This window comes from Dermochelys coriacea, chromosome 7 (assembly GCF_009764565.3).
Source record: "Dermochelys coriacea isolate rDerCor1 chromosome 7, rDerCor1.pri.v4, whole genome shotgun sequence".
Lineage (NCBI taxonomy): Eukaryota > Metazoa > Chordata > Testudines > Dermochelyidae > Dermochelys > Dermochelys coriacea.
The window spans coordinates 23,447,992-23,736,349 of NC_050074.1; the positions used below are offsets into that span (position 1 = coordinate 23,447,992).

The 288,358-nt window shown below is 41.0% G+C and overlaps 1 protein-coding gene and 1 long non-coding RNA gene across 2 annotated transcripts; both read left to right on the forward strand.

The window, feature by feature from the left end:
- The first annotated feature begins 2,713 nt into the window (after nt 1-2,713).
- EEFSEC (eukaryotic elongation factor, selenocysteine-tRNA specific) lies at nt 2,714-179,741 on the forward strand. The gene is made up of 7 exons (XM_038410954.2): nt 2,714-3,156; nt 50,031-50,238; nt 57,021-57,117; nt 61,173-61,337; nt 109,894-110,535; nt 129,705-129,861; nt 176,603-179,741. The coding sequence occupies exons 1-7, from the start codon at nt 2,850-2,852 to the stop codon at nt 176,785-176,787; spliced, it is 1,761 nt and encodes a 586-aa protein (XP_038266882.1). The 5' UTR covers nt 2,714-2,849; the 3' UTR covers nt 176,788-179,741.
- An 8,662-nt stretch (nt 179,742-188,403) lies between these two features.
- LOC119858192 lies at nt 188,404-207,090 on the forward strand. The gene is made up of 5 exons (XR_005293815.2): nt 188,404-194,584; nt 195,465-199,040; nt 199,155-199,510; nt 200,942-201,058; nt 204,335-207,090. It is a non-coding gene; the product is annotated as an uncharacterized LOC119858192 (long non-coding RNA).
- The last annotated feature ends 81,268 nt before the right edge of the window (nt 207,091-288,358 follow it).

A 288,358-nucleotide genomic window follows, 5' to 3' on the forward strand; every position in this document is an offset into this window, starting at 1 on the left:
ATTTCAAAACATTAACATACTTCTCATTTTCAGTCATTACATGATTCAGATACATTGTCATTTGGAAATACTTTGCGGATCTTTTATTATGTTAAACATACTGGTACCAATATGCCTTCTGTAACTTCATTGAAGCCAAAGGACTTTTTGACAGTTCTCAGGATATCCATTGCTGTGAGTCAGCTTGTTATCTCTTTTCTCCAGTGAGAGGGAGTTTTTTGTGTGGTAGCTGGATGTCAGATCCCTAACACCACCACTGTTCAGCCATTCAGGTACTCTCCTGTGGGCTGTGCAAGCCCTAACTTGGCCTTGCAGGTTAATAATAGGTGCATCCCAATCCTCAACTCTCTTTCTCCTGTGATATTCATCCCCTGACGCTGGCTGTTCACAGAGGTTCCAGATCCTCTGCACCCAACGGTGCAGTGTACCCCAGTTTTTCCTTAAACCATTGCTCCCATAAACCACACAGCATTTGTGAGCACTTCTAATAAAACAAAAAGGAAAATAAAGATTTAACTAAACATGGGAGGAAGTGGTGGAAACAACTGCTTATAAAACACGAATGTGGGTCCACACTTATCAAGTTGCCTTTCCTATATACTAAGATAGACTTTCTCCCCAAATTCAGTTTGTTGAACAGCTGATTGATTTCACAAGAATGAGGATCCACACATTCATGAAAGCTCCTTGCTCCCTAATGGGTTTTCTCAGTGAATGGTACAGAATACCTTTCTCTACACTCTATTATACTGAAACAATCTTTTGTCTTTATTCATAGCCAGAGTGCTCTCCTGCCTTCTATAATGTTTCTTTTCACCTCCAAGCATTGTGAGTGTTTGCAATTCTTTGATGGTTTTCCATTGACCGTTCTGGGTTATGGCAAGGGTAGACAATAGAACCTCACATTACCTCACCGCTGACTAGGGAGGGGTGACAACTCCTTGCTCGAATGGGTCATCCCCGAGACACATTACGTCCTGGTGACTAATTTCTACTCCAAGTCCATAAAGCACACTTTCAGTATAAATACAATATTCCTTAAATATTACCCATATACACATCTTGCAATGATTGAGTCTTGACAAGTTATGAGCTTTCTGTAGGTTCCTTACACATTACTCTTTATGAATAAATATTCTGTATGTGTTTGGTGTAGTGCGTTTGTCAGGGCTGAGGTGAGAAACGTTTGCAAATAAAAACAGAGGACCTCTTGCCAAGGGGTATCTCTGTCACGGACTTACACAAGGGATACATTTGTCTCTTTCTTTGACATACTGTATTTTGGATGCTTATCCAGCCCTTTTCCTTCCTGCGGGAAGTTTATTTTCTCTTGTGAAGTGCTGTACGGAGAACTTCTCATCACTGTTTCCTCTTGACTGCTTACAGGTATGTTTCTAACCAGTTAAGTAAGATACATTCTATATAAATTATTTTCCACTAGGAACCTTTGTAAAAATCCAAAAATGAGTAATACAGAATAAAAGGAGTCTGGTGAAACTGATTTGCTCTAAAATTGACTTGCTTTTTTTCAAAATATGGATTTTTTTTCAAAACAAATCTATCCATATTTTATTCTAAAAAAAAAAAAGCATTAAATGTCATCAGCCTGAGACTCTTAGATACATCACAATGAGAGGTTCTTTAAAATTTGTTTAGACAGCAAACCAATGTGTGCAGCTCAGTACCCATCAACAGTCTTGTAGTAACAAATTAGCACAGGTATATGATGAAAGAAAATTTAAATTATGAAAGAATTTCAGCAGCCAAGGGATTATTATAAATAATTCCCTGGAGGCATTGGTAGCTGATACTCTTAACTTCCCTTCTGTACCTTAATGATGAGTTTCTCTGGCCAGTCTAGGTGCACTCGCATGACTTGCCTCCCGTTCAGTTGTATACATTATAAAACACAATAGAGCTTGCTCCAAACTTTATGAATGCAACTCGAGTCATCGCTGCAGGATAGAGCACGAACAATTGAATGGGAGGGTAGTGGTACTATCTAACACAGAGAAGAAACAGTTGCTTGAAGCATTTGGGCAGCCCCTGGAGTAGAGGATGTTAACGTTGTTGTTATTAAAAAGCATTTATACGATGGTAGTGTCCAAAGAGTCCCGCACAGTGTGCTTGGTGCGGTAAAAACATGAGACAATTCCTGCCCTGGAGGGCTAATAATCCAAGAGACAAATATGAAAGGTTGATGTTGGGGATTTAATGTACAAACAAATGAATACAGTGAATATGGATGAGTCCTGGGCCTTTAATTTAATTAATTAGTTTACTTTTATTATCATAGATGTACGTTGTTTACACCATTAACCGTGAGTCTGATTTTGTTTTTTTGTGGCACCCTCCTGACAGCCTTTCAGATTTGTACTGTGTGGTGTGTATGTGTTCATGCTGCTGTCCGCGTTGCGTGGATCTGTGTATATACAGCTATGTATGGTGTGCAATGTACGCTGTGTGTCTACATGGAGGGGGTATGTATTTTGCACGTAGCAAATGTTCCCCATGAGTTCTTCTGGGAGTCGTTTGGCTTTGATTGCAAACTCTGGGGAACAGCAGCCCGGCTTTGCGAGTCTGGGACAGAGCTCAGCCCCTGTCAGTTTTAGCAAAGAACAAACCCTGCGCTCCCTCTGCTCTCGGCGGGACACGTCCTGAGCCAGCCCCGGACCCTGTCATATGGCTAATGTGGGTGACCCCAACAACCGCCCGGGTGCTTGACGTTCCCTTTCTCCCCAGAGAGGGCGGGCCGCGGAGATAGCCCGGAACGGTCGCCGCGGAATCCGTGTTGCCGCGGGGGCGCTATTGGGCACGGACCGGCGGTGCGCGAAGGGAACAGGGCGGCCATGGCCGGTTCCGCTGCTGTCGCTGCCCCGGGGCCCAGCGCCCCCAGGAGGCTGAATGTGAACGTGGGGGTCTTGGGGCACATCGACAGCGGCAAGACAGCGTTGGCCCGGGCGCTCAGCACGACCGGGTCCACCGCCGCCTTCGACCGGGCCCCGCAGAGCCGAGCTCGGGGCATCACCCTGGACCTGGGCTTCTCCTGCCTCCGCACCCCGCTGCCGCCGCACCTGGGCCCCGGCCCTGGCGAGCTCCAGCTCACCCTGGTGGACTGTCCGGGACACGCCTCCCTCATCCGGACCATCATTGGCGGTAAGCGGGGGGCGCGACAGGCCCCTGAGCGAGATTGTGACTCTGGAGGGGCGGGGGCTTCTCTCCCGCCCATGTCAGGGGATCTGCTCTGTAGGGAGAAGGGAATCCTGTGTGTGTGTGTGTTTCTGGGGGTCTCGCCTCCACTGTGTACATGTGGGGATCCTTTCCGAGGATGCAGAGAGCGGGTCGGGTGGGGGGAGTTTGAAATGTAAAAAAGTAAAGTTTGTCTTGTGTGCGGTGGGAGGGTTTGAAGAGCTGGGAGTTGCCTCCTGCCAGGGGAGGGAAGGGTTAAAACTACCTAAACAGGAGCCAAATCCTTCTCGTGGAGACATGGTTTATACTAACAAAATTACGTTTTTGTTGTTATAACTTTCTATACTAGGGCTTTTGCCAGTATAACAATATCATGAAAAGTTACACCCACTATGCTAGCAAAAGTGTAGCCCTGCCTTATGTGGAGTCAAGAGAGCTTATTCCTGTAGTGGAAAAGGAATAAGCTATGCTAAAGACAACCTCACACTGATATAACTACTCCACACCAGGGTTCATATTGGTATAACTTTCTGTAAAAATTCACACCCCTAACCAAAATATTTTTATTGATACAAAAACTGCATGTAAACTAGTCAGTCTTGTTTATAGTAATGGGTTTGTTTTTTAAACATTTCTTTATTGATGGAGAGGATGTGAGAATATTCATGGACATAGTTACAATTTCTCTCTCTGATTTCTTGAACTCTCCCCCATTTAAATTGTCAGAGGTTGGCAATCCTGCTGCTGAAGTGTTCATATATACATTTGCTAGAAATTCAGATGCAAAACTCCTACCTAGATTGAGATGTTCTTAACATTTGTCAGACTATAGTGTTAGAAGTACTGTGTACATTTCAGTTCTTTTAAAATGTTTTCCTGGAAAGCAAATTTGAGGTAAAGGAGACTGACTTATTCCAGCAGCACATTTTTAAATAAAGTCACATTGTTTTTGGGGGGATTTTGACTTCAGCTCAGTGTGTGAACTCTGGAGTAAAGGAATTTGAGATCACTGCATCTTCTAACCATTGTAGAACTTCAATGACGTAAAAGCATAGTGAAGAAAACCTGATTTGGAAGTTTGTGGTTGAAATTGCTCAAAGATCCAGGTTTCAGAGTAGCAGCCGTGTTAGTCTGTATCCGCAAAAAGAAAATGAGTACTTGTGGCACCTTAGAGACTAACAAATTTATTTGAGCATAAGCTTTCGTGAGCTACAGCATCCGATGAAGTGAGCTGTAGCTCACGAAAGCTTATGCTCAAATAAATTTGTTAGTCTCTAAGGTGCCACAAGTACTCCTTTTCTTTTTTTAGATCCAGATTATTGTAAACCCAAACACTTATCAGTAAGTGCTGGAGAGAAGTTCTTTTGAGGTTTAGATTAGTATTAGGTTTATTTTTTCATGTATTGTTTAGCTGTTTCCATATTTTCTTGTATATTGTTGTTGTTCCTTTAATATTTGTAAATATTGGTGTGTTTTTTAATCTCTTGTTTCATGTTATGCAGCTTAAGTTGATGTTAGTTATGCAGTTTAAGTTGATGCTCTATGAGACACAAAGCTTTTAAAAGAAATTGGCACAGGAAAGAAATATTCTATCCTGAGGAATCACACAATTATGTGGCACGGTGATGCTAGCATGTGAAAAAAGGAACCCCCTAAAAACAAACATACACACTTTTAAAAAGTGATTTTAGTGTTCATGAAAGGTGCCAGCCCTGAAGATTACTATTTTTTGGATATAAGGTACAACGTGAGCAGCCATAGTGCTAGCTTATCACACGGTGACCCAGTTGATGATCCTTATTGCTAATCTATAGGGAGCTTCTTTAGAGGGGAGATTAGTACATTTCTCATGCCTTTTTTGTCCTTAGTCTCTTTTCAAATTGCCAGACAGAGAACCAGTTAGTGGGGCAGTTTTACGATGTGGTCACCTGTTTCCTGGGAGCTGGATTGGGAACCTACCAACTAATTTCATATAGTCCACTGGAAAAACACTTTTTTGACAGATGTGCTACTTGCAAATGGTGCCAGTGATGCACACAACCATAATACTGACTTGTATGTGTATCATCCTGGATAGATGAATAGAAATTATTTATTGCTTGAGTTCATCAGCAGTAAAACCCTCTTCAGTTCAGTTCAACTGTTTTGTTACTCTGCAGTTACAGGGGGAGGGCGACTATTGGCTGCATTTAGCCCACAGTTGTGCTTTGTTTCACAGCAAACGTGCCTCATAATTTACAGAAATAGTGATTATTTACTTTATAGGGAACTCAGTTTGTTCTTGTGAACAGGACAGTTCTTGTTGAGGTCTCTGCGTAGAAACTTTTGTTTAGGCTTTGCTCTCTGTGGTGAAACTACTAAGATCTGAGAGAGCCAAACTTTCTCTGGAACTGTTATCTTTGGGAGGAATACATAGGAGGGCACTTGAAAAAAATAGTTTTCATAATCTCTGCAATGTTTAAAAATCACACTCCCTTACCTATTAATCAATAGCATGGAGTTATCATTTGTTTCTTTTCTATTGGTTTTTAAAAGAAACTGTGATTGTTTGATCCTGACTGTCAATATTGGCCAAATATAACAATTACAATTTCTGTAATCTGACCTGTGCTAGTGGACCTGTGCATAACCCTAGTGGATCGGGGCCTAAATAACACCTGATGTATTTTGTAATCCATGTTTAAAATGGTTCAGTCCATAGGTACCACTACTGCCAATTTCATCTGTTCAGAAATCAGGCCACCAAATCTTGAGATTTTAAAAATACATTTTTGTTTGTTTTTATCTGCCTTTAGTGTTCAATCGTTCAATCTTTTCCCTCCAACCATGGAGCGTAGTGTATTTTTTTTTAAATTAAAGCTGAGATTCTCTTGTAAGTGTGGGACTCCATGCTTTAAGTAAAACATGGACTATTGTGAGACTTGTTATAAAATCATGAGAGCTGGAAATACTAAGGTATTTTTGTGCGAGTGATTTATAAAACATCATATACTTTAAAAATTGATCTCACTGTAGGATTAGGTAGGAGGAGAAAAGACCAGTTTAAATGAAAATATCTTTAAATACATCAGACATGGGACAGGTAAATAGATATAGATATTGTTATATCCATTCTACAGACAATAATCTCATATGGAGGTTGCAAAGCTTACTGTTTGTAAACTACGTAGAGATTCCTGGATGAAAGGTGTTATGTGGGCCCAAAATATTATTTGTTTTATTATTTAATATATTCTATTTGAAAGTTTTCTCTGGGTGGCAGCTCGTCTTTAAAGGGATGATTGAAACAACCCATCCTTTGAAATCATGTTGTATCTTGCTAATTATTTGAAAGGGAGTTTTCATAGCTGAATCCTGTATTCTTGCCTATTCCTCCTGTTATGCAGGATACTGTTGACCTTGCAAATACTTTTCATGACAACATAAAAGAAGCATCACTGGAGATGAAACCTTGGTTTAAATGAATGCAGAATATTTGAGCAGTAACCAAATAAGAAGAGAAATGGAAGATGGAAGTCATATTTCATTCTGTGTGGTTGCATCTTTCTTCTTATAGAGCTTGCCCTTGAGAGCAAAACATATCAAGTTTTAAATCAAAGAATATTTTACCTACATGCTAGGAATAGAAAACGTTAATTCCAGTCATGATGCTTTCTTAAGGTTTTAGCTGGAAGGTTATAGTCAAGATTGGAATGAAATGGTGGATATTACTTTTTAGTTCTTAATTTCGCTTATGCCCCAACAATATCAGTTTGTTCTCAGACCATAGACACCAGCAGTGACATGGTAAGGCATTCTGAGTAACTGCATGCTGAGGAATATACCATGGATTTCACTTAGTTTCATTATTCTCCTGTACAGTGCAGCTGCAAGTGTTATAACTTATCTTCCAGTGCCCACTTGTGTGCTAGGTGCTTCACATTATAAATAAGAAATAATCTCTGCACTGAAAAAAAAATTACTAAGAGGCAACAAATACAATAGTTTAAGGATGTTGGGTGAATTACAGCAATTTGGTCATGTTATTACTCTGTGAATACATTTGCACTGGATTCAGTATATATTAAAATGCACAGTTTAAATATATATTTTAAAAATGTCTTTGACATACTTCTTGTGGGTGTCATGGTAAAAGTGGAACTTCACATCTACATTACAACACACAGTTATATATGACAGAGAAAGGAGACAAATGATAGGCTTGTCAGGGCTCCCCTATGAGCAGTAAAGTCTTAGGCTGCGTTTGAGTTGTTGAGCATAGAATGGCTGCTACAATTACGCGTTCAGTCATTGTACAACCACCGCTTAACCTTTACTTTTGAAAACAGTACATGAACATTTTTGCTTACAATAGGACTGATTTGTATAGTTCCACTTTTTTTTCTGTAGTGGGAAGATTGCTTGTCATATAACCAAGACCACCACCGCTGTTTGGCCACTTAGTGGTAAAGATGCCTGATAATGGTCTTTTTTTTTTTATTCATGTAGCACTGGAAAAGCATATAGGGTAATTTGCAGTAGATGAAGGTTACTAAACAAAGAATCAAAGCCCTCAAAAACTTAGTCTTGAGGTGCATTCTTTAGCTTGTATCACAAACAGCAAAAAGCTCATTACAATTACGTGACTAAAATTCCATCTCCCATAGGTAATTGAGCAATTCTCTGCCATTTTACACATTGTCTGTTTTTCTCTACAATTTCAGCATCTATTTCCTTGCCAGGTTTACATATAGCAAAAGGGCCCTGTGACTGGAGTGAGAAGGTAATTCCAGGAGTAATTCACTCTCTCCTTGACCACCTCATGCTTATTTTCAATACTGAGGCTATGCCATTTGACAGACGTGGTGGTGGGATATGGAGTGATTTATTTTTTTAAAGGTTAATACACAGGTTTAGGCTGTTGAGGGATTTTACTCAATGTGAGTGAGTCTGTGAGATGGTGCTGCTTGTTTTGAGGTTTTGTTTTGGTATTGACAATGAGCTTTATATATTTTCATGAAGCTGTCATTATCTTCCTCAAAGGAGTGTGTGTTGTACTCTAAAAGGCCTGTGCATCTAGTAGGGTGCTGAATGGTTTTTCAAATGAGTTCAGCAATAGGGGAAACCTGCAGAGAGGTTATAGAAGTTAATCTTCCAGAAGAAATTCAATCCCCATATTTCATTTTAAGACCACTTTGCGTAGCAATGTAGTTTAACCAGTAGCAGATTTCTTACTTGCTGTTGGTTAATTTCATGCCCTACAAAGGGTCAGCACACTAACATAGAAGAACATGATTACCTCACCCTAACTCCCCTTTAACCCTGCATGCATACAGTGAGGGATAGTGAATTGTTTATTTTAGGTAAGTAGTTTTCAGATGCCCTTTATCTACTTGATTTTGAATGAACTGAGATGACTTCTCAAAGAACATTTAAAAAATAGATTTTGTTGTTTTTTTTTTTTCCTCTGAAGTTTAAAGGAGAGTGTAGTCTTATAGGGTTTTAATTGGAAAGTTACTGCTTGACCCTGGTTGTTTAAACCTGCAGGGGAAATTTTGACAAACTTGTAGTTTCATAATCCTTATGCCTGTCTGAACCTTTGACCTGTTTACTTCATAACCAGAGGTTCATTGTCACCATTTGTCCCAGCAGTTCCTTTCAAAAAAGCCTGCCTTGCAAGTGTCTGTTTCCACTTTGCTGCTGTGTTCTCTTAAGGAAGGGTATTAATTCATACCTGATACATTGAAGGGGCCAGGACTTTTGAACTCACACAAGAGCTTGGGGAGGGGGAAATGAGCATAGCAAAAGCATGTCTTGCAGATGCAAATGACTACAATGAAAACAGTCTAGGGAGATCAAGGGAAACATGGGCATGGTACCAAGGTTCAAATTTGGTCAGCTAGAGATTATTTGTAAGATTAACGTAGCAGTACTTTTGTTGTTGTTGTTACAAAATGTTTATTTTGATTAGTTTGTTGTAAGATATAATTAATATCTATGCACACATAAGGTTCACCAACCTTGCAAAATTGCAATGAAAATATGCTGACCTATTAGTACATAATCTACTTTCCCATCTTTGATGATGATAAAATTGATACCTGCTTTACTGCAGATTAGCAGACAAGTAGAATTTTACAAGACTGCTATCATCAAAGATTTGATCTCTGGTCCTACTGTTCTCACACATGCTCCATAGGGAGCAGAGACCATATGGGCTGCAAAGATAGCAAAAGATGCTCAGTCCCTATGGGGATGAAGACAAAGAAAGGAAGGCGAGCCTTTGCTGCTCTACAGCATCCACTTTAGCCGACTGCTCTTTGGCAGAGTAAGGTGTGGCACTGACGCACCCTGAAAGAGCCATCCAGTTGTACTTCCTCAAGATGATAGAAGCTGGAACAATTGGCCTTCAGTGAGAGTATTTTAGGAGGGAAAATAGGGGGGATCTGCTACCCCCATCAGGGGAACTACAGCTTGCTTGGGAGGGAAAGATGTTCCTTTTAAGAATACATACTCAATATTGTTTTTAGCTTTTTTTTTTTTTAATAATAGTACAAATGTCCATGTAATAAGTTGTTATAGTTACTGAGCAGGTTGTCATAAATCTACTTGCATATGCTGCAATCCATCCACAATATTTTTTACCCCGGCCTATTGAGGAGCAGTACTTAATTGTAACTCTCCACTGACTGTTATAATGAGGTTGGATGTTTGAATACTGATACATAAAAGTCCAGTTAGTGAACAGGGAAAGTAGTTCTGTGTAGCTGCCTAAAAGCTTTCTCTTGTTTAAATGAGTATTTCTGATTACATTTGCACATATGCCAGAGGGTGTTACTCCAGTAGCCTAATGGCAGAGTTCTTCCCAAGCCACGTGAGAGACCTAAATTTGAACATAGGCATTTTGCTCCTTGGACTTGTAGAGGTTAGGAATGCTACGGGAGCAGCGTGTTCTTCCTTGTTGAAAAGAGTGCCTTTCATTGCTCAATAGCAACCATTCTGGTCAGTTAAACAAGCAGTGCGGTAAGCTCTGGGAGGACCCTTGGACACCAGCTTGAGTTGAAGGTGGTGGTTGTAATGAGTCTACTGGGTGGTGTGAAAGCATAAAATGGAGAATAAAAATGTAAGGACTCTGAGTGAGGGAAAGGTAGTTTATTTTCTGAAGCTATATAGTGGTTGGCACTTTTGAAATATTCTACTAGTCTGAAAGGGTTCAAACATTTCTCTTAGTTGCTAGCACTCTAAGTGTTTTCTGAAACGCAAATTAAGGTTCTTATATCCAGCATGCGTATAAATGGCTTACATGTGCAATATAGTTGCACTCCAAAAACTGTCTGATAAACAATTTCAACTTTATTTTTTAAACTAAATCCCTTCTCTCTCAAAACTAAAATTTAGATTTAAAAAAAATAATTTTACAGTATTCTTCTAGTGCCTAACATTTGTATGACAACTTGGAGGAGTAACTTTACTGAATTTTTAAATGAAACAAAGTGTATGGTTTGTTTGGTTTTTGAGTACAGATATGAATGTATAAAGAAGAGGTAAAGGAGATTGCTTGTATAAAACAGTTGCTTGCTTTTAAAAAGAAACAAAATGCAGCCTTCTCTAATGGACATTATAGTGCACAAGAGGGCAGTGTTTGCTTGCAATGCAGGATCTTTATGATAAATGTATAGGGTCAGCCCAAATGTAGTGACCCCAATTTTAAAATGAGATAATGCATAGGTCCATAGTCACTCAGAACTCAAACATAGCCTAACTCTTCTCCCCCCTCCCTCCCTCCAATGATTCATTCTTCTTTACATGTCTTTGTAGACATTTTGATGTCTATGACCTTGATAAAAAGAAAAGGAGTACTGTGGCACCTTAGAGACTGATCAACATCCTCTACAGCAAACAGGGAAAAAATTTGTTAGTCTCTAAGGTGCCACAAGTACTCCTTTTCTTTTTGCGAATACAGACTAACACGGCTGCTACTCTGAAACCTATGACCTTGATAGTTTTTGTACTTCTTAAACAGTAAGCAGTTTGGTCTGTTGTCTTGTACGTTACATGGCAGAGGCTAAGTAGCATCTATAACTGAGGCAAAACAACTGCTTTTCAATTAAAAGCAATGTGATTGTGAGGATTCTTCCCCCCCCAACTCCCCCCCCAAAAGGGTCAAATGTTGTGTGTGGGTTTTTTATGTTTATGTAAATACTATCTGACTTGACTTATAAATGAATTAAAGATGTGGAAACCCTGGTACTGGGTATTAACACGCGCACACCTGCTTTTTTACCTTAAGGTCATATAACAAATAAGCAAAAGCAAGGAAATTGCATGTTGTTACTCCTAAGTCCATTCCAAACTCCTCCTGCGTTGCCTAGGAAATGCAACGTGAGGGTTGGGATAATCATGAGGCCTCTCTGTTACACAGGTATACTGGGAGATTTTAAAAATAGAGCAGTGGCCTTGACATGGAATTTGCCTGGTGTTTTCATTTGTATCATAATTTCAGTGTTCGAACATAAAATTTTTGTTGTGCATTAGTTTCATTTTCATTTTAATGTATGTATATAAAATACTTTGGTTTGACTATCTGACCAGTTTTTTGTGCATGCTGGTCTTATGGTCTGAAGTCTGTTGCTGCCAGTTTATAGACTTGGAGTTTATGGTTTTCCTACGAGGAGCTACAGATCCAACAAAATCCTAAACTCTGTGCTTTAACTTGGAAATAATAGTAGAGAGTAAATCCAGAAGATTTTTCCTTATTTTTTTATGGGTTTATGGATATGACGAAGGATAAGACCAGCAACTCTTGATCTTTGGAGTTATACTGTGTAATCACATGCTTTTCTGGGTAGAGTTGGAACAGTATCAGAAATATGATTTTTTATATATATATAAAATGAGCATTGCACAATTAATCTCAATATACTGCACATCTTGATTTTGAAGTTGTGGTTGCTGTTATGATTTAATGTACATCTTAAATGTAAATTCTAAACGAGTGGTTTTATTAAATTACTTTCTCTGGTTTACATGTCAGATGTGCTACTACTAATCGAGCTGTTTTTTGTGTGTGTACATACTTGCTGATGTACAGCAAAACCACACTTTGCTATTTGCCACAAAAATACAAAACTTCTCAGGAAACATTTAATAACCAAGCACTGTAGACTTGCCAACTAAGTCGCTACTTGTTCATTCATTCTGTGGAGTTAAAAAACAAAATTTCTTTGTTCCATCATGCTGTGTACTAGCATTCACTGAATAACTACATAATCTGTCACCCCTGCCCCTTTTTGCTGCTCGTCTGAAATTAGTTTGTAGGCAGTTTGGGGTAGTGATCAAGATTTTTATCTATTAGGTGCTGTTAAGATAAACAACAATATAGTGATGTCTTATGTTGTTAAGAGCTTGTTACTTTCTTAAAATCTAGTACATTTTATTTACAATATAAAATATTTTAATAATTAAAATTGCAGTTATCAAAACAAATTAACAAAATACATTTTTCAATGTTGCATTTTTGGTGGTGGTGAATGTGTTCATTTATTAAACGGTACAATTTAGTAATTCACAATAGTCTCCCAGTCGTCATTGTATTAGCAAGTTTCTTATGTATTCATGCACAGACATCCTGTAGCTTGGTTTGGAGACCGCCCTCAATTAGAAGCTGCTAGATATAGTTATAGTCTATATGGTACAGTACTTTTATTAGAAAACAAGTTGGGATTTTATATACAAGTGTGACTAGTTTCACTTGGAGAAGGCATGGGCCTACTTTCCTGAGTGTGTTTCTCCTTTCCTCCTGTGTGGTGGTGGTTTTATTTTAACCTTACAAATAATCATGTCTGCTCATGGTATCCTTTGTTAGAAGTGCTTATTTTTTAAACAAGATCACGGATGGTAAAATAAGAGAGCATAGTTTTAAATAAAATGTGCAACATGTCTTCCAAAAATGTCATCTAATAAAGAAAACAAACCCAAACTCCCAAATTTCCATTGGAGTTAAAGCCCATAAATAGAATAAAAAGTTGTTTTTGTGTGTGGCAGCTAGTTGTTTTCTATCTTGGATCCCTGAGGCAGGCCTGGCAAGCTGAAGAGCAAGGACAGATGTTCTTCAGTGGTAATTTCCAGCTGGATTCTTGAATGCATTATGTACTGTGGGTCACAGCTCATAATGGAGCAAAACTAAGTGAGAATTCCTGCAAAGAAAGATTTGAACAACCCATAGGATAGATATGATGACAAAGATAGTGTGCATTCTGTTAGAAAATGTTTTCAGTGCTTTCTATAAAATTCAGATTAAATAGCCATTTTGAAGTGCTCTCTTTAAACAGTTTGCTTCCATAAGCATTGCAGGCAGAGTAAATACCAATAATTCTTATTCCCCATCTTCTTATCAGTACTTCTACCAAAATGTTCTTGCACAGCCTATCTAATCTCGTCAAGTGAACATCAAATGATTAGTGTCAGCTCCCAATTTGAATTATGATCTCTGTTTCAAAACCAACCTGACTAGTTCTGCATTAGATTATAATTATCAGCATTACCAGCATCAGGGTGGCTGTGACCAGACAAACTCCTATATATGTGTGAATGTGACAACACAAGAAAAGTAGGTGAATAGTGAAGGAAAAGGAATAGATGAAAGAGGAAAGTTTTTAAAAACTGTGCTGTTGAGCATGCTTTTGTATTTGGGGAGAGGGGTTCCTCAGGGGTATAAGCATCAGATTTGAAATAATTTCATTTGAATCCTAGTAGGGTCAACTTCCCATCAAATTTTTCTGAAAGAGATGAGTTTCCATCAGCTAACTGTTTGTTGAGGTGTGTTTTTTGTTTTTCTACAAAACTTGAATTTTTTTTGTCTTTTTATCCACTTCTTGGCATTGTGGAAAAAGTGAATCTTGACACTTCACCCATCCCTGAAGTCCTAGTTATTCTTTCCTATGGACTTCCTGGCACATCCAGACTTCTTTTTCTTAGATAGTATGCTTTTCAGCCTTCATGTTGTGTTTTGCAGTACCCAGCACATGTTTGGCAATCAAGAAATAAAAGTTGAGATTGTGTCTGCTCTGTGTGGATCTTGTGGCACTTTTTTCATAAGAGCAGGCGTTTTCCTTGATTTGTTTGCTTAAAGTTTCTCCTTCTCCCAGCGCTGTGTTGTGTACCATGTGGCCATATTTCAATAGTGAAGTGATTCCTGCATGTATAAAATTTGAAAAGTGCTTTGAGAACTTTTGAGATGAAAAAAGCTAGGGAAGTGTAAAAGATTGATGTTTTTAATAAAACCGTCCAATTTAAATTCAGCTGGATGGTCGGGGAGAAATGACTTTTTGTCCCAGATACGTATTCATTCTTAAAGTCTACTTTTGTTATAAAAAGCCCCCCCACCCCTTTCCTTTCCTGCTACTGCAGTCACCATTATCGCACTGGAAAGAAAGTTTCCAAAGTATGTAAAAGTTGCTTTGCAAAGAAAGAAACAAAATTATTGTATTTTTTTGTGATTAAGAAGAGGGGGCAGGAAAATATATTCCTTGTACTTTGCTGTTACGCTGGACAGAAGACAAAGCCCAATCTCTCTTGCTGACTAATGTCATCATTGGTGGGGTTTTTCTCCTACAGAGCAATTTTGTCTCCATTGAGACCCCCACAGCCATTGGCAAGTCCATGCCCCGAGATTAAATCTCATGCTTGGGTGAAATTCTAATGACTGTAATTGTTTCCTCTTTTCAAGTCTGTGGTCCTGTCATCAAAGACCAGTACGGAAATTATGCATTTATGTTGTAAAAATGAGGTCACGATTACCTGAACCTGCGGTTGACTTTAGGGGATTCTATGTGGTGTTCTGGCAGTGCTTATCCACCTTCACATTGTAGTATGTTGAAATGATTTAAAGCGTGGCTTAAAAAAATCATATATTTAAAATAATAGTGGCATGCCTCAGTCTGCTTTGGGTTTACATGCTGTTATAAGATATAAATCATTACTGGATTATTGATTCCATTCAGTGGAAGGGCAGTGATAGAGGTGATGACAGTAAACGATCAGAGCACAGTCTGAACAAAAGTGGAGGAAGAAAGGTTTGCTGTGAATGGAGTGGGGAAAGAGTAATGTCCCAAGGTGGTACAGTTATGTAATGAGGTATTTAACAGGAATCAGTGTGGTATTGCAAGAAAGTTTGCTGGGTGCTGTGCCCAGAGCAAAGGCTTGATAACTGCAAAATGCTAAGTGCTTCTTGTGAAATGTGAGTGCTGTCAACTCTCTTTGTTTTCAGTATTCACTGGTGTTACTCAGTATCTTGCAAGATTGCACCAGAGTGACAGTGCCTCTGTTGGAGGCAGCAGTTATGGAGTAGAGAAAATACTTTACTGTTTTGAATGCGTATATTAATGTAAACCATAATTGATACAGAAATCTCTGATAAATTGTTACAGTGAAGAATTTAAACAGTTGTCAAAAATTAAATTTTGCTTCCTACAACAACTATAATTTGGTCTTCTTAAGCACATGTATAATATTTTGTAGAGTTAATTAGCCCAACCTTGCGAAGTCAGTGCGAATTGAAGATTTTCATCTCCTTGTGGGATAAGATCCTGAATTATACTACATTTCTGCCTTAATGTATGTATACAGTGTGGTTAAGTAACAGTTACTCTGGGAACTTTATTTTTGAATTTTCTGACTTTTTTTTTAAACTACAAATAAGATTAACTTTTTGCATTGATTTCCTTGTTTTTATGGCAGTATGGGGGAAAAGTCTGTGATTACACATTGAACAGTGTAACACTTACTTAATTTTGTGAATTGCGATTCAGATAAAAACTGCATTTTTTTAAACTAACTTTATCACATTCAACATATTGATAATGCATAGCTAACTATGGCTCTCTTGATATATGCATACTCTGAAAATTTACTGGGAAATCATATAGTATGCATGAATATTATATTGATTTTTAAATTATTTTTAGATCTTGTCAAAGGATTTTGACTCACAGATTTCGCTAGTGATTAAGGGAAAAACATCCAAACTTTGGATACTTCAAACTAAGTACCCAAGTCTGTATTTAGATACTTACTTAAGTGACTGGATATTTTTTCCCCAAAGGCACTGAGCTTCAGTATCTTCCATTGATTTCAGTGGGAGTGACAAGTGCTTAACATTTCTGAAAATAATACCGCTTATTTAGGTGACTAACTTTAGGCACACAAGTTTGGCCTATGTCTGACAATATTGTAGTTTCTGGCTTTATTAGACTGTCCCCTCCTCCACTGCTACCAAGTAGCTGAAGTTTTTTTTAGAGCATGAACAAAAACCTCCCCCAATAATACAACATACATCTTTGTGTTTTCACTAAGAAAATAAACACTTAAAATGATCATGATATATGTATACATGCCTGAGTATCTGCATAACAGTGATATTGCCAGTGACAAACATTCAATAATCATGAGTCAGACCCCACAAAATTAGAAGTTTAAAAACATGTTTTGGATTTTTTTGTCTGCCTTTTGGTTTTTGAGTCTTTACAGTACACTGGGATCAAATTTTCATGCTTTTCTCTGCAACCATGAGGACTAGAAACTTGTTTTTAAATAAAACTGAGATTTGCTTATATTCACATCTCCAGAAACTGGGCATTATTACAAGACCTATAGTAAAATCATGAGTTATCAACACTTTAACCGTATATCTGTATTTGTGCTTACTCTTTCCTTCACCTGGTCCGCTTATAACTCTGAGGTTTTACCGTATTTTCAAAAGTGTAAGCTCTTGACTCTTTTAAAAAAAACAAACAAAAAAAAAACCAAGCAAACTGTTGTTCCTGGGTAAAAGTTAGAATATGGAGATTCAGCTTTAATTTTCCTTTGAAATTAGATATCCACTCCCCACCTCCCAACAAAATAAAACACAACCCTTACTTGCTTTTAAAGGAGCACTGTTCTCTTGAAATCTAGTCAACTTAAAAAAATAGTTGTTTTGGCTATTGCACCTGTCCCCTTCTGTTCCTAATTTTGTTATTTTTCAGCCACATTGAGACCCACACAAACCAGGGAAGCTGGCTGACTGTATGGGGGAAACTGTGAGATAATGTACAAAGTTCTGTGAAATTAATGAAATAAATTGAACAAACAGAACTATTTTTCTCTAATTTTTCAATAAGTGTAATCTTAGGATTGTTACAGTTAACGTTTAGGTTAAAAAAAAATTCAGACACTGATTTTTAAAAAGTGGACAATATCCTTTTAAAGTTTGCAAATATAGCAACAAGTCTTTTTGCAGACCCCATTTGGATTTATGCAGTGACATTTTGAAAAATGAAATTTAGGAAATGATTGTCATTAGTCTATAATATAGCGTTGCTGATTTTTATTATTTATTTATATTATTGTAGTGCCTAGAGTGTACTGAACTTAAAAAAAAAATGCAAAACACCTCCCCCTTTATTTGAAAACAATTTCATAGAATGTGTGCTGCCAATGTATGTGTTCACACAGTGGGCTATAACAGTTCCCAGAATTCCTAAGCAGATGGAATTGGCAGTCCTTAACTCTTATATGTCTTGGATTTGATTTTTTTGAGGGGGTGGGTTCTGAGGGAAACTTTGTGCTATTTAAAAAAACCCAACAACTGAATAGAATTTATTTCTTATCCAGTCCCTGCTAAACTTTCCATATGCCTAGTTGCCACTTCCAAAGAAGACAAAATGCCTTCAGTGAATGAGAAATGTGAGATGCTGTGTTGGGGGAGGATGTAGGAGTAGGGGTGGTGTTTGCAAAACTACTTAAACTAAATTTTAGGGGTCAAATGCAGAGCACTGCATGTGCGCACGTGCACACACACAAAGCAGCCAAGGTAATTCAGCTGCAATAGCACAACCATAAGAATTTGTCATATGATATAGAACATTATATGTAAACCATCCTGGTGAAATCTCAGGAGCTAATAGAGTGAAAGATAGGTGGCAAACATTATTTTGCCTCACAGCAGATAAAATAATCAACCGACTAATTTTCCAAAAGTAAATTAAATTCAGAAACTTGTCTGTTTTGCTGCTGTATGGAGATAGTGTATTTATTTTGAAATAGTTTAAATGTCTGAGCTGTAACATCTCTCTCTCCTCTGCAACCCACTAACTCCCAGCAACCAAAAAACTGAACTTAAACCACTGCTTGGTCTTTCATCTTCAAGGTTGTGTGCTCACTTTGTTGCTTCAGCATTTCATTAAAAAGTGATCAGTACTCTTCAATTATACATAAGTTTATCTCAGTGAAGAATTTGCAGTTTGGGAATATTGTTGGTTTATTGAATTTAGCCCATGCTTAGCAATTTCAGCAGATCTTTGTCTGAAATCTATTATTATGCAAGAATATTCAAGTAAATGGGGCATTGCCTTGTTAGTGGTTTTTTAATAAAAATTTCACCTGTTTCTTTGGAGAGAATCTAAAATGTACCAGACTTATTCTAGAAGGAGCTTTTGAAAAACCTTGAGATCATATCTTGAACTTTTAATTTTGGTCAGCTAAACATAATGGACATACAATACACCTTCTTCCACCAGTGCAAGAAAACTGTATGGCAGGCAGGTGTTGAAGTTTACAAGTTGTTGGAATTTTGTGGTCAATCCAGTGTATTCCCATGTTGACAAAGCGAGTAGTTTCATGGTCTTGAATGATGATCCTTTTTTGTGTGTGAGATGGGACATACTTTTGCTTCCTTAAATTTTAAATAGGCAAGCTGTTTACAAGTTTAACCACACAAAAACTTGTATTCTGGGCCTCTGGTTTATTCTATTTCAGTGATGTTAGTAGGTTCTTTGCCTGCCTGATGCTGGCACAGAGGGGATAGATTTCTTTTACTATCTTTTGTGAGAAGTGGAAATTACTATGCTGTCATTTTGCTGATAAAACTCTTGCTAAAGTCTCTCTTCTTAGACTTCCTGTGGAGTGCTGTGATTCAGTTTCACTTGGCCCAGCAGAATCTCTAATGCCAGTCCTTGAGGAGAAAAATGAATCTTCCTGTTGTACATATAACTTTCTTTGTGGTTACTTTTCTCAGCTTCGAAGAGTATTATTTTTTAAAAACAAATCAGTTACCAACTGAACAGGCTTGTGACAGAGTGGGTTTTTTCTTTTTTGGTTAGCATTTTTCTTTTGCTTAACGAATCTGTTGGATAAAAATAAATATATTTTAAAAAATCCTAACCTTTTGCTGACACCACTCTATTAAATGTGGAAAAAATAGAAATCTAATTTAGATAATACCTGTCTAATTTTTGTACATCCACTTAGCTTTGGGCCTCTTAACTAGACTGGCCAGTAATGTCAGTTTCACTTTCACTTTCTAGACTATTTAATTGTCTTCTTTTTATACACTACAGTCTAGTGTTGTTCTGTTTAATACTATATGGGAATTTTTGTCTGTTCTCTCTAAACCTAAAGGAACCTGCCTCAACTGAAATGTTTTTAAAAATCATTCATGAAAACAGTTACATAAAAGTTTTTGAAAGCTTCTATTTTAACAAAAAAAATACTTTCGGTGCCTAAAATAAGTTGCCTGTCTGTCTTCAATTTCAGAATTTCCCCAGTGTAGTTCTGTTGCATTATTATTGTTACATGGCTTATTCTTTAACTCATTGCCAGTGGACTCCATCACTTGGTGGCCTGACCAGAGCTTTTAGGTATTAAAACAAAAAGAATGTGTTCATTTTAAATGAAATTTATATTCTATGAAAAAATCCTCCCATCTGTTGGTCTAGAATTTTAGCTGTTTAGCCTCAAAACTTGTTTAATTTAGGATCTCATTGTTCTCTGTAAATCTGAGTTTTTGTAAAAGGGGAAAATAATGAAATATGAAAAGTGACAGTTAAAGATATGCAAATATATTGTAGAAGTAAAGTATCTGTGAGTGGGTTCTTATAAAGAGTAAAGTATGTATCCTCTGGGAATTCTTGATATAGTTTTGATTCTTATTTATATCTGTCGTGTTTTCTAGGAAACTTTTTTTTCTCTTCAAATTCACCTGAGGAATAACATCTTGGGGGTCACTTTAGCCTGCAAAGTGTGTCTTCTGGATAACTGGTTGGGTTTTGGGTGCTTTACTTTCAGTTGTGATATTTAAGATTCATAGACTAGGGAGGCTGAATGTGTCCACTGGTGGTACATTCTCCAAGTCTTGAAACATCCTGGTGTTTCAGTGTTACTCAGTTGTAAACACTGAAGTTCTAAATTTGAAGTATAAAATGCTTTGCATAATGAGTATTTCAGAGTAGCAGCCATGTTAGTCTGTATTCGCAAAAAGAAAAGGAGTACTTGTGGCACCTTCGAGACTAACAAATTTATTAGAGCATAAGCTTTCGTGAGCTACAGCTCACTTCATCGGATGCATTTCCACCAAATGCATCCGATGAAGTGAGCTGTAGCTCACGAAAGCTTATGCTCTAATAAATTTGTTAGTCTCGAAGGTGCCACAAGTACTCCTTTTCTTTTTATAATGAGTATTGTTTGTTTACACTCCATATTATTTCCCTGCTTATCTAGGACTCTTTGGTTTGTCTATTTACTGTGTTTTCCCATCAAATAACTTGAGCAGTGCCAGCATTTCTCAGAGTCAAACACTTGTGCTTGGCAAAACAATGTGTATCTTGAGTAGACTTTGTCTTCTGTGCAGTTTTTCAGTTCTCCGGGGATGTTGCCAACCTCTGTTTCAGTGCCCAAATTTAAATTTGGGGAAGGAGAAGTATCCTTGATTATAAACTAAAAGTAGAACTCGTAGAAGACAGTAGGCGGGGAGAGAGATAAAAGTCCCGACTTTCTCCTTTCAAAGATCTTCCTTAGTCAAAGCCACAATTTTGACCTTGCTGATGATTTTGATCTTGATTGATATTTTATATAACCAATAGATCTTGCTAGTCACAAACAGACTGGCATAAATAAATTAGGCCTGGGACCAGAACCTTTTAAAACACCCTTTTACACCCCCCCCTCCACAGACCCTTTAGTATTGCACTTAAGTAACTTCCTCTAATTCTGTTCAAAGTTGTTCATACGCATATTATGGAAAAATGTTACAAAATTTAACCAGCATAAAACACAATTCTATAGAAATTATTCTAAAAACCTGTAGAATTTAGTAGTGAATTAGAGAGTTTCTATGGGGTTTTTGAACTATGCTATAGAATTGTGGAGTAGGGATTTAATCAACATTCAAATTTTATAGGTCAAGTCACCACCTCACATTATTTTCTGTTTAATTTTTTTTGTTAGGGATATGTATGAAAAATGTTCTTTTATGATTCTTGTATGTTGACCTTGAGTGGTCTGTGTTTCCCAACATGCATGACTTGAAGCAATAAGTTCATTTGACAGTTCTGGGATGAAAGCCTTTTCATTATCATAGGAGGTACTCAGTCTAAATTTAGCCTGTGGGCACGGCCCTTGTTTCACATTTGTCTGTGAGTTGCTGTTCACAATTATGACACTGTAGAAATAAAGAATCTAGCACCCAGTCTTGCAACCCTTACATATTCAGTTTCATTGGACTAGTCATGTGAGTAAAGAGCTGCAGGATTAGGGCCTAAATTGTAAGGATGTTGGAGCATGACTTTATTTTTCCCCTTAGTTTTCTGTGAAACCTCATTCAAAGAGCCCTGCAAATCTGTGGAGATCTGCAGACCACATTCGCGGATCGTGGATGGATGTGGATACAAATTTTATATGTAGAGCCCTGCAAATCTGCGGATATCTGCTTTGTCTGCAGATATCCACCTTCATAGCTGTGGATATGTGCAGACTGTGTTTGCAGATCGTGGATCAGATGTGGATACAAATTTTGTATCTGTGCAGGGCTTTACCCATTCACGTTAGTGGCACTATATTAATCATTAATAATAAAAAGTCCATGGGTGAATAATTGTCACCCCCTTGCATTTGAGCATGGATCCCTTTAGCATTTTTTTTCCTGAAAATTACTACTTATGGCAACACAACTGTCTTATTAGACTGCGGATCCCACTGCCAAATTGTCCTTAATAAGACTTTACTTTTTTAGCTTTTAGATAATTATGCTTTTTTCAGCCCCTCCTGCCACTAGAGAAAGCTGCTGCTTCCTCTCTCCTATTAATGCCTTTTAAATATTTATTCAGTGTTACAGCTAACTGTTCCTTATCACCTTTTATCTTTACTATATATCATTAAATTTAAATTCCAACCCTTCTAATGTTGGCAAGTATTGTAATGTAGCTTTATTCAGTAATCAGCTCTGCATCGATTTCCTCCTTTACGATGAACCTCACCCTTTCTGTTACATTCGGGCTATTATTAATTATGAGGACACTATATTGTGAAACACAAATACTGTACAGCTTACGATACCGGGATGTTGGCAATTTAGATAGCGTGTGCAGCATTATATAGCTTCTTTTGTCTTGAAATACCGGAATATGAAATTTACATGACTGTTGACCCCTTGGAACTGTTCTGAAATGAGATGTGTATCTCAGGAGGCAATCCTAGTCAGCAAAAATTTAAATAAAAATAAATACACTGTCAAACCTTTATATTTGTCCTTGTAGAAAGTCTGAAATAGTGCCATATGGTTGTTAATGATTTCTTTGGAGAAGATTCTCTGACACAGTGTAATGTCTTAGTGAAGTGATAAAATATGTAGGATGATTATTATTTTATGGTTTACTACTAAATACTGTAAGTAGGGCCTTGTGTCTGCCATGACCCTAAGGCTTTAGAAGTGACTATGAAATTCAGGTCTTGCTACAGAATTTTGGTGGTGAATGTAGTCTTTCTTTTCAATTAAATCAAATTTCTAGCCTTCCCAGGTGCAAAGAAAACTTTATAAAAGTGAAGAGAGTGTAAATCTGTATGTTGATGTCCCTTTAAGTTTGCAAATGGAGAACTTGCAAGAATGGTTTTGAGAGCTGTAAACTGCTTGTGGGGGTGGAGATGTTAATTCTAAAACATTGCAATTTCAATTTACAGAAACTTGCAGCTAGTGTGTGTATCTGTTTTTTGATGGTTAATATGGGGCATGGGGGATTAGGGACGGCAAGTAAGGTGATGGGGCAAGGCAATAAAAGTTCAAGCCCTCAAAAACTGTCGCCTTGGCCCAGACCCCATCTACACAATCTAGGGAGTGAGAGAAGATGTATCCTCTCCCAAGAGCCAGTCATCTCAGTGTTCTGAAATCTATATGAGATTCCGCCTCTTTTCCCAGGCCGTACTGCTGCAGTGGTATGACAGGAAAGATGCTTGGATTGGACTTTAAAAAAAGAGAGGACTGCTTGCAAAGCATCTTCCCAGAGGGCAACGTAATGTTGTAACTTATTTCCTCCTTGGTCCAAAACGGCTTGAATCTGTTGGTGCTTCGAGCATGTTGTAAGGCGCTTCTCTTCTCCTTGGCTTTTGGGGAGGGGGAAGGTTTGTGAGTCCTGTGTAGCTTTAGTGGTGGAAATCTGGGTGGTTAAAACTATTGATGGTTGCTTTCTGTTGTTGGGCTGTTGTATGAAGTGAGAATTGCAGAAGTTTATTTTATAACTGTCTTCTCATATAATTGTCAAGGCATCTGGAGTTAGGGATAGAAGCTCCTTTTTACCGGTTATGTAAATCTAAAGGAAAAAAATCCACGTACTGAGTGTCAAAAATCCAAACTGTCCTCCATGCTTTTTGAGTGCCGAGAGATCCAACTGCCTTTTACACAGCTGCCACAACTTCAGGCTTCTTCTGTCCCCTTTTCCTGCTCCTGAAACAACTTCTGCAATGTATTTATATGATATCAGTGCTAAATTCTACAGCACGCTGATAATTTGTGGGCCGCATGAAATTGAAAAAAATCCCGAGATAAACTGAATTGAACATCAAAATAGAGAACAAGGAATAACATAGCTATTTTAGTTTTCACATTTAATTAATAAGCTCTTATGTATTTGAAACTGCTGCAAAAACATCAACGTGCTGCAGAATTCTGCAACACTCTGCCACAGGAATTAGAAGGGCTTTCATCAAAATGTAGGTTGATCATGCTGCAGTGTATATGAGATTGTGTATAACATAGAACACATTTAACTTGCTATAATTGCTTTTCTTCTGGTTTAGCTGTTTCTTAGCTGAACTTGTTGTCTTGCTTAGTTGTTCTCCTAGGTTGTCGTTACACATGTCAAAGAGTAGAAGTGAAGTTGTAACCAAGTATACAACAAGTTTAATTCTACCATAGCAGGAATGCTTTATTCACCAATATTTCTTGTAAATATCTCCTTCCTTGTTTGTGATTCTTCAGCTCAGTCAGGTAGTGTCCTCCCTTGGCTGAGAGAGATTTGATCAGTACCATCTTTAGCCAGAACATCCCATGCACACAGATAAAGACTGAGCATATTGTATTTGGATCTGTAATCTTCATATGCTGCTCCTCTGTATTCAAGAAGTGGGTGGCTCAATCTGCAGATTAGATTTGGTGTTCAGCTTCCTGGCAAGTTGCCAATGTGGCTCTTAGGCAAAGATGGGGTTGCCCATGTAGTCGAAGCTGTTGATCTTGTGTACTGGAAGTTGACAGACTCTGTCTTGAAGAATAATTCTTGTATCCATTATTTGGAATGCGTATCTAATGTGTTCCACTCGGACCTCGAGTTTCATTCCATAATGTTACATTTAATTGACTGTTTCTAAATTTTCATATACAATTTGGTTGTACAAAGTAAATTTTCACATTTTCTCAGAGTAAGAAACAACAGAGTCCAGACTTCGTGCTTTCCCCCCCCCCCCCGTCTTTTGCTGTGTTGCCCTTGAGCTCTTTTTAAAGACAGCAGAGTTAGCTACAGTTTCTGTCTTGGGGAGTGACTTTTCTACTAGCTTTTTTACCTCTTGAAGACTGTCTGTTTTGATCTTGACATTAATTTGGAGCTTCAGTCCTGACTTGTGAATTTCAGATTTGTTAGAAAGAATTTGTATTTTTGGCTCATGAGATCTCTCCAACTTCTCATAACCATTGTCTCCCTCTGCTGGCAGTGGTTAGATCTTCTACCCCATCCTCCAAACATAATTGAAGGTTTTTTTATTTTTAGTTTGTGCAGGATTGTTAAACTCTGACTAATATATTGGTAAGTATGCTTGAGGTTATGTCCACATGATCCTTGCTTAGGAAGGTTTATCCCCAGGTTTACTTACATTCTTGGTTACATTTATAATGATATATACTTCAGCTTAAAAATATAAACATTTAAGTGCTCCCCACCTAGAAATATTAATCACCCCACACAGCCACTGACTTCATTAAATTATGCACACATAAGACTTGCAGTATGGAGACCATAGTAGCTGCAGGATTTATTCTCTCTTCACAAGAATGTTTTCACATTTGCTTCTGTGATGGCTAATTGATAATTAGGAATATGTTCATTGCTGAATTCCCATAATCTCTAGCTAGGACAAGGTGATAATCTCTGTCACCATATAGATTTCACTTTAATATTAGATTTCAGAGTCAGCAAATGCTATTTTTGGGAAGGGGGACATAGTATATTTATTTAAGGAAGAGCATAGATTGTATTCTCTATGTTGTACTGCATAGAGAATCGATGTTGGAGACCAACTGCAATACAGGGATGAGTCTCTTATTCATACTTGGTTTGAACAAAATAAAACAAAGCCTGTATTTATCCTCTGTACCAGACTCACAAGCTCATGTTTCGGTTTTTCCTTCCTCCTCTGTTCTGCTATGGACTATTTTTTCTTCATCAAACAGATGGGTCCTCTACAGAGTATTTTTAATCTAAGCAAGACCTCCAGTGGCCCATGATGTGCCAGTGTTGCACCAACAGAGGAAGGGGGAAAAGGCTTTCCTCATAGCCAGAGGATTTCCGGATCTGACATTCTTGGCCAAAGGTTTCAGAGTAGCAAAAAGAAAAGGAGTACTTGTGGCACCTTAGAGACTAACAAATTTATTAGAACATAAGCTTTCGTGAGCTACAGCTCACTTCATCGGATGCATTTCTTGGCCAAAGTATCCTATATTGTGGCCACTGGTTCTTCCCCCGCACAGTATGCTTGCCTAGGAGACTACATTCCATAGCCTCCTGGTGTGTCTTCTCTGTTCCGCCACACTCCCCATTGCAGGCATTCTCAAGAAGTTATGACTGAGCATCTCATGGTTTTAGATGAAAGAGCTGTTTGTCTCATTAAATTATCTCCTTCCCTAGCCCTGCTGTTTCTTAAGTGACGCTGGTAATTAAAAAAAATATATATATATTTTTAAAAACCTTGTTTTACTAGCACTTTAATAAAACGGAAGGAATTATAAGAATCTAATTTACTGTTTGTTTATCTGTTGCAAGTATAGTTGCTTAGTTGGACAACAGAATCACCTCCTGGTTCTCAAATGCTATTTAAATCTAGACAAACAAACAAAATAAAAATATTTTCATTGAAATAAATCACAAAAACATCTGTATTCTTAGATTTTTACAAAACTTTTTTAAAATAAAAATATATGTTTTGGTCCTTTTTATAATAGTTTTAAGTAATATGGTTCAACAGTTGAATGTTGTGAAAATCAGTTTTTATAAAATCTAAGACATAGAAATGACCAGTTTTCTTTATACTCCATTGAAACCAATTACATTTCAAAACAAATGTGTGCTCCACAGCAGTGCTTAAAATCCAAATATCCCAGTGCTAAAAATTCAAATTGAAAATTACTTCATTGTCATTGTCCACACTGAGAACATAAATACTAAGTAAATTTGATTTTTAAAATGTTTTCACTTCTAAAAATTTAAGATGTCATTAATAAACTAGGTTTAGACATTTATTTACAACATGTAACTTAAGTTGTTAGTGTCCTCTAGTAGAGTTGTGTGTATAGTAAAATATAATTAATTTTTATTGATTAAAATGTGCTTGTAAAAATATAAAAAAAATCATTCAGGTATGTGTGTACATATATGCGTATGTACTAGTATTGTATGAAAGTAGATAGATGGGAATGTATATACAGCATGTGATATTTAAAATGTTATGCATGTTTGTGTATGAATATATTAATATTACATTCTCCATAACATACACTCTTGAAAGCCTTCTTCATTTGTGTGTTACGCTGTCAAAATCAGGAATAGCTCTTCTATAACAGGTTTCCTCAATTTAATGAAAGGGGAGGTGGGTAACTTGTTGATAACTACCTGACTGCACCATTAAACATTACAAGAGGGGAAATTAGAGTATTGGGCTGGTGTCTTTTTCTTTTCATAAATCTTATTTTTGATGGAAAGGCAGCTCTGTCGCCAGCCAGTCCTGCATGCGTAGACTCTCCCTCCCGCCATAAAACAATGAGCACATTCAGGCACAACTCGTGTTTTCAGTTATTAAAAAACGGAGCCGTCTGTCTCTGCCTGTGACTTTAATCTTTAAGCCTTTATTCCCTGTATCCCACCCCCTCATTCTTCCCCCAACCTTTTGTTTGTGAAGTGCAGAGCTACAGGATACGCGGGCCTGGAGTTTCTGAAAGTATTGTACATTCCCCCGGCAATTACAGATGTTTATAACACTGACTGATGTTTTTTCAGTGTTCTGGATGGTGGGGAGAAAACTAGAGAATGCTTTTCTCTTTGCCTCTAGCAATCATTTTTGGTTTTTAAAAAAATCTTTATTTGTACATAAACTCTTAATTATTTTGGGTCTTTTAAAATCCATTTCAACTGCCCTCTGATCAAAAAGATCTGTGAGCACTAGTGTGGATCTTCCAGTGGCCTCTCATGACTGTTCCTTGGGGACAACATATTTTTTGTGGTTTTAAAAAGTTGCATAGCAGTGGGGTTTAATACAAAGCAGGGCTTCCCAATCTGGGGACCACGGCCCTGGGGCTGGTCTGTTCCAAAGACAGATACTAGGTGGCCCATGAATTCTGTGCTGATGTTTAAGAGGTGAATTGAACAAATGTTTGATATTTCCCATGTTTACATAGAAACTGAGATCTCAGTTGAGGAAATGTTGTGAATGATTCGGAATTCCTTGTATAAAAGATGTTTGCCTCTGATGACTAGGTTGTAAAGTTCTCTAGGAGAATTCACTTTTGACAGCCCAGTGAAAATACTCTACATTACCCTGTATGAAATCTGAATTCAGTTCCTTCTCCATGTTTCCTCTTCCCTGAATTATTAAGGGCTGGAAATGATGTGCAGTCAATGTGCTTGAACCCATGTGGGGCTAGGCTCAACAATGAATCCTTTGGATTAACAAGTTATGGTCACATTTTTCCATAAGAGTCCCATGCATTCCTCAATTGGAATTCCTTAAAGTTGGCCTTGAGTGTGGCGGTATAAAGTGTATGCAAGAGGAGAAAAAATAAGGGTCCAATAGAGACATGGAGATGGATTTCAAGTCTTTTAAACAGATTCCTTAAGAAACTTTTAAAAGTGTATACCTATTTATCTTTTCATATTGTATGCAAAGTACTATTTATACGTAGCATTGTGAGATTTCAGAGTAGCAGCCGTGTTAGTCTGTATTCGCAAAAAGAAAAGGAGTACTTGTGGCACCTTAGAGACTAACAACTTTATTTGAGCATAAGCTTTCGTGAGCTACAGCTCACTTCATCGGATGCATTTCGATGCATCCGATGAAGTGAGCTGTAGCTTACGAAAGCTTATGCTCAAATAAATTTGTAAGTCTCTAAGGTGCCACAAGTACTCCTTTTCTTATTGTGAGATTTGTGCTTTTAAATGCACCATAATACAGTGTCTTTCATTCATGTAGCTAATACTGTGTCACTAACGTTAAGTCCATATGTTGAATCCCTGAAACTTATTAATGGGGTGAACTTTTTGGGGGGTGGGGGCAGAATGAGCCAAAAGCCACTTTCAGTTTCTACTTCCAGTTTGTTGGCCATCCTTTCGGTGATGTGGAACTTTGCACCATTTAACATGTGCTGAGAACTTGAGGAGGTGCTAACTTGAAAGCTATGAAGAGTCTGCTTGTCATACAAGTCACTTTCATTTTACTGAGCTGGAATTAATATGCAAACTAGATACATTAACTTGAGTTTGAATAAAGGCTGGGAGTGGCTGGGTCATTAAACATATTGAATATATTTTCCTATCTTAAGTATCCTCACACCTTCTTGTCAACTGTCTAAATGGGCCATCTTGATTATCACTACAAAAGTTTTTTTTTCTCCTGCTGATAATAGCTCATCTTAATTAATTAGCCTCTTACAGTTTGTATGGCAACTTTCACCTTCTCTGTATGTGTGTGTGTATATATATCTTCTTACTATATGTTCCATTCTATGCATCCGATGAAGTAGGCTGTCACCCACGAAAGCTTATACTCTAATAAATTTGTTAGTCTCTAAGGTGCCACGAGTATGCCTGTTCTTTTTTTAAAAATACAGACAAAGCATATGAAATACATTGGTGGAGGATGCCATGATCCTGAACCTCTTTACATGGGTAAAGCAGGTGCCTGTCCCTTCCCCTCCCAGAGTCCACATAGTGGAATTATATGGATTCATAATAGTTGGTTTAAATGAATATAGAAGTATGCACATTAAAAAAAAAAAACTTAGATTGGGGAAAGCTTCTTTTGCACTTATGTTGGTCATGGAAAAACACCCAATGTTAAGTAGAAACAGCCAAAATTAGAAATCACTAGCAGAGACAACTAACTGCTGATTTGAGAGAAGATGTGTGCACGCACACACAAACTGTCCAGTTCACATACCACTCCCTTCTTTCCCTAAAATGACCTTAGAAACAATATCAATAGTGATGGGCCCATTATTTCACTTACCTTAAAAGCTCCTCTTTTCTCTCTCTTTTTTAATGGTTATAGTTCTTTATGAAGTACAAGTTCATTCTTTGGGTTGCAGCCCTGAGATCCTAGCTTCTCAGCAAGGTAACGTACCAACAGCAAAACCAAGACCTTGCTAGAGGGGGTTGGGTTTGGGTTATGGTTGTAGCTGTATGCAGGGGCTTTTTATTGTCTACATGTATAGACTTTTTTGTGGTGCTGCTGATATTATTAACAGAACACCTCAGAAACCTTAACTTAATTTATTCTCATAACATCTCTGTGAGGTAGGGGGAAGTATTATCTCCATTTTACAGATGATGAACTGAGTCTCGGAGATCAAGCAGTTAGCCCGAGGTTACACATGAAGTCTGTGGAAGAGCTAGGAAAGGAACCCTGGTCTCATGTATGCCAGTACAGTGCCTTAAATTCAAGACTGTTGTTTCTCAAATCTCTTTTGGATGCTAGATCTCTTTTCTATTGTTGGCAATTCTTGTGTCTTCCCTGTTTCTTAGGCGTAGCACCTTGGTGTCATTGGTTACTCTCTTTCCCCACCTCCCACATTAATGCCATTATGAAATCCCTCTGGATTGTCTTCTAAAATCCATCCATCCATGCTTATCCATTTTTACCATGTAAACACATGCCTAGGTCCTGATTGTCTCTGGCCTTCCTATTTATATAGTCTGTCTACACTGTAATCAATTTAGGTCATGGACCTTATTTTTGTATCTCTCGGTAAAGCATCTTAGTACTCTGATAGTATACATATAATAACTTACCTTTTTTGCCCTGTGCAAATTTATGCAGAAAGCTGATATAATTCAAGACCATAAAGTTTCTTAAATCTAGTCTTTCCAACCTGTTTCATTTCAGAATTTATTATTAAAACTTTACTGAGTTGCAGGGACCATTTATGCTCAGCCGTGTAAGGTCCAAGTTTAAATACTGCATTACATTTAATTCTCCAATGCAAGGCACAAGCACATGTGGCCTTGATACCAAAGCAAAATATTTCCCAGCAAAAAGATCAACACTTGAACTAATCACACTGCATTTTGAATATTCAATACCAATTCAACAGGTCACAGGAAAACTCTTGGGAATGCTGGATATGGAATATCTTCTATGGGAGAAGGCAAAATCGGAGTATATGTTCATTCTTTGCACCTTCAATCCAGCTGCAATGGGAATAAACAGCTCTTGAATACACTGCAGCTGATCACTATATACTTCATAAAACCAGGCTTCTGGGGTTAAAAAAACCTATTGTTCAAGGGAAAGGGAAGGCAAATCTATTGCAAATCCCCACTTCCCCATAGGTGGTTTGTCTCAGGTCAAACTGCACAAAGAATTGTTGACAATTTTTCATGCCCTGAATGTGAATCTAGACGTTGGAGATTGATAAAAGCTTGTTAATTTATTATTTGTATTGCACTAGTGCCTAGGAGCCCCTTGGAGTATCTCACTGGAATTGGAATACTAGATCAAAGTAATGATTTATTTAGTTCAGTATCCTGTCTCTGGCAGGGGCCGAAATCACATGCCTCCGAGGAAGGTACAAGAAACCCAATAATGGACAACTGTAGAATAACTAACCATAGTGTCAGTTTCTTCCTAAGCCCCACTAGTTAGTGTTTAGTTTATGCCCTGAAGTATGAGTGGTTTTATCTTGTCTAAAATGTTTTATCCTGCTTCATTTAACTGCGAATGTTTCTATTATTCATATAAATATCTAACCCATTTCACTAAATTATTTGCCTCGATGTCGAGTGGGAATGAGTTCCACAGTTGAGGATGTACCATTTATTTAATACTTTCAGTATTTTCTGTCTCACCACTCATACATTCTAACATTTTGTTTGATTTTTGGACTGCGACTGAACACTGTGCCATGATTTTCATTGAACTGCCCACAAGTCTCTTTCCCTAGCGATTACGGTTAATTTAGAAACCAGTGTGCACAAATAGTACACTGGAAAAAATAATGTAAACATTACCTTGACAATACTGAATTTCATTTGCCATCACGTTGCCTAGTGACTCAACTCTCCTAGGTCCTTCTGAAGTTCCTCATAATCCTCTCTTGTCTTTACTAATCTAAATATTTTAGATTCTTTGCAAATTTTGCCATCTATTTACTATCTTTTCTTGATAATTGATTAATATGCAATTATTATACAACAGCAAAAAATTAGGACTTAAAAATATCTAGGTGGAAATGTCTTTGAGACTGGGAATGGATGAGTCATTACACAAAGTAAAACTATTTCCCCATGGTATTTCTCCCCCCCACCCCACCCCCCACTGTTCCTCTGATATTCTTGTTAACTGCTGGAATTAGCCTACCTGCTTGTCACCATGGAAGGTTTTCCTCCTTTCCCCCCCCTGCTGTGGGTGATGGCTTATCTTAAGTGATCACTCTCCTTACAGTGTGTATGATAAACCCATTGTTTCATGTTCTCTGTGTGTGTGTGTATATAAATCTCTCCTCTGTTTTTTCCACCAAATGCATCCGATGAAGTGAGCTGTAGCTCACGAAAGCTTATGCTCTAATAAATTTGTTAGTCTCTAAGGTGCCACAAGTACTCCTTTTCTTTTTGAGTCTAAGTATGCAGTGTTTTTGTAGGAATGTCGGTCCCAGGATATTAGAGAGAGAAGTTGGGCAAAGTAATATCATTTATTGGACCAACTTCTGTTGGTGAGAGAGACAAGTTTTCAAGCTACACAGAGCCTAAAAATCTTTTTTTTAATAAATCCCCCATTCCAACAATTGGAGTGGAGGAAAAAAAGTAACTACCTCGGTCTGACACACTTTAAAAAAAAAAATTCCCTTTGCTCTAATAAACAGCAATACGTTAACTAAGGAATGCTATTTTCTTAGCTTTGCATATTGCTGTTCCTCTCATTAGTGATACTCTTGCACAAGCAGATGTAAACAAAAAGCAGTTGCACTTAGCTTTTATCCCAGTAGAAAAACAAGATGGAGGAAGAAAATCTTGAAGTAGAAAAGACAAAACCAATAAAGAGAGATGATTTCTTGATCTTCTAAGTGGGTATTGCAAATAATCTAATGCAGACAAATTAGCAATTTGAACAGATAGTTTTAGAAAATCTAATGTTTCCTGACTTAATTCATGTGCACAAGAACATTTTAAACTAAGTTATTCACATTATAATAATAATGTAGTGATACAGGGATAGGGCGTGAGTGTGCAGTGCTTACTGTGGTGAGTTTTGCCTGATAAGACAGTGAGCGTTCCTCCTGATAAGGATTGCGGGATTTGACCAATAGGCGGAATACAATTCCACTGGAAATGAGAAATATTATGCCATGTATTATTTTTGACATTGTTGAGAAAGAAGCAATAGGTTATATATCGTTTCTGATAAATCTACAGAGACACCAGACATAACTTGGAAACACTGAGATTTAATTGCTTTTAGGATGCATGCAAGGTTGGTTTCAAGGGCCACCAAATGTGTCTTTGTAATAATCTCTGAGCATCCTATTTGTAATATTCAGTGTTTGATTTGTTCCTGTAAATATGGCCCCTCCTTTTCATCATGAGCTCAGTTCATCAGAATTCCAGCTGTGCTTTATAATTTTATGGTGGCTTGTTTTGTTTTATAAAACGATTTCTGTTGTAATTTTAAATTTTTGTTTTGAAAAACACTTCTTCCCTACTTCACTTCAAGAAATCGAAATAGATTTCCTATGTGACTCATGATATACGGACTGAGGCACTATGAACAGAGACTTGTGCATGGAATTGAAGTAGTGGGGTAAGGATGGGAAGGAAAGTCCACTACAGCTAACAAGTACAAGTCTACTTTGGCTTATCTTCAACCTCCAAACTCACCTCCTTGCTTTTTTCAAAACAGAACTAGAACTGCTACTGTATCTCATTTAGTGAAGTTCAGTGTTTCTTGGCATGCTGGTTTTGGGGCAGCTGTTTTCAGTGCCACTACATAGTGGAATTATTTCCTGTTACTTTTGAACTGAAATGTGACCTGCTCTATATCCTTCTACCTCTTTCTCTCTCTACCCAGAAAAACGTCTGATTGTATCCTGAGGTCATTTTCATGACTTGCCTCAATGGCCTTAGTTGGCAGCTTATTCAATATGCTAATTTTACTTTTTTCATGAAGGAATTCTGCTGAGTTTACTTTATTTTCTTTCATTTTTTAGATGGTGATTTCTTTTTGGGAGCCTTTCATGAGTGTGAATAACTTTCCTGGTTCTCCTTCCCTTCATAATTTTTAACACATTTGTGATCTATGAGTCTCGTCAGATTATCATAATGCCATCTTCCTGAACCTTGCCAGGTAGCTTTAGAATTTGGACTCGTCTACAATACATTGCATCCTCTCTACCGCAAAACTCCCTTCTCTATAATAAAGAGATGAAATAACACTAAGCATTATGATAAAAAGTAAGATAAAGCACTAACTTGCAGAATCAAAATAAAATAGATGGCAGCCTCTCTGATTACAGAAACCTTTTTTTCTCTTACTACATGGTGCTTTGCATTTTTGTTGGAGCCCTGACTATGGTCCTGTTCCTTCCTTTATTCTTCCTCATAGGCTATAGAACCTGGACTGTGAAACTCACTCCTATAGGACTTAAAATTGACAGTGGACCTTACTTACAAATGCAAAATTCTGTTCTCCAATTTAGCTTCCCTTCATAAGTTCTTCACGTGCAAACAGACATAAACAAGAAAATCCTATAAAATAAATAAGCTATTGCCCATACAGGTTGAGAAGGAAGATATATATTTTTTTAATATTTAGAGGGTACTTGGATACTTTGGTGTTAGAGGCCCTGTAACTACCTAGATAGGCTTGCATGCATAATTGCTTTTGCTGATCAAAAGTTATCAGGATTGGGAATCCTAACAACTTTGCTAACCGCCATCACTGGGTTACCTATCTGGGCTCTGAATGCTTTTTTGACTGCTGTTCATCACTGAGGCGTCTAAAGGAGGGGTTCTCAAACTTCATTGCACTGCAACCACCTTCTGACAACAGAAATTACTATGCAACCCCAGAAGGGGGGACCGAAGCCTAAGCCGGCCAAAGCCGAATCCTAAGAGTTTCAGCCCCAAGTAGGGGGCCTGAAGCCCTCGGGCTTGGGCTTCGGCCTTGGGCAGTGGGGCTTGGGCTTCAGCTTCATCCTCAGCCCCAGGCATCAGCAAGGCTAACGCCAGCCCTGGCGACCCTGTTGAAACGGGGTCCCGACCCAGAGTTTGAGAACTGCTGTTCTATTGTAATGTGAATAGAGGGATTAAGTCTAAGGTTTAATTTTAAAGCTTCATATCATGGTTACAGGACTAGCTTCATGTCTCTCTCCCTTCTTGTCTCTGAATGTACTTTCTCAGCTGTCAGGCCTCATGCCTTTAGCTATCTCATGGTGAACTCCACAATTCTCTCCCAGTCTTAGGGCAGGTCTACACGACTGTTTATGTTGATATAACTTATGTTGCTTGGGCTGTAAAAAAGCTCCCCCCCACCCCCCCGAGAGACACAAAGTACAGCAATTTAAGTGCTGTCTACACCGATGCTATGTTGGTGGGAGATGCTCTCCTGCCGACATAGCTTCTGCCTCTCTGATGCAGCTGCGCAGATGTAGCACTTCTAGTACAGACTAGCTCTTAGAATGGGCCCTGGGCTACAGCACCCTGTGTATCAAGCATTCATACCCAACAAGTCAATCTGAGTTCAAGCACCTGCAATTCTTCCCTTTGGGATTTGGTGACCAGTAGTATACTGGGACAAGACAGGTTTCAGAGTAGCAGCCCTGTTAGTCTGTATTCGCAAAAAGAAAAGGAGTACTTGTGGCACCTTACAGACTAACAAATTTATTAGATCATAAGCTTTCGTGAGCTACAGCTCACTTCATCGGATGCATTGGGACAAGACAGCTTTCTAAAAACCAAAGTGGTGTTTCTTTAAATGCTTTGCTACTACTGCAAAATAAAGAATTTGAAAACAACAAACTGTCTGCATATGTGTCTGTTACCTAAAGGCCTACCATTCCCTGATGGTATCCTACGCAAGCCTAAATTCTTTAGTCAACCCCAGCAGGTGCCTTTGTCTATCTGGTTCCATCAAAAAACTACCCCTTCTCTCGAGAGAGAGTCCCTTTTAAAACCGAACTATATAGTTCCTTTGCTCTCTTGAGTTCCTGGGGCCTTTTCCTTTCCTGGCATTAAGTGCTTATCATGAGCCATTCTTTCCTTTCCTGCTTGTTTTTCCAAACAGCCCCTCCTGTTCACCTAAACTAATGTATTCGTACAGCAAACGTGCCATTAACCAGGTCAGCATACAGTATTAGTGAATTATTAAAGGACAACTTCAAATCCATCACACCTTGGCGCTTTTGGAGTTTCCATTAGAGTGCTGTTCAGGCTGCTTCTGACTGGCCAATTGGTGTCACCACTGAGCAGTGTAACATTAATTCTCCTCTGTGGAGCTAAACATGTGACCTTTGTAGTTCATGCTGACCATACTGGCTTAGAAAGTTCTGTGGTTCATACTTATAATTCTTGATTGGTAGTGGATGGTATAGCTTTTGTGCCCCTGAAATGACCCTTCAGGCCTGAACTCTTTCAAAAACAATTTCTGTCTCTTATAAGGTTAGTTACTATGACAAGACCACTGTAGGCTTAAACAGATTTCAGAGTAGCAGCTGTGTTAGTCTGTATTCACAAAAAGAAAAAGGAGTACTTGTGGCACCTTAGAGACTAACAAATTTATTTGAGCATAAGCTTTCGTGAGCTACAGCTCACTTCATCGGATGCATTCAGTGGAAAATACAGTGGGGAGATTTATATACATAGAGAACATGAAACAATGGGTGTTACTCTCGTTACAGTGTGTATGGTAACACCCATTGTTTCATGTTCTCTATGTATATAAATCTCCCCACTGTATTTTCCACTGAATGCATCCGATGAAGTGAGCTGTAGCTCACGAAAGCTTATGCTCAAATAAATTTGTTAGTCTCTAAGGTGCCACAAGTACTCCTTTTTCTTTTTGTAGGCTTGAAGTCAGCCATCAAAACTGAAAAATGATCTTATAAAAACTGTATACAGTTATTTAAGAATTCCTGCAGGTGCTTTTGCAAAAGCAATAGCAAGCCCTCAGGAGATCTGTTCTGTTCCTTGCATGCATCTGTACAAAGCCCAGAACCTATCCAGTGCCATATGCCTTCAGCTGTTGACATTTACTATGTGTATGTTTAAACAAGGGCGGCTTTGGATAACTTTATAGTAAGAGAGAACGCATTCACAAAGGGTCCCTCGTTAGTCTCTATTTTTGTCTTTAGAGCAAAGGTGCACATTGTACAGCCCGCAAAGCCCTCAAATATGTGCCAGGTCTTGGTCTTGTTTTGTGAAGCCTTCTTCAAAATAAGATATGAAGAGCTCTGGCTAGCACGCTCACCACCTATGAACAGATCCTCCCATCTCCGGCCACCAACTCCTTACTTGAAATTCCCTTTGGTTGTAGCAACTACACCCTTTGTTACACTATTTCTGATGTGCATTGGCTTCTGGAAACCTCTCTACATAGATCAGGAGGACTGGTGCCAGAGTAATCCAGGAACATGGGTGGGTAACCGAGGACAGCACTCTATTTGGTGGATCAGATGTGGATTCCCTGGAAGTGCGGGGGCTTGAGACAACTACTGCCCTCTCTTTATAGCTGTAGGGTTAGGAAAGAGATTATCTAACCACAGGTTTTTATTGGTGGTAAATTCAAGCAACAAGCAATCTCTGTTGATCAAGGATGATTGTATAATATTTTGTAAGTTTTAATGCATCCTTGGAGAAATTTGGGGCATCCTTCGGTGTATTGGCAATGTGACCCTACATTTTGCAAAGTTGAGCTGTCCCAGGGTACCTAGAAACATCATATAAATCAATTTCTGAGTGCAAGGCTCTCATGCAGTTCCCTGTTCTTGACTTCCAGCTGGTAAACCATCTGGACTGGCATCCCTGGAAAACAGTGGTGGGATCCTTGAACTTTAGTGAGAGTTCCTGTACTTTTCAAAGTGTTGTCTAACCAGAGCTCTGGTATCCGTTTTGGTACATGATTTGAATTGCTTTACAGAGGGTTTCTTCATGAGTAATTCATGCACTCCAGTCCCCCCCCCCCGTCCCTTTAACATTGGCTTCTGAAAGATTCCATATCCTGCAAAACATCTTCCTCACCAACCCCACCACCTCCCCCCAAGGTACCTACCAAAATCCTGTATAACTCATAGCATCTCCCCAGGTGTTACTGTATATGAAAACAGAGAATCATTTAGTGTTTTTTGAATAAGGATTCTTAACAAAGAAAAATGAGGGTGGGTTGGTGAGAAGGGGAAGTCTCATACTCGCTGCATGAAATAGACAATATTTCCTGAAACAGGAGATACTAACCTCAAAGAATTTAAAATAAAACATTCATTTTATTATTTTTTGAAAAGGGGAGAAAATATAGTAGAATAGTCAGTCTTTTTATTCTAAGTGCAGATGAAATTGATTAAACCTTAAAAACTCGCCTCAGTCCACCCGGTTTATTAATTGAAGAATTTCCTCTTCCCCAGAATGGGAAATGCACATTAAAACAGAGCTTTGCCCCTGAGTAGCAATGATACTTGAGAATGGCATATTTTCTGCAATCCTATTTTCTCTTCTATGCTAGAGGAAATCCTAACATGGTAAAAAGCATATTTAAAAAAATATGTTTAAGGAAGTCCGCTTTCATTTCCTTGTAAGCATGAAATCAGATTATAGCCCATGGCCTACAATTATTTTATTTTGGCATTTCTGCTTCCTTTCGCCGCCTGTTAACAGGAGTTGTACTGTTTGTGCAAAGTCAGCTAAAAAGATTACCACAAACAGAAAAAAGGACACAGTAGCTTAAAGAAGCAAGGAGTCAGAATCCATACTTATGCTCTGTGCTCACGTGGCATGCAAAATCTCTTCACTGGTTCATACTCAGACCCAGGCCTTTTTCCTTTTTCCTCCCTCCCCAGGAGATTAGTGCAGATTAGTGACATTTTTACTACGTTTGGGGGCCAAGTGATCTGCAGCTTTACACTGATAGTGATTATAGCAAAAATCTGATTTGGCTCCATATTAAGTTGCTGCCTGCCAAAATAAAATAAAATAAACCTCTAATTTTCTTGTTTTTCACCCATTTGAAAAAAAAAATAGCTCAGATTTTCCCAGTTAGTAGCTGGAAATACTTTTTGGTTCATCCTTTTCACCCATACTAAAATTGCAAGTCAGATTAGTGTGTAGAGTTTATAATCCAGTTCTAAAAATGTGTACTGTGTATGTAATAAAATGGTAATCAACTCTTGGAATTGAGAGGTTAAAAAGAGAGGCCTAAATCAGTGGTTCTCAAATTTTTGTACTGGTGACTCCTTTCACATAGCAGGTCTCTGAGTGTGACCCCCTTATAAATTAAAAACACTTTAAAATATATTTAACACCATTTCAATGGTGGCGGTGAAGCGGGCTTTGGGGTGGAGGCTGACAACTCACGACTCTCCATGTAGTAACCTCGCGACCTCTTGAGGGGTCCCGACCCCCAGTTTGAGAACCCCTGGCTTAAATGATTTTTCTAAACATAACCCTGTCCTATTTAGAATGACATACAACTGACGTGCAATGGAGAGAATTGACTTTCTTAGGTCCTGATCCCACAATTAATTGTGCCTGGGTGAACAGTTGTGTCTTTATAGAACCCAATTGACTTCACTGAGGTCTTTGAGCATGCACCATCAACATGCAACAAACTGTATGAGCAGAGTCTTAATCTGTGAGTTTGTTTATATCAGTGGTTCTCAAACTATTGTACTGGTGACCCCTTTCACATAGCAAGCCTCTGAATGCAACCCCCCTTTAAAAATTAAAAACACTTGTTTATATATTTAACACCATTATAAATGCTGGAGGCAAAGCAGGGTTTGGGGTGGAGGCTGACCGCTTGCAACCCTCCATGTAATAACCTCACGACCCCTGAGGGGTCCTGACCTCCAGTTTGAGTACTCGTGGTTTATATGGAGATTCATAACAGCATATGTGGTCAAGACCTGGATGGATTTGCTTCTTGTGAGAGATGGGCTGTTCCCTCTGTACTGCAACAAAAGTCTTAAAGACTGATCCATGTGTTGTGTGCACATAACAGAGTACTTTTACCATAGACTGGATCTTCGCAGCATTCTACAATAAATATGTATTTAAGAAATTTAGTTTTATTTCTGCTCTAGCACCTTTGCCTAGGAATGCAAGGCACCAGCATATAGCAGTTGTAGGGACTAGCCTTCAGCCTTCCACTTTCTTTACACTACAGTACAAAAAATCAACAACATATTGTTTTGTTATAGTAGGGTTGGAATCAAGGCCAGTGTATTATTTTAAAACGTAATGAGTTTGAAAATGTGTTTTACTGGGGGTGGATTCTCCTGGCTGCTGGGTTAAATTACTTTTTAATTCTATTTCTTTTCTGGTCTCTTGTGCTTAGAACCCTGAATGGGATTTCCTTTTTATTCATAGTATACATCCAAAGAAATTACAATAAACAAAATAAATTAATAGAGGAACTGGAAGAGAGAAATTCAATTTGGTTTTTAAGATCACTAATTTTTAAAAAAAAAATTAAAAAAACACAATGAGGCTTTTTTTGGAGACAATGTCATTTTTAAAGTAGGTCGTATATTTGGCTTACTAACCTTGACATTGTCCTGTTAAGAGACATATGTGATATAGAGTTGCTTCTGTCTTATATGGGCTAAGCACATCTCCTACCAGCTCAGCTAGTGGAAATTTTATTGTGGTTTACCAAGTAATGCTGCTGCCTATAGGTCATCATGAGGATGTCTTCCTGGTAGGCACTGAAATACTATCATGATGGGTAAGATATAAGAACTAGACAGATAAGAGTCTTAGCTTGGGTAATGTGTGGGATGCACAAATAAATCAAGTTATTAGATAAAGGTCTCTGCTGACTTGTGGAATCCACTCTAATATCTGGTCGCTAGTTGACTGGACACAAACTGCTGGCTTCAGGGTCTCCCTGGCTGATATCTTTGGCTAAGTACTCATTTTACAAGCTCCAAGTAATGGCAATAATAAATTATTACTTTTTTTGCCAGCTATTCAGGTTTCCCCAAAGTTCTAAAGTAACTTTACTTTGCTAAGGATGTCTTGGACTTGGGTTTTTAAAGTAGGGATCAGATAATTTGTATCCCTAACTAAAGTCCTCGTTTTAAGAGCATCTTTAAATAGCTAGTCTCCTGTCAATCTGCTGATTATGGATGAATGCTGCTGCCTCCAAATTTAGCTTACACTGTTTTACTCTCTGATACTTTGTTGCTAGCCTAGTTGCTTTTTCTTATCTCTGGCTGTCATCACAGAGACTTTTTTCACTAGTTATCTTCATTGTCAGTTATTTTTTCTGACTTAGTAAATGTCTGTTGCTTTATTTTATTGTTCTCGTTTGTTCAGTTTCTTATCTTGCAACATAATTCCCATCTTTTGACACCCCCTGCCCCTCCCTGTATGTCTTTAGGTGACAACTAGCTTCTGTTTAATTTTTCTTATTAGAGGGCCATGTCTTTGAGCACTGTGTCATAACTAGAAGGATACCCTCTAATAGCTGACTTACCATTTTCAGGCTAAGTGGGAAATTACTTCAGGAAGTCTTTTTGATATCTTTCTGAGTGTGCTTCAACATTTCTTTCAGAAAGTAATGGATGAAACAGTAAATGGAAGGCTGCATACTTGTTCTGGAGGGGATCTCTTGATTTCCTTGGCTTAATTTTATAATTGATACTCTCAGTATGGATGCAATAGTCACTGCTGCTTCCATATATGTGTCTTGGTCTTCTGCATGTATCAGCTTCATTCAGATTAATTCCATGTACCATTTGCCTTCATATGTGGTTCTGAAGAACTCTCCTCTCTTTTAGCAAAAAGAAAAGGAGTACTTGTGGCACCTTAGAGACTAACAAATTTATTTGAGCATAAGCTTTCGTGAGCTACAGCTCACTTCATCGGATGCTGTAGCTCACAAAAGCTTATGCTCAAATAAATTTGTTAGTCTCTAAGGTGCCACAAGTACTCCTTTTCTTTTTGCGAATACAGACTAACACAGCTGCTGAAATCCTCTCTCTTTTAGATCACTTCTCTATGTAGGACAATATCCTCTGATACTTTTCCCCACAGAGCCTGTGGAAGATGTTCTCTCAACAAATGATGCAGGTTTTGGGGAGGTCAGATTTGGTTTAAATCAAATTGAATAAGGAAGACTCAATTTAATCAAGGATTTCTACATAAAAGTGCATTCTTGTTGGTTGTTATAACCTTAATACATATTCTTCACAACTCAGAGATAGATGTAGGTTTCATTTTTAGAAGGTACACACTATTCATTTTTAAAGTGATTTATTTTGAAAGCTTTTCAGATTAGTTTTACAGCTATATCAGAAAATGAATGCTTGTTTGGTTATTTCATTGACCAAAGATAATTGAAGCAGATAGTTATGAAGTCACTGGGAGGTGAACTATCTCCAGTTCAACATGTTAATCATAAATATTTGGAGGATTTCCTTGCCATGCTGTATTAGGAGGAGAACATCACCAGACAGACATTTAAATTGTTTTATTTAACTAAAACAACAACATTCTGTATTCTGGATTTTTTTTCTTCAACAGCAAACGTATAATATTTTAACAAAACAAGCATATGAATTTTTGAATTTAGTAAACATTCAAGTTTTTAAAATCAGATTTGTTTTTGTTAGTTGTTTTTAACTAAAATAGTTACATGAAATATGTAAAAAAATATTAAATTGATTGTCAGCCAAGTCAACATGAGAAACTTAAAATATTGGCTTCTGCAGCTAACTCAGTTGTCTTCACCTTCATATTCCTGTTTATTCATAATCTGGAAAAGAAAAACAAACTTTCTGGCTTTTTCAGTTCCGAAATGGTTTCTCAATTTGGAATGAATTAGTCCAAAAGAAGAAAATATTCTTTCTAGACGGTCAGAAGAAGCTACTGCTGTTAAAAGTGAGATTATCACTTCAACAGTTTCTGAATCCAAGTGCTTAAGTGACTTCCACCAGTTCACTGGTATGACTTTCTTTAAAACATCATCAGCAAACGTATATTTCTTGAATGGTTCTTATTCCCAAACTGGGTCTCTTTTATGGTCTGCTGCCATTATAGGTTCTCCCTTCCGGTGAGAGAATGGTATGATAGATCTCAAATCAATGAAGGCTACCCTCAGAAAGACCTCAAGACTCCTGGAATATGCTGCTCAAACAGTTTCACTTTTGTTTCTGCTGCCTGTCCCTCCCTTCTCACATTTTATCTCCAGACTTCTTCTCCTTGTCCAGATCTACTCCGCCCCCAACAATCTTCTACTCATTGAACTTTTTGAAACTTTGCACTTTTAGAGAGAGGTAAGGGATTTGACTCTGTGTACACAAATTTGAAGAGGGACAGTAGGGTTGAGGTCTGTTATTTCTCACCTCTATTTATTTATTTATTTAAAAACATTTTTGCTGTTAACAAGCCTGTTATCTCTGGAGACCCAAATCCACAGTTTGAGAACTGCAAAACTAAGCATCCCTGGTATCTTCTAGACTGAGCACTGAATCCCATTGGATAGATAGAAAGATTAACCTAAATAATCAAAGAAGCCCTTGGAACCCATAAATTGGGTCCCTAATCCATGAACTATTGGAACTCATTTACAAAACTTTTCTTAAACATTACATGACTGTATTGTCTCATACTCTAGAATTAGAATTTATAATCCCTATTCCATGATGAGATATCTTTGAGCTATAATGTATCTTTATTAAAACGATCTTTAGATAGTTTTTTCCTCAAAAAGCATGTTATAAAAAAATCCGATTTAAATAAAAACCGATTTTTTTAATTAAAAAAAATAGGTTTTTGTCCACCCTGGTTTTGGGTGAGATATCATCACCTTGTTTATTCCTGTAATTGTTTTTGATGTCCATACTGCTGTATCATAGAATATCAGGGGTGGAAGGGACCTCAGGAGGTCATCTAGTTCAACCCCCTGCTCAAAGCAAGACCAATCCCCAATTTTTGCCCCAGATCCCTAAATGTCCCCCTCAAGGATTTCACTCGCAACCCTGGGTTTAGCAGGCCAATGCTCAAACCATTGAGCTATTGCAGTGATAATGTTTTCAATACCTGAATTAAAAGCTTTCTTCAAGTTAGATTCTATACATAGTAGTTCATTTATATAGATTCATCCTTACTTTTGCTTTCCCTATTCCTGAAGTCCTGAGATATAGTAGAAAATAACACAGACATGTTTCAGTTCTTTTTGTTGATTGAAATTCAACATTTGGTGAGTTGGTTGCTTGGAGTTTTGAAGACCATTTAACCTGTAAACACGAGGCTGTCAGTTTCTAACATCTCCTTTCTTACCTGTAAGGTATTTTTAAAACAATACTGAAATTCAGTGAGATTGCCTCTTTCCAGTATATGCAGATTGCCTCTTTCCAGTATATGCAGCTTTGCCATTTTTGCTCCAAGTGAGCTTCTGATTTTCATGAGAAGTTTGTCTATTATATTCACCTCCTGTGCATCTTAGCTGACTTTTCGAGATTACTCTACTCCAGTAGCTCTACAATTATGATCCACGGATTGCAAGTGGTCTAAGTAGCCCTTCTACGGAATGAAACCAAATTTGAGAATTAAGCAAAGGAGGCCTAGGGAATAGAAAAGAGAGGTAGGTCAGTGAGAGGATCTGTCCCTTTTGAAGTCATCCAAAGGGTGGGGAAAATTGGAAAACTACTGTTGTTATTGTTTATTATTTCATTAGTTATAATATGATAGTGCCCAATGGGCCCATCAGCCTCAGGAACCATGTTGTGTTAAGGACTGTACAAAGATGTGTGAAGACATGGTCAATGCCTTGAGGAGTCTGCAGTCTAAATAAGTATGTTGGAGCGGTGTTCATCTTCACCTTTGTTCCATGATTGCAATGAAGATGTTGATGCTTGCCATTCTATCTAGGTACTCTGCCAAAATGTGTGAACTGTCCTTTGTTCACGGGATACCTTCTGTTATACATTATTACTATTATTATATAATATTATTTATTTATTTTATTAATTGAGCCCAGTCAGCATGTTAAGCACTGTATAGAACATAGAAAAGGCAAGGTCCTTGCTCCAGAGAGCTTACAGTATAATGAGACTAACAAATTTTTACCGTGTGTGTATAATTATATTTTTATCAGGAAGTCTTAGATAAATATGTCATTTCTTGGATGCCCTGTATGAGCTGTCTCCTTGGGTTATTCACTTATCCCTCATCTCTCTCTCCCCCTCTCCCTCCCCCTCTCTCCTCTTTGCCTTTAAGTTGTTCCTGGTAGACATTCTGCACTGCTTCCCTTATCTGGACTGCCCTTGTCAATCATTTCATTATTATTAATGTTTGTTATTTGTATTGTTGTAGTGTCTAGGCATCCCAATCAGGGCTGCATTATGCTAGGTGGTGCTCATGTATGCAATGAAAAGACAGTGCCTGTCCCAAAGAGCTTTATTCTGGCCATCTCCAGGATAAAGCCAGATATCAAGAGGTTAAAGTGCTGTTTATGCTTATAGCATTCTCTAAACAAACAGAAACAAAATTGTGTGCATTTATCTCTGATTAAAATCTTATATAAAATAGTATATACAGGTTTGGCCTTTGAACCTGGTTAGTGGCCTTTTGACCTTCTGTGATGCAAAGATTGTGCAACAGGGACCTAATGAATTTCATCATTTAGGTTTTTCCCAATAGTGAGCCGAAACAATTCTTCTTGTACCTTGGTGTTTACACCCTTCAGCTGTCATCTGGGCAACCTTTCCATATTTAATATTCTTACTCATTCCCATGAAAGTTGTTGGTTTATATTTGATGCAATTATTTTTATTTCATAATTTCATATTTCGGCTATGGTGCTGCCTTTTGGTTTCTTAAATAAACCTCAGCAGAAACCCTAGTGAGCCTTACATTTTAAGGGTTTCATATGTTAAAAAAAATTGTCTGGAGGTGCTAATAGATTAATTTTATTAATATTAATAATTAGCTAATAGATAAATACCACAATTAGTGGCATATGTAATGTTTACTTATAATAAAGTTATTGAAATAAACTGCAATAAAATGCCATTAAGGCTACAACATAAATCAGCATTTGTATATACACTGTACATGAAGGCTGCAGTGCAATCTTTATCTTTTGTCAGTGGGCTTAGATATTGTAGAACATATGGTGTCAAATTAGCCGCCGTTCTCAAAGGCAAGATTCTGATCTCAGTTACCCTGGTTTAAATCTGGACTAACTGAGATCAAAATTTGGCCTAGAGTGTCTCTAGAGACCCATATATACCTTGTCATAGTAGTTGGAAGAGGGTGAGCTAAAGCATACAGTGCAACCATCATTACTTTAATGGTTATATGTCTTAAATATAATGATAGCTAATAATGTTAAAATCAGCCAAGAAGTTAAGGTTAATGGTTCATTCATATTCATTTGAACAGGTATCAGCAATGTAGGAAGAGTATGTATGCAATAAAGCTTTGTACAAACCATCCTTTCATACAGTTGTAAAAACAAACCAATCTTCCCCTGCTGTGTGTGCTTAGAACTAGTGTTTTTAATTGTCAGATATTAACTAATTTAAAATATTTTTACCTCACTTAAAGTACTGACACAAATGCATCCAATGAAGTGAGCTGTAGCTCACGAAAGCTTATGCTCTAATAAATTTGTTAGTCTCTAAGGTGCCACAAGTACTCCTTTTCTTTTTGCGAATACAGACTAACACGGCTGCTACTCTGAAACTTGTTCACATTCAGAACTATCTGCACACTTTTTCTTATTAGATTTAAGCCATTTTGGTATGGAGTTTAGTGCCTCCAAGCCCCCTCCTGTTCCCTCAAAAATGCGGTTTAATGCTATTTTATACTGTAATTAAAAACTGCTTAAAGGAGTAAAACAATTTCTGCAGTAACAAAACCAGAAAATGCATTTGGAGGGATAACATACGCTAAGCTTGCCTCATGCCATTTTTTAAATGATTAAGATACTGCATGAGAAAATGCTGTGCTAACTACGCTGCTACGATAATGATCCTGCTGTAGCTTAAAAGGAGTCTTCATGCAGTATTACAAGATGAAAAGCTTTGATAGGTTGAAAGTAGTCATTTATAACTGTTAATTTTTGCTGCTGCAATTCCCACCCACTCACTCACCCATGAAATCCACACTCAGAATGATTTCCTATCCTGAGTTCATGGGAATTATAAACAAGGCTGTCTGTTTCCATGTAACGGCCTATGATGAAAATTAAGCAAAAAAGTGTGGGTGGGAGGAGGAGAGAGAAAAGGAACAATTCTGTCAATTTCTTATTCTTAATAAAAGTTTCAGGAAAATATTAGAAGCACTAGAAACCGGAATCCTGGGTACTGTAAATAATGTTGCTAGATTTGTCACATTAGTTTCTTTTAGCATTTTGTTATTCTTGAAAGATGTTTTGTAGATCACTGCAACTTTCCACTAGTTCAGCTTTAGACCTTTACCTTTTTAGATTGAGCTTTGCTATATTAAGGTCTGTTGCACATGGCTTTCTAGTGCTTCATTTACAACATGCTCCTCTGAAACAGCTTCTGAATATGTGAGTGGCATTGATGCACATGTTTGTCTGCTTGCTGATCAGTTATGGGTATCGATATCCTAGTAGAAAGAGATAGAAGGGTCCTGAATGTGTGCGTAGTATGGTCCAGAGCAGTCCAGCCGTTAGAACCTTATCTAAAACCAGTTTAGTCAATAATGGGAATCTTCACTTAATGATATTTAGAACTTGTGATAATACTACTAACAAAAATTGGAAGAAAAATGAGGCCATTTGGAACCACCAAATGCATCCGATGAAGTGAGCTGTAGCTCACGAAAGCTTACGCTCAAATAAATCTGTTAGTCTCTAAGGTGCCACAAGTACTCCTTTTCTTTTTGCGAATACAGACTAACACGGCTGCTACTCTGAAACCATTCCTCTCAGTGAAGGAGTGGGGATGTGGGAAATCTGCCTGTATTTGTTCAGCTGTTGCAGAGATCTGAAGTGCATGTACTGTACATGCTTTAATTCAAGGCAGAATGACAATATACTGTGGTGTTTAAATCAATTCCCTCAACATCAGAAAAGTATATAAATCAAGTGACTTGAAAAACTTGTTTTAATATATTTAGAATTGATTAAAATGACCATTTAGCGGTTTGAATGTTAGTATTCTTGGAAAAGCACTTCCTTCTATGCCAAGTTTTGGACGCCAGCAGAAGAGGACGAAGCTCAGCTCTCCCTAATTAAAGGGCAGAATGTTTCCTAAATCTCCCTCTTGTTCTGAAGTATCCTGTTAATGCAGATATTCCTGCAGTCAAAAACTATTAGCCAGTCTTACCATAGAGCACCGAAAACTATGCAACCATAATCTTTGTCAAATCATGTAACTCTTTCAGCTTCCCCTCCTCTGCTTTTTCGCAAGAGTGGGTGGGTGAAATTCTGTGGCCTGCGTTGTGCAGGAGGTCAGACTAGATGATCATAATGGTCCCTTCTGACCTTAGAATCTATGAATCCAAACACAAAACTGTTAATGTCAGCATGTGGAAGAGGGAACGAACAAGATTACTGTTCCAGCAGGGATTATTTCTTCACCTTAGTAGTAGGGTGGATGCAATTCTTCATCTTTTCATTCTCTTCTGTTCTTACAGTGAATCTTGCACATCCCTCTTTTGCCTGATGCTTCCCAGAATGTTGCTCCATAAAGTTCCAAAGGAGATCTTGAAAAGGGAAAATTAACCTATTTGAAGGATCCCAGTTTATCCTTGTTACAGTTGTAATAGTTTTTGGCCATCACTGATAGAATATTTTCACTCGTTTATTTGCTGGTGTTCTCCCTTCACACTTGCATTGAACCTTTTACTCATTTTATAGATTTTGACCAAAATTTCAAACCTTGGTACTTAAAGTTAGGCTTCTAAATCTATATCCATAAATAAAAATGGTATGTTTTTCAAAGGTTCTGAGCACACATGCAGCTCCCTTGGTATCACTGTTTAAATGTCCCAAGCCAGTATTTTTATTTCAAACCTTTAAAGATATCATGAAGGTGGCAGATATATTTTTCTGCACTTTTAAATAAGTACTGTCAAGTATTTCTGAACTTTCCATTTGTTTGAGCACACTTAGGAGCATGAAACATTTCTTTCCTCAGTGGTTTTGTTCTGTGACATTTAAACTTCATTTTACTACTTTGTTTTTACTGTGATTCTTATGGAGCCTAGACCATTGTGTCTTCATTTTCTTCTTTATGTAACAGCATCCTTAAAAATGTTAATATAGCTCTGCAAAGAGAGTTTCAGCTCTTTGGTTTTGTTTTCAAACAAATAATGAAACACAGATTACAATCAAAAGAGGATACTGAGAAATAATCATGTTAGTAATTATGGAAAGATCTAATAAAGACTCAGTATTATACTCGTGAAGTAAAATGTGTTTACCTTTGCAGCAGCATGAAATGGCTAACCCTGTTGCCCTGACTGTGGTGTGTGACCCAATGTAAACAGTGTATATATGATCTCATTGTAGCATATTAATCTCTGTTTACAGTGTGTTACTGAATTAGTTGAGATGTTTGTCTTATGTTTGTGCTACAGCAAAGATCAGTTCTATAACAAATATATTGCCCAAGTCCTTAGTGTGAGACTGTCACTATAGTCCAAAAGGTAACTTTTTATGCTAACAACCTTGGATTTCTTTGTGTAGCTATTTCTTTGTGTAATTCTACTGTATCTTGCAATTCCTTCAGTTTTCAAATGGCCACAAACATGCTTTCGCTTTTCACCTTGGCTTCATGTTTTATTTGTGTGAGTGTATGTATTGATACATTATGGACAGTGTTTATAGAAACACACTTTAGAAAGAGGGTCTCTAACTCTTTCATACAGGTATGATACCGACATTGACTTTTCTTCCAGGTGCCCAGATTATTGATTTGATGATGCTCGTAATAGATGTGACAAAAGGGATGCAGACTCAGTCAGCAGAGTGCTTGGTGATTGGGCAAATCGCCTGCCAGAAGATGGTGGTAGTTCTGAACAAAATAGACCTTCTTCCAGAGGGAAAGAGACAAGCTGCCATTGAGAAGATGACGAAGAAAATGCAGAAGACTCTGGAAAATACAAAGTAAGTTACCAAAGTTGTTCTTCTAATGTAACAAAGCTTGTTGTACACCCACCTACCTCTCAGAGGTGCTTCCACATACACCTTGGTTAGACCAGACACTGACATAAAAAGATCTATGTATGGATGCATAGAAAGGGATAGAGGTATGTCCCCCTCCTTCCTCCCCCCCGCCCCAAGAAATTCAAACCCTGTCTTAAATTTTGTATCTGACCCCTGAGCAAGATTTTTAAAAGTGACTTTTGGTTGCTGTGATTTTTGGTGCCCAATTTGAGACAACTGCAGAGGGTGGTGCTCAAGTGCCTAGCATTGATCATAGCTAGTTGACATATTTTTAAATACAACTGTTTCTATCTACACTAGGTGCTAAGTGGTGTTTTAAAATGTGCCATTTAACATGTGTTAGTTGACACACCTCAGTTTCTCAGTGTAGACAAGAACTTTGTGAGTTCTGTGCTATTCTTTTGTGTTAATTTGCTGCACTTCCCTTGCTGTGTGCTCCAGCTGCTCACAGTAGTCATTAAAGATCTCATGGTGGCTGCTTTGTTCCTAAGGCCATGTCAACAATAAGGGGACTACAGAAGCATAGTAAAGTGCTGTAGTTATGTGGGCCTAACCCCATAGTGTAGATTTAGGCTGAGTCTACACTGCCAATTTCAGTGCTAAAACTTTAGTTCAAGGGTGTGAAAAAACCTCCCTCAGAGGCAAAAGTTTTAGCGCTGAAAAGCGCCTGTATAGACAGCGCTTTATCTCTGGGAGCTGTGCCCCTGGTGATAAAGCTACCACTCCTCATTTGGGGTGGTTATTTTTTATCACCGGGAGAGCTCTCCCTCGGCAATAAAGCATGACTACACTGCCCATGTCACAGCGCTGCTGTGTCCGCGCTGTAACATGGGCAATGTAGACATACCCTCAGACTACTATGACAAAAAGGATTTTTCTGTTGCTGTAGGAACACAACCTTTGAGCAAACATGCCAAACCCGGAAAGAAAAGCACAGAAATTGGGCTTGTTTTTGGCTTAATTGGCTTGCATATTGCTTGTTGGCTAGTTTTTGCCTTGTAGCTTGTTGCATCTTTTTTTTTATCGGCTCCCAGCAAGGCAGGGACAAGGTGGGGAGAGAGCCGGGGTGCACAGCGGGCCCACTCACAGTCCCAGACTGCACGCCGGGAGGATCTAGTCACATAGAGTGTTGGGGTACTTAGGGATTGGCTTGTTTTGGCCTTATTTTGAAATGGGATTAGCTTGATTTTAGGCTTATTGTTAAAGTCAGGGTGCTTATTTACCGCATGAAAGTTGGCAACGGTGCCTTTGAGTGATGGTAGATATGTTGATGGACGCATTCATCTGTTGACCTAGCTGCATCTACAATGGGGTCAGGTTAGCATAACTACGTTGCTCAGATGTGTGGATTTTTCACACCCCTGGGCACCATAAGCTACCTTGCTCTAAATTTTAATTGTAGAGTCAACTTCAGTGTAATGCTGTGAGAAACAAACCAGAATTAAGATACTTAATCAATTTAAAGGCTCTCTTCGAATTCAGCTCAGATGAAACAACAGAAGTGAAATCTTCTGTTTTTAAAAAAAAAAAAAAAAATCTGCCCTTTGGTTTATGGGGTTGTAACGCTTTCTGCAATCCAGGAATCTTGTCAGCTGCAGAGAGAGGGAGGAGAAATTAGGGTTTTTCCTGAGTTGAAGGTGAGAAGTGTGATTGGTCTTAATGGGAAAAGAACAGTGTGATGGATGACTTAATTGAGAATATGGAAGATGTATTTGAGATTGGGATGATCAGTTTGGTACAATAAAAATAATACTTTTGAATTAAGTAACGTGTGTTGAGTGTTTTGAGATCCTCGAATACAAGTGTAGCCTCTCAACTCCCCTAGGGGTAAGGCTACAAGGTACTATCTCCTTCTTATAGATTAGGAAATTGAAGTACAGATGGGTGAAGTGTTTTGTCCAAGGTCATGCTGTGGAAAGAATTCTGACTCATACTTACCTAGCTGCTAAATCACATTTGTTCCCAATGGCAGTCTTAAGAGCAGAAGTAGAGTGGGCATTTGAAGGTGAGGATTTTACCAGTGCTAGAGGAGCCAGTGGAGCTTCCTTGTGTAAGTCACCTCATATTTAAGTTATTTTTGATGGCAGGATAGTGTCCCCGTTCAGCTGAACAATCTGAAAATCTTACTTTTTATCAACTTCTCTGTTCTTTAGTCTGTTTCCTTTTGATCAGCATAGAGTTCACTAGAGTGAAGTTTCCTCTTGTGTACATATTACAGAGACAAAATTCTGCAACTTGTGACTCTCCTTCATAGTTGTTGATGGAGAGCCAATGAATATAAAGCAACTTGTTTTCCCTTGTCATGTAGATTGAGAAACTCTCCATTTTTATTACTTTTTATGGGTGCAGATACCTATAACTTGGTCTGAGTTTGCTTAAACTTTTTAAATCCCATCTCTGATCACACCAAATATATATATGAGGTTTTTTTAGCTGTGCCTTTTTGTTAATAAAATTCATTCATCAGATAAAATGATAATGCTTACATGGCTGTTGCATAAGAATTCAGATTTGTTATTCACAACTGAAGTGGCCATCAGGCTGCAAAAATGAACAACTTAAACATAAAGGTTTAATTTTATCTCATAGTTTTTCTACAATTTTATTTATTTGCTAGAAAGGTTGACCCACTGCACATCTCTTACCTTGAAACAGAAATGAAAATAATATTTCAATTTTTACATATTTCTTATCAGAGAAACAGTTCTATTTGGTACAAATAAGTTAAATTTTGAGAAAGTAATGATTTATAATCGTTTATCTTTGCAAACTAATCAAAGGCTAGCAAAATAGAGGTTCATTTTATTTTGACTGAATGGAGATCATTACTCCTGCATGGCACTCTCGTCATAGGTTAAAGTTTGAAAACCTACTGCAAATAAAGAGGAAAAAATACTTTTCTAGTGACCTATTGTATGAGGATCAACACCTAATTGTTTGTGGAGTTTGGTTGTGGTCATACCTATATTCAGAAAGCTAAAATTATAAATATATTGGAAGGAAACTAGAGTGTCTTCCCTGCACTGAACGCACATATACCCTCTTAACCCAATCCTTTCTTAACAGCTGGGGAACACAAATAGGCTTTGCAGAACATACCCTGAAAGTTGGCTGATTTTATCAAACTAAGGGGGAACTGAGTTCTAGAGTGAAATCTCTTACCTGCAAATGCTTTGTCTCCACCCCCTTCCTATTTAAGAAAAGGTACTCTCAGCTGATCTCACCTGCTCTGGTTCCCCATGGAGATAAGTGGCCTTTCATAATGTTTTAGTTGAAGTCATTTGAACTTCACATCCCAGGGATGCTCATATATCAGATGTCTGTTGTCTTCCCCACCCATGCACAAAAAGATTCAGCATTCGGACATAAGATCTGTTGTTTGTGAATTTTTAAAAGCATTGTTGACCTGGGCTTGTCCTAAAGTGCCAGCCCCACTGTGCAGCAGACATACTTTATTTCCTGACAGCCTCTTTCCCATCATCAACTCTGTGCTATCAAACACAGGCGATTTAAATTGGTTTTGCATTTCCAAATGACTGTTACTTATGGGACACCACTGAGACCCTTTGGCAGCCTGCCTTCTACCTCACGTACTCATCTGTAGTTCCTGGGGGAAACCTCAATTACTAAAATATTGGTTCTGTCCATGCTGTGGGTAAAGCCCTGTATCAACAACCAAATATAAACTGTGGTTGCTAGTAAGGTTGCAACTGTAGAGGGGACAGTGCTATAGACCCTGACAACAACATATTACGACTGCTGCCATATAACTTCAGTGCAATGGAGAAAGAGAAGAGGGATGGTAAGAATAGCTCTGTCATCCTTCTGCAGGTTTGGTGCTTTCAGAATTTGGCCTCATTTACAGTTGACCTTTCTGCAGATTGGCACCTAAAATCAATCAAAGCAAAAAATATTTCACACCAGAAAATCAAAATTAGTGTTGGTTTTTTTTGTCTGGGTTACTTGTCCACACTAGCTTTTCTCTTTGTTTGGTGGAGACTAAGACACTGCTTGCAATGCGTTATTTGTGGTGGAGTAAAGTAGTTCTAATAGGGTCTCCTGTATATTTGAACGTATTTCTAAAAGCAGCATGCAATGCCTCTAGCTTATGTTACATGGGGTTCTTGTGGAAAGAATGAGACTCGTGGTTCAGCATTAATTTGTTTATTGCCCAAAAGTGTTTGAATTTCCAAAAGCTTTATGGTTAATGGCTGGAATTCTCAGTGCTTAATTTGATCATCCTTTGTCCCTGGGAGCCTCAGGCATATGGCACATAAACAGAGAAAGTACCTTATATACTGGATTAGTGTTTGATGACTTCTGCAGAGGGAGCACATTTAGTGATCGTTCTCTCTTTATCAGTGAGCTGTCTTTTCCCCCCTAGTTCTTGCCTTTTGAGATGAAAATCTAAAAGTATATGTCGAGAGAGGAGGAGAACAAAAGGGATCCCATTCACTCTGATTTTGTGACCTGTCTCAATTGTACAGTAATTGAGTATTTATAAGAACTGAACACTTACAGTATTTGGAGGTTTTTTCCTGCTCTTCTGCTTTTATCATCTTATTTTACTGGCTATTGTGACTGTGTGGGGTTTTTTTTGGCTTTTTAAAAAGACTCTGGCCTATTTAAGGCCCTAGTCCTTAGAAAGGCAAGTTTAAATTTTGTTTCGTTTCAGAAGTTTTAAAAAAAATTCATTGTCAAAATGAGTTATTAGATGATATAAACCAATAGTTTGCATCTCACAAAAGGTATAATATTGCAGATTCTTTCAGCTGTTAAGAAGAGCTCTATACATTATAGGGTCAAAGAATAAAATTGGTTACAAAAGGAAGTCTTAAACTCCAGGATTGAAGTGGATGACTTAGTGGTCTTCTTTGAAGCTTTTCTCACTTGAGATGGCAAAACAACGTGCCTGTTAAACAACCACTCACCTCTTCTTTCTAAAAAGAAAAGGAGTACTTGTGGTACCTTAGAGACTAACAAATTTATTTGAGCATAAGCTTTGGTGAGCTACAGCTCACTTCATCGGATACATTCAGTGGAAAATACAGTGGGGAGATTTATATACATAGAGAACATGAAACAATGGGTGTTACCATACACACTGTAATGAGAGTTTTAGAATAGCAGCCGTCTTAGTCTGTATTTGCAAAAAGAAAAGGAGTACTTGTGGCACCTTAGAGACTAACACATTTATTTGAGCATAAGCTTTCATGAGCTACAGTTACTGCTCACTTCATCGGATGCATAGATATGTGGACACAGTTGGCAACGGGCTTTGTTGCAAGGATAGTTTCCTGGGTTAGTGGTTCTGTTGTGTGATGTGTGGTTGCTGATGAGTATTTGCAAATACATATCTATTCAGGGGACACCATCATAGAGTCTAATCACATCAGCCACACTATCAGAGGCTTGTTCTCCTGCACATCTACCAATGTGATATATGCCATCATGTGCCAGCAATGCCCCTCTGCCGTGTACATTGATCAAAGTTGACAGTCTCTACGAAAAAGAATAAATGGACACAAATCAGACGTCAAGAATTATAACATTCAAAAACCAGTTGGAGAACACTTCAGTTTCTTTGGTCACTCGATTACAAACCTAAAAGTGGCAATTATTCAACAAAAAAACCTTCAAAAACAGACTCCAATGAGAGAGTGCTGAATTGGAATTAATTTGCAAACTGGATACAATTAATTTAGGCTTGAATAGAGGCTGGGAGTGGATGGGTCATTACACAAAGTAAAACTATTTCCCCTTTTTTATTCCCTCCCCCCCCCCCCGTTCCTAAGAAGTTCTTGTCAACTGCTGGAAATGGTCCACCTTGATTATCAGTACAAAACCCCCTCCCCCCCGCTCTCCTGCTAGTAATAGCTCACCTTAAGTGATCACTCTCGTTACAGTGTGTATGGTAACGCCCATTGTTTCATGTTCTCTATGTATATAAATCTCCTCACTGTATTTTCCACTGAATGCATCCGATGAAGTGAGCTGTAGCTCACGAAAGCTTATACTCTAATAAATTTGTTAGTCTCTAAGGTGCCACAAGTACTCCTTTTCTTTTTGCGAATACAGATTAACACAGCTGCTACTCTGAAACTCTTCTTTCTAGTATGCTTTGATCACCAGTTAAATAGTTAACATTGTTGACATTTCCATTATAATAATTAGGCATCAAAGTTCTCATCCCCACATATGGGTAGAGACAAATCTCAACACTGTGGTTTCGGGGTGTCTGTAGACTCAGTCAGACATCACGGCAGTGTGTTATATTTGATGCACATTTTGAAGATTGTCCTTGCAGTTATGATAGCTAGAGGATTTTTTTTTATGAAAGTTTAGAATCTGGAGCACAAGATGGGAACCCTCCAGGAAAAAAGATCCAGTTTACTGAGCCCTCCACAAGCTGGCCCAGTTTGACTCCTGCTTAAACTATAGCCTTCTGAGGCAAGCTGTAATCTTATTATTTATTCCCCAGGGAAGTCAGACCAGAAACTACAATGAAGTAAAATTAACTGTTAAAGGTTCAGTAGTAAATTCAGAGGCACAAATAGTACATTCTCAGAAAATGTCAATAATTCATTATTGCAGAACTAGATAAATCAATATCCAAGGCAATTTCCTCATATGGATTGTCAGATGAGCTTTTATTACCATGTTCTACTTGCATGTGCAGGGGACTTGTGGTCTTATGATGGGAAGCTCTTTTTCTCTTTTAGGTTCCAAGGGTGTCCTATTGCTGCTGTTGCAGCTAAGCCTGGTGGACCAGAAGCCCCAGAGACTGTGAATCCACTAGGTGTTTCTGAACTAATTGAGGTAAATGTAATGAAAAAGGAAAACACTCTAAAATATGGCCCAGTTTCTTAAGTTCTTTGGTGTTTCTGTAATAATGCTTAATTCTAATGAATTTATTAATGTTTAATTCTAATTTATTAATGTGGGGCATTCTAAGCACTTCTTTAGGAATTCATTCTAATTGAACAAACAAGTCAAGGCTGCTTGTCCCAAAAGGTGAATTGTTCTATCAGATTTTTTTCAGCAGCCCAGTGCCCATGCGTGAAGAACTGCCGTAAAGAACTAACATGTCAGCCCCAGTGGCAGTAACCAGCCACTAAGAAACTAGTACATGTTCAGTGGTAGAAGATTTTTGTTATGGTTAAGCAAAGAAGTTTCTTGTAAAATTGTGAGGGATTGTTAGGAGTAGTGAGTAGAATTAGTTTTAAAATTCTGCCATATCTCTGTAGAGTATCTTTTTATAATTACAGAAACAACTAAGTTTAACCCCCCCCCAAAACATTAAGGTTGTAAATTCAATCACTCAAAAGTTAGGAAATTTAGACAATCTTACTTTGGCTCCCTTTGGTGTATCCATTATGATACAGTCATTAATTACATGATCAATTTTTTTTTTCCACATGAGCACTGCCTCGTTCAGTGTGCAGGATGGATGGTACTCAGTTAACGAGCAACATTTGAATATTTTATTTTCTCATCATTGTTCCATGTTTGATGCCTTATTTACTGGGCATTATTCAAACTTTGTTCTGACTACAGAATTATTCATTTCCTCATGGACTTTTCAAGGCACTTATCACTATAGCATTTGAGTGCTTCACAGACATTAATGAATTTATTTTCACAACACCTTTGTGAGATGAGGGGGTAGTATTATTCCCATTTTATATATGGGGAGCTGAGGTTTAGAGAGATTAACTGTCTGCTGATTTTGGGTGCCCAATTTGAGATGTCTATAACCTGATTTTTCAGAGTACTTAGCATTATATAGCATTTCATATGGTCATAGCATTCGACCTCTCTCTCTCTCTCTCTCTCAGTGACCATCCGTGGAAAGCTTGGTTAAAGAGACTTGCCTAGTATCACATAGGAACTCTATGACAGAGGCAGGGATAGAATCCAGTTGTCCAGGGCAGCATAAAACTGCCTTAACCATGAGGCCATCCTTTCTCTTCCTGCACTCCCCTGCCTCCTTTACTACACACTTTCCAACTTCTTCAACAAATGAGGTTGGGGCCATACAGACAACAGCCTCCTTCGCTACACCATGCTAATTCATTCCCACAGCATGGTCCTTCGTATGGCACTGAATGAGGCAGGGGTTCTATTATAAAAATATTTGATCATGCAGTTAAAGACTGTGTGTGTGTGTGTGTGTGTGTGTATATATATATATGTTTCCTGTTTCCATATATATATATATATATATATATGTATGTATACACACACAAAAGGCTGCAGAGGAAACCTTAGTTTTGTCATTTTATAACTTTTGAGTGCTTGACTTTGCAACCTTAATAATGTTTTTTAACATTACTTTTTGTGAACTTTCCCAGGTTTTTAAAAAAGCAAACTAAAAAACCCAAATTCCATTATATGGAATCATATTGTCATCTACATGGTTCATCAGCAGTGTTTGGAACCCTTTATCCATCTCACAGATTTCTGCCACTTGAGCTAATGGAGTAACTGATAGCAATAATAGGTTGTCATCTTCTTATGTGGACCAGCCCTGTGGAAATAAGGCACCCACTTTTCCAATGGGTTTCCCGGCTATTTGCTGACAGCAGAGGAATGGTGAGCCTTGGGAATCTTGAGTTCCTCCATCCCCTTTAACCTGTTGCCTGTTTCTATCCCGTCTCTTCCTTTCCCCTTGCTCCTCATTCCAGTCCTGTTCTCTTTGTGTTCCCAGTCTTAAGTCCTCAGGCTTCTCATCCTAGTTCTGGTCTCCTTGCGCAGCTAGTCTTAGTTTCCCTCTCCAGGCTCTTTACAGCCAAGTCCCAATCTCACCCTTCCCCCAGTTTCTCTCTGTCTGTTTCCTATCCCTCATCCCAGTCTTCTTCTCACCCAAGCCCTCTTGCTTCTTGTCATATCTGGGTCCTCATCCTTTCTCTTCTGACCCATTCCCTCCTTCACTGGTTCACAATCCCAGTCTCTTTACCCAGTATGTCCTAGTGCCCACTAACCCTTCCAGTTCTAGTCTCACTAGGTTCCGTGTCCCAATCTGTTTTTCCCTCTCCCCACCCCAGTTTTTGTCCCCTCTGTATTTGGATCAGGTGGTTTTCTCCTCCATGCTGGCTGGGTGCCAGGGGGGCATTATTAATAGTACAGAAGAGTCGGGCTTATTTCTGGCAGTTCTGGTGCCTGCCTATACCCTAGCAGGGAGTTGCAATTACAGGAGAGCCCAGCTTTGCCCCTGTAGGTCTAGGCTTGAGCATGCTCATTTACTCTGTGGGGATGACACTTGCGCAGTCCAGGCACATGTAGGAGCTGTGAGGGGAATTTTCTCTGCTAAACTCTAAAGTCTTCTGAGTATATTTTTGAAGCTTATAATGTGACCAAATATCAATTGATTTTCACATGGACAACGAAAGACACATCCCTGGCATATAGGCTACTCCTTGCCAAATTTCACATCCCTGCTCCCAAGTGGGGGATGTTAAAACTTTTCAAAGAAAATGTTGCCAGAATTTTTTTAAATGGCAAAACAATATAGTTTTTCCTAACCTAATTCTTGGAAATGGCTGAACTGTTTTAGCTGAAACTTTCCAAAGAAATTCAGCCTGAGGCAGACATCCAGCATGTAAAATTTCAGTCCAAACAGTTAATTTGGCAAAGTTGGAAGCAACTGAACACATCATATTGTAATGGGAAGTGTCCGACAACCTTTTATAGGTGGTTCTACCACCCATCTACAATAAACTGGACTGTTATTTTAATGTGTTACTAGATTCTTATCATGTCAGAGTGTGGGGTGTGCAGTACATTGGGTTGCTCACTGTGGATATCTGGTTCAAATACTGGGTAACGAGACAGTGGGTTTGATGTTAAATCCTTGTTGCTAGGACACATATCTACATGTCAAAACAACTCTATAATTTAGCACAACTTTCAGTTTCTGCTTAAGGGAATCCCAGTACTATAAGAGTACACAGGTTCTGTGCAAACACTGCCGTTGTTCCTCAGTATTTCATTCCTACTATTTTAGTTCTGGACCTATCTCCCATTCTTCTACCATAGCATCTCAGTCTTGACCCGTTGTTCCTGTCCTATGCCTTTTTATGAGCAGACACTGACAGTTGTACCAAATTGAAAGGGTATTTTTGTAATTCTCGCAACTGGGGACTAGGATTGAGATGTGAACCAGGTCCCTGACACACTGCTGGCCACGCTACTGCAGCCCATGATAATTAAGGATTTTTCATCTTGCTGTCGTATTTTAACAAACAAAATGCAATGAAATCCTAGCCTGGGTAAGCTTATCCTGAGCTTAATAAAGATGGTGCTTTTAAGAGAGAGAGCCATGAAAATAGTTTATTCCTTCAAGAAATGTCAACATAAATCCTAAATCAGTCTCATTTAAATTCTCTTGTCTTATTCCAATACAATATTTCTTATGAGATAGAGGCAGGGATCAGTTTTCTGAGGCATTTTAAGATTACTTATATAGCAAACTCTCCTCTTTCAAATCTGAGAAGCTATAGTGGTAAAATGCGCTTTGAAATAGCACTGACATTTATTTTTAAGCTAAGGAGTGCAGGGTTTTTCATTCTCTTTTGCCACAGTGTTTCTGTTTAGTTTTACAGGAGTTTTGTCTCTAGCACAGTTTTGCTAGCCAAGCTGAATGTGCAGCACCAAATCTTTCTATGGCAGAAAATCAATCCTCTCTTGCTGCTGCTAAGTGTACATCTCCTCTGTAACGTTTACAGTTTATTTGAAATTGGTCTATTTCAAGCTTGTTGTGGGACTCTTGAAGTCAGTAAAACTACAAGTTTATTGAATCAATCATCTCTTTTTGCATCACGCCTGTGATGACATTTCACCAAGACATGGTACTTCTTTTGTCTATCTTCAAGGTCCTGAAGTCTCAGGCTTACCTGCCAACAAGAAACCCCACGGGACCCTTCCTTATGGCCATCGACCACTGTTTCTCCATCAAGGGACAAGGCACAGTGATGACAGGGACTGTTCTTTCTGGCTCCGTGAGCCTAGGTGATAATGTGGAGATTCCTGCCCTGAAGGTGAGTTTTCTCTGTCACCCAGCCCCACGAGACTGCGAGAGACTCAACAAGGAACAGCATATTCTTTTCTGTTTCTTAGTTTGTTGATTTATTCGTTAACTTCTTTATTTTCCTATTGTGCTGCTTTAGCCCAAGCTGAGCAGGCGAGGGTGATAGAAACTCAGTCATTTGAGATACAGTATAACTTGTAACGTGGCATTGTCCAGTGGCTTATAGAATGTTATTTGCAAGGGAAATGGAAGCCTGAAGGTGAGACTTAAAGAGAGGAGACCCTGGAAAGAGATGTTTTAAATAGACTGGGCAGCCAAAAAGAGTGGAAACCTTTCCCCCCCACTTGCTTTACTGTCATGTAGAAGGGACAGATAGGAGGCCAAGGTTAGTGCATTAGCTATACGACGTCAAGTGGGCAAATTTGAATCTGATTTTCTAGATATGAAATGCCTAAGGACTCGCCAGTCTGCCCCCCTCTTCTTTGATTGAGGGCCTTGCATTCTAGATATCGGCTAGCATGACTGGGGCTCTATAAGAATCTGGGTAGATTTCCTGAGATATGAGGAAACTAGGAAAATAAGAAAATGACAATAAGAGGGTATGAAAGTGTTTGACATAAAAATCTCTGCACATGCCATGGATTTCTTGGATGTCAGCATATTCTGAGAGGGCTACTTGGTGACGGCATGTGGCTTGTTGCAGTTTGACATTTTACAGACCCTCTAGAAAGTCAAAAGGCCTTCCAAAAAGCCCCTTTAAATTTCTGTGATTTCTGTGTAATCTGAGCATTTCATTGCCATTTTTTACTTAAAAATATATTATCCCATAAAGGAGACTGGACGCCCTTGATGTGTGTGGTGGGGGAAGTTCCAGTTCACAGGTGTTGGTTAGAATGCTCTGCCTCTGGTCTTATAGTTAACTAAGAGAAGTGAGCCAGGACTTAAGCATTCTGCAGCTGCTGATTTAAATGGACCTATCTAGTTGCACCCTAACAACAGCCTTCCTTTGGCTGAAGAAACCTGGAATGGGACTCCTTTTAGAGGTCATCAACACAACTTCTAGGTTAGAGGATGTCACTGCAGAAGTGCTATGAGGAGCTCACACCCACACAGATGGAGCATGCTGCTTTCTCAGTTGTCCCCAGGCATTCTGGTCCAGTGAGGGACTGGGCAAGGAGTTCTGATCTTTAGTGGTAGACCAGAACACTATTTTAAATAGTATCTTTCCTATAAACTGTGTCTGCTAACAGAGTTATGCAATAGAGTTATAGGGATATAATAAATAACACAGAGAGAGTGAGCTATTAAGAGGGGGAGCTGAGTGAATAGTGGGAGGAAATAATTCCACAAATTATTTCTTCATGTTCAGAAATGAATCTTAATTTGTTAGTGACCCTTTCACATTTACTTTGCATATTTTACTGCACAATCTTTTTCTGGTACAAATGCTTGCTAAGAATTTATACATAGTTTGGCTATTTGTCAAAAATGAATGTTGAATTGTATATTTTTCCTTAAATTTGCAATTTGCTGATTGAAGAACAGTTCAAATTACAAATTTTACAATTGAATATACACATTGATATATTTGATTGTAAGACTTGCAATTTGGATGAACTACAGGCCAAGAATTATTGGCTCAAGAATATTGAGAATAATTTTGGATGAATGCATTTGAGAATTATGTGCTCTGTTGGTGATAATATGTAAACAAAAAAGGCAAAGTGTATTGAATAATTGAAGTATTGCAGATTATTTTCCTCATATTTATTAGGTGAAATAGGTAAGAGATCATTTAAAATGAGATTTGGAAAGAGATGAAGTCTGTTCTGCAGCGATGTAAGGGGAAGGAATCTTTTCCACACATGAGGAGCTGCAGAGGAGGTGGCTTTTGCACCAACTGTGGGGAGAAATGAAGTTAGGGAAGGAGAAGACTCAACACTTTGCATTTACAGCATATAGCAACGTACATATTAGGCTTCCTTAGCACTTTACAAACACTGATGAATTAATCCTCTTACTAGCTTGCTTAGGTAAAGCTTCATGAAGGCAGAACCTGTCTCTTCTTATTCTGTAAAGTAATGGGCAGTGCTGGAACTCATATTGTACCATCGACAGCTCATGAGGTAAGTTAGTGACGTTCCCATTTTACAGAGAGGGGAACTGAGGCACAGAAAAGAGAGGCGACTCATCCTATGCCTTGCTTGTCCCACACAGGATTGGGCTAGTATCCCTACTAAAGGTGAAAACTTTCGCAGGCCTACAAGGTAATGGAGGAAGCACATTTCACAGCACACTGTGGTTTACTGACCTTTCTTTGCCCCGACCCTGTGATAACCGAGATTGACAGTTGGTGCCCACTGGGCATTTGGGGACATTGCAAACCAGCTGCTTTTTTAAATTTGAGGAACTCTCTTACCAAAAAAAGTGGCATCACTTTCTAATTCTACTAATGGACTTCGACATCTCTGACCGCTTGAACCTGCACAAAGGAGGGACACAGCAATTAAAAATAAACAGTGACATTCTCGAACGCCCATGCTTTCTCTGATTGAGGCTGAGAATGCCAACAGCGTATGGATTCCTTTACCTACTAAAGTGCCTATGTAAATTGCCATCTGTGGTTGATTATACCGCAAAGAGAAAAATTATATATACATGTTTGGCAAAAAGCTTTGACACAGCAAACTATTCTCTATCCAGGCAATTTAGTACCATTTATTTGATAGCATTTGATTCACTTTGAAGAGCATGAACCTAGGATTTCTGCTGTGAAAACATAATATTGGCAGAATTCTGATTCTGAATCCTTTGGGATTACTCCAGTGGTCTCTCAAATCCACCTCCTCCCAGTTTACAAACTGCATTTGTTTATATAATGTGACATTTCTGCTACTACCTTTATAAAAACAGGTTCTGGGGCTGGGTAGTGAGGTTCTTATTTGTAATTATCCATTCGCTTTAGGACTGATGTTGGTTAGTAAAACATATGTTTTGACATATTGTTGTAAGTATACTTTAGGTTAAAGTGAAGAGATGGTTACAAATTCAAGATTTCAATACTACTAATACTTACGGCTTGTGTACAGCAGTGGTTTTCAAACTGCAGGTCACAACCCAGTACCGTGTCGCGGAATGCAAGTCACTGGGGTGTGGCGGCTCTGGTCAGCACCGCCGACTGGGCTGTTAAAAGTCCTGTCGGCGGTGCTGCCCAGCTAAAGCAGGCTAGTCCCTCCCTGTTCTGACAATGCACTGCGCCCCGGAAGCAGCCAGCAGCAGGTCCGCCCCCTAGGCGGGGGCGCCATGAGGCTCTGTGCGCTGCCCTCGCCCCAAGCATTGGCTCTGCACTCCCGGCCAGTGGGAGCTGGGTGAGAGGGGCGCAGTGCCTGCGGGCGAGTCTCATGGAATCGCTTGTGCGCCTCTGCCTAGGAGCCGGACCTGCTGCTGACTGCTTCCGGGGCACAGCCCATCCCAGAGCCCTGACCCCTTCCCCAGCCCAAAGCTCCCTTCCACACCCTGAACCGCTCATTCCCGGCCCCACCCTGCAGCCCTCACCCTGCATCTCAACTCTCTGCCTCAGCCCTGAGCCCTTCCCACACCCCAAAGCCCTCATCCCCAGCTCAGTTGGGTCATGGGCATCAACAATTTTCTTCAACTGAAAAAAAAAGTTTGAAAACCACTGGTGTACAGAACCATTTCATTTAGTTTGCAGCAAGCTGGTGTGTAACTCTACCCTTCATTAGCCTGCCATGTGCAACCTAAATGTTGTTATAGACAAGTCCTTAGTCTTTGTTTAGCACATTCTAATTAATAAATTGTGAAGTGCTTTTATAAAGGTGGGTGAGTATCCTTAGCCTCACTGCACTGATAGGGAAAGTGAGGCATGCTGCAGTTTTTACTTGCCCAGGGTCAAATGTGAATAAGAGCAGATCCAGGAAAAGAACTCGCATCTCTTGTTTTCCATCTCTGGGCCTTGGACCTCAGATGTCTTCAGCAGTCTTTTGAAAAAACACTGTCAAATAGTTTAGGCCCAACTTTTAGCTTTGTATTTCATAATTATTTAAACTTAATAGAAATATTTTTCTTTTTTTGGAGGGGGTTGAAACTTCCCCATGTAGCAGTGGGTTAGTTCAGGAGAATTAGAAAGTGAAAATTACTATAAGCTGTCTAAACTGTAAGCACTGATGAGTCTAATTTCAATGTCTAAGCTAAACTAAAGGCAAAAAGAAAACAGAAAAATTTTGCAAATTATATTGGTTTTTATTTTTTTTCAATGTTAATCTTAAGGCTTTTGCTTAGATTCAACGGTTACAGGCTCAATGGAAATCCTGCTGAGAAAGTAACATGGGTAAGGTAATTTGTCAAGATAAGGCAGATATTATTTTAATATCCCTTTTAAAGTGAAGTTGGTTGGAGGCAGGGAGGTGTTCCAGTAAAGGCATTATGAGCCACTTTCTCTCCCTTTGTCCCTAAGTTGTGAAGAGCTCCCACAAAGGGCCAGAGAGGAGGGCAAGTCAGGAGTGCAGTGGATAGACACAGGAGTGTACAGGAAGTGGATACAAGGTCAAAGAGATAAGATGAGGTGATTCATGGAGAGTGTTAGTTCCAAGCAAAGTGAGTTTGGTCTCAAACAATCAGAAACATTTATGCTCCTTGTGAAACCACAGCATGCATCTTCTCTGTGCATAGTGAGGTCCTGCTAAATGTCTGCTTTGCTAAACCACTGCCATTTTATGTGGTTATTGGTGACTATCAATGCAAACTGAAATCTGAGACCTTAATGCCTCCATTAGAATGTATGTGTTAAATTTATAATACTTTGCCATTCTGTGGTGTTTTTCATCTCTGGATCTTGAAATGCTTTGAAATGTTAATTAGCTGATCAATTTAATTATTTACCAGTGCTTGTACACCAGAATGAGAACATTTTATTTTCTGTTTGGGAAACCTCAACAATGTGCCTGGTATGAAGTACTAGAAAGTATGGAGTCTTTAAAAAAAAAAAAACAAGTATCCAAAAGATAGGGCACACTAAGTAAACCAGAAGGGGTGGGGGTAACCATGTAAAAAAGTATGTTATGGGTTTAAATAGTGAGAGCTGCTTTTACGAGAAATGCAAGTAAGGGAGAAATGTCCCAGACTCCTCTCTTAATAGAGCTGCGCACTCAGCAAGACATTACATATTCTTGCTGACAGTAGACTTTTTCCTTTTCCTTTTCCTTTTCCTTTCCTTTCAGCGTTGAGTAGATCCTTGCTACCGGAGTAGTTCCATTTGATGAGAAGGCTCTTGGACCAACAGCAGTGAGGTAATGCAGAGGGACACGGATGAGGCCAGAACTAGGACCTTGATTCAGAAAAGCATTTAAGCTCTGTCCTCTTGACAGCTTTTGGCAGAGACTGGGACAAGGAGTCTGGATGGTTGGGGTGTGGGACCTGGGCAAGTTGGCAGAGATTGGAACTGGCTGTGCAAAATCACTGGGACTGGGATGGGAGATGAGAAGCTGGGGAGAATGGTGTGTAAGAGACGGCACTGGGACAGACTGAAGGGGACAGGGGCAGAAGGATCTGTGATCACTAGAACACATTCCCCTTCAGAACCTAGGATGGAAACCAAGGTTCTTGAGTCTCGCCATTCCTCTGCTATTCGCAAATAGCCGTGAAATCCACTAGCAAAGTGTGTGTCTCATCCCCCTCCCATGGCTTGTCTACATGAAAGTTGACTATTGCTGTTATTTACTACTTTAGTTCAAGACGCAGAGATCTTTGTAATGGATCTAAAGGCCGTAAGTCTTATTTTACTGGACACTATTCAAACCCTTCTCTGAAATGATGAATTTCCTCAGGGGCTTTTCTGTGGTGCTCATCAGTATAGTATCTGAGTGCTTCACAAACATTAATCACCGAATAATAGAAATGTAGGTCTGGAAGAGACCTTGATAGGTTATCTAGTCCACTCCACTGCACTGAGGCAGGAGTAAGTATTATCTCGACTGTCCCTGACAGGTATCTGTCTAACTTGTTCTTTAAAACCTCCAATGATGGAGAGTCCACAATCTCCATAGGCAGTTTGTTCCAGTGCTTAACTATCCTTACAGTTAGGAAGTTTTTCCTAATGTCTGACCTAAATCTCCCTTGCTGCAATTTAAGCCCCTTACTTCTTGTCCTGTCCTCCAGTGGTTAAGAAGAACAAATTATCACCCTCTTCTCTTATAACAATCTTTTATGTACTGGCCTTTCCTCATAGGTCTTGTTTTCTAGACCTTTTAATCGTTTTTGTTGCTCTCCTCCAGACTTTCCCTAGTTTGTCCACATCTTTCCCAGAACTGGACACACTACTCCAGTTGAGGCCTTAAAAGTGCTGATTAGAGTACTCCTTGTGTCTTGCTAACAACACTATTGCTAATACATACCAGAATGATTTTCATTTTTTTGAAACAGTATTACATTGATGACTCGTATTTAGTTTGTGATCCACTATAACCCCCAAATCCTTGCTGCAATATTCCTTCCTAGGCAGTCATTTCCCATTTTGTATTTGTGCAGTTGATTGTTCTTTCCTAAGTGGAGTACTTTGCATTTGTCCTTATTGAATTTCATCCTATTTAGTTACAGACCATTTTTCTAGTTTGTCAAGATCATTTTGAATTTTAATCCTTTTTCCCAAAGCGCAACCTTAATTCTGGTATTTCCGATCTTTTGAGTGGTTGACTTTGCAACCTTGATGTTTTCTTAGCCTAGCTTTTATAATTTTATGTTTATATTATCATAGTGGCTAGAGAGCCTGATCAGAATAATCAATGTGATAGGTGCGGTGGAAGATCAAAACTGGACGTGTTCCCTGCCCCGAAGAGCTTACAGTCATAAGAAAAGCTATTTAACCTGCTTTAAAAATGAAACTATTAATAAAAAAATAAAAGTATACTTAGTCTGAGATGTCCTATTTAGAGGGCAAATGATGTCTTCTTGATGTGCCTTGTTTGTAGAGCCTGCTGGGGTTCTTTTTTACTTTGAAGTTTTGCTAGAACTCCTCATTACAACATTTTAATGTAAATTTCAACCAACCTTCTTTTTTTAATTGAAATGCTATAAAGAGAAATAGGATAATTCAGAAAATCTAAAAAAAATCCACAACATTTTAGTGAAGTGAATTTTAGTAGATGAATATAATTATGTCTTGGTGACCATCCTACGGGTAGCTCATATAATTTTTTTTTTAATCTTTAAATCCCCAATCAGTAACTCAAACATATACTTTGAAATTACAAATACACTTAAGCTTAAATATTTGTATTGGTCACTTATTGAGGTAGGGTTTCTAAGAGGTTTTTCTTGCACTCCCTTTCCAAAAAGAATTGCTCACATCAGGTCATATCCTGCTTGCTTTACGTGTGCTGGGGGATTACTTGTATAAGTAAAATGTGTATAAGTAAAAAGTAAAATATTTACCTGTGATGGTAAATATTCTACTTCAGTTGCTTAGGATACCTTCAGTTGTTGAATGTGAAAAGGGCTTATGAGCTCTAATTTGTGTGGTTAAGTAGTGGAGTAAGGGTTTGACCATAAGACCTTCTGTCATAAATATAAAGGGAAGAGTAACCACATTTCTGTTTACAGTGCTATAAAATCCCTCCTGGCCAGAGGCAAAATCCTTTCACCTGTAAAGGGTTAAGAAGCTAAGGTAACCTTGCTGGCACCTGACCCAAAATGACCAATGAGGGGACAAGATGTTTTCAAATCTAGAGGGGGGGGAAAAAGGCTTTGGTCTGTCGGTGTGATACCTTTGCCGGGAACAGATCAAGGATGCAAGTTCTCCAACTCCTGTAAAGTTAGTAAGTAATCTAGCTAGAAAATGCATTAGGTTTTCTTTGTTTTGGCTTGTAAATTCGCTGTGCTGGAGGAAATGTGTATTCCTGTTTTTGTGTCGTTTTATAACTTAAGGTTTTGCATGGAGGGATTCTCTATGTTTTGAATCTGACTGCCTGTGAGATGATCTTCCATTCTAATCTTATAGTGTTTCTTTTATTTTTGTTTTGTTCTTCTAATAAAGTTCTCAAAAAAAGAAAAGGAGTACTTGTGGCAGCTTAGAGACTAACAAATTTATTTGAGCATAAGCTTTCGTGAGCTACAGCTCACTTCATCGGATGCATTCAGTGGAGCTTATGCTCAAATAAATTTGTTAGTCTCTAAGGTGCCACAAGTACTCCTTTTCTTTTTGTGAATACAGACTAACATGGCTGCTACTCTGAAACCTGTAATAAAGTTCTGTTTTTTAAGAATCTGACTGGCTTTTTTGGTCTTAAAAATCCAAGGCTGGTTTGTGCTCATCTTTTTTATTCTCAAGCCTCCCCAAGAAAGGGGCTGTAGGGCTTGGGGGGATATTTTGGGGGAAGACGTCTCCAAGTGGTCTCTTCCCGGATTCGTTGTTATATCGCTTGGTGGTGGCAGTATACCAGGTTTTTAACCTAAGCTAGTTCCCAAGGCAAGAAAGAAATCTGTGCCTTGGGAAAGGTTTAACCTAAGCTGGTAAGAATAAGCTTAGGGGGTCTTTCATGTGCGTCCCCACATCTGTACCCTAGAGTTCAGAGTGGGGAAGGAACCTTGACACCTTCAGATGGCTCTTCAAATATATTTGGCCTGATTTTTTAAAAGGGCTGAGCACCCACAAATCACATTCATATTAGTAGGAACAGCAGGTGGTCAGCTTCTTTAGAAATCAGTTCCACTATTTTTTTACATATATTTAATGTTACTGATTCTGAATCTTAATATCTCAGAAGTTTCAGTTCATTTTTTTCAAACTTAACGTAGTTGCCATTCCTATAGTCTCTCTTTAATTTTTGAAAAAACAATTTTAAATTAATGCCTTCGACTTTGAATTGCCACTGGAAAACCTCTATATTTTTTCCTGTTCTCTGCAACATCTGTACTTAATAACTAATATACAGCATTTCTGTTCCGATTGACAGTTGTTTGTATGAAGTGTTCTTACAGAACAGGTGCGATTTGGGTGAGTTAGGGCTCTGAATTTTAGGGTTCATTTTATTCAAGACCAGGGAAAAGACACAGAAGAGAGGGAGCTAGATGTATATAAGTATGTTCATTCCCCCACCCCCACCCCCACTCCCACTCCCACGCTACCCCTTGGTCAAGGAAAAGGGAAGAAAGCCAGAGGGAGAGCAGCCAACCTGAGCATCGCTAATACAAACCATACGTTGCATATCTGGAGCTTGTATGTGTTTAATGTGATCCTTTATGAGGGGAAAGTGGCTTGCCTAGTGCCATTTAATTAACTCTTCAAATGCTAAATTTGAAAACTCATTTGCAATTTTTTGAGGTGATACATATTCCAGCCAAGGACGACTGGACATAAACTCCTTCAAAGCCCCTTGGCCAGAAAGGGCTATTCAGAAGATGTGAATTCCTTCCTTACCCCCAGTTTAGGGATAAGTGCCTCATTTCTGCAATGTTTCTATCCCACTTAGAGTATAATAAAAGAACTATGCAGGAGCTCTGGTGCATGGATAGGTGCTTTCTGGCTGGAGAGAGGATAGTTCTCCAGGATTGGTTTTAACGTCAACAGTATTTCCATGCCCCATCTGCTTTCTTCCAGTTTATCTGATAGGTTAACACTCTGAGATTGATTCATTTGACATCTTGAAGTGCTTCTGTGGTGCAGTTGACCCAAAATAATGTGCTCTTTGGAGCTAGGTGGTGCAAAGCTTTGGACTTTTGGAGATTTGAGATCAAATTTCAATTGGGTTTCAATTGAAAGTGAAACCTGGGATCATCTAAACTTAATCTCTAGTGAACATTTTTCCATGTTGGTGAGACCAATTTGCAACTTGAAACAATTTGGCAGTATGTTGGTCTCTGCTTGGGAGAGGCATGAGAGACCTGGTATATTAGGAGATATTCAAGTTGAACATGGAATAAAAACTCTAGGTAGGCAATTTTTCAGCTCAGAATGGAGTTACTTTAGTTGAGTTGTTCGTATATGTGTATGAGGGACGAAGGGCCAAGGATGGTGGTACGGCATCTTGCCTGAAATACGCCTGGCTGTGCTAGTATTGTGAAACTTGTTCTAATGTAGTATACAGCTGGAGGAGTTAGTAAGTGATTGCTATATAGGATTTTCTGGTCAGGTAGTTAATAGACCTTCTGTCTCCAGTTATCTAGAATCTGTTTTCAGAGGATTCAAAAAGTCCTTTCTGTGGGGCTGCTCTCCATTTCCATGTATGTATAACTGTTGGACCATCTAACATGCCCTCTGTCCCTTGGCAAATGTATAAGTTTGGGCCCGCTCTGCTGCTGCTCCTAGGCCATCAAGGAAGGAACCTACCTGATTTTGTTTAATGAATTTTTTCCCCACTCAAGGGGGAGATTGAACCTGTTGTCTGGGGAAATGACTAAGTGTCTTTTTTTTTGAGACTGGGGAAACTACAATCCAACGTTAGATTGAAACCATGTTAGTTATCAACTGCTGGGCATTGTTACAAGAGCTACAAGCTTCTATCAAAGTGCCTTCAGTTTAAACTTCATGGTAACTAGAAAGCAAAAGATAGCTGTTTTCTTTTTGCAAAGCTTGTTTGCTTAAGTATTACTGCTGCCAGTTAGTTAGCTTTTTTTTTTTTAAAAAAAATTTGCTTTCCAAATGTTATTTTTGATCTGCTTTTTATTTATCAGGTAGAATTGTTCTCAGTATAATTCAATTGAGAGCAGACCCACATGCACGTACACATAACATTTGAGCAGAAATCCTATTTAAATGGTTGAATGGTAATTGGAAAGGTAACCTATATGGTAAATCCATTCCCAGTCTCTATTCAAGCCTAAGTTAATTGTATCCAGTTTGCAAATTAATTCCAATTCAGCAGTCTCTCGTTGGAGTCTGTTTTTGAAGCTTTTTTGTTGAAGTATAGCCACTCTTAGGTCTGTGATCGAGTGACCAGAGAGATTGAAGTGTTCTCCAACTGGTACCCCCCCTGCTGTTGGTGATGGCTTATCTTAAGTGATCACTCTCCTTACAGTGTGTATGATAAACCCATTAAGAAAAGGAGTACTTGTGGCACCTTAGAGACTAACAAATTTATTAGAGCATAAGCTTTCGTGAGCTACAGCTCACTTCATCGGATGCTCACGAAAGCTTATGCTCAAATAAATTTGTTAGTCTCTAAGGTGCCACAAGTACTCCTTTTCTTTTTGCGAATACAGACTAACACGGCTGCTACTCTGAAACCTGTCGATAAACCCATTGTTTCATGTTCTCTGTGTGTGTGTATATAAATCTCTCCTCTGTTTTTTCCACCAAATGCATCCGATGAAGTGAGCTGTAGCTCACGAAAGCTTATGCTCTAATAAATTTGTTAGTCTCTAAGGTGCCACAAGTACTCCTTTTCTTTTTGCGAATACAGACTAACACGGCTGCTACTCTGAAACCTGTGATTATGCAAGGCACTGAATTTAGCCGTATAGAGTGGAAATCTGTCAACTTCATGAAAAAACTCGCACAGATACAGACAGACATCATCTTCCTCTCCAAATGCAAACAGATGGACATCATACCGAAAGGACTGAAGGTAAAAAATCCATTACAATCTACATACCACACAGACTATGCTGACAGCTTGTGCCACACACTCTCAAGGAAACTGCGGAACCACCTGATCAACATCCTCTACAGCAAACAGGGAAAGATTAAGAATGAGCTTTCAAAACTGGATACTCTCATAAAGAACCAACCTTCCGCACAATCTTCCTCGTGACTGGACTTTACAAAAACTAGACAAGCCATTTACAAAACACACTTTGATTCTCTACAAAAGAAAAAGGACACTAAGCTATCTAAACTACTATATGCCACAAGGGGCCACAACAATGGTTCCCGTAACCAACCCAGCAATATTGTTAATCTATCCAACTATACTCTTAGCCCAGCGGAAGAATCTGTCCTATCTCGGGGCCTCTCCTTTTGCCCCTCCACCCCCACGAACATGATACAGTTCTGTGGTGACCTAGAATCCTATTTTCGACGTCTCAGACTCAAGGAATATTTCCAACACACCTCTGACCAACATATTAACCCACAGAGACCTTCCTGCCAACACTACAAAAAGAAGGATTCTGGGTGGACTCCTCCTGAAGGTCGAAACAGCAGCCTGGATTTCTACATAGACTGCTTCCGCCGACGTGCACGAGCTGAAATTGTGGAAAAGCAGCATCGCTTACCCCATAACCTCAGCCATGCAGAACACAGTGCCATCCACAGCCTCAGAAACAACTGACATCATAATCAAAAAGGCTGACAAAGGAGGTGCTGTCGTCATCATGAATAGGTCGGAGTATGAACAAGAGGCTACTAGGCAGCTCTCCAACACCACTTTCTACAAGCCATTACCCTCTGATCCCACTGAGAGTTACCAAAAGAAACTACAGCATTTGCTCAAGAAACTCCCTGAAAAAGCACAAGAACAAATCCGCACAGACACACCCCTGGAGCCCCGACCTGGGGTATTCTATCTGCTACCCAAGATCCATAAACCTGGAAATCCTGGACGCCCCATCATCTCAGGCATTGGCACCCTGACAGCAGGATTGTCTGCCTATGTAGACTCCCTCCTCAGGCCCTTCGTTACCAGCACTCCCAGCTATCTTCGAGACACCACCGATTTCCTGAGGAAACTACAGTCCATTGGTGATCTTCCTAAAAACACCATCCTAGCCACTATGGATGTAGAAGCCCTCTACACCAACATTCCACACAAAGATGGACTACAAGCCGTCAGGAACAGTATCCCCGATACTGTCACGGCTAACCTGGTGGCAGAACTTTGTGACTTTCTCCTGACCCATAACTATTTCACATTTGGTGACAATGTATACCTTCAAATCAGCGGCACTGCGATGGGTACCCGCATGGCCCCACAGTATGCCAACATTTTTATGGCTGACTTAGAACAACGCTTCCTCAGCTCTCGTCCCCTAATGCCCCTACTCTACTTGCGCTACATTGATGACATCTTCATCATCTGGACCCATGGAAAAGAAGCTCTTGAGGAATTCCACCATGATTTCAACAATTTCCATCCCACCATCAACCTCAGCCTGGACCAGTCCACACAAGAGATCCACTTCCTGGACACTACGGTGCTAATAAGCGTTGGTCACATACACACCACCCTATATCGGAAACCTACTGACCGCTATTCCTACCTACATGCCTCTAGCTTTCATCCAGATCATACCACTCGATCCATTGTCTACAGCCAAGCGCTACGATATAACCGCATTTGCTCCAACCCCTCAGACAGAGACAAACACCAACAAGATCTCTATCATGCATTCCAACAACTACAATACCCACCTGCTGAAGTGAAGAAACAGATTGACAGAGCCAGAAGAGTACCCAGAATTCACCTACTACAGGACAGGCCCAACAAAGAAAACAACAGAACGCCACTAGCCATCACCTTCAGCCCCCAACTAAAACCTCTCCAACGCATCATCAAGGATCTACAACCTATCCGGAAGGACGAGCCATCGCTCTCTCAGATCTTGGGAGACAGACCAGTCCTTGCTTACAGACAGCCCCCCAATCTGAAGCAAATACTCACCAGCAACCACACACCACACAACAGAACCACTAACCCAGGAACCTATCCTTGCAACAAAGCCCGTTGCCAACTCTGTCCACATATCTATTCAGGGGATACCATCATAGGGCCTAATCACATCAGCCACACTATCAGAGGCTCGTTCACCTGCGCATCTACCAATGTGATATATGCCATCATGTGCCAGCAATGCCCCTCTGCCATGCACATTGGCCAAACTGGACAGTCTCTACGTAAAAGAATGAATGGACACAAATCAGACGTCAAGAATTATAACATTCAAAAACCAGTTGGAGAACACTTCAATCTCTCTGGTCACTCGATCACAGATCTTAGAGTGGTTATACTTCAACAAAAAAGCTTCAAAAACAGACTCCAACGAGAGACTGCTGAATTGGAATTAATTTGCAAACTGGATACAATTAACTTAGGCTTGAATAGAGACTGGGAATGGATGAGTCATTACACAAAGTAAAACTATTTCCCCATGGTATTTCTTCCTCCCACCCCACCCCCCACTGTTCCTCTGATATTCTTGTTAACTGCTGGAATTAGCCTACCTGCTTGTCACCATGAAAGGTTTTCCTCCCCCCCCCCCTCCCCGCTGTTGGTGATGGCTTATCTTAAGTGATCACTCTCCTTACAGTGTGTATGATAAACCCATTGTTTCATGTTCTCTGTGTGTGTGTGTGTATATAAATCTCTCCTCTGTTTTTTCCACCAAATGCATCTGATGAAGTGAGCTGTAGCTCACGAAAGCTTATGCTCTAATAAATTTGTTAGTCTCTAAGGTGCCACAAGTACTCCTTTTCTATATGGTAAATGTATTTTTCACAGTACATTCTTGCTGTGGCTGTAACATTAATACAAATGGGTTTGGTAGGGCAATGAGCTACTATCACGTTTTTAATATGTAAAGCTCAACTGCTGAAGGCATTGGCAAGATTTCAGTAACCAGGATAAGGGAAGGGAATGTCACTTTTTGTTCTTCCTTGGTCATCCATGTAAAAACCTTCATTTGATCACGCTTTTAAAAATCAAAGCAATACAAACAGCGTTTTGCTTGGTTGGCCCTTGACCCTACATAGTGTAAAGCTCCTCTCACATCTGGGAATTGGTGAAAAGTCTATGGGTATGTCTATACTACGAAATTAGGTCGAATTTATAGAAGTCGGTTTTGTAGAAAGCGTTTTTATACAGTAGAGTGTGTGTGTCCCCACACACATGGTCTAAGTGTATGTAGTCGGCAGACTGTGTCCACAGTACCGAGGCAACCGTCGACTTCCGGAGCTTTGCATTGTGGGTAGCTATCCCACAGTTCCCGCAGTCTCCACCGCCCGTTTGAATTCTGGGTAGAAATCCCAGTGCCTGATGGGGCTAAAACATTGTCGCGGATGGTTCTGGGTACATATTGTCAGGCCCCCGTTCCCTCTCTCCCTCCGTAAAAGCAAGGGCAGACAATCGTTTTGCGCCTTTTTTCTTGAGTTACTAGTGCAGACACCATACCACGGCAAGCATGGAACCCGCTCAGCTAACTGTCACCGTATGTCTCCTGGCTCCTTTTGGCAGCAGACAGTGCAGTATGACTGGTAGCCGTCGTCGACGTAGTCCTGGGTGCTCTTTTAACCGGGCGCCTGGGCAAACATGGGAGTGACTCAGCCAGGTCATTTCCCTTATTTTGTCTCATGGCGATTGAGTCCTACCGGCAGTGCACTGTCTTTTAATCTGCAGCCAGCAGAAGATGATGGCCAGCAGTCATACTGCATCGTCTTCTGCCGAGCACCCAGGAGGTGACGATGGCGAGCGGTCGTACTGCACAATCTGCTGCCAGCAAGATGTATAAAGATAGATGAAGTGGCTCAAAACAAGAAATAGACCAGATTTGTTTTGTATTCATTTTCTCCTCCCTCCCTCTGTGAAATCAATGGCCTGTTAAACCCAATTTTGAGTTCTATACTTGAGGCGGCCATTCAGTTTCCCGCAAAGCCACCCCCTTTGTTGATTTTAATTCCCTGTAAGCCAACCCTGTGAGCCATGTCATCAGTCGCCCCTCCCTCCGTCATAGCAACAGCAGACAATCGTTCCGCGCCTTTTTTCTGTGCAGATGCCATACCACAGCAAGCACAGAGCCCGCTCAGATCACTTTGGCAATTAGGAGCACATTAAATACCACACGCATTATCCAGCAGTATATGCAGCACCAGAACCTGGCAAAGCAAAACCAGGTGAATAGGCGACATCAGCGCGGTGATGAGAGTGATGAGGACATGGACACAGACTTCTCTCAAGGCACGTGCCCTGGCAATGTGGGCATCATGGTGCTAATGGGGCAGGCTCATGCGGTGGAATGCCGATTCTGGGCCAGGGAAACAAGCACAGACTGATGGGACCGCATAGTGTTGCAGGTCTGGGACGATTCCCAGTGGCTGCGAAACTTTCGCATGTGTAAGGGCACTTTCATGGAACTTTGTGACTTGCTTTCCCCTGCCCTGAGGCGCAAGAATACCAAGATGAGAACAGCCCTCACAGTTGAGAAGCGAGTGGCAATAGCCCTGTGAAAGCTTGCAACACCCGACAGCTACCGGTCAGTCGGGAATCAATTTGGAGTGGGCAAATCTACTGTGGGGGCTGCTGAGATGGAAGCAGCCAACGCAATCAAAGATCTGCTGATATCAAGGGTAGTGACCCTGGGAAATGTGCAGGTCATAGTGGATGGCTTTGCTGCAATGGGATTTCCTAACTGTGGTGGGGCCATAGACGGAACCCATATCCCTATCTTGGCACCGGAGCACCAAGTTGGTGAGTACATAAACCGCAAGGGGTACTTTTCAATAGTGCTGCAAGCACTGGTGGATCGCAAGGGACGTTTCACCAACATCAACGTGGATGGCCAGGAAAGGTACATGACGCTCGCAACTTCAGGAACTCTGGTCTGTTTCAAAAGCTGCAGGAAGGGACTTTCTTCCCAGACCAGAAAATAACCATTGGGGATGTTCAAATGCCTATAGTTATCCTTGGGGACCCAGCCTACCCCTTAATGCTATGGCTCATGAAGCCATACATAGACAGCCTGGAGAGTAGTCAGGAGCTGTTCAACTACAGGCTGAGCAAGTGCAGAACAGTGGTAGAATGTGCATTTGGATGTTTAAAAGTGTGCTGGCGCAGTTTACTGAGTCGGTTAGACCTCAGCAAAACCAATATTCCCACTGTTAGTACTGCTTGCTGTGCACTCCACAATATCTGTGAGAGTAAGGGGGAGACGTTTATGGCGGGGTGGGAGGTTGAGGCAAATTGCCTGGCTGCTGGTTATGCCCCACTAGGGCAGTTAGAAGAGCATAGGAGAGTGCGGTGCGCATCAGAGAAGCTTTCATGCTTTCAAGCTTTCATGACTGGCCAGGCTACAGTTTGACAGTTCTGTTTGTTTCTCCTTGATGAAACCCCCCCGTCCCTTGGTTCACTCTACTTCCCTGTAAGCTAACCACCCTCCCCACCTCCCTTCGATCACCGCTTGCAGAGGCAATAAAGTCATTGTTGCTTCACATTCATGCATTCTTTATTAATTCATCACACAAATAGGGGGATAATTACCAAGGTAGCCCAGGAGGGATGGTGGAGGAGGAAAGGACAAGGCCACACAGCACTTTAAAAGTTTAAAACTTTAAAACTTATTGAATGCCAGTCTTCTGTTACTTGGGCAATCCTCTGGGATGGAGTGGCTGGATGGCCGGAGACCCCCCCACCGCATTTTTGGGCGTCTGGGTGAGGAGACTATGGAACTTGGGGAGGAGTGTGGTTGGTTACATAGGGGCTGTAGCGGCGGTCTGTGGTCCAGCTGCCTGTCCTGCAGCTCAACCATACGCTGGAGCATATTAGTTTGATCCTCCAGCAGCCTCAGCATTGAATCCTGCCTCCTCTCATCACACTGCCGCCACCTTTCAGCTTTAGCCCCCCACTTACTCTCTTCAGCCCGCCACCTCTCCTCCCGGTCATTTTGTGTTTTCCTGCACTCTGACATTGTCTGCCTCCATGCATTCGTCTGTGCTCTGTCAGTGTGGGAGGACAGCATGAGCTCAGAGAACATTTCATCGCGAGTGTGTTTTTTTCACTTTCTAATCTTCGCTAGCCTCTGGGAAGGAGAAGATCCTGTGATCCTTGAAATACGTGCAGCTGGCAGAGGAAAAAAAAAAGGGACAGTGGTATTTAAAAAGACACATTTTATAGAACAACGGGTACACTCTTTCACAGTAAACCTTGCAGTTAACATTACATACATAGCACATGTGCTTTCGTTCCAAGGTCCATTTTGCCTCCCCCTACCATGTGGCTAACAGCGGTGAACATTTCTGTTCAGCCATAGGCAAACAGCCCAGCAGGAACGGGCACTTCTGAATGTCCCCTTAAGAAAAGCACCCTATTTCAACTAGGTGACCATGAATGATATCGCTCTCTTGAGGATAGCACAGAGAGATAAAGAATGGATGTTGTTTGAACGCCAGCAAACATACACTGCAATGCTTTGTTCTACAATGATTCCCGAGTATGTGCTACTGGCCTGGAGTGGTAAAGTGTCCTACCGTGGTGGATGGAATAAGGCTGCCCTCCCCAAAAACCTTTTGCAAAGGCTTTGGGAGTATATCCAGGAGAGCCATGAATGCCAGGGCAAAAATATCATTAAACATGCTGGCTTTTAAACCTTTTATAGTATTTTAAAAGGTACACTCACCAGAGGTCCCTTCTCCGCCTGGCGGGTCCGGGAGGTAGCCTTGGGTGGGTTCGGGCGGTACTGGCTCCAGGTCCAGGGTGAGAAACAGTTCCTGGCTGTCGGGAAAACCCGTTTCTCCACTTGTTTGCTGTGAGCTATCTACAACCTCATCATCATCGTCTTCCTCGTCCCCAAAACCTGCTTCCATGTTGCCTCCATTGAAGGAGTCAAACAACACGGCTGGGGTAGTGGTGGCTGAACCCCCTAAAATGGCATGCAGGTCATCATAGAAGCGGCATGTTTGGGGCTCTGACCCGGAGTGGCTGTTCGCCTCTCTGGTTTTCTGGTAGGCTTGCCTCAGCTGCTTAAGTTTCATGCGGCACTGCTTCGGGACCCTGTTATGGCCTTTGTCCTTCATGCCTTGGGAGATTTTGACAAATGTTTTGGCATTTTGAAAACTGGAATGTAGTTCTTGTAGCACGGATTCCTCTCCCCATACAGCGATCAGATCCTATACCTCCCGTTCGGTCCATGCTGGAGCTCCTTTGCGATTCTGGGACTCCATCATGGTCACCTCTGCTGATGAGCTCTGCATGGTCACCTGCAGCTTGCCATGCTGGCCAAACAGGAAATTGAAATTCAAACGTTCACGGGCCTTTTCCTGTCTACCTGGTCGGTGCATCTGAGTTGAGAGTGTTGTCCAGAGCGGTCACAATAGAGCACTCTGGGATAGCTCCCGGAGGCCAGTACCGTCTAATTGCATCCACAGTACCCCAAATTCGACCCAGCAAAACCGATTTCAGCGCTAATCCCCTTGTCAGGGGTGGAGTAAGGAAATCGATTTTAAGAGCCCTTTAAGTCGAAAAAAAGGGCTTCGTCATGTGGACGGGTGCAGAGTTAAATCGATTTAACGCTGCTAAATTTGACCTCAACGCCTAGTGTAGACCAGGGCTATGATCCAAATGTTGAGACTCCTACTCAGTCCTTGCTCAGACAGAGCCATTAAAATGAATTTTAGTATTTGACAATAAGAGGCGGTAAAATATATTTTATTTTTATATTTTATTCTTTCTTGTTATTGCTAGTTAAATTTGCATGAAAACTAGCTTTGTTTCCTAAGTCTCCTCCAGCTCATCACATGAATTTGTCATCTTCTGTCTGGTTTCAGAGTAGCAGCCGTGTTAGTCTGTATTCGCAAAAAGAAAAGGAGTACTTGTGGCACCTTAGAGACTAACAAATTTATTTGAGCATAAGCTTTCGTGAGCTACAGCTCACTTCATCGGATGCATTTGGTGGAAAATATAGTGGGGAGATTTATATACACACACAGAGAACATGAAACAATGGCTCATTTTAAGTGATCACTCTCCTTACAGTGTGTATGATAAAACCAATTGTTTCATGTTCTCTGTGTGTGTGTATATAAATCTCCCCACTGTATTTTTCACCAAATGCATCCGATGAAGTGAGCTGTAGCTCACGAAAGCTTATGCTCAAATAAATTTTAGTCTCTAAGGTGCCACAAGTACTCCTCATCTTCTGTCTATTACAGTAACATGTATTGTCAGAATAATATGCAAGATTCATTTCTTCACCTTAGCATTCCTGTAATAATACTGTATTAATAATGATTAGTACCTCCTTATGATGCAAGGAAAGAAAAAGCAGTACTAGAGTGCCTGTGTTTAGAATACCCATTGCCATAATATGCAAGCTCGCCCCGATAGCACAGTGATAACCATTATATAAAATGCCTATATAGAGATTTTCCATTACAACTGACTAAATTGAAACTACAAACTCCCAAGCTCTTCATAGTCACAAAAATTAGCATAGAAACATGTACCACAAAAGAAAGTTGGATTTTCTTTTTTACTCTAATGAAGGGATGTCACAGGAATAAATGTCTAACACTTTATATGGCCAACCAGCCTTTATCCAGGACAAATATGTAAGTTATTTTATTTTGTAATATCAATTTAGTGAATTTTGCAGACTTGGTAGTAGCCCTGCCTTTGATCTTATATTTACTGATGGAACAAAGTGGGCTCATTTTTAGAACCCGAGTCCACCTGGTTTTTAATATCTTCTGAATACAGGATATGCAATAGACAATGCAAGAGAATGGTGTAAGAGATGATCTTTCTGCTTGCTGTGCTCAGATGGTAAAAAATGAACAACAGGAGCAAATTTTCTCTTTGAAAACAAAGATCCTCTTTATAAGCAGATGTCAGGAGTAATTATTTTTCAATGGGGAAGACAGATACAGAAAAATGAGATAGAAATTGGATGGTCTCTAAACACATTTTTCATAAGGCATTAGGACCTTTAATTTTTTTTACTGTGGTGCCTGATATTTGTTTAACTATGTCTAGGTCCCGCCAAATTCACAGTCCATTTTGGTCAATTTCACGGTCATAGGATTTTAAAAATTGTTAATTTCATGATTTCAGCTATTTAAACGTGAAATTTTATGGTGTTGTAATTATAGGGGTCCTGACTCAAAAAGGAATTGTGGGCGGGTTGCAAGGCTATTGTAGGAGGGGTTGCGGTACTGCTATCCTTACATCTGCACTACTGCTGGTGACAGCACTACCTGGAGAGCGGCAGCTGCTGGCTGGGAGCCCAGCTCTGAAGGCAGAGCCACCGCCTGCAGCAGCACAGAAGTAAAGATGGTATGGTATGGTACTGCCACCTTTACTTCTGCTTTGCTGTCTGCAGAGCTGGGCCCTCAGCAGCCACCACTCTCTGGCCACTCAGCTCTGAAAGCAGCAAAGCAGAAGTAAGGGGTGGCATGGTATGATATTGCCACTCTTAATTCTGTGCTGCTGCTGGTGGGGCACCGCCTTCAGAGATGGGTGCCTGGCCAATAGCCGCCATTCTCCAGCCATCCAGCTTCTGAGGGCAGTGCAGAAGTAAGGGTGGCAATGCTGTGAACCCTCTAAAATAACCTTGTGACTGCCCTGCAACTCCCTTTTGGGTCAGGACCTCCAATTTGAAAAATGCTGGTCTCCCCTGTGAAATCTGTACAGTAAGGATAAAAGCACACAAAAAACCAGATTTCACAGTCCATGATGTGTTTTTCATGGCTGTGAATTTGGTAGGGCTCTAACTATGTCCCTGCTGGCTCTTCACTCTAGTAGCTGTGGTTTTTTGATATTCTTTTTAGAGCCCAATGAGTTCTCTGTGTGACATACCTGGTGTGTGAGCAACACTGGAGGTGGTAGTTAGTACATGAAACAACAACAGATTACTTAAATAGTGACATGGGAAAAGAAAATATACTCTTACAAATCAATCCAATTTTATTCTATGAAGATCTCAGGAGACAGTAAGGGGAGTGTTTTTTCCAGTTGAGATTGGTCCTTCTTGTAGAGAGTAGCAGTCAATAAATTAAAGTCTTTAGAACACAGGGAATCTGCAAATATACCACAGCCACTCAAAATGAAACCATAGGAATGAGGAGTGCAAAGGAAAATAGAAAGATGATTGTATTTTACCAGGACCAGAAGAAATGACCAATTGTGCCTGTGAAACAACACTGCTGTCACAAGGCAACGCTGGAGACTTTAATGTAAATGGATTGGAGTCCATAAGTTTTGTAAAATAAAAATTTCCAGTGACTATCCTGGAGTATAGCATAGAACAGTATGCCAGGGAGAAAGAACCTTAAAGAGAACCATGTGTCTTCAGATATGTTGGAATGTGTATCTCGTGTCTTTTCTCTCTCTAGTGCTATGTTCTTCTCTGAGGAGGTGCCAGGGATTTTGTACATATACAAAAATTTAGGTTGGCTTGGGGTCTCAGACTAACATGCCTCTAGAGTTGTCAAAGACTGCTCAGTATCAGAAACTCTGTTGACGGGATTCCAGATATCCCATTATACCCTATTCTGTTTTAGGTATTAAGTTACTTTTAGAAGGAAATGAATTTGCTGAGGAGATGAGGACTTCTGATCGTATTGAAGTAGCAGCAGATAAACACAGACAAATAAATTGGATATAAAATACTTCCCTGATGCCAGACCATTGCTTGTTAGTAATATACTGTGCTAAATACCAGAGTGTTAGATGCCAGTAGAAACACTAAGAGAAGGGCAAAGTACATGTTGGTTTTTGATTTGTTCTTTTTTAAAAGAAGAGGAGAAAAGCCCACTCAGAAGTGAGTAGAAAGGAAAGAAAAAAGGAAAAGTGAGGTCTTTTGGAGGGGATTCAAGTTGTGTTTCTACTAACAAGAGGAAGTCTTGGGCCACTTAATACACATGCACGCTCTCTCTGTCTTGGTCTCTCTCTTCCAGCCCATACCATAAAACATCCAGGATGTGCATTATGTCTGACATAACGTCGCGTTTAGAACCACAGTTTAAAATTCTGTGGCATTTTGTGTATTTAACTGCTCTATCTTAAGATTGCGTTATTACTTTTGGTAATTTTTTCAAAATCATTCTCCCTTACAGCCTAGATTCTTTCTGCTCCAATCTGCAGTGAAGTTTTACCCCCTATTTGATGTCATTCCAGTGGCTGTGATGTCACAAACATCTGCTTTTTAGCTTCACTGCAGGGGTAAATAGACTCTGACAGAGAATACATTTGTGTTCTAGAAATAATTATTATAAGTATGCATGATACATTAAATCATGCATGTTTGTTTTTGTGAAATGTTTTGTATTTATGAAAATTACATGAAAGATTATTAAATTTGTATGTGATTATATTTTGAGGTTTTCCCTCATGTAAAAGTTTGTTTAAATCCAAAACCAGATTACACTGGAAATTTTCTCCAAGTGAAACTTTGACAAATGAATTTCTGTACCCACTTGATCTGAGAACATTTTCACTCATAGATATTTTAGGGATACATCCCATTTAAGAGAAATAATGCAGATGAGTTATTTCTTTGGATTTTATGCACAACTAGCAACATCTTGTGAACCTCTTTGCAGAATTTATATTATTTCATATTTTATTTAAATTGTTTCACCTGTTTATAAAAAACACAAGCAATTCCCTATCATGACAAGTGGATCATAAAATCTTGATGGATTTTTGTAAGAAATTTGTAGAAAATTACAATCCAATGCCTTTGTAAATGTGCCAGAAAGTAAAATATACATTTCATTTAATGTTACTTATAAGAGGTTTTATGTATTTTACTTTCAAAAGAGCTTTGCTCTCAAATCTGTAATGAGTTTTATGCTTATTTTGTGATAAGGAAGGGTGAACTTTCAAGTCTGGATCAGATGCTGTTTAATCTTGGTTCCCGCCCAACCCCCAACAAAAAACAACTCCTCTTGGTCCCTGGCGGGGGGGGGGAGACCTGTGCCAAGGAAACCACTCTTTTAAGACTTTTGCAGCCTGATGTAGAAGTCATTCATGATGTTTGTTGAATAAGGATTCCTCATATCTTAACAATTCCTGCATAGGTGATTCAGTATAAGTGTGTTCTTGTGTGCGCCTGTGTCCTTAAAATGATCATGGGAATGTGTTTTCAGAGTGCACAGATATAAAATGCAGAAAGGGTTAAAATGTATGGTCAACATTTACCAACTTGGGTGCATAAAATTAAGCTCCTAAATGAAAGTGGCCTGATTTTAAGAGCTGCTGATTACCCCATCTGTAGAGATAGAGGTGGTTAGGGACTATTTAGAAAAGCTGGACGTGCACAAGTCCATGGGGCCGGACGAATTGCATCCGAGAGTGCTGAAGGAATTGGCGGCTGTGATTGCAGAGCCCTTGGCCATTATCTTTGAAAACTCGTGGCGAACGGGGGAAGTCCCGGATGACTGGAAAAAGGCTAATGTAGTGCCCATCTTTAAAAAAGGGAAGAAGGAGGATCCTGGGAACTACAGGCCGGTCAGCCTCACCTCAGTCCCTGGAAAAATCATGGAGCAGGTCCTCAAAGAATCAATCCTGAAGCACTTAGAGGAGAGGAAAGTGATCAGGAACAGTCAGCATGGATTCACCAAGGGAAGGTCATGCCTGACTAATCTAATCGCCTTTTATGATGAGATTACTGGTTCTGTGGATGAAGGGAAAGCAGTGGATGTATTGTTTCTTGACTTTAGCAAAGCTTTTGACACGGTCTCCCACAGCATTCTTGTCAGCAAGTTAAGGAAGTATGGGCTGGATGAATGCACTATAAGGTGGGTAGAAAGCTGGCTAGATTGTCGGGCTCAATGGGTAGTGATCAATGGCTCCATGTCTAGTTGGCAGCCGGTGTCAAGTGGAGTGCCCCAGGGGTCGGTCCTGGGGCCCGTTTTGTTCAATATCTTCATAAATGATCTGGAGGATGGTGTGGATTGCACTCTCAGCAAATTTGCGGATGATACTAAACTGGGAGGAGTGGTAGATACGCTGGAGGGGAGGGATAGGATACAGAAGGACCTAGACAAATTGGAAGATTGGGCCAAAAGAAATCTAATGAGGTTCAATAAGGATAAGTGCAGGGTCCTGCACTTAGGATGGAAGAATCCAATGCACCGCTACAGACTAGGGACCGAATGGCTCGGCAGCAGTTCTGCGGAAAAGGACCTAGGGGTGACAGTGGACGAGAAGCTGGATATGAGTCAGCAGTGTGCCCTTGTTGCCAAGAAGGCCAATGGCATTTTGGGTTGTATAAGTAGGGGCATAGCGAGCAGATCGAGGGACGTGATCGTTCCCCTCTATTCGACACTGGTGAGGCCTCATCTGGAGTACTGTGTCCAGTTTTGGGCCCCACACTACAGGAAGGATGTGGATAAATTGGAAAGAGTACAACGAAGGGCAACAAAAATGATTAGGGGTCTAGAGCACATGACTTATGAGGAGAGGCTGAGGGAGCTGGGATTGTTTAGTCTGCAGAAGAGAAGAATGAGGGGGGATTTGATAGCTGCTTTCAACTACCTGAAAGGGGGTTTCAAAGAGGATGGCTCTAGACTGTTCTCAATGGTAGCAGATGACAGAACGAGGAGTAATGGTCTCAAGTTGCAATGGGGGAGGTTTAGATTGGATATTAGGAAAAACTTTTTCACTAAGAGGGTGGTGAAACACTGGAATGCGTTACCTAGGGAGGTGGTAGAATCTCCTTCCTTAGAGGTTTTTAAGGTCAGGCTTGACAAAGCCCTGGCTGGGATGATTTAACTGGGACTTGGTCCTGCTTTGAGCAGGGGGTTGGACTAGATGACCTTCTGGGGTCCCTTCCAACCCTGATATTCTATGATTCTATGATTCAGTTCCCATTCAAGTCACTGGCAGTCATGAGTGCTCAGCACCTTGACAATCAGGCCACTTCTGTTTAATAATAGTTTCAGTTGCCTAACTTAAGGCATCAAAGTTAGAAAATGTTGGTCTGTATTATACTGAAGTTGTTTCTCACTTGTACTGTAAAAATAGTTCACAACCTTCCCTTTCAGGTTTGTGAAAGCACCTAAAGTAAAGTTTGGATCAGAGGCTTCTCCCTTATTATATTTATGGGCACATGAAATGTATTTCTTGTGTACTTTTTCTTTGGAAATACTATCTAGTTTGAGTTCCTAGCACTCTGATAATGATCAGAAATCTGTGGGAATGAAAAATATATTGCACTGCTGGAGAAGACAAATATTAGGGTTTCTGAGCCCCCAAAGCAATTTGTACGATTTTGTCTTCAATAAATATAGTTAAGTTGTAGTTTTTATGAAGCAGAGAGCTTGAGAAAAACGGCAAAAGCTGAACCCAGCGTTGTCAGGTGTTGAGTAAAGTACCCTCCATCAAGCCCTGCCAATGCACTACAGTATGGATCTGTGGCTCCTATTATTGTTCCAGTCGTGTTGCCATTTGTACTCAATTGTGGGGTGACTCTGTGAATTAAATTGAGCCAGTAAGATAAAGCAGATTTCAACCAGCTTTCCAAGTATGGTCCATGTACCCACCACTATTCTTCCCTAAACTTCCTCAAATACCTCCCTTTTAGAACTGTTGGTTTCATTGTTGCTTCAACCCTTTTTTGACAGTTATTAGACAACAAACTCAGTGTGTTGTGTTGTTTTATTTTGTGAAATTCACTTATAAAGATGTGGAAGATTAAAAAAAAAAAAAAGTTGACATGTTCCAAAAACTATTAATGTTTTGAGCCCTTGTCAATTATTTCTAATGCTAAAAGTCAGCAGATGGAGCCAAAGACTTGTAGAAACATGGCTTGTGCTGAATGTGTACTATAGCACAAAAATCATTAGGTTAGCTAAGAGTTTGTACTGAAGTTCTTAAGAGTCAGGAAATTCAAATATAGCTAAACTCCATTATGGCATTCTTAATCCAAAGGTGTGCACATGCAGAATGGCTTTTCTCCCCTGGATGTATTGAAGACCCCCAGCAAAACTGGGAGTAACAGAGCTTGAGCTTAAACTCTGAATTTTCTTACCTTATGGGTTCAAGTTAGAACATCAAATATGTGGCTGGATTTATATCTGTCTGGTTCTTTTTTTTTTGTAGTGCCAATCACCGTGATATCAGAAAAGAATGTTATTTTATGACCAGTAACGTCTGTACTTATGCTAAGGTAAGAGCAATAGGAATCCATTCTTCAGGGATGTGATTTGACTATCACAGCTACCACCCCATTTACATAGTTGTACAACTGGTCAAGTATATTAGTGGGGTGCTACATCTTCCTCTGAAGCAATAGGTATTGGCCTTTGCCATAGGCAGCATACCAGACGTAATGATTTAATTGAGTTTGGCAAATCCTAAATTTTGGCTAACTGTGTTAACGTCTTTTGGGTTATTTGACAGTAATAAATGTTTTTAAAAGGAGAAAATATAAAGGGTTTATTTCCAAACTGTATATTGTTTATGCCAGATTAATAAAATAAAATAATTAAAAACCCTGAAGGCAATAAGCGGTATCTACGTTTTTCAGGAAGAAAAACAGGTGTAACTCTAGTTTGCATCCCCTTTGGATGTAATATTTGATGATGGTATGGACAGAACAGGGAACACTCCAGTTGCGCACAGCTCTCTTTTGCCTTTGAGTAAGGTTGGAGAATAACTTGAAAGGTGACTAACAGCAGCTATTTTAGGTAATCAAACTCTGACAAAGTTGTATTCATTCTCCCTCCCCAGTTCAACTCATGAAGTCCTGTGAGGAGAACAGTGTATACACTAGTTCCTTTCCTTCCATATTTTTATGTCTTTTAATCCTGATGAAGCTTGAAGTTAGATCTCCTTATTTTTATGAGCAGCTGACTACCTCGGCAGGCTGTGGAGACATGGCTTTCTGGCCAAATGAAAAGCCATTCTTAATTGTCTGTTTATCTAAGGCCTAGTCTGCACTTACAGTTTTTGCTTGTGTAGCTGTGTCAGCAAAACCCTTCTAGTTTAGATGCAACCGTACTGCAAAGAAGTGCTTTCAACAGTATAGTTTATACTGGTTTGGTGAGTAAAATAAGCTATACTGGAAAAGCATTTCTGTGCTTGTTTGACGTTGTCTACTCTACGGCTTTTGCTGGTATAGAAATTTCACCAGAAATCACTTCTCTATTCAACTTCGCTATGCGAGCAAAAGTTCCTAGTGTAGACCCGGCCTACATCTTGATTAAAAAAAAAATAAAATTTTTTTTTGAGTGAACCACATTCACTCTCGACTTCTTTGCAAGTGTCTCCAATAATGTAATACATTTTCCCAAATTACATTGCCAAGTCCCCTATATTAAAACTGTTCCTCATTTCAAGCCATGCAAGTGCACTCAGACACCATTGTGATGGGTACTTATATAAATGCCTGTAATAGTAATACTTCTCAAAATCTAGCTGGGATATTCAGTGGTCTTGTTACTGCATGTAAAGGCTACTTTTGGATGGGGAGTCTGTCTTCAGCATTGGTTTGCACTGAGATAAGCCCCACTATCAAAGACTAGATCAAATGCTATTTTGGTTGTTGAGAAGAGGACTGTTTCAACTAATGAGGAAAAGTTCAGAGATATGATGGCTACTGCAGTGGTGTCTGTTATATGTAGCTACCATAAGAGAGAGGTACTAATAATTCATTAGTTCTGTAGTGTTGCAAGCTTTCAATTGCTTGCTGTTGCCTTTTGTCATTGCTGTCTTTATTTTTTTTTAAAGGCACTTTCTGATATTATGTTTCCTTTGGTGTAATTGTCAGAGTGAGCAAAGCTAGTTGAGTATCTTTAGTTTTGTACCTCATCTCACATAGATATGCCTGCCTTTGTAGAATGTTTGTTGTGCCAGACATTTTTTCTGAATACTTTTCTTATAAAAATGGTACATAAAATTATAACACATCTAATGTACCAAAAGACAAATGTTGATGCATTTTGCATCATTTTTCAAGTACGTAAACCAGATCAATGTATAAGCAAAGGGAGAGGAGCTGTTTAGGATTGTAATAGCTATTGACAAAGGGATAAAACTGAAAAACTTCTTGGCAATTAGTTCTTTTTGATCATGGAATGGTACCTTAAAAGGTATGGTGGAAGCTCCATCACTTTTATCCAGGATAGTTTTAAACATCCAAAGGATTAGAAAATGTACTGAGTAAGGAACAGTTCTGCATTGGTTAGGTAATGGATTAGATCAGAAAAGTCCCAAGGACTGGATTCAGCCTACCTGATATATTTTAGTGGCCTACATGGCATGTTTGGATTCTGCATAATAGATTCATAGAAGGGACTAAGGTCAGAAGGGACCATTCTGATCATCTAGTCTGACCCCCCCTGCACAACGTAGGCCATAGAATCTCACCCACCCGCTCCTAGCTTTCATTGAAAAAAAGAGAAGTCACTGGCCATCTAGGTTGTGAAGATATAACTGATGAGATGTTGTAGGTCTGAATCTGCAAAGAGCCTGAAGCAATGTTTCTGGGAGATGTCAGCTCTCCCACCTACAATCTCTTTGGAATGTTAACATAGAAGCCTAATTATGATACTTGAAATGTCATGTTAGCAATTTCAATGCTGATCATTGGATGCTGGAATAGGGAATGGTTGTGAAGTCTACTGGATGGGGAGAGTTGGGAATTGCTGCAAGGAAGGAAATACAAAGGGAAGAATAGAGGAGATACAGGTAGGGAAGGGAGAGAAACAAATGGCAGACAAATTATTCGTGTTTATAACAAGGGACGGAATGTTCGAATCTACATAAACTAACTTTAAAGCTCTACCTAATACTGCCACTCCTACCTATTGTTCCTTGTCATGCTTTGTGTTGTTCTCCCCAGCCTTCCCATTCTCTCCACACTGTCAGTGCTCTCAACTTCATCCACACATTGTCATACTTTCACACATTGACCTTCATGACTTCTTCAAGGTAGCCCCCGAACAATGGTATGAGCTCCCTGAGTCCATTTGCACACCCCTAGCCTGCCTGTCTTTAAATCCCTCTTAAAGACCTACTTCTGTTATGCTACTTATAATGAATCAAGTTGATTTGTATGCACATTTTATCTAAATTGCCAACTGTTCCCCCCCCCCCCTTCCCCAGGTCTCTTTCTACTTCTTCGTCCTCAGAACTCATTGTAGTAGAGACCAACCTTAAGCATTTGAAAAGTGCTTAGCACATAGTGGGTGCTATTGTGTATAGCCCGTCCCCAATATTTTGGGCATATTCCACCTTGATCTTTTTGCAAATCTCTCTCTGCCATCAGTGAGAGTTCTGCTGTAGAGTATGGAGTCCTAAATGAATACCTTGGTCCACCAACCATAATTCAAAATGGAATTTGACTCCCTCTTCAGAATGAGACAGTCTAATAGGTGTTTTCCATCTCTGATTTGTTTTGCTTCTATGATGCATTGTATTCTCTGATCAGTTTAATCCTAAATATTCTCTGTTCATCATCATAACATGAAAAAGCGTGAAGAAGGATTTTATTTCAATTTAAAACATTTAGTTTATATTGGAAAACAGGACAGATTTTGTTTTAAATAAGAAAGCAACTTGCTGTCTTGCACAGAACATTGAGTATACTGAAGCAGGTTGGCCACAGCTCTGATTTGTTTGAATCTTGGTTAGTTTGAGACTTAAAAAATTAAATCAACAGGATTACGAAAAAGGTGGGGATGGAAGAATTTGTTCTTCTGATGACTGTTTAGAGATTTAAGCAAGTAGAGGATGTGTTAAGATACGAGTGTGCAGCTGCACATCTAGCATTTGTATGTTGCTCCTATAATGGGCAGAATGTACATGCTGTGCAACATAGCATGAATTATTTATTTTACACTCAAACTAGATTTTAAGGACCCCTCCCTCCTCATCATATGATATAACTTTGAATGCAATGAAGTCGCATCTCACTGTCTTGGGGGTCGGGGGCGACAGGGAGAGGGTTGACCATTTTAGTGAATTAATCAAAAAAGCCTATGCAAACAATTGAGGATTTTTTTCTTCCAAGCAAGTCAATATAGTTACACAGCCTGACATTGTTAGGTGAACCTTTATGATCTCATAGGCTACTGTCGGTTTTTGTGTGTTAGACCTCTCTCAGTAAAAGTGTGGGCACTGTCTACACAAATTCATAGCAGCTGTCACAGTTTAGCTGTGGTGCAGTTTGGTCAAGACCCCCTGAACTTTTTATTTTGGGCTAATCCAGTCTAATGTGATCAGTGTATGCATCTCCAGCTTTTAGGTCTGTTAATTACGTGGCAAGTGTTGCGTTGGTTTGGTGTCAGGCTGTAAAACACAAACACAGAAGAGACAAAACTGGGGAAGTGAGGTGTGTATTGTTTGTATATGAAAGCCATCATTTTAAACAGTTCCCTTCCTATCTTTAGAAGTCCCTGGGAGAACTTTAATGGCTTTCTTTTTGTCTGTCATGTAAACCTGGCAGAATAAAAATGTTTCACAAAAATAATTCAGTTTAAAAATGTCTGGTTCAGCTATATTGCTATATTTTGTAAAAGGGCCAACTGTATTAATGAACTTAGTGCATGCGTATCTCCTTGTCCATCTGTTTGTAGAGTAATTAAAATAAAAATACTTATTGATAGGGACAATAACTACGTCCCATGGGTTGTTTAAGAGAACAGAAAACCTGTCTAGTTTTTTTTCTAATCCTTTAGTGTAAAAAGAAATGGTTTCCTCCTGGGACTTTTCCATAGCTTCATTCATTCTGACTCGTGTTTGTAATGACATTTTGAGAGATTGTCAGTTTGGGGGATGCGGAACCAAAGCAAACGGTCTTTGAGTCAGGGGAAGAAATCTTGGGAGTTTATGAATTTTCCCGTCTTCAGTTCTCTATCATCAATGGGAAAGGTAAAAATGTAGAATTATGTTCCAGCTTTCTTACATTTTGGTGCCTCTATTTTAGTCTTCCAGTGACAGAAAGTGCTGGGGAGTTGAGTAGTTTGTTTCATCTCCTTTGAAGAAAAAGTTAAATTTATAATCCCAGATCAGACCTTTCCTATAACTCATGCAACTCATCCTGTTAACTGTTTTAATATATGGCACCACTATTTCATTAAACAACATCCAGGAATAATTAGTTCAGCAACGATGCCTCGGAACAAAAGCCTATGATTTTGTTTAACTTTATAAGTTGGTCTCTTTTGATCTGCAAGAGCACATCTGGGGCCTTTAAGAAAGCAGAAAGAAAAATATTAAATGTTTACTAAGGCTGCTGTTGAGGTTTTTCAAAGCACAGTAACCCTTTGGTACCAGGATGTAACTCGCAGGCAAAAAAGTGTGAATTTGTTGTATTTCGTAAGACATCACATCCTGCCTCTCCATGGTAAATGCTGTTTTTGTTAGCAGATGAATATTACATTTTGGCTTTCATTTATTTCCAGCTTCTTTATAGATTGTAGTTTATTATTTCTTCTTTACCCCGAATATGTTGCTTTCTTTTTCCCCCCATGTGCGTGCAATCATGAAAAATTACTACAGTAAGCCTGACTATTTTTTCCACCAGCTATGTGTGCATTTGTAAATTGTTTTTGTTGCTATGTCAAACTTTGTTCCAGTGCTTCTGTGCGCTTCCTACAGTTTAGTATTTGCACTGGTGGTTGGGGATAAATTCATTTGTTCTTTACTCCAGGCTCTGCTGCGTAGATTTTAAAAATGGCTAATTTACACCATCTGCATTATATGATCTCCTAATTGTGAAAATTTTACTTTCCAATCTACTTCTTCAGAGTTTGCCACTTAAAAAAAAATCACTCAGAAGCAAAGAGCTATGAAGGAAGATTTTGTATACCAATTGTTTTTACTTCCATAAACTAGCAGTGATTATTGTAGAAAGTATACATTTCCATAAATGGTTCTTGATGCATTTTTCCAGTACTTTAAGTTAGCAAAGACCTAGCATTTGGTTTAGCTGGAATTAGCAAAAAGAAGATAACAGATGTAACACCATATAATTTGATATGTATCGATGTCCACCTGTGTGCATAGTAATGTATATTGTATTTGATGCTGCATCGTACTATACTGCTGTGTAGTACAGTATTTATATGTTCAGTATTTTGTTAAATTGCATACAAATTGCCTCTGATAAGTGTTAACATTTGTCATAGCTAATGAAGCCAACATGATTGCTCTGTAATTATTCAGAATTTTTTTCTTTTTATGTATATAAAGCTTTTAATAGCAAGTTTATTTTAAAGACGCAATAGAGGAATTTGGCCCATAAAGAAAAAATGAGTACAAAAACCCTGACCTGTCAAAATAGAAGTGAAAAGACTTGAAAATATTATTTTTCATTAGAGGTTTTATTTTTAAATGCAGCTTTATGTTCACTCTGTGTTTGTTTTTCCTTGGTGAGCCTTTAACTCCAAGGTTATGACCTAATAATGACCTCCTCTCTCCACTCTCAATTGGTTCTGACCTACTCCATTAAGTAAAAAGAAATAACCTAACAGAAGGGTAACCAGATCACTGCTACCACACCAAGGAAACAGGCAGGCTTTGGGATGCTCTTCTTTAATCTCTCTATCCACACAGCCCTCATTTTAATTTGCAAAATTGAACCCAGATCGAGAGCAGTAAAGCCTGAATATGGTAAATATTCATGCCTCAGTGATCTAGAGTGGCTCCATTACATTTCAGAGATTGGGAGAATTACCTTTTGGATTATGTATATTCATGGGCTGATTTTTATTTGAGATATAATATTACTCACGTTGGGCTACATGTCGCATATTCTACCTAAATCATCCTTCTTACAAAGCTCCAAATGTTGCTTACACATAAAAGTTTTACTTCTGTAGCTTGTAGTTTCTCCTTTTTGATTCTTTTCAAAAACTGGTAATAAACAAAAATCTCCTTTAAAGAGGAAGGAGGAAAAAATCCATGTTGAAGAGTTCTTCTTTATAAACCTTTCAACCCTGTGTTTGCTGTGATATATTCTTTTGTATATCACTTTGAAGTCTTCAGATGAAAGTCTTGTTATTGTTCCAAAATTAAGTCCAGTTGAAAAAGAGGAATTCTGTTTATTTCATCGGAAGAACAAAATTCCACAGTCATTGTTTTCTACCCATCATTCTGCATTGGCTTTGTGTTGTTTTGGGGGGACTTTCTGAAATATGTGCTTGAAAACCAATTTTGATAAATTGAGGTTTAATTGGTATTAAATGTTAAGCTTATTTATAATACAGCTCTAATAAATACAGAGTACGAGGAACTCTGCATGCTGATCACTGATTAAATACAATGGCTTTATATACATTACTTTAAAAAATACTAATCTCAGCTGCTTTTACTGACATTGTAGATTATCAAAACAAAGCATTCTATTACAAAGAAATTATAGGTGGTGAAAGTAGCACTGCTTATAGTTAAGGTTGCCTGACATTTTCTGTTAGAAGACTCCAGGCTGAAATTTTCCATGCTGGGTGTGTGCCTCAGAGTGAATTTTTTTCACCTGAAATGGTTTAGCTGTTTGAGAACAAGTTAAAGGAAAATGTTTAATCCATTTAAAAAAGCATTCTTATAATCATTTAGTTGAGAAAGTCTAGTGCTTCTATGTTTTAGAACAGTGATGAGGAATTTGACAGATGGGGAGGATCTTACTGTCAGGAATGTGCCTTTTGCTGTCCCCATGAAAATCTGCCCAAATTTGGCCAAACCACAAGGCTCTGAAAAATCTCACTTCGCACGTGATCAGTAGATAGTTAAAGTTTGAGAGAGAAATTCTCCAAAGATTGTCTGCACTGAGTATGCACCATCCCCTCCCAACTTCTATGTACTGATCAGACTGTGTATGCCCTGTCCCCACAGAGCAATGGAACAGGCTTCAGCATGGGTCTGTTAGGCATTGCTTTGTCACCAGGCACCAGAACTGAGATCAGGGACACTTACTCTCCTACATTCTCAGTGCTTCCCCTGCAGGTGCCCAGACAGCATGGAGAAGGAAGAGGAGGAAATATAGGATGTGAGGAAAAGAGAAGGCAGGGGATGAGGAGGAACTGGGGAGGGAAGAGGGTATAGGAGCAGGATTTAGAAGATGGGAACATGGATAGGAGCAAGAGAAGGGTGAGAGGCAGGAGTGGTGGGAGAGGGCAGAAGCCAAGTTGGGGAGCAGAGGGGCAGGAGCTGGGGAGGGGAAGATAGGAGCAGAATGGGGCAAGGGAAGAAGAGTCTGTAACCATTAGAACACGCTTACCTACAGAACTTGGAATGGAATCCATTATTTCTAAGTATCAGCATTCAGTTGCTGACTACCAAATAGTTGTGATACCCATTGGCTTTTTCGACATCCGTCCCGCTTTAGTGGCAGGTCCACAGAGAAGATAACATCCTTCTACTTCTAACAGTTACTCTTAGCTCAAGTGGTAGTGTGCTGTTGGATCTAAAGATCCAAACCCTGCTGAAGACCTATGTGGGTGGTCAATATAATGCCATAGGTTGGCTTTTTTCCCTATTGATTTAAAAAAAAAACATAGGAAATTACATTTAAAAAAACCCCACCATGTGTTAAAGAATGCTAAAGATGCAAAGTGAAGCACTCAGAATTAGGAAATGGCAGAATTAATGGCAGCTTTAATTCGCTTCTTGTGTGCATGTGTTATCATTCGGTCCTTAATGATATTGTCATATAAGACTTTTTTCCACAGGACAAGTGCTTCCGTGAGTGCACGGGGTGGGCTGTGCTCTGGGAATAAATAGGATTGTATAGTGAAGGAGGCTGTTGTGTTTTGGATCCCAGCCTCATTTGTTGCAGGAGTTGGAATGTATATAGTGAATGAGGGGATTGGTGGAAGAGAAAGGATGACCTCAGGACTGAGGCAGTTGAATATTTGTCTGGAGAACTGGAGTCTCCAGTTAGGCAAGTCAGTTCAACCAAATTGTATGTTCCTCATTTTCTGGATATACATCCTGAGACATCTAGGATCTCATTTGCAGAAGTACTGAGCATTCTCAGTTGCAGCTGAGGCCAGTCGGAGCTCTGCTGTGAACATGTAAAATGGTATGTACTCTGAAAATCAGGCTTTAGGCTTCTCAAATGGGGAACCCAATATTAATTGATACTTTTGACAATTTTGCGTGTAATCTCTGTGCCTCAGTTTCCCATATATAAAATGAGAATAATATCACTTCACTTCACTTCACAGGGGTGTTGGGAAGGCTAATTCATTAGCGTTTGTAAAGAACTAAGATACTATGATAAGAGCATTCTAGAAAAGCCCATGAGGAAATCAATAATTCAGTATAGGGTTTTGAATGATGTGCGGTAAATAATGAATGGGTCCACACATTGAATACTGAGGTTAAAAAGAAATACTGAGTAGCTGCCCATTCAGTGAGCACCATCCATCCTGTGTAGTGAACGAGGCAGGGGTTCTGCTGGAAAGAAACAGTATGTGATTGTGTAATTAAAGACTATATCATAATATCATATGTGTCTGCACACAATGGGTGAATTAAATTTGCCTGGGAAACTGTAATTCTGGCATTTCCTAATTCTTGAGTGTTTGACTTTGCAACCTGAATGTTTTTTATGAAATATGTATTTATACTTGTGTAGCACTGTATGTACAATGATGTGGTGTTTATGAATACAGAATATACAGACATTAAACAGAAACTACACCTTTAAAGTGGAACAGCATTAAAGTGAGATCAGGAACATGCCATTAGCTTATTGGACAGCCGGCGCTTTTTTTGATTCGGTGCTAGTGATAAGGGAATTTTTGCTAACTCCTTTAATGGTGTGTGTTCTATCAGCTGTTTTATCCCCCTGTTGCAATGTGGGCAGTCAGGATCTGAAACATCTGATCAAAAGAGGGGAATTTCCTAAAAGATTTTATGGTATAGGATTACACTGACAGCACTGCAATCATAATGTGACTTTACTGAACACTAGAAACTCTTCCCTCCTTATTTCTGCTCATTTACTTGTAATTCAGGAGGGGCAGGCAACATTTTATACACAATTATATTCTCCATCCCATACATGGTAGCTGGAGACAAAGTAAGCGTTATTGAGGCACAGCAGCACAATCATAACCTCTCCAATCGGTAGTAGGTCCCACCTGCCATTTTGCCCTTGATTATCTGAGAAGAGATGGCCTTCTCTGATCTAGGTTCTGGGGCAAGAGGTTATATCACATGGTGGTTGTATTATAAATAGTGTTACCAACTCTTGTGATTTTATTGCAAGTTGTGTCCTTTTCTTAAGTCGCTAATCAGGTGAATTGTGTGGTTGTAAGAATCTCAGCTTTTGGCAGGGGGCGTTTGTTTTATTTTTTTTTGAAAACGTGAACCTGAAAAGCTCAAAAATGGAAGGTAAATAAGAACCCAATTTTATTTTTTTTAAAAATAGCTCATGTTTTTTAAGCTAACCTAATGATTTTTTGGATGGCCTGACTGACTCACCCATGAATTCATGCTCCAGTTGTCCCTTGATGCCTTCAACCAGGAACTGTTTGTCTTTGTTGCTAAATGGCATCATCATTTGTGGATCTGTAGAAATTTTCTCTGATATCCATTAATTATCACCTCTACTCCCAAAGGAGAGAAACTCAAATATTTTAGGTTTAGAGCAGGATTTAGGAAATGATCTGGTTAAAGGTAGATACAGTTCTGGATTTGGTTAAGTGATCAGAGTTTAAATTAGATGCAGTTTTTGAGATTAGACAAGAGTTCATAGGAAAATAGAAATTACCAGATCACACAAGTGGTTCATCTAGACTGGCAACCTGTGTCCACCAGTGACCCATTCCACATGCTTCAGAGGAAGGCTGTAGAGACTGCACAATGGAAAGTTATGAAATAACCTGTCCATAGGGGAAATTTGATTCTAATTCCTGTCAGTTAGTGGTTGGCTTATGCCAGTGGTTCTCAAACTATTGTACTGGTGACCCCTTTCACAAAGCAAGCATCTCAGAGTGACCCCCTCCCTTATAAATTAAAAAGACTTGTTTATACATTTAACACCATTATAAATGCTGGAGGCAAAGCAGGGTTTGGGGTGGAGGCTGACTGCTTGCGACCCTCCATGTAATAACCTTGTGATCCCTGAGGGGTCCTGACCCTCAGTTTGAGAACCCCTGGCTTATTCCCTAATGCAGGAGCATTTATATTAGTTATAAAATGTTAAATCCATAATGGTGGATGTTTTCTCTATCTTTTAATTGTCAAATCATTTTTTAACCTTCTAAACTCTTGTCAGTGAGTTCAACAGGTTAAGTATGCATTGTATGGGTTTTTTAAATTTCCCTTTTCACATTACTTTTGAGAAAGTTATCTACACTTAGTCTAGTTTTTGCTATTTATGTTGAATATACAGCATGTACAGTGGGGTAATGAATGCTGCTCTTGCTACAGAGCTTTTAATAAGGTCTGACATCGGGTTGATGGCAGAAGCTTTTCATGACCTCCTCCCTCTCTGGAATGGTGGTGGCAGAGGGCCGCTCCTCTTTCAAAGAGGCAATGGTAGTGGGGTCCTCCGGGACTTATCCCAACAACTGGAGTAGATGTGCTTGGATGCAGGGGCTGGGTCTTCATGCATTCCTCTTCTCCATCCACACAGGCAGTCCTCTGCTGGGATGGTGTTGTCAGTGTCCCCCCCAGCATGGTTCTTGGATTAAACACCCCATTGAGATGCGCAGCACAGTTTTCACTTCTCAAAGTTATTGTTTCAGATTGTCTGCAGATTCAAGCAGACATTGTTTCTTGTCACATTTTCAAGCTTTTCTTCACTGCCATGAGGCCTATCAGTTTAGGGCCAGATTATTAAAGGTATCTAGAAACCTAACTCCCATGGAGTTAGGTTCCTAAATATCTTCAAAAATCTCCCCTTCCCCTCATTTAAAAAAAAGAAAAAAGAAAACTCAGATTTGCATGTAATCCTATAGCTCCAGGATCTGCTGCTGTTCTAGGCATGGGTCTTTAGTGCCTGTTCCTTACTTCACCCTTGGCTGGAGTCCAAGGCATTAAATTGGTATCTTCTTTTTGTAGTTTTTAACCCTTTTATACATAGGAACTTTAGGTATGTTTATAACCCATTGATTTTTATCTGATGAATTAGTATTTATTATTTACTGTATCTTCTGTGGTTCCACCTGTGTTACAGGAGGGCTGGGTTGCTATATCTATAGTATCAGTAAGATGCAGTCACAGCACTGGGAGGTAGCAGGATGCTGTGGTTCTTATCTAGAGAAGGTAAGAGCTATGACATATGGAACACTGATAACTTAATGAAAGTTGGATAAATAAAGGAAAAGAAGCTCTGACATATCCGGGGAAAAAGTCATTAGTGGATTTTTTTTTTAATCCTGTTTCCTATTAGTCTCTAGTTAAACTGCTTTGAAAATTTTAGTGGGTTTTTCCTTTGGTCTTCAAATAACAGGTTCTTTTCTTATATTGAACACATTTTTTATCTTAAGGGCTGAACAGTTTGGGTGCTTTTAATGTCTCTCTGCCTTGCGTTTTTTATTTATATGTGAATGCATGGGTTTCCTCCAGTTCCCTTTTAACCCCTTTTATAAACTTCTACATAACACTTTAGGAATGTTAATGGGATAATCTAAATTAAAAAAATAATAAAAACCCTTTCTTTGTAAGGGATGTAAGATTTCAATACATGCCTGTTAATTTACAAAGTGAGAGATACAATCAGTCCCTCTGTGCCACCATTTAGAAACAAAATGTGAATGACATTATGAGCTAAGTTTGTAGTAACAATTATAATGGTATCCAAGTTAGCCATGTTTACAGATATTGTTTGCATACAGCAAAGGCTAACTTTAAAGTTACACCCAATACTGTTCCTTTTTTTTTCATGTTTCTACATATCTAGAATTCCAGGGGAGACGATTAAAATAACTTTCCACTTATTGGACCTATTGAACTGTCCTTCCCCTCCCCCCCTCCCACCCCCAGCTACTGTCATGAAGATCATGAGGCTGACATTGCTTAAAAACATATCATGCTTTTTGTAAAGGTTCAAAGTTGGGAATAGAAAAACAAATAAAATCCCAAACAAATTCCATTGATTTTGCAATTTATGATTCAAAGTTCTATTGCTCAGGGCTTTCAAACCATTGGAGGCTGGACAAAATGCTCCAAAATGTACAATGCAATCTTCTTTGTAGAAAGATGGACAGGATGCTCTAATTTTTTCCTTTCATAATTTCTATGGTAGTAAAGCCCAGCACAATATGTAAAAGTCTAGAGCTTTATTATAATTTCTGGAGATCCCTTATGTAGGGAAACTGAATATGGGAAAACAAAATCCCAATCTTAAGTGCCTATCAGGTCCTTTTCAGTGTTTTCCAGGTTTCTATTTTAAGGGCCAGACAAAACAGAGAGATGAGATTTAGCCATTCACTGCAGACCGTGAACAAAACAATGTTGGGGTATTTTTAAGCTACAGAAGAATGTTTCTATCAGTCCAGGTCAGAGTGAGATGCTGCCTCTTGGCAGCAATGACTGGGGTCCACCGCTTTAAGGTACACCTTAATGGCCAGATCAGTAGACCAAGAACACTTAACTCGGGCATCCCTCAGGGCTCTGTCCTGACCCCACTTTTTACTTTATATATATACTTTTTAATCTATACGCTGTGGATATACCAGTGATGGAGTCAAGGAAATTCAAGTATGCGAATGATATTGTCCTAACTGTTCAGCATACAAGCCTCAATACCATCAGTTGCACCCTAACCCGAGATCTAGCACAATGGCTGATTATTTCCAATGTCGGAAATTTAGGCCTAATCCAAAAAACCCCCATGCTAACTGCTTTCCATCTGAACAATAAAATGGCTAATGCCAAACTTGATGTGCAGTTCTGTGGTGAGAGTGTTAACCACGAAGCTAATTCAGAGTATCTTGGCCTTAACCCTGGACCACAGTTTGACCTTTCGACAACACCTCAAGAACACCCGCAATAAGGTCAGGTCTTGTGTTGCGCTTATTAGAAGATTCGTCGGAACATCATGGGGCTCCAGTCCACGGACCTTACAAATCACATCTTGCTTTTTTAATCATGTCAATGCAAATACGAGGATCCCACTGCACCATGACCTGCAGAACCCACCAAACACAAGATTAAAATCCCGCAACCCTCTATGGGACCATATTAAGATCCTTACACCCAACTTTGATGCTGAGGCTCAATGGAGAGTCACATGGAGCACTTCGACTGCTCAAACCGAACAGCTGGTTGTTGATCCTATTGAGGAACTACCGGGTTTTGGTTTATATTGGAAAGACAGGTGCAGATTGAATCGCATTAAGACATCTCATGGGAGATGTGGACAAACCCTCTTTAAATGGAAAATGAGGCAAACGCCTGTATGTGACTGTGATCACCAGGCACAAACAATAGAGCACACCATATTTGAATGTCCCCTTCGTTCTTTTGCTGGGGGCTTGAAGGACATTCACCAGCTCACTGCTGCAGCAATGTGCTGGATATCAAACTTAGATATAAATTTGTAGCTGTTGCTACCTACCCAAGCTATATGGAAAAAGAGTGAGATGGAACTAAAATACTTTATTGATATTTGTGCTCTCCCCAGGCAACAGAAAAAGAAATGATTTAAAGCTTCTGACCTTTAGAATGAGATGTAATTCTAGTTCTTCTCATCACCAAACAGAAACCCCCACCTCTTTTTTTTTTTTTTTTGGTGAGAAACCAGTCCCCATGTGCTCCGTCCTTGCACTGTTGGAGCCCAGCTGATAGGCAGAGATGCTATGCTCAATTAAGTTCCTCCCCTTCGTGATCCATTTACCATGTACCCCCATATCAAGAAGAACTACTACTTTAGGAGGTAAAGTTATGGACACAGTTTTAGGTGTGCGATATCATTGACTTAACTGTTGCCCTCAGGTACACAAATAAGAACCTTGTATGTGGGAGTAGATACCCAGTATAAATGGAGAAAATATATGGGTAAGTACCAGGTACATGGAGGGGTGGGGTAGCTTAAACCACCTACAAGACTCCTCTATATACCTGGTCTATCAATGAGAGATGCTAACTTTCCAATAAAATATTATTTCCATTTTAGCACAAAAACCGAAGAAGAGGACAAGCAGCAAATGGATTAATGGGAGCCATGCTTTTAAAACTTCCTGGAACAGTTTGAAAATTACTCCATTGTATACAGTCTAATGCAGGGATTCTCAAACATAGTTGTAGCAATTACAGCAATTGCTTAAGTTGAAAAGTACCAGTAAGTATTTAATGTATTTTTAGCTTTTTAATCTAATGTAACATTTGAAAATAAAGAGGAGGAGCCAGCCCTATATGACTAGCCAGTTCACTGCCGACCAGAATTTGGGAACTGCTGATCTAATGGAAAATAATTTGAAAATATTAAATATATCGCATAAAACAAAAATTACAAAAACCTCTTTCTTTTACTTCTTGTAATGAAATACTTAGTTTTCTGAGTGTCAGGCATTTTAAGCCTAACCATTTAAGTTTATTTGGGGTGTATGTATAATATATAGAGCATGTGTGTCAGTGTATGTGTGTATATATATATATATAGATCATATATAGATCATTTTTTATATATATATATATATACACACACACATACACATATATATATGAGTGTCGTGTGTGTGTGTATAATATATATATATAAAATGATCTAAAGTTAATATAGTTTATGTACACAAAGGCAAAGAGTAATCTTTTCCCACTCCTGCAATTTTTATTCTGTATTATTTGGAATCCCCTGCAAGATGCATCTGATGATGAAATTGTAAAAGAGTTTTACAAAGACTGAAAAAAATACAAAAAGTCCTTGTCAATGTCCTTTTAAATGCTTAGTTTTTTTTTAAAGTGGTATATTTAAAATCTGAATGTTCAACAATGAAGAAGATTCTAATATATCGTGGCTTCATTCAGGGTATAAATTTGTGTAGTTATATAATTCTCTTTACAAGCTTCAGTTGCTATTTTTGTGTCGAGGAACATAGGAAATGATAGGGATAGAAGAATACCAGGTTAGCTCTTTTAAGTCCATTTGCTCTGTCTACTGTGTAGAAGACAATAAGCCTTCTGGCTGCGCTGCCACATGAGAGATTGAAGGACTTTTCCTTTCCAAGGTTGTATAAATTGGTAACATGAGGTGCCATTTTCAAATTCTGTTCTGTGGACTCATTGCTCTGAACTTACATCTTCAAAAACTATTTTGTTTTTTAACAGACAGTAACTGTATACATTTCTGCTCATCTTTTCCACAATTACTTGTCCTCAGCATTTGTGCTGTAAATATGATCGTGATGGGAACAAGAGGGAGATGGTGGGTAAGGGGAAAAGGAGGGTACAGATAGCAGCCAGGAATGATGGGGGATAGGTGAAAACTTATCAAATGCTTGCTTAAGTGAAGGATGTAGAAGATAATTGCTAGGTCTTCTCTTGTCAGCCCAGCTAGATAGATAACATTGTCTGGGATGTGTGGCTGAAGGGATACTATGCACATGACTTGTGCACAAAAATGTTTGAAAGCAAAACAGTAGGTAGAGCTTAGCAGGGCTTTGATATCACTACTTACAGTGTTTCCAACAGACAGCAGTTAAGGTCATTAGCCTTTTTAATGAAGGGATTTCTCGCTTATATTTATACTCTCTGGTCTCTCTTCCCTGTCACATCCTATGTAGTACAGTGAAACACACAGGCATAGATGTGACATTTGATTTGAAAAGGGCTGCAACAATAACTTTTCCTAGTCTGAAAAGGGCTGTTTCTTTTGTTTTTGATTAGAAGCCAGGCATCCAGTGCACCCAAACAATATTAATCTTTGTGCAGCTTGCAAATGGCCTTTCTGTGTATGAATATGACTCCAACCAAGGGTGAGAGGATACGTAATTTATGTGGTTCCCAATAGCTTGTGTGTCTGCTATATTTTTTTCCTGTTTTTGCTTTGTTTAAAAAGGAGTAGAATCCTAATATTTCTTTTTTTCACTCATGACTGACCTATTTTAAGAGGGTTCTTATTTCCCAGCAGCTGAAGATTTTGGCCAGACAAAATTAGGGCTGTAGAACTTGCATCTTTTCCATTATTTTGGTCTGAGTTTCCACAGTTCCCCTTTTCCTCTACGTGAGTCATTCTTCCTTCTCCTCTGCCATGCCCCCAGCCCTCTTTACTTTACTCAGCACTTTCCAATAGAAGTAAACAATTAATAAGGACACCAGACAAGATTAGCAGCCAGTCTAAGGTTGAGATTGAAACCCTACCTATGGAATGGGACTTAGAAGGATTGAGTTGCTCAGTTCACTTTAGTAACTGATGAGGCCTTGGGGTTGATGGGGAATTCATAGAATCATAGAATATCAGGATTGGAAGGGACCTCAGGAGGCCATCTAGTCCAACCCCCTGCTCAAAGCAGGACAAATCCCCAATTTTTGCCCCAGATCCCTAAATGGCCCCCTCAGGGATTGAACTCACAACCCTGAGTTTAGCAGTCCAGTGCTCAAACCACTGAGCTGTCCCTCCCCCCTAAATTGTTTCTATTTTCCTTTTGGTTTTGAAAAATCTCCTCTCTGTTAGCATTGCCTGTTTACTCAACTGAAAAAAAAAAGTGACTTTTTTTTGTATGGAGCAGTATAGATGACCCATCAGAAGGATTGATTCTGATAGCGGCTAGACAGATACTTCGTATAGATTTCAAATGTAGGAATGGATTCTCGGTGTCACTGCACAGTCTGGAACGCTGTCTGGAAGATTTTTGCTCTTTGAATGGTTGTATAGACGTAGCTTTCACCTGTTGTACTCTTGCAATACAGACTGTTAGCCACATTTGCAGATTTTAGGCACTCAGCAACTGATTTATGTGTACACAATCTGCACTTGTGCACCCAGAGCAGGCACCATAACTATGCCTATCTACTTGGTCTACTTTTGTGTTGTTAAGATTGTTTTGAAATATCCAGAAACTTAAGTGTGTGATATTAGGTAGCTGAAATAAAGAGGACACATTGAGGCAACTGAAGAATTCTCTCTCTCCATTTAAAAAAACATCTACAGATCCTAGTCAGGTGGATTTCTTACTTTTGTACCATAGAAATAATACAGACCACTATACTGCTTAGATGGGTATACTACTGGTATTTTGCAGGGGTGGAATTATTATTTATTATATAACCAAGGTTGATACCCCATTGTGCTAGGTGCTGTACATACTCATAGACAGTCCCTGTCCCAAAGAACGTGAAATCTAAGTAGACAGGACAAAGAATGAAAAATGGAAATGGTATCTCTGTTGTAGAGATGGGAGCTGAGGCAGAGATTCAAGCTCAATTTTCAAAGGAATGTATGGAATTTAGACACCTCTTCCATTAAAGACAGGTTTCAGAGTAGCAGCCGTGTTAGTCTGTATTCGCAAAAAGAAAAGGAGTACTTGTGGCACCTTAGAGACTAACAAATTTATTTGAGCATAAGCTTTCGTGAGCTACAGCTCACTTCATCGGATGCATTCAGTGGATGTACTGAATGCATCCGATGAAGTGAGCTGTAGCTAACGAAAGCTTATGTTCAAATAAATCTGTTAGTCTCTAAGGTGCCACCAGTACTCCTTTTCTTCCATTAAAGTTAATGAAGATGACTTCACAAGACTACTTTGAACATCTCGGCCTAAGAGACTTGCCCAAACAAGGTCACACAGTAGTATGTGACAGAGCTGGAAATAGAACCCACATCTGCTGAGTCCCATCAGAGAAAAGACAGTGGGATGGGCAGGTGGAAGATGATGCAGTTTATTGATGTGCTTGCCACAGCTGAGCAATGAACCAGGAACATAAATATGACAGAGTATGATAGATGAGTGCCAATAGTATGTATGCTGTGAATAGCAAAGTAGCATTTGGTACAAAGCAAGAAAATGCTGACATCTCTGTTGCAGCTCTACGGAGCGGAGGAGAACGGGGAGAAAAGCAGTAATAGATCATGAGAATGGAGGTCTGTTGTACTGATTTTGGTTGCCACATTAATTATAAAATCCATTATATACTGAGGAAAGATAATCTACTTTTCAGAGCACAGACTTTGGAAGCCTCAAAATTTAGAGCTGTGTTTTGATGTTCCGGGTAGGTAACTCCCCTACAAAAGGTAAAATGACTGATAACTTGTAAGTACTTTGAGTTCTAAGGACAGAGTGGTATCTAAGAGAGAAATATTGTTTATTTTATTATACTGTATATGTGTTCCAGCATCTAAATCTGTGTCAAAACCAGAGAGTTACTTGCAAAGAATTGATTGATATTCCAGATCTGTTGTTGTCTGTTTGTGTAAGTGTGTGAGGCAGATACACACTGGGTTAATGCATAAACTGGAAAAATATATATTCTTAAACAATGGTTTAGAGAACACACAGAGTAGGCCAAAATGAAACATTATTAAATTAAACTGGTTTGGCCTGATCAAACTAAATCAAGACTGATCTTAAAAAGCTTATTTCATTCTTTTCTTTTGTTTGAGAACTCGCTGAATTGAAATAACTGATACAACCATAAGCTTATGAATGTCAAACTTCCGATAGGGATTTTTTTTTCTATTTACATTTTTTAAGCAGCTAATGAGATGGTAAATAAACTGTATCTATAAATAATGGGCAGCATCATGAGCTCCCCAAGATCAATAATATCAAGGAAATGAAGTGTAACAGGCACCATGCCTAATTTGTAAATTATTGGGCCAATATCACCAAGATCACTTTAAATAAACACAACTCTGTGCTGGATTATTTTGTGCAGGGTTGTTTTCTTTTTCTTTCTTTCTTTCTTTCTCTCTCTCTCTCTTTCTTTGTAACATTTGAAGTTTCCTAAATTGTGGATTATTTGATATTTCAGACAACTTGATCCCATAAAGTTGAGTCACAAATGATGCTCTTCTTTACATGATCCATTAGTAATTTGGAGTTTGGGCTAAGTACTAGATGTTAAATGGAATCTGCTGAACATCCTCTGGGTGTCCACTGCTGCTAGTCAGTCATAGAACCAGAAAAAAAATGCTACCTCTGAGACATAAGTGGCTGTTGTTTAATGGCTCGTTAGCAGTGAAGGACATCAGTAAAGACTAACTAAAACATAAAGGGATATAGTGTCCTCTATCAATTTCAGGGAAAACCCTCAGTGAGTGGGATAGCCCCTTTGTGTGTGAATGTCAGTGAGCAAGATGGTGTTATCAGCTGAGTAGAGGGGAATACCCCGAACGGTAGATGACTTGAAATATGTTTTTAATAAAACTAACTCCACCATTTATTTCTCAGAAATGTTTCTAGGGGCGTATTCTTTAATATGAGGGCTAAAGCTGTAGACTCAAGAAAGTCTTAGATGCAGAGTTTAATCTGGAACTTCCAGCATCTTCTTGCATTAAACTCTTGAAGTGAGCGTCTTTGTATATTTGTTGAAGAAGCATTTCTTTCCAAATATAGTCAAATCACTACCCTCTTTTGTAGCTTTTCATTGTGGATTTGGGGAAAATTTGAACAATGTTAAAAATACTAAATATTATATTAATATGCATATGCATATACATGTGTATGTTAATATGAAAGTAAAACATATCAGAATCAAGTATGGGAATTTGAGGACTTTAGAGAGATAGTATTGTGTAGTGCTTGGTGCATGGTATGGCGTCAGAACAAGTGAATAGTTTTCTAAACTCTAATAAGGTCCATAGTAGCTTGTGTTCCATTTTGGATTCTGCCACTGGCATGTCATGACCTTCTGCAAATCATGTAACCTCTCTGTGCTTCAGTTTCCCCAGCTATCAAATGGATGTAATAATACTTCACACAGGCTGTGAAGAATGATGAATCTTTACTAAAGTAGGCACATGCATAAGCACACATGCACAAAAACTTGGATAGAAGAGAATATGATTGCTGCTATTATAATTTATTTATCACATGACTAAACCTGGTTGGAGAGTTTGGATGTGGATATACTATAATTAAGTTGAGAGTGATTCCAGTTAAACTTCAGAGGTTATTTAAAGGTTCCTGTCTTCAAGTACTACTCACATGTGTTAATATAAGATTCTCATGCAAATTGCCTTACCTGCACAGGGTTCTAGAGAAGTCCATGTGCATGTCAGAATAAATGTTAATATTTAAAAATAGAGCTATGGCTTATTTGAATTTTTTTGCAGTTAGTCCAGTTGAATGTATATTTTTATTTCAAACTGATGTGGGGTTTTGTACCCTGTTATGCATGAATGTGGAGATTAATATTTATTATTAGATAAATGCAGACAATATGCCTGGCACTGTGCTTTTATTGTTTGTATTGTGGTGGCACCTTCTAAGTCCTCACTGTGTTCGACTCGGTGCAAATACATAGTAAGAGAGGGCACCTTCCCCTGAATAGCTTACAATCTGATTTAATATGATACAATAAATGAGTGTGAGAAAAAAGAAGTGGGTAAGGGAAAAAGAGGGTAATGAAAATAAAATTATGTAGTTACATAGGTGGCTGTTACACATCTTGATGATATTTTAGGGTACTACTTTTTTATAATAAATAGAAAGATGAAAAATCAGCTATAAAATAACTTATGCATAACCACGTTTTCATTGGTTTGCTGATTTCTGGTAGGCACATCTGCAGAGTTGACACACACATCAAGATAGTCCGAATATTGATGATTTTACATTCTAGAAGACTAAAATAAAACTCTTTGGGAGAATCATATCAGGGTTCATTTTAGGTAATTTTGTGAATATATTCTTAATCTGATTGCTTTCCATTTTTAAAATTTCAGTCTCTTCTGGACGATGTGAATCTTTAGCAGAGAGTCAGGGCTTGATATACTGTGATTTGATGCTCATTCTATGCAGGTAAATATAAATACGGTTAATTTTCTTATTCTTGTTTCCTCCTAAATAGGTGACAAAGAAAGTCAAGTCTATGCAGATGTTCCATACTCCTGTAACATATGCCATGCAGGGTGACAGAGTTGGCATCTGTGTGACCCAGTTTGATCCCAAGCTGCTAGAACGAGGTCTAATCTGTACTCCAGAATCTCTCCAGACCATACATGCTGCTGTCATCTCCTTGAAGAAAATCCAGTATTTCCGTGGTGCTCTTCAGACCAAGGCCAAGTTTCACATCACAGTTGGTCATGAAACAGTCATGGGAAGAGTGATGTTCTTCAGCAGAGCTCCTGCTGACTTCAGCGAAGAACCCCTGGAGAATGCTTTTGATTTTGCAAAGGAATATCTTTATCAAGAGGAATACTTATCTAAGGGGTCAAAATCTTCAGAGGAAAACAAGGAAAATGACCAAACAGGAGAAGGGAAGCTTCTGAGGCAACAATGGGCATTACTGGAGTTTGAAAAACCTGTGACTTGTCCTAAATTATGCCTTGTGATTGGCTCCAAGCTGGATACTGATATTCATGCAAACACCTGCAGGTTGGCATTCCATGGGGTACTGCTTCAAGGGATAGAAGACAAGAACTATGTTGAGACTTTTCTCCCAAAGCTGAAAGTGTACAAATTGAAGCATAAGGAAGGACAAGTGGAGAGGGTAAGCTATATTTCTTAGTACTTTATGCAGGCAAAAAAAAAATTAGTCCATGTTTTGATCTGGATCCCAAGTATACCAAGGTGCTATGGAGTTTTTCACCAAATTATGCTCCTCAATTCCTGCTTCCATTTTTTAAAAATTTAGTTTTGTACTCCTTTTGTTTGCAAAGAAAATCTGTGAAAAATTGTATGTAGTTGATGCAGTATTTCCTGACTCAGCTTGAAGTCATTCAGAAACTATCGCTTTTGAGAAGGGTGTGAACAGCACCATCTCTTTTGGGGAGGAGGGGATGTAAGTTAGAAATTTAATGGTCTCAATTTCATTGTCAGCATTAACTGTTTCGCAATTTATCATTTTAACAGTTTAGCTGGTGTGTTTGTCCGCAAACCCAAACAGCCTCCCATACTTTCCCAGGAGCTCCAACTCTCCTCTACCCAGCTGCCAAAACCTCTGCTTCCTCTGGCATCTATAGTACAGTTATTCTGTAGTTTAAGACCAAAATTGTACAGTACATTGAATATTAAAAATGTAGAGGCAGCATAAAATAAATAGAAATTAATATCAGGTTAAAGAACACTATTGATTGTCATTAATTTTCATATTAAATTAAATAAGAACCTCAGTGATTAAAACTTATCTCAATATACCACAGAATCTCCTGTTGTCTGCACTGGAGTGCTACAACATACAGAAATATTGCCACAGGACTTAGATCAAGCCTGTCACTGAGTATATGGGGCCTTGAATATGATATATTATGCACATGTCACAAACACCATATGGTAAGCCATGTCACAGTGCATACACAACCCATCATTAAAGAATACATGGGACTTTTGGCAAGAGTAAAGAAACTTGTCCTGACTAAGATTTAATTTGGGTAATTACATTCTGACTATTTTACAGGCCCTTCAGTTTCCTGTGTGGTGTTTTTCTTTACTTTCTGTATTAAACTATTGTTGTATTGCTTTGGGGTCCACCTAAATTGTGGCTGCATTTTAGTAATGGGTGGATAACCATTTGTATATAGTGCCTGTATTTCACTTTGGAATTCTTTGTAGTGAAAGGAGCTCTAGAAATGTAATTGTATACATTTTTAATCAGTTACCCTTTTAATAACAATGTTAATGTAAATGTTAACCAGTAGTGTTTACATGATGCTTTGAAAATGTAAAATGTGATACAATTGCTAAGCATTATTATATTGTTAACATATACTATAGCAGAGAATTGTTAATTTTATTCTCGTAATACAAAAACCTGATCATTCTAACAAAACAATCTGCAGCAGTCTCAGCCCCGTTTCTTAGCACACTGCCATAGTGAGGTTTTGTACAATAAGTTTTCCATATTTTTATATGAAGAACTAAACACTTATGAAAATAGATGTCACAGTACATTTTGTGGTACCGAATTTTTGATTTTTTTTTATTTACTTTAATTTGCAACAGGTGCGTATTAATGAGGTTCTTTCTCTAAAGCACTGACTATTAATTACATCCAGACAAGCAATCAGTGTTACTCATCTGTAATTCTCCTCCCCCTTTCTCTCTGAGGTCTAGTCTACAGTACTGTGCTACATCAGCACAGCTGCACCGATGCAGCTGTGCTGCTGTTGTGCATCTGGTGAAGACGTGTTATGCCGGCGGGAGATTGCTCTCCTGTAGGCATAATTACTCCAACTCAGCCGAGAGGCAGAAGCTATGCACTCCCATTGATTTAGCACTGGTGTGGACAGCGCTTAGGTCGATATAACTTGCATCACTTTTCAAACCCCTGAGTGACGTAAATTACATCAGCTTAAGCAGTAGTGTAGACAAGCCCTGAGACATCAAATATCACTGTAAAAATAAGTATTTTGTAGTATTTTCCTTGTTGTAGCTTCTGCTTTCCAGGGATACTTTGCTTCTCCCCCATGCTTTCACTGCTAAATCTGGAGGTCAAGATTTTCAAAAATGGCTAGTGATTTTTGGATGCCTCAGTTTTTGAGTGCCCGACTCGATATTCCTTGAAGAAGTGTAGTTTTCAGCACTTTCTGAAAATCAGGTCCTTTTTGAGCCGTCTTAAGTTGGGAACCCAAAATCACTAGTCAGTATTCAAAATCTTGACCTGGAGGTTTATATGCATTTCATTCCTCTCAAATAGCTAGTCTTCCTTTCCAGTAGATAGTGGCAGTCCCAAACTAGAGCACCCTACCTTCCCACCTTTGGGGAAATTTGGATTTGATAGATCATGTTTCTGTCTCATCTGTACATTTTAATACCAGTTTTTCTGTTCTGTTTTGTTCCATTTATACTCTCTTGACGTTCTGGAACCTTTTCTCCACTTTAAAAATTACTTCCTTCACCTCTACTAGAACTTTTAATTTATGCAAAACTCCTACTGCTGGTAGCATTGGTAACTGCCAGACAAACCTGGCTTGTCTGTGACGTTTCTGCTTGAATATGGATATTAGCAAGACTAATGAGAACAAGAGTTGGTGCAAACTAGAGGGGCCCACACTGTGTTGGTTTTTTAAACTGAAATGATCTGGATTCAGATTAACTTTCTTTGCTCAGTATTTATTATTATTTCACGTTACATTACAAAGGGAATTGTGAATACTTTGGTAAATAGCTTGAACAATTATATAATATTCACAGAAGCTACAGTACACTTCATCGGAAGCTTATGCTCAAATAAATTTTAGTCTCTAAGGTGCCACAAGTACTCCTTTTCTTTTTGCGAATACAGACTAACACGGCTGCTACTCTGAAAGAAACTACAGTGAATATCTGTGGTACGCTTTGATGAACTGATACTTTGCAATTTTTATGAATAATTTTATTGAATTTTGTCCATCAGTTGTAAAATTATTACCATTTATTGCACTATCCAGACAGCTCTGTAAATAAATTGAATAATATTAATCAAATTATTCATTTTTTTCCTCTTGCCTGGCAAATAACAGACAAGCGACTACTTTTTTAAAATCAGTTGACCAGCAGAGTAATCTCTGAAACTGATATCCTTAGTGAATTGTAGCAGATATCCCTGTAACTTTTAAAACAGCACTACTGTTGGCTAGTGTGGGTGGCAGATGTCTTACCTTTTTCCAGTCATGGAACTGTCACAAAAGCTTTAGAAAAGGGGGGCATTAATCATTCTCTTTACTAACACCAGTTGGTTCTACAAGTGAGAATCTAGTGTAAAATCATCAGCTTGTCGTCTGTGTTAGGCCTGTATGTACTAAATGGCATATATACAAAAAATTCATTCTGATCCTGGTTATCGGGGAACTGTGGTTCATTCAGAATTAGTATTTTCCCCCAGTACGTGCCAAAAAGATACGGCAGTGCATGTAACTATAGTATAGGCTGATTGTAAAGATAGAAGAGTACATCAGGCCTTAGGAGAGTTGATGGGAAGAGGACGGTGCCAATTATCGTGGGTCTGCTGGGGAAGTACTTACGACTTCACATTGAGGGAGTAGAATGAAATGGATGATTTTGGTGAGTGGAGACCAGCAGGAGCCAATTGGTGGTGCAGTGCCTTTTTGTTTTGTTTCTTTTTAGTATACAAAGTCTCTAGTTAATAGAAATTCTGAATCAGTTGGTCCCACCCTGCTGCTGATGGATAGCTAGAGATTAGTATAATTGAATTTAGGGTGTCTATTCTTGGCATTGATACAGGAAAATCTCATTCTCTGTGCTAAAGCAAGGAAGTTGGTGCCCCCCCCTTCTCTGGGGAGGCACAAAAATAATAATTTTACCTTTATGGGAAGTTAACTTTCCCTCCTGAGAATACTGTTCGGGAAAATTGGCTTCATAACTTCCTGAAGGGTTGGGAATGAGAGAGGAAGGCTGGGGTATGTAGTGTTTGGCTTTCCTGTTTCAGTAGTGGGGGGAACCGATTACTGTAACCAGACTGTTACAGGAATTCAGTGGTATCCACTTGTAAAATGTTGTACTCATTTAATCTAATGTGGATGCTCCCTAGCCACCTGCTTGCTGTTAGAATTAAAATAAATCCCCCAACAGTTTAATGACCATTTAACCCAGGAGAAATCAGGTATTTATTCTTTTGCTCTTTGTTTCTACTCTGATTAATTTCAGAGCACTTATGAAATAGTAAGAACTGTAAATTAATTAAGTCTCCAGCATCCTCAGTCTCATTTTTTAATGGATTTAGCTTGGTGTTTCTTTGAATGATTTAGATTATTTCCTCATAGCTTGTAAGCTATCTGACAGCAGAGGATAGACATTCTGGCCACTTCAAAAAGGGTGAAATCATCAAATGAGAGAACACTGTGTTAAAACAAAAAACCCCACACAACCCCTCTCTGCTTCCCCCAAAGTGCCCTTTGAATTAGCTTTCAGAGTAGCATCCGTGTTAGTCTGTATTCGCAAAAAGAAAAGGAGTACTTGTGGCACCTTAGAGACTAACAAATTTATTTGAGCATAAGCTTTCGTGAGCTACAGCACCACTAGTACTCCTTTTCTTTTTGAATTAGCTTGTGTACTGTTTCTTTAAGTCCCTGCTTAATGTTACTGGCTCTGCTTAACTGCTTCAGATTTGTGAATATTGCATATGCATCTAGGTATTGAATGCTGCTGTTGTGCTGCTCACTGTACAGGTTATATTATCTATCGTTTGGTATCGTGTCGATTTAATGCCACAAGCAGGAGGAACATAGCAAGTACAGTAGAGCTCTTGAAGTGAAAGGGTTAAAGATTTTCTATTGTGATCAGTGAGTGAACTGTAAATGTTACATGTCTGAAATGTGTCCTCAACTATTTCCCCCCTCACCCCCCCCACTCTTGGTAATTTATTTATTTATAGGGTCTATACTGCACTCACCATAGTAGTATCTTATAGCTGGTTCAGAGAAACATTTTAGTTACTTCTTCTCTAAAAGGCCACCTCCTGTCTGAGTCAGTCAGTGATGTTTTGATGTTCAGATGCATGGGCGATGGGTGTCAGAGAGACTTCTGGCCATAGTGGAGCATTTTCAGTTCATCAGCATTGAGATAGTGGCTTCTTCCAGATCTTTTCTATATGAGAAAATCACACCATGTTAACTTTATGGTGTGGTTTTAATCTGATTTGCTTAAATTGGTGCAAAGGGTATGTGGACACTCTTGGTTTAAACCAGGGGTTTTTTTGGCTTACTTTAAATTGATTAGGAATTTGCTTAAGATAAACCAAACTAAACCACTCCTAAACTGAAATAAGTGTGTCTAGACTTGGGGTTGGTTGTACCTGTTGAACTTAATCAGTTTAAAAATTATTTAAATTTATCGGTGCAACTTTATCATGTAGATAAGGCCTAAGAGACAGGAGAAAATGCTGTGAAAAGATGTCTTCAGTTTCTACGATCAGTGTCTTTTTCTGCAGGACTACATATAAGGAGGGACAATGACCCTTCTGCTGGAGGATCTACTGTTGCTATACATGTTAAGCTGTCTGAGTGTTCTTTTAGACAAAGGCCTCTTTAGCAGGCAAAAGAGCTGGGCTGGCAACAACAAAGTGAATTATACAAACAAAAATGTAGGAGCAGGAGCTGAAAATCTTGCCACAGTTACTGCCAGGATCATTTGGTATGAAGAAAGATGCAGGAACCTGTAATGAAACAACTGGGAATGAAACTATGTCTTTAGTGCTAGGTCGGGGAGAGATTGGTCCCTCTCTATTGGATTCCTTATTTTCATAAGTCTGTGATGAACAATGCCTAATGAAATATTTTGGATGAACATGAATTTACTATACTGGATCACACAATTTGTCCATCAAGTCTGATATATTTGAGGCATCAAGATTGGCAGTGACTGTCCTCAATTATCTGATGCTTTAGATGACATCCCCTCTCCTAATGCCATCTGTGCAGGTCATGGTGTGAGGAAACTGGCATTCATTTTTGCAACCTTCCTGTGAGGTAGGAAAGTAGTAATCCCATTTTACAAATGTGGAAACTGAAGGATAGAGAGGTAATTTGCTCAGTGTCCTACAGTGAGAGTGATAGAGCCAGAGTCCAACAGATTTCCAATTCAGTCATATAACTATGAGTCGTACTTGCTATAATTTTGTCAGTTTTGTCCATGGCTTCTGCTTGCTGTAATATCGCTCACTTGGAGAAACTGGCAAACTGTACAGAGTCCCTATACCGGAATGCTATTCTATTGGGATTTCCCCCTGTAAACGTCATTCTAGCCAATTCCAATTTGATGCATGAAACAGTTAGCCCTGGAGATAAAACTCTCACATTCTTTGCTTTGTAGGTTTCCATGGACATAGGCGCTCATTGCAATGATTTTTGAGTGAAAGGTGAACTGTAGAAGCAAATTATGATTTCCTGCATGACTCAGATATGCTTTCTGTTCTGAAAATGTTTGCACAAACAGGATTTATCCCGTGGTGGTGGTTGCTGGGTCCATTGTGGAAGATGCTCGTAAATCAGTAACTCAGTGGAAGAAACAAAAGGGGAAAACCCTCCACCTTGTTTGCAAAGCACAAGCTGTACCTCTTGCTGTTTCAGACTTGTTTAGTGAAAATAAACACACATCTCAACTGGGATAGTTTCCTGATGTAACCATAATATAAAGTCCTTTGTATGAGAAGGTACTCACCCTGCCTACACAGCCCCAAAGGTGCTAGTTAGTCATTACTTATCTGTAGTCCTCTAAAATCAAAAGGAGAATTCATTCTTTAGTGTGCATTTTCTGTTCTTATCCTTATATTTCATCTTGACTATTTGTGTCGGTTTTAGACTTGGTTTGTTTGGTGGTAAGCATTGAGTGGCATTTGCTTCCTGCAGCTTTTTATGTAACATTATAGTCATGGAAGATTCCAATTTTATTCACTATGTGTGCTGCTCCTGAGTTAGGCTGGTTGCTGGCTGGCTAATGCTTTGTACTTTCATGTTGCTGGGGGCTTGAGGGGATATCATGTAGGTAACATGCGCAGTCCCTGGAAGAAGGAGAAAGCAGCACTTTTTTTTTTTTTTTTTTTTTTGGAGGTTTGAGCATTGTTGACATGATTTGAAACAGTCCCCAGCCAGAAAAAATATGATCTTTGAGGATGGATGAAGGCAGTCTTAGGACTTCTTCAGAAATGCAGTGCATTGGATGCAGCAGGAAATGACTATTTTTAATTACTTCTCTCCCCACAATGGTACAGCAGCAACTCAAACTGCTGCTGTGCCAGCACCCAAACAATGGAGTCTCACTCCCTAAATAGCCATGTCCTCACAATGACATTTGGGTCTCTGGAAGGCTTCTGTGTGCATCCCTTATTTAACAGCTTCTGAGGACCTTTCCAAAGAGGTGGTGCTCATATAATATGGTGATTGATAGGATCCAGTGCAAAGTCTTAAGAAACAAAGATAGAAATGGGGAAATATTATAATTTATTGTTAATTTGATGAATATCAATAGTGTATAATATAGGAAGGGATAGTTCCTCTTGTAAGAAGTCTGTTCTTCTCCAGGTATTTTGAAATGCAAAAATCATGCATATGGCAGTTTATGCTTTCTGATTGAAACTTGATTCGTGTGTATTAATTTTCAAACAAAGTATCCCATGTAAGTGTTTATATTTTTAAATTGATAAAAATAGTAACATTTAATTGACAGTGAATGTTTCAAATTTGACAGTATTTAAGCCATATGCTTCAGCAGGTAGCCTGTTGGAAATATGCAGAACTGGACCTGAGCAAAGGGAAATGAATTTACCCACGAATGACAGGGTAACATCCAGCGTTGCCTACCGAGCTCTGATGCCCAGCATGCTGAAGTACTTGACTTAATTTGAAGGCACCGTTGGTCAGTATGGAAAGAGGGTAGCTGAGCTATCTAGGTTTAATGAACAATCATGAGAGAACAGCTTTGACATAGCACCGTTTTCTGCATTGGGTGTACAGAGTGTTTTCTACAGGGGTGGTGGTCCCAAAATTATCTTTTGCAGGGAAGCGATTCAAGAAAGTGTTGCCCCCAAGAATTGTGGGAAGTACGCTTTGGAGGTGCCCTCTGGATATTCCCACATCTTGCTTATTCCTAATTAAGGATTTTTTATGGTCTTATTAAGGCTAATGCCCAGGATGCTGTATTCCTTTTGGAGATCAACTAGACTACAGTTGAGCAATAGATTATTAGTCAATAGGCAAATGGGGGCATCAGTCTGGTAGTGATGCTCTTTGGAGAATAAATCCAGATGACTAATATGGCATGAAGACTGGGTATACACAGAGTAAGTAATGAGAACAAACTGTATGGTGATGCATAATTGGTGTGTGATGTCTGCAAGCACAGCAGTGACCTGAGCTGTCTGTAGAACCTTCTGTGACTCTTGCTGGGAGAACTGGTAGACGTCACTCCATCTACTGTAAACATGCAGACGCCACAATCAATGTTTCACCTGCTTTGAAGTCTGAACATGGGGTTGTTTGGTTCTGCTTGGCTGCTGATGGTATGCTAAATACAGTAATAACACAGAGATGAAGGCAATCAGGTGAATAAAAAATGCATAGTGCATTCAGTGGTAAAAACGCACCATAAAATATAAATATAAAAGATATTGATTTGTTGGCTCTTTCTGTTTTTGAGCAAGAGGAGTTTTGTGAAAGTTGGGCTAGTGGGGATAATAAACCTCTAAATTGAAAAGCCATCTTTGTTAAATAATGCCAGAGAGGAAGTGGTGATGATCACTGATAAAGGGGAAGAATGATGTTTTATACTATATGGATTAACACAGCCTTAGTAAATTTTTGAGACAAATTTACCCATCAGAGGCACAAAATCAACTCACTGGCTCTTATGAAAAAACTGATAATTTATTCACGCAACAAAAATTACTTGCTCCATATGACTGGGCAATAGAATCTTACAAGGTTTGTGTAGCACCTATGGTTATTTTTTTATAATAAATTTAAAATACAGACATGTTTTGGGGTCTTACAAGGGTATAGACATCTGCACTCGATTTTTGAGGTTGTGTCAGAGTTACATGTGGGGAGGAATTAATTTGAGAGTAAAACATTCGATAAGGCATTTTATTCATTGAATACAAAAGCATAGTACAAAAACATTATTTAGGTTGCAAATTAAAGCCCTTGAAAGTTAGGAAATGCCAGAATTACAGTGGCCCATGAAATCTTAAATGTGCCACTGTAACCTTGGGCTTCCATCTTCTGCGCTTAATAAGACAGGCAACCTGTGGAGAAAATAGTATGTGATCATGTAATTAAAGAGTGTATCGTAGGGTGTATCCAGCAGGGGGTTAAAATTAAGGTTGCATGGATACTTTTGAGTGTCAGATTTGCAACCTAAATAACATACTTTTAACATATTTTTAAATGTAATTTCCTAGGTCTTTTTTAAAGTAAAACAGACACATTCTATTGTTGAGATGTAACTGCTACAGCCACCTGTATCCTATAGCATCAGCAGGATTTGAACCTTAAATCCTCAGCATTGTAGCACAGACTGCTACCACTTGAGGTACAGGACAAATTACATTAGCTATCAACAGGAGAAATTTGTTATCCCAGAGAGGTGATAGAACATTGAGTTTGGAGTGGTCGTCATGAGGGGGCCCAGTCAAGCCTAGCTCTCTTCCCCTCTCCAGCCCCCCCCCCCGTAATTGGAGGAGCTCCAGTCCCATCAGATGCACCCAGATGGTGCAGGTACAGGCAGTTGGCCCCAGGTGCTGGGGCCGAAAAGGTTTAAGGGAAGGGGTAAATCTGGCTTGGTTCTTGCCCCACATGGTGCTCCCACAGGGGAGCATGGGCCAGTGGTGCCAAGTGTTAGATTAAGGCAGCCCAGCTCTCTTTTTGTCCCCAGTCCCAATGATAGCTGCTTTGGCAGCTTCTTAGCGTTCAGTTCACTACCAGCTCTCCCTATAATGATAAGAATGAAAAGTGTGATAGGGATTCTCTTTTAACTACATGGGGTTAAGACAAGCTGCTGATCAGATTTGAAGGCAGAACCAGGAAGAGTTGATATGACATTCTTGAGTTGAGTACATCACAGCACCAGAGATAATAGTACATGGCAAAGAGCTATTATAGTAAATTGAATGTACAAGATTTCTGTGTGTATAAAATGAGCATAGAATCCATAGCTGTATGAAACATTTTAAATCTTTGTGTTAGAGAATCCTATTGTCTAAGATTACTGATGTGGTCAATGGTACCTGTATGTATGGTAGTTAATATGCAGTGACTCTAAATGTTGCAGAGAGGCCAGAGAAGTTTTAGGAATAACTATAAAATACTTTAAAAGCATCCTGTATTTAGAAATATCTTTCTAGAGCAGCATGTGATGTGCTGTACAAACAAACCCATCCCTCAATGCTGCAGTGCTAGGGGCTGATGGAAATTGACTTGGATAATGCCCTCTTCTTGCCTTGGAAACAGAGATTGTCACCTCATGTTCCCTTTCACAGCTGACCCAGAAAGCAAGTGAAAAGTTGCCAAGGTCAGTGCAGAAATCAGGTTTCTTTTATAATGACCATAAGCTGCTAGCCAACCCACTGAGACAGTTAACGGGTTGCTTTTGGTGGTGGCCTTGCCTATGATAGGGAGCCCTTCCGAGCCAGCTTGGTCTCAACACTGGGGCCAGGAATTGCACATACCATTATCTGTCTGATCCCATCCCCTCACCACCACTGGGGACTGCTGTTATTGAGGCCCCATTTATGATGGGGCAGTGTCTTTCCAGCCAGCTCAGCCTTAGGGCTGGAATCATACCTTAAGAACTTTTGCGGGGTGGGGCGGGGTTGGTAATCTTGTCCATCTGCTGCTTATCCATGGCTCTTACACATCTCTCTTCTGCATCAAAGCATCTCTTCTCTTCCTCCTCCCTTCTCCCCACTGGCTCCATTTACCTTTCCTGGTTATCCTCATCCCTGTTCATTTCCCTCCACCTCTGCCTACTCCTCTTCTTCCCAATCTCCCCCACCCTCCAGCACAAATCTAGGTCCCTTGTGCACATCCCCCTTAATTATGGTGATATTTGCCCCACCCTGGCCTTCTTTCTATTTCCTGCCTTCTCCTCCTCTTACACCTTTCCCTGCCACTACCCCTGTGTACCACCACCCATTCCTTTCCCTCCCAATGGCCATACTCGGATCCGTGGGAAGTCTACAGGCCCCACATTTCTCGGACATAGAGTACCTCCCATAGGGGATCTACTAGACATTTCCTTACTGCTTTGGTGTCCAGGGCCCCAGAACCAGAGGAAGAAACTTTCAAGGAGCAGAAGACCAGACTAGAGGTGCAAACTTCTCCTCCTCACCAGATGAAGTGGTGGTGTCCCCTCCTCCATCACTGGCTGATGACTTCAAGCTATTCCAAGACCTCAGTAAGAGCATGTTGGATGTGCTATCAATTCTCCCTAAGGAGGTGAAAGACTCGCATCATTACACACTTCCTTGACTCGCCTTCCCAAACAATGAGGCTTTTCTGGACACAGCTAAGGTCATATGGCAGACACCAGCCTCCGTTGCACCAACACAGAAAAGAGCCAATAAAAAGTATGACGTGCCTTCTAAGGAGATGGACTTCCTCTTTACCTAGCCTCAACCTATTTCTATAATGGTGGATGTGGTTAACACATGGGGAAGGCAACATCATTCCAAATCCACCCCTTATGATAGAGACTGCAAGAGGCTAGACTTCTTCGGGCAGAAGGAATCCTCGTCTGTGACACTACGGTTCAGGGTCTCAAACTACTAGACCCTAATGGCCAAATACCTTTATATGAATTGTGGCAAATTCATTGTTTTATTGGCCACTTGCTGGAAGCACAAAGGCCTGGTCTATACTAGGAATTTATATCAGCATAGCTTCATCTCTCAGTAAAAATCCACATCTCTTGGGGAGGTGGATTGCCTGTGCCAGTGGGAGAATCCCTAGTAGGCATAGGTAGTGTCTGTGCTGACACACTATCGCGGTGCTGTGGCTCAAGTGTAGACATGCCCCAAGGTCTCATGGCTGCAACATCCTGTTCTCTGGCCTTGACAAATGTAATCTTTGCCGTTTCATGTGCATTCAAAATGCTACTGCAAAGAACACTCTTAACCCATCACTTTAACAGCCATCCCCATCTTTGCATCCCTGCACTGGCTCCCCCTTCTCTATCACATCAAACGTCATCTCCTAGTCTTCACTTTCAAGACCCTTCATGGCCTATTCCCACCCTACTTATCACTATCGAATTGTCAATTCCTGCCTCTGATAGGCCCAGGATGCCAGCTTCCATCGCCCATTTGTTAAATTTTCAAATAAGCATCTTCATGCTTTCTCTCCTGCTGCTCCTCATACTTGAGAGGAGCTCCGGTGAGCATCCAGAAAGCTATCTCATTATTTTTTTCCAAATCCCTCCTAATAACTCTCCTCTGCTGTGATGGCTACACAAAAACTTAACAGTTAGGCAGCTGATGCACTGATACCACTGACTATCATGCTGACCAATATTGTCTCAGTTTCCGTGTACTCCCTCCTCCACATTGTATCCATCTGTTGTCTCTTCTTTTATACTTAGATTGTAAGCTTTTTGTAGTAGGGACTATCTTTTTTTTCTGTGTTCATTGGGCACATAGGAAAATGGGATCTTGGTCCATGGTAATACAGATAATAATAGTCCATATCCCCTTCTGATCTCCTACCATATCTTTTTATGTCTTTTTTCTTTTTTAGCAGAAGAGGAACAGCAAAAGATTAATAAAGTTGTGCCTTCGGCCAGTTTCTTTGCAAAGAGTGAAAAATATCTTTCTTGACCAGGATATGTCAGGAACTTAATACCTGTAGCTTTCTGTGACTTTTCAAGTCTTGAGTTTAAGTAGAGGCAAACAAAACCTTCGTTACAAATGAGTATAAATGGTCCAGTGTGCTGTAGGGCTCTTTATGTGCCATGGAGATCCAATTTGTTTGTTGGTTTTTAAAATTCAAAACAATTTAAATAATTATCATGTTATTTCTCTTCATTTATTTGATTCCCCATATTCATTGTTTCTCACTGGTTCAGGGCTCTGAGTTACTACAGAGAATTCTTTCTCAGGGGTGTGTCTGGTGAGTTTTGTTCACATGCCTAGGGTCTTAACTGATTGTCATATTTGGGGTCAGGAAGGAATTTTCCCCCATGTCAAATTGCCAGAGACCTTGGGGGCAGGGTGGGGCATGAGTCACTTGTTGGTTTGAATTAGAATAAATGGTGAATTTCCTGTAACTTGAAGTCTTTAAATCAAAATTTGAGGAGTTCTGTATCTCAGCCTGAGGTTCTGGGCCTATTCCAGGAGTGGGTGGGTTCTGTGGCCTGTGATGTGCAGGCGGTCAGACTAGGTGATGATGATGGTGGTCTCTTCTGGCCTTAAAGTTTATGAGCTCAGACTGCTGTCATGGCAAGATGCTTGTCTTGGGAGGAAGTGCCCAGTAGCACTCAAACCCTCAGGCTGGTTTAGGTAACAAATGGAATCCTGTCCAACTTTCCTGGGACAGAGTCAGGAGGATGGGTGTCATGATGCTAGTCCTCTGTAGGGTGTGGAATGCAAAGAATGGGATGTGAAAAATATGCATCAGGGTGAAGATCTTCTCAGAGTTACAGGGGAGACACTTGAAAACACAATTTCAGACTTTTATGTGTTCATCTCTTTACTAAAACAACTGTGGCAGAGTACAAGGGGACTGGCGAGGTTAAATTGTCTGTCTGCTTGGGAGACAGAGTGGGGAGAATACTTTTGCAAAGGTTGGTCTTCAAACAAATTGCTCAGAGAACAGATGAGAATCCTTAAGCTGTGAGTTTTGTTTCCTTTTCTGCCTATGTTAACTTATTTTTGGTCCTTGATATAGACATTAACTCATGAGGAAAAGACCTTGCTGACTGAAATTACTTTTTTTCTGCTGAGTAATTCCTCTGGTTCACAATAATAAAACCAAAACCATATATTGGGAATAAAAAATAATTAGACTCTATATCTGGAAATCCATGCCAATTCCCATCTCCTCCATCCTCTCAAGGGCCAGTGTAGGATTATTTCCTCCAATACATATGTGTCAACGTTTAAAAAAAGAAAATGATGAAGATCTGTAGCATCCATAGAGGGTCACTTGCTGTGGGGAGCATCTTCCTTGTCCTCTTTCCGCTCCAGAGCTGAGAACATGTTCTGAAACTTTTTGCAAGAAACAACCAAACTGCCACTGACTTCAAGATTACAATGTTGTCTAAAGTGAACTTTCTGTAAAATAACAAATGTACTCTAAACATAAATATTTGCATTTTTAGTACCTCATTTAGTTTTTTTCCCCCTTTCATTTCTCATTCTCCATTTTTCCTAACTTGTCAATGTATCCCTTCTTCAGTCTTTTCCAGGATCTGTGAAACCCTCAGACTAATTTTCTATCACATTTTCAATCATGTTAGGCTAAATCAGAAAAGAAAAATGTCTGTTTCCTTCTAGCTATCTGAACCTTCAATGTTTTCACTCTCTCGCTCTTTCTCTTGGTCCCAACTTTTCTCTCATTATTTCCCTCCCCTCATTCCAACAGCCCCCTTTGTTCTTTCTTCCATCCATTTCTGTCCTGCTCCCCTTGGTTCTTCAGGGATGGGGGATAAGAGCATGGGCTGTGTTTGACTTCCAAATGTCCATGATGAGTTGTTTCAGAGGATGCTGAGCTGACAGTGAATTTGTTTGTGTCACCCTATAAATGAGGATGAATTGGCAGATTTAACAGTTTAGTTACCAGATTCCCCTCCTGAGAGGAACTAGCAGTTATTTTTCCTGGAGTTAAATTATGTGTTTGCACTGAATATCTGCACACACAACCTTAACTACAGAGTTGAAGACATAATACTGTAGCGTTTAGATCAAAGTGTGTGTGTGTGTGTGTGTGTGTGTGGTGTGTACTTGGTATTAGAGAGAGAGAGAGAGTGTGTATCACACACACACACTTCACCTATGATGATAAAGTACTATTTACTTTTTTCTGTAAACACAAAAGCCAAGAGGAAGGAGGGGATATTTCATAAAATCAATGCTATTGTGTCCTCTGGACTAAGCTATTAAAACGAGAGTAACAAAGACATTCCCTTTGAACTTGAAATCCCTTTCTAAGCTGCTGATGTAACCGAAGTAAGAGAGGGAGAATATAGCAGCCAGAAACACTTCTGCGTGCGCTCGCGCGCTCTCTCTCTCTTTCTCCCCCCCTTTTTTTTAAAAAAAGTTCTTAAGTGAGTTTGATGCTGTACCTCTGCCCATAAGTTTAAAAAAAATATTATCGTAATGTAGGTCAGTGAACTGAAACGCCACTGTACACTATGGGGGATTAAAGTCAGAGAGGCAGCCCTCTTCCACTCCCACTAGGTCATATGACAATATAAACAAGAAATGCAAGGAGCCTTCAGCTTTTTCTTGCCCTAATCCTTTGTTTATGCAGCACTTAAACTGACTTTTGGGGTCGTCTCTGTCTGGCATTAAAGCCCTAAAGCTTTTTGAAGTTTCCCTGAAGTTAATAAAATTAGTCTGCCCTCATTGCTAGGCCCCTTGCTGCTGCTTCAGAACAGACTACATATCCCTTACTGTCTTTGCAGCATTCAGCTTTTTAAGTTAATAATATTTCATAAAAAAAAAGAGAGCGAGATCTCTCAAAAGGCTATTCAGCTAATCGGCAAAGTGATTGCCATAGTAGATGTTCTGAGAACTCAAAGGGGATTACTGTGAAATCCAGTGATTGGAGCTAAATTGCTGTTAAAGTAATTGGAAGTGTTGAGTTTCAGTGGGAGAGAACATGCATTTCTGTAGCTTCTTAAAGAAAAAAAGTCTGTAAAATAGTCTTTTTTTTTTTTAATACAATAATTGATCCAGGGCTTGAAAAATGATTGTTCGTTTTTAAGAAAATATTTTTCAAAAGCTGATGTTATTTTACACATCTATTTTATTTTATTGTGTGATCAGCATTCTTTTCACCTTGTTACTTGAGGCTGGGCATTCTCTCAGAAGTCTGTCTGTCTTCAAGGATAAATCAGTGAGAAGTTAATTTCTTCTAATCTCAGTTGAATGGTCAGTGTGGAGGACTGAGCGTCAGGACCTTAGGGGGCACTATTCCAAATTTTGACACTGATGAGATTCTAAGCTACTTGCTGACCCACTCTATGATGCATTTCTCCTATTCGTAAAATGAGGGTATTGCTTTCCCATCTCAAAGAGATATTGTGGTACTTGGTTTTTTGTAAAGCACTTTAGGGACGTCTCATAAAAGGTGTTTGCTATCTGCAGAATATTTGTAATAACTAGAAGAAGAGGAGGAGTATTAAATATCGTTGCTCAGCACTGTAAATGTCTGGAAGACTGAGTCCTTGCCCCAGTGCTTACAATTTCAAGATGAAAAGGAGTACTTGTGGCACCTTAGAGACTAACAAATTTATTTGAGCATAAGCTTTCGTGAGCTACAGCTCACTTCATCGGATGCATTTGGTGGAAAATACAGTGGGGAGATTTATATACACACAGAGAGAACATGAAACAATGGGTTTTATCATACACACTGTAAGGAGAGTGATTACTTAAGATGAGCCATCACCAGCAGCGGGGGGGGGGGGGGGAGGAGGAGGAAAACCTTTCATGTTGACAAGCAAGGTAGGCCATTTCCAGCAGTTAACAAGAACATCTGAGGAACAGTGGGGGGTGGGGGGGAGGAGAAATAACATGGGGAAATAGTTTTACTTCCGATGAAGTGAGCTGTAGCTCATGAAAGCTTATGCTCAAATAAATTCGTTAGTCTCTAAGGTGCCACAACTACTCCTCTTCTTTTTGCGAATACAGACTAACACGGCTGCTACTCTGAAAAATTTCAAGATGCTATCTTGCAACCTTATCACTCAAGTGAGTGCGAGAGTGGGACTTGTTTTAAAAGGGTAAATATATTTCAGGACAATTGTAATAAGTGAATGCTACACTTTCAGAATTCGCAAAAAGAAAAGGAGTACTTGTGGCACCTTAGAGACTAACAAATTTATTAGAGCATAAGCTTTCGTGAGCTACAGCTCACTTCATCGGATGAAGTGAGCTGTAGCTCACGAAAGCTTATGTTCTAATAAATTTGTTAGTCTCTAAGGTGCCACAAGTACTCCTTTTCTTTTTGTGAAGACAGACTAACACGGCTGCTACTCTGAAAACTTTCAGAATTGTTAGTGTTTTTTCCAATAAACCTATAATTAATATATGAAATCACTCCATTCCTTTAACAGAATTATATTATAGTGCTCTAACAGTGTTCACAAAGAGAAATTACTCTGAGCTGTTCCTACAGCCCTGCCAGACTGAATGAGTCAAAACGAAACCACGCTAGCAGGATGTTCACCCTATAATTCAATTATGTAAATAATTAAATGAAATATAACTTTGGAACATTCTTAAAATGCATTAAAATCATCATTTTACATTTTTTAAAAAGCTGATCTCCCTTCCCCTTTATGGGCAATTGCAATGAAACAGTTGGTATATGGAAGCCTCTACACTGGGGGATGAGAGACCCTCTGTATTCAAAATGAAAGGGTGAGAAGTGCCTAGGTAGCACAGTGGTGGTCACCTTTTGAAACACCTACTTCAGAAATTTCATTCACTCCACTGAAGTGATTCTAAAGTACTTCACATAACATTTAAAAGCTAGGACTACAGGATTGAAGAACTCTAGATTTTTTTCCCCGCTGGTATGTTCTGTTGATCTTTCTCATTTTTGTGTTTAAACAATTAAAAATTTAGAACTGGGGTGTTAGATTGCTTAACTAGACTCCTGAGAAATGTCAGGAATTAGAATAGAGTGGTGTATTTTTTTTTTAAAAGCATCTTAATTTAAAAACATGAAAAAGAACACTGGTAGCTTGTAATTCCTCAGGCTCTGCAAATGTTTGCCCATGTAAGAGAAGTTTCTAAGAAATCGGAGTAGCTTGTAATTTATGGGTCATAATGCTGTGGAATATCAAACTATGGACTAAGGGAATATTCAGACTAATTTGTGGCTCTCAAAACGTTTTTCTTAATAGCTTGGCTAAAATGACCACTCAGGTGCAATGAAGAAACTGTTGCTGAAGCCAGCTGCAACTTCCACTGTAATAAGGAAACAGATTCCTTCCCACAAATAACGACTTGTTACTGCAATGAGGGAGGTACAGTAACTCCAGGAGTTAGTAGCATCCAAAGATATTCACACCTTGGGGATTAGGCTCAGCTGGCTGCACCCTATGCTTCATAATGCAGTAGGGAGGGTTTTTATCTCACCCTACCCACCAAGCTTGCTGGTTCTTGTGCCTGATCACTTAATTAAGAATTCAAACTTGGAATGGTTCCTCCTACTTGGTTACAAACCTTGAAATTAAAATTCAGTACAACTGTTATACGAGTTTTGGTTTAACAAATCAACATGATTAAAAATTCACTTCTACATACAGTTTAAAGGGTTGTATTGAGGAATTCTAAATAGTCACCTGCTTGACTGAAACCAAGGTGGCATGAGTACAGAACTGATGTTGAGGGAAGTGGAGTATCTATAGAAATGATGTTGGGGTAAGTGATGGAATAAACTGCTTTGTGGTGAGGGTCATTAATAACAATTTCACTTCTCCATTGCCTTTCATGGAAAGATTTCAGAGCACTTAATAGATGCTAACTAATTAATCTTCACATCACTTATATGAGGCAGGTGAGTATTATTCCCCCTGTGTTTACAGTAGATGAGTCTGAGGCACAGAAAATGACTTACAGAAGTTCCCTTGCAGTTTTGGAAAAGAGTTGGGATTAGAACTCAGTAGTTCCTGGCTATCAGTCCTGTGCTATGCATCTGATGAAGTGAGCTGTAGCTCACGAAAGCTTATGCTCTAATAAATTTGTTAGTCTCTAAGGTGCCACAAGTACTCCTTTTCTTTTTGCGAATACAGACTAACACGGCTGCTACTCTGAAACCTGTCACTTAGAATAAGTATTTATGAACATACTATGCCATTTGAGAGTTGTGGCCATCCCAAATTCATGCTGATGAAAGCTTTAAAGCACACCAAATTATAATGTGTTCCATATATGTATCATTGTTCTTGTTATTCTATGAGTTAGGCTCACGTGTGTGTGTGTGTGTGTGTGTGTGTGTGTGTATATATATATATATATATATATATATATATAATATATTTTTTTCTTTTCTTTTGTAGGTGCTGGATGATTATAGTGTGATCGGTCGTTCATTGTTTAAGAAGGAGACCAACATCCAGATTTTTGTGGGGTTAAAAGTCAAACTATCTACAGGAGAGGATGGAGTAATAGAGGGCGGCTTTGGGCAGAGTGGCAAATTTAAAATCCGAATTCCAAGTAAGTGCTTATCCCTTCGGCTAACAGAAATCTCAAGTGTAGAAGACATCGAAACTTTGTCCAAATGAGGGCTGATCCTAATTTTCACAAAAGGGAGCCAGTTGCAGCATCTGTTCAGATTCAGATGTATCAACAGTTAGTGGGTCCTTTATTCTCAGTGGGCTGCTCCTCCTATAATTAAGTGGCAGAGGCCATGACGTTATGTTATCAAACTCTATGGGATGCAGCCACCACTGCTATCTATCAACAAACTTAGGGCTTGAAGTCCCTTCCCCTTTAGTGTTCAGCAACCTGGAACGTACTTTTGTGGTGTGTGGATTTCATTGTAAAGTTTCCGGCAGCATCACAGTGATCAAAAGATTAGTGATGTGGAATTAAAACAAGTTAGCAAGAAAGAGTGTCTTCTCATTCATTTTTACTTGTAGTTATTTATCAAAAACAACAAATTCAGGATATAGTTTCCTTAACCATACTCCATATTATATATATTATTATCTAACCTTCCTTGAAATACAAACTGCAATCTCTTTGATAAGTGGATTGTAGATTTTTTGAGTGTATCCATACCTTCTGTAACTGCTTTTGCATCTTCTACTTTTATAATATTTTATGCTACAGTAGTTTTAATCCTTGGTGAATCACAACAAAGGGTTTTTTTTGCCTTTAATGTCACAGAACATTGGACGGTGTCAATTATGGCTTATTATGATTTATTTGTGTTGTCACTGTGATTTTTTGCTTCCCTCATTTGGAAGCATACTACTATGACAACAGTTGTTCTGGGTCATGACACCAATAAGTGCTGCATTTAAAATTCAAATAATAAAATAAGAGTGACTTAATAATAGTAATACTTTGCATTTCTCTAGTGTCTTCAATCCAAAGATCTATGAGTATTTTGCAAATGTTAACTAGTTAATTCTTACTACCCCCAATGAGGTAAGTGTTGCTTACTTCTGTTATACAAATGGGGAAACTAACATGAAGTTAAGTGACATTGCACAAGGACACAGCAACTCATTGACAGATCTGGGAAAAGACTTGAAGTCTCCTGATTTCCAGTCCCTCTTTCAAGACTGACCACTCTCTCCCTCAACTTACAGCTAAAGCCAGTTTAGTGCAGCTCTTACCTATCTGGTTAGACTGTGGGAGGTTCTGTCCTTCTGGCTTACCTGGTGAACGTGATGACTAGACTAAAAGGCTCCCCATTTGTGTCTTGAGTGAGGTAATGTGTTGGACACTCACAATTCCAGTTTAGCCACCAGTTGATGATGGGTCTGAGACCCTAGTTGGCAGACACAATGGAGACCTTAAAAATGATTTGCCACGTAGGTAGATGAATTTACTTTCCCCTTTTTTGAATTTGAAACCCTGCTAAAGAACAGCATTGGGTTGTTGGCAAAAATAGTGCTGCAAGCATAGGTTTGCTTAAGGTAGGAGGTGAAAAAATGTGTGAATAGGTCTTTCCAAAGAGCTCTAGAGGAAAACCGAGACAAAGTATTGGTAAATAACATTGCCCTGATGCCTTCTTTCAATAGCCGATTTAATTGTTTTTGTTTGGTTTTTTTTTTGATCAAAGGATAGCCTGAGTGGTGAATAGATCAGCTGCTCACGTGGGAATGAGTCCAATACTCAACCTCTTAGATAAAAATGCTGATGCAGATGGAAACTTAGAGATGAATTCAGGCATTAAAACTTAGTGAGCATTGTTAAGTGTTGTCAGAGGTGATTACGTTTATCAGATAACAGAAAAATTGTGTTTATAATTTGATCAAACTCTTGATGGAAAAAACGAGTCCCATATGGGACAGGATGGAGCCTGATAGGTTCCCTTTGCGAAGTGAGCCTTTGCCATCCTTTAGGAAGTAAGACTGTGAGAAATGAGTACCGCCCTGGGTTCTCCATTTCTGCAAACATTATAATTATTTACTCTGTATTAACAGAGTGCTAAGTTCTGAACAAAAGTAGGAAGAAATAGTCTCTGCTCCAAGGTGCTTACAATCTACCCATGATGATATTTTCTGAAGTTGAACAGTAGATCAGATCATAGAACAGAGAATCCTCTCAATTCCTGTTCTTCTTCTGATGAGTCTTTGTGTTCTGGTCATGTTAGAATTTAATATTTTTACAAGACAAAGGCGACTATTATAGCTATTTTTTTCTTTATCCTGAAGCAAGTTTGGGGGCTTTGCTAACCAAAAAGAAGGGGCAGTGGCCAAAGCAAGACAGTATCATAGGTGAAAAGTGTGTGTAGTGAAAAGTAAATGGAAGGTTTGAAAAATTTTAAATAACTTGGTTCCTTTAAGAGTTTCCAAGATTTGTGTGCGTAGGGAGGGGTAATGGATATGATGCTGTTTAAGTCAACTACAGTTCACATTCCTTTGTTAGGTCAGTGTTGCTTTTTTAATGTGTCTGCATCCTGTTTATGGGTTTTCCAAGTTTTTTTTTTTAATTAAATTTAACTGGTCAGATTCTTCTCCCCCTCAGCCTTTAGCCTGGTTTTCCCTTACAGACTTTCCCCTATAGATTCCTTCCATAAAGAATTATTTTCAACCTTTCTGAAGTTCTTTAGTTAGTTTATTGAGGATTCCTTAACAAAGACATCTGAACCAAAAACAAACAAACAAACAAATAAACCTTATAAGATGAAAACTGCTTCAACCTAACATACACAGCAGCTAGTTTTGTATCATTTAAAACCAGTCTTGACTGCTGGAATGTAATTTGTGGAAATGGGCAGATTGGTTGGATAGTTAACCTATGATAGCTTTGGGTTGGTTTTGTTCTGCAGGGATTTGTTGTTAAACCTCAGATATAGTTAGCAGAGGTTGGTAGCTCAACTAGCTGGGAGAAGAGTGAGGGAGATAAGGGCAGATGTTCTTTGTTGGATTGACTAGGTCATTGGGAATCAGGACACCTGTTCTTCTGATTCTGCCACTGACTTTATGTGCAACACTGGGCAAGATGCTTCCTTTGTCTGTACCTCAGTTTCCCCCTTTGTAAAATGGAGATAGTAATTACATACTGAGGTAAATCGTTTTGGGGTCTGTGGATTAATGTCACTATATAAGTACAAAGAGGATTTATTTCCTTCCTCTAGATAAGACCACACCTAGAATACTGCATGCAGTTGTGAGTGGCTCAGTCCTGGAAAGATGTCAGCAAATTGGATGGAATTCATAAAAGAGCAACAAAAACGATTAAGGGGCTGGAGGGATTGATTTACGAGAGAAAAGATGAAAAGAAATACGTATAACTTGGCTAAATGATGACTAAGTGGGAGAGATGATTAGCTACAAATATTTGAAGAGTATAAACACTGAAAATGGAGAGAAATCTTTTTGGGTGGTCCAAGTAGGTAGGCCTAAAAATAATAGTATGAAATGAAGTAAAGGAAAATGAAGCTTGACTATCAATAAAAGTTTCTTAACATAGCTTTATGGGATTGTAGAATCATCCCTGCAGATGAAGTGGTAGATGTTCGATCACTCAAGTTAATTCAAATATAGATTAGACCAAATGTTTGTGTATGCTCTTTAAGGAAAAACCAGGATGGTGGGAGGTATAAGAACAAGACACTCGTAAAAAATTTTGTGCATCGCTGATTTCTGTGATTGTATCAGGACAAAATTTATTCCGAATGGCAAGATACGGCATTCCTGTTTGGTGGTAATGGCATTTCAAGCAAAAATAGATATGCATTTGCTGACTGATTTTTTTTTTTTTTTTATTCTGTGCGGATGGATTTTGCAGCAAGTAAATGTAATGGTTTAACTGTGGAAGAAATGATAGGAGATGCTAATCTACGGGGTGGCACTTATATTTTTCCAAACTATCATGCTGCGTCCTTCAAATGCTTCAAATATGTACTATGTACAGTACTTTTCTATAAGCTACATTTACTGGGCTTCTGAAAAATAAGCAACATTATAAATGCAAAATTATCCCAGAGTGCTTTGCAAACTATACACTGTATGTGATGAGAATTGTCACTGAACTGCATCTCATTAAGGGAGTGACACATGGGAACTGTTCTAATAGTCCACAGTAACACTACATTTCAGTTAGGGGAAAGGAAGTGAAGAATTCTGTATTTGTTGAAACTTCTGAACAAATTTAGGAGAAAGCATTTAACCAATTGCCCTACTCTAGCTAACTGCCATTGAATCTTGGTACTTTTGGACTACTTGTGTTTCGTTACTTTGGCAATTGTAGCCTGATTGATGATTGCAATTATAAAATTATTTGTTGGCGTGCACCATGCACGAGTTTCAAGTGACAGGTTCTTTATTCAGATGGATACTTAGAGTTAATTAAGATGATATTGGTGAAACACACACAAACTTTATGAGCTTTAATTAAATAGAGACAAATATAATTGAAATAATAGAAAAATCAATATACATGAGTATAAGAAAAAGATAAGTACAGTAAAGTGGTTTCCTGCATTGTTTATACTTAATCTTACATTGTGCATATTTACAACCTTATGAAGACCATTAGAAACAAAGATGGGGAAAAAAGTAAGTGGAGAGCACCCCAAGGTGCTGGGTCAGGCTGCCTTCCATGTTGTCCAATGTTATTGTCCCGGTATCCCAACAACAGGTTAGATATCCACATCTTGTATACACCTTTTTCTATTCCACCCCAGATGGAATGATACTAAACTGCTCTTGCAGACGATACTAAACTGCTCAAGATAGTTAAGTCCAAAGCAGATTGTGAAGAACTTCAAAAAGATTTCACAAAACTAAGTGATTGGGCAACAAAATGGCAAATTAAATTTAATGTGGATGAATGTAAAGTAATACATATTGGGAAAAAAATAACCCCACCTGTACATACAATATGATGGGGGCTAATTTAGCTACAACTAATCAGGAGAAAGATCTTGGAATCATCGTGGCTAGTTCTCTGAAGATATCCACGCAGTGTGCAGCGGCAGTCAAAAAAGCAAACGGGATGTTAGGAATCATTAAAAAAGGAATAGAGAATAAGACGGAGAATACCTTATTGCCCTTATATAAATCCATGGTACGTCCACATCTTGAATACTGCGTACAGATGGGGTCCCCTCATCTCAAAAAAGATATACTGATATTAGAAAAGGTTCAGAAAAGGGCAACTAAAATGATTAGGGGTTTGGAATGGGTCCCATATGAGGAGAGATTAAAGAAGCTAGGATTCTTCAGCTTGGAAAAGAGGAGACGAAGGGGGGATATGATAGAGGTATATAAAATCATGAGTTGTGTGGAGAAAGTGAATAAGAAAGTTATTTACTTGTTCCCATAATATAAGAATTAGGGGCCACCAAATGAAATTAATGGGTAGCAGATTTAAAACAAATAAAAGGAAGTTCTTCACTCAGCATACAGTCAACCTGTGGAACTCCTTGCCTGAGGAGGTTGTGAAGGCTAGGACTATAACAGGATTTAAAAGAGAACTGGATAAATGCATGGAATCCAAGTCCATTAATAGCGAGGATGGGTAAGGAATGGTGTCCCTAGCCTCTGTTTGTCAGAGGGTGGAGATGGATGGCAGGAGAGAGAGCATCTGATCATTACCTGTAAGGTTCACTCCCTCTGGGGCACCTGGCATTGGTCACTATTGGTAGACAGGATACTGGGCTGGATGGACCTTTGGTCTGACCCAGTATGGCCATTTTTATGTTCTTATATATACCCCCACAAATCTAACACCATGAGAACATGGAAGTATAGTTTTAGAGAGCCTTTAACTAGCCAGCATGCTTACTTTTTGTGGGGGATCCCACCCTTTGGAATTCTTTTCTTGTGGTGTTATATGAAAATAGGATAATCTTCCTCTCTAAGCCAAATGGAATTGAAGCACTTTTTATGTCCATGCCTGCTGAATCTGGGTCCATTTTTATTAAAATAAAATAAAAAATTGCAAGTCACTAAGCCTCATGGGTTTCCTTTACTGTCAGCATCAGGTGCGGCTGAGCAGCTTTTCAGTTGAGAGGAGAACACAAAACCCAAGGGCAAGAAATCTGTATAAGTTGCATTTTATTTAAAAGCTGAAGATTAGTTCTGCTTGTTCTTTCAAAGTCCTCCTTCCCCTACCCTCTAAAACAAACAAAACCTAAAATCCTTAAGGGATACTTCAAGCATAAATCTCCTTTCCTCTTTGTGAAAGTTGGCTTGTGTAGTATGGACAGAGGCTGAGAGAGGATTGTTGCCAGGGAAGCATCACTTCCCTTTATGATCCTCTCTTGAGCGGATTAAACTGTGGCAATGTAAAAGTCCTGTTGACCACAAAGGAGCTAGAAGTCTGGATTGCATTTACATGGAGAAGCTGGCCAGAAAGAGTCTAGTCTACCTTGTAAGCACACATTGACCTTTGAAGAGCTGAATATCCAGATTTATTGACCTTAGAGAGTATTGTTGGCTGAGACAAAGCCAGGATTTATACACTTCCTCTTGATTGAAAACAGAAGTCAAATATGTATAATTTTTTATCTGGTGCTCCTCCTCTTCTGTGCTAGTATCTGGAAGATCTTACCTCTTGACAGTAATGAGTGAAGTGCAGTAGGTTCTCTCTAAACTTGGACCACTGAAGAGTGATGCATTGATTTTACAGATTGGCTTGACAGGCAGCTGGTCATTGCGGGCTAGAGTTAATAGGGTTTGTGAGGATTCTAGGACCATTATTCAAGTATTGGATTGTAATTAGAACATTTGTTTAGCATTCTGCTGTTCTGGCACTGAGTGAACACTGAGGGTGGAAATATAAAGCACCAGGAGACATACAGTATTCATTGAGTGCATACCCATGCTTCTGAAAAATGTGCCCAACAACTGAACTCCTAGGTAGGCCCACAAGTTGGTACCGTGTAGACTACTGTAGTGTGTGCGACAGAATGCCTGCTGCTTTTTCAGCTGGTGAACAGACATTTCTTTGAACAGTTGTACAGAATTAGATAAAGCCTTCCCTTCTCCCCTTATACTCCTTTTTGTGGGAAAGGAACCCCAGACATCATAGTGTTATCCACCTCCAGCAAAAACATATACATCATCCCCATAAAGATAATCACCTTCCTACAAGGAAAGAGTTAGCCAATCTAACTGGAGGCTCTATAGGTTTCCTCTCGCTACTGGTCTTGGGTCATCTTGTACAATTCTAACGCTTCTCCCCTACTCTCCCCTGTATATCAGTGGTAGTCAGTGCACTCAGCTTGGATTTATGAATCTGGGCGGTCTCTGGGAAAAAAAATGCTGCTCCATCAACAGCTGTTAGGTGATGCTAAAGAGCAAAACACGCTGAACCCTTTTTTCCCCCGAGAGAGTGAAAGCATCCTATTGGTGCAAGCTAAAATATGCATGTACTCATCCTCGAACCAAATTTTAAGATTCATAGCACAGAATTCTGCTATTTGACCTAACAGAATAACTTCCAAAGAGGCTTCTTGTCCAGTCTAAGTCTTCTTCCCCCCTTTGGCTCCCTGCCTCTGTCCAATGAGTCCCAATTTGTCTTCCTGACTCAGGCCAGCTTCCAGTCCCCTTCCGCTCCCTAGTCCCCCAGGGCTCCTTGTCCCAATGTACTCCCTCTTTGGCTGCCATCTCTCCTCTTTCTCTCAGGCCTGGCACCAGCAGGGGGAGTACAGAGGGCACAGACAGATAATATCCTTGCTCTTATTTCCGATGCCCAGCACCACAGCAGCCTGCAACAGCTTGGAGCAACAATTACAGGAAAAGTCCACTTAGCCCAAGGCTAGAACATACCCAGAGCAAATGTAATCTTCAGGGAATTTAGCTTCCAAAATCTTAACAAGTCTCTACTGAAAATATGTGAACTGATATTATTCAGAGGCTTGTAACTTGGCCAAATTTTGTGGCTTTTCACTGGGACAGCAAAGGACATATCCCTGACACAAAGGCCACCCCTCTTGCTGTATCTGAAGTGCTTTCTCCAAAGCTTCCCCACAAAATGGTTGTAAGATCTTTTTAATATGGGCAAAACAATATATTTTCCCTTAATCTCATTTTCAGAAACAGTTGAACCGTTTTTGCTGTGCTACAGAGTGTGAGGAGGCCCAGAGCTGGGGCTGATGCATTGAGGTGTGCAACCCCTTTTAGGTTCTTCCCCTCACTTACACAGAGGAACCACGCTGATTTTACTACAAGAGGTTCCTCTGTGCTTGTGGAGGCTATGGGGGACTGGGTTGTCCCCAAGAAGCTATTTCTCAATGCCATGCCAAACTGCATTTTATCTGACAGCAAAGCCTTCCTGAAAAAATACCAGATGATGGAATAAACTCATTAATAGAGTAAAAATGGTATGAGACAATTTTATTCATTTAACAAGTTTCTGCAGGTAATAGTTTAGTGAACTGCTTTCACAATGCAGGATGGTTGCATTAAACTGGGCAAGGCTAGAAGAGAGAGTGAAACTCTTAAGACAGTAAAGATCAGCTGGATTTAGAAATAGGAAGTGGGGCAGCAGCCTTTTTTAGACATATTGCCGTTTGAATCTAGCTTTGGCTTTCCAGCTACACTTATTTGATGTCGTGGTGAACTATAATGGTTAGAGCAGGACACTAAAGATTCCTGGGATTTTTAATCTACCTATTTAGGCACTTACAACCCCCATCATCATAGTTCCATAGCGCCTCTGAAAAGCAAAAATGGCATCAATTAATTCTTTCCTCCCTCTTGGTTGGCAAAGGGCAGGGTTGCGGTGGGCGGTATTTAGATATGAAAATGGGAGTGTGATCATGAGAGTAAGGCACAATCAAAGGAAAGCTTGGGAGAAGAAGTGATTTTACATTTAGCTCGAAAAGGTAAGGTAAGTGGGCATTCTTATTTCACCTATATATTCTGTGCACTAAAGGACAAATTCTGCACATTATTATTGACTTCAGTGGATTTATTTTGGATTTACACTGCTGTATTTGCAAACGGGGTTTGGACTAGAATGTGACAGGGATCTACAGAACCTCTCTTTAATTCACTACATTATTATTATTATTATTTATTTTATTCATAGAAATAATGTTATGTAATTAAAACCATATGATAACACATACGCAAAAGAGCAGACGAAGGTTGCACATGCAACCTTGCTTTTGGCATTTCCTGACTTTCAGGTGTTTCACTTTGCAAATTTAACACTCTTCTATAGTTTCTTGTGTGGAATTTACTATTTTAGAGAAAAAAAGTAAACAGTTAGCGTTGTCTTCATTATTTGCCTAGGCAGTTTGACTAAATTGTATGAAAACACCAAAACAGTTTCTGTGCCTCTTACAATATCCAATTGAAAGAAAAGGGATTTTCATACTTTTGATACTGTCTCTGAGAAATGTCTCATAAACAAACTAGGGAAATACAACCTCGATAGAGCTACAATTAGGTGGGTGTGTAATTGGTTGGAAAACCGTTCCCAGAGAGTAGTTATCAGTGGTTCTCAGTTGAGCTGGAAGGGCATATCGAGTGGGGTCCTGCAGGGATCAGTTCTGGGTCCAGTTCTGTTCAATGTTTTCATCAATGATTTAGATAATGGCATAGGGAGTAGACTTATAAAGTTTGCGAACAGTACCAAGCTGGGAGAGGCTGCAAGTGCTTTGGAGGACAGGATTGAAATTCAAAATGATCTGGATAAACTGGAGACATAGTCTGAAGTAAATCAGATGAAATTCAATAAGGACAAATGCAAAGTACTTCACTTAGGAAGGAACAATCAGTTACACACATACAAAATGGGAAACGAGTGCTTAGGAAGGAGTACTGCAGAAAGGGATCTGGGGGTCATAGTGGATCACAAGGTAGATGAGAGTCAACAGTGTAACACTATTACAAAAAAAAAAAAAAAAGGAGGCAAAAAAAAAGCAAATATTCTGGGATGTATTACCAGGAGTGTTGTAAGCAAGACACAAGAAGTAATTCTTCCGCTCTACTCAGTGCTGATAACAGTTTTCAAGTACATAAAAGGATGTTACAAGGAGGAGGGAGAAAACTTGTTTTCCTTAACCTCTGAGGATAGGACAAGAAGCAATAGGCTTAAATTGCAGCAAGGACAGTTTAGGTTGGACATTAGGAAAAACTTGCTAACTGTGAGGGTGGTTAAGCATGTGAAAAATTGCATAGGGAGGTTGTGAAATCTCCATCATTTGAGATTTTTAAGAGCAAGTTAGACAAATGCCTGTCAGGGATGGTGTAGATAATACTTAGTCCTGCCATGAGAGCAGGGGACTGAACTGGATGACCTCTCAAGGTCCCTTCCAGTCCTACAATTCTTTGGTATTCTGTGATATTCAGTATAAATTCAGTATGAGATTATACTATATGTAACTCATTCAGTGCTCCTTAAAAGATCATGATAGGGCAAAGAAGGATTCCACAGAAATATAACAATATGTATTTTTTTCATAAAACTAGTCTTGTTATTTTTATAATAATCTTAAACAGCCTTGAAAATCTTCAGCATCTCTCATTTGTATAAATGCTGTATAGTTGGGAAGGAAGGACCCTTGTGGCTGCACAGGGCCTCATTGGCTTCAGTGGGGCTACACATGTGTGCATGGGTCTACTTATGTGGATCAAATTGCTGGACTGGGGCCTAGGTCAGATGATGGCCAAGAAGGAACTTTCTTTAGTAATGTTCAATAATTTTTAAAAAAAATTACCTGTGACTTACACATATGCACAAGTAGAAGTGTTGATTATAAAATATTTAAACAGAAACTTAGCAATACAGATATTGCATTCAGAATTTAAATGCCATAAGGATAGGCCTGGTGAGCAATGGAAATTAAATATTTCTATTTCCCGTAAAGAAGTCTTTTGTGCTCTCTTGATTTTGATTGTTCTCCCATTTCACCTTCCCTTTCCACTAACATTTATTCTGATGTCTTTTTAAAGTCTGGGCACATTTTAGAGGTGTATGTCATTAGGACTTCCTTGGGGCACATTTCTTTGTGGTTTTAATTGTAAGCTGTTTGGAACATTGACTGTAACAGTAATCGCTGCTTCATGGGCATTAACCCCTGTCATGTGACAGGGATACTCACCTTTGGAACCTTGACCCAGGCTATGTGTATAGGACCAGGAAATAGTTTGTTTCCTAACAGTACTCTTGTGTGTCAGGCCTATATTACATAGATTGCATCTTATACAGAACTCATCATAGTTTCAATGCTTAGCAAAGAATAGATCATTACAGGTCTATAGAAGCTCTGTTTATGATGGCTCTCTGTTACAGTATATCTTCTTTTGCAATATTGTACGCAAGTAACTAAAGCATTTCCTGTATATAAATATAGTATAATAGTTGTGATTAATAGCCAAACTTCATCTATAAAAATGGTTGCAGGAAGCATAGCCCATATTTCTATGAAATAACGGTTATTGTCAAAAAGGAGAAAACAAACCATCCTGATAATTAAATTATTTTCTTAATATAATGGTTGAGTTTGTAATCTTGGTCATAGGATTTCTAGTCCCAGGCGAGTACTTTTTGCACATAGTAATGTGCTGTGGATTTTAACATAATGAGGGGTTTTTTGCCTCTTTTGAGTTTATAATCCCCCTTTTTAATCTGTTCTGGAATTGGTTGTCAAGAAGCGCTGCTGGACAGTAACATTTTAAATAATTTCAGGAATCTGCTTTCACTTTTTGCCACCTTTCTGTTACTCAACTTCATTCCCCCTGTGCATTACACTTCCCTCCCTCTTCACCTCCCACCTTCACACTTCTCTCTCCTTTTGGTGATTCACCTTTCTTACTCCCATAGTCCCTTTCTCTGCCAATCAATCATTTTTGCTTCAAATCCTGTCCTCAACCCCAAACACCACTTCCCCAAACAATTTCTTTTAATAAAAAGTAAATAAAACTAATATTAAATACTGAACAAACGAGCTGGATGCCTACCATCCCCTTCATCACTTTGCCTGTTGCTGCATCTTTTATCTGCTTTGGTCTTTTTAGAATGTAAATGAGGAGGAATGGTCTTGTGGTTGAGGTCGATATTGTGAAGGCCAAGACGATAACAGGGTTCAAGAAAGAACTAGATAAATTCATGGGAGGATAGGTCCATCAATAGCTATTAGCCAGGATGGGCAGAGTGTCCCCAGCCTCTGTTTGCCAGAAGCTAGGAATGGGCGACAGGATGGATCGCCTGATGATTACCTATGCTGTTCATTCCCTCTAGGGCACCTGGCATTGGCCATTGTTGGAAGACAGGATACTGGGCTAAATGGACCTTTGGTCTGAGCCAGTATGGCCATTCTTACTGTTACTGAATGCTGGGCATTCAGGGATTTTCATTTAATTCCTGGCTTCACACAGATTTCTTATACATTTTGAGTAAATCAATTAATCTCTCATTGCCTCAGTTCTCCATCTATAAATTAAAGAAAAGAATACTCCCTTTGTCTTGTCTATTTAGAGCGTAAACTCTTTGCAGTATGGATTCTTTTCCTGTTTATCAGCACAACACCCAGCACGTTATGGTTGCTACCATAATAAAAATATTACCAGAAAATATACAGATTTGGTCTTTGTTGTTGTAAAGCCTTGATTCTGTCCCTCCAGTCATAATCACTATGATTAGGAATAATTAATTCTCTCTCAACCTAGCACAATGGTGATACAGCCTATGCAAAGAGAGATATAAATGAGAAGTTAGAATGGATGGAGGGTACCCCTATTAGTGCAGGGGAGAGGACATTTTTAAAGAACTGGAAATGTGCCAAAGCACAAAAGTTTCTGCTGACAGAAGAGAGCTGGGTATCATGAAGTATGGATTTTCTTTTTCATATCTCATTGCTATTAAGTGTTCTAACAAGTTTCTCCTCTGAAGATGTACATAGATTATAGTTCCTCTGGTGTTCAAATGGGAACTAGCTCTTTTTTTTAGGTCAGTAATTCCTCAATTTGGGACTTTTTCCCCAAAAGAAAAACTTGTTTGCTTGATACATGGTTTTCTCCCGTGGCTTTAAACAAATCACTTGCAGAAACATTTCTGCAAAGGCAGAATTGAATTCTGTTGAAATGCTTTGTTTCTTTAGCTACTATACTACAGGATTATATCAACATAGCTATGCTGTTAGTTTCCATACTGTAGATGTAGCCTCCATCTCTCTGTATTTAAAATGTATGCTCGCTGGTTATGTAGGCATGTTTCTGGTTTTTGAATACAGCTCTACTATATTTATACTGCTGATGGAGGGAAGTTTTGGGTTCCCTGCTAGTTTCATTTTACCAAATAGTTAGAGCTGACTTGGAATGGAAAAGGGAAAAAACCCACTAAGTGAACTTATATAGGGCACTTCAATCCACCCTCCACCTGTGGCTTCTAACTGGATCTGTCTCAGCCTGTCTTAATACAAATTTAGCTATCACAAGCCAGAAGGATTTTATTTATGGGACAGGGCCCGTCAGAACTTCCTTCAACCCCTGAGAAGCTGTGAATATGAGAGAGCTGCTCGAGCAGGCATGCCAAGCTAGTGCATGCATTTCTTTAATAAGGCAGGGATTAATGTCTTTTGCAGTTCAGGGGTTAGGTAAACAGCAGTCCCTCAGTTCAAGGCTCTCCATGTTCAGTTGTTTGTTTATATGGATCTCACAAGGTTAGGTTAGCCTTCTTGACATCTCAAGGGAGCTTTTCTGACCATAGTGTAACCTCATCTCCTCCAAAGTTGTGCAGGACACGTAGCATCCCTTTTCAGAAAAGGTACCACGAGAAAGGGGATGCCCGGAACTCTCTGACCAGTCTTCAGTCTCTGAGGAATGTGGATATAGCTTAAGTGGACACTTCCAATTACTTTAAGGGACTAACTTTAATAATGCATAGCAAATATTTGGGTAGAGGATATTGGTCTGTTTATGTGTGTGGTGGTTTTGTTTTTGTTTTGTAATGGAGTGGATGCTAACAATGCTCTAATTGATTACCTCCATATTCATAAACCAATGTACTTGATGTCTGCACACCTCTGGGAATAAATCTGATTAATTTGTACTCCCTCTGCAGATTTGGTGTAGCACAGCAATAAACATAATACAATAGGTCCTACAAAAATAGCAGCAGTGTTAATAACTCTCTCAAAAAGTGGTGATTGTCATGTATTTAAACAGACAACATCAAAAATCCAAAGACAATGTACCACAGCAGATAATTCTTAAAAGTTTGTCACATTTTGCACATACTATTCAACAGAGTTTTCAAAGAAAGAACTGAGTAAAAAGAATGGGACCACAGTGAAGGATGTAATATAAAATACCACAGTGAAGGATGTAATATAAAAACTAGAATAGAATAAGTTGTGTGTGAAGTTTAAGTATTACTTGTTTTCTTCCTCAATCACCTGCTTGGCTGCTAGTTTTCACAGGCAGTTGTAACAGAAGAGACACATTATTCTATTGATTTGTTAATTTATCTTTGAATAGTGAATTACCTCCACAACTGTCCTCTCCCACCCTGTTCCTCTCCGAACACGTGTAGGATGGTACACTTGCCATATTAACTCATTGATGATTTCTTGAAAATTTCTTCTGATTTTTCCTTGCAGTAGGGCATGTGTCATTGTTTTTTGGAATTTGAAGGTGGATTTTTTTCCTTTCAGTGTTATGATAAAATCTTATTCTTCTCATAAGATATGACTGGAGCCCTTCCCCTCTCCTTAAAAAATGTGGTCCATTTTAAAAAAATATCTTGAATCCTAAAACTTGTAGAATGAGTTTTGCTTATTTGATGATTATATTTTAGTTGTCTTTAGAGCTCCAATCTGAAGATACAATGTGAAGCACCTTAGAGTCATTAATGAATTGGCTTTACGACCCCACTTTGACATAGCTATTGTCTTTGTTTTCAGATAGGGAAACGGAGGCATGAAGAAATATTGTGATTTGCAGGAAGTTCCTGACAGAGCCAGAGATTGACCTTAAACTTCCCTGCTACTTGGATTATAATGATATGACAACAGGACCGCTCTCCTAATGTAGGGCTGTTTCAACCCCACAGCTATTTCAGGAAACCTCTGATGTCCTGTGATCCCATATAGGACAGCTCCAACAAAGCAGGACTGTCCTGTGAAAATCAATATGGGTGGCATCCAAACATGAAGGAGAGTCTTTCCAGTGGGGACCACATTCCATGTAGATTAGCATGTGCAAGTCCAAATTCATGGGTTTTTGTCCCTTTTAAATAATGCATGGGGTCTGTCTTAAGTGTTGGGTTTCATATTTAATCAGTATTAATATGATAACAGGAGTGAGACAACTGAAGCGAACACAAAGAGATTATCTCTTCTTAGCCAAGTGCATCCATTAGCTAGGAAATATAGGTTTCTATTAAATGAAATAGACAGATGGGCCTTTGGAGGTGGCTGGGAATGGGAGGGAGGAGAGAGAGGGGGGTGAGGGGTGAAAGTTGAGGTTTAGAAAATCTCTATAAAAATAAAAACAAACCATCCATCTTGATGGTTGGCGTTTTAGCCTCCCAGTGCACTTTAGGGATGCTGCTCTGATTCCTATCGAGAACATTATGCTGAAACTTAATCCAGCAAAGCACTTACTCCTGCCAAACTCTGCTCAGAGGTTGCTCTGCTCCCCCAGAAGTAAGTGGCTGGCGGAGTTTCAGGCCCAGGACAGAGCTGTGCCATCCTCCGGAAGATTGATTCTTTGAGATCCCTAATGAAAAAACAAACTTGATCTGCTCAACATTACCTTAAAATTTTCCTTTTGGGAGGTGTGTGTGTGAGAGCAAGAAACCCCTGTTGAAACATTTCAAATAATTATTTTATTCTTGTGCCCACGTGCACACACACAGACAAATAAATAAGTAAACCCCCAGTTAGGAACTGTTGCAACAATGTTTATAACTTGTGTTTGAAACCAAGACAATAATACTATAAATAATTGTAGATGATGAAGATAATGGAGAGAAAATAACATAATTAAAAGAATTTTACAAGACGGGCAATTCACTAAGATGGATGGAGTAACACAATATGTTAAAAATATCTGTTATTTAACACAAACATGACATGGCTGATGTGAAACATCTGTCTTTCCAGCAATTCACTGGAATGGCCCTGCAATACTTCTTCACCAGGGGCGAGGGAGGAGTCATGTGTAAGCTGTGTTACATCATTGAATGTCAGTTGCTCAGCCACAAGAGTGGGTGGTGCTTTTCCACTATGATGATCTTTTAAAAGAAATCCAGCATCCATTTTGCTTGTTGCAGCACGAGAAGAATCATTTAGGGTGGCCATATCTAGGAGTAATAGGATGATCTTAAATTAAAATTTGGATTAATTTTCTGGAAATGTTATCTAGTGGTCAGACCTGATAGACCATGGAAAAGAATCCAAAGGGAATTGATGGAAGCCTGATTGGTTAGGTCATTTAAAAATGATGAAGTACTGCAGACATCACTATAGCAAACAATCTCACACTGGCTGGGGGCTGATAAAGTGCTGCGTCTTTTCCATCCATAACTAGTTTGATTTCACCATATTGTGATTATTCCCCATTCAGAAGGGGTTCCCCTTCCTTTGCTCTGTTGTTTTGGCATGAGATTTGAGAGTCAGGGAGGAGATTGATGGGGAATACACAGTGGCATGGATGGAGGATGAAGTAGCAGCCATCTTACCTTTTTGAATTTCCAGATTTCTCTCCGTGTGTAATGAAAGGAATAAATATCCTTTAATGTAACTGAAATGTACGGTGTTAGTCTGTATTGCTTTGAATTTTTTAAAGCAGAAGGTCCTAAAATGTTACTAGAGATGAGAATCATGAAAATTAAAGATGAAATAGTGTAACTCCTTACACTTGGGTCACATTGTCCACCGCTAAGCTATGGAGGATTGTTTTGGATGGGTTTGTCCTTAGAAGGTGAAAAGTAATGAATGAGCTATTAAATCGGTAAAATGAGGATAATGTCCTTATCGTCGTCGTCATCTTCTTAGGCATCTCCATTACTGGAGGTTTGCAACCCAGGTAGCCCATTTTGTATGATCCTCTGCTAATCTCATAGTGTATGAATAGTCCTTATGATCCACCCAGGACAACATGTCCATCCAAAAGCTTCTTTTTCTGCTTTGTGTTCTCCTGCCATCAACTTTCCCTTCCAGTGCCCACAAGCATCAGTGCTGAACATCTTAAAATGTACCCTGGAAATCAAATATTTCTTTTTTATAAGATCTGACTATCTTTTGCTGAGTTCCAGTCGTCTCTAGTACTTGTGCATGTAAATCTTCTCCCAAACAGGTAGGAGAGCTTAGTGGGCAGGGAAGGAGGCCTGGCAAAAAAAAAAAAAAAAAAAAAAAAGATAGTGGATGCAGGTGATAGCTTATAGAGATTCCCATTTCCTTTTTTGAGGCTGAAAGCTGCAGCCATTGCCCTCACTCCCTGCCTATACATAACACACAGTGGGAGCGGGAGCAAAGGAATGCACATTCTGCTAGCTTTTACAAGAGGGAGAGAAGTAGTTCCATTTTTCAAACAGCCTTGTCATTCCCACTTTGCGGCCTGACACAATGGAGAAGGTTTTTTGCATGTGTTGTTTTTTAGAAGGGGAGGGAGGTGACTGAGCGGCCAGCCTCTTGACAGGGCAGTTGTAAAACATTCATAAAACTTTTATTGGGCTACCACCCTTCCAGATAAATATTTTCTGACTTTATGGGCTTGTTTTAGGGTTTGGATCTTAATAGCAGCTTTGTAGCTTTTTTATAGTCTTTTGGCATATCCACCTCTGGAGGCTGCCATGCTTTCTAGGTCCTTGGAGTTTCTTCATTACTAAACTATTGCCCTTTAACCCTCCTTCACTCTTGAAACAATAATGGAATCAACTGTTAAATAATCCTCTCTCCGCCCCAGCTCTTGTTCAGGGTTGTAAGTTGACCCAGTATTGCATGTCTGGTCATCATGATGGGGGAAAAAAAGATTAAGATGAGTATAATTTTATTCCAGTTTCCATTATCATATGAGACAATCTAATTTATTAGCATCTTAATTGTGTGGTGTTTACATATTTTTACTGTTAACATATTCAGTTAAAAATCCTTACTATAGGTTGGTGCCACTTTGGGCTTGTCCTGGGGCAATTTCCGTGCTATGTCTCAATGTATTCCTACAAACAAAATCATGACAATGTGTCTCTGCAATCAGTGGTGAGACCAGTGGCTTGCAGCCAGGGTGATACAAAGGAATGCTGTATGTAAAACTCAGAGAGGAATGGGAGCAACGGTTCGAACGTCCACACTTTTTCATCTCATCATTTTGCAACTGAAGTGGTTTCATGAATTTCATCATCAGCTTTCTCTCCCCTGGCTGTCCCCTGGGCCAAGAGGGTGAGTGCACCCTGTCTGCCCTGAGGGAGCAGCTTGGGGTATTTAGTGGGTCCAAGAGTTGGATGTAGAGTTTTTTCCCCCACCAGTCAATGTCTTGTGCCACTTATTCCCCATATCCTAGTTTCCACACATTCTCCTGCTTCTTGTCAGGGTGATTTTAGGGGCTAGAAGGAATGTATAGTGTTTCTACACACCCACACCCACACGATTATTTTTGATCACACATTTCCCCAGCACACACACACACACGATTATTTTTGATCACAAATTTCCCCCGCTGTAATCTATTGTCACATTGGAGTGTCTGGGGAAACCTCTGTCATTCCTAAATCTTTTTGGGAAGGGGAGGCTTTTTCTGCAGAATGAATAGAGCAGTTGTTTCCAACCAGGAAGCGAAACTGGTGACTTGGTACTCTGCAGTTCTGAGCTTCTGCCTAGTGCTGAGTCACTGAGCTACTCGTGGTATTTTATAGGCTGGGGCGTAGCTGGAGTGAGTCAATTCCTGGACTCCTGTGTTGCTTCAGACTTTTCCAGTTGAATGGAACAACCTACCTGTGGCAGATAGAGGATTATTTTGTTTGTCAACTAGAGGTCACTCTTGCCAGCACATATTAGAATATCCACAGGTTCAACCTTGTCCCACAAGACACTTTTGTCCACTTCATCTGTGCAGCTCATAGTGGGACAATGTACATCATTCAGCCTCTTTTCAACACAGCATGGCATATTCAACTCTACTGACCTTGTCTATGCTAGTGGACCATGTTGGATGTGGCTGAAAATTCTAGTGTAGCTACCGTTTTGGAGGGACAACATATCGTTTCCTAGGTGAGTCAATCCTTGCCCTCTTTCCTAATTACCAGCAAATAGGCCAAATTTAGTGTTAATTCCAGTCACTTTTGTGGGTACCCTGGTCATATGGCATCTCCCTACCTGGAGCTGAATTATGATGCTTGACTCACTTCACATAGGCTACCGAACAGCTCTATCAGAAAGACTTGGTCATTACTGATTTGGTTAAACCTGAACCAGTGATGTAGTTCTTAGGTTCTGGATCTGTGGAGCTGGAGCCTGAAGTTCTGTCTTATGCACAGAACAGAAATAATGAAAGTAGCAGTAGATATTATGAAACCCATTGCCAAAGGTGGCGTTTTGTCACAGTCATCGTAAGTCCTGGATTTCTTTTATGACTTCCACATTTTTAAAGAATAGCCAGGATTTTTGACCTAGTGGTATTTCTGTGAGCATGTGGATCTGTGATGGGAAACTATTCAACAAACTTCATTGAGAGCTCCAAAGTGAAAACAAACCTAGACTGCATGGGTGGCTAATGCAAAACAGGGGCTTTAGGACAACACAAAGAACCTGAACAGACAGTAGAAGCTTTAATTCCCCAAAGGGTCATGGGGGGGTCCACCTCTGTTTTTAAAAAACAAAACAAACAAGCAACCCATCTTTTTAAAAACCATTTGGGTGAGATTGGCAAGTCAGCTGCAGTCTGGGATCTCTTCTTCTAAAGCACTCACTGTTTAATAGCACATGCGCTGTTCTTCTTGTTTGTGCTAAACAGAGAAAAATTGTGGTTACTTTGGGTACAAAGTATTGACAGAGACTTGTTTTCTGTACTTCCAAGACTTCTACCTTGTACACCAGCACCTTAGGGACTTGACCTAAAAATGGATGTGACATAATTGTAGCCCTACCCATTCCCAATCCTTAGTCATCTAGTTCCCCAGGTATAATTGTATTATTCGATCACAGTTTAGATGAGGAAGTTATTTTCTTTTGGAAAAGCTGTTTCTATAAATGTATTAATGATGATAAAATTATATCGCAGCTGATACATTGGCATGAATTAGATTTAAGTGTAGTTTTAAAAAATTGTAAATAATTTAGGCTAGTCTTTGACCATCCCACTATAGAGATTTGAGTAGTTGAGAGGCTGGGCTTATCATGCTCAGTGCCGCTGTAATTCTGTATATTATATAATGGATGTTTGGTGTTATATACCTTTTTTCTTAGTAATTTGTTTAAATTAAGATTAAAATAAACAAAAATAAAGCTAGTGGCAAGATTTCAGCCTCTTCTTTAAAATCTCTGGGGGGAAATACAAAATTTTACGGCAATGCACATACCAGAGTTTCTTTCAGCATGTTTCCCAAAATAGCAAACCTGAAACAGGCTGGTAAATTTCTCTGAGTGAGGCACAGGGAGGTTGAATAACTTGCCCAAGGCTGCAGAAAGAGTCAGTGTCTAAGCCAGGATTAGAACTCAGGAGAAAAAGTTGATAAAGAATTTTCATTTTGCTTGATAATATCAAGAATATAGAAAATTAAGTAAGCTGGTGAAACAATTCTGAATTACTTTTAGGGAACCTTGGAAAACAGAGTTCAGGTAAATTGAGAAAGTTGTACAAACCCTAAACACTAATGAATACAGTAGACCTTTGAACTCTGTATGTCTAAACTTGCTTTAATACGTAGGCTGAATTTGGCCTTGACCATAGGCTAAAGCATCTGAAGGGCATCATAAGCCTTTCGACGTGGGGAAAAAAAAATGGTGGTGATGGGGATGCTGACCAAGCACCGTTTTCCGTTCGGAAGATGGGAACTGCAGACATGAACTCATATTGTGGAAGCATAAATGGAAGAGAAACAATGAACAAATATTGCTCTAGGGGAGAGAATGTACTTCTCACATTTTGTTCGAAAATAATTGGCCTTCTGTGGTCGATGTGGAGGTCATGGAAAGAGGACAGGAGCTCCTTAGTTGCCTGTGATTTGACTTACAAGTTTGTTGTGACCTTAAGCAATGTTCCTGTTCAACAGCACTTAACAAAAGCATATTTGATGAAACATTAAACTCCCAAATCCCGTTCTCCTCCAAGAAAAAGCTAAGTATTTTTTAAATTAGCAAAATCAGAAATTAATCCAGATCACTCTACTTATGTTTGCTGTTGATGTATTTAAATATAAAAATAAAAAATGCACTGCAGAGATGCTTGTTCCAGCCCTAGTCATGACACTTTACACATTTAAAAATGGATTTGTAATAGTAATATAGTATACTCCTATTTATCTGAAACTCTATTATCTGAACTACAGAAATCCCTTCCTTATCGGAATCTGTTCCTTCTCCCCGTGTGTGTAGTGCCGTGGGACAAGGAAGAGATTTGGATAATGTGAAGGTTCAGATAATAGAGCATAGACCCCCAGCCAGGACTGTGAGGAGGAGGAACCCCTGTTGCAGGGAGGCTGCTCTGCTGGTGAATGGTTCGGGCCAGTACAGGAAGCCCTCTGTAGCCTTGCTATTATGGGAGTGAGCGAGCAGGGCAGAGCAGATTTCCCCAGCCAGGACTTCAAGGAGGATTGGGAGGATGAGCCCCTGATTGCGGGGTAGGCCACCTTGTTGCTGAATGGCTCCTGCCGTCTCGATTATTGAAGCTCCCAATTATCCGAATAAAATCTGTGTAGCCCATGCTATTCAGATAATTGGGAGTATACTGTAATACCTAACTGTTAGGGCTTGTCTATATGGTGGAGTGATGCATCCTTGGAGGGTGATTTCTAAAACAACTAATGTGTTGGGTATTATTTGGTCCATGTGGACCCTGCTGGTGTACACTTTAAAGATGGCAGCAGGGAACCTTTAATGCACACCAGAAGCATCTGCACAGGCTAGTTAATGCACACCACATTAGTGCATTTCAGAAATCACACTCCTGTAGAGTGCACGACTCCACTGTGTGGATAAGCCCTTATATAGTACTTTTTAATCCAGAGATCTCAAAGCATTTTACAAAGGAGGTCAGTATCATCCCCATTTTGCAGATGGGGAAACCGAGACACCAGGGGGCTGTGAATTCCTCAAGGTCTCCCAGCAAACCAGTGGCAGAGTCAGGAATTGAACCCAGGTCTTCTGAGTCCCAGTCCATTCCTTTAGTGAGAGCAAATTGGATTGCAGAGGAAGAGATGCTAAATGATAGAATCATAGAATCATAGAATCATAGAATATCAGGGTTGGAAGGGACCCCAGAAGGTCATCTAGTCCAACCCCCTGCTCAAAGCAGGACCAAGTCCCAGTTAAATCATCCTAGCCAGGCTTTGTCAAGCCTGACCTTAAAAACCTCTAAGGAAGGAGATTCTACCACCTCCCTAGGTAACGCATTCCAGTGTTTCACCACCCTCTTAGTGAAAAAGTTTTTCCTAATATCCAATCTAAACCTCCCCCATTGCAACTTGAGACCATTACTCCTCGTTCTGTCATCTGCTACCATTGAGAACAGTCTAGAGCCATCCTCTTTGAAACCCCCTTTCAGGTAGTTGAAAGCAGCTATCAAATCCCCCCTCATTCTTCTCTTCTGCAGACTAAACAATCCCAGCTCCCTCAGCCTCTCCTCGTAAGTCATGTGCTCTAGACCCCTAATCATTTTTGTTGCCCTTCGCTGTACTCTTTCCAATTTATCCACATCCTTCTTGTAGTGTGGGGCCCAAAACTGGACACAGTACTCCAGATGAGGCCTCACCAGTGTCGAATAGAGGGGAACGATCACGTCCCTCGATCTGCTCGCTATGCCCCTACTTATACATCCCAAAATGCCATTGGCCTTCTTGGCAACAAGGGCACACTGCTGACTCATATCCAGCTTCTCGTCCACTGTCACCCCAGGTCCTTTTCCGCAGAACTGCTGCCGAGCCATTCGGTCCCTAGTCTGTAGCGGTGCATCCATTCCCTCTCATTGTAATGATAAAAAGTTAGTTATGTCCCTGCAGTTAAAGGGTCAGATTCATTGAAAATATGAAGTTACTTCATTGAAGGTAATGGAGTTACTTCAGTTTTACACTAGTAAAATGAGTACAGAATCTGGCTCACTGTTGAGTGTAAATGCAGTGTTCCCGCTTCTCGCTAACCCTCGATAGAAACTGATGGAATGACCTGCACGCTGCTTTCAGCCCAGTGGCCTCCCTGAAGTGTGAGGACTCAGTGTTATCTTCTTGTCTGGGTACCACCCGAAAAGCATCATGACCATCTCTTTTCCTCACCATTAGGCCAGCATCATCTTTGTTCTTCAGAGAAGGCTTAAAAGTGCTGTTCCCCATACTACCCCTGGGTAGCATTGAAACTGCTTGTTGGCTGGTATTATGCTAGCAGTACTAGAAATGCTTCCTCCAACTATAGTATTGGGCATTGCAATTATTACATTACCACCAAGCCACATAATTCTGTTTTGTGGATTACTCTGATGCCCCCATTCCAAAGCTCTACCATTTGTTTTCAGCTTTCAGAAATGGCATAAACACTATCCTGTGGGTTTTTTTGTTTTGTTTTTTAAAGTGTTGCAACTCTTGAGAGTTCAGATTGGAAGTTAATGCAAAAGTAAAACATTTCCTCTGGGAAACTCTTGCAATTAGCTAGGACTTTGGGTTTGAAATATACAATGGCTATGACTGATAACTTCACTTTGTATCCCTGAGACTTTCGAAGGAGTGAGACTCTCATATTTGGCATCAGTCAAGTAGTCTGGTCTTCATAGATTTGCCTTCTGTAATGTCTTTGTGCAGAATATTCCCCCAGGGCATTGAGTTGTGTTTCAACTCCCATTTTCAGTAGTTAATGTATGGGCTGTTCTGTTAACTTTTCTACACCATTATATCTGTGCAACATCTACATATGTTGTTTGATTTGTCTTGTGTTCTTAGTGTTTCCCCCCTTTCTTGTTGTATTTGAAACCCCTGAATAATAATGCATTTCTGTGTAACTGAGGTGGTACAAATTTACCAATGACAGAATGTGGTTGTTTCATTTACACATTTTTCTTTTACCAGTCGCAATGAAATTTGAGTCCTAGTTCCCTTTCTCCATTATTCCATCACACTCTGTTTATACATTATATGTGCTGTGTGTTTTTACTACAACACTATTTATACTTACTGCGTGTTACAAATTATTAAAAGTTCAATGTTAGTTAGAACCTTCAGTGTTACAAATGGAAAATGGAAAGCTTTTGTAATCAAACTGCTTCAGATTCCAAAATAACATAATTGTTATACAAGTCAAAGAAAGAAAGAACAAAATAATTGGAAATTGGTTTGTCCTTTCCTTACTTTCCAAGACCTGAATTCATACTAGGGTTCCTGTCCAAGAGCTTAAGATAACACTAATGCCTTAAAGCAGTACAAGAAAATGGTTTGCTGGGAGTGTTGATGGTAACATCAACACTTTTATAAAAGGAGTTGCAAGATCTGCCTCTTTTGTCAGGTCTGTGACTGCTAACTTTCTCACTCATGCTGTAAGTAAAACTACTGTTCTCTGAGCCTCCAAGATTCTGTGATCCCTACCTAGTGCTCCCTGAACCATGCCCTACTTAGTACCTTACATCACCCAGCCTCACTGTATCTACAATGCTACTTTAATTAGCTATTATATCTATAGTACTTGCATTTGCATCTCCCCGCATCTGTCAGTCTAAGGTGCTCAGATACTGTGCATGTTGTAAATAACTTGATAGATTGATAGATCTGTTGCTAATTCATACATCATTATGGTATATTTAAAGTAGACATGGATATGATACTAGTCTAGTCAGCTACAGAAGTTGTGCTGGCATGCTTTCCAGGAAATATGCTATTTCCAAATATGTGGTATTGTAATTAGCAGCATATGCTGACTATTATGGGTTTTCTTTTGAAAAAAGTAATTGCAAATAAATGCAGACTCTAGTGACTTACTGAACTCTAAAATGCAACCTTTTATTGGCTGGCTGTATGTTGAATGCCTACACAATGCGTGGTATGTGCCTGATGTATATTGGATAATATATACATGTTACAGCATTTGTAAATATACAAAGTGTCCTGCATGTACATATCCACACACAGTGTATCTTGTGGCTGCCCATCCTCAGCTTGTGTGGTATGATGTATACACTCGTGTGCACTCCCACACACTAAACCCTTGCAGGTCAAAAAGTGAGGATAAACTTTTGAACCCAGCTGTTTCCAAATTAAGTGCATGTGCAGGGACCACCAGTGCTGGGGTTACCGTACTCCAGTAAAGTGCAGATATTGACACCCACATATTGTACTGCAGAAGACTTCTTGTTCTTCCTTTAGTTCTTTCGGGATGATGCTTTGAAAATATTCTGTCCTCTTTGTCCTTTCTTTGTCATTAGAAAGGACAGGCGGCAGTTCAGTGACCTCCCTTCGTTATGGAAATGGGACTGATACAGTAATCAGGATGCTACATATGGAGCTTTTTAAATTACTGCTCTTCAGTCTTTTGTTAGCCTTCATTATTCTTGAAGTTTTTTTCTCAACTCGTAAAAATGGCATTTTTAATATGCAGAATTAAAAAAAGCAATATGAAGAATACCGTTTTTGTCAATAAGCTTTTACCTTTTAAACCAGTTATCTTAGTTTCTGCTCTAGGTATTTTAATTGAAGATTAACTACTGTTAAAGAGTATACAAATTTAGGTAGTATATATTTGGAATATTAAAATAGGACTCATTAAAAGGTGGGAATTTTGCTGTCTGACCATTATTATTTTAGATTTCAGAGCACAGAGCACAAACTAACCTTCATTAAAAGTCAGCAAAGCTGACCTATAGGTTCTTCTAATGTTAAGAGTTTTTTTTGTAGTGATGAAATTAACAGAAAGTATACTTTGTGATTCACAAGTTCAGCATGAATCTTACAAGTATATCTCATATGAGATCTGTTGCCTGTTTCGTAAAATCTGTACAGTGGTTCAAAGAATAGTTGCTCTAAACATAAAACTCACATTTGCTACATGCCTCTTGCTTGAGTTACTCATTACAGAAACGATCTTAGATATTTATTATGTGCCAAATACAGTAATTAAAAGAACCATTCATTGCTGTCGATGAACTGATTTGTATTCTTACACCCATTGAAGAAGTCAAATTATCGTATTTATTGTGTTAGGAGATGGGGACCAATTTTTTTTTTGAGGCAAGGAATTGAAGGCAATCTTTTTTCATTTCCCCCTCTCCCTTTGATAGTTAAACTAACCTCTCACTTGCCTTCTTCATATCCCACAGCTCAGCCCCACCCTTACACACATTCTTTCCTCAAGAAAATGTTCTCAGACAATATTGTTTAGGCCTATTTCTTCAGCTCTTTTCAGCTTATAGGCAAGGGAGTGTATTTTGTGGTTTCTATATCTTGTAACGATCCAAGTGCTCATTGCTATTCTTAGTGTCATGTTTTTCTAGAAATACAATTTTAATAATGTAGATTTTAATAAAATAATTGAAAGTAGTCTGTCCGGTACCAATAGCTTTGCAGAATTCCACTCACCAAAGTGACAAATATATTTTTTTAATGAACAAAAGTTATGTATATTTTCTCATCTTCATTGTGGTATGGAGCGTTGTGTGCGTCTTGTTCCTTCATGATAATCTTGGAAGGCTAAAATAGGGTTCTTTTCATAATTTAGATAAACTAAGGCTGAGACCTTCCATGATGATGGGCTGTGAGTATAAGTTACCCCTGGAATTTTTTGTTAAAGTCTCAGAGTCCACTGTTTTCTCTGGCTTTATGGCTACTCAAGTCACCTGCCACTTTTCTGCTTAGGAGAGATGATTGGGTCTCTACTTTAGAGCCATTGCCTCTTCACCAGCTGCAGGAGTCACTGATGAGTGCCATGAAGCAGTATCTTCTCCCAGGGTCCAAGTGCACTCCTGCAATCTCTTGCAGTTTAGGGAAGAAGAAGCTGGGGGGCAACAGTTGAATTCAGGTGCCTTTCCATGGCAGTGTAGTAGGCTGTTGATGATCTGCCATATTGCTCCACCAATGTAACTAAACTTTGGCGCTCTCACCTCTTGTTGCCAAATATCAGCTAAAGAAGATTTTTTGGGCAGGGATTGGATGTATTCCACTGGATTAAAGGTTGTTTCAAAAAGAATATCAAGACTATCCAGGAATATCATAATTAATGACTATAGCAATTTTGGAAGGGATATTAAAAACCTCATGCTTCAGGGCTTAAGCGAATCTCTAACTCCTATACATCAAGATCAGACCTAATGTGAGGGGTAGATATTGTCTAGCGCAGGGTTCTTATATCTTCCTTTCAAAACATTTGGTACTGGCTACTGCGTGCACCAGTATACAAGAGTAGATGAACCTCAGGTCTGATCAAGTATAATAGTTCCTTTGTTGTTACATCTGCTGGGGGAAAGCTCTTATCACTTGGGGCTGTGTCAGTAGCCACTCTCCTCTGTTTCACTTTCCTCTACAGAAGAGTGGATGGAGGGAGAGTGGACCTCAAATGCACAAAACTCCCAGGGTTCTGCTATAAAATCAGCAACAGCTGTTGGAATTGTAAGTCACTCCTTGGTTGAGTTGGGAGGCAGAGGAGCCTGCAATTGATCAGCCCTGCTCTCAACAGTAAGTGGAGACATCAGGACAACTAAGCCAAACTGGGGGTGAGGGAATTAAAACCCTATGGCAGGGATCTAAATAGTGGACACAGCCACAAGCTGATATTTGAAGGACGTTGTATTTTTTATTGGAAGTGTTTTAGGCGATTTTATGGAGTATAAAGGTGACTGAAGTGCTATCATTCAGTGAATGAGAGAAGCCAAAAAAGAGGAAAACGTGGAGTAGGTTTTTAAAAAATTAATTTGAATGTGAACATTGCGTAAGCCAGGAATCTTCACTTTTCCCCATCATTTCCTTCCCTTTCTCAGAGGTCCCATATCCTGGCAAAACTTAACCAAGAATATGTGGGACCAGGTGTGCACCGTTCCTTTCTTGGGCCAGTTGAAGGGAAATGCTTATAAGTGATATAACTCCTCTCTCAACCTCTGCACTGTGAACACATTCCTTCTGCAGCGTTCCCAATGAAAGATAAATGACCAAGTAGGAAAGATATTTGTTACTTTGCTGAGGAGTCTAATTCTATTGCAATGGAAACTGTTTTCATCATGTTGATGATTCTCCTCTCCCGAAAGTGCAAGACCCCAATTTTTTTCACTGAATTAAGAACAGGTTTCTAGGTTTTGTTTGGAACTTTCTTTTCTTTCCAAAAGGTAGAAACTCAGCCTCTGCCAAATAGTTTCCCTACACTTAATGGCAGGGGCTAATTGTCAGATGAGAAGTGTGTGGTGTCAGGTATTACTGACAGATAGGTTAGGCATTTCTGGGTGAAATATTGGACTGTATTCATCTGTTGACTTTTTGAATAGGCTAGGGTGCCACAAACATTGAAGTGCTAGCACAAGATAAATGTTAGAGAATTATCCAGCAAGAAAATAAATCTTAAGACATTGGAAGCCTTGCTCTTGAAGTGGATCGTACTAGGACCCAAACTTAATCAAATACACAAAGATTTAAATGATTTGAGTGAGAGCCATGCGAGATGCTGCCCTTGTGGTTTTGGTAATGAGACTAATTTATTTTTAACATGTTTGTATATTTTGGCTGGCCATGTTACATCCCCCATAATCTAATTTTCTCTCTCCTTCAGTGCTACCTTCAACTGAGCTCACTCAAAATACCAGTCTAATTTGTGTCTTTTGCAATGCCATTCTGACTGGGCTTGTGTTTTGGAACTGCCCAGAGACACTCTCAATACAAGTGAGGTTCAGAAGGTCACTGGTTCATTCATTAGAACTTGACGGTACCAGCATGCCAGTGCGTTAGCCTTTACATTGTTCCTCTAACAAATGGAGGTCTAAATCCCCAGGCCTCCCATTCAGGGAACTTTCATTAACATCAATTATGGAAATCTTGGAGGAGTGGGTTCTTTAATGTGCATAGACCTCTCATACCAGATACCATAATGCTAGAAACTTGAATAGTTTACAGACAGTGCTCCCAAATTATGCACACTACAGACATTGTGTTTCTTAAAGTATTTTGGAACTTGGAAACTTCAGGAAGTGAAAGATACTTTGGCTTTGGGAACAATGCTTAGTGGAAGTTATCCTTGGAGAACATGACCAATCTTCTGCAAATTCAGTATCAGATAAAGGAAATTGTACTGTATTCTCTGATGTTGTACTCGACTAATTGTAGAACCATCAGTGCTTCCAGGAGCCAGGAACAATGTGGTAAGGGAAGGAAGCACAACCTTTAGTGTTGCTGTCTCTTGAAATTTTATCAAGAGTTTCACAATGTAAGGTGATTTTTCCTTAAAGCCCCAACTATTGGAGTCATGTTACTGTGTGAGAATCTCACCTTTGATTAAGAGAGAGAAAAGGAAATTTCTATCCTGATGTGTTGAAAAGGTTGAAAAAGTGAACTCTGGGGCTCCAAAATGCAGAAAGCAAAAAAGAACCCAACATTTTTTATTTCTTTTAAGTCTTGTGATTTTTGGACATTTGAAGTTGGCAATACTGAACCAGCATTGTGGGAAAGGTTTTCAAATAATCAAGGGGCCAATTTTGCAAATTCCCATTGTCTTTTGCAGATTCTTTCTTATTAGAACACTGTTTATAATATTGATTGAACTAATATTTGCTGTACACAAAGAGAATTAAGCAAAAATGAAGAAAGGATTCTTGGATAGTTGGTGAGTGCTGGAAGGGTGGAGCAGAGTGGCTGACTTTTTGAAAATACAATGCAGGAAAATTAGCTATTGAAAAATACCACACAGCCATGGTAAAATCTGTGGACCATCATATCATCTGTGGACTTCTGGGTTTTAAATTATCTGAGATACAAATAGAGCAAATTCCTTGATCTTTCAGTGACTTATTGAATCAGTTTCCTTGAATGGGTTTTTTAAACAAAATGCCTTTAATAAAAATTCATGCATCACTGATACTTATAGGCCCAAACTTTTGTAATTGCATGCGACCAGTTAAGATTTTTAACTGATTGATTACATGCACACGTACTATGATTGTGCATGGAAATTATGTGCTTACTCAATAATGAAAATTTGGGCAGATATGTATTGTAAGCTTCATTGGTTCAAAACTGATTGTTGTGCTTGAACATCTTTTTGCTTTAATAGTGCACTCTCTTTCTCTCTCCTCTCTAGTGTCTCCTGAAAAAACAGAGATTAGGATTGCCAGACAAATATGGAGCAGACAGGATAGGGAGTTGGCCTGTGGCACCTTCTCTGGTTGAAAAGCTATTTTGTGCCTTCTCATAAACACTCACTCTGACTTCAGTAGTACCATTCAGGGAAGGCTGTAAGTTTTGGTGCAATGGACCACATGTAGCCTTGGGCCATGAGTTTGATGCTACTGTACTTGCATGTCTCTGATTCAGTTTAGGAAGGGGTGATGTGTCATTTCACTCCAGACAGTACACAGATTGCATGGCACAATCCCACTTTATTGGATTAAGGTCAGTATTGTTTAACTTTAAAATTGCAAAAACATACAGTGTACAGATTTTTAAATCTACCCAATCTTGTTTTCATTACTGTGACCAGTTGACTGTTGTAGCAGCTCAGTGAGCTTTTTCACAAGCACTCAATAAGTGGGGGAAGCTTTGTCATAAGGTTTTAATTTTAGCTTTCCTGGAAGCTAACATAAAAGTGTAACTCACGCAAGGGAGGTGAGCTATCAGTGAATGTTGACAGAAAATAACAAATCCGTGCTCCTTTTCAAACATACTTCTTTCAGAGGGATTTCTAGGGTGATTTGATGTACTTCAGGGGTAGGGAGTATTTGGAAGTTTGTCTCTCCTACTGTATTTCTAATGCACCAAATCAGTGTAGTGCAATATCTGGGTATTATTTTGATTTAAAATAGGACAATACCATGAATTATTTGCTTGCTTGCTTTGTTTTGGGGGGTTTCTTTGTGGAGTGGGAGTAATGAATAGGCTGGTGTGTGTATGTGCGTGTGTTCTTATTTTTATATATATATGCACGCACATACAAATATATATATTTGTAGTTCTCAATAAGTACTGAAAAAACTAAGTGCAAACCAGTAGACAGATTGTGGAAAAAGAGCTAAATTGAGATTATGCCAACCTAATGGTTTCTTGCTAGGAACATATGGACTATGATGGATTGCTGCTGTAAAGATTTTTTAAAAGATTATTGTGGTCCTGTGGGGTAAGACTAACAACATGGGGCAAATAATCAGTGTTGTAGGCTAAGCAATTTTAGAATGTTTCTTTAACTATGATTGGAAAATATACAGTATATGCAAGAACAAACCCATTGAGTCTTGTCCTTTGGGTGGCCTGTTTTAGTACCATGTTTATTACATTATCCTTGCTTTTCTCATAAACCCGGTCTCCCATCTGACTGAGATCCACCTGTGAATGACAACTCAATCTGGGAAACTTTACCCAGGCAGCCGCAAAACTGTTGCGTATGTTGGCGTTTTGAGGCATTATTAAGAAGTCCACCAATTAAATGTGCATTGTTAGTTTTGGCCCTCTGTAAAAGATAGAAATAGGTGGAAATGTATTGTGGAAGCTTAAACTTTAAAAGCCATTTTAGGAAATAAGACTACGAATAATAGTATTGGGGGGAGGGAGGCATGGCAAACATTCAAATTTATTCTGTGTAAAACAAAAATGCAGATTTCCAGAGTCCTTTTTTTATAGAAAGTGATAGAGAAGGAATTTATGGGATATTAAAAGACTGAAAACTTTATAGTAACATTACATTGTTATAGTTTTATCCATTAGAACCCTCCCTCCCCCCCACAACCGTTTTCTTTTCCTTGTAATAATTAGTTTGAACTTTCATCTAGTTCTATGGATCAAGTCATTTTCATACAACTTTCAGGATTTTTGTGTGTATGCTTTAAATCTTCCTTCTAAATATTTTTTTGGTAACAAAAAAAGCCGTGAATACATTATAATTTCAATTTTCATGGTGTGTGAAAGATTTCTATACTAGGTCTTCATTGTTTTTGAAGAATTCATCACCCTAGTTAAGAAGCTTAATATAAATTAAAGAAGGTATTAAGGAACATTAAGACATCAAAATGTGGAGCGTTCTTTTCCTTTCGATTGCTCCAAATGCAAACAAGTTGAATAAAATGCAATCAAAGGGCCTGTTTAGAGAACATTTGAGTGGCTTTTCAGCTGTGCTGTGGAGAACCTCTGGTAAGAGCATAATTCAAATAAAAAGGCCTTTCTTTCCTCTTCCTAATTCTCTTTGTTGTGGTGACAGCAGAGTACAAGCCTGATAAAAATTTAATCACCTTATCTTTTTAAAGCAAATTGCATATTTGTTTACACACAATATACATAACATAAAAAAGAAAAAGCTGCTACCCTATCCTCCCCCCCTTACTAATCGCATTAAAGGCCTTTGCCTACAAGTTTTTTTAAAAATAACTGTTTTAGTCTTTATTCTGAAGTCCCATTGTTCAGATTGCTTTAAAAAGGCAGCTCATGGGAAGATGAATATCGCCCAACTTAGACTCTGGGCCAGCACTAAGTAGCAGATGCCTGGTATAAGTCAGTTGAGTTAGGTCAGCTTAACTGGCTTCTGTGGTGCCTACTCCACATCAAGAGTTGCAACCAAGATGGGAGGATTATGGGTCCACGGATCTAGCAGTTTGATTTGAAGCAGCTTTGTAATGAATTGCCTTTGGTTCTGTGTCAGATCTGCTAACCTGAACTTTTTCTGCCTCTTATGCATTTCCGAAAGGCTGGTGTAAAATTGTGTATTTGTACTTTTTTGCTTTTCATTAGGCTTCCCTGATGAAATTTTAGCCCCTTGTATTGAATTCAAACCAGATTTCCTGTTGTACTGCTGCTCATCCTAGTGCAGAGCAGAGATATTGATTTCTTTATGGTATTGGGGTTGACCTTATGTCAACTGAGGCATCTCTTGGCCCATACCAGTGTGCGCTTTAGCTTCAAAACACCGACATAGGAGATAAAGATGGTCCCAACTCAGTGTAACCAGGGATTTAGAATTATGAACTCTCACAGATAAAGTCCCCATGCACTGGGTTGAAATTATACTGTATCCCTTCATCAGCATGGAAATTTGAGTTATACTATTCAGAACATGGGAGGCAACTGCTTCCCTACAGATATGAGAGTTTAAACATTACGGACCCTACTATAGTGAAACCTGTGCAAGAGTCCATCCTTATTAAGTGAACCTCCTGTTTTAAGAGACTGTCCCAAATATCCCTGACCATACTGAATTCAGTTTGCCTACACACTCATTAGAAAGGAGATTTTAGTTTATGCAAGACAGGCTCTTAGATATGGTTTGAGGTCCAGTGGCAAATATGTGCCTGTCCCAGGGCTAGGAATAGTAGTGGGACTTAAGGGACAAGAATGAGGATGTTGACAGAGCTGTGTGCGCAGAATAGAACTGGGGGAGTGTTGCCAGTCAGGATTGATGTGTATTGGCAAAGTTGGAATTGTGTGATAAGCTTGCCCTCCTGCCTAAACTGTGCTTGGTGTTCTGGCCAGAAGTTGCTCTTCCTTGTATTCATAAGAACAGTTCAACCAGAAAGAACTTTTCTGGCTCTTGTTCACTTTTCATTTTCTTGAACGAAGATAAGTAATGGGATTGTGACAATATGGGAGGCAGAACTTGTGCAAGGGATGGGGATGGGGTGGAGGGGAGACTTTTAGCTCCATGACTGATGCATGGTCCTTAAGTAGCATGGATTTTCAAATTTCAAAACCAGTTCCAGTACCAAAGCCATCACAAGAGTGCACAAAATCTGTTAAATTGCAGAAAGACTGTGCTGGATAGTTAAGCAAACAGCAAAGTTCAAGTTGTGGCTCATTGTCATTGTTTTACTATCAATATTTATCTTGCTAATTAAATCCTTTTGGCTAGAGCTATATGAGACAGCAATGATCTTTGATTAAAGGAAACTAACATAAGGTCAGCCTTACTTTAACAGGAGTGCTCTGATCACCAGGCAGGTCCATGGAGAGCGGGAACAAATGCACATCAGCGGTTGAAATTATAGTGACCAATTGTTTCTGAAAAATATTTTTTTTAAAATACTATCTTCCCAGGCTGGCTGTTTTGAATAACTTGGGAGGTTTCCCAGTATGATGGTGAAGCCAGAGCTGGTCAGCCAATAATTTCTCTACTGCCAAACTCTATCAAGAGTCCCTGTAGACATCAAGCTGCAGATTCACCCTTCAAATTAATAGTATTGTCCTTGTTATTTTATTTTATTTTATTTTACTCCAGTAATGCTCAACATGTGCAAACATTCAAGATGGATGGCTCTTGCTCTGAGGAGCTTACAGTACAAGAATAGACAAGTAAACAGTGCACGGTCAACGGGCCAGACATAAACCACCATAAACTCTCTTCTTTGCCTCTCCATGTTCCCAAAAGTTAACCTGGCCTAATTCTTGAACAAGAGGATCCAAGCTCTGTCCCGATGTCAACAAATAGGCACAGTGTGCAGCGCACAGACAGTTGTGAAGTAAGAGATGGCCATGGATTTTTTAGTGTATAAAAAACATGACCCTGTTTTGTACTCTAAAAGTGTGTGCTAACCTGTATGACTGTCTGAGAAATACAGAAGAGCTCTGACTTGTTGCTTCAGACCAGGGGTCTGAGTTTGGACTGGAGAAGATGCTGGGTGGGTGCTGAGGATAAGGCTGTCTTTGGAATATCATTTTGGCAGCCACAGATGGTCTTGTAGAGAGCATTTAGATTGTCTCACTGGCTGTGGATAACATGTAGCTTGTTCAAGTAGTTTATGTAGGGTTTAAGGAGCAAAATTACAATGCACAATGGAGTGGATAAATGGAAAAATCTGTCCCATCTCAGTGCTTTGGGCAGCAGAGACTCCACGTGCTTACATGGGTCACCAGAAATGTAAACATCCTTGCAGACAAATCCTATTTTGATGCTGGATCTTGGCATTTATATTGTATTTTGATGATCAGCATCATGATGATGGTATGCTGATTTTGGAAGTTTGAGTTGCACACTTCAACCATCCTGCATATTCAGCTTGCTGGCTATGGGGTGGACCAGTAAACCTATGGATGAGTGGCACACTGAATGCACACTAGATACGCTCTGCTTGATCTAGATGGTAAATTAAGGACTCTGTTGCGGGGAGGGAGAGGAAAAGCAGCCAGAAATCATGGAGGTGTTAGTAAGTATTGTAAATGTTTCTGGTCTGGGGCTTGCAGTACTAGGGCCTGAGCTCCATTTATCAGCATGAATCAAAATGCTGACTTTATGCAGAGGGGACGCTGAGCTAATTAAAGAAATAGTCATACTTTGTACAATGGATCCCATAAAACTCTTCCTGACCTTGAGAAGACCCCCAGCAAGCTGTGGGAACCTTCAAATTGTCCCCTCTGAACTTTTTTTGTGTTGTCATTTAAATATAACTGCTTTTTAATTAAAAAAGAAAAATTAGATGGCATTTCAAATTGTGTCCATGGTGCCTTAGGGACCTATTACAGTACAAATTACCCTATACTATTTAGTGAGGCCTTGTTACCACTGTGTGAACCAAGAGTTACCTCTGTAGGGGTGTAGGACAAGAAGGGCCCTTTTTTGAAAGTCTGGTTCTGAACATAAAAGTGACGCCAGCAATTGGAAGCAATTTGTGGAATTGTTTGATTATATTAATTATGGCACCAGCAAACAGTGCTTGGGAAACAGTTTTGTTTTCTTGAATTCTTTCTTGATTGCTAGCAGTGAAAGCCAAGATACAGAATGTGCCTTTAAGGACCGCCGGAGAGTGCAGTTCAAGCCATTGTGTAGAATTGGCACCGTGCATGAAAGGGTTGTGTCCAGCTTTATGTGAGAGTTTTCCAAATACAGCTTTGGCCTGAACTTCACCTATGTCATTCTCCAGAATTAAAACAGCTTCTTTCTTCCTCACCAAGAAAGAGCAACTCTTTCCTAATAATCAGAAGACCATAATAAAATCCACTTGATAATTCCAGTTCCAGTACAACTCCTCTTATAATAATGCCTTTCATTCCAGAAGCCTGCACACAAGCGATCAGTTCACTCACCAGTGAAATGCAGCATACTCAGGGGTGGAACACAGCAGCTGTTCAGCAGTGCCTAGCAAAACTATATAGTAGATGGGGACATGTAGTGATACTGTATCTAGTTGGAACTTCAGGAGTAATTTAGCTGCTGTAGGCAGAATATAATTACCCAAGTCATGATTTGGTGAGGACACTGAGGCAGCCTATTCTTGTGAAAAGTGCTGTGAGATTTTTTCATCACCACAAGCAGTTAGGACCTTGGTTTTATGTTTCTAAAAGACAGATCCTGCCTAGCAGCATGTAGACCCTACTACTATGTTGTGGCATTCATTCAATACTGATTCCGAGGGAAGATTGCCACTCACTAAATTACCAGGATGCCTTTCTGCAGCTCCTGTGCTATCTTTGGAGGTCTCCCGTACAGGGATCTTTTCTTGCCCTATCTTGTTTAGTTTGTGAGATCTGTGGGGCCACAGCACAAGGTGATATTGGCAGATCTGCTAAACAGAAAAAGCTGTCTCATCCTCCTGAAGCTCTTAACAAGTGATGCTGTGAATTCCAGAAGGGAGTCACATAATGCGTTTGCAGATGCCAGCAACAAATCAAGGGTAGGCTCTAACACTGATAAATGCACCTATACCAGAGTAAGTACTACCCATATTCCAGTAACAGCTAGTCATGATGCAGATGCACTAGTATTAAGCCACTAGTGTAGATAGGGCTCTGGCTTAGAGCAGGCTTCTATGACATGGTGATAAAAACACCTGGGACATATCTACAGTACCACTTGCACCGCTGCTATCGCTTGTGCAGTTGCAGCATTAGTAGTAGTTCTGATAATATGGTAACTGATTTTTCTAAAGTAGACAATTCTAATGTGTGCAGGTATTTGATTAGATTTAAAATTCCCACGAAACATAAATGTAAAAGTTTGCCCATGTCTCTTTGGTTCAGATTTCACACTCTTCAACCCACCCAGTAGTAGAGCCTGCTGGCTGTCCACCTTGTTGCACGTTAGTCCAGAGGCAGCTATGTTCCAGTAATGCAGAGATTACTGATACTGAAATATTTATGGGTCCCCAGTAACTGTACTAGGTAGTATGCAGTATATAAAGCATGTTGGGATCTTTAAGTATGAAAAGAGCTATTGAAATTTGTGATATCAGGTCTAGGTGTCATTGTAATTGTCATTGCAGTAAAGAATTGGAACAGTTACTTGATGCAGGGAGCACCCAGGCCTCTTTCAGGGAGGGGGGTTTGAAGTTCAGCTGTATACATTTTTCTCTCTTTTGGCTGGGTTAGAGGGCATGCCCCATATGTATATCATTCCACCTGTTCACAATATTGTGATTCGTCAGTGCCTTGGCTGTTGTTCCCTTCTCTGGCTAGGCACAAAGGAGTTATTCCATTGTTTTACTACTTTCCGCAAAGTATGTAGCATTAAGCCTTTTCCAGTTTTCCAGTCACTCAGCATTTCATTAGTCTTCGAAAGGAGACGAGCCATTCCTGGAGGTACAGGAGACCTCTGAGATCGGAGTAGGAATGAGGAGGCAGAGGAAACCTGGAAAAGGAGGGAAAGCTGGAGCAGGGAATGAGATAGAGAGAAATGGCCAGGTGGAAAGAGAAAAGGAAGAAGAGGAGAGCTGGAGGGGGAAGAGGTTCTCAACTTTTTTTCATTTGCGGACCCCTAAAAATTTCAAATGGAGGTGTGGACCCCTTTGGAAGTTTTAGACCACAGGTTGAGAACCACCGGGTTAGACTTCAGGGGAAATAGCCAAGTCCATCTTAGGAGACCTTTTCAGGGTCAGAGAAAATGGTGAGTAGCAGAAGACAGCAAACAAAAGGACAGAAAACACAGGAGGACAATAGACTATGTAGATAGGAGTAATGAATGGGATAAAGGATTATTTGAAACTGTGGATTGGGATCCACAAGAACAAGAAGAAGGAAGGCTGCTTCTTCGAGTGCTTGCTCATGTCCATTCCATATTAGGAGTGTGTGCTCGCCACATGCACCAGTGCTGGAAGTTTTTCCCTTAGTGGCATCTGTAGGGGACCGGCTCTGGCGCCCTCTAGAGTGGTGCGCGCATGTCGCGGTATAAGGGGCGCCGCCGACTCCCCATACCCTCAGTTCGTTCTTGCCACCAGTGGCGGTGCTGGAGCATCTGCTGCTTCGCCTAGCTTTTTTTTGCTTTGTTCAGTATTTTGAACTTGTAAAATAGTTGTTCGTAGTTAACAGTTTCCCTTAGTATGTTAGTGTTTTTACTTGGTTGGTCCCAAACGGGACTTAGCCTGGGGATGGGTTTAACCCCAGGCTTTAAGCCATACGATCGCTGTAAGAAACCAATGCCCATTAGCGATCCGCATAATAGTTGTTTAAGGTGTCTTGGTGAGTCGCATATAAGCGACAAGTGCCATATTTGCAAGTCTGTCAAACCTCGGGCTAAGAAAGAGAGGGACTTTCATCTCAAGGTGCTCCTAATGGAGTTGGCGCTAACTTTGGCACTGGAGCAGTCAAGGTCTGAATCTGTCCTGAGCACCGCAGCATCGGTGCACAGTACCACACCGGCAGCGATTTCCCCCCCCCCCGGCACCTATCAAGGGGCTAAAGAAGATAGGGAGATGAAGATCTCCTACATCCTGCAAGGGGAAGGAGAGGGCAGGAGGGAAGCCAACGCCCCCGGAGGACATCTCAATACCTCCTTCCAGGAGTCAGACACCAGCTCAGGTCGAGTGGTCCAGCCCACCCCAACCCATACCTGCTATGCCGGACAGTGATGGGAGCCTTTGCCAGCTAGAGGTCCCGTCGACACCCCAGGCCCTGCAAGCAGTTCAGGATATCCTGGCGCTACCAGTGCCGCCCACACCTGCTACGGCAGTACCCCGGTCTAGGGGTAAACCCTCCTTGAGTCCTTTCTATAGGTTCCCATCTCAGCAGCACTGCTCCCCATCATGGGGGGCGTCCCGCCAGCGCTCACCCACATGGAGCTACCAGTCCTCGAAGGCAGAGAGGCAGACTTGCCAAAGCCCTCGCTGGTCTCTGGATTTGGGGCACCACCCGCAGGGCTCAAGGCACGCCATGCCGGTGACCTGGTATAGGCTTGCAGAGTTCCACCCTTCCCAGCATTAACAGCACGAGGCCCAGCCCAGTGCTTCACCCATGGCTCGTCACTGGTCACAGGCCCGGAACAGTCTGTCTCAGGAGCGGAGTCATCGGTCCACAGCTCCTCGGTATGTGTCACTGATCCCCTAGATCGGAGAGAAAGTCTTCCTGGAAACCGAGCCACTCCAGCTTTTGCTCCACATCCTGGTACCAGTTGAGCAACGTGAGGTGTGGATCATCGGAACATCGTCACCAAACGCTGCCGGTTTCCGAGGACCCGCAGAAGGGACACATCCTGAGTGGAGAGCTCCCCGGCCAGGCATAGCAATTGGCACTGCAGCGACCGGGATAGCCAATCTACTTGCTCATGGTCGCCTGAGAACAACCACTTGGCCTTGAGCTCTGGCACTGGACAGGAGTCATAGCCGGCAGGCCAAAACCTGGCACCGGCAGTACCCTTGGTGTCGGCAGTACCGCCATATAGCCCATGGCCCCAGGGCCACTAGCCAGCCGCTTTGTACCCATGGAGCTTTACTCAGCCTTCTCAAGGGCTCAGGTCGGTGATGGGGGCCTCGGACAAGCCATGGGCCTCAGTATCCTCTCCTGCCCCCAGAGCAACCTACCTGGCCAAGTAGATGAGGTTCTCCCACTGAGTGTCTGAGCATCTCTCCATCACACTCCTCCTTACAATCTAACTTAGATTACCTGCTTCATCTTAAGAACCAGGGGCTGGCCCTCTCTTCCATCAGGGTGCACCTTGCAGCCACCTCCGCTTTCCACCCACCAATCCAAGGTCAGACAGTGTTTTCACACAACATGTTGAGCAAATTCCTGAGAGGCCTTGGGAGGCTTTTCCCACTGGTCCGGGCTTCTGTCCCATAGTGGGACTTTAACTTGGTTCTTTCTAGGCTCATGGGCCTGCCCTTTGAGCCGATGGGCTCCTGCTCCCTTTTCCACCTGTCATGGAAGGTCACTTTCTTTGTGGCGATAACATTGGTGAGATGAGTGTCGGAGATTAAAGCCTTGACATCAGAGCCACCGTATATGGTGTTCTACAAGGACAAAGTTCAACTGCGACCCTATCTGGCCTTTCTGCCGAAAATGGTGTCTTCCTTCCATGTCAACCAGGACATCTTCCTCCCAGTGTTTTGTCCCAAGCTGCACACCACTAGCAAGGAAAGGAGGCTGCATGCCTTGGACATCAGATGTGTACCAAGCCCTTCTGCAGGTCGACCCAGCTCTTCTTCATGACAGCAGACAAGATGAAGGGCCTTCTGGTGTCCTCACAGAGGATTTCCAACTGGATCACCTCCTGCATCCGCACCTGTTACGAGCTGGCACAGGTCCCATTTGACCAGAGCCCAGGCATCCTCGGCGGCCTTCTTGACGTACATTCCCATCCAGGACATTTTGCAGATCCATGACGTGGTCTTCGGTTCACACGTTCACGGTGCATTATGCCATCACTCAGGAGGCCAAAGATGACGCTGGGTTCGGCAGAGCTATGTTGCAATCTACACATCCATGAACTCCTACCCACCTCCGTTGGTACTGCTTGGGAGTCACCTAATATGGAATGGACATGAGCAAGCACTCAAAGAAGAAAAGGCAGTTGCCTGTCCATAACTGGTGTTCTTCGAGATGTGTTGCCCATGTCCATTCTATGACCCACCCTTCTTCCCCACTGTCTGAGTTTCTGGAAGAAGGAACTGAGGGTGCGGGGAGCCGGTGGTGCCCCTTATACTGCGGCATGTGCATGCCACTCAAGAGGGCGCCAGAGCTGGTCCCCTACGGATACCACTGAGGGAAAAACTTCCAGCACCGGTGCATGTGGCATGCACACACACCTAATATGGAATGGACATGAGCAACACATCTCGAACAACACCAGTTATGGAACAGGTAACTGTCTTTTACAGGTAGTAGGTTAAAAATATACAACAGTGGGGATAAGAGATGGAGGAGTGAATACAATCAAGTGGAAGTGAAGCAATTGATTTGAGTTAGGCAGTGGGTCAAGCTGGAGAGAGGACCTGATGAGGCAGAGGGAGGATCACTTGCATGGAGGAATTGGCGTTCATTCGTCGCGTATCTTCTCAGCACGTGAGTTCTGGAAGGACTCTGCCACCTGTTTGATCTGTATTAGCCAGCACCTAAATCATAAATGAACATATGAAGAATCATTCATGAACTCTTGTATGCAGCAGAGGATTACTTTTGTTTTGTTTTTACTTAATGGTATTTCTATTTGAATTTTTCAGCACCTCTTAATTGGTCCACTTGCAGAGCAGTATTGTGGGAAAATGCTCATCTGCTATCCTGGCTACTGGCTAGGAGCAGTGAAGTCATCTCTTCCCGATAGGCCTGATCCAAAGACCATTGAAGATAATGGGAAAAGGTCCATCGATGTTACTGGGCTTTGGATCAGACCCTATTAGAAGGATCAGGTAGGTATTGTGATAGACCCAGGCCAGTTGGGTACAGCATAGTAGAAGGCAGATATACTGGCCACTGGATAAGCAGTTTTCTGTTCCCTGACTGACCAGAGCAGGGGCTGCTCCAGGCTAAGGTGGACACATGACTCCAATTAGCCTGCAAAGAGTAAGTTGAAGCTGTTAGGCTAATGTGAACACCTGACTCTAATTAAGGCCCCTCTGATACTATAAAAGGGCTCAGTCTAGTCTGGCTGAGGAGAGCCAGGGAGCCAGAGGAGAGGAAGTGTGGCTGAAGGGCTGGGTAATGAAGACACCCTCAAGGCACTGAAAAGGGAGCCCTAAGGAAGGGTTGAGAGAAGAAGGCGTTGAGAGAGAGAAGCGGGAGAGCTGTAGGGAAGTGGTCCAGGGAAATGTAGCAATTCTGGCAGCGAAAGGTCGGCTGCCAACAGCTGCTGCCATTAGGGTCCTTGGGCTGGAACCCAGAGTAGAGGGCGGGCCCGGGTTCCCCCCAACTTGCCACTACAGAAACACCTCCTGGGAGGGGAAGACAGGCCCCTGTCATGACAGGAGACTAAACTGTTCTGGAATAAGCCCGTAGGGACAACAGAGATTGTGGGAGTTCTCTCACCAACCTCCTTGCTGGCTTATGATGAAAATGGCTCAGTAGGCTGTGACCCTTGCCTCGAGAGGGAGAAGGGCTATGTAGAGGGTCACAGTGAGCCTCTGAGGCTAGCGTAATCTGCCAGGAAGCGCAGGACCCACTGAGACAAGGTCGGAGCTCTGCCACAGTATGAAGAAGAAAATGATCATGCCATGATGGAGCATCAGGGGAACCTTAAAACTCTATCTGGCATAGCCTTTGAATTATGGCCAGATCTGACTGGGTAGATACTAAGTATCAGGAATTTGATAGGAGAAGAGGAAGAAGAAATACAAGCCCAGAATTTCTTTGCATGTGTACCAAATTGTTGTGATTGGCACGTTTGCTGAAAACTAGACAAGAATTTTTGCCTGTGCAATTGTAAAAATCTGGGTTATAATAATGTTTTATATACTAAAACTAATGTAACGCAAATTAGGGCAAAACCAAATTTTATTGTTGAAAATATTAAATTGTTCCAAAAAATCTTTCTTTTTTCTGTATGAAGCCATTCTGAGGCTTTGAAATTAATTTTCCTGGTGGGATTTTTTTTCCTATTGGTTTGCTTGCAAGGTTTCCATTTTCTGGAATTGTGAAATATACCATCTGGGATGAATCCTTTAGTCCTCACTAAAATAAAGAATCCTATAGTTAGTATGCGAGTCCTGACATGGTATTTACAACAGAATAATAATAGGAGCTATTGTATATTTACATTTTCTTCTCTAACCTAGGATAGTCTACAGTATAAATACATTTTAAATAAGGTCTGGCTCGGAGAGTTATGTTATATACTTAGTGGTGAAGGCAGGTTGATGGGTGGGAATGAATTCGCTAAGCTTTCAGCTATCTATTATGCTTCTGAGGACTGCCCATTAATAATATTAATATGTAGGTATTTCCCAGCAATGTGGGCAAGGTGCTTGTTAGAACTTTGAAGCTAAAGTCTTTTTTAACACACAGACCTTTTAAATTTAATCTATTAGCAACTTGGCAAAATAAAGTAATTGTCCAACAGAGGAAGGAAAAAAATCTATTAACATTTGCTACAAATCCTAGTAGAGGCAGGACTTAATTAATGGAACAGATTTCTCACTATGTATTCAAGCTAACATAGTCTTTGTTCAGGAGAGATTAGACCCCTAATGTAAGTAAGTTAAACTAGAGTTTCATCTAAAAATATCCGTCATTTCAGCTATTAAAGGGCTGATGTCTTCTTCGGTGACAGATATATTTCCCTTCATTTCCTGGGTTTTGTAAAATGTAAAGTATGCATTGTGTGTAACGCGAGAAATCCACGGAGGTAGATGAAACCTAGATTGTGCCTCTCTGCCTGTCTCCCTCTGCTTGCTCCTTTGTGCTGCTCTATATCATAGAGCCTCTTCAGCACATAGACAGCATAGACCTCCTGGCACCAGAGTGAAAAAAACAGCAACTGCCATTTGTCAGGGTATGATGCCAGCCACCTAATCTGTTTGCAAAATGAGGGCCATGGGATCTGATTAAGTAATTTAGATACCTTGCAAGTTTTATAATACCTGAGCTGCATTTGGCTGGAAGCCCATGATTTCACTTGTAGGAACTGCCACATTCTTCCATCTCTCCTGCTGACTCTTCTTGCACATAATGCCTTGTTTGAATCTGAATGGGTGTGGAGACTACAGAGGAGGTAAAGTTTTTACCTCTCTCTTTCTTCTTCAGTTTTTCTGGATGGATAGGAGAGGAGGTTGCTTTATATAAAAAAAAAAAAAAGCCTTCCCCCTCCACCATAGTTCTTTACACTTTGTTTGGTTCCATTCTCCTTTTTTCATCATTTTTACTTGAAATCAAAATTTTCAATGTAGGTGCTTAAATTTAGGCAGTGGCCTGTATGAATGGCCTGACTTCAAAGGTGCTGAGCACCCCAGGCTCTCAGTGGCTTCTGTGAGAGTTATGGATGCTCTGCTCATTTGGAACTGTGATTGTATTGCACCTTTGAAACTCAAGACAGTTACCTATTCCTGTTGTTTAATGTTAAATATTGTGATTGCACCCAGAGGCCACGATTAGGATTGGGGGCATTATTGTGCTAAACTCTATTTCAACCAAGAGGAAGGGATTCCTGAGTATGGAATTAGGTAGCTAGCTTCTGACGCCCAAGATAGAAAATGTTGGCAACTGTTGTCAAGTTTTAACCCCCCCAAATTAAATATTTTTTTAAATTAAAATGTTACTTGCACAACCTAGTAATATGACTTGAAATATTTCATGATCTTTTGTAATTAATGAAAATGGGTCTTTCTGAGAAGATTGGGATTTAAACATCTTCCTAATACGGGTCGCAGCAATGTTCCAGCTGCAGCAACATAATACTAGTGATGAGACCAAGAAAGGGAAACTGACTAATAACCGAAGTGAAACTAAACAGCATAGCTTCCTTGTCTAAACTGAGTGAAGTCCGAAAAGTAAATAGGTTCCCTGGGAGTACAGGAAGCCTTGTAAATTAGGGACATTTGCAATGAGATTGGCCAAAAGAATGGAAATGTACAATAGGGAACAAATCCTACAAAGGCAGGGAGCTACGCTGGATCAGCTAATAGTTTTTTTCATCTCTGTTGTTGTTGCTGCTGTTTCCAGCATTCAAAATGTGCTAGGTACTTTCCAAATGTAAAAGAAGATACTTTCTATGAAATGATGAAATTCTTTCATTTTTAATGATGAAAGGTGGTCATAATGCAAGTAAAAACTTTTTAAAATAGGTTTTACGTGGACAGCACTTGGGTGTGGGTTTTATAAAAATCAGCAACAACAAAAACAATTATATAGTGTAGTACATGTTTGAGGTCAGGTTTTACTGTATTATCTAATTTGATTAATTGTATCTCATACATGCAAGGATAATTATCATCAAACTTCTCAGCCACTGGGGAGAAACTAACCTAATCACTTTCACATGAAATAAGTGTTGCTTTTTTTATTCCAATATCTGAAGATAGAAGAAGAAAACTTTTTACTGGTCTTGGAGCAATTTACTATCTGACATAGCAAGAAGAGAAGGTGGCTCTGGTGCTGAGTCCCCACAATCAGCTGTAAATGCCTGCTAGATGTGTCTGTAATGAAGCAAATCACATGTGCTTGTAGACCTCCTGTCTCCAGTAAATCATAAGCATCTCAATCTTTTTTGTCAGACCATGATATGGACTCCGTCTCTGAATTTCAGAATGAGGTGGGAGAAGCTGATTAAGTGTTTGAGATAAGGTTACGTGACACCAAAGTTAAAAACACCTGAACTGAAACTGGCTAAGTGTCGGAGAGCTACATTTTGGAGTATGCAGATAGGTGGCATTGACTATGCTTCTCAGAGGTTCTCTGTCATCTGCTTTAAGAAAGAAAAGGCTTCAAGACTCCAAGGAGCAGTATCTCCCCTGTTTTGCAGCATTTATTTGGGCTTGACTTCTTTGTATCTCTTATCTGAAATGTCACCAATGTGACACATTAAAATAACATTAAAATAGTAAATAAAACCCCTACTGTTTAGATAGAAAAGGGCAGATATTCCTGTTAGAACACAGATGGTTTAAATCGTTTTCAAGCATAGTATTTAAACTTTCAGACGTGCTCTTCTGCTCCCCCAAATTCTGATCTTCTTAAGGATTGACCATGTTAAAAAAAAAAATGTAACTCTTTAACATATATGGTGCTTTGGCCAGAAACAACACTGCTTTACTTGTGCTGTATTGAGCAGTGTACTTTTGGCCAGTCTAGGTAATGGACCAAAGGTATTCAAGACCTCTGGTGCCTATGGAGCTACACTTTTCTGGATTTTAATTTTTTTGATTTGTCACTTATGTTCTTGGAGCTTTCTGAATTTTTTTCGACAAGTTGGTTTTGCGTCTCAGAAATAGAGCAAGGTTAAATGTGACTCTTATTGATTTTTAAAAAATGCTAGGCCCCAAATCCACTCACAAGAAAGAAGGAGGCTTCTGGAAAGCATCCATGCAGGATAAAGAGGGAAGTCTGTAGAGTTTTAAAGGCCTAGATCAGGCAATTTGATCTGATTTGTTAAAAATCCACCACGGTTTATCCCCCTCAGAACTTCGGAAGGAGATGGTTTGGGGTAACTGTATTAGGGGCTTGCAAAGAACATGGATCTGGGAATGAGGATTCAGGAGACTATTTTGGATTGTGGGGAATAACTATTCTGAACTGGACTTTTGAATGATTGTCATAATTTTAGTTTTAGCCAATAAATCCTTGAAATGAGGTATGTTGCAGTGATGAACTCATGTATTCATTTTTTTCAGATGTACACATGTAATATTGAAATGCTGACGGAGTTTTTTGTCATGTATGTTCTTGATTTTTTCAGATGGACTCAAGCCAGATACAAAGGTGCTTCTCACAGTCACCTCCAAGAAGAAATCCAAGGCAGGGAAGGTAGATACAGCCAAAGAGGATGAAAGCAGCAAGGTTGACTCAGCCCAGCCTGTTACTATCAACCTTCTCTTTAAAAGATATGTCTTTGATACACAGAAGAAAATGATTCAATCTTGAGAAGGCGGAAGAGGCCTTCTAGCTGATGTCAGAATTGTCCTTAAAAAGCTTACACACCAGAATGAATTCAGGTGGAATGTATTTCTTGTCAGAAAACCTTGGACTTTGAAAGGTTTTTTAACTCAGTAATATCCTTTAAGGGTGCCTTCTCCCTGGATTGAAGCTGGAAAGTCCTCCTATCCCCATGACTGCACTTGGCCTCCAGAATCTTTGTTTGTTCTGATTTTTCTATTTGAATTTCCCTGCTGTCCCTCTTGACAAGTATCACCTGCCAATTTGTACTGTTGTGTTTTACAGTTGATAGAAATGTTTTCGTGAAATGTTTTAAATTTCTTTTAATTTAAGCATTCTGCAGCAAGGTGGAAAATCCAAACTCAATCGCATTTGGGAAATTTTAGGATAACCAGTAAATGAAATTAACCAGTCTACTGGTTAAATGGTAAAATTAAAATAGGTGTTTTAGATTTTCAGATCTAATAATATGTGATGCTGTCTAAGAGACAGGTATGGAAGTTTTGTATAAATGATTTATATCTTGACAGTCTGTAGCATTAGAACATCCTCGTACACACATAATTTCATGGCTTGTACTGTTATGTTTGCTAGTCTGGCAGTTCAGAACTGCTTTTCTACAATATTTCACACAGCTTTTGAGAGTCTGCTGGCTATTTATTTGATTCTTTAGGAAATTGGGAGGCTAAAATATTCTGAGTCATTGCTAAGAAAATATGTACTGGAACTGCTTTAATTTTTGTAACCAAAGTGCTTGTTTTGTGAGAATGAAACAAAAAGTTGCCTGTGGAAATAGTGACTGGCTTCATTTCATTAAAATTAAAATAGCAGATTACAGTTATAAGGCCTTTTAAACTAGAGATCTCTAAGGCGCTTTAGAAACTATTAGCTGTTTAGAAAGGCTCTCATAGGTGGTACTTCTGATTTCTTGCCCCAACCTCATAAAAGCTGGGGATAACAGTTCTCCAGTGTCCCTTATTTGTTTCTTGTAGAGCATAAGCCACCCTAACTCTGATACTAACAATGGCTGTACACATTCAGATGCTGCACTCTTGAGCAGGGATTGAACTAAGGATTTACAATGCCAAAACATTCACCCCTGCCATTTGATCAAAAGGAGTAACTGTATTTGCTGTCAGTAAGTGGTGTGGTTGCTGGGACCAGCCATGAGAATGAGATGGGGCTACATGCACCAAGCAAGTGTATTTCTTTGATGTTAAATATAACCATAATAGATCATTTGCTCTCTTGTTTTCTAAAGCATTATTGATCACCCATCCAGTAATGGGAATAGGGGTTGTTGGTTAGCTTGTGCCCTTTCTGCTGGCTTGGGTGGCTTTTTTTCAGCAGAGCAAAATATTGTAGGATTTATTTATTTGGTGATAGGGATGAACTGGAGGGAGCAAAAAACTAGATATCCAGAGGACATTTCCCGCTAAACATTCTTGCGGCAGGGCAAATTTGGTGCCTAAACTAGCTTGACACAGTATCCCTTTAAATCAGATCAGAGGAAGCGCTTTGTGAAATAATCCCAAACAGTTTCTGCTGAGTGAGTGAGTCCCAGCCAAAGCTTTAGCACATCCTTTAAGATGATGGGGTACGCTTTCAGTGTGATCCATGAGGAATTAGGCAGGCAACTCCAGTTACAGCTTAATATGACTTGTGCTGCCAGCCCTGCTGGAAAATGTATCCTCCTATAAGGAAAATATGTCCTCTCTCCCACCCTCCTCTCTCATATACACCCTCCAAGACAATCTTTCATAAGAATATTTTATTGCATTCTCTTTCTGTTAAGTCATTATCAAATCCTATATTGCATCCTTTACTCAATACTGCATTCCTGTTTAGCACTTAGATACTATGGTGATAGGTATTTTAGAAAACTGTAAAAGAGATGACACAGAGGGAATGCCTATGTATTATATCAGCTTAATCTAAGAATTATTGGTATAATTTCAGGGAAACTCAAAAGTGAAGTTTTGATCACTTGCAATTACTAAAGAATTTTTAGTATGTTTAAGAATATTTTTGTTTGGGATTTTTTGTTTTGTTTGGAAGTGCAGAGGTTTTGGCTCTGGTGTTCTCAACAAATACCGAACTGGGTTATTAACTGCCAATCCTAAAATACCCATATGAGTTTCAATAAGACATGGTAGTCTGTGTGTGTTATCCTAAACTCTGCTATGTACTAATGTTGCTGGCTGCTGCGTTCCACACCAGAGGTGGTAGCATTTTGGTGATGGGTAAGTGATTCTTGACTGTACACTTTGTAAAGGACTTTTTGATACTTCTGGATGGAAGTCAGCCAGTCAGTGCAAGGTATGTATTGTTACATAACATTTTCTATTTAGCTTTCTGAATTCCTTCTTGGTTTCCACCCAGTTCTCCTTGCATTCTTCAGGGCAGTCTGAACGGGCCAGTCAGTTGTTCTGGAACTTGATTCATCTGAAAACATACAGATTTGGAATACCTACTGAGTCAATATAACCTCTCTTTGACTGAACAGTATTCTAGTGCTTTATAATTCTGTATTATAAACCCCTTTTGAAGAGAGTGTTGTCCTTTCACTTTGCTCATCTAGCAGAGCACTGTATTTTAGAGGACCAAGAGTTGGTAATATATGCTGAGAACTGGGTTTTTTCCCCCTTGTAACTCTAAGAGAAAAACTTAAGTGTGCCCAGGAACTTTGATTATAATGTGCTATTACTGCAGATCTCTAGCTGCTGTCCTGAGGCTGTTGGATACACATTCAGAAAAGGGTAAAATGGTGGAACAAAATGATTATGGGAAAATCAAAGCATTTAAAGGCATTTGTAGGATGAACAGATGTTCAAACATTCTTTTATTTGGTCTCCAGACATACGCCGACTTTGCTTTCATCCTGGTAATCGGTGCATTATGCTGTAATTTGTAAAAATGGCATTAAAATTTTTTTAACAGAGTCATATTGTGATCTTCTGACTCTGTGTCATTAAGCTGTGAAGCTAACGAATGACAACTGGGAAAAGGGGTTAAATGTTGCAGAATGTACCATACTAGTACACATGATAGGAGACAATGTACTATAATTAACCCAAAAATCAAATACAAAATAAAGGGAGGTTTTAAGCAATTGCTGAGATTGTGATAGAGGCTGAGAAAATCCAGAAAATACTACATTCATGCTGGTGTTCAATGTTTAATGCAGCCTACTTGGATTGTGGGAGTGAAGGAGGTGCATAAAGTTGTGTTCAAGAGCGAACAGCCTTATTTTTAAAATGTATTCTGTCTATTTTTAGATTTTATTTTAGTGTCAAACTGTACCCATCCCAGTCTGGGCTGTGATCCTATCAATTTCCTTACTGTAATGGGGTCAAACACTGCAAGATGTGATATTAATGATTCAGTAGGTGGCATCCTTCACTCGGAGTTAAGATTAAACTTGTGTCCCAGCCCAATGATGGGATGTGCTCTGGTATTGAATGTCCTGACTTTTAGATGAGACTTCACCCCAGGTCCTGACTAATTGTGTGACCATCAAAGATCCTGCGGTACTTTTCACTAGAGTAGAGATACTAACCCTGGTATCCTGGCCAAATTCCAACATAGATAATTATGTTCTGCCTACCTAAATTCTCTGTAGAGTCTCTTTTGGGTATAGTTTTTTTTCTTCACCCCTTGTCTGTGGTGTTAATTTAGTGCAGCTAGGTGACTGCAGGAAAAAAAAGAAACATCCACATTGCTGCAGTATGGGAGACCTTTGAGCAATGTGTGTGTTCGTTTGTTAGCACTAAGCACATTACATGTACATTAGTGTAGTAACATTGAGTAATCACAGGGTGGCAGACTAAAAGTGAAAGCATAACACTACAGGAATTTGTAAGGACGCTGCATTACCCTACAGTAGCCATGTTCCACTCCAGAGATCACTGCATTTCAGCGATGAGAGGTCAGACCCTATATTTACATAATGTAAAGAAATGTGCGATCTTGTGAAATGAAGGATGAAAGACAGCAGAGAAATTGATTTTTATTAATAGTATTCTAAGCTATTTTTTATCTTTGTTTTTAAATAAAAAGCCTTTCAGTTCCCTGTTAATGTTAAATGAGTTTAAGATCTGAAATCATTAAGGCTATATAAGTAGACTCAACATTTTAAAATGCATATGAACACAATATTCTAAGCTACTGAACCTGGGAGAGGGAAAGAAGAGACTCCACTATGGGAAAAATCTATGCAAATATTAGTCTGTGTGGAGCCAAGACCCAGAATAAATTTTAAAGAAAAATATTGGAAAATCAGTTCTTCTTTGACTAGTGGCCTCATGTATTCTACTTCTGGTGTGCATATACCCCACATGCATGAGATTGGATTCTTTTGAATAGCAGTGTCCATTTGGGCTGCACCTCCAACCCTGATGCCCCATGCAACCCTGATGGCCTGTGGAGTTTCAGGGCAGGGGGTTTAGTCTAATTATATCCTAATTCCAAAGAAGAAAAGGCGGATGACACCCCATCCTGGACCTTTGATATCTCAACAAATTCTTCCATTGTTACAAGTTCACGATGGTGACCCTAGCTTTCATAATCCTCATATTAGATACTCAAGACTAATTTGTGGCTTTCAGTTTTCAGGATGCCTATTTCCATATAGCAGTTCACCCAGCCCAAAGAAAATAGTTCCATTTCCTAGTGAGAAAGTGACTGCTTCTCTTAGGTCTCTCCACAGCTCCAAGAGTGTTCACCAAGTGTCTAGTAGTTTTGTCAGCTCACTTAAGGAGACAAAGGATACCAATCAACCTGTACCCTGATGACTGGCTAACTCAGGGACAATCACTTCAGCAAATGAACAATTCCATCCAAGTAACTGGGACTCTTTCCTTCACTTAGTCTCAAAGTCAACAGAGAGAAATCCATTCTCAATGTTATTCAAAGTTTGTAGGAACAGTGTTGGATTCCACAGCATCAAGAATTTACCTCCCACAGGATAGGCCCCGCACTATATTGACCCTTATCAGTCAACTCAAGTTTTACCCAAAAACGCATCAGTCAGAGCCTCACTTAGGCTTTGGGGGCACAATCAATTCTACTCTTCCAGGAATCAATCCATCTCTTGGACTGGTGCATTCATCCTCACATCATACTAGTCATGTGCCTCTGCATCGTCCAAGCTTGTAGATCGACTAAATAGACAGTACTCAGACAATCACAAATGGTCTGTCAAGGACTCAGTTCTGCAGAGCATCTTCTGCAAGAGGAAATATTCAAGAACAGAGCTATTTGCTGTAGACCAGAACTTGATGGTGGTTTTACTCCAGAGGGGGATCAATTCCAGGCTGTCTGTCGGACACCTTCTTCATCCCTTGAATACCAGTATTTATGTATGTTTACCCATCTATTGCGCTGATGCCAATGGGCCTATGGAAACTTTGGCAGAAAGCAGCCTCAGCATGACCCAGGCAGTTCTTGTATTCAGTTCTGATGAATCTGTCAACACTGACCTTCTATCATGTTTCCAGGTCAGCACAACGTGATCACTCAGACTGGGCGAGAGATCCTGCTCTTGCGCCTGTTGTTGTTGCACTTGACAGCCTAGAAACTGGCTGGCTAACGTGCACAGGCAGATCCTGCTCTGTGGAAGTCTGTAACCTTTAGGCTTGTAGCAGGTAAGACTGCACTAGGGTGACTTGTGGAGTAAAATGGAAATAATTCTTTATTTGGGCTCTACAAAAATACATACCTCTCTTAGCAACCTCTATAGCAGCTATCCTGGAATTTCTGTTAGCCCTAAAACACTCTGAGCTATCCATTAGCTTGATAAGAGTCCAATTATCTGCTCCTCACCCTCCCGTCACAGGACAGAGTCTTCTCATACCCAACAGTTGCTAGATTTCTCAGGCACTCATTCATGACTTTCCTCCAGTCAGAAACACCTCACCCTTCTGCGACTTCAGTGCTGTGTTATCATGCTTATTGGGTCCCCCTTCGAACATCTAGCAACCTTTACTCTATACTGTGTTGTGACACTTTCTCTGGTGATCTTGTTGCCTTAGCAAAAGAGAGATTTGTTGATATTAAACTGAGTGATAGCTCCCTGTCATCCCAGTTCGTTAGCCACCCAAACTCCCTAGGAATCTGCCAGCCCTCTTTGTCTTGCAGGTTATGCTTAATACTTCCTAGTCCCCGAACCTCCTGGAAGACCATTCTTCTGTAGTGTTGAGTCCCTGTCACTGGACTTCCACAGAAATTACCAAGTCTGCTGTCTCCATAGAGAAAGTATACACACCAGCCTGTTAGCTCAGCAGTGAATTCACACTTTACATATCTCACCGGGATGAACTCAATAGTAAAACCAAGAATAGGTTTATAAATAAAAGACAGAGATGTAAGTGATACTACGCAAAGATAATAGAAACAAATGATTATAAACACAACAAAAGTATAACATGCTTTCTGGTAACTAAAACTTAATTTAGGCTCAATCCTTATCTAAGGCAGTTTCTCACCTAAAGCTTCCGCTCAATGTCACAAGCCCTCTCCCCTGGGCCAGGATCCAGCTTTCATTAATGCAAAAACCTCTGTTCTTTGGTCCAGAGTCTTTTCCCCCTGTTATAGTCCAGTTAACCTTTGAACTGTATTCTTTTGATGTGTACTCCAAAACAAAGTCCTTCACCCCTGCTGGTGTGCAAATGCTGTCCTGCTGATGCTGTTTTCTCATCCTTCTGCTAATTTGTTCTTTTTGTGGATTTACTATGCAAATGAAGCTGCTTTGACTTGCATAATTCTCAGTTTATGACGGAGGCCTAGGGAGACAAGTAAATCAACATTGCTTCATCTAGGAAAACCTTGTTTATCACCCCTGCCTGGATTGCTTGGTTTAAAGTCTCTTAGGCATACACATACAACTTTTTAATGGTTACCCAAACATACATTACACAATGATTATGCTGACCATTATGACACAAGTTTTCCTTTGGTACCTTACAGAGCATTCTTTATAGATAAATACCACAACAGCAATGTGTTAGGTGTAGTGAATTTGTGACCTGATAGGAGTTGCTGTTACATGACAGAGAACCCTTTGCCAGTAGGCATTGAGGGGATCTTAGGGTCACACACACGTCTTTGAAGATTGCCTTTTTAGTGGCTATAAATTCAGCTTGACAAGTAGGAGAGATCTAAGCCTTCATAGCGGGACCGCCTTATACAGTAGTCCATAAGGACGTGCCACTAAGACCTCAGCCAAAATTTTTGAACCAAGTGGTCTGTCATGGTTTTCTTTGCTGTGCCTCCATTGTAATAAAGGAGAGGTTAAACTTCACACTTTTGAGGTCATTAGAGCCCTCTCCTGCTATCTGAACAGGACAAGATCTTTTGGAAATTCTCCCAGTCTATTTCTAGTGTTTACTAACAGGGTGAAAGGTCAACCTGTATCCACCCAAAGACCATCCAAATGGCTCTCTTAGATCTGTTCTGCAGATTAGAGCCCATTTCACTGGGGCCCAGACAACCTCGGCAATGTCTCCAAAAGGAATTCCAGTTTCTTAGATATGTAGTGCAGTTATCTGGAGTTCAATCCCCACTTTCACCCAGCACTACTGTTTAGTGGAGCCTCCAAACCTAATCCCTGCTTTGGTAGAGCTGTCATAAGAACGGCCATACTGGGTCAGACCAAAGGTACACCTAGCCCAGTATCCTGTCTTCTGACATGTTCAATGCCGGGTGCCCCAGAGGGAATGAACAGAACAGGCAGTCATCAAGTGATCCATCCCCTGTCGCCCATTCCCAGCTTCTGGCAAACAGAGGCTAGGGATACCATCCCTGCCCATGTTGGCTAATAGCCATTGATGGACCTATTCTCCATGAATTTATCTAGTTCTTTTTTTAACCCTGTTATAGTCTTGGCCTTCACAACATCCTCTTGCAAGGAGTTCCACAGGTTGACTGTGCGTTGTGTAGAAAAAAATACTTCCTTTTGTTTGTTTTAAACCTGCTGCCTATTAATTTCATTTGGTGGCCCCTAGTTCTTGTGTTATGAGAGGGAGTAAATAACACTTCCTTATTTACTTTCTCCACACCAGTCATGATTTTATAGACTTCTGTCATATCCCCCCATAATCATCTCTTTTCCAAGCTGAAAAGACCCAGTCTTATTAATCTCTCCTCATACAGCAGCCGTTCCATATCCCTAATAATTTTTGTTGCCCTTTTCTGAACTTTTTCCAATTCCAATATATCTTTTTTGAGATGGGGGCGACCACATCTGCACATAGTATTCAAGATGTGGGTGTACCATGGATTTATATAGAAGCAGTATGATATTTTCTGTCTTATTATCTATCCCTTTCTTAATGATTCCCAACATTCTATTCGCTTTTTTGACTGCCGTTGCACATTGAGTGGATGTTTTCAGAGAACTATCCACAGTGACTCCAAGATCTCTTTCTTGAGTGGTAACAGCTAATTTAGACCCCATCATTTTATATGTATAGTTGGGATTATGTTTTCCAGTGTGCATTACTTTGCATTTATCAACATTGAATTTCATCTGCCATTTTGTTGCCCAGTCACCCAGTTTTGATAGATCCTTTTGTAGCTCTTCGCAGCCTGCCTGGGACTTAACTATCTTGAGTAGTTTTGTATCATCTGCAAATTTTGCCATTTCACTGTTCACCCCTTTTTCCAGATCATTTATCAATAGGTTAAATAGAACTGGTCCCAGTACAGACCCCTGGGGGACCCCACTATTTACCTCTCTCCATTCTGAAAACTGAACATTTATTCCTACCCTTTGTTTCCTGTCTTTTAACCAGTTACCAATCCACGAGAGCACCTTCCCTCTTATCCCGTGGCAGCTTACTTTGTGTAAGAGCCTTTGATGAGGGACATTGTCAAAGGCTTTCTGAAAATCTACACTATGTCCACTGGATCTCCCTTGTCCACATGCTTGTTGACCCACTCAAAGAATTCTAGTAGATTGGTGAGGCATAATTTCCCTTTACAAAAACCATGTTGACTATTCCCCAACAAATTATGTTCATCTATGTGTCTGACAATTTTGTTCTTTACTATAGTTTCAACCGGTTTGCCTGGTACTGAAGTTGGGCTTACAGGCCTGTAATTGCCAGGATCATATCTCGAGCCCTTTTTAAAAATTGGCATCACATTACTTATCCTCTAGTCATTTGGTACAGAAGATGATTTAAATTATAGGTTACAGACTACAGTTAGTAGTCCTGCAATTTCACATTTGAGTTCCTTCAGAACTCTAGGGTGAATACTACCTGGTCCTGGTGATTTATTACTGTTTAGTTTATCAATTTGTTCTAAAACTCCTCTAATGACACCTCAGTCTGGGACAGTTCCTCAGATTTGTCGCTTTAAAAGAATGGCTCAGGTTTGGGAATCTCCCTCACATCCTCAACCGTGAAGACCGATGCAAAGAATTCATTTAGTTTCTTTGTAATGGCCTTAATGTCCTTGAGTGCTTCTTTATCATCTCGATTGGCCAGTGGCCCCACTGGGTTGTTTAGCAGGCTTCCTGCTTCTGATGTACTTTAAAATGTTTTTGCTATTACTTTTTGAGTCTTTGGTTAGCTGTTCTTCAAATTATTTTTTGGCCTTCCTAATTATATTTTTACACTTAATTTGCCAGAGTTTATGCTCCTTTCTATTTTCCTCATGAGGATTTAACTTCCACTTTTTAAAGGATGCCTTTTTGCCTCTCACTGCTTCTTTTACCTGGTTGTTTAGCCACGGTGGTTCTTTTTTAGTTCTCTTACTATGTTTTTTTAATTTGAGGTATACATTTAAGTTGAGCCTCTATTATGGTGTCTTTAAAAAGTTTCCATGCAGCTTTCAGGGATTTTACTTTTGGTACTGTACCTTTTAATTTCTGTAAAATGGCGAAGAGTCCTATGGCACCTTATAGACTAACATATATATTGGAGCATAAGCTTTCGTGGGTGAATACCCACTTCGTCAGATGGATGTAGTGGAAATTTCCAGAGGCAGGTATAAATATGCAAGCAAGATGCCTCTGGAAATTTCCACTACATGCATCTGATGAAGTGGGTATTCACCCAGGAATGCTTATGCTCCAATACATGGGTACTCTATGATCCCTACTACTGAGTCCCATAACACCTGGCTTCTGAGGAACTAAGGGATAGTTGGGCCTGCTCTGCCCTTTATTCCGTTTATTCCCTTTCATAGGGGAGACAGGGATCATCCAGGGCACAGGCACTGCCCCAACAGACACTGCTGGCCAAAACAATCCCATTTTACACTCATGGGGTGAGTACACGCCAGAAGTGGAATACATATCAATATGAGTCAACAGTGTAATACTGTCGCAAAAAAAGCAAACATCGTTCTGGGGTTTATTAGCAGGAGTGTTGTAAGTAAGACATGAGAAGTAATTCTTCTGCTCTACTCCTTGTTGATTAGGCCTCAGTTGGAGTATTGTGTCCAGTTCTGGGCGCCACTGTGACAGGGTCAGGCCAGATGGCTACAAGAGAGTGGTCAAAGGTAGATACATTAGTTCCAGGTTAAGCAAGTCCCTTTTCCCTGGGTAAGATAACAGGGACTATTCCAGAACACTCAGGAACTTTCTAGAACTAATTAAGGTAGGAAGGCTAATTAGGACACCTGTAGCCAATTGGGAAGCTGCTAGAATTAATTAAGGCTAATCAGGACACCTTGTTTAAAAAGGGTGTCACTCCAGTTAGTGAGGTGTGCACATAAGGAGCTGGGAGTAAGAGGACGTGCTGCTGGAGGACTGAGGAGTACAAGCATTAACAGACATCAGGAGGAAGGTCCTGTGGTAAGGACAAAGAAGGTATTGGGAGGAGGCCAAGGGGAAGTAGCCAAGGGAATTGTAGCTGTCGTGCAGCTGTTCCAGAAGGCACTCTAGACAGCTGCAGTCCACAGGGCCCTGGGCTGGAACCCGGGTTAGAGGGCGGGCCCGGGTTCCCCCCAAACCTCCCGACTCCTGACCCAACACAGGAGCTTCCACCAGAAGTGAAGGTCTCTGAGCTGCTCTCCAACCCACATTGTGGATCAGCAGAAACTGTGGGGATTGTTCTTACTCTTTTTTCCCCATGCTGGCCAGTGATGAGGTTATCTGAGTGACCGGCAGATTTGAGCCATGAAAGTGGCCAAACTGAGGGCTGCCTTGAATCTCTGAGGCAAGCAAAATCTGCCAATAAGTGCAGGACCCACCAAGCTAGAGGAGGAACTTTGTCACACCGCATTTCAGGAAAGACGTGGACAAATTGGAGAAAGTCCAGAGAAGAGAAACAAAAATGATTAAAGGTCTAGAAAACATGACTTCTGAGGGAGGATTGAAAAAACTGGGTTTGTTTAATCTGGGAAAGAGAAGACTGAGATGGGACATAGCTGTTTTCAAGTACATAAAGGTTGTTACAAAGAGGGAGAAAAATTGTTGTTCTTAACTTCTGAGGATAGGACAAGAAGCAATGGGCTTAAATTGCAGCAAGGGAAGTTTAGGCTGGACATTAGGAAAAACTTCCTAACTGTCAGGCTGGTTCAGCACTGAAATAAATTGTCTAGGGAGGTTGTGGAATCTCCATCATTAGAGGTTTTTAAGGGCAGGTTAGACAAACACCTGTCAGGAATGGTCTAGATAATACTTAGTCCTGCCATGAGTGCAGGGGACTGGACTAGATGACCTCTCGAGGTCTCTTCCAGTCCTATGATTCTATGTGGATGACATATCTCAAGGAATCATATACTGTAGCGTAAGTAACCATTCCTTCTTCATTTGCTCATCTGAGACCTGAGTTTGAGGTTTTGTTTCCTTGATCCGATATGAAGATATCACATGTATCCAAAGCAAAAGTGAGTATAAGAAACCTCAGCTCTGCTTTAACTATTTGTGAAGCCATTGTCTTTTGGAAAGGAAATAGATTTTAATCTTCAGATTTAAGTATAACGCCCCTGCAAAAAGGCAAACAGCTTATATCAGGACCCTGTTTAAGACGTGTATATTCTCTCTCACCCAAAGCAAAATAATGGTCCAGTAGTGTGTAACCTGCTTTGAACCAGATGCTTGCTGTGCCTAGTAGGCCACTTCCTCTTGAGGCTGAGTTAGGTGTGTGAGAGACCTGAAAAAGTGTTCGTCTGTGTGCAGTCTGCCTGTAAATTGCCCAGCAGTATCACATCTAAAAATATTGCATGTTCTGAATATATATGTGTGTGTGTGTGTGTGTGTGTGTGTGTGTGTGTGTGTGTGTGTGTTTTTGCGGGGGAGGAGGGGGGGAGAAATTGTTATATGCTGTCAGTTTTTGTGAAATTTCATCTTTTTCATCTCATCTCACCAATATTCAGGAACTTTGGTGTCACTCAGTTTCACGTGGCATTGAGTCTGTAAGTGAATACTGAGTAATTTTGATTTTACCTTTTTTCCAGAATGAGATGGTCCAATAAAGGTTGTCAAGTTCAGATTTAATCAGTAGGATGTTGTTGTGGTTATGTCTAATATTTTGGGGTGGGGCTTTCCACAGTGAAATGAGAGTGGAAGGGCAAGGGGATCAAGTTGTATGCTGATGTCTCTTACTGCTCTGGCACTTTTGAACTAAACATTTCCAGAGCCCAAATGCTGGGATGATCAGTACCACAGTGATAAGGGAGTGGTATCCCAATGAACGTGGTTCTAGGATATAACTGTTTTTGGTCTCACAGAGACCCTCTGTCCAAATTTTACATTCCAGCCCTTATTGCCTATTATTAAGAAACAGGAATGGATCATTGAGTTGTACTTTGTCCTTATGTTTCCATGTTGCAGCTGTACTGTGCTGTCAAAATCTTCTCCAACATCCCCATTGGGATGATGGAGAAGTTCCGATCAGGTGACATGTCCATTCCCTGAGCTTGTGTACATCTGTGGGTACTGTATATTGAGCTGAGCTAATGTTTGTCTAATTAGATCAGAAGCCATGTCCTGGGGATTATTCTGTATAATGCACCTATCCATCTCCGAGGCAAATGGAGCCCATGTTGCCATCTCGTCATTTCTCTATTCAGTTTCTTCTTTATCTCTCTCACACGATTAGAAAACAGTGAAGAGTTTATTTAAAAAGAATGGGAAAATAATTAAACTCCCTAGACAATAATAACTCATTGCAATGGGACCTGCATTGCTTACATCCCGTACCTGGATGCTCTCTGAAGAAGCTAGTTATGCAGTTTTGTGGTGTCCTCATGAGAGGCTTGTGAATACTGGACTGAAGGGGAGATCTGAACGGAAAGCTTTTCCCACCATTCTTTGCTTTCTATCTAAATGTAGGTGATGGGGGTGGAGGAGTGTCTGTTAATTACAGTGATTATTGTACCCTGCTGCAACTTCCTGTAAGGGTAATGTATCAAAGTTAAAGCAATGACTCATCAGATTTCTAATATTGGAGTGATGTGATGTTGAATTAACAATGCTGTTTGTTATTCATAATTTATATAGCGCCGGAAGTGTGTATGATACCTCATAACAAATTAAGACTACCAGTCTCTCAGAAATCAATGGGAGCTGAAGGTACTCAGCAATTCATAAAAATGAGGCCTAAATTAGCCAAAGGAAAGTGAAGGGTGAAAACACAAGGGCTGGCTGTATGGGAAGGATGGAAGTTACAGTGATGGATCACGAGACGCACATTTTGTCATACAAGCATCTCGGCTCCTTTTTAAATATAATTTTTGTGTGAATTAAGATTAGTTTAAGCTGTTGATAAATGTGCAAGGGAGAAACTAGACAGCAGAGAGTCCATATCGTGTTAGAGGACAGGAAAGGTGGAGGTTGGCTTTTGGAGGTGGAGCAAAAGAGTTAAGTATTCAGGATGGATTTGAAGGGATGTTTATTTGGGAGAGCTCCGGTGTGTTTCATGTGTGTGTTATTATGCAAAAGAGAATTATTCTGTTAAAAATGTTCTCTCTCTTGAAAGGCATTTTAAGTGGTTTTGAGCTGCTATTAAGATGATTTCTGCCTTCCCTAAAATGTTGCAGTCCAGAAGCCCTGTCAAGAGAAAGCGACCTTTGTGGGAGGAGGGAACCGCAGGGTGCTACATATCTCAGTTGTTGCAGCAGCCTTTTAAACTCGAGAGATCTGATCTCTATTATAGCCTATCTTAACAAGTGAATTATTTGGACTCAGTCTAGTGCCATCCTCCAGAACTACCACACCAATTGCCAAAGCACAGCATGACTGGCAGTCTGAGGCGGAAGTGTAGGACTAGAATAATGACTGGGTAAGTGATCTTACACGTCAGGGATGAGGTGCACTAGCAGAGCTGATAAATGAGGATGGTGCAGGCCTAGCCTGAGATGCATTTGTAGACCTGCTGCAGCCCAAGATTGAAATAACAGAGGTAGCTGCAGTGTAGGATTGAAATACATTGGCTGAGCTGTGTAGAAGAATCTTTAAGAGCATCTGACTTTGCTCTGCCTGGTTCTAGCCAGGGCTATGAATCCTTTGCTTTTATGAGCATCAAAAATTTTGAAAGTTGAAGAAAATTACCCAGCCTACACACACGCACACACATAAGCTCATATATATCTAATAAAGTAATGTTATTTCAATAACAAACACATATTAGACACAAACATTTAAGCAGCAGAATAGTCTTGTAATGTGAAAAATGCCTTTAAACACGATATGTTATGTGATTAGACTTGAAAGACCTTCCAGCAGGCGTGCACTTTCTATCCAAGAAACTCAAAGTATTTTACAAAACATATATGAATTTAACTTCACAAAACCCATGTTCTACAGGTGAGTCTATTCTCATTGTAGAGATGGGGAAATGGAGGCAAAGACCAGTGTTAGCTGAGAGAGTTGCCCAAAGTTACTCAATGGGTCAGGTAGGAATCTGGGAGTGAGACTTCTGACCTTAAGTCTCATCCTCCGTCCTTTGTGCAGGGGTCCCTTCATTTACCTTTTACACTCAAGCCCAGGTTCGTGTTCACTGTTACCGAATGTAAGGGTTGTACCTACAGATTCCGTCAAAGGTTTTTTTTCTTTCTTTCCTGGGATGAAAGTAGAAGCAAGTCTGAAGTGGCATCCCCTTTTGCTGGGACAATGCATAAAGAATCTGTCCATTTATGCTCGGTTCTTGTTTGATTGCATAGGCAGATGATGAGATGAGTTCTTTATTGGAGGCCATGCTCCCTAACAAAGGAGTCTTGTTGAGAGAACATTACTTGTATCACATTACTAAAATGGGCGCAAGGGATGTCACAATAGCTTTGTCCAGAATCATTTACTTCAAATGCTAACATAACATGCTCTTTTAAGGAGCAACAAAAACCTTCAATTTGTACATAAAGCTTGCTAATTTACAACATTCGTTTTGCTGGTTAGTTTTCTTCTTAATTGGAAATTTTAATTACTACGTGCTGTGTATTAAGATGTTGAAGCTGTGACTGGCAGTGCAGAATTGCAGAAAGATCAACCATCTCTACAGGGCAGCCACACAGCAGGGATTAGCTCGCCCCCTTCTGCCTGCAGCTATCTTTTGCTTGCTGTGCCAGGTCATCAGAAACATGCTGCTAAATAACATGCATCTTCCTGGTTGGCCCTTGTCACTTCCCAGGTGCTTGGGTTTCTCTTTCCGTTTTAAATGATACCTATGGAAATCTACAGATTGGAAAGACCAGGGTTCAGAATTGAATGGCAGATGGGGGGAATTGTTGATTTCACTCTGGCTCTGGATCAGCCTTCCCTTTGTCTGATTAATGCTCTTGCATTTTTCTGCCAGGCAGGACAGGACTCCCTTCCTATCTTTGGAGTCAGTTGCTATATTTGCAGTTTACATCAGTTCCAGTTTTCAGTCCTGCCTAGCAATTTAGAAGAGAGTTGCGTGGGGAGTTCTTGTTCTCTTTTATCTGCTGATGTCAGCCATCTATTACACACTGTGCAAAGCACATGACGTGCATGTTGGGGTGTGAATATCCCTTGAGGGTAGATGTGCTTTACATGTTCTTCAGGCTCCCTTCTTTCTTCATTTGCCTTCTTTCCCGTTGCTTTAATGCAGATTCACAGGAAGATAAGACCTGCCAGAGAGGATCAGATCAGTGGTCCATCTAGTCCAGTATCTGGTCTCTGTCAGGGGCCAGTATCAGTTGCTTCCATGAAAAGTACAAAAAAACCCATAGTGGAAAATTATGGAATAAATTTTCTCATTGGGGAAGTTTCTGCCAAACTCCAGTCAATTGTTGGTTGACTTATGTCCTGAAGCTTGAGGATTCATATCGCCTCTAATGTAACTGTGGATGTTCTCATTACCCACACAAATATCCAATCCTTTAAAAAATCCTGCTAAACACAGAGACTCAAAGATATTTGGTAACATGGAATACTACAGGTTAATTATGCAACTATGTAAAATACATCAGTTTTTTACATTTTCTGCCTTTCAGTTTCATAATTCTTGCATTATGAGAGGGTAAATAGGAACATCTGATTTGCCTTCTTTATACCATTCATTATTTTGTTTACCTTTATTACATCCCCTCTTTCTCATCTCCTTTCTGAATATTGCAAATCTTTTCATTTGTTCTTCATAGGCAAGTTTTTCTGTGCTTCTAATCATTTTCAATCAAAATATCTCTTTAAAAATACGACCAGATCAGATCACAATACTTGGATGTACCACTAATTATATAATAGCACTATAATACTTGGCTATTATCTATCCATTCCCTATGCATCATAATATTTTGTTTACCTTTTCTGAGTCCTGCTGTGGATTGATCACATTTTGTTGAGCTGCCCACAGTGCTGCCCAGATCTTTTATCCTGAGTCATTACAGTTAATTTAGAACTCAACAGTTTGACCATTTAAATTATTCTTTCTGTGATTTATCTTGCTTTTGTCAACAGTGAATTTTGTGTTCCTTACCCTAGCCCACTCACCTTGCTTTGTTGGGTCTCTCTGAAGTTCCTCCTCATCTTCTGAGCCTCAATGAACTTAATTTTGTGTCCTCTGCAAATTTTACCACATCACTGTTCCTCACTTCAGATCCTTAATACAGTAAGCAATACCAGTGCTAGTATGGATTCATGGAGCAACCCCAGTGTTAACCTTTCATCATGTTGAAACTGAACCATTTATTCCTACCCTTTGTTTTCTGACTCTTAGCCAATTTTTAATCCATGACATGACTATACAACTCACTCTGTGACTACTTATTTTGTTCCTTAGTCTCTTGTGAGGCACTTGTCAAATGCTACTTGAAAGCCCAAATTGTCAGCTGGTCCTCGGTTATTCATTATTTTGCAGCTTTGCGGGAAGAATTCCAGTAGACTAGAGAGACACAATTTTCCTTTGCAGAAACTTTGCCTGTTTGGCACGCCTCAGGTCATGGTTATTTAGGTTTTCTATTTTTCTGGTTTTAATTATTGCTTCAACCAGTTTACCTGGCACTGAAATAAAGTTCGCTGGTCTGTAATTCCAAGGATCACTCATAGCCCTGTTTTTAAAGATAGGCACAACATTTGCTACCCTACTATCTGCCAGTATAGTAGCTGATTTTAATGAGAGTGCATATTTTTGTTAGCAGCTCATTCCTTTAGTCTCTTGGATATAGACCATTTGTGGTGACTTACTGCTCTTCTAATTCTTTAGTTTGGTTTGACACCTCAGTTGCTGACAGTATATTATCTTCTTACCTGAAACAGTAGGGCTTGGGTAGGTATCTTGCCAACATCCTCTGTGGTGAAGACTGCCTCAACAAAATCTTTTAACTTCTCCATTATTTCCTTATTCTCTTTAATTGCTGCCTTTATTCCCTGGTGGTCTGGCTGATCCATGCAGCTTCCCGTTGCTGACCAATCTAAATAAATTTTTGCTATTTGTCTTTATGTTTTAGCTACTTATTTCTCAAATTCACCCTTAGCCCTCCTAATTTCCATCTTACATTTCACCTGACATAATTTATGCTCCTTTCTCTTGCCTTTCATAGGATTGTATTTCCATTTCTGAAGGCTACTTATTTGGCTCTAATAATCCCTTGAAACTTGCTACTGGTTTCTTTTTTCCCCCCTTGCTTTCCTACTTTCCTTGTTCATATAAGGGTACACCATGTATTCTGGGAAACTCTATGGCTTGCTTAAGTAGTCTCCATACTGAGTCAAAGGATTTTAATTTTCTCCTTTTTAACTTTATGGTCTTTTTGATTAACTTGCTTATTTTTGTCCTTAAATTTTCTATTTCTAATGTTTAGTTCAGTGATAGTTTTTGGTACAGTCCTTCCCCTGAGGCTGTTTAACTTCATTATTCTGTGGTTTGTCACAATTATTTAAGTATACTGTGGTTGTTCACAATTGCTTAGTGACCAAGTATACTTTCATCACTTATCCAAGAATGCAGCCTCTTGCTGAGTGACTAAGGATCTGTTGGCCTTTGGAAAAGTTGAGGAGGAGAAAGGTAATAACTGGAATCTTGATGCACTCTTCAGACTCTTCTTTTCCTTGCTTTGCTTTGTAGTAACAGGAGTAATTAGAAGCAAGAGCTGTGAGGTATCTGATGTTATTGGGATTGTCACTATCCTCAGTGAAATGAGGCGAGTCCAAAATCATACAGAGAGCCTGGCACAGACATCAACACAAGTGCTCATGCTCTGCATAAGGTTGTGAAAACATCATCCAATTTAAAGCCTTTTGAGGAACCCTGGAGAACTGGAGATGGCAGTGTTCATTTGTTTGCAACAAATAGAAAATGAAGTGTGATGTAGAAAATAAAATACAATTGAAAAGTGGACTGATACTTAAATGTTCATGTTGGGAATGCTCTAATGTAAATACCTCATGGCTCCTGCCTGTAAATTCTGACAGTGCTCTGTCATATGTAGGTATTTAGTGGTTTGGAGTGCCTCATCATCCTGAACTCATAAAAATCAAATCCAGGTAAAGCCATGTGGTGATGTGGAGCAACGGAATCCTCTCACTGATCACTGAAATGCAGCTCCCTCCCCGCCCCCCCGCCCCCGGACTGGAAAATGGCCATTGTACTATGATGCCAGCAACACTGCACCACAGCTTTGCAGAAGATATCACTGCATTAAGTTGAAATTGCAGGGGGAAATTTAAGTATGTAGACGGCAATGTAGCTGAATTGAACTGTACTTGTATCTGTCTATCTAGATACTCATGTGGCCCGTGTCACCAGAGTATCTGACTGCCTCCAAATCATTAAGGGATATTATCCTTACAACACCCCCATGAAGGAGGGAAGTATTATCCCCATTTTACAAGCGGGAAATGAGTCACAGGTTGGAAGAAGCGACTTACCCAAGGTCATGCAGGGAGTCTCTGGCTGCCATGGAACATGAACCTAGGTTTTCAAGTCCTATCCAGTGCCATGTGCTCTGGATCATCCTCCTCCTTGAGGGATGGAATTTTGTCTGACACAAGTGATAACTCCCACACTGTCTTGAAGGTACCCTGAGATTTTTAATATTCCCAAACAAAGCTCAGTTTAATGCTATATCTGGAACATGACACTTGGTATCTTAGACCAAACATCATGCCTCATGATTACTGAATCAGATGGAAGAATGCCACCTATTGCACCCCCATTACCACTCCTCGCCACACTTTGGGTTTTCGATGGCCTACAATCCAAGAAGCACCCCTTGCCATTCCAGTAGGTTGTCCTTCTCACTAACTACAACCCTAAACCCAAACATCCCCATATTCTGGGGTGACTGGAATCTGAACCCCATTCTGGACCCAAATTTCATCTCTGCTGTCTCTATTATCAAGCCTAAATCAAAACAACCCTGAACATTTTTTTAAGTGAGGGAGAGGGATTTACAACTTGGATCTGGATCCACATTTTACATCTAAACTGCATGAAGTTTTGTTGATTTGGGTGGTTGCCTCCTAGGGATTTATGTTTTTGAGGCAGTCAGATACTCTGGTGACACGGGCCACATGAGTATCTAGATAGACAGATACAATTGCAGTTCAATTCAGCTACGTTGCCGTCTACATACTTAAATTTCCCCTTGCAGTTTCAATTGGATGTGGTATCTCAGTGCAAAGCTGTGGTGCCATGTTGCTTGGTATCATTTTCACAAGAATTCTAAGCTGGGATTTGAAGTGAAGGTGAGTCTGACCCTTTTCCCTGATGTGATGCCTACAGCCCCAATTTAAATGGCTTCATTAATATTTTATATGCAAATAATGCCCTTACCAGTACCACTCATGCCTTCCTTTTTTACTGGAACGTTATTAAGCATATAAGAAATCCAACAGCTGATGCCACAAGAAGCTATTGGATTTAAGCCCATCTGAACATGTAGCTATTAAGACAGCTCCTGCCCCTTTGTGTAACAAATGGTTATTGGTTATTATAGAGAGCTACACAACTTCACCTTCGCATGGAGTGTTCCTCAGAGAATCTCCAGCGGAAGGTGTTTGCTGCTGCTTGAGCCCTGGGAAATGCTCTTACTCCATTAGCCCTGCTGCACTTGTTCCTTTTTTTTTTTTTTGTAGTGAACCCAAAGAGCAGGAAAATGTATCTTTCCAGCCACGCAAGCAGGAATTAGGTTGACTGTACTTTACACATAAACTAACAAATGAGGGGAGAATCTGAGCAGCCCCTGGGGACCTGAATTTGTTTGCCACTGGGCCGTTCTATCTGCAGCTGGCATCGACGGAAACCTGAGTGCTCCATTAAAGCTCAGCAGCTACTATTCGCTGGGGCGCAGGGCAAACAGAGCCAGCCTGTTCTGCAGACAGACTGACGGCCTTTATCTCCCCCCACCCGGCTCGCGATGGGAAATGATGAGACTGAAACAAAAAGCTTGAATCGAGGACTCCTGGCTCGTACCCTGCACCTGTTGTACTGGTGAGGAGTGGAGACACAAAGTTGCTTTTCAGGGGCCTAGCAGTGGGAAACTCGTTTGAGAGCACTGCATTAAGCCTGGGTCAGGGCTAACCTTTGGGTACTGATGGGGATGAGCATGCATAGCTCTTTCCCCAGCTCTGGCTGATGATCAGAAATTAGGGAACCATGAGTGTCTACATTGTAGAATCCTGGGAATTGCTGCTCTAGTTACAAACATGGAGGACAGGGGGGCAGCAACCTATGCTGCCCCCACCCCTTCAGCTATGTCCATGGATTAATTCCTTTTAAAGTCTTAAACAAAAGAAAAGGAATTAATCCTCTTCCTCTCCCCCGCCACCAGCCCCCACGCACCCTCTTGCAGTAAAGATTGTCATTAAAATGAACAGACCTATTCTGTCAGAAAGACAGGTGACTGTTCATTACCTTATCTGATTCTTTAACCCTGTAGCTGCCAAACAGAAAGGAACTATATATGTTTCTAGTGGGGAGCTGTTAATAATTTGAATTGTTGAGAAGCCTGAATAATCCACATCAATGACTGAATTTTAGAAGTGAAAGGCTTTGAGTTTATCCTTGTATATAAGTAATATTCCAGCAATTGGACAACTGTCATGTTTTTGTGTCTGTGTGTTCTCTACATTAAGTTCATTAAGTCCTTGTGATATCAGAGTGCTAAAGCCAAACCCAATACACTTATTATATTGTTATGATTATTATTTATTATTGCAAATCCAGGGTAAGTGGCCTTTCAAATGTCCTTCAACCCCGAAGAGTCTAGGTCCAGGAGGAGTTTGCTGGCAAATATTCAGACTATCCAAATTATAGCTATGTTAGTTCTGATGAACCAAGGCGCATCTCTCGGTAAAATAAAATGAAGGGGCTTGTGAGTTTAAAATTCAAATATCAATCTTAGTGTGTGTCTGTTAGTGTGAGGGAGGTGGCTGGCTGGGGAGACCCTGACCTAACAAGAATTCAGGTGCAGTTACACCTCTGTTCTGCTCACTGCTACGCTATCCCTTTGTTCCACGTGCGGGGTGTATAATCAATAGTTTAGCATGTGGGGCAGCCAGTGAGTTGCCATGTCTCAGATACCTTGAGGCCATGCTTTGTACACTGACCCAGTGATATAATTTAATAGTAATTTGCCACTTTCTTTGAGAGTCTGGGACATCTCTTCTCTTTGATTGTCATACACTAGCACAACTGTCTGGGTTATATGTGGGCTGTTTTAAAGCAACCCTAGGTTTTGGGGATATCTTTGGGACTTGTGCATAATCTTTTTTTTCTTCCTCAATCACAGCTGATTTACCAAGGTACTCTGTGTGTAAATAGTGACTGTCTCCTTCCTAACCAATCTCCTTCTGCTTCTTGGTTCCTTTAATGGAGTTTCTAGTCACGGTGAGTGATCTCCCAATAGCAATCAGGACAGTGGTTTGTTATGTCACAAAGGCTTGAGAGTAGAACTGAGCAGCACAAATACACCGTAACTTTTTCTTTTGTACCCTTCATTAGATACCAATCAAATGTCAGGCCTATATCTGGTCCTCCTAAGCCCTGAATGGATCAGGACTGAGCTGTTTCAATAGCTGTTCTCTATCCACTCCTGTCCTGGTCAACTACATGCAACAGAGGCACTTCAACTGTTGGAGCCCAAGTTTGAACTTGTGACAGTCGGGGGCTGGACAGTCTCAGTGTAGCCCCCGGGATTATGGAACTCTCTCCCACGGCACATCACGCTGACTAAATCTCTTGACCTATAGTGAGTGGCACAAGAGACATGCTTTAAGACAGTTGACACCAATGGAATTCCCCACTAGCCCCCAATCAACGTAATGGAAGCAGGGCAGGAATGTCCTACCTTTTTGGAGGTAATTTATATCTTTAGGATTGGTTTTCACAAGTGCTCAGTATAGCCCTAACTTTGCTTCCACTGAGCTCAATGGGAGTTTTAACAGTGACTTGGATTAAACAGAATTTAGGGCAATGCTGAGCACTTTTGGGAATCCCAGCTCGAATCCATAGGGCATCTAGCAACTAGCATTGCTAAATAACAGTGGTGTCCCTGTGTGGAGTGAACAGAAAGGGGAGCAGGCTGAGTGAGGATGATGATAAATGTTGCCTAATACTTTCACAACACCCACTCCCTTTGCACGGGGCTGTTTCTATTGCCCGTTAATTACAATTGCATGAGAAACAGAAAGGAGGAGGAATCCACAAGAAATGCTAATGGATTGTAGCCTAAGCCCCAACTTCAGTGTTCATGGCACCTTTGTCATGGTGTTATGTTGTGTCCCAGATCTCTGGATAATTCACAGCGAGAGGCTTTCAAATTGAGCAGTAGTGTGCATAGGAGGAGGATCTGTGACTTTATGAATGAGTTGTATGGCAAAATATAATCCAAAGCAGAAGACTTGGCTACTCCCAAGTCCTGTCCTCAGGTGCAGTGGGTGCTGTGAAGGCTGGGGGAGGACTTGGCACCTAAAAAGGATTCTTTGGGGACTGGTCTTTCATTTGGTGGTTCTAGAACAGGGATGGGCAAACTTTTTGGCCCGAGGACCACATCTGGGTATGGAAATTGTATGGCGGGCCATGAATGTTCACAAAATTGGTGGTTGGGGTGCGGGAGGGGTGTGGGCTCCCGCTGGGGTGTGCGGGCCTCTGGTGGGGCCAAAATGAGTTTTGGGGTGCAGGATGGGCTCTGTGATCTGGGGGGAGGGGGTGTGGTGGGTGGGGGGGTGAGGGCTCCAGGCTGTATTCGTGGGACTTCCTGATGTCTGGGCTGAGGATGAGGGATTAGGGGTGCAGAGAGTGCTCGGGCTGAGATCGAGGGTTCGGAGGGTGGAAGAGTGCTCCAGGCTGGGGCAGGGGATTGGGGAGGGGAGGGGGCCAGGGGTGCAGGCTCTGGGCAGCGCTTACCTCAAGCAGGTCCCAGAAGCAGCCAATGGGAGCTGTGGAGGTGGCGCTTAGGGTGGGGGCAGTGTGTGGAGCCCCTTGGCTGCCCCACATGCCGCTGCTTCTGGGAGCCATTGTACACGTGGAGTGGGGCAAGCTCTGGACCTTGCTCCCCAGCCAGAGCTCGAGGGCCAGATTAAAACATAGGGCTGTAGTTTGCCCACCTCTGTTCTAGAGTCCTGGCCAAGAATCTTAAGGAGGGGCAAGAGGAGGAGACATTACAGGTGTTTTTTGCTTGATTGACCTTAGAATGTTTGTTACTGCTTGCATTCACCTTTCTGCTTGTAAACCCCTCTCCCTGCATTATGTGCTTGGCCTATGGCTACCACCTGGCACTGTGGCTTCAGAGTTTTCAAGGAGTGTGAGTGGTGAAGAAATCCAGCCATGTGAACATTAGGAAGGATTTGGCAGACTGACAATCCCCTTAAGATTCTCTGGCACGCATGCTGCATGATGCCTGACAGGTAAGTGGCTCATCTCTTCCCTTTTGGCTTGAGCAGCTTCAGTTACTTTGTATGCTTGTCATTTTCAGACTACAAGAAATTGCCTTAATTCTTCCACAGTCTCAAGAGTGCCCATCTCCAAGCATCTTGGGGCTGCTTCTGAATCACTCTGTTCTGCACCTTCTGTTGTGTGCTTGAATCTGTCTGTCTGTCTCTCTCCCCTGATGGTGAGGTCAGTAGATTTTGTTTCTTAAAGCATCCATAACAGAATGAGAAGGAAGTGATGTCGAACTCGGATACCTCCCCATCTCCCTTCAATCTATTTATCTTCCACTAGGGTCTGATAGTGAATGACATTAATATAAGCAGCGAGTAAAGACTTGATGTGCACAGTTCAAACATCCTGTCGTTATCTGGACATGTGCACTTGATTGAAAAATAAACACCCAACATGCACAAACATCTATAGTGTTTTACTGGTTAATTTCACATCCCTGCGGTATATTTTTTCAAGTGCTACAGTTTATTTCTACATTCTCCCCCCAGCCATAAAACTCAGCCTATTTTGAATTCTGCTTCCGGCTGGTGGCTGGGTCTTGTTGTCAACTGAAAATGAATTTACCTTAAACTGAGGTGGTCTGATGTTAACAAATTGTGATCATTCCAGGGTAACGATTTTTTCCTTCTCTAGCACCTCCTACTTTTGAAGCATTTTACAGACTTTAAGCTTGGCAGCAGCACCTGAGAGAGCTGAGTGTTTACCCCCATTTTACAGATGGTTTGAGCTATAAAGCCCTACATGCTTTGCATCTGCCTACCTCAGAGACACTCCTCCCCACCCTACCCCTCTTTCTCCTTGCAATGCTGCCATAGCTGAGATCAGAGATGCTTAAGCTGAAGCCCCCAGTGACATGCATGAGCAGGGGCTGTTTCCAGGGTATCCTATGGAGGTCCCTCAGCTTTGGAATTCACTCCCCATGGTGGTCCAAACCAGCCAGAGTCTGAGGTCCTTCAGGGTATGCCAGGGTGGATTTGATTTAAAATCACTAGTCAGGAAGACTCAATTTAACCATTGATTTCTACATAAAAGTGCATTCTTGTTGGTTGTATTAACCTTAATACATATTCTTCACAACTCAGAGATAGATGTAGGTTTCATTTTTAGAAGGTATACACTATTCATTTTTAAAGTGATTTATTTTGAAAGCTTTTCAGATTAGTTTACAGCTATATCAGAAAATGAGTGATTGGTTATTTCATTGACCAAAGGTAATTGAAGCAGATATTTATGAAGTCACTGGGAGGTGAACTATCTCCAAATCAACACATTAATCATTAATATTTGGAGGATTTTCTTGCCACGCTGTATTAGGAGGAGAACATCACCAGACAGACATTTAAATTGTTTTATTTAACTAAAACAACAACGTTCTGTATTCTGGATTTTTTCTTCAACAGCAAACATATAATATTTTAACAAAACAAGCATATGAATTTTTGAATTTAAACATTCAAGTTTTTTAAAATCAGGTTTGTTTTTGTTAAAATTGTTTTTAATTAAAATAGTTAAATGAAATATATTTTTTAAAAAACAAAAATTAAATTGACTATGTCACCAGGTCAACATGAGAAATTTAAAATACTGGCTTCTGCAGCTAAATAAGTCGTCTTCATCTTCATATTCCTGTTCATAATCTGGAAAAGAAAAAGAAGCTTTCCTCCTTTTTCAGGTCCCAAACGATTTCTCAATTTGGACTGAGTTAGTCCAAAGGAAGAAAATATTCTTTCTATGCCAGCAGAAGAAGTTACTGCTGTTAAAAGTGAGATTATCACTTCAACAGTCTCTGAATCCAAGTGCTTAATTGATTTCCAGCAGTTCACTGGTATGACTTTCTTTAAAACATCATCAGCAAACATATATTTCTTGAATGGTTCTTATTCCCAAACTGGGTCTCTTTTACGGCCTGCTGCCATTATAGGTTTTCCCTTCTGGTGAGAGAATGGTATGGTAGATCTCAAATCAATGAAGGCTACACTCAGAAAGACCTCAAGACTTCTGGAATATGCTGCTCAGACTGTTTTACTTTTGTTTCTACTGCCTGTCTGTCCCTTCTTACATTTATCTCCAGACTTCTTCTCCTTGTCCAGATCTATTCCACCCCCAACAATCTTATATTCTTTGAACTTTTTGAAACTTTGCCCTTTTAGAGAGAGGTAAGGGATTGACTGTGTGTACACAAATTTGCAGAGGGACAGTAGAGTTGAGGTCTGTTATTTCTCACCTCTATATATTTTTTATTTATTTAAAAACATAGATTCATAGATACTAAGGTCAGAAGGGACCATTCTGATCATCTAGTCCGACCTCCTGCACAGCGCAGGCCACAGAATCTCACCCACCCACTCCTACGAGAAACCTCACCTATGTCTGAGACATTTTTGCTGTTAACAGGCATGTTATCTCTGGAGACCCAAATCCACAGTTTGAGAACTGCAAAACTAAGCATCTCTGATGGTATCTTCTAGACTGAGCACTGAGTCCCATTGGGTAGATAGAAAGATTAACCTAAATAATCTATACAGAAGCCCATGGAACTCCATAAGATTGGGTCCCTAATCCATGAACTATTGGAACTCATTTACAAAACTTTTCTTAAACATTATATGACTATATTGTCTCATACTATAGAATTAGAATTATAATCCCTATTCCATGATGAGATATCTATGAGCTCTAATGTATCTTAATTAAAACTATCTTTAGATAGGTTTTTTCCTCAAAAAGCATTTTATCAAAAAAAAAATCCTATATTTATTTATTTTTTTTTAAATCATTGATTTTTATCCACCCTGGCGTATGCTGCACAGCTCATTTCTTTTCACAGGCATTTGCAAATGTGGAATTGTGGGAGGGGGGAATGGGGTTTGACTTTGAGTTGTCTTGTTTGCTGGTAGCGGGTTATGCTTATTTGTGCTCCTGCAGTTTAGTCCTGTTTTGGGGATTAATGTTGATTTTTTTTTAAGGCATGTGTGCATAGATGCCCTTTTTATCATCTGCAAAAATTCAATTGGACATAGGCTGAGATTGCTCTGCCTTCCACTTATTCAGTAATGGGTTCCAACTAATGTGCTCTCAGACTGTGGAAAAGAGAGAGGTGGTGGAAGCACTGGTCATTTGGGAGGTTATGATCAGACTGCACTAACTATTTAAATGTACACAATGGGGAATAAGCTTGCATTGGCCAGAGGTGCGAAAAGACAAGATTGCCTAGTGTATTATATCTGTTCTATTTCTAGCATCTCTGTGACAAGCTCTCCTGCATTAAGATTGTGACCTGAAGACCAGAGCATCTCAGGAAATCAGGGAAGAACAAGCAATAAGAGATGCTGAGTGAGGAGTAGCAGTGTCTCCAAAAGATGTCGTAGGTTGAAAGGTTTCATTTTAGTTTTGGGCTTGATCCAGAACTCCTGAACCATCCCTGATGTTCGCAATGGCATGCTGGGCAGGAAAGAGGCAAGTGTGAAACCCTGTGTGGCCTCTTTGCTACCTCCTTGAAAATAAAGCAGATATATAGTGTTGGGAGATCTGGTTGGCCACATGATGGCCACCGTTGTGAAAATTGCCTTGTTTCATCTCAGTGCAGTGTTGTGACACTGCATTATAATGCCACCATGTCCAGGCACAACACAGTCTTGTTATAGGATGACATGTGCTGGCCCAAATTAAACAGGCACTTCAAAGCTTCCGCAATCCTGGAGGTATCCAGATAGGTGGCAAACAACCTAACTCAGGAAACACTGAGATTAGAGCAAGTACAGAAGACTTCAGCTTCTGTGCCTTGTGTTCCCTGATGGTGACCATTTCACAATATATTAGTAGAGGTATCCAGTAATGTGTCCAGCAGAAACTTCTGTGTGCAGAGTCCAACCCTGTCCATGAGACCCTGTTTGTTTTGTTTTGATATGGACTGCATCATGCCTTTTGTTCATCCGTAGCCTTGACTCCTTGCACTCCAGGTGCACTTGACTCTTTTCAGAAGGCCTAGGTTTATCACTCTTGGATCAGCTGTTTGCTCTGTTTTTTATATAAAAGCTTTTCAAAGGGCCTTTGGAACTGTCTGTGTTATTTTTGGCTTGGGTTCCCAGTAACACTCCTTGCAGAATTAAAACTTCTAATTAAACAGCAAAAGCCAAATTGTTGCAAAGTTAAGGTGGATAATTTAATTGTGAACAAAGCAGAGAATTCAGATTTAAGGATTCCCACCACAATCTTAGCTCTGCCCATTAAGACTCCTGCATTACAGCAAGGACATTCCTTACAATATCTAGATTTTTTTTAAAAACTCAACCAAACATCCCTGCTAAACACTTGGATGGTGCACAACTTTAGACAACCATTCTACTAAAAAAAAACCCTCTTACCATTTAAACAGAAGACATGGAAGGGGTTGGGTACAGGGGAAAAGAAGAAATATGGGCAGTGAGGAAAAGGTAATAATAGAAGATAGATGCAATGAAAGCAGACACGGGTTATATTTCTCACTCTCAGCCCCTGATCAACTGCGTGAACTTGGATGAGCTACTTACTCTCCTTGTGGCTGTCTCCTCATCCTTCCCTTTTGAAACATGCTTTGAGATCATCTGTCAAAAGACCATACCCTATAGAAGTAGGGTGTGTGTATATGTGAATTCCTGTGAGATGCTAGCTGCCCTTTCTGTGCTTGTAGGGGAATGTATGCCCAGTCCTGCCTGTATCCCTGTGGGGTTCCAGCCAGGTGCTCTCTGCCTCTTTGGGCATGCCTGCCAGGCACTGCCTGAATCCCTATAAGCTCTCTTAGCTTCTCTGTACTTTTGGGAGGAGTTATGGGGGTGTGTGCCAGGCCCTGCCTGAATCCCCATGAGGTTGCCGCCATGTATTTTGTGCCTTTAGGGTTTCTTGGCATGTGTGTATGTGTGTCTGGCGCTGTCTGAATTCCTGTGAGGTTCCAGCCAAGCTGTCTGCAAAGCGGCTTCTGAGAAGAAGAAGAAGAAGAAGAAGAAAAAAAAGAAAAGCAGATGATTGACATAAGCCCTTTAGATTTCTGTTGTTAATGCACCAGTAATAAGATAAGGCTTATCTTTAAATGTTCATGGAATCGAGACTTTGATGGAAACAGGCTTTTGGGTTAATATATTTTTGATAGATAAAGCAGAATAAAATGAGAGGCCGGGGGAACCTACAGTATCTGGGGAGAGAGACTTTTTTTCTTTTTAAATCTCTCTCCCCGCATGTGGTGTGCGGGTAGTTTATATATATACTGTATATACATTATGTGTTTGTAAACAGGCACACAGTGTGCGTAGCCTGTGTAAGAGACAGCCAGTTGAAATGAAGTCTGCTGTTGTCTGCCAGTTGGAATGAAAAAATCTAACCCTTTCTCCCTCCAGTTCTGCTCAAGTCCAGTCATTGTCGAGGCGGGTAAATGCGAACCAAGGTTGCAATGCAGCATAGATTCCAATCCCCCTGCCCTGACTGGAGATGAGCTGTGTGCCAGCTGCTGGAGGAGTTTGGGCAGCAAAGTCTTGCTGTTCGTTTAGCCTAGAGGGGGAGTTTTGGACGTTGCTTTACCGACTGCGTTTCAGCTTGAGCCCGTTGCGCGATCTGTTTTGCATATTTGCACATTTGGATGAAATTATCTCACTACTGTGCGGTAGTACAGTATCTGTGCAGACCAAGCCAACTGCTGAGCTACGGCACCATTTTCCTGGATCGCTGATGGTTTTCTGGTTGTTTTTAAGCAGTACCTCTAAATTACAATTGTCACATCTTACTCCCGCTTGAGTCTCCTCTCATCCCCCCTCAAGCCCCAGGCATATTCCCCTGTGTTATCCTCCCTGCCTGTGAGCTTCTGCACCACGGCTCCTGCCATCTAAGCTACGCAGCATGTCATGGCAGGGAGGTGGGGAAGCCTTGTAATTCTGCATTGCTGGTCGAGGGGATAGCACAGAAGGGGGCAGTTGTCTAACACTGCAGCACAGACCCAAGATTGGGTATGGAGCCCCTCCAGGGTGTAAGGTAGGGGAGGCAAATATAACACTGTAGGGTAGGTCTGTGCTGTGGAGAAAAGCATAGGGAGGGAAGGGAAAAGCTGTGAGGCTTCTGTAATGTTGCAAGGCAGGCATGGGGTGAAGGAGAAAGAAATACCTTAGCACAGCAGGGGAGCTTGTGCAGTGCTGCAGTATGAGCTTGACCTAGGGAGCACAGTGCAGGGGAGCTCGTGTAGGTGCAGCAAATCTTGCCAACAGCCGGAGATGAGACACTACATGGAGAGGGCTCTGAGTTACTACAGTGAGTTCTTTCCCAGGTCCCTGGGTCGCACTAACATGCTCAGGGTCTAACTGATCACCATATTTGGGGTTAGGAAGGAATTTTCCCCCAGGTCAGATTGGCGGAGATCCGGGGGGGTTCGCCTTCCTCGGTCTTTCTGTTCCTACACTGGATGAGTGTGGAAGCACGTGAGTGTGCAAATTACAAATCCAGTTCCTGCAATTACTTGCTACTCTGAAACATGCTTTCCTTGAACACTTTCACCAGTGAGTCTGTCACTGGAATGTTGCAGAAAGTGAACTTGAAGCTGAAACAAAATACATTTAAAAATCTGAATGTGTTTGGTGAGAAGTTGTGTAATTCAGACTTCTGTATTTAATTAATATAATATAGCTTTTGAGATTTCTTCAGACAGTTATCTAGCTGCAACTATTTATTAATTAATTACCAATGAATGATTAAGGGCTCATTTACTAAAGTTTAGCAGCTATTATGGACACACTTCTAATGTTCAGGGGATTTATTGTGCAGTAACTGGATTGTTCAATTACATTCTTATGTGAGACCTTTAATCTGTGACCTAAAAATGCTGCTGTGCAACCAGAATACCCAGTAAAAGGATTCATAGTTGCCTGAAACACTTCACCTTGGTAACAGGTGTTTAGCCTGGTGGGAAAGGGTTAAATAGGTTCTGCTGACTCTCTGAGGTCGGAGACTTATTATCTCACCCAAGTACAAGGGCTCTCTACTGAGAGAAGATCTAGGATGTGGGCTGAGCAGCCCTGAAGAATGAACCCTTGTTACCTTACTGTTTTTTTCTTTCTTAAATTAAACCAAACCCCAGGAAGAGGGCAACATTGGACTTCACATGCTGTTATGGGTTTTGTTTTAGAGCAGCTTGGTTTGTACCCCACTCCCCAAACCAGTTCTGTCCAATCTGTAATAATAACATTAGCTTCTACATAGCTTGGGCAGTTCTTTCCAGTCTGTCTCTTTCTCCTGACTAATGCTGTTCAAATTACTTGCTACAAATAATATCTGTCATGAACTGAGCCCTTTTTTCTATTGGTGATTATTTTGCAAATTGACCTTGATTTCTGCATGTGGATTTGTTCTTCATTAAGACTTGCTTAGCTTGCTTTTGTTGAATCACTGAGAGTCTATGGGGCTGTCTGTGGATTGTTCAGTCCTTCTGTTCATTGTCTCCTTGGTCACCAAAGTCATTTGGTACATTTTTTGCTCCCCACTTGGTGAATGAGGACAGGATTTTCAGGAGTAATTATGATTTTGGGTACCCAACATAAAGGAACCTAAGAAAGGGCTGGGTGCCCTCTTTCTGAAAATCAGGCCCTTTTAAGGTGTTTTCAGATGGGCATCCAAACTCGTTGTTTTTGACACTCTTGGCCTGAGCCTTTTAAACAGGGAAATGATAAACACTCATGTCCACACACAGAAGCTCTTGTATGCATGTAAATCTGGATTTTCCTGGAAAGAGCAGCCATTCTCTAAACATTTGCTTCAACAGAAGCCCATTCATGCAAACGATAGTGAATAACAAGGGGCATAAACCTTGTCGACTAGAGCAGCAGTTTGGAGTTCGAAGGGAAGTTCTCTCAAGCACTGTCTAGCAGCGTTTGCTTAGATCTGCTCCTGACAAAGGGTTTGGGCCTCTGCTTTGCAGGGGTGAACACTTCCCCTGCTCTCTCCCCCTACAGGTGACACTGTGCAATGTTTTCCCTGCGTGCAGACAGCATATGGGGGTAGGGTCAAGGAGTCAGTTGAAGTCCTTACCCCTTGCACTGCCGTTACTGCTGAGACACATAGTGGGGAGAAACCTGTTTGTATTCAATGGAGCGCTTTCTCTCTCTCTCTCTCTCTCTCTCTCACTCACTGTCTTTCATTCTCTCTCTGTAGTTTTCTTATTTATAGGCCTGGAGCTTCAATTCCTTTTCCACCAGCCCCTCACGCTAAACAGAGCTGGATTAAAAAAAGAAAAGAGAGAGAGAGAGTGTGAGCAACTGTGGCAGAAAAGTGATTAAAAAGAATAATTAGCATTTGCCCCCGATAAATGAGCAAAGCCATTAATTAGACTGATTTACTCCTGGCTTTTTTCTCTCTCCGTTTCCTCTCTGTTCCCCCCCCACCCGCCCTCCCCGCCCCTTTATCAAATGGCAGCTCCGTGACTGCCCCTTTGGTACATTTTCATCAGCTTTTCACCGGCTGTCAGAGCTAACACTCTCCTTTCCCAAAACCCAAGCAGCCTCCTGTAGCTAATGGATATGGAATGCAGCCAGAACTGATAGCTGCTAGATCTCCACTGGCTTACAGGTATTTCCATCCTTAGTCGCACATTCTCTGCCAGTGGGTCCCCTTCCTTGTCGTCCTCTCTCTCTCTGTTTTTTCCCTTCTTTGCAGCGTTTCAGAAATAATTACATTTTTTTAATTGCTGGCAGGTTATTTTTTTTAAATTTATTTTCTATGCAACACGATGTCCTGGCGATCAAATCAAATTATTATTTTTTTTGACGCAGTAACAAGCGGCGATGCTGCTGTCGCCTGTTTGAATGTAATTACTGGGATGAAAGGGAGAATTTTAATTAAGACAATTTCCCCCACACACCTTCTTCCCTCCCCCTTTTTCAAATCAAGAGCTGAGGGCTGTTTTTTATTGAGAAATTTTAGCAGCATCAGACAGTTGTATCTAAGGTGTCTCATATCACAAGCATGTCCTGACCCCCTCCCCAACCCAGAGTTGGCTGGAGGCAAAGATCTATGCAGCCAGAGAAAATATTATTTAGATAGTCCCAAATGAGTGCTAGGTAGTTTACAGGTGAATATGAGGATGACGGCCATGCTCCAATCTAAGCGGTGCAAATGTGAATGTTGGCATATACCGAGAGCCTTTCATAATTAATGATCATATATATTACTGTAATGCTCAGAGGTCATATTCCTCTTGCAATTGGGGCATTTAAAGCAAAGACACATGCCCAGTCCCGAATCCACTGAAATGTTGGGAAGTCTGGATCGGAACTTCACAGTTCAGGCCCGTCTCTAGTTTTAAACGGGTGGGCGGTGTGAATTAAGTGTGTATATGTGAGGTAGGGAGTGTCTGGCCCAAGGAGAAAGCGGGGGGGGGGGGGTCCAGACTAAGGGAAGCATGAAGCTGAAAGCAGGGAAAGGGTAGGGAGTAGGCTAGGGAGGAATAAGAAATAGAAACTGAAGCCAGGAAGCTCAGCGGTAGCTGTGACAATGGGGGAATTTTGTTGTATTTAAACTGAGTAATTTTTGACCCTCAAACAAATAAAAAAGTAATGGGTCAAGGTCCAGGTGAAGCTTTGGGGTGGGAGGAGGGTCAGTCAGAGTTTTGGGGTTAAGGCTGGGGGCTTGATTTGGGGGTGAAGTCTCAGGGATTCAGTTCAGGGTTCTGGGGGGCAGTTAACTGAACTGTTTTGATCATCAGATCCAGGTCAGTTGTGATTTTATCCCAAAGGGTTTGTACGCTAAGGAATGATTTAACTAGCACTCATCCTGTTTAGGCTTGTAAGGCTATAATTTGTGTGATCCTCCTTGGCTGCCATCTCACTGAGCAGATACCACGGTCCTAATATTTTCAGCAGTAACCACTGCTCTGGTGCATCCGATGAAGTGAGCTGTAGCTCACGAAAGCTTATGCTCTAATAAATTTGTTAGTCTCTAAGGTGCCACAAGTACTCGTTTTCTTTTTGCGAATACAGACTAACACGGCTGCTACTCTGAAACCTGTCACTGCTCTGGTGTGTCACTCACTGCCTCTGTAGACCTGCTGATGCCAAAGCAGTGAATAAATATTCTCCCATACCTGGGGTGGAGGAGACCTCCACAGTCCAGCTGGGTATTTCCCATTTTCTTCTCCCACTTACCTCGCATCACACAGCTGCTATGCTTGCAACTGAGGGTGGGGTCCCCTCTGGAGTCTGGCTGTGCAGGTCAGTTAACAGCGCGAAGGGGACCAGTGCAGAGCTATCTGAGCTGCCCCTTATTTCCAGAGGTTGGACATGCTGCCAGCCTCCCCAGTACCCTTTTCTCCTGCTGACTCAGAAGCAAGTGACAGTTACTTCTGAGGATCAAAGTTGGGTCTCCACTAAGGCAGTTCTGGTGGTGACCACCTAGGGAGAAAATTGATTCTCGGCTGTTTTTAGCATGTGGCTCTTGGGTCACGTGACAGGTTAGACCCATCCAGCTGTCATGCTTCTCCCAACAAACACATTGTCATGCAAATAAGCAATTAGCCACAGAGACGCCTTGGAAGGGCTTTTTAGCCCTTTTCAGCCTGGGTCCACAGTTTCCGGCTATGGCTGATTTGCTGGCAGTGGCACCAGGCAAGAATAACTCCCAGGCTCTCTGCCCTTTCCCCTGCCTTGCCCTGGAAAACATCAAATGGGACTTCAAGAATGTAGGGCAAATAGAATGGAAAAACTAGCAGAGCAAGGTAGGCAACAGTTGTCTGAAATGATTTACTGTAGCCCCAGTAGAGGCAGAAGGAGGCAGGGCTGCAGGCAGCTTACCTGAATTTTGCAATGATGTTTTGCTGTGTTGTTCACAGTTTGGCAGACGTGGGACCCCTTTTAAATCTTTTCAGTCCCTCTCTTTCTGGTGCACGCTGAGCACCCTGGAGCAATAGGGAAGCTGCACTTGAGCCAGGGTCAGCTGAGGCTGCAAAATCAAGGGACGCAGGATTCAAAGGGAGCCCCATCAAGCTGTGACTCTAAAAAGTTCATGGATGGACTGGTTGGGGAGGGCTCCAGCTGAATGGATTTTGTAGGGAGGAACCCTTGGATTAGCTTGTAAAGTTTGCCTGGCACCAATTCAGGTCACATAGGCCAGAGCTGTGGAAGGGGATGATAAGATGGCCACCTGGTTATTCAGTAAGGTGTGCGCACATCTTGGTGATTCTATTAGCTTTAATTACCCACCCCTTCTGGGCAGCCAAATGGCAGAAATTAGTTTTATAGGAGGGGTTCCTCCTCCGGGGGACTGAGTCATCTATCTGCCGCCCTGACCGGGAAAACCGAGAAGTCTGCTGCTTGCCAGGGGCTAAGATTCGTGATGTGACGGAGAGACTGCCGAGACTCATCAAGCCCTCGGATCGCTACCCCTTCCTGCTTCTCCACGTGGGCACCAATGATACTGCCAAGAATGACCTTGAGCGGATCACTGTGGACTACGTGGCTCTGGGAAGAAGGATAAAGGAGTTGGAGGCGCAAGTGGTGTTCTCGTCCATCCTCCCCGTGGAAGGAAAAGGCCTGGGTAGGGACCGTCGAATCGTGGAGGTCAACGAATGGCTACGCAGGTGGTGTCGGAGAGAAGGCTTTGGATTCTTTGACCATGGGATGGTGTTCCATGAAGGAGGAGTGCTGGGCAGAGACGGGCTCCATCTTACGAAGAGAGGGAAGAACATCTTTGCCAGCAGGCTGGCTAACCTAGTGAGGAGGGCTTTAAACTAGGTTCACCGGGGGAAGGAGACCAAAGCCCTGAGGTAAGTGGGAAAGCGGGATACCGGGAGGAAGCACAGGCAGGAAGGTCTGTGAGGGGAGGGCTCCTGCCTCATACTGGGAATGAGGGGCGATCAACAGGTTATCTCAAGTGCTTATATACAAATGCACAAAGCCTTGGAAACAAGCAGGGAGAACTGGAGGTCCTGGTGATGTCAAGGAATTATGACGTGATTGGAATAACAGAGACTTGGTGGGATAACTCACATGACTGGAGTACAGTCATGGATGGTTATAAACTGTTCAGGAAGGACAGGCAGGGCAGAAAAGGTGGGGGAGTAGCACTGTATGTAAGGGAGCAGTATGACTGCTCAGAGCTCCGGTACGAAACTGTGGAAAAACCTGAGTGTCTCTGGATTAAGTTTAGAAGTGTGTGCAACAAGAGTGATGTCATGGTGGGAGTCTGCTATAGACCACCGGACCAGGGGGATGAGGTGGATGAGGCTTTCTTCCGGCAACTCACGGAAGCTACTAGATCGCATGCCCTGATTCTCATGGGTGACTTTAATTTTCCTGATATCTGCTGGGAGAGCAATACAGCGGTGCATAGACAATCCAGGAAGTTTTTGGAAAGCGTAGGGGACAATTTCCTGGTGCAAGTGCTAGGGGAGCCAACTAGGGGGAGCGCTTTTCTTGACCTGCTGCTCACAAACCGGGTAGAATTAGTGGGGGAAGCAAAAGTGGATGGGAATCTGGGAGGCAGTGACCATGAGTTGGTTGAGTTCAGGATCCTGACGCAGGGAAGAAAGGTAAGCAGCAGGATACGGACCCTGGACTTCAGGAAAGCAGACTTTGACTCCCTCAGGGAACAGATGGCCAGGATCCCCTGGGGGACTAACATGAAAGGGAAGGGAGTCCAGGAGAGCTGGCTGTATTTCAAGGAATCCCTGTTGAGGTTACAGGGACAAACCATCCCGATGAGTCGAAAGAATAGTAAATATGGCAGGCGACCAGCTTGGCTTAATGGTGAAATCCTAGCGGATCTTAAACATAAAAAAGAAGCTTACAAGAAGTGGAAGGTTGGACATATGACCAGGGAAGAGTATAAAAATATTGCTCGGGCATGTAGGAAAGATATCAGGAGGGCCAAATCGCACCTGGAGCTGCAGCTAGCAAGAGATGTCAAGAGTAACAAGAAGGGTTTCTTCAGGTATGTTGGCAACAAGAAGAAAGCCAAGGAAAATGTGGGCCCCTTACTGAATGAGGGAGGCAAGCTAGTGACAGAGGATGTGGAAAAAGCTAATGTACTCAATGCTTTTTTTGCCTCTGTTTTCACTAACAAGGTCAGCTCCCAGACTGCTGTGCTGGGCAACACAAAATGGGGAAGAGATGGCCAGCCCTCTGTAGAGATAGAGGTGGTTAGGGACTATTTAGAAAAGCTGGACGTGCACAAGTCCATGGGGCCGGACGAATTGCATCCGAGAGTGCTGAAGGAATTGGCGGCTGTGATTGCAGAGCCCTTGGCCATTATCTTTGAAAACTCGTGGCGAACGGGGGAAGTCCCGGATGACTGGAAAAAGGCTAATGTAGTGCCCATCTTTAAAAAAGGGAAGAAGGAGGATCCTGGGAACTACAGGCCGGTCAGCCTCACCTCAGTCCCTGGAAAAATCATGGAGCAGGTCCTCAAAGAATCAATCCTGAAGCACTTAGAGGAGAGGAAAGTGATCAGGAACAGTCAGCATGGATTCACCAAGGGAAGGTCATGCCTGACTAATCTAATCGCCTTTTATGATGAGATTATTGGTTCTGTGGATGAAGGGAAAGCAGTGGATGTATTGTTTCTTGACTTTAGCAAAGCTTTTGACACGGTCTCCCACAGCATTCTTGTCAGCAAGTTAAGGAAGTATGGGCTGGATGAATGCACTATAAGGTGGGTAGAAAGCTGGCTAGATTGTCGGGCTCAACGGGTAGTGATCAATGGCTCCATGTCTAGTTGGCAGCCGGTGTCAAGTGGAGTGCCCCAGGGGTCGGTCCTGGGGCCCGTTTTGTTCAATATCTTCATAAATGATCTGGAGGATGGTGTGGATTGCACTCTCAGCAAATTTGCGGATGATACTAAACTGGGAGGAGTGGTAGATACGCTGGAGGAGAGGGATAGGATACAGAAGGACCTAGACAAATTGGAGGATTGGGCCAAAAGAAATCTAATGAGGTTCAATAAGGATAAATGCAGGGTCCTGCACTTAGGATGGAAGAATCCAATGCACCGCTACAGACTAGGGACCGAATGGCTCGGCAGCAGTTCTGCGGAAAAGGACCTAGGGGTGACAGTGGACGAGAAGCTGGATATGAGTCAGCAGTGTGCCCTTGTTGCCAAGAAGGCCAATGGCATTTTGGGTTGTATAAGTAGGGGCATAGCGAGCAGATCGAGGGACGTGATCGTTCCCCTCTATTCGACACTGGTGAGGCCTCATCTGGAGTACTGTGTCCAGTTTTGGGCCCCACACTACAGGAAGGATGTGGATAAATTGGAAAGAGTACAACGAAGGGCAACAAAAATGATTAGGGGTCTAGAGCACATGACTTATGAGGAGAGGCTGAGGGAGCTGGGATTGTTTAGTCTGCAGAAGAGAAGAATGAGGGGGGATTTGATAGCTGCTTTCAACTACCTGAAAGGGGGTTTCAAAGAGGATGGCTCTAGACTGTTCTCAATGGTAGCAGATGACAGAACGAGGAGTAATGGTCTCAAGTTGCAATGGGGGAGGTTTAGATTGGATATTAGGAAAAACTTTTTCACTAAGAGGGTGGTGAAACACTGGAATGCGTTACCTAGGGAGGTGGTAGAATCTCCTTCCTTAGAGGTTTTTAAGGTCAGGCTTGACAAAGCCCTGGCTGGGATGATTTAACTGGGACTTGGTCCTGCTTTGAGCAGGGGGTTGGACTAGATGACCTTCTGGGGTCCCTTCCAACCCTGATATTCTATGATTCTATGATTCTATGGTTTGAATGTGAGAAGGGAGAGATCTTGGAGGACAGGTTCAGGGCTGCGTGCATCAAATACAAGGGGCGCAGAGATCCCCTCTTCTGTGAGAGGAAGAGATGTAGGGGATCAAAGCTGATATCACTGCCAGAGAAGGGAGGGTGGGTAGGGGGTAATGCAGAGAGACCAAATCTGAGGTGCAGGCAGGAGCCGCATGATGAAGGGCCTGGGAAGCATAAAGAAGGTGTTTGATTTGAACTTGATGTGCAGGACAATGTGAACCCAGTGGATTGACTCCAAAGTTAGGAGCAAGGGCTGGGAGAGGGAGGGTGACTTGAGTACATGGTGACATACAAGGAGGAGAAAGTTGCAGTGGTCTAGTGAGATATGAGGCCATGGACAAACTGTTTGACTGCTGGGGCAGAAAAGAAGTGGGAGGCCTACAGAAATGTTGTGAAGGCCACAGCACCGCACTTTAAAGTCCCTGGATTCTGCTAGACCATCAAGGGAAGCAAATTCCAGAAGTGACTGGCCTTTTGTGAGATTTCTAGCAGTTAAATCAATTGATTATTCCCTAGAGTGTCCTGGCAGACATCATACACCATGATGGACCATGAGTGGAGAAAGGCAATCTCTTGGGACCCAAGCCATGTAAGGTTGGTTGAGTTGAGATGGAGCTGGCTGGCTGGCATATTTGCCCCAAACATAAAGAGAGAGGCAGCCATGTGAATGACTCGTGTGCAACTCAAACCTCTTGGCTACTCGATCCTGGAGTGGAAGTTCACCCAAGGTTACCACTCTGCAAAGAATTTATGGGAAATGTTTCACATAAAAAAACAACTGATTTTTGTAATGCTCGCTGTCCATCTCTTCACATCCTGTTAAGCTAAATATTTGCACAGTAGTACTAGTGCAAAGGGAGGTGAGCTAGTGTATTTCATTTGGGTGTCTGTATATTGTGATCAGCTGCTCCTTCTCCTTCTGTCTGTTTTTCTTAGCAGGGTCAGGACGAGTTTTGCAGTCTGAATGGTTCACTGCAATTCTCTACAGGATATCCTCATTTTACTTTAATGGGGAGGAAATTAATGAAATATACAGGCCCTGGGGCTTCGAATACTATACATTAATATTATCCCAACTCATTGTGGTATGCGCGCTTTCTCAGACTAAACTTTACACTGGACGGAGGAAGCCATGATCAGATTCAGGTGCCTGTGAAATTTAAGTGGGGGGAGGGGGTAAAAAAATAAAGGAAAAGAACTGCTTGAAGCAGTTTCCTTCCTTTTCAGCCTCTCATCAGTGTGAGAACCACTGATGGCCAAATGGGATCAGGTCAATACATACCAAACTGAAACAGGCCCTTTAAATATCTGCATGTACTCTGTGACTTTCCTCCTGGCGAAAGACACTGGAGTGACAGCCCTGGAAATGGAATGTTTCTAGATGGCCACAGAACAGGTACAGCATGGGCAGTGGCAGCGCAAACTTTGACCATCCCCCAACAACCAGGAAGGGGGTCGTCTTTGCGGGATAAGAGAGTGTTTCAGTCTCCGTGGCCCACTTGAGCCCCTCTTCACTCCTCTCACAAGCCACCAAACAGCCACCGATGGTAGCAACAACTCTCATTTCCTCTGAACCTGTGATCTATAGCTAGAAAGCTCTGTAGCCAGGTACCAATCCCCTGAGCCATCCAGCCCCACCTCTTTATAGAAACAAATGAGCAAAGCAAAAGAACTCAGCTTCTAATCACAGTCCCACATATCCATCATGCTTGCTCTTCAGCAGAGGATCTCAAAGTGCTTTAGGGTCAGTCCCCATGAGGTGGGGTAAACATTATCCCGAGTTAATAAATGGGGCCAGTGTGGTACAAAGAATTGACATGGACTTTCCCAAAGTCACGCAGCAAGTTAATGACAGGACGGGGAACGAGACCTAGATGTTCTGACTAGGAGTCCTTCTTTTCTAACTATTAAAGTGCACTTCCTCTGCGCTCAGCTGTCCCTTCCTAAACAGGGGCCCTCGGCATATGACTGTCTCTGTCCCACCGCCCAGTCCTAGCAATGCTGCTTTCAATAATTCGATTTTCTTTCCTTTGTTTGTTCCTGCTCTCCCCTCCCTCCCCCCAGACTTGTAGTGCAGATTGACTCACGTTACAGCAATTGGCACTATCCTTGCATCACAAGGGAACTGAATCTTTCACATTTTTGGTGGGAATGGAGGGAAAGAGAACTTGCTTGGAGAAACAGACTGCATCGAGGTGGGGGGAGAGAGAAAAGGTCATAACAGTTTCATTCTCTCGGGGGTAAACGGGGCATTTGTCTGTCTGTCTTTATTAGAAATATGTTCAAATACCAGAATTTTTCTATGGGCTGAAGAAGGGGGGAAGTAAACCCCCAAACCCTGAATCACAAGGCTGTGTTCATTTGATTTTAAATGTTGCTGAACTGTTCGCCTGGTGGAGAAAACCACAACTTGAATATTACCACATTTCGAAAACTGAAGGCTCTGCCTTGGGATACAGGGACAATTTATTAGTGGAAATATCTTTAATTAATTTGTGCACAAGTTCGTGTTTTTCTTTAATTCTTCTCCCCAGGCTCTTGACCCACAGTAATGAAATCTGAGAGCCCTTTTCAGAAAATGACTTTCTCAGCATTTTTGTTCCTTTTAAAGTTAAGTGTATCGCATAATGACCATGAAATGTTATCCTTTATTAGGAACACACTTTTCACTGAGAGTCTTCAAATAGATTTTATTACCAAGAGCTCTGTGCTAAGTTGCCGTCCGCTGCCGTCCGCTGCCTTCCAGTCAGACAGGCCTGGCTTTGAACTCCACGCGCTGGTCCCTTGGAGGGCACGAGTTCTTCTCTGGTGGCTCTGTGTGGACTGTCTCTCTGTGAAGGAGGTGGGTCACCATTTCACTGCTCTGGCTCGATCTCGAGAGGCTAAGCAGAAAATGAGGACTTGAGCAACAGTGGCCAAAAGTAGCCTGACAAACATTCATAATCCACCCTCAGCTCCAGCCCACTCATGTCACAAGCCATTTCTTTTGAGCATATATTGTAGAAGAGAGGTGAGGGTTTACCTGTGATTTAGGCAGCAACCTTCCTTGGTCTGGGGACTCTCGCAGACAATGCACTCACACTGCGTTGTCCATGTGAGTGAGCTGATTCCCCCCCCCCCGCCCCAGTAGTGAGGTTGAGGATTCCCAGTGTGTGCTGTGTTTTGGCCATGGAAGTACAGGCCTCCGTTCTAGCCCCCATAATCCTCTATGCTAAATTTCAGTGGGGGCTGCCACAGGCCAGAGAGCTGCCCTGGGCCAAGGCCAGAGCAGTGAAGGAGAAGCTTGGGGTGGGCAGGGTTTCGTCCCCCTGTTTTACAAACCGTTGCTGGAGAAGGGCACCCCTGGTGAGATTTCCGTATTGTTCTAAAGACTAGATTTACGTGGTGCCTTTCAGCAGAAAGGATCCCCAAATGCTGTACAGTGGCCTGGGATATATAGGGATCACTCATGCAGCCAGCTCTGGGGTGGCATGTGGGAGTGTTAGCAACAGTGGCCCTACACAGTGAGGTTGTCTGAGGGGAAGTGAGGTCCATGAGGTAATTGTAGAGAGGTGGACTCTTGCTTACACAAGGCTGAATTTGACTAGGTTCTTGGGATTAGGACCCCTGCTCTTGAGAGAGATGTAGTGAGATCTTTAATGACAACAGATGACCAAGACCTTGGATTTACATCCTGTCTGAAATCTGGTTTTCCCGCCCACACACAAAAAGCCCAGCATTCTCTAACACAATGTTTGGGGCACTGGTGCAGTGCTGACTCTGAAGAAAGAGTACTGCCTGTGGCATAGCCAAGACTGGGTTTTCTTTGAGAGTTTCCCATCCAAATACTGATCAAGTTTGATCCTGATTAGTTTATGAAAGCTGAGGCAATTGCAGGCCATGGTGGCACACGTTACTGGGTATGGTATAATATGGCCACATAGAAATTATACATGTAGTGGGCATTAATGAACGGCTCAACTGGAGCACCAAGCTGAATCCACTGCTCCCATGATCCTAGATCTGAGCTTCCCAGTTCAGGCCTGCCTCTGTGAGTGATGATTTCTCTGCCTCTCACACCTCCTGTTTCTTCTTAGTTTGATGTCTTATCCAAATCAACTAAACCCATAATGGAGTCTCCCTGCCACCAAATCCACTCCCTCACCTAATTTGATATTGCTTATCTCATAGAAATGATTTTTGTTTAAAAAAATAAAATAATAATAATAAAAAAGAAAGGACAGGTTCACAAAAGGGCTAGCCCATTGTTGTGAGGTGGAATGTCACCTTCTCCTTGTCCAGTTTTCGCTCTAATTTGGTTAGGCCGCGGCCCAGGCATGTGAACAATTTGCTTTGTTTTTGTTGTTGACGATTGACCACAAGAACATTGGCTGCATGTGCTTTTCGTTTGGTTGCAGTTTAACAGCTGTTCCCATCAAAATAACCCTGTTTCTGCTAGCTTGATTTCCGTTTTAGTTACTCTGACCCAACTTTCCAGACCAGTAAGCTTCCTCCCCACCCCCAACCCTTCCCCATTTTTCTGGCCCCCTTCCTTGTCCACCCCACCACCACCTTCATAACCCTTTTGGTTATTTCAACCTCCTTGGTTAAACTGGCCCCCAATTATTATCAAGAAGATTCAGGAAGGAGGATGAAAAAAGGAAACATAATCTTATCTGAGAATAGAAACTATGATAAGGGCCCCCTATCTAGGCGCTGCAGTGTCCCTCGTGGTGGGGCCGCAGCAGTTCCTTTGAAAATAATCACCAACTCCATCTCTGCTAAATCACCTTTCACACAACTCAGGCCTTTGATACAAAGGCCTCTGGCAAAATTAGAGCAGTATTGTGTAGACCCTAGAGAGAGAGCATTAAATGCTCGAGATCAGAATTAGGGGGCACCCAGCTATAATTGCATAGGAGGAACCTCTCTGTTATTTTTGCAGAGGGGAGGACGTGCGTGTGTGTGTAGTTGGCCTTCCTTGCTATCAGACAGGCAATGGGTTACGAAGAGGGACACGAGAGGCTAATTAACCAGCCTTTGTGATTTTTAACAATGCACACCGGAGGGGTAAATGATGGACAAAATGTGGTGATGTGCCTGGTGCACAAATACTATTATAGACTGATCTGGGTGAAGCACTGTGCAGGACAATCCTGTAGTGGCCAGGGGTGAACAAGACCAAATAGGTGTCCTTTAGTTCTAGTTTCTTTTCTTCTGATGGCCTCTGTTTTCATGGTCAGGAGGCATGGCCCAGGGGGTCAAATCTTTATTTTGTTTAATCTCTGCTGAAGAGAGTTTCACGGTCTCATATGCTAATTGTACCTGCTGGGCACATCACAAAACCAGGGCACCATTCAGGACAACTGGTGGCCTTTTTTTCATGACTCTATGTGGCCTGGAATAGTATCGGTACAGCGAGGGAGAATCTGGGGGCTGGAAGAGTAGAATGTGCTGTGGAGTCAGGACTGAGATGCACTGGCTGAGCTGTGCAGAGGTACCCCGAGCTGAAATAGCAGGGCTATGGAAATAGGAGTTATGACCAAATGTGTTCTGTAAATGCTCTCTCTCTCTCTCTAGGCTGTGATTTTTGTGGGCCCTACTTGAGACATTGTAAAGAGGCCTGATTTGCCCCCCCAAAAAAAATTGCTATATTATACCTGCCCTCTGAAAATGAGAGTTGGGGACCCAAAAACTGAAATAGAAAAATGTTGGCCTCAGTCTTCAGCTTCCTACTCTCATACTGACCAGGTCTTTATCTCTTTTGGAATTTATCCAAATTGGAGAAATCTCAGCAGAACAGTCTATTGTGCAAGTGCTTTAGCTATTTCCACTCAGCCAGATTATCCTTCTGCATGATATTTCCTCTTCAACTCCCAGACAGAACCAAGAGACATGTTTTTAAAAAATAACAAAACAAACCCTGCTCTTTCTGAATATAAAGTTTGGGGAATTGCTTGGGGCAAGCATGGCGGTGAAGCTGTTACATTTTTGTGAATTAACTTAAGTGGAGAAACCAGGTTAAACTCCTTGCAGTCAGTGTAACAGGGCTTTTCTGAATGAAACCTTGTGATAATTAATTAGGTCACCCCTGACTAGCTTCTCTCATGTGCTCTCATCATGACATTGTGATACAGAGATGGGGACGTGACAGTCTTATGACATTGTTTCTGGTACCCAGTGATTGTGACATTGAGATCAGATCTTTAATGTAAAAAGTTTCCAAAGTGACAACCATATGGCTTGGAAGCAACTTGCAGTAATGGGAGACTGGCATAAGAAGCAGCAGATAAACATAAAAACCTTTGTCTTCCTGCTGATCTGTTTTCCAGTACCCTGGAATAAAGAGAGAGCTAGGAGCTAGTCTAAAGTCCACTGAGAGTGAGCATAGTGAGGTGTTGGTCTGTAACATAGCCAGAGTCCATGTAGGATAAGGTGACCAGAGCCTATGGCAAAAATTTTAGCATCACCCTTTCTGCCCCAATTTTTCCAAATACTTAGAATATGCCCTTTCGGTCTTTTCCTCCCATTCCTCCATGACAGCGTGAATTATGGATGGAGGTGCCATCCTCAACTTTAAATTTCCTGTCTATTGTTGATTTGTGGGATATTCATACCAGAGAAAAATGCATTGATTTGTGGGGCATTCATACCAGGATAAATGGTGAAAGTTAAACATAAATCTGTTTTACCTTTAATTAGTTTTGATATCATTTTCTTTATTTCTGTAGCTGGCTATAAGATGGATCCAAGCCGAAACCCCAAAATTAAACCTCTCTATATTTTGGAGAAGCACAGATCTGGATCCCAAACTCTATAATGGGCTGAGACGACTGTGCCTTTACTTTTGCTTTGCATTTATGGTTAGACATATTTGCACCTCCAGAGATCTTACACTCGGATTTATAAAGACAAAAGCAAAACAAGACATAGAACAAACATTTGACGGGGACGTGGGAGAGAGTGAGTGGTTGGTGAACATCAGTAGGAGAGACTCTTCTGTGGAAAGGTTTATTTAAACATGGCACCTTTATTTAAAAAATCCTCACTAAAAAGTGTGCTAGCGTACAAGAGTCCTAAAGTGAAAGTGACTAGGAACAGACCAGTTTAGCTTTATTGTCTGGAGAAGAGTGAAGTGGGAAGGAGGGGGGTAAGGGAGAGAGGGGAGCAAGCAGGATAAATGGTGCAAAGTCAATGAGATCTCTAACAACCCCTTTCAGTTCTAATGGTCTGAGATATTGTTAGTCACCAGGGGAAGGGAATTTTTCATGTGATATTTAACCCGATAGTGTCCCTTTAGTATTGCACATGCAGGACTGGAACATGTGCTCTGTTTTCAGATGCTTTCTCCAGTGCACCTTTTAAGGAGGGGTTCAAGGGGTGATTGCTCAATCTGTAACCTTCCTGCACTTCCTGCAGAGCGCTCTCTCAAATGATTTATCAAAAAGGCCCAGAAATTTTGATAGGGGAGATGAGGAGATGGGCGCTACCAGGGAGGATAATAAAGAAGAACTGTCACTTCCCTGGCGGTCGCTTTGTTGGCCCTGCTGCTTTCCAAGATAAAGACACGGTGGCTGTTTTGGGTTCTATATCAAAAGGCTGATTTGGCTGCTTGATTATGTATAAAATATAGATTTAAAGCTTAACTTACGTTTCCGAAAGCGAGTCAATAGCAGGGTAGAGCCTGACACATTTGTTACGATCACTAAAGAGCTTTGCTGGGCTTGTTGAAGCTCACAGAGGCTGGAGGGGCTTTAAAAAAGCTGTTTGGATCCAGTATATTAAAATCTGACCTGTTCAGAATATATTATTTATGAATGATCATGTACTGATTGATAACTGCTTTGGGAGGAAATATCCTCTCTTGATTATTCTTCTACCCCTAGGTTTCTGGAGTCACCTCCTGGGAAGGAATTACACCCCCTTTATCCCAAGAGGAACAGGCAAGGGACAATTGCGAACTCCCAAACAGCTGTTGCCCACAAATGCCACGATCCAGCAAAGCACATGAGTTTGACATCAAGCACAGGGTTACATGCTTTGCTGGGTCAAACCTTAATATTTGTTCCTAGGGGTTGGTGTGTGCAGTGTCACTGTTGACCACCTGGGAAACGGGCAGTTAGGAAGCTCAGGGCATCAGTCTTAAGCAAGTCTCTTTCAGGATCCAAACTTGTGGCACTTGAAGCAAGAAGGCCCACAGTGCTTTTCGGTGTGTTGAACCAGCAGACACATCTCTGAAAACCGTAGTCCTTTAATGATGAGAGGCTGAAACCAAACTCCAGATTCAAAACTCCCCAAACACGGGGGATGGTCAAAGTCTGCACCATCATCCAGGTCTGAATTGCGCAAGTGGGCCAAACCAAAAGCCCTCCTGTAACGTCCTCACACCTCTGTGCATTTGGAAATGATGATGATGAGCTTGAATGTCAGTGCTGGTCCTCTATGCATGCATTGCAACATCAGTTCCAGTGTCTGGCGTAAGAGAAGTGGCAGGGGTAAAGGGAAATGGGTTTAATCCTTCCTCCGGGGCCATTCCCAGAAGGTTGCGATGAGGAACTTTTCTTCTGCTCTCACCTTTGGCGTTCTAGAGGGTTCAGTTTTCTCTCCTGTGTTGTTCAATATCTGCATGCAGCTGGTGGGGGAAAATGCGCAACCCATGGGCTCAAAGGCCAAAAATATGCAGACAGCACTCAGTTTATTCTTCATATCCAGCATAAACACCACTGTCACTCAGCTATGACAGGATCTGGCTGAAACCAGCTCAGGAAGGAAAGAATTTTGGCTGAAGTAAGATCCAAGCAAGATGGAGGTTTTGTGTTTTAGGTAGAGGGGAAAGAGTTTGAAGGACTTGCTATGCTGCTGAAATCTCCATCAATCCAGGAGGTATGCGCCCATAGTTGTCAAGTTAGCCTGCAGTCAGTCTAACTGGATTCTCTTTGGAAAAGGATGCTCACCCAGCATCAGCTGCAAAGCAGTCAGTCTGCCACTGACAGCAAGAACGGCAACTGTGGCCCATCATATCCGGTGACAGTATGACCTCAGTCACACACTTTCATTACCTCCAGCCTCGGTTAGTGTGAGGGAGAGGCTTTGGCTTGACAGCACACACCTCGGGGAAAAAATGCAGCAGTGCCCCATCAGTAACACAAGTTACTAAGAGCACATCACTGCTGTTCTCTGCTTACTCCTCTGTCTCCTTGTTGAACACTGAGTCAGATTTAAGGTTTCTATCCTTATTTTTAAGGCCCCAGTGGTTTGGGCTCAGCATGTCTATAGGGCTGTCTTGCACTCCAGAACCTCGACTGCCTGTGGCAGCTCTGTTACCTGGGAACAATGGGACCGTCTGCTTCCAAGATGGAGCTTTGTGAGCAGGAATGGGACTCTCTTGAGGCTTTATCATTTACTTACATAGGAGCTCAGAACAATCACAGAGCTCTCCACCCTCAGGTTCAAATGTCAATCCCACGCCATTGACCTTGCTTTCCTACACAGCAGCTAATAATCTGTTGTCACCTCAGGAACAAACACAATCTCATGTACCTCATTTCCCCCATGGGGTGGAGTGGAGAGGAAATTTGACTGACATGGGTCACCTTGAATGACGTTTAACTATTGGGAGTTGCTCAGATATTTCAGTGGCGGACACACAACAAAAACTTGAGCAGAGTAGAATGGAAATAGGAGCTAATGGTTAGGTCTAGATTTGAGTTTTGTGAGTGGTTTCCATTTTTATGGAGCCAAAACCCCAGATCCAAACACTCACTAATACTGGGGTCTTGGAAATCAAGGTCTGATCCAGAATTTGCAGTCTGAGCCCCTCTATAATAAAGGCCACTCACTGGCTCCTTCTTTCCTGTCTACCCTATGCACATGGTTTTCTGAGGGTGCCTTCATCTCCATTTGTTACACTTTGAATGTCAGACCATACAGAACCATGGGTACATTTCAGTGCCTCTCTCTCATGGTACCTGGCAGCACAGTGTGGTGATAAAGTTCCAGGTAGAGGAAGACAACACTTTGCAGGACCCACAGGGGGGTCTCACCATAGTCACCTGCCATAAAAAAACTGACGAGAGCATAGCGAAGAGGTCAGTGCAGCAATTTGAACTTGCCAGGAAGCGGGGGCTAGAGCCATCTGTGCCTTGGCTGATAGGTCTCTGGGGCTTGTCTTTCCACAAGTCAGTCACTCACTCTCTCTCTCTCTCACTCTCTCACACAGACACACACACACACACACACACACACACACACACACACCCCTCTAAAACCCTGCAATCACTCATTGCAAGAGCTTCACTTCTTCCAGGGGAAAGGAGTGCAAAGTAATTTGATGTCTTTATAACATGAACCAATTTGTCAGCAAACTACTGTGCGGCCTGATGTGTGGTTGCACAGAGGGCTGGGAAAGGAGGAGTATTTTGCCACTAGTTTAAGCATCGTTCTTTTTAAAGGAATATAAACATACTGTATAGAGTTGGCTCATGAGACACTTGCCCAGTGGCATTATTGTTTTAATTAAATAACTTCCCAGGCGGAGCCAAGTTTCCAGTAATAATAGTACTTTGCCCTCCTTATACCACGTTCCCTCTGAGGATCTCCATGTGCTTTACAAACATGAGCGAGCTAATCTCATCCCCCATTTGAAATAGATCACTTATACATTCTCCACATTTTACAAACAGGGAAACTGAGGCATAAAAAGCTTCAGTGACTAGCCCCAAGGTACCTTGGCTACTGGTTCCTAGTCAGGTTAGGAGGGCTCCTAGTCATCTGTCTTAACCATAAGGCCATAAAGTCAGTGTGACTGAACTGATAGCTCTCACCTCTGAACCCAGCAGGTCCTGTGTAGATCTCCACGAAGCATGACGAGATCATGTCCACCTGCTTTCATATTCTGTTACTAAGCTCATATTTCTAGTTGTCGTGAATCCTGGCCCACTTTTGGGGAAACCATGGTTGAGTTGTGGGCATAGGTGCTGGAACTAGAGGTGCTGGGGATACAGCAGCACCCCCTGGCTAGAAGTGGTTTCCATCATATACAGGGTTTACAGTTTGGTGCAATAGCTGTCTGCACCCCCACTGTACAAATTGTTCCAGCGATCCTGGGGAGGGATTTACAGTTTGTCAGAATTCAGTTGTTGCGGGTCTACTTGAACCTGCAGAGGGGTTGGGGGAGTTAGATTCTTGGGTGAGACCCCTCAAATAATCCCACCCCCTGATCCACCATGACCTAACCTGCATGATGGTAGACATTGTAGTTGTGGGATCAAATTCCATACCAGGACTCAGGATCTTACATGGTATTGTTCATGAGACAGCTGGAGTACTGCATGGAAGGCATCAAGTCAAGACCCCTCTGTGACTGCCACAAATGCACCAGTAAGACAGATCTGTCATGATGTAACATTTTGGGGAATGTGCACACAGCACTGCGCTCTACTGAATGGACTCAGACCTGCTTAACTCTCTAGTTGCAGTGTACAAAAGAGATAATATGATGTCTTACTCATAATAACTAAGGGACGAGTCAGTGATTTTAGAGCAGAAAGTTGAGAGTTCTGTTCCCCACACTATATGGGCTAAAGCAGATGTTTGTGTTTTAAGTATATGCATGGTTGTGTATCAAAGGGCTATGTGAGCAGAGCTTGCCATATGCCTTGCTGGGTGCAGACACATTCTGATAGCTGTGTGTATCCACATCTTTACTTGTTTCATTAGCTCATCTTTGCAAGCTATGAATAAGGACAGGAGATTACTATGGTATGTAAAGTAAGTCTCTTGGCTACACTTCTTCAGCAGGGACTCTGGCTGCTGAGATGGGATTCACTCACTGAGAACCCAACTGCAGTCTGACAACTATGGGATGGCTGTGTTTTTCCTCCTCCCTGTATTGATTTGTTTGGCATTTTATTTTTTACTCCATTCCATGTTTAATGTGCTGCCTAGCATTGTTCAGGCTCTGCTTGTTGAAATACTCCATTAAATTCAGGTACCCTCGTAGCCTGAAACATGAAATATATAGAGTTTTTCCTCTAAAGTATAGTTTATGCAAATAATTCCTTCTCTGCATTCCTATGCTAGTCAGGCTCTGCATATCTGATTGGGCTCTTAATGACTTTTGGGAATCATTTAAATAGCTAGCTGACTGGTCCAGTTAATAATCAAAGCCACAGCTCCTGGTAGTAGAAGTGATGGATGGTACAACCAAACTACCTCTCTGCACCAGTCCCTGGTTATTCCCAAACCCACGTTTATCCATGGACCAGTTTTGCACTTTGCAGAAAATTGGCATGATGTTGTCAGATGTTCCCCAGTAATAAGGAGACACACACATTAAAATACAGTGCAGACTGCTATCCTGTTATCTCTGCATCTTCTCCTATCTCAGGCTGTGAGATTATTGGATCTTGTAAATTAAGCAGTGCTGGGACCAGGTGCTACATGAGGGAATGTTCAGTAGGTCACACACTTTACACTGTCTGATAGCACCAAAACTCCATAAGTGGGCTATGTTGGTGGAAGTGCCATTTTAAGATGAGTCATAAGACAGAGGCCCTACCTACTCATGCTTACTAGTTGATCTCATGGCATCTTTTCACAAGTGTATGTGAACTGGGCGTAATTGGTGCACTGTCTGCCTGAGTCTACAGAGAACCCGAAACAATTACTCTGAGATATGTGAACTCCTCTAGGAACCTCCATAGGGTGTTAACTATGAATTCCTCCAGGGGCCAACTGTTCTGTGGGGCCCCAGGGACACCAATACTACCAGGGTCTTGGTGTGACCAGAGTCGAAGAGCAAAGTGAGCATCCCCACCATCAACACTGGCTGCTGGGGTAAGTAAAGAGAAGCCATGCACTGCCATCCCTGCCTCTCTTGGGACTACAGGGGACCTCTGCTCTCCTGAGTGTAAGGAGGCCTTGTTGCCACTCCTGTGGGTTGGAAAAGACCCCATGTCACTCCCCCTTCCTTTCTAAGAGGGGAGTGCTACAGTGGTGAGTCTGTATGAAAACCTATATAGATAAGTCTGTAATACACCATATACGGAGTTCAACTACCCATTGCTGAAATGTAGCCACTTGTGGGCCAGAGTGGGGCAGCCGTTTTGCACCGGCATTATTGCTCATTCATTGGATTAAAACGGGACAGCATCTCCAACTGAAACAACAGGGGGAACTTTAGGGTGTTAGCTGATAATTACTCGAGTCAGAATTCAGCCACACAGAGAAACCTGGGCTGATGCGCTGGCAAAAATTACTATGCTGTCTTTCATCAGCTGCAGGTGGTTGGGGCTCTGTATCTCATCTAAAAGCCAGTGCTTCTTATCACAGTGGCTTCAATGGAACCTAAATCCACTGATGTGAGTATTCTCTCCCCTTCCATCAAACCTATGAACCCTCTAGGTCCAGCCAAAGCCCCTTCCTTTCACCTGTGTGACACGTCCTTGCTGCCAACATGAAGTTCAGTCAGTGCTGATGTAATTTCCTTTCACTTAGTTGGACTATTTGGGCAGAGTTGCCTAAAACCAGGGAACACTGCTTTGAAGTTCCTTCTCTCTCCTATTTTTTTCCTGCATGTGAAATGCAGATTTTTGTGCATGTGAACAGTTGGCTGCCCCAAGCCAAAGGCTTTTAATGGGAGGTATGTGAGGAAGCAGCCCTGTCTGCCTTCCTCCAGAACTGCTCTTTACTCAACTTCAACAGTAATATTGTATGTGATGGTTTCACCAAGCCTTTGTTGTCCGTGTTTCTGAAATACCCTGCTTAATTCACACTTATTGCATTTGAATAGAAAACTTCCTTATCATTCTAGGGAAGTGAAGAGAAGCAATACCCAAGGTGTAGTTACCATGTTTGTTAAACAGGATCCATTTAAAGCTGTTGAAAGAGCCAACCTCGTCCTCCTTCCAAATTGGTTCTCTCCTTTTAAAATGAAGGTTTATGCTGCTGAGGGCTGACTGGGAGGCCCTCGCTGACAGGGAGAGGGTGGTCTTTGGCAAATGTGATGCTGCTTGTCAACAGCTCCTGTTTCCCTCAGCTGTGCTTTTAAGACCCAGGATGGGGCTTATCTCCCCTCTTCTCATATCATCCGAGGGGTCAGCACTCCTCGTCATGGTCAAGACTTGAAGAGCTGCTCTAGTCACCGTGTGCTGCAAGCAACAAAAGTACCTTGAATTTCCCACCTGTCATCCTTGGATGTGGCCTTCACATCCAGCTCCTCTGGGAGTTTGAGGGAGAAGAGTCACCCCACACATGGAGCTCACCTGTGGTGGGGGAACTGTTACTTGGAGCTTGGGGCAGGACTTGTTCCCAGACTACTGCTAGTTAAGCTGTAGTTCAAGGCAGGCTGGGAAATTCAGTCCTTGTAAAGATGGTCATTATACCAGGGGCCTCTTTCCCTGACTGGGGCATGCTGAGAAATGGGAGGAGACTGGGTTCTTCTATAAACAAGATCTCCCATGCCCATGAGAGCAGAGTGATATTAAGTGGGAGACAATGGAAAATTGCTTTCGTCTGACATCCACAGAAACCTATAGTGGTAAAGCTGGGGGGAGGGTTTCAGAGTGGCCTCCATTTTGCCTGTCTGGATGGTTATTGCAGCGTTTACTTCACTGGTTTTATTTTAATGTATTTTTCACCATTTACTGTTTTATGCAGGTTTGGGTACTGCCCCCATTTGTAGTTACTCCATGTCTGGATTCGTGTTTGACCTTACAAGCCCAATTGTGGTCCCAGCATTCTTTTAGCCACCACAGCCCCAGGGACTGAAGTCCTCTGCCCATCCCAAGAATGGATACAGCATGGGCAGCAGCAGAGTGAGCTCTGTCACCTCCCATTGTCACTCAGCATTGACCTAGGTTGCTCACCTGATGGAAGGAGGGGTAAGTTTGTGCCCATTCATTCCTTGTCCTCTCTACTGAGTCTGCTAACAAGGCAGTTGGTTAGCACTTGTACCTTGGAAAGAGGGCACCTGTTCACTAGGAAATGGACTGCGAGCCATCATCTCTCATTTCACGTAGACAATCAAACAGCCTCCTAATGGCTTATCTAATTCTCTTTCAGTACCATGGGACTGGACATTCCTACAAAGGAGAAGTTGCACATCTGAGATGAAAGCCCAGTGGAGGGGACAGGACCAAGTGATCTCTCTCCTCTCTGGTCACCACAGCAGCAGGTGACGTACTTGTGAAAGTGCAGGTGCAAGTTCAAATAAATGTCACGTCTGCTGGCCGGTCCAGTAGATCAATTTGGCAGGTCTGTCTCTTTGCAGTGTATAGTAACATATGTGTATGTCTCTCTCTGATTCTATCATGTCCCAAACTGTTTTGTAATTTGGTTGACAGATGCAGTCACTATTTATAATTACTTATTTAAGCAAGAGTAAAATCAAGTGACTTACTAACTGTATCCAAACTGCTGACCTTACTGTATTTTAAAAGTTCATCGGATACTGAACCTCAAATGACCCATGGATGGATCTGGAATAATAATTTTCCTAATCCTCAAGTCATTATCTTAAAAGGAACGCATTGTTCTCCTAATTAAGTCCATCCACATGCTGTGCATCCTCCATGCAAATGCACTGTGCATAAACTAATTAAAGGAAATATACAACCACAAGGACTCAAACTGTCTTTTATGCAGTTTTTTTGAATTATAGGGAATCTGCTCCCTCCCCCACATATACAGTCTGCCGTGAAGAATAACATCCCAACCTGCAACGAAAACCAGGGAGCAGTTGTGGATCAGTGTTTGGAATTGCCAGAACTTTAGTATTAATTATATGGGGTATGTTGTGCCTAGCAGCCGCAGCTGAGATCTGGATCCCTGTGTACATACACGTAGGCAGTGTACATACACGTAGTCCCTGCCCTGAAGCGCTTACAAACTGAATAGATAAGATGGACAAAAGTTGTTGTACTGTCCCTGTTCTACAGTTGAGGAAGTGAGGCCAGAGGGGTTCAGTGACTTCCCCAGATCACACAGGGAGGAAGTATGTGGCAGAACTGGGAATGGAACTCAGGTATGTTGAGTCCCAGTCCAGTGCCATAACCCTCCTTCCTCTCAATTTTAATAATAGGCCCACAACGCCTTACAAGTCTAGACATAGCAGCAGCAGTGCAGAAATTCCATTATAATACTCAGTGGCACCAAACATTGACGAGTTGGTGGGAGAGTGGATGGGCGTGGTGGGTTCCTGGTGTCTACTGTATTTTGTGTTCTGTTTGTATCAGGCATAAAGAAAATGGGATTCCCATAAACTGACAATGCCACTGTGACACCCTGGCACCTCCTTATTCACCACTATCCTGTAATTAGGTTATGTTTTGCACAAAGTATGCCTTGTCAGGTCTCATTCTAAAAGTCTTGATCTGTTAGACATTAATAGCTCATTGGATTGTATGTGCTATTGTCGTATGTGAAGTTACAAAGTTTGGCTATGTATGTGTTACTGAAACGTGAAGTTGAAAACACCCACAGGCAGCCTTTCAGGTACAACAGTAAAAAGGCCAAACAATGTTAATGGCTTATTGAGGAAATGCACAGAAGCACAAGGACTGCCCCAGGAACTGTGTACAATAGAAACCTCTCAGAGATAGCACTACACAATGGGAACTGTTTGACCCAGGTCACAGCAAAAGAGCTTTCCAGCAAGTGGGGAAAAGATATAAAAAGGGGCAATGATACCATGATGGTACATCACTCTCCCTACAACAACGCACCTGGAAAACCCTGAGGAACAAAGACTGAACGGCGGGGATGTGATAGTCCCAGGCTAAAGGGATTTCTAGCCTGTGTATGGAAACCTGGGAAACCCAAGCTGCAAAGCAAAGGCAGCTTGTGCCTTAAGAATCTGCCAGCCTTTTTATCTCCAGGGTGAGAATTTGCTAATTTATCTCCTACTATCTAGTATGTTAAGCTCAGTTTGCGGTTTTGTTTATTTACTGGGTAATCTGCTTTGATCTGTTTGCTATCTCTTATAATCACTTAGAATCTACCCTTTTGTAGTTAATAAACTTATATTTTATGTTTTAATCCAAACCTGTGTGCGTTTGACCAAGGTGTCTGGGGAAAATCTCAGCTTGGTTACTACAAGCGTGCATGGCCCTCTTCACATTGAGTGAGAGGCTTACCAGGTATTAAACCTATATACTGGCCAGATTTGACCAGGGCAGGACGGTACTGCTCTGGGGTCCTAGGCTGGTGGTTAGAGAGCCTGCATGTAACTACAGCTAGGTGTGTTCCTACCTGTGGGAATGCTGGTGAAAGTGCAGGCTTGAAGGGCTTTTCAGCTTGTCACAGCAGCACAGTGTGAGAGGGAGCCCAGGCTGGTGGGTCAGAGGGCTCAGTGGTACCCCAGTTCCAAGTGGTACTTTGGGGGGAACCTGTCACAATTATGTTTTAAGGATAGTCAAGCCCCTCTCTTATTCCCCATTAGGGTGAATTCTGCAAACACTCTCGGGGCAAATTTTCAGCCCTGGCCTCTTTCCCCCCCCACCCAGCATGGCATATAGGCACAGATTTTTAAGGCCAGAAGTTACCATTACATCATCTGTTCTAACCTCTTCTATATCACAGATCATTACATTTCATCCAGTTACCACTTTATTGATTCCAGTATGTTGTGCTTGACCAAAGCAGTAAAGGCTTGTGACTGTGCATATGAAAGTAGGCACCCAATTTGAATGCACAGAGGGTTTTATGTGCACAGAATGTGTGCTGTCAGGTGCATGTGCAAAATCTGGTATACAGAAATGAGTAGAACATAGCCCAGTCCAAGTCCCTTGGAGACTGGTTCATCATCCACAGAGATGATACTGATACTGTGCACAAGACATTGAAGCCTGACAAATGAAAACATCCTACAAAGGAAAGAGATGTTACACGTGCATGACCATCATAAAATACTCACCCATAACATCTCTTCATACACCTGCCACACCAGCATTGGCACCCACATTTCCCCACTATAGAACCCAGAACCACCTCACACATGCTCTCCGCATGTATCACGCCCACTGGGTCAAACGTTCAGTCAGCCTCAAGCTGGCCTCTGTTTGTGTTTGGCTGTGGCTACTATGAATGATGCAATGTGAGGCACATTGGCATGGGAAGTTGAAGGGCAGCTTTTCCCCTTTAGCATGTAACTTCATTTTGTGCTATTGTTGCTATTAAGCTTGTGCTCTTTTCAGCAGCTGAGGCCATGGATATGTTTCTCCCCCCTATTTTTGCTCCTTTTGGAGCACAGAATCATTCTCTGTCTGAAGAATGGCATTCAGTAATTATTCTCTATGCTATCACCAGAGTGCTGTGGCATCAGCTGTTTCTTGGCCTTCTGGGTGGAACCATGCATAATATCAGTTCAGTATCTGACATGTCCTCTGTCCTAGTGTGGAAAGGCCTATATTCTGTGACGGAGAGAGAGAGGAGACTGTGACGGTGTCAGGTACTAGGATTTTGCACAGAGAGGCAGAGAGATTCTGCTGACTCATCCTGACAACCAGATCAAGTGCATCCTATTAGCTTTAAATCAGGAGTATTATGAGTTTGAGCCTTTTTTGCAGCTGAGCATACTATGGGGAGAGGCAAGGGCAGAGAAGTCCTTAAGGGAGACACCCTGGCAACATCTGTTAGGAACGGGGTGGGAACACTGCCTGCTTACACAAGCCTGTTAGATTGACAGGTTTCAGAGTAGCAGCCGTGTTAGTCTGTATCCGCAAAAAGAAAAGGAGGACTTGTGGCACCTTAGAGACTAACAAATTTATTTGAGCATAAGCTTTCGTGAGCTACAGCTCACTTGATTGGATGCATCCTTTTCTTTCTGTTAGATTGAATTTAGCTACCCTGATCCAGTTGATATTTCAGCCAGATAACGGGATGATTTGGACAGCATCAAGACCTAGGCTTATGCAGGTCTTCTCCCACTGCCGTCTAATTGTATATGCCATAGTCATCTATGCTACACTGTGGGCTAAATTTTGGGTCCATTAGTTGGACTCGCCATCTCATAGACTGAGTCAGCAGCTGCAGTCTCTGAGCACTGCCATTGGTTAGAACAATCCATGTGGGGTTCAGTGTGGAGGAGAGATGGGTGTAATTAATGGTTTAACCCCATGCAAATCCTAGTGGAAGAGCATGATTAAGGCTCTGCAGAGAAGCTGAAAATAGCAAAACTGGGTGAATTGGACACTCTGCAAAGGACTCTGGATGGTTCATGAGTAGATAGGGACTGGTGAAGTACAAAGAACAGACCAACAGTAGATAATGTTCACATTCAGGTGAAGAACATACCACAGCTGCCTTCACCTTTGAGACACAGTGAGCAAGAGAGAAAACACGGCTACGCTTTCAACTTTTCCAAGCCCATGTGAGAAGACTTCAAGGCTACTAGTAATTGGTTGAAATGTCTTGTAGTTGCTGGTCACCCCAGATTAGCACTTCAGAGTTCAGCCAAATATCCCATTAGCTGGTTTCAACTGACTGATTTATTGAGGCAAATAGATAAACCCATTTTAGGAAAGGTCTAGTCACAGTATATGACTATCATCTGCCATGATACTAGCTAGGATGGCAACCCCAATAGGGCTCCCAGGGCTTGAGCAGACCACTAGCCGGGGTAGGAAAATATTCTCCCCCCATCATATGCTATTGGTCTCTAGGGATTTGTACCTTCCTCTGAAGTACCCGTCATTGGCCATTGTCAGTGACAGGGTGCTGGACTACATGGACTGTTGATCTGTTCTGTATATAGGAATTCCCACATCCTTATGTAAATCTGGAGGGTTTCCTTCCCCACTCCCTAGGGGGCACTGGAAGCACACTGTGAAATATGAAACTCTTCACATTGGTCTGATTTTTTGTCTTACGACTAGTCCTCTGAAACAGCAGGTTTCCCTCCCAACACAACACTCACTTGCTCGGCTCTGCCAAAGCCAGCTAGGAAGGGAGGGTGAAGAAGAGGAGCCCAGGGGGCCCCTACAGCAGAGTATTGAAACCAGAGTGAGTGAGTATGCTGTTCTCTGGCCTCTTATCTGATGTAGTCTAGAGAGCAGACAGATAGGATGCTAGCAGCCAGTATGATGGGAATGTGGGAGGGACTGTACCAAGACAAAAAGAAACCCTCCCCTCCAGGATGAACCTTCATCTCTGAGATGCTGCCCCCACCCCAACCTTCATTCTGGTCAGTGGGAGGATCCTCTTTCTCCCACTCCACAGATGAGATGAAAGGGTGTCCCATGTCTGACACTTCAGGAGTTGGCTGAACCCTACAACATGATCTTCATAAAATCCTGATTCCGAAGCATCAAAGCCTTTTCCTGACTGGTGAAAACCCTAACAATTCCTGGAAGAACTGCCAAAGGCCAATGGAGCTGACTCCGTGAACTGCCTTTGGTTGGAACTGGGTTCAGTTATTTATGGAGGGCGGGGGAGTTGAGAACTTTCCAGATGGGCGGCTGAACCAAATATAGCAATGATAAAAATCAGTGCAGTCATGTGAAGGGAAAAGGAATGTCTGCACTGAAGGACTGCATCAGGCAAATGCACTAATCGGGGCTATTAATAATGAGATCGTACAGCACCTTTCAGCCCAATGTAATTCACAGCTTTTCTTACAGAAATCCCTTCATCTACTGCTGAAATGCAGCCACCACTGGGGAGGAAAATACAGCTGGTGTTAAACCATGCACAGCAACACCATACAACACTTTACCTCAGGAAGTGGGGAATAATACAATCTCCAGCTAAAACTGCTGGAGGAGATTTGTCACCAGGATATAACTAGCCCCCCAAGTAAAACTAGAATAGCAGGAACTAACATCTCAACTGGTGAAAAGCACCATGGGATCTTTTATGGTCACACGTGATTTGGAACTCCTTGCCTCGTCTGAAAGGTAGTAGAATAGTGGCCTCCCAAACCATGCAGGGACTTGGAAGAGAGTCCACTTAATGAAATACAAATGTAATTTCCTGCAGGAGGTGGGTCTCCCTTCAAATAGTGAGTGATCCAGATGTATTTAGTATGTGAGCTCAACAAGGTCATTGCTTGAGGGGGTGGGGGAGGGAGGGGGTCAGCACCTGGTGAGGTGACAAATGGGTCACATGGAATCTCTTGGATGAAATGCAAGGAGCCTGAAGAAATTCACTCCCAGAAAGCAAGGGAACTGCATTCGCAATGGATGGATCGCTATATGAATGGAGGTGAAATATTTGGATGGTTAGCTCAGCCTTGAATGGTGCGATTAATAATGTATGTAGCACCGTTAATGAGCATGGTACTGCACATCGATGGGTCAGTGTCAAAAGAATGAGGTCCCTTCTCCAAAGTGAAGATAGTCTAAAAACACAACGGGAAAGAGAGAGTACAAAAAAAAAGGGGGGGTGAGGGGCAGCAGAGAGACAGAGTGGGATGTGGCTATGAGAGCTTTGCATGCATTCCAGAATAGAGAGAGGTTCAAGGAGGGGAGATGTTTGAAGTTTGGCATTTATCTTTGGAGGAGATCGGCTGGGCTGGAAGATGGCATGGTGCCAGGATTGGGTGGAAGAGACAAATGGAGTGGTGTGAAGAGACACTTGTATGGGGAGGGCAGGAAGAGATGGCTGTAGAATGGTTTTGGTTGAATGTGCGAGGTATGATTCCCTATCTAATTATCATCGTTTGTATGGCTCCACCTGTTGTTAATGGCCAAACAATTACTCGGTCCACCTAAACTGATTCCAACCTCCACTATTGGTCTTTACCTTTACTTTAGGGATGAAATGTCAGTATTGCCATGGAAAGGACAAGTAAAAGCCAAATTCCAGCTCAGGCAATTACATTTTGTCAACAAAATTAATCCCAGCTGTTTGGTATTCTTCCCTTCCTGTCCTGGATTGTTGCTGTTGAAGAGATGCTGAGTTTGAGCCCACTGCAGTGGCTGCATTTCATTGCTGGGTGAAAGGCACTTGTTAATAAGTCTACACAAAGGTTTGGGATATGGAAATTGGTGGAATGACTCAGCAGATAGACAAACAGATGGGAGTCCCATTCAATAAGGTCTGTCTATTCAGAAGCTTGTCCTGCACTCATCTTTGTGGTATTACAGTGCCTTCCAGCAGTGTAAGTTAAGGCATTTTCTGGCTGTTCAGCACAGTCCCCAGGGCATTGGACATGGAGCCCAACCTTCCTTAAGTTGTTCACTTCTCTCCCTCCATCCTGCTTCACAAGCAGACACAGTTCGCAGCTCTTTCCACGAACACCTGTGCAAGGGGCAGGGGAAATCTGAGCTGAGCTTAACCTCCTGTTTTAGCAGCATGAAGGATGCGCCTTTGTGCCTTGTTGCAGGATCCACTGAGAGGAGATGCACTATATCCATTTTAAGTTCTTATGGTAGTTCTCTGCCTGCGGTGACATTACTCCTGCCTGCCTCCCAAGTCTATTGCGGTAAGAGGAGCGTTTTCTCCAGCCCCCCGGAAAGTGCCCCCAACCCCTGAGAATTTTTCAGACACATCATTTCCCTTTGTGAATCAAGCCCTCCATCTTCAGTAAATAACTTGTTCCAGAGGGACCATGTTGTACGTGATCCCAATTACACTTGCTTTTTAATAATCATAAATACTCTTGTTTTCTAAAAGCCAGCAAAACTAATTTCCAAATCATTTAATTTGAATGGTGTGTGTTTTGTGTTTGTCTAGACCCCTCCCTCCCAAAAGAAAAACAAACTCTCTCTCTCAAAATAAGAGTGGGGAAATCTTGGAGAACTTTAAAAGTCTCTACACCTAAAAAGCGGGGAGAGGATGGGATCAGCTAATTTTTGTTCCTCTTTTGTGTGGTTTATTAAGCCTTTTGTTCTGGAACACATGGGTTCAGTGGGAAAGCGTTTTTGATATATAATGTATTTACTTTTGCTAATTAATTAAAGGAGTATTCATATGAAAATGCCGACTGATAATGGCTTTCACAGCAACAACTGTGTTTTTTAAAGTAGCAACTTTTAATTACAAATTGACTGGCAGAAATATATAAACCCAAATATTGTTCCACTGATTTCCTTTTAACTGTGTTACTCTTGCTTGATTTATCGGATTAGGGCTTTTCACACATGGTGCGTACAAGATATTGTTTTTAATGAGAAATTAAAAGATTACCAACAATACCCATAAACCATTAAAAAACAAACCCTAGATGAATGGTAATTAGACAGAATGATTTGAGACTGATAAATTGAAAGCAATTAATGTATTTGTTTGGGATTCAGAAGATAGCTCTGTGTGCACCAGAATGCATCTGAAAGGTTCAGACTTGGAGACAGATGGCATGTTCAGATGCCCCTGCTGCTTCAAGTGTCCTTAGATACCACCAAAATAACCAGAGGTAAGATGGATTCTAAAAATGACAGAGACAATGGGCTATATGAAGGAGTTTGGGTGTTAGGACCTCAGTGGATTACCTAAATAGGAGACTCTGGGATTAAATCTGCTTTTTGTTTCATGGTTACCTATGACATAGCATGAAGGCATAGGAACACCTGACAAAACTTAATGAAATAAAAGGAGAGTGCAGAGAAGAAAAAACATCTTAGCTGTGTTGTGGGTTATCTATAATGCATTTTCCTCCTCATCCCATTCTGAGTCAAGTAATCTGCATGAGGCATGCTTTGTAGGGAGATCAGCAGGAGGCCTGTATATGGCTGTATTTAATGGGGTCAGCCTGTAAGTCCATTGTGAGTCTGTGGTTCTGCTCTATCTGTCATAATTGATGGTATACATGTTCAAAACTCCTTCCCCCTTGCCATCCCCTGTACTTGAAAAGAGAGTTGGATGGGGAATGGTTTTCCTGTTCCATGAGAATTTTTGAGATTTTGAACATTTTTCCTGTTCTGAACTGGGATGAAGAATCAAAATCTTGAAAATTTTCATGAACTGATAATGTGGGGGGCAAAACATCTGGTCAGGTCAGTTGAAACATTGCATTTTGATTTCAACCTTTTAATTTTTTTAGTCTTTTTCTAGGATAAAATTAACTAAGATTTCAAAATAAAAAGTCCATTTCAGACTGAAAAATTAAAGTTTTGTCATTTTTTCCCTCCCAAATCAGGACATTCATCGAAACTGATCCTTTCCTACAAACAGTTTTGGTTTTGACCAGTCGACATTTTCTGGGGGAGGAATATTGCCAACCAGATCCGTTTCGAGCTCCCTCCTTTTCCACCTAATAACCGTCCTCTCTCTCTAGTCCAATAGTAAAATCCTTTCTTCAGACGTACTTCTCTCATGAAGCATTTCAGTGCTGACCCATCATAGAAAGAAATTCATTATTTGACCGAGAGAGAGAGAATTCTGCATGCCCTTCAAATTTTAACTATCACCTGTTGGTATTTAGTGCATGGACACCAGATTTTCCAAAATCATGGTTGGGCCTAGATTTTCAAAACAGCTCAGCACATTGGGTGCTGAACTCTTGTTAAAAGCTGATCATAAGTATCCCATGGGAACTGCTGCATGCTGAATGCTTTTGACAATCCAGCTCCAATTCTAGGGAGTGGGCACTTAAAAATCTGGCTTTATGTGTCTAAACTGTATTGTTTGTCTTATTTAGGGCACAATTCTCTGAGTTACTGAGTACATCCTGCAAGGGGCTCAACATCCTAATCTCCCTTCTACGATCCTTGGAGATGGAGCCATATTTTTCTCTGCTTTTGTGCAATTCTGGGCACACTTAGACACCCAGTAACTAATGGAACTGTGACAAATTACAATGAGGGATGTTCAATCCACCATTTTATTCATTAGCAATTGTATCAGGCCCACTGCAGGGTGGATATTTTCTCAGCTCTGCTCCTTTCCATGTATCCGGCTCAGCTCACAATGGTAAAAAAAAAATTCTTTGTTATGGCTTCTGCCATAAGATTTGGTGAGAACCAAGGTCATTGTTAGTTGCAGAGGGAAGTAGTTCTGTTAGCTAAGAAAATATCTCCTCTTCATCATCCAGGATGAACTGGTCAGGTACTGCTTCAGCCAGAGGTCTCACTCAGGAGTCTTTCTCTGGCTTGTTGTCACTGACCGTGAAGTAATGTCTCGGGCTTCTGATCAAAGATTTACTTCATTCCCGGTACACCATTTCAGCAATCAAATACATTACATTCCTTGGTAGCCACCTGGAGCCTAATGAAAAGCTGGGACACCAGCAAAATCCAGTTAGAGGCTGCAAAAGGGAAAAGACTAATAAGGCAAGAATAACAAAACAGCTCCATTAAAAAGGGAAATGGATACAATGTTACCGGCCAAGTTGGAGAACCTGTTATATTCAATAGGGCAATAAAATCCAGAGTAATTGCAAATGAAATTTAATGCCTTGTAAAAGAGTTCAGCTCTTTTCCCTTCCAAGACTAGAGCATTTTGAAATAAAGGCCTAATCCAGTAGGAGGTGTAAGTGTGCTTCACAGATTGAATATTTAACACTTTCAAGTGTTCAACTGCCGATCAGCTGTGGGGGACACTGATGTTGGTTTTAACGTTCACCCTATTTCCCCCCTCGCCCCCACCCGCCCCCAAGCCTTCTGAAGTGGAATATCCTGCAGTGTAGAGCAATGCTGATTTGACTGAGGCATGGCATTGTGTGCTTGGCATCCTGCCCACTCCTGTCTTCCCTGTGGTTTTAGGCATCTACTCAGACTTTGCAGCGGTAGTGAAGAATTCACAGAGGTAATAAAATTTCTCCTTCTCTGTAAGTTATCAAACAACATGCACACCTCCAGCACACTGACTATCAAAGTGTTTTGTTTAACAGCCATGGAAGGGGAATCGTAAATGGAAAAGTTCTTTTAACCTGCCCACATTGCATACGCTCCATGGACTAAATCTTGAGGGCCTTACACCTGTGTAACTCAGACCATTCTCAGACAAACTTTAGTGGGAGTTGGACCTGAGGGAAGGGCTGAATAAAAATGGAGTAAGAGCCTCAGGATTTGGCCCTATAAGCTTTGGCCTACAATATGTAGTAACTGAAAATATTATTGAGATGTAATGTGTGTGGATAAATTGTTACTGTGAGAACTTTAACTTTTGTTTTGTTTCCTTACTCTTGTTTAGTTACATTCCTAACCCGGATGTTGCAGAAATGAAGTTTTTTGCATTAAATATGATAATACTACATTCTCTTATAGCACTTTCCTCCAAAGCACATTACATGGTGTTTAGGTATGATTAGATTAATCTTAATCTACAGGTGGGGAAACTGAGGCACAAAATGATTGCGTGAATTGCTTAAGGCCACTTGTCAGTATCGGAGCTGGGAATAGAAATCATGTGTCTTGACTTCCAGTCCAGTACCTGTCTGATGAAACATGCTGCTTCCATATAATGCCAGCTATAATTAGGCATGTTTGTAAAAGATCACTCCTTGTTATGTCAAAAATCATAATGTGCTCATCTGACATCAGAATTAGGGACTGTACCTCTCTATTTTGAGGACATTCAGACAGCTCTGGGAATTATAATGGCCTTTAGTTAAAAATAATTGAAGTTGCGGAGTAATTATGAGAGCACTTACAATGCTGAGGGAGGGGTCTGTAGTAGGAGAGAGGATTGGGGAGGAAGGAAGGGAGGGAGGGTGGAGCTTTGAGGGGGTGGTGAAATTATGCCAGGTTTGTGGGTGAGGAAATTGAATAAATGGAAATTAATGAAAGTGGCTGGGTCGGTGGGATTTGACCTGGTCAGAGTAGTGAGATAGCATGTGCTTCTTGCAGAGTCAGCTCACAGGGAACCTGGTGTTCAATTTATCTGCAAACTATCCCATCGCAGACAAAAAGACACTTACATGGCAAGGGTGTTTTCCTATGAGCTTCTTGTCCATTCAGGGGCATCTCCTATTTTGGAGACCACTTGCGTGGAAGTATAAAATGAAATGAAGGCATAAGATTGGTTTTCTCTTTAAAAGATAGGCTGATATGCACTGACTTCACAGCACATGGGATGTTACATAGTCATTGTTCTGTTCTGGTTCTTACTATGGTGGTTGTGAGGGTGCTGTATTTGAGCATCTTCCAGTAGAGCATTAAATGGCTTAACTAACACTTGTTACATGTGTCTCGTTTTTTCCCCTCATCTTTTCCCCAGGGGAAAAATTAGTATAACGCTTTATTTTGGTGAGCTTGTTTTAAAATTATATATACACTGTGTGGTTCGTTTACCTTCGTGAAGGCAAGATTGAAGAAATGTGCCTTGTATTTGGAACAAAAGGTGGTGACGTTTGCAGTGTCTCCTTAGTTCCTGTGGGAGTACGTCTCCCAACCGTATATCTGATTTATCCCTGTTTCTCTGTAGAGAGTCGAAAGGGTTGGTGCTTAGAGGGTTCCATATTTGAAAAGTTTGATAGGTCTAAAATCAGTGTCCTCCAAGCCAGCCAACAATCTGATGCTAAAGTGACATTAAGAACGAAAGGAAGATATTGCAGATAAACACATTAGGCCAAATTCTGAGGTTGGTTTTCACTCTATTCTTACCCCAGTCAAACTCCCACTAAATGAATATAAACTCATTTAGGACTTGACAATTTGCAGTACTGCCAACTGTCATGATTTTATTGGCAGTCTAGTGATATTTGGAGTTTTTCTTAAGGCCCCACCTTCTAGAGGTAAGTGATTACATGAGAATCTGAGTTGCATTAAAAATAAAAAGTAAGTTTCTAGCCCTCACGGTTGTGGAGTGAAGTGTGGAAATGTGTCCCGAGCACATCTGGAAGGTTCTGAAATCAGAAGGCAAAGGAAAAGAACCCAACATGTATTATTATTTAAAATCTCATGATTTTTAAGCCAATCTCTTGATTTTTGGGAGGTCCAACTCAGGAGATTGGAATGCTTGGATTTGCAATACTGGGTTTGGGCTGGGATTTCTAGAGGAGCCTCACCCAGCTAGCAATCCAGCTCCCTCTGGTTTTCCAACCTAACTCCCTTCGGCTCATTCTCAAAAAGGCCAAGGCCCATTAACTTTGGTGGATGTCTGCCTATATAAGGACCAACAAGAATGACATTATAGTCCCAAAGGAGAATATTCTCTTTTATTTAAACTGCAGCCTTTACACACAAGTCCTTCCTAGTCTAGGCCAGTAAAATTTCCCTTTGCTATATGGGGATGTTTTGGTCTTGCAAATGGTGATATTTTTTCCTCCATCCCCACTAATCAAGTTTGTATTTAATTTTAATTTGTAATGCTTCATCTACCCACATAAATTAACACTCTAACATTAAAATGGCCATACTGGGTCATACCAATGGCCATCTAGCCCAGTATCCTGTCTTCTGACAATGACCAATGCCAGGTGCCCCAGAGGGAAAGAACAGAACAGATAATGATCATGTGATCCATCTTCTGTTGCCCATTCCCAGCATCTGGCAAACAGAGGCTAGGAACACTTCAGAGCACAGTTTTACATCCCTGCCCATCCCGGCAAATAGCCATTGATGGACCTATCCTCCATGAACTTATTTGTTCTTTTTTTAACCCTGTTATAGTCTTGGCCTTCACAACATCCTCTGGTGAAGAATTCCACAGGTTGACTATGCGTTGTGTGAAGAAATCTAGATGATAGGTACAATTGTGAATCGTCCTTTTGAAGTCCACTTGACAGTCCTAGCCACAATTTCTTCAATTAAAAATGAACAGGGCCCTTGTGTCATGGTATGTCATAGGAAAAGTCATGGGGTGCTCATGGAAATATAGTAAATATTTTTTTAAAAGCCAAGTGTCATGGGCATTGTTTTATCCCTGAATAACATTTATTTCTTTGTTTTATTATAAGTAACCAGGCTTGTGGTATGCTAAATAGGTAGTCTGGAATATAAGTAGTTGACATTCAAGGGTTGAAGTTTGGAAATTCAGCCTAGCACTCCAAAGAAACTTCCTCTTCCCTATAGGGAATTAAAGCCCACACTACAAATTCCTTAGCCTTGTCCTTCCCTGCAATGTTATGGCTGCGCTCCTGCTCTCTATTAGCCTCCCATGCAACCCTGGGTTTGATTTGGCTGCTCTCAGAATTCTCAGTGAAATTGGTCCATCTCTTTACCATCATATCCACCCACACGCAAAAATTCCTCAGTGTCATAAGTCAGGGATATTGTTTAAAAACCATGTAAATCATAGAATCCGTGACTCACCCCCTTCCCCACATGAAAATATGCAGACTTGTAAATGGAGGCAAAAAGCAAATGTTTACAAAAAGCTTCAGTTCTGAAGCTTCTCAACAGGATGAAAGCTGCAAAGAAATAGACGGCTCAAGGCTACTAGGTCCTTTCATAATTAAAAACAAGATCTTCCGCTAGGGCCTGATCCAAGGCTCATCAAAGTCAATGGAGAGACTCGCATTGACTTCAAAGGGCTTTGGGTCAGTCTCCTAGGGAAGAGCAGAGCATGTGGTCCTGACATAATTGAATTGCTGCTAATGATTCTTATACTGGCAGCTAGATGCCAGGGTGGTAGACATGCATGATGGGCCAGACTTTCAAAAGAGCTCAGCTTATTTAGGCACCTAAATAAGGACTCCGGTTTTCACAAGTGCTCAGCCCAGTGGTTGCTTAGTTCTTTTTAAAGCTAGCCAGGAGGGTCCTGGTGGGAGCTGCTGGGGGCTGAGTACTTCAGAAAATCTGCCCCATATTGAGGTGCCTAAATGGGAGCTCAGCTCCTTTGAAAGTCTTTCCCCAATTCTCGGTGCTGAATGCTCAATTTGGCAACTCTTTTTGATGGCAGCAGGAATAAGACCAGCACCTTACAGAATTGAGCCTTATAAAATGACAAGTCAAAGTCAACATTAGTGCTAGTGGGGTTAATGCAAAGACAGCTCTTCCCCTGAATGAGCAGCTCTCACATTTCACTTAAATGGTGAATGGAGGTGCTCACTGAAGAACATTGTCTGAATTTACAGTGCTCATTGGCCACCCCAAAAAGCCATCCACTGAACATCTTATGAATGAAATGCACCAAAACTGGCCATCGCCCCATCTGAAGAATGTGCATCCTGCTTCAGAGCTTGAAGGCCCCTTCCCCCACCCCTACAAAGAAGAGCTGTGATGTTTAGATGCAGGGGGTGAACATTTGGCCCATTTTGGTGGTTACAGGCCAGATGGGAAATTTAGATCTAGATTTGGATCCTGAACAGCACAAGAGTTTGGGGATAATAGGTCTCAGGATTTGGTTTATCTAAACATTAAAAATGGTTCAAAGTGAAATAAGCGGCCAAAATTAATGTAAAGGCATTGAGCATACATATTGGTCAGGATGCAAATGATCCTGTCATTCAGGAACCCTGGTATTCCCCAATACGCAACAATTATCTTTCTGAAATATTACCTGTCCCACAGTCGACAGGATTTGGTTTCCCTGCCTATGGATTAGACACAAGGAAACTAAAACAAAAATACATAGACAAAACCCTCTGCATTTCCTTTGCAAAATCTGGCTGCACACGTAGCTAATTCTTTTCATGTTAATCTACACTTACAACCCGATAACAAGTCTGAGCTTTCTTCTAACCAGGGTTGATTAAATTTGGAAGATTTCTTCCCAACAGCAGAACCTATTCAGCTCTCATGCAGTAAACATGATTTTGTGCTTTTCTTAAATTATTTTTTATTTCAGGAATTCTTTATTTTTTATTATGAATAAGTTAGTTTTAAATCAATTTCAACAGCTGGAATTAATTTTCCTGTTACTGACTCTTCACTTGGGCCTGTCACAGAGCGGGAGGCTTTCTATTAGCATAAACATAACTGAAAGCTCTGGAATTTGCATTAATGTACTTTTAACAAGTTGACAGTCTTTTGGCACACGCTCCTGAGATCTGAGAAGCCCGGAGAAAAAAAAGACTGTATTGTACCTTACACTGGCTGGATTGTAAAAAGCTGTCAGGTAAAACCTCTGGTTTCTTTTCCTACTACAGAAATATGGGACAAAATATCCACTCGTAAGCAGGTGCATATATCGAACAGTTTTGTAAAGTCTTTGCTGCTGGCCTTCTAGCCCAAACAGAACATGCTTACAACTCAAGAGTAAGTTGTTTATTATGTATTTATTTATTTTATTTAACAGACATGGATCGTAAACCGTGCTGGAGGCAGTAAAATGTGAAATATTCTTAAAGTTGTTGATGAGTTTTTGTAAAATTATATTTCAGTCTCTGTGGCATAGGACCTTTTAATGGTGACCCAAAAACTGTTAAATAAATTGGAAGATATATGCTTAATAAGGGTCTGATCCTGCAAACACACAGGCTGGGATTTTAAGAAGAACTCAGTGTTGCAGTTTTGGTAACCCCAAGCATTGTAGTCATGGATTAGGCCACACAGATCATGAGACTGGCCTGAAAATGGTCTTTTATTATTTATTTTTTTTAAGTTTTGGGTTCTTCTGGTTTGCCTTTCAGTTTCTGAGCCCGTAGAAGCACTCAGGACACATTTTCAAGCTTTTTTCCACAGCCAGAAGGGCTAGAAATTTACTTTTCTATTAAATAGAAACAGTGATTCTCACCAAATCACATGGCTATCGTAGCAATGCCTTGAAGGAAGAAAGATCAGGAACTTGGCATCGGTGGTGTTGGCCTAACTCTGCTGCCTCTAAAATCAATGTGGCAACAGGCCAGTGCTGTTGTGTTTTTTGCAAATCCCATCCTTACTGTACCCATGTGAGTAATTTTACTCACACTAGTAGTCCCATTGTAATCAATGGAATCATTCATGTAAGTAAGGTTACGCACTTGCACAAAGGTTTGCTTGACTGGACTCTAAGGCTCCTGAGCCAATAAGCAAATTCTATGCAGACAAAGCCCCATGACTTTCAGGAGCTCTGTGCAAGTGCAAGGACCGTGCAAGGGCCCATCCACATACAGTCAGTAGCTGGATCAGGACCGAAGATCTCAAATCTCTGAGACAATAGTGACCCTATGGGACTCGGTCCAGAGAGTGGATCTGTATTCCCAGACCCTTTATCCCCCATGGAGTCCTGCCTGCAGAGCAGTAAGTAAGATTGGGTCCTATGTGTAGACCTAAATTAATAAATACATTTTGCAATGATTTATTTTGAACAGTTCAAAAAATGTGCTTATACAAGATTTGCAGTTTCACTTGCAATGTTGTATATATTAATTGAAAAATGGTTCAATGTGAAATAAGCAGCCAAAATGAATGTAAAGGCATTGAACACGTATATTGGTCAGGATGCAAAAGATCTTTGTCATTCAGGAACCCTAGTATTCCCCAATATGCAACAATTATGCAATAATATATATAAACTTTTTGTTAAAAATAGGTATGCAGAGGAATATAGCTAGCCCCTAAATCTGTCCCATTTTACAATTGTCAGCTGTTAGGGGGGAAATTCTATGAATCATCAATACCTAAGGCCTGGTCTACCCTTAAAATTTAGGTTGACATAGCTATGTTGCTTGAAAAAATCCACATCCCTGCACGACGTAGCTGGGCTGACCTAACCCCCAGTGTAGATGTGGTAAGGCTGACGGAAGAATTCTTCTGTTGACCTAGCTACTGTCACTTGGGGAAGTGGCCTTCCTGCACTGATAGAAAAACTCCTTCCGTTGGTGTAGACTGCATATACGCTGCAGGGTTATGTCAGCATAGCTATGGCTCCATATGGCAGCTGGCATTGTACCCATAGTGCAGACAATGCCCAAGTTATTCCACTAAACCCTTATTGTAATAGATACTGTTTATCTAGGCCCTACGTAAAGTCAATAATTTGTGCTCTTGTGCTCATTCTGCTGGCTGCATAGCAACAAATACAAATTGTTTCCATAGAATACAAAAGTAGTAAACAGAAAGAACTGGAAGAAAATAACTTCTCAGCTTAATGGAGTTAAGATTGCCATGCAGAGAGAGAGTGCTTAGAGAAGCTTCATACAGCTCCTGTAGACAGGCAAGAAAGACCAGGCTTAGGAATACCAGGTAAAGCGGCTGCCAGTGTACTACAAAGGCCACAGCATTTCAGTGCTTCAGGCATGGCTGCTGAGGTAGTTTTCTTAGAGAGTGGGGAATCCAAATTGGTGCCCTGAAGACTGGCTGGTCCTGTAGGACCATTTGGTGGCCTCTATCTGAAGCGACAGACTTCACATGATTGTGCTGTCTGATAGACTCATAGACTTTAAGGTCCAAAGCGACCATCATGATCATCTAGTCCAGGGGTTCTCCTAACCAATTTTTTAGTGGCCGCAGAGTGCAGCCACCAACTCTTGCTGGTGGCTGCTCTGACAATTTTTCCAACCCGAGTTCCATCACCCTGGCGCTGAAGCCCGATGCTCACTGTTGGAACCCTGCAGCTGAAGCTGAGGTGCGGGGGGGGCTGAAGCCCAGAGCCCCATGGCTGAAGCCGGCAGGAGGGGAGCTGAAGCCTGGATCCTGGCCCTGGAGCCCCTTCACCCCAGGAAGGTGAGTCACTGGCTACTGGTGGAGTCAAAGGCTCCTCCCCCATCTAGCACACACAACAGCCCCACATGTCTGCAGAATTGCTGCCTGGAGTCCCCGGGAGGCTGTGTGGTGAAGGGCGCAAATCCCTGACTGTTGGTGCCAGCAAACACCAAGGGAGTACATCCAGGAGCCACAGGAGCTGCAGGCAGGGGCTGCTGCTTCTGCACCTGCCATCTCTGCCCAGGAGGCAGTTGTGGCTGCAGAAAAATGCCCTGGTGGCTGCATTTGAGAAACACTGATCTAATCTGACCTCCTGCACATAGCAGGCCACCAAGCCTCACCCACCAACTCCTGTAATAGATCCCTAACCTCTGGCTGAGTTACTGAAGACCTCAAATCACAGTTTAAAGACTGCAATTTCCAGAGAATCCATCATTTACATTAGTTTAAACCTGCATGTGACCCATTCCCCACATTGCAGAGGAAGGTGAAAACCTCCCAGGGTCTCTGCCAAGCTGACCCGGGAGGAAATTCCTTCTTGACCCCAAATACAGTGAGTAGCTAGACCCTGAGCATGTGGGCAAGAACCACCAGCCAGGCACGTGGGAAAGAATTCTCTGTAGAACTCAAAGAGCCTCCCCCTCTAGCCCAAAGCCTGAATTGGCTATGTCCCTTTCCTGGCCTACAGAATGCTGGTGAAGGAAAAAGGCACACTGCCTGGGACTGGTTGGATTGGATCTCTCCTGTGCTCTGTAATGGATAGCACTTGGGTTGCCACTGGGATTCCAGAGGAGAAGGAAACTCCATATAGTAGCGAACAGGAAATTCCCTGGTTCGGGAGACAAGTGGCTAGGGGGGTAATGATAACTCTGTGTACATATGCACATTAAGCCATGGCATTGTAATGATAACGGACACCTCTTTACAGTGGGAAATGGATTCTGCAGCACCTTTGGGGAAAACTTTCCCATTTACTCCCAGTGTGGAAAGGGTTAAGATGCTGGAGCCCTTCAGAAGCCCCACATTTAGCCCATTCTCCTCCCTCTCCTCTTTCATTTGCTTGATGCTGTTGATGTGTCCCTTCACTCACCTTCATTGTGTCTTCCTTCTTTTCTGGAGCACCGCAGGGCTGGCTGAAATGCCATGGGCCCAGCATGAGGGGAAGTAGAAAAGACGATTGTCTCCTGGAAGTCTCCTTGGCTTCATTCCGTACAACCTTGTTTTCTCATTTCTTAAAGTTGGAGTGAATGTAAACATCTAGAAACCTGACTATCAAGGGAAGACATTGTGGGGCGTAGCATCCCTCTGTGTGCTATTCCAGCGCTCATACTGCTACCTGCAGCACTGTCAGTATATTTCGGTTGTGACCTGCAGTACCCTTGCTACTCTAATCCTGAGTCACACGGCAAGTTTTAAAATAATGTTGGGATTTGTGTGAGGGAATAGGGGCCATCATTTACCTAAGGTGGGGGATGTGACATTAAAGTTGACTGCAGTAGGAATCATTGGGGTTCCCCAGGTTCTTGATATAGGTTAGCATGTTTCACTTCAGACAGCAATCCCTCCCTGGACTGGCCACTTATTTCTTGTCAAGGATTGGAGGGATGACGTGGAAAACTCGGCTAGTCCTGTTTCTCAGGACTTTACTCATTACGGTATTTATTGACCATCAACATACTTAGCATTATGCAAACAGACATGAAGATTCTCTCACTGCCAGAAGGACCTTGCAATCTAGAAAAAATGCAGACCAAACTGTTCAGACATGATACACTGGGTGCTGCTCAGTATCTGAAGTGCAATTGTGGAAGTATGTTTTTAAGGAGGAGTTTCCAACAGGAGAGGGTGGCACAAGCATGAGGGGTGACATGGAGATGATGCTATGTGCCTAAATACTGGTGTCCAAACTTGGTGGAGAGTGGAAGGAGTTGAAGGCAGCAGGTAAGAGGGATGCTTGAGATAGTTAGGAAGAAATGAGAGCAGAAATGAAGATGGGGTAGATTTATGCAAGACCTTGAAAGTAGAGATGTGAATCTTGACCTTGGTGAGGAAGGCAAGGAAAAGCTAAGGGAGGGATGCAATAAAGGGAACACAGTGGGGCTGAAACTACTTTAAAAATGGGAATTTGGGTAGACTGGAGGGGAGATATGTTGGAGACCCCAGAGATGGGGGGCTGCAGAATAACCAAAGGCAAGGATATAGCAACAGCAGGGATGGGGAGGAATTGATCAATTATTTTAGAGAGGTTGATGTAGGTGAAGAACTGATAAAGTTTGGTGGTGATAGAGCCTGAATCCTAGGGATGAACTTGAAGCTGAAAAGGAGCGTGGGTGGGTGGGTGAGGGTGAAAGTGAAGGTGATGGAGTAACGGACGTGAGAGGCCAGATCTACATCAACTTGTGGCCTCCATTACCTCATGTGGTTCCCAGCCTGCTGGACCCCAGTGGTTTCAAAGCACAGTGCTTCTGAGAGAGCCAGCTATTGATAAACAGCGTTTGAATGCGGATGCAGCCGTTGCGGTTCTGATCCCAGAGTGGACTGAGCTGGGAAGGGAGAGAACTGATAAACAGGCAGCGCAATCGCTCTGTGCACCGGAAACTTAGATGCAGCCGGGCAGTCAGAGACTGACAGAGTCCCTGCAAAGAAGGTTCTGGAATGAGTCTGGCAGTTGGCGAACGAGTGAGCTGGTCAGGGAGTCGGCTCGCCAGGCTAGGCTGTGCAGGGGCAAAGTCTCAAAATCCCTGAGAGGTCAGAGATTTTTAATGTTTTCGTTCCTGCCCTCTAGGCCAGTCCCTTCGAATCATGCTAGCCCAGCAATTCCCCTGGCCACGGGAACGAGACAGGTGAGGGGACAGCTGCACGGCCGACGGCAGGAGCCAGAGCAACAGCAGCTGCACGGGGAACCTTGTGGACAGCGAGATGAAGCAGTGGCTTTCTCATCGTATTTCCCGAGGGCCTCGCCCTGCAGACCCAAGCGGTTCCATCACCAGCGTCACAGGGATCCTTGGCGTCTGTGAGCGTTTGCGGCGTCGGGCCCTAACGCCAGTTGCGGGGAGTGAGGGGGCCTTGGTAGGGATGGAAAGGGGAGTCGAGGAGGGGGAAAGGGAAGGGTGTTCTGGTTTAGAGATACCGTCCGCAGCGCCGATTCACTGGCCTAATCGGATCTCAGTGTTGTTTTTCCCCTGGTATCTGCTCTGGGCGTCTGTCGCTGTTTTTGAGAATTTATCTTTCTCATCAGAGCTTGGGTTTTTTCTTTCTTCATTCAGTGCCTGAAGGAGGAAAACATTAAAGAACGGTGTCCTTTTCTCAAAGCTGTGTTTGCTAGAGCCAGGATAAACTGCCGCCGTATTCACTTGGTGTATGAGGCCCTGAGTCATATGGGGGCTTTGTGAGGCCAGGCTGATCAGAGTTATCTATACAGTGTCTTTGATGAATGGGTTTTTGTCAGAGTTTTCAGTTACAGGTCTCCTATCCCAAAAGCAGTACGTTGGGTCCTGGCAGTTGCTCCCCAGCCTCTTTCCTGTGTCACACTTCCTGTCGTAAATGATACTACTATGCAGCCAGGTCTCAGCTACTCTGAAATGGTTGTCTTGGGTCACTGAGGACTGGGAACTAGGATATGGAGCCTTTCTTTTCTAGGCCAACCTATTCCAATCAGGCCTGAAATTGGTGGTTCCTCTGAGAAATGATTTTGGGAGGCTCTTTGTCTAGTTCCCAGTGGGTAGGTGTCCACACCCCCAAATAACCCTGTCCCAAGTGGTGCTAATTGTGGCTCCCTTGCTGACATTATTATCGGGGGGGCTAAGACTAAATGGGCCATGGAGCCCAAACTCCCCTCTCACCCTTGTAATACCATCATCTTGAATTGAGGCACATTCGCTAGCTGTGAACCGGAGGTAGTTTGTGACTCAGCGACATCTTTGGTGTGCCAAACCTCCATGTTCTACAGCAGTGGAAAAGGGGATTAGGTTTTAGTGTTTATTGGACACCAATCCATGTGCTGTGAGTAATTTTCAGCAAGATACGCAAAGGAGGCTGTTTGATGGGTGTGAAACTTCTCATAAAGGGTGCAGAGCTCTGCAAAGCTCCATTGGCTAACTCTCTCTGTAAACATCATCTGTTGTTAATTCCATCCTGGATTTTTACAAACAGAATTTCCTCTCTTTATATTTTGATTTTATGCCAGGGAAATTTTTAACTACATGAATGAATAAGAAATATTTGCACGATAAGTTAAATAACAATAATAAATCCTTGTTAATATTTGTATTACAATAGTGCCGAAAGGCCCCCAATTATATTGGGGCTCCATTGTGCTAGGCACTATAGAGACACCTAGTGACTGACAGACCCAGCTCCAAATAGCTTTGTAGACAAGCCAAACAAATTTCAGGAGGGGAGAAAGAGGCACAGAGGGGTGACGTGACTTCCCCCAAGGTCACAGAGCAAACTGGTGCCAGAAGTAGAATCCAGGTTATCTGGCTCCCAGTCAAGCCATTAGACCATACTGACTCCCAAAGATGAAGAGGTTTAATGATAAACAAAATAACCTGCATAATCCTCAAGAGGCATGTAACAATATTGCTGTGGTCCTGTCTTTGCTCCCTTTCCCCTGCAATATTTTAACCTTCCTTCTTTATGACATGTCAGAACTTAGCCTGCAAGCTCTTCATGGGGAGGATGTCATTTTTCTTGTCAGTAAAGCACTATTGTACATTTGTGGTATTATTTAATAAGTAGCAGAAGCTGATACCTATTTCCAGAGGCCTTTGTGTTCTGGGCACCCTATAAATAAAAATGTTTATTATTTTAAGTCATCGTAGAATTCAAAGAATGTTCTTAAGGATAAGTTTGTTGGTTTATAGCTATGTATCATTCAGTATATTTGGGTGAGTGAGTTAATCATACCGGTATGTTGTCAATGAAAAGAGCATTGTTTAAGTGTTCCCATGTACTTAAGTACTTCAAAGTGCTTTACTGATGCTTTAAATACCTTTGATATTTAACTTTTTTTATCTGCAGGCACATTTTCAAAATAATTTTTTGAAACTATCACATCCCTCGAATGGTCCTGGATTCTGGTTGGCCCCAGGGCCCACTCCCCCGACTTGGGAACTTCAGACCCTTAGTTCCAGTGGCGAGGGATTTCTTTTTGTTGGCTCTGTTTTTGCACCAGCCACAGAGGGTGATGGTCACTTCCCCCCCCCGCCGCCTCGCTCCTTCACTTTTGATTGGTCCCTGCAACTAGTTGCAGGAAGACTGTAAGCCTGGGCCAGCAGAGGGGTGAATCACTGTGTGTGTGTGTGTGTGCGCGTGCGCGCGTGGGGGGGGAACACTTTTCAGTGTTCTGAATTGAGAGAACAAGACCCTGAAGGGTGGAACAGGAAAACGGCTTCCAGCTGCTGGTCTTGCTCCAGTGCTGAACAATTTCTGGGAAATTGGGGCCTAAGCAATTGCTTAATCTGCTTCTGCCTAGCACCACTGCTGGTGATTGTCATTGATGGTACTTCCCATTTCATTTCCTGTTGGGTTGTAAATCGTTTCTGGGTGTTCTTTAATCCTGGAATATTTCTTCAGTCAATAATGGAGTCTGAAAATAAAGACAATCTCCATTTGCAGATTGTAGTGAGAGCGCCAAAGCACCGTTCTTGCTTGGCAAATAATTCTTTTTGAAGTCTTTAAACTATGATTTGAGGACTTCAGTAACTCAGCCAGAGGTTAGGGACCTATTCAAGAAGTGGGTGGGTAGGTTCTGTGGCCTGCAGTGTGCAAGAGGTCAGACTAGATGACCATAATGCAGAGGTGAAAGTAAGCCGGCACGCCCCAAATGGCGTACCGGCAAGAGCCAGTGCGCTGTACCGGAGTGGATTGGCTTCCCCAGGTGCAATTTAAAGGGCCTACGGCTCCCAGCAGCAGCGGGGCTAGGGCGGCGATTTAAAGGGCCCAGGGCAGTAGCGGCGGTCAAGCCCTGGGCCCTTTAAATTGTCCCCGGAGCCCTGCCGCCACTTCCCCAGGGCTCCGGCAGGCTCCGGGGACGATTTAAAGGGCCTGGGGTGGTAATGGCGGCCAGAGCCCTGTCCCCAGAGCCCTGCTGCCGGAGCCCTGGGGAAGTGGTGGCGGGGCTCTGGGGATGATTTAAAGGGCCCAGGGCTCTGGCCACTGCTACTGCCCAGGGCCCTTTAACCTGCTGCCTGAGCCCCCAGCTGCTGCTGTTACCCCGGGGAGGGGGAAGGAGGCACTTACTAGTAAAGGGTGGGCCGGGGCTGGCTCTGACCTCCCCCAGCTCCTCCCCTTTTGCCAGAGGCCCCACCCCTTCTGGGGGCCAGAGCCGGCCCCAGCCCAGCCCAGCCCCATACCGGTAAGTCCCTAGACTTACTTTCACCCCTGCCATAATGGTCCTTTCTGGCCTTAAAGTCTATGAGATATCAGTGAAGATTATGGGGAAACAATTCGTGGACAATATAAGGCACCATCAAATTTCACCAAACATTGCAGGTAAATAATTATATATTATTAATTAAATATGATTCATTTAATTTTTTGCTAGCTGCATTTTCCCCTCAGTTGGACGTATCTATTATTTCTTCAAGTGCTGTTTTGATGCGTTTTCTGGCCAAAAAAGGCCACAAATACCATATTTATTCTAATTCAGTTAGTAAAACATACACACAAGCAGTATTTGTAGTATGTTTTATATGTGACGTTAGCATTTGTTTTCCTTTTGTACGTGATCAAAATAATAATTAAAAATTAATACATGCACAGTAGCGCTCAATAAAATAGTTATTTGTTTTGTAGAGAAACCATGGAGAAAATATCTGAAGATGATGCATAAAAGGAAGGATTTTGGAGGCAAGCAAGCTGGTGATGACTTGTTTACAGTGTCTGAGGATATCCCAAAGTACAAGGCCCTCTGTTTGGGTACTTTTCTGCACTAGTGTCCAAATTAAAAATAGATAAGCTAATTCTCAATTTTGTTGTTAGTGATATGCTGCCCATATTGATTGTTGAAGCTTTCACATTTTACTTAATGGAATTGTTCCCAAGGCCATTGTTATGTGTACAGAAACATTTAAAAATAAATTAGTGGGACAATACAGCATGGTTCTTGAAAGAGTTAAAAACAAACTGGCATCTGTGCTTTATGTTTGCACAACTACCAATGTGTGGTCATATCAAGTGAGAAGCTACCTGGGTGTTACCCAGGTGGATTGACTCAGCTAACCTAACAAGAGAGTCAGTAGTCTTAGGTTTCTAACACTTTGTTGGAACACATCCGTACAACAAAATCATTTCTCTAGCAAGTGAGAAGCCACACACAGTCTGATCTGGCCTCAACAAAAATAACGTAGTCACAGACAATGGTAGCAATTTTGTTAAAGCCCTCACACTGTTTTCAGGACCTGGAGTGATGGAGGATGATGCTAGAACCAAGTGGACAGGCCCAGATTCTGATATATATAGCCATGTGAGCACTGAAGTTCTGTCAAGCGATACTGCTGACTGAATATTTTACTTACCACCATTGTGACCTGCTTTTTGCACACACTGGAGTGGTAGCAACTATCAATTCTTTTAGGACTCTTCCCAAGAATTCTCAATATAAGCATCTTTTCAGATGTGTGGTGGGTAAATGGTCTGTTTTAAGCAATGCTGCACACCAAAGTTCAAAGAGTGCTGAGACTGAAGTACTCCTTTTCTTTTTTTGAGACTGTGAATGTCACACTTGGAAAAACAATCCCCAAACCTGCCTTTACACAATGGAATTCAGCATTCAGTTGCTTTCACCACATTTATGACATGCGTGGTAGGATTAATATTGTGATGGAGTGACTTAAGCTGCCAAAATTCACCAACCCAGAGCTGGAATTTTGATGCGAGTGGCTGAAGGTGATGTCCCAGTTTCAACTGCACTTTGCAGACTTCCGGTGGAAGAGAACATAGTCTTTCTATGGTACAGTTCTGTCTACTGTGCTTGTGCTGAAATTCAGACTTGACTTGTTTTCCCCAAAATACAGTACTTGCTTGGTAGATAATTTGAAGAAGTGACTTAGAAAATGATTTGGGCACATTTTGATCTTTGATGCAGCTGTGAGTAACAGAAGTACAAAGTAATTCATCGTTATTTCTGTGTCAGACCCATTTTTTAAGTTGCATTGGCTGCAGAATCAGGATTATAGAAAAACTGCAGAGGAACTTTTTTTTTATACAAGATCTGATTTGTTAGAACACTTGACCAAAGCCAATAGAACAAGTTACAACACCCAAAGCTGCCACTAATCTCTATGGCCTGGATCATCAGGGGGCATCTACATCTGCCTCCATCTTAAGGATTGTTGGGATGCAATACCTTAGTGATCCATCACATGAATTGAATCAACTGAAAAGATATCCATCAATTGCTAAGCTTTTTATCAAATTTAATACCAAACTGCCAAGTTCTGCTCCTCTGGAAAGACTATTCAGTAGCACTGGCCAAGAAGGAACCGTCTTCAGGATATGTTTGAGATTATGCTGCAATTGAAGAAAAATGTCCATTTCATGGAGTGATGCTGTCTGTACAAAATATTGTAATAAATATATATATAAAATGGAAGGGAAATGTATTAATTTATTTACATTTATAAGAGATATTTATAAGAGGTATTTTCATTATTTGTGTATATGAATACAATTTCAATGTTGTTCTTTTTCTTTCTCTTCTACTATGCACTTATATTATTTAGGTAGTTGTCCATATATTGACCAGACAGTTGATTTGGGAGTTAAACTACTTGAACTAGTACTTATGCTTTCGCTTGAAAATACATGCATACTATTTCCACAGCATACTTTATAACTACTTCTGTAATGGTGTTCTTCGCATTTGTACTTAAGTACTTATCACTACTTATGGCAACACAAGATAAAGATATGGACCAAGGAGGCAATGTACTGACCTGGATTAGGCTATGGTTCAGGGTTTAGTTTGGAGAGAGAATCTGGATCCACTTTCAGTGGTACTGAAATGTTGGGAGTCAGATTTCTGCCATCTTGAATATTGGAAATTTCATGAGATCATCTTGAGAATTCTGGTATATTGGGATGAAATCTCATTATTTCTGTTTGGGATGTGGTTGCATTGGAAAATAATTCCTTACTGGTTTTGGATCCAAGAACCAAATTTTTAGAGATGGGTTCAAATCTGGGATTCAAATCCAAATCCCTTAATCTCTAAAATTCAAAGAGGTTGGATTCAACTCTGATATCATAGGGTCAGATTCTTATACCTATACTTACTCATATTGGAGTAGCACCTTAATCTAGGAGTGATCCAATTGCCCTCAGTAGTACTATCCCTGGAGTAAGGCACTACTCAGCATGAGTAAGGGGTTGAATGTGACCTATGGTGAGCATGAATCTGACCTATGGTGTTTTTGTTATTAAATGGACTCCTTCCCGGGGTCTAGGTCACTTGCGGCATTGGGCCAATCTGTTACATTCTAGGAGTAAAGATTTCCCTAATTGTAGTGTTAGTCTTTCTGGGTGAGATTTTCAGAAGCACTCAGCATTTGCCTAATTCTGCTGCTGCTTAAATCAATAGTGGTTTACTGTTGAGTTAAATCCTCCCTTTTGTGAGCAGTCAAAAAGATAGTGAGCAGAATGAGAGTGACTGACAGATGTGAGTGAGGCTGCATGTGGGATGTATAGTTGGTGATCAAGACAGCTTGGATATTCCTCAGCAGAAACTTTTGTTCATAGTACCACTGGGAAATTAAACAATATATCACTCTGGTACCAGGAAGCCTATCTGGATAAACTGAGGAGAAAATGGAGTCTGTGTTTGCGGCTATTTCTCTTAATGGCATAGCTCACAGAACATGTCCCTCTTGAAAACAGCCTCATATTGTTATGTGCTCACTAGGGCAGTTTATCACCAGTCTGGATGCAAGAGGTTTTTTGGTATCTTGGGGATCCTGTTGAGAAACTTTTCCAGAGAGTGTGGGAGCATTTTGATGGGTTTAGAGGGTGTAGGAGATGTGTCAGCTAGAGGGTGGGGAAGTGGAGGTCAGGCCAGGGGTGTTTTTCTGGGAGATGCCTACTCATTGTCTCCTATCTAGCTCACAATGCCATATACCATTCCTCTGATGACCCATTTCTTTTTAGCTTCCAGACCTGCAAGATTCTTGGTCCTTGCCCCCTGCAGCATCCCTCCTTCTCCTGAAAATAATCCTTGACCCATTGTCCCAACTCTTAAAGGTGAACTGGGTGCCCAAGGCCTGCAAACACAAATGTGAAGTACAGTATTGAGGGTACCAAGTCCTGGTTTCATGGGTCTGGTATACTCCAAGGCATGGAGCTTCCCACCATAGCCATGTGCACAGCTCACCCAGGGAACCCTATACAGAGACAGCTGGATCCAGAGTTCATCTGCAAGTTAATAAGGGAGGATCTGCCCAGAGTACTGAATGGGGAGCACTGGTCAATCTATTTATTATAGTGAAACTAGGTCATAGTCTCCATTTCAGTATAATCATCCAGGACTCCAGCATGTTCCCATGAAATTGGAGCAGCTGTTTGTCCTGATTATCAAAAGGTTCCAATGATGAAGATCCTCCATGTAAACCATCCTGTTTTCCAGAGGTGCAAATTGATACCATCAGCAAACAATGCTGCACTCAACAGCTCAGGAAGTGGCAAGCACGCACTGTGTTTAAAAAAAAAAGAAAAGAAAAGAAAAAAGACAGCAAAACTCCAATGAAACAATGAGTAGAAGCTAATCAGTAAGACAGACCTGGTGTGCTGAACATCTTGTGGAAGATAAGTCTGTGCTGCTTGATTCTTTTCAGTCTTTTTGGTGACTATGATAAGGAGGAGGCAGTTGCTCTGTCAGGGTTACTCGTGTTTTTGGAACAGTAAGTTCAGAAAAGACAAACATCTCAACCCCATTTCTGGAGAAACATACCAGGCTTTGTGCTCAGATACTGGTTGGTTACTGGACACTGAGCATGTGTTGAAAGGCCATGAGAAGGATTCACTGTAATAGCTTTCAGTTCTCTATCTCCTTTTGTGCCAGTCAGTCTCAAAGCTCAGATCCAGATTTTCAAAAGAGCTCAGCATATTGGATTCTTCTGAAAATCTGTCCGCTAGCGTCAGACTGAATGATAATGAACACTTTTGAAAATCTAGCCTTCCTGGGAACCTGAGCTCTTTTGAAAATCTGACCCCAATTGTGGGCACTGAGTACTTGAAAATCTGGCTTCCGACGCTCTTTAGGCCTGATCAAGGCAGGTGCAGAGCACCTGCAACTTGAGATTGAAATCCATGGTAGTTGGGCGTGCTCTGCACTGTCAGAATAAGGCCTTTTATATGGAGGAAATGCTTCATCCACGACTGAAATAGATCCACATTTTTTGGGGGGAGGGGGTTTAAAAAGGTTGGCTGACTAAGTGTACGTCTTCACTACTCACCAGCTCAGCAGGTAGTGATCGATATATCAGGGATCGATTTATCGCGTCTCGTCTAGACGCAATAAATTGATCCCCGAATCGACACCTGTACTCCACCTCGGCAGGAGGCGTAAGCAGAGTCGATGGAGGAGCTGCCGCGGTCGACTCGCCTCCATGAGGACGGCCAGGTAACTCGAACTAAGATACTTTAACTGCAGCTACGCGAATAGCGTAGCGGAAGTTGTGTATCTTAGTTTGAAAAAAAAAAACAACCCCAGTGTAGCCCAGGCCTAAGAGTGTATGTGACACAACTGTTGAAGACAGACAGTGAAGTAAAATTCCATATCCAACTTGAAAATACACAGTGACTTTAGCATGGCAGAATGTAATAATTATCCAAGTTGGAAACCATCCAAAGCAATAAGTAAATACTCCTGCTCTTGCAAAAAGTGCTGTGAGGACTTTAATGGCTAAAAACAAGGCCTCTTTTTTTAAACCTCATCCTAAACACAGTGTCTCTTAACGTCATGCTGGTGGTTTGCTTCAGCAGTGACTCAGAGGGAAGACCATTCCATACTGAATCACCAACACCGCTTTCTGCAGTTCCTGGATTTTCCGTGGAGGCCTCCCAATCTAATGACTGATCATACTTTAGCTGTGAGATCTGAATAAGATCCTAGCCTGACGTGGGATAAGCCTATGGCAGAAAACAGGCATTGGATGGTTAGAACAGTCCCCAGTTGCCAGCTGCTACATTTGTGATAAGTGGATGTGAGACAGAGTAATACAGTTGGAATGTCAGGGACTTGGGGAGGCTTATCTGCAGAATTAGCTTAATTTTCTTTGAGTTTTGTGACAAACCTAGAAAGGCTGAGGTATGGTTTGAATAAGCACCCAAAGACCACAGGCCCACTGTGACATCTATGAACTTCTGCAGCTGGAAGAGACTTCCCCGTGCGATTTCCGGCTTCTCCTATGTCTAGTGAGGATGGAAATATCACAGGAATTGTCTTTTGCCTGCAGCCTGGAGACAGGCAGGGAAAAAATATGTAACAAAATTTCAGACCTCAGAAAAAGTTTGGTTCCCACACAAGGAGCTGGTCATCTATGTAGAACTTGATATCTGCATGTTAACAAGGTGGTATGGCCTGCTCTCTCAGCACGCTGATCTGCTGCACTGTCTGATTTTGTTCTATGCTACCCAATATCATAGCATGCTAACTGCTATCTCCATTTTTCCTTCATTTTCCCATTTCATGTAGATCCAATTTAAGAGCCACTATATTGGTCTGTAGTCATCTACTTAGCCAACTTTGAGGTCTAACCAAGTTGACCATTTGGAAGATGTTAGAAAAATGACATTCATGTTAATTTTGGGAAGAGGGGTCCCAATAAGAAAAAGTGTGTGCGTGTCTGTGTGCACTGTGCGCAGTCTCGATTTTCCAATCCAGAAAGCAGTGAGAATGGAGAGGGAAACAACTTTAAACCTAATGTCCAGTGAGAGCCGCACAGAATTGTGATCTCCAATTCCCCAGGCTCAGGACTGGCTCCTAACAGACTTCCCACAACTGTAGGTAAAGCATGAGAAAGGTCAAATGCTTGCCTGATGAGCAAAGGAGATTAACTCCCTAGAGCCACACTTCGTCCCAGAGAAGACTCTGCTTCATGAAATTGCAGTCTCATTCAGGGTCAGCTTATGCACCATGATGCCAGTAACTAAGCAGGAACAGATATAGCCAGCAGTGGCTTGCACTGAAGTGTGTGTTTGTTCTGCGCTGAAATCAGGTGTAGCCCAGACATCCAAGAGAGATAGCTACTCTAGAACATATTGAAAACCAGCTTATTGGGTAGCTACAATAATCTATCTTCCGGGATGATCACCTTTAAATGACCCCTTTTTCGTCATCTAACAGAGTTTACACTAAAAACATAGAGGAGACAAGAAGGAACTGAGGTCCCCCCTGCAGTTCTAAGGAGTTGACTCATGGAATAAGCCCTCTTCTGACAAAACACTCTCCTCACCCCGATGTGTCTGATAATGGGATAATTCCTCCCTGACCTTAATAGTCATCAGTTTAATCCTCAAGTGAACAGCAAATGCTGCAGTTAAGCATCTAATCCCATTTATACCCTCAGATACCAATTATTGTAAATAAAACACAAAAACTAGAGATGGAAAGGCCTAGTATTAGGTCCTCTAGTGCACGCTGCTGCAAGCGTGGGGGTTATTTGATTAGTTGGGATCCAGGTCACTAGCATGGCTATTTTTTTTGTTAATTTCTTAGTATTGGAACAATGATATAAGCCATTTTAGAATTTTGATGAGATTTCCTCCATTAGCAGCTTTTAAAGGGTCAAGGCATTTAACAGTGTGATCCTGAAGCAGAACGAAGAGAGACTAACATAGGAAAACCTGTTCCTGAAAGCAATGGATACACATGAATTAGTACTCCCTTCTCTTGCTGCATTAAACCCTACTTTGCGTGCTACTGGGTTTGGAAGTGTGGGGATTTCCCAGATTTTACTATGTCAGTTTAGCTACCTTTAAGAGTTGTTTTTGGAAAACAATAATGTAGCCTTTGTGGGATCCATCATCTCTCCAATATTTTTATTGTGTTCAACTGATGTGCTATGGAAATATAAATAATAGGCTTTGTCTGCAAACTTAACTTCTTGGATCTTAATTACTATAACCAGCATACCCCAGGGGGAATGCATCTACTACAGGGGTAGTCAATTATTTTTTGTCAAAGTCTAATTTATTGGAGGAATAGTCAAGGTCCAGACTACAGAGAAACATATTTCACACCCTAATAACAATAATATGTAAATAAAAAAATTTTGTGGTCCATTTGAAAGCATCTGGTGGTCCAGATTTGGCCCACAGTCTGCCTATTGACTATCCTGATCTACTGTATAGTTTGAGGGGTCCTCCTCGCACCTTAGAGACTAACAAATTTATTTAGGCATAAGCTTTCGTGGGCTATAACCCACTTCATCAGATGCATGGAGTGAAAAATACAGTAAGCAGGTATAAATATACAGCACATGAAAGGATGGGAGTTGCCTTACTAAGTGGGGATCAGTGCTAATGAGGCCAATCCAATCATGGTAGAGGTGGCCTATTCCCAACAGTTGACAAGAAGGGGTGAATATCAACAGAGGGGAAAATTATTTTTTGTAGTGACCCAGCCACTCCCAGTCTTTATTCAGATCTAATTTGATGGTGTCAAGTTTGCAAATTAATTCCAGTTCTGCAGTTTCTCATTGAAGTCTGTTTTTGAAGTTTTTTTGTTGAAGAATGGCCACTTTTAAGTCTGTTATTGAGTGTCCAGGGAAATTGAAGTGTTTTCCTACTGGTTTTTGAATGTTACAATTCTTGATGTTTGATTTGTGTCCATTTATTCTTTTGCGTAGAGACTGTCCGATTTGGCCAATGTACATGGTAGAGGGGCATTGCTGGCACATGATGGCATATATCACATTGGTAGATCTGCAGGTGAACGATCCCCTGATGGTGTGGCTGAAGGTCCTATGATGCTGTCCCTTGAATAGATATGCGGACAGAGTTGACAACAGGGTTTGTTGCAGGGATTGGTTCCTAGGTTAGTGTTTCTGTTGTGTGGTGTGTAGTTGCTGGTGAGTATTTGCTTCAGATTAGGGGGCTGTCTGTAACCTGAAGCAAATATTTACCAGCAACTATAAATTAGTCCTGAATAAAGACTCGGAGTCGCTGGGTCACTACAAAAAATAATTTTCCCTCTATTGATACTCATACCTTCTTGTCAACTGTTGGGAATGGGCCACATTCACCCTAATTGAATTGGCCTCATTAGCACTGACCCCCCACTTGGTAAGGCTACTCCCATCTTTTCATGTGCTGTATATTTATACCTGCTTACTGTATTTTCCACTCCATTCATCTGATGAAGTGGGTTATAGCCCACGAAAGCTTATGCTCAAATACGTTTGTTAGTCTCTAAGGTGCCACAAGGACTCCTCGTTGTTTTTTGCTGATGCAGACTAACACGGCTTCCCCTCTGAAACCTGTATAGTTTGACTATACTTAGCATATCCCAGATGAAATGCACCTGCTGTGCAGCTGAATGCACTCTTCCACCCTCTTCTGGTTCATGCTGCCTCCTCAAACCCTCATCTCATCGCAACAACCCCTCCTTTCCCCCTCACCCATTCCAGCACTTACTGCCTATCCCTTTCTAAAGACTGTATCTTCCTGTCTTGTAAGAGGCAGCTCACACCAGCAGGGGAAGTCCTGAAGCTCACCCAAGTGCTGAACAGTGAAACTTTTTGTTGTCTCAAAGTCATGTTGACCTAACTGCTGCAGTGCAGGCACACACATGGCATCGGCTGTTGTTGTCTCACATGAGGGAGCTGCAGTCCAATATTAAAAAAGCAAAAAGAGCATTAAATTATTCAGCAATGAAACATTGTCATCCCCCCATAAAATTATTTTGACCTGTAGTTTTCTGTGGAGTCCACTGCTCTTAAATGTGCAATGAGAAAGGAAATTAAAAATTAATCTTTAGTTCCATCTCAGAAGAAAACCTTAATTCTCTGCATTGAAATTATACTCATAATCCAGGATAATAAATTATAGTTTTTAATTGCAGCTAGTCACAGCCAATCAAATGTGGATGTCTCTCTCTCACTCCCTTTAACTTTGCTATGCAGAAGAGTGGAGTGCTGGAAAAAATTCACATACAAAGATCAGAGCTCCTAGCACCATCCAAGACAAGTCCAGGCCACCTCACAACACTAATACTTTTCTCTGGAATCTTTTACTTGAGACACTTTGCAAACATTAATTTTCAAATGCCTACGTAGTATGTGTTAGGCACTTATTATTTTCCTTATTTTAAAGAGGGGGAAACTGAGGCATAACCACTGCTGAGTATCTAGCTCAAGGTCACACAGTGAGTCAGGTGGCAGAATGTGGAATAAAACCCAAGAGTCCTGATTCCAGTTCAGTTGCTCTTAAATACCTGTTAACACTCCTTCCCAGAGGTGGGAATCATGACTCCCAGTTCCTTGCTCTGACCCCTAGATGGACTTTCTGGTCAACCAAGGCAATCTTCCAAATAGCTATCTGTGATGTCACTTCAGGAAAAACTGCTTTTTGAAGAACAGGAGGGTTGTGTAAAGTTAAAATGACTGTTGTCATGTGTGTGTTCTACCCTGGAGAGGTGGGACCTCCAGGGTTTGTACACATGTTTGGAGAGAGGAGTCCAGTCACCCTGCAGGGTTGTCTGCATGCTTGCGGGACAGGAGATGGAGAGCTCCCCCATTCTGCCTCTAGGAATTCAAAGAAATTCATCTGCACCACATCCTTGATCATTTTTCTTACTCTTCTTTTAACATCCTCTAGTGCTTGTCAATATCTTTCCAGTAATGTGGTGGCCAAAACAATTGCTAGGCCAACTCTTATGGCACTTGAAACCAAACGATACACTGATGGGGGATTTTAACTGCCTGGAAGTCCGTTGAGTAACAAATACAGAGTCTAAAGCATCACCAAAGAGGTTTTGAAGCTGTGTGGAAGATAATTTATGGTCCAGAAAGTAGAGATTTCAAGTAGGAAGAAGCCATCCTGAATCTAATTCTTTCCAACAGAAAGCAACTAATGGAATTACAAGAATGCTAGGGGAAACACACACCTCTCCAAGGGATTAACGGAAATAGCCAACAAACATGCTGAACTACTGACAATTCCTTTTGATGCCATGGGCATCAGGAAGAGATACCAGAAGGTTGGAGAAAAGCAACTGTTGTACTAATTTTCAAAAAAGAAAGAAGAGTGATCCTGGAAATTACTATCCTACAAGTCTAACTCTACACTTATATATTTTACCTAGCAAATAATGGAACAAGGATTAAGAGCAAAACAAAAATTGTTAAACATCTAAATGATCCAGCCATAAGTAACAAGCACCAGTGGGTTATGAAGAATATATTTTGCAGGAAAAGCTTGATTTTTTTTATTTTATATAATTAAAAAAATAGTGACTAAAAGTAAAGAGGTAGGTATATTTGAATTTTAGTAAAGCATGTGAATGAATTTCATGAAGTCTTACCTGAAAAGATTAATTCAATTTGGCCTAGGTAGGAACACATGGAAAAGAAGGGCAAATTAGAGACAGGAACATGAGAATTGAGGAGAATAGGTTGATGCAGAAAGAGAGGAGAGCTATGTACTTATGTTTGGTTGACATTTGATTGAGAGAGAAGATAGTCCAGAGATTAGCAGGGTGGATTGATTAAATCAAAGCAATTAAATCACCAATTATAATCAGGATTTAAATCAACAAGCAGAAAAACGTGATTTAAATTATTCATTTTAATTGTGTTTTACATGGGTACTTTTTAGTTATTTTCCTAAAGAAAGGTTGTTTCTCATTGGTTGGTAACCATTAAAACTTGTTTATTTGCAACTAAATATATTTAAGCAACATAGCATAACTTTTTATCTGATGATTGAATTTTTACTTGCAGTTTGTGTCAAGTTGTATTTGGATGGAAATTCAAACTCAATTAAAATGCACTAAAACAACATTTACATTTTTTTATCAAATAAAACTACCTTAAACGTGCTTGATACATAAAGGGGGGGAAAAGTTTATCTGAACATGTTTTGCACTGAAAACTAACTAACTTACTAAATAATACTTCCCTTATTTGTAATTATTGAATTGAACTGATTGTTTCTGATCACAATGTTCTTCAAGACTTTAGAACTAGTAGATCCCATCCTCGTTGCTCTTCCCAGGTTGGAAGAGGAAAATAAGCTTTCTTGCTTTTTTAGCCCCCAATTGATTACTTAACTTTGAATGAACTAGTCATTGAATTGAACTAGTTGAATAAACTGAAATGAAGAAGATATTCTTTCTGCACCTGCAGAAGAGGCTATTGCTGTCAAAAGCTGTTTTAGCACTTCAATGAACTCTGGTTCCAGGTGCTTAGCCAGTGATTTCCATCAGTTCAGGGGTCTGACTTTCATTAAAACTTGTCAGCAAACATGTACTGCTTAATGTTATTTTTTGTATTTAATTTAAATTATTTTAATAGATTATAATAATTTTAGGCCTTAATAAAGGTTGTCATGATTTCAAATTTAATTTTAAATAGGTTTATTTTAAAAACTCTAATTTAAATAAAAACATTGATTTAAATTAAAAACATCTGTGTTTTTTTTAATTTATTTTTATCCACCCTAGTAATTAGGTTGGTAGCCTGGGATTTCAAAGACGTGGGTTCAATTCCCTTCTCTGCGATGGGCAAATGGAAATGGTAGCTCTGTCCTGCCTCCCAGGGTTATTGTAAGGATGAATGCGTGAAAGATTGTGAGGTGCTCAGATACTATGGTAGTGGAGACCATATAAGTACTTAAATTAGAGTTTTCCGAGGTACTCTTGATGTGTTACTCATAACTGCTCTGTAGGTCGGACATGCATCACGCACAGAGGATCTGATTCTCTGCTTCAGATCAGAATAGCAGAATTTTAAACTCACTTTGTGCTGGCATAATTGATGGTACAAGATGCGGGGCCAAAAAGAATCAGCCATGGAGATCCATGAGGGAATTGGCGAACTTGTACGTTACATTTAACTATTCTGCGTCAGTGATAGGCCATGACGCCAATTCCTTGAACTTGGCCCAGAACCATGGGAGACACAGAGGGATAGCTTGGGTTTTAAAAAACTCCCCACTGTGATGCAAGAGAGAGTAAATAATGCATTTGCTTCTCTTTTGGCCTGGTTTTGTGGTAGCTAAATAGAGTTCTAGATATGTAAATGAAAGGGAGTCATTTTAGTACATCTGAAACTTCACTGGAAACATTCAGGCTGCTTTTCTTCTCAGTAGTGGGAAGTAATGGGGGAAAGTGTCCTCTCTGTGCCACCTTCACATGCGTGCATGCGCGCGCGCACACACACGTACATACACTTATGTACATAGGCTATACATAGATATTCTCTCTTGCACACACACACACATTGTACGGCTCTCTCGTATGCACATTTTCTCCTGTATCAAACTATTCCCACCTTGAAAGCTTCCTTGGTTAACTGCTCATTTCAAAATCATTATTAGCGTATTTGCTTGGGGATTTTGGAATTTAATTAGCCTCTTTTGAACTGCTCTTAGCATCTTTGACTAGAGAAATAGAAAATCCCTCCCTGACTTGTTTGCTTTCCTCCTTCATTGGTTTTTAACTGGAAGAGAAAGATATTGATGGGTTTTGCAGCCCTCCTGATGCAATTGGTGCTGATTCTCAGGACAAACTCCCTGAAGAAAGCTGCTTATCCTTTGAGGCATCAAGGTCTCTATTGTAAGCATGCAGGATGTGTTGAGATCAGTGTAGAAAGGTCCAGAACCCTCATTTACCACAGCAGAACTAGACTAGCTGCTGATAGGCATCATGTAGTTAGGTTCTGTGCAATTTCCACACACAGAGCTATACCATCCACCTCAAGCCTGACCTGCAACAGCACCTCGTATTCCAATCCCAGGATCCTGACAACTCTGCCAATATACCTCAATTCTCAGCTCCAGCAACACCTGCTTTTCAGTCCTGGACGCCCAAGCAGCTCTGCTGGTGCACGTCTATCCTGACCTGTTTTCTGATTTTTCAGCTAGTCCCAAGCCTCTCCTGAAAAAAAGATTAGGAATTGTGCGGTGACTTTGCAAAGTTGGTAAATGTTCACAAGGAACCAGGCTGAGGCCTCCAAAATACTTTCACTTGCTGAACGAAGATACAGCTGAACATATGCTTTGCCTCTGGAGGTAAAAAGGCTAATGGATTCAGAACATTTTTCATCCTTGATTTTGGTAACTGTTTATTCATATCAGAAATGCCTTGGATCTGAATCTCAAACACCTACTCTCATAGTGACATGCTGCAGTACAGACCCACAGACACAGATTTTCTATTAAAGGTACCTCTTCAGAATTCTAGTTTTGTCCAATATTGATTTGAAAAACTAGACTCAGAAAAGTACAATCATACGTCTGACAGTTGCTGCTTACACTTACTTACACGTGCGCGCAAACAAACCACAGTGGTTGTGACCACTGCCTCTGGAACTGGTTGTATTGGTCCTGAATTGAGGAAGGATGACTAACTTAATTACTTGATAGTTTTGATTTCTAAAATTAAACAGCCCCTGTGGCCTGCCATATGTGCAACTCTGTTACTATATTTACACCAGCAGTTAGCAAACCGCATCGGCTGAGTGAGACACTACAGCTGCAGCTAGTGTCTGTGCTGGAACTATGTGTTCACAGATGGTGGTTTCCCCATATTCTTGACTGCCCCTAATTGCAGTACCATAGGCAGCTGCCATTCATTTTTCTTATAAGAACAAATATCCAGCTTTTCCAGTTAATTCTCAGTGATTGGTCTATAAATGTGTCCTGAGACTCCCTCACTGTATATCAGCTTGAGAGAGTGTGGAGGTTAAAATGACACGCTCTAGACCAGTGATTCTCAAACTTTTGTACTGGTGACCCCTTTCACATAGCAAGCCTCTCAGTGCAACCCCTCTTATAAATTAAAAACACTTTTTAATATATTTAACACCATTATAAATCCTGGAGGCAAAGTGGGGTTGGGGTGGAGGCTGACAGCTCACGACCCCCCACATAATAACCTCATGACCCCCTGAGGGGTTCCAACCTCCAGTTTGAGAACCCCCCATCTGGAACACATTATAGAACAGCAAAGCAGAGTTCAGAGGTTCCTACCCAGAATGCAAAAGGAGATGCTTTCTGATATACAATTAAACTGCAGAATAGCCTCCCAAGGGAAATGGTGGAATCCCTCAGTACAGAGTCATTGTATTGAATGTATTGTAGTTTATGGCCCTGCATTGGTTGAGGGTGGTGGTGAGGAAATGAATGAGGTGACAGTTTTCCTTTCTACTTTATATGATGGCAATTAGTGGGACTACAAGCACTATACAGATTTATTTAAAATCAGATGAAATAGCAGACACAACTAATGGATAAAAACCAAAATACAATGTATTGCAATGGTGGGGATCATTGTTTAGTTCTCTGAGAGAGGGGCTGGGAGTCAGGACTGCTGAGTTCTTCTCCTGGTCAGGCAGTGCATCAATATGGCCTTAGGTAAGTCACTTAACCTCTCTTGTTCCCCAGTTTCCTCATCAGAAAAACAGACCTATCCCAGAGAGGGATTAGGAGACATAATTAATATTTAATTACTTTAAGATATTTGGATTTAGGTGCAATTGAATTGCAAAGTATTGTTAAGTATTAAATGGGATTTTGTTGATTGGTTGTAAGTTTTGCTGAGCGCTGGGATGCACAGGACCTAGCTTGCCATTGTAGAGTTGCTTCAGACTGTAGATCATTATACATCATTTTGTTGTTGCATGTACTTTGAGTAGCTGATACTGGGAGCGGGGGGTTAACTTTCAAAATACATATATTATTTTATTTTTAAGTGGCAAAACGTAGCTATTTGAATCTTGGAAATTGATTTAAAGGAGAAAAAAGAGACAGTAGGTCAAGTTTGGAGTCTCCCAACCTTGACAGTTTCCCTTTGAGACTGGTAAATTAATAAACAAAGCCCACAACAAAAGCTAACTTATATACAAGTGTCATGTCTTAACAATGCAGTCACCTGACTTGCACCCACACATGCATTTGAGAATGTTTCTCTCTGTGTTAGAAGCACAAAAGAAATGAGCCAACAGAGGCCTTGTGATTCCTTGGAATTGTTTCTGGAATAGAATGTTTCATAGCCTTTTATCTGGATCCACAAGTTCCAGTGTTTATCTTCAGCACCTTGATCACCATCTTACTGCTCCCAGCCAGTAACCATTACCTGAGTTCCATGGAAATATTGGTGGCTCCTGAGAAAGAAGGAAGAAAGGAAGGATGCTTTTGTGACTAAAGCATTGGATGGGAAGTCAAGAGACCTTGGTTCTCTTCTGGCCTCCACAGGTGACTTGCTATGACATCTTGGGGAACACACTCAACCTCTCTGTGCCCAGTTTTTCCATCTGTCTTTTGGAAAATCTATTTACCAGCCTGCCACCAGGTGACACTGGCCTTTAAGAGGGAAGAGGCCAGTGCACCTGCAACTTGTCAGCTCACTCCAGCTGATCTTATAAGAGGGCTCCTGGGCACTAGAGAGGGGAGAGAGCTCATGAGTCAGAGGTGCCTGAGAGCACTGACTGAGAGAGATAGAGAAGGACAGGTGAGAGCTGCCTGAGGAGCAAAGGAGAGACCCAGGGAGGAGAAGGAGAAGCAGTAGCAGCACAGCAGAACTGGTACAGAGAACCATTGAGAAGGATAAAAGTTCAATGGTAAGGACTGGCCAGAGCTGGGGAACCCTTGCTGAGCTAAAGGAGAGCTTGTGCAGAGGCCCCTATGAAGAAAGGGAAGAACCGCACTGGTTAGGAGAAGCTGAGTCCAACACGAGGGTTAATGCTGGAGAGTGGATCTCAGGAGCAGGGGTAGGACTTACAGGTAGGGAATTCTGTTGCAGGAGAAGACTCACAGGAGAGATTCAAAGTCTTGGCACTCTCTGTTACGAGGTCTGGAGAGTGGGGCCTTGGAACAGAAGCAAAAGGAATTGTGACAGAGTGGTTAATGATTCTTGGGTGGGTTATATAGGAACCATGATTTAGAAATGGGATTGAAGAGCTGCTATATTATAGCCTGGTTTTACTTTGCAGATTTGAGAAGAATGATTTGTAACACATCATGTTGAATGTTGCCCTTATTTTGTCCTGTGACTGTTAATTGCCCACTCCATTTTCACTGGTCTCCCCTCAAAATGTGTTATACTTAACAATCTGTGCCACTTTGTAATTAGCTTGAACACTCTGGTTACCTTCCCCAGACCTGAGAAAGTGCTCTGTGAAGCTCAAAAGTTTGTCACTTCCACCAACAGAAGCTGGTGCAATAAAAAATATTACCTTATCCACCTTGTCTCTCTCATATTTAACCTGAACTTTTAGGTCTCACTCTATTCACAAAACGGAATTGCTGTGTGAAAGTGCTTAGCTGCCAGCACCTGGAAGGCAATACCTATATGAAAATGACAAGGCGAATAAATTAAAGTAGCCACCACCATCTCTCATGCTGTATAAATGGCTTGTACTGATTGTTGCTTTTAAATAATTATTATTGTAATCCATAGCATAAAAGATGAAATAACTCTTTTACCTTCTTACAGGTACCTTCTTTTCTGCGTTGTCCTGCTCTTCCTGGTGAAGACTGATTTAACAGATGTACCTGAAGACAAGAAGAAAGGCAGTAAAATAACAAGGCAGGACAGTTTCTGGTAGGGGTGAGGAAGATCAATTTTTTGAAAGATTCCAGGAGAGGGACTAGGATGTCTGGAAGGTCAGAGGGTAGCACAGAATAGGACAGGGGCTCTGGAAAGGCAGAATATTGTGTAGCCTGGAACTGGGGGTGTCTAGAAAGCCAGGGCAATGTACAACCCGGGGACGGAAGCTCTGGAAGGTGAGAGGATTGCTGTGTCTGGACATGTGGAACCTGTGAGAGATGAATGGTAGCTGAGAGTTGTTGTTCAGTATCTGAATGATAAATTATAAAATGTTGTACGCCCAATGGGATTATAGATAGGGTTAAAATGAAAACATTCATGTTGTAGGAGAGGGGAGGTGAGCAAAGACCTGAGATGAGGATGGGCTGTGGTTTGGATAAGGATCTCTGTTCTTGGACTGGGCCCTTTGGATGGGGACACTGACACACTCCCAGTTTTAATTGGCTAATCCTGAGGGGTGTTATAACTTCAGAACAATAGGTTCACTGTATAGGGGGCACTGTGCTGGGGAAGAGGGAGAGAGATTGGCTAGAGCTAGACTCTTGGAAGGAGTCCCAACTTGTCCCTCCCACTGATGCATGGAACCTCCCTGCTGCTCCCCAAGATTTCCTCCCTCAATCTAGGAAGCAGCAGATGTGGGGCTCGGTTGATGCTGCAGCCCAAGTAAAGGTGATGTGAATTTTTGCATGCTCAGTTCAGCAATACTGAGAGAGTCTCTAGGGTCAAAGAAGGTGAGTGGGGCAGAAGACTTGTAGTGGCCAAGAGAAGTGGGAGTGGTCTTATTTTACAATTGGGTTGGATCGGGAGGGGGTTAGCACCTCCCTTTCTGTTCCAAAGAGGGAAGAAGGATGAGGATTTGGGCTCTCTCTCTACTTACAGTTCTTAGGCTCAGGCTGAGGCAACAGCTCCTTAACAATAACACTGCCTTGTTCTAGCACCTTAATCAAAGGCTCTCAAAGTGCTTTACAGACATTAATGCATTAAACCTAATCCTCAATCCTCCCTGTGACATGTCTCTCCCCCTTTTATAGAAACAAAGACTCAGAGATGCTTGAGCCCAGACTTTTAAAGGTATTTAAGTGTTGCTCTGCTCAGAATTACAACAGCTAAGTGACTTGGGAACCTCATTTCAAAATGACTTAGGCACTTAGGAGCCTAATTCTCATTGGATTTCAATGAGACTTAGGCTTCTATGTGCCTAAATTACTTTGGAAAATGACTTAGGCTCCTAAATCACGTAGGGCTTGCATTGCTGAGTGGAGCAACTCCTAAATACCTGTAAAATCTGGACCTGAATGAATGGCCCATGATCACACACTAAGTCAGAGCCTGTGAGTATCCTCCTCCCACGACACTGAAAGTCAACAGCTAAGAGCCCAGGAATCCAGACTCTCAGGTTTATGCTTTGACATACTTGGGTGCAATTCCATATCTATCGGCACCCTTTGCCTGCTCATCTGGAAATCTTTGGCGTGGGCAATTTTACACAGAATTCACAGTTGTGACACACTAGTGGTTTAGGGGATGGATGGATGGGTTTTTCCTCCCAGTTGGATTGGTCTCTGGCAATGTCTAGACTTGCTTTAACTGTGTGACTTGTAGATGAGCCTTGGCTAAAAGAAAAGAGTTCCTGCCAGTTGCAATTCCCAGGAACTCTAATCTCTTTTGAAATTCCCCTTTCTTGAAATTCCTCCCATCCAAAGCATCTTATTGTTGCAACATAGCAGCTAATATTTGTGTAACCTCATTGTTTTCACCCCGCATTTCATTCTCAGTGATGAAGTAAAACATAAAAAACCTGTACTCAGCCCAGGAGTCAACTCAACTAAAAGCTGCTTTCATTAGTTGAGACCGTTGCCCTAAAGTCACTCTGGCTCCACTGGCCCTCCAGATGTGTTTGTGGGAGCCAGACTACTGTACATCCATTGTGCCTGATGATTCTGCTTCCTACTGCAACAAGGCAAGGTGTCTTGGGTCTGCTGCTGTGGCGAGTCTCCTAGAACTCCAGAAACGGGAGCTCATGACTGTCAATCCTGTCTCTCCTGCTACAAATCTCAGTTCAGGAGCAGTGTGTGTGTCTGTGTGGGCCAGAGAGAACAAAGGGGGAAATTGGGAGTAGGGTGATGGGAGACCCTGAGGTGTCTGAGGCAGGTCTTGGAGGACCTCATCGTGGAAAGAAAAAAGATGGTGTGATATAGGATAGCCACAAAATTACAGGTGGAAAAGTCCTATGGGGTTCCATCCTGTCTAGCCCACTAAAGCCAGATTTTACACTTTTACTTCAGTGTAAATCCAGAGTAAAGTTATCATTTTTCTTGGAGTTATTCCAGATTTGCATGGTGAAACAGAACAGAATTTGGCCCCCACACTCTATTTGATAGTTTAGTATTATGTGTCCAAAGTGAGAGGCTTCCATGTCTTCATTTGGAAGACTACACTACAATCTAAGTGAAATCTATGAAACTGCAATGCTTTTCTTCTTTCTACACTGCACCTTTACATTTCTAAGAATGCAGCCACTGGGCAGAGTCCGCAGCCAGTTTGTTCTTAGAGTCAGCCTGTTCCAGAGGAGACCTATACACTCTGAGCTTTTCTGAAGACTTGACATTAGTTCTTTGTTTTCTTAATCTAAAATAATTCAGATTGAGAACGTGTGTATGGAAAATCATACTATTAATAATAATGCATTATTATTTATAATAAATCTCTATAAGGCCTCCCATCCAAAGATCTCAAATAATGGCAGATCTCGTTGCTAGGAAGTGTTCACTGGTTTTGGTGATGGTACTATATGGTTTAGGAAATGATGAGATGTCTACCTTAAGCAAACAGCATAAAGAATTATGCCCTGCTGAGCCCTCCTTCTCTCCCCCAGTCCACAAGTGTGCCAAAACCTTGAGTTTTCTGTAAAGTTGTTAAATAAGCTTCCAGGCAAAATAAAGGATCAAAGCGGGCCTAATTAGCTCTAGTCTTCTTATGAATTGTGGCTGTTCACCTAGTTTTATAAATTGACACTTTTAACATTAACACTCAAAGCAAAAAATGATGTAATTATTCCAATTTTTTTGAAGTTTAGGTTTAATATCTTTATTGAAAATTGGGTACTTCTATTGCATCTCAAGATGCTTTATTCTATCAAATCTGGAGCAAGTCATTTTTTCATTTTGGATTGTAATGTGGTATAAATGATAACAGCCTGATTCAGAACGCTTTCTCTCTCTCCTTCCCCATTGGCAGGCTGACGAGAAAGCTCATAGTCGAATCACAATAACCCTGAAGATAATCTATGGTTTGATTCTTTGTGAGACTGCTCGTTTTATACAAGGGGGGGAAGAGTGGGATTTTAGCTCAGCTTTAGAATGCCCAAACCCATTTTGTCTCTACAGGGATTATTATTATTATTATTTTCTTTTTTTTTGTCAAACTAGGATTACCATAAAACAGATCCCTCTGATGGGACCCTTTCTGGGCTGCCCTCATCAATAGCAATGTTTATTTAGGCCATCTCTAATTTAGAGATGCAGTGTATGGTTGGATGGACCAACATGCTGTAGTTAAGAGGTGGAAAAAGAGTGATATACAGATGATTTTTTCCCCATAGACTTTTTTCATTTTTGTTCTAATTTGACTTGTTTAGGTGTTTCTCTTGCTCCTCTGATCTGATCACTTGGATACTAATAATATGTGTATAATAAATTTTCATGTATTAAAACTTGCCTGTTTGCTGAATTTGACACCAATATTATAGCGGACTGGACTGGTGTGGACTGATGGGGGAAAAAGGTCCCATTGTTTAGTCCTGGCCCATGGCATCAGATTATGATTTATATCGCAGCTGCGCCCAAAAGTCTCAGCCTCAAGATCCAATAGTGCTGGCAGTGCACAAATGCATAAATTCATGGTCCCTGCCCCCAAGACTGTACAACCTAAATAGACAAGAAGCATATGAAGGGGCTGTGTGCGAGGTGCAGTAGAAAAGGCCAATTTCTTACTGAATCTTAAGCATTTCAGATGATTATCCAGGGTTTATGCAAACTAATCTGAAGTTCTTTGGTCTGGGAATCTCCTGAGAACTGTCTGTCTTATGAGAGTTTTACTGTTCTTTGGCTTTTGTTGAAAATACCATGAGTGGGTTTTCCTTTGGGATTTTAGGATATCCCAAGTTTTGCCCTGGGCTGGAAGTGAAGTGCAGCAATATCTATGTAGTGCAACAGAGCAAGAATAGAAAAATTACCATTTTGTTTTGTATCTTCTGAAAAATACTAATTTGAAAATCATAGATTCTGGCAAAGTTTCAAGGCTGTTAACATTTTATCTGAACTTATTGGTTTATCTCAAAGGGTAGAGAAAACTTTCACTATAGAGACAGAGGCTTTTCCTTAAATAATCCACTTTCTCATTGGATTACAGGTCTTGGATTAGTGCTTCCTTATGAACCCAGAAATGCTTTGCTTTGCTTGCTTCTTCTTCCTCCCCCCCCTGATAAATCTCTGATCATTTGCAGTGATTAAAGAAGACCCCACAAAAATTTCTGCAAGAATTCCTTACATTGCAGCTGTGTCAATTACATTCTGGCTGCCCTGAGTTAGCTCTATATTTTTCAATTATAAGAGCTGATTGAATAAAATACATAGCAATTTTGGCACATTTTTTTCATTGATTCACAAATAAAAATTTCCACAATATGAGCAGGGTTGGGTTTTGCCATGTTGTTCATTACTACTTCTCCTAAACTGTTGTGTAGTGTTCCTGGTAAACAAGCATAACATTCCCCTCCAGAGGTGGCTGCATTTCGGGAGTGGATAAAACAGTATTTTTCTTCTTGTGCACTGTGTGTATGGACTTTGGTGCCATATGAAATACGGTCCAACCCTGCTTGCATTGAAGTTGGTGGCAAAACTCCCATTGACTTCAAAACACTGTCTCTGACCTGAGGAGCTTACAATCTAAATAGACAAAGATCAGACACAAAAGCAGCTGCAGAGACTATTGCAGCTCTCAGGCTGCAATAGCAGCTGTAGAGCACTGCTACTCCTGCTGAGTGATTTGCTGAGTGAGGCGATTTCTTTCCTTCATCCCAATATGGACCTGTAGAATCCCATGCAGTGTTGGGATGTGCATTGTGTCAGGGATTTGACTTTTAGTAAATAGAATTTTCAATACTAGTTGGTGTTTTGGAGCTACTTCATTGTGTCTGCCATATTGCTCAACAAGTTACATCACTTAGGACAGCGTCAATGAGAGGCTGATTTCCAACAGAACAGAGCAGCTTCTGTCCTGGCTCTACTGTTAGTGTAACAATCATTTTAAAAATTAATGTTTTGCAGCTTAACATTTGTGTTTAAATATTAAACAAAGTTTTTCCTTTAAGGTGATTTTGTTTAATCATCGGGTTCTATGGCTGACAAGGCTATAAGCACTATAAAATTTGCAGAATTCCTAAAATGCACCAGAGAATGAAAGTTCTTATGAATTAATAAACTATATAAATGAAATACAGGTTGCAAACCCATCAAACCAGTTATCGGAGGGACAGAAACATGTATGTATAAGAGGACAGAGCATGACAGTCCCATCAGATACACTGTTGGACAGATTCTTTTCCATAGGTACCAAAATGATATTTAGTGTGTAAATGAGTGGCCCTCAGAAAGAATGTCAGTGGTCTGGGAGTGCCAGTTGCAGCCAGTTCTAACCTGACTGACCAACCATGGCTCTAAAATGCTTGACAAGCTGGGCTTTGTCCTAACAGGATGGAGATTTTGATCTCATGCATGTATCTGATTTAGGCCTTGTCTACACTGGCAAGTTTCTGCGCAGTAAAGCAGCTTTCTGCATTGTAACTCCTGAGGTGTATGTACTGCCAAGCCACTTAGTGTGCAGAAAATCACCCCAACGGGAGACACGGTGCCAGTGTAGACACTCTGGTCGCTTACAGCGCTGTGAGGTGTCCCACAATGCCTGTTCTCACCTCTCTGGTCATAGGTTTGAACTCTACTGCACTGTACTCCAAAGGAGAAGGTTGGATATTATACCTGGACATACACAAATCTTTAACCGTCCCAGGACCCCACCTCCTCCTGGGACCCTCCTTTCCCCCATTCCCCTCCATGCTGATGTGTTTTTTGTTTGTCTCTCTCCTCCGGTTGTTGTTTTTTTAATAGAAGAATTGTTTTGGTTTGAAAGCAATCTTTATTCCATTAACTGAAAGCAAACATAGCCCTGCAAAGCAATAGGCAAATTTCTTACACGTTCAGAGTGCATTGTCTGCACCAATCACAATCACCTCCTAGCATTACAATCACTGCAGTCCCGAGCATAGCAACAAATATTAGTGGCTTTCAGCTTCAAATTGCTGCCTCAAGGCATCCCTGATCCTTATGGCCCCGCACTGTGTCCCTCTAATAGTCCTGGTCTCTGGCTGTTAAAATTCAGCCTCCAAGTGCTGAGCCTCAGTGGTTCAGCCCTGAGTGAAGCTTTCACCCTTCCCTTCACAAATATTATGGAGTGTACAAAATGCAGCTATAAGCACAGGAATATTGTCATCGGCCAGGTCCAGCCTCCCATATAGGCAGCACCAGTGGGCCTTTAAAGGGCCAAAAGCACACTCAACAGCCATTCTGCACTTGCTCAGCCTGTTGTTGAACCACTCCTTGCTGCTGTCAAGGTGCCCCATATATGGCTTCATAAGCCACGGAATTAAGGGGTAGGTGGGGTCTCCCAGGATCATAATGGGCATTTTGACTTCCCCTATGGTGATCTTCTGGTCCAGGAAGAAAGTCCTGGCTTGCAGCTTCCTGAACAGGCCAGTGTTCCGAAAGATGCATGCGTCACACACCTTTCCAGACCAACCTGCGTTAATGTCTGTGAAATGCCCACATGATCCACAAGCGCCTGGAGAACCATTGGGAAATACTCCTTTTGATTAATGTACTCAGTGGCTAGGTGGTCTGGTGCCAGAATTGGAATATGCGTGCCATCTGTTGCCCCTCCGCAGTTAGGGAAGCCATCCACAATGTCATGCATGTTGCCAAGAGTTATGATCTTTTGGAACAGGATGTGATTAATGGCCCTGCACACTTCCATCAATACGCGTCCAACGGTTGACTTTCCCACTCCGAACTGGTTAGCGACAGATCGGTAGCAATTTGGAGTAGCCAGCTTCCACAGTGCAATCGCTACACGCTTCTCCAGCGACAGGGCAGCTCTCATTCTCGTGTCCTTGCGCCGCAGGGCTGGGGCGAGCTCATCACACAGTTCTATGAGTGTGGCTTTCCTCATCTGAAAGTTCTGCAGCCACTGCTTATCATCCCAGACATGCATGACAATGTGATCCCACCATTCAGTGCTTGTTTCCCAAACCCAAAAGTGGCATTCCACTGTGGTCAGCATCTCCGTGCATGCCGCAAGCAACCTCAGGTTGTAGTTACTATACATGGCAAGATCAATGTCGCACTCCTCTTGCCTTTGTAGTTTAAGGAATAACTCCACTCCACTCGTGACGTGTTGGTGAGAGTGAGCAGCATATTGGTCAACAGTGCAGGATCCATTCCTGCAGACTGAAGAGGCAGAGCGCACAGTACACAAACCATTGTAAGATGGCGCCAAATGTGGACGGAAGCACAGGGATTGCTGGGATGCGACACGGGGCATTGGGACAGGACCCAGGATGCCCCGCGACCCCCTCCGTCTTCCCACAACTCTTAGCAGCAGAAAAGGAAGAGATGCTCTGTGGGATAGCTGCCCATAGTGCACCTCTCCGAATACCTCTGTAAGTGCCACAAGTATGAACACCCTATTGCGTAGGCAGCTGACAGTGTGAACACACAACAGCGGTTTCCCTTCAGTGCTCCCTGAGTGGTGCTGTAACTCAGCCAGTGTAAACATACTCTTAAATAGTTCACTGTTTTATGGGCCCGGATGGTAGAGATCATTTAGGTAAACAATCATAATGGGAGCTCTTTAAATGATCCTTAACAGGAGTCAGCTTTTCTGCCCTTTCAATTTGTTCTAAATTTCCCTGTCTTTAGTTTCATTAATTGTGACCCCTTTTTCTTATAGTGTGTCTGTTACACAAAAGATCTGATCTGTTTTCAGTAAGACCACTGTCAAAGCCCCTCTAACTCTCCATTTTTCTAAGTGAAATTGTCTCGCTTTTGCAATTTCTTGTCATATATAAGCCCTGTCTTGATTTCCCTTAATCATAATTATACTACTCTTTTACCATTTTAGTCTCAGCCACATAAGGAATCAGAATACTTTGTTTTCATCCTGTTTTACTGGAGATTGGCAAATAAAAAATATCCCATCAGATAATTTGTAGGCGTTGTTTTGGGAGAGGGCTGGACTGTGACAGAGTTTTATAAAAAAGGTCCCTTCTGCACCTTCTGAAGGATGTATGCCTTTATGGGGTCCCCATTTAGGTGTGCTGAATTCCACTGATTGTCTGATTTTAGTAGTAAAGAGAAGGAGGAGGATTTTGAATTCAGAACCTTCTCCTATTACACCTGGTCATCCTTTGTGTGTTTCTGGACTTGCTATGTGTTTGCACGTCCAGACTTTTGGACATATCCTACTTCATCGGAACAGAAAAGGAGGACTCCTCCTGATGACATGGGGGAGGGGGGGCACACTAAGAAGAAAGCTCTCTTTTATACATGGGGTACATCCACAGAGTAGACAACCACACACGCTTCAGCCTGACCTTTTCTTTTTTTTCCTCTCTGCAGGCTCCCAGGGAAGATCAACAAGCGACGCACATTTCCATCCTTCTGTTGTCAGACTTGTGGATAGAAATCTTCATCTTGGAGGTAGAAATCTGTCTGTCACTTGGGTAGTTGTCATGTGTGGGAGGTCACATGTTACAGAGGACCCTCTTGTTAATTAGAAGTTTTCGAAGTTAGAAGTTCTGTTTTTATCAGTGATTACCTTGGCTTTTCAGAAGTTCTACCATAAGCATTGTGCTAACTTTTTTAAGATTCTTTGGGAGCTATTAAAGTGTGATATCAATCAGATATTTCTGACCACAGAGATCAAAAATGTAATTTAGTGATATGACGATAGGTGGCTGGAGTTCTCCACAGCATTCTTGTCGGTATTGTTTAATGACCCAAACTCTATGACTGAGTTGAGTAATAACAGCTTTGACGTGAATATAGAAGAGAATGTCTGGTGGGTTAAAATTTGTACAATCTCAAAGCAGCAATAGTGCTAACTTGCCACCTCTGCTGTATTTCTCCTACCTTGCTCTGCTTTCTACACTGTTAAAGTCCTAATGTTGTGGCTGTCAGCTGGGCCTAGATGCTAGGGCGCGGTTTCATAGATACTAAGGTCAGAAGGGACCATTATGATCATCTAGTCTGATCTCCTGCACAACGCAGGCCACAGAATTTCACCCACCCACTCCTGCAAAAAACCTCTCACATATGTCTGAGCTATTGAAGTCCTCAAATCATGGTTTAAAGACTTTAAGGAGCAGAGAATCCTCCAGCAAGTGACCCGTGCCCCATGCTACAGAGGAAGGTGAAAAACCTCCAGGGCCTCTTCCAATCTGCCCTGGAGGAAAATTCCTTCCCGACCCCAAATATGGTGATCAGTTAAACCCTGAGCATATGGGCAAGATTCACCAGCCACATATTACAGAAAATTCTTTCCTGGGTAACTCAGATCCCACCCCATCTAACATCCCATCACAGGCCATTAGGTCTATTTACCATGAATATTTAATTACCAAAATCATATTATCCCATCATACCATCTCCTCCATAAACTTACCAAGTTTAATCTTAAAGCCAGATAGATCTTTTGCCCCCACTGCTTCCCTTGGAAGGTTATTCCAAAACTTCACTCCTCTGATGGTTAGAAACCTTCGTCTAATTTCAAGTCTAAACTTCCCAATGACCAGTTTATATCCATTTGTTCTTGTGTCCACATTGGTACTGAGCTTAAATAATTCTTCTCCCTCTCCGGTATTTATCCCTCTGATATATTTATAGAGAGCAATTATATCTTCCCTCAACCTTCTTTTAGTTAGGCTAAACAAGCCAAGCTCCTTGAGTCTCCTTTCATAAGACAAGTTTTCCATTCCTCGGATCATCCTAGTAGCCCTTCTCTGTACATGTTCCAGTTTGAATTCATCCTTCTTAAACTTGGGATACCAGAACTGCACACAGTATTCCAGGTGAGGTCTCACCAGTGCCTTGTATAATGGTACTAAAACATCCTTATCCCTACTGGAAATACCTCTTCTGGTGCATCCCAAGAACCGCATTAGCTTTTTTTGCAGCCATATCACATTGACGGCTCATAGTCATCCTATGATCAACCAATACTCCAAGGTCCTTCTCCTCCTCTGTTGCTTCTAATTGATGCGTCCCCATCTTATAACTAAAATTCTTGTTATTAATCCCTAAATGCATAACCTTACACTTCTCACTATTAAATTTCATCCTATTACTATTACTCCATTTACACGGTCATTCAGATCCTCCTGTATGATATCCTGGTCCTTCTCTAAATTGGCAATACCTCCCAGCTTTGTATCATCCACAAACTTTATTAGCACACTCCCACTTTTTGTGCCGAGGTCAGTAATAAAAAGATTAAATAAGATTGGTCCCAAAACTGATCCCTGAGGAACTCCACTGGTAACCTCCCTCCAGCCTGACAGTTCACCTTTCAGTAGGATCTGTTGTAGTCTCCCCTTTAACCAATTCCTTATCCACCTTTCAATCTTCATATTGATCCCCATCTTTTCCAATTTAACTAATAATTCCCCATGGAGCACGGTATCAAATGCCTTACTGAAATCTAGATAAATTAGATCCACTGCGTTTCCTTTGTCTAAAAGATCTGTTACTTTCTCAAAGAAGGAGATCAGGTTGGTTTGGTACAATCTACCTTTTGTAAAACCATGTTGTATTTTGTCCCATTTACCATTGACTTCAATATCCTTAACTACTTTCTCCTTCAAAATTGTTTCCAAGATATTGCACACTACAGATGTCAAATTAACAGACCTGTAGTTACCCGGATCACTTTTTTTCCCTTTCTTAAAAATAGGAACTATGTTAGCAATTCTCCAATCATATGGTACAACCCCTGATTTTACAGATTCATTAAAAATTCTTGCTAATGGGCTTGCAATTTCGGGTGCCAATTCCTTTAATAATCTTGGATGAAGATCATCTGGGCCCCCTGATTTAGTCCCATTAAGCTGTTTGAGTTTCGCTTCTACCTCAGATATGGTAATATCTACCTCCATATCCTCATTCCCATTTGTCATGCTACCATTATCCCTAAGATCCTCTTTAGCCTTATTAAAGACTGAGGCAAAGTATTTGTTTAGATATTGGGCCATGCCTAGATTATCCTTGACCTCCACTCCATCCTCAGTGTTTAGTGGTCCCACTTCTTCTTTCTTTGTTTTCTTCTTATTTATATGGCTATAGAACCTTTTACTATTGGTTTTAATTCCCTTTGCAAAGTCCAACTCTACTTGACTTTTAGCCTGTCTCACTTTATCCCTACATGTTCTTACCTCAATAAGGTAGCTTTCCTTGCTGATCCCTCCCATCTTCCACTCCCTGTATGCTACCAATCCTAGTGGAGCTCTGCCTGGGGCATATGGACAACCCTTCTCATCTGGCATTTCATAGGAATTTGGGGAAGGAGAGAAGTTTGCTTGCTGAACCTTGAGCCTTTCACTCATATTCATTGCTTGAACCAGCCATGCTCTGCAACTGCATGAATCTCCTCCTTGTTTCTGCTGACCAACAGCCTACTTTTGAAATGAATTAACCCCATCAGCAGAGTTTGCCATGCAGTGGCTGAATGTGTGCATGTCGTAATATATCATTTCTCTAAGGCTTTTGTTTGTCTCCAAACTCCGGAAGGAAACCTGGGACAGGTTTAGATGTCATTAAAGGTCACTGGCTATTGTTTTTATAAATTACATTTAAAAACCTATATTAAAAGAACATTAAGGATGCAAAGTCAAACACTCAGAAGAGAATTTAACTCCAAGCTCTCTCAAATCTCCAATGAGCATGTTTGAACTGTGATTTTTCAGAGGCTTACAACTCGGCCAAATTTGGGTGAATTTTACAGGGATTGCAAAAGGCACAACCCTGAATAAGTGTGACCTCCCTGCCAAATTACAAGCCCCTGCTCTGAAGCATTGAGGCCCTAGAGCTTCTCAATGAAACAGTTGTAAAATTTTTAACATGGGCAAAACAATATGATATAATTAGACACCCACTGCTGTCCCTTGCCAGCTGACTCAGGCTCACAGGGCTCGGGCTAAGGGTCTGTTTAAATGCCATGTAGACACTTGGGCTCTAGTCCAAGCTGTGGGACCCTCTCACCTCACAGGATCCTAGAGCCTGGGCTCCAGCCCAAACCCAAACATCTGTATTAGAGCCCTGTATGGGACTATTTTTAAAATTCTGCTCCAGTCCCACCCCACAGTACTCACTCCCACATTGTTTCTTGCATTTTTATCCTGCTCCCATATGCAAAAACCTTAAATCCTGCAAATCCCGCAAGAGAGACCGATCCCCCCCCCAAAAACAAACACACACAAATGGTCAGTTAATATATTTTATATATATAAACGGACTTCAGACAAAAATTTTATTACTAAAAGAATAAAATAAATCTTGCTTACACCATGTAAAAAAAAATTACTTTAACTCCTGTTATAACAGACATCAAATCTCTTTCTATCCCCCTTTTAAATTCAAGTATTAAATCCTTTATTTAAAAAAAAAGAAAAAACTTGCTTTACATTGCTGAAATTCTATTTATGAAAAACTGATGAGAGATGATGTTTTCTTGCAAATTACCAAAGTCTGGGGGATTTTTTGACCGTTCAATCCCACCCACAACAAAGTACATTTTACCCGCTCCTGCTATTATGGCGGTGGGTCCTGCGGGACCCATGGGATCTCAGTCCCGCAGTCTGTGCTGCAATTAAATAGTCTCTTAACCCAAGCCCCATGAGCCCAAGACAGGCCAGCCATGAGTTTTTAATTGCAGTGTAGACATACCCATTATTAATTATGTTACAGGTGGGAAACAGGTATAGATTAAGTGATTTGCCCATGGTTCCACAGGAAGCCTGTATCCTGAATCTCAGTCCAGGCCCTTAACCCCAAAGCCAAGCTTCCTCTCCTCGTGTTTGTAGAGTCCGGCTATCTCTCTCTTCCTTCCAGCATGTTCAGTCACAGCTAGACCAGCTGGGAATAGTCACAGTTGGCATCCACCCTATTTCTCTGTGTGCAGTGGGAGAAGTGGGCCGTTTCCCGTTCCTTCTGCAGTGTTGCAGGGGACTGTCTTTCTAATGAGTTCATATTCACCCCCCCCAAGAGAGAGGTGGGAGGGTGTGTCTTGGCAGTGGGAAAGCGTAATGGTGGCTGGGGATGGTGGTGGTAGGTAAACATCAGCCTTCCTTTACCTGCTGCATGTGAACAGATAGGGTCAAAGGTAAAGCTTGCAGCATGAAAGGCTGCTTTTTGCAGCGTTTCTTGGCCAGTGAGCATGACAAAGGGGAGAGAAACAAGTTCTTGTCAGCAGACCTACAGGGGTACAATTTAATGAAGCAGTTGCAGATATTCAGGTAGCTTGTTAAAAGTGGTAGTTACATCATAAGTGAGTGACTTACACACATCCAGCGGGACTCATTCAGGCAGCTGTTGCCCTTTGGGTCTCCTACCCGCTCTTGATTATAGCCCAGAGCGTGTGTATGCTGCACTCCAAGTTATGCCTGTAATTTGTGTAGATAGCCCTGCCTAGCTTTACCCATGCTTGGATTTCTAAAAGTAGCAATGAAGATGTGGCAGCACGTGTTGTACGAGTCCATCCGGAACCCGGGTACCTACTGGCATTGCTGGAGCCTGTGCTGGCACATCTACATGGCTATTTTTATTAGCACTAGTGTGGGTAAAGCTAGTACAAGGATGTCTGCCCAAGCTGCAATCATATCTTGGATTGCAGCATACACATAGCCTAAGCATTACTGTCTGTGTCTCCTGTGGTGATTTTCTCTTTCTCTTTTCCTGCTTTTTCTCTCCCTTTCTTGTATGTTATCCTAAATCTTTCTCCACCTCTCTGTCTCCTCCTGTTCCTTTTTTTTTCTTTCTTTCTTGTACTTTTCACCTTCTCTATTTTCTTCTCCAGTACCTGGGTCTTAGCCCCCCACCCTTTCTTTTGTGGTTTCTTTAGCCTTGTTTTTGTTTTCTTCTCTAGTTCACTCCACTAAATAGCACTGAGTGATCATGTCATCGCCATTTCATAATGCAAAATGCTGCAAGACTCCCTGGGTAATGATATTTGAAGTGTGCCTGAGCTGGGACTAGCCGGCACTGTCCTTCCTGCAGTATCCTGAGTGTGCTAGCATTGGAAATCCCACAGTCTGTCAGAATGTCTGTTGAGTCTTACTTGGCTACTGTTTGGGAGTGATTGTTGTGTCCGTCCCACCATTGCCCTGACAAATGAAACATAAAATCACCATCTTGACCAGTTTTCACAAGTGTTGGGTTGTTAGCTTCAGGGTACTGGTAAAAAGTCTCTGCTCGTGTTGGAGTTCAAGTTCTGTGATGCTGGTCGTACAACTGTGGGGGCAGTCTGCTACAGACATTTCACAAATGGAAAACCAGATTTTTTTCTACCCCTATTGTTTGCTGGATTTTTTCCTTAAGGTGATCCCTGTAAGACAATCATTCTTTGACAAAGCAATTTACATAAAATTTTGCAACCAAACACTTGTCATTTGCTTTTTAGAATAAATATAGATACACACTGTAGTCTGTGTGGTAGAAAAATGCACATACAGAAAATAATAACTCTGCCTTTCTGGACCACTTTTCATGCCAGTATTTCAAAGGGTTTGTGAATATTAATGAATTTACCCTGTATCATTATTTCCATTTTACAGATGGGGAAACTGAGGCCAGAAGAGGGGAAGTGATTTGTCCAAGGTCACAAAGGGAGTCTGTGGCAGGGCCAGGAACAGGACCCAGGAATCCTATATATGCACTGCTGTGATAGATCACATGCTCTTGGAAAGAGCTCTTTTAAAAATAAAAAACTAGGTATCTATTTGTTTTTGCTGGTCTAGTGGCTACAGTGTCCTCCATGGTGGAGAGTAGATAGGGCTTGATTGCAATGAATATAATAGTGATTCTTTATTTAGGCTGCTGGGCACTGACAGGTCCCGTGGCTCCCTCTGACTCTTTAACTTGCATATTAACTAAACACACCTTGTGCCATTTAGTATCAACACACAGGTCCTCCCTATGTCCTGGACTGGATTTAGCATTCCTGAAAAGGACTGTTAACTGTATTGCAGAAACCAGCTCCTGTAAC

Bases quoted from the DNA above. Each gene is read 5' to 3' on its own strand.
- EEFSEC (XM_038410954.2), top strand. From the start codon at position 2,850: ATGGCCGGTTCCGCTGCTGTCGCTGCCCCGGGGCCCAGCGCCCCCAGG. The intron at 3,157-50,030 runs GTAAGCGGGGGG...CTTTTCTTCCAG, and splicing joins CATCCGGACCATCATTGGCG to GTGCCCAGATTATTGATTTG. The intron at 110,536-129,704 runs GTAAGCTATATT...TTTCTTTTGTAG, and splicing joins AGGAAGGACAAGTGGAGAGG to GTGCTGGATGATTATAGTGT.